Source organism: Geotrypetes seraphini, chromosome 8 (genome assembly GCF_902459505.1).
Source record: "Geotrypetes seraphini chromosome 8, aGeoSer1.1, whole genome shotgun sequence".
In the NCBI taxonomy this organism is placed as follows: Eukaryota; Metazoa; Chordata; class Amphibia; order Gymnophiona; family Dermophiidae; genus Geotrypetes; species Geotrypetes seraphini.
The window spans coordinates 119,633,085-119,907,852 of NC_047091.1; the positions used below are offsets into that span (position 1 = coordinate 119,633,085).

General features: G+C 43.9%; 3 protein-coding genes across 7 annotated transcripts; 2 read left to right on the forward strand and 1 right to left on the reverse strand.

The window, feature by feature from the left end:
• Positions 1-15,556: 15,556 nt before the first annotated feature.
• On the forward strand, positions 15,557-24,802 carry KLHL26 (kelch like family member 26). 3 transcript variants are annotated; one of them, XM_033953709.1, is made up of 4 exons: positions 15,557-15,609; positions 16,463-16,534; positions 17,099-17,281; positions 21,743-24,802. In XM_033953709.1, exons 1-4 carry the CDS (start codon positions 15,596-15,598, stop codon positions 23,322-23,324), a joined length of 1,851 nt encoding a protein of 616 aa, XP_033809600.1. In that variant the 5' UTR covers positions 15,557-15,595; the 3' UTR covers positions 23,325-24,802. The 3 variants fall into 3 exon arrangements, with proteins under 3 accessions (XP_033809600.1, XP_033809601.1, XP_033809602.1); XM_033953710.1 differs by lacking the exon at positions 17,099-17,281 and having other exon boundaries at positions 15,594-15,609; XM_033953711.1 differs by lacking the exon at positions 15,557-15,609 and having other exon boundaries at positions 16,414-16,534; positions 17,104-17,281.
• A 14,345-nt stretch (positions 24,803-39,147) lies between these two features.
• On the reverse strand, positions 39,148-61,727 carry SLC5A5 (solute carrier family 5 member 5). Of its 2 annotated transcripts, none has more exons than XM_033955784.1 (16): positions 61,599-61,727; positions 57,309-57,702; positions 56,013-56,078; positions 55,021-55,072; positions 54,129-54,196; positions 53,646-53,800; positions 53,146-53,286; positions 51,554-51,683; positions 51,140-51,228; positions 48,410-48,522; positions 47,460-47,530; positions 46,198-46,284; positions 44,016-44,212; positions 43,324-43,427; positions 42,029-42,144; positions 39,148-41,067 (listed from the first exon to the last, which is right to left on the reverse strand). In XM_033955784.1, the coding sequence occupies exons 2-16, from the start codon at positions 57,669-57,671 to the stop codon at positions 40,840-40,842; spliced, it is 1,980 nt and encodes a 659-aa protein (XP_033811675.1). In that variant the 5' UTR covers positions 57,672-57,702; positions 61,599-61,727; the 3' UTR covers positions 39,148-40,839. The 2 variants fall into 2 exon arrangements, with proteins under 2 accessions (XP_033811675.1, XP_033811676.1); XM_033955785.1 differs by lacking the exon at positions 61,599-61,727 and adding an exon at positions 58,560-58,643.
• A 25,048-nt stretch (positions 61,728-86,775) lies between these two features.
• JAK3 (Janus kinase 3) lies at positions 86,776-225,440 on the forward strand. 2 transcript variants are annotated; one of them, XM_033957213.1, is made up of 24 exons: positions 86,776-86,904; positions 91,007-91,222; positions 94,818-94,941; positions 100,140-100,257; positions 102,534-102,679; positions 105,358-105,652; positions 106,060-106,182; positions 109,592-109,749; positions 111,047-111,158; positions 123,332-123,515; positions 131,039-131,160; positions 132,178-132,309; positions 133,279-133,363; positions 133,729-133,862; positions 140,602-140,740; positions 142,386-142,537; positions 160,040-160,190; positions 175,224-175,363; positions 177,644-177,833; positions 206,833-206,957; positions 208,985-209,157; positions 222,036-222,153; positions 222,328-222,438; positions 225,220-225,440. In XM_033957213.1, exons 2-24 carry the CDS (start codon positions 91,027-91,029, stop codon positions 225,325-225,327), a joined length of 3,336 nt encoding a protein of 1,111 aa, XP_033813104.1. In that variant the 5' UTR covers positions 86,776-86,904; positions 91,007-91,026; the 3' UTR covers positions 225,328-225,440. The 2 variants fall into 2 exon arrangements, with proteins under 2 accessions (XP_033813104.1, XP_033813105.1); XM_033957214.1 differs by lacking the exons at positions 222,036-222,153; positions 222,328-222,438 and having other exon boundaries at positions 225,220-225,362.
• The last annotated feature ends 49,328 nt before the right edge of the window (positions 225,441-274,768 follow it).

Here is a 274,768-nt window from a genome sequence, read left to right on the forward strand (position 1 = left end):
GAACTGAGACAAGAATGCAGGACTGGAAGTGTAACAGTGATGGGAGATTTCAACTACCCGGGGATTGACTGGAGTACGGGTCACTCCAACTGCACTAGGGAAACAGGATTTGTAGAAGCTGTGAGGGACTGCTTCATGGAGCAACTAGTCAGGGAACCGACGCGAGGGAGTGCTACTCTTGACCTCATCCTAAACGGATTAGGGGGGCCTGCAAGAGAGGTAGAAGTGGGAGGACCACTAGGCAACAGTGACCACAATGCGATCCGATTCACATTAGAAAGGGGGACACCCACAGTAAGGAGGACCGCAACAACTGCGCTCAACTTCAGGAAAGGGAACTATGTTGCTATGAGGGAAATGGTGAGGAGGAAGCTCAAAAACATCCTTAGGATGGAGACTGAAGGAAGTGCCTGGACCCTATTCAGGGACACCCTGCAGGAAGCACAAAGAATGTACGTCCCAAGTTTCAGGAAAGGCGGCAAGAACAAGCGGTCAAAGGACCCGGTTTGGATCTCAACAGAAGTAAAGAGGGCAATAAACGACAAGAAAGTGTCCTTCCGGAGATGGAAAAAGGATCCAACGGAGGAAAATCACCAGGCGCACAGGAAATGCCAAAAGGAATGCCACCGAGAGGTTAGAAAAGCAAAAGGGAAATACGAAGAAGGGCTGGCCAGGGAGGCGAAAAACTTCAAGGCATTCTTCAGTTACGTAAAAGGGAAGCGACCAGTGAGAGAGGAGGTGGGGCCGTTGGACGATGGGGATAGGAAGGGAGTGATTAAGGAGGATAAAGAGGTAGCTGAGAGGTTGAACACGTTCTTCTCGTCGGTTTTCACGAGAGAAGACACATCTAATATACCGGACTCAGAGGAGCTCATGAGTGGGGAACAGGCTGAAAAATTAGAACACATAGAGGTAAGTAAGGAGGATGTCCTCAAACAGATAGACAGGTTAAAATGCGGCAAATCGCCGGGCCCGGACGGGATCCACCCAAGGGTTCTGAAAGAACTAAGACAAGAAATAGCGGGCACAATCCAGCATGTTTGCAACCTATCTTTGAAAACTGGAGAGGTACCAGAGGACTGGAAATTGGCGAATGTCACACCTATCTTCAAAAAGGGATCGAGGGGTGACCCCGGAAACTACAGGCCGGTGAGCCTGACTTCAATTATAGGGAAGATGGTGGAAGCTATGATCAAGGACGGTATTTGCGAGCACATCGAGAGATATGGCCTACTGAGAACAAGCCAGCATGGATTCTGTAAGGGAAGGTCATGCTTAACGAACCTTCTGTACTTCTTTGAGGGAATAAGCAGTCTGGTGGACAATGGGGAACCTATAGACATCATTTACCTTGATTTTCAAAAGGCTTTCGACAAGGTGCCACATGAAAGGCTGCTTAGGAAGCTGTGGAACCACGGGGTGGGAGGGGATGTGCACAGATGGATCGAGCACTGGTTGTCGGGTAGACTGCAGAGGGTCGGAGTAAAGGAACAATACTCTGACTGGCGGGGAGTCACGAGCGGTGTGCCACAGGGATCGGTGCTGGGGCCGTTACTCTTCAACATATTTATCAATGACCTGGAAAAGGAGGCAAAGTGCGAGGTTATAAAATTTGCAGACGATACCAAACTGTGCGGCAGAGTTAGGTCCAGGGAGGAGTGTGAGGACCTACAAAGGGACCTGGACAAGCTGGAAGACTGGGCAAACAAATGGCAAATGCGATTTAACGTGGAAAAATGCAAGGTCATGCATATAGGGAAAAAGAACCCGTTGTTTGACTACAAATTGGGGGGGGGGGGCATTGTTGGGAGACAGCAGTCTTGAGAGAGACTTGGGTGTGCTGGTGGATGCATCACTGAAGCCATCTGCACAGTGCGCAGCAGCCTCGAAAAAAGCCAACAGGATGCTGGGCATCATAAAGAAGGGCATAACAACCAGGACGCGGGAAGTCATCATGCCATTGTATCGAGCGATGGTGCGTCCGCATCTGGAATACTGCGTTCAATATTGGTCGCCGTACCTCAAGAAGGACATGGCGGTACTTGAGAGAGTCCAAAGGAGAGCAACGAAACTGGTAAGAGGGCTGGAACACTGCCCATACGCCGAGAGGTTGGATAGGCTGGGGCTCTTCTCTCTGGAAAAGAGGAGGCTCAGGGGAGATATGATAGAGACCTTCAAGATCATGAGGGGCATAGAGAGGGTGGATAGGGACAGATTCTTCAGGCTGAAGGGGTCAACAGGCACGAGGGGGAATTCGGAGAAACTGAAGGGAGATAGGTTCAGAACAAATGCAAGGAAGTTTTTTTTCACCCAAAGGGTCGTGGACACTTGGAATGCGCTACCGGAGGAAGTGATCAGGCAGAGTACGGTACAAGGGTTCAAACAGGGATTGGACGGATTCCTGAGAGATAGGGGGATCGTGGGATACTGAGAGAGGTTCTGGGATGTAACACAGGTATAGAAAGCTAACCAGGAAATAAGTATAGAAATCCAACCAGGTCGTGGATGTGCAAGACCGGAGGGTTAGGACTTCGATGAGAAGATAGGACTCAATGGGAAACCAAGGTGGCAAGGGGGCCCCTTCTGGTGACTCAGACAGGCCGTGACCTGTTCGGGCCGCCGCGGGAGCGGACTGCTGGGCAGGATGGACCTATGGTCTGACCCGGCGGAGGCACTGCTTATTTTCTTATGTTCTTATGAGTTTTTCTTCATTAAAAAAAATTTATCCTCCAGTACATTAACACCACAGAGATATTTAAACGTCTCTATCATATCCCTCTTTCCCATTTTTCTTCCAGAGTATATACATATATATATAAAGTTCTCTAAGGCCCTCTTTTACAAAGGCACGCTAAGCATTTTAGCGCAGATTTAGCATGCGCTAAATCAACACATGCGCTAACCACTTACGCGTCCATAGGATAACATGCACACGTAGCGCACCTTTGTAAAAGAGGGGGTAAGTCTGTCCAGATATGATTTATGTCAAAGGCCACTAACCAATTTTGTAGCAGCCCTCTGGACTAGGGTTACCATATGACTCCAGAAAAAGGAAGATGGATTGACACATCCGAGTTTTGCTTTCACTGAAGGGGACAGATCGAGACATCTGGGTTTTACTTCTATTGGAAGTGATGGAAGTAAAACCTGGGTGTTTCAATCCATCCTCCTTTTTCTGGAGCCATATGGTAACCCTTCTGTGGACTGACTCCATCCTATTTATTACATCACCAAAACTGCACACAATATTCCAAAGATGTTAAATAGAGCTGGCCCAAGGACAGATCCCTGTGGCACTCCACTAACAACATTCTTTTCCTCCAAGCAAACTCCATTTACTACTACCCTTTGTCTCCTTCCACTTAAGCAGCTTTTAATCCAGTTTGTCACTTTAAGGTCCATACTACATGCATTCCGTTTATCAATCTCCTATGTGGACCTGTGTCAAAGGCTTTGCTAAAGTCCAAGTACACTATATCTAGCACCCTTCCCATATCCAGCTGTTTGGTCGCTCAGTCAAAGAAGTCAATCAGATTCATTTGACAAGACCTGCTTCTCATAAAACCATGCTGCCTTAGGTCCTGCAGTCTGTTCGATTCTAGAAATCTCACTATCCACCGCTTAAGAAACATTTCCTTTAGTTTACTCACTACCGAGGTCAGACTAAACCAGCCAGTTATTCCTAACCTCCTCCTTACTGCCACTCTTGTGCAGAGGGACCACAACCGCCATTCTCCAGATCTCTGGGACAACATCAGACTCTAAGGAAGCATTGAAAAGATGAGACAGTGGAGCCACCAGAACTTCTCTGAGTTCCTTGAGTACCCTGGGATGTATCCTGTCAGGCCCCATTGCTTTTAATTTAGCTAACTCCTCATTAACACAGTCTTCTGAGAATCTTTTCGGATCTACTACACATCTATTCCCATTTGTGTTTGTCTTGTAACTTATGATGCTCAAGGGTGAAGGGGGCAAATATGCAGAAACTGATAAGGATAAGGCTGAACTGCTTAACAATTATTTCTGTTCTTTGTTCACAGATAAAAGACTGGGTGTACCACCACCTCTCACCTCTTATTGGCTACTGCTTCAGCAGCTTTGAGATTTTTGAGCTCCATTTTCTCCTGTTCTTGAAATATTATTATATATCTTCTACCTCTAGGGCTGCAAATCGATTCTTCAATTCAACAGAAGATGGAATAGTGAGGTTCACTTTACAGGGTCTGGTGATTTGTTTCCAGCTGTCCTCTTTTATCTCAATGTCTCCAACCTCTTTGCTGAAAATCCCCAATGCATCAAAATGCATATCTGGGATGGATTTCTGATTTTCACAGATATCCCTTAGTCTTGCCACCTTGTCTCTTAGTTTTTATACTTCTTTCATGAGGGATTCAACACGCATACAACTTGTACATGAAACCAGACCCTCACTTTGTATCAAGCAAAAGTCTGCACTGATGCAGAAGCTGTAATGGGAGCAGCACCAGCTTTGGAAGTACTGTACAATGATTTTTGTAGCCATTGCCCATTAGTGTATCTGGAAGAGCTTTGTCAACCAGAGCAGTACCTAACAAGGTTGCAACCCTGGTTTTCTTTTAATTTGTTCAGTAAATAAGGAGTAGGTAGTTACTCTTTTGAAGAACTTGTACAGATTCCCTTTGTGGGTGTAGTTCAATGTAATTCCTCACCTATTATACAGTGATTTAGCTTATCCTCTCAGGTTAAGGAGTGTATTTTTTCTTACCCCTCTTACCTCAGGACTGCCCTCTGGTCACCAGTTTATGCAAAAGCAGACAGTCACACCTGTAGAGGACATAGACAAAAGGGAGGGGTACAGGGAAACTCCCCGACAAATAAGTCCAATCTGCTCATAACATGAAAAGTCTTAACAATCATAAACAGTTGAAACAGGCTATTAAACAGTACAAACCTGAAAGAAACTGTGCTATAAGGAGACACAGCCTGCACTAACAGAGGGGGCGCTACAGCTAGGGACTCTAAGGCAAACTGCATAATGTTTTCAGATGGTACTCCTAGAAAGGCTAGTCAAGAAACCAGTACTTATCAAGGCAGACAATCGGCAAATCAGCAACTCCCAGGACAGGTTCCAGGAACAGAGTGTGGATTTACAACAATGAAAATTAGCAACGGTAAGAACTTAATCTTTCGTTCTTGTACAATCCCACTCTATTCCTGGACAAGTGGGATGTAACAGAGCAGTCCCTTAGAGTCAGGGTGGGACTTATGAAGAACCAAAAGCAGCATCCTGCTTGGCCACCACATTGATCCTGTAGAACTTCGTAAAAGTATGAAAGGAGGACCAGATAGCAGCTCTGCAAATATTCTCAAGAGAAATCGCAGATGACTCTCCCCATGAGGAGGAAATGCCTCTAGTAGAATGAGCCCTCACAGAAAAAGAGGGCTTCTTTCTGGCAGCAATATAGGCTGATGAAATAGCCATACGGATCCATCTCGAAATGGTGGCTTTCAAAGCCAGCCTGTCCTTCCAGGCAGGATCCACCAGTGTGAACAGGTGTTCGGAAACCCAAAATTAATTTGTGACCTCCAAGTACCACAACAAAATCTTGTGCACATCCAGCAACCTCATCACTCAGTCTTGCTTTCTTGAATCTGAGAAAGTAAAAGTAGGCAACAGGACCTCCTGGTTGATGTGGAAACTAGAGACCACCTTTGGGAGAAAAGAAGGAACAGTGCACAGAAACACGCTGGAATACGTAGTCTAAAGAAAAGGATCACTGCAGGATAAAGTCTGAAGTTCAGAAATCTGGTGGGCTGAAGTTATAGCCACTAGAAAAACTGTATTAACAGTGAGATCCATCAAGGATGCCTGCTCCAGAGATTCTTAGGGTGGATGAGCCAGTGACCAGAGAACCAGATTGAAATTCCAAGTTGGACAGAGTAGCCACAGCGGGAGACAAAGCTGCAATGCGCCCCAAAGAAACCTGACAACATCCAGATGAGCAGCCAAAGCGCCTCTCAGAGGCAGAGGACCAAAACAAGAAAGATCGGCAATCTGAACTCTTGAGTGCCGACGGCCAGACCTTTTTCCAGCCCTTCTTGAAGGAGTGCGAGAATCGGTGGAATCGGATCCTTGCGCTTCTGGATGCACCAAGATTGATAACATCTCCAAGCCATAGTTGACTTCTTTGTGCTGTGCAAAATAGTAGCTATCACTCCTGAAGGGAAGCCCCTGTGAACTAAGGTCAAGCGCTCAAGAGTCAGGCCACAAGACCAAAGTGGTCTGGATCCTGGAGTGCAATCAGACCCTGCATAAGGAAACGAGAATGGCAGGGATGCCTCAGCCCCTGATCCAGCTGTAAATGAATCGGGTCGGCATACCACGGCCGACTCAGCCAATCAGGCACCATGAGACTCACCCGACCTCTGTGCACCTTGATCTGTCTCAGCAGACGGCCTATCATGGGTCACTGAGAGAAGACATAAAGAAAACCCTTCAGCGGCTAGGGCTGCAACAGCGCTTCTCAGCCTCACTTCCTGGTGGCTAAAGAACCAATCTGCCTTTTTGTTGGCTGCCAATGCCATAAGGACGAACGTTGGATGACCCCACTGCTTCACTATGCAGCTGAAGGCTCTCAGTGATAGGGACCATTCCCTTGGATCCAGAGTCTGACAGCTGAGATAATCCACCTGAAAGTTGTTCACTCCGGCTATATGTGCTGCGGTTATTGCCAAGAGGTGGCTTTCCACTCAGCGAAAGAGAAACTGTGCTATCTAAGTGATAAATAGTAGTAATAGTAGCTTCCTTGCGTAGAGACGCACTCCTAGTGCCTGCCTAGTGATTGACATAGGCCATTGCTGTGGCATTGTCCGAGAAGACTAGCACTGCCTGATTCCGGAGAAGATGCTTGAAATGCAGGAGGGCCAGCTAATTGATGACCACTTCCTCTCGGACGGGGACCACCGGCCCTGAACTGGATTGTCCGAGCAAAGAGCACCCCAGCCATACAGGCTGGAATCCATCGTCAAAATCACCCAGACTAAAATGGAGGATTCAACCTCCAGGCTGGACTGTTCTGAGCCTCCACTGTCCAAGGGAGCATAACCCAGGGGTCTCCAACCTTTTGCATGTAAAAGGCTGCAAAGTGGACATGAGAATACTCCTGCGGCCACCAAAAGATTTTAACTTACACATGTAATTTTAAATACAAATTTTTGATTCTATGAGGATATATTTTTTAAAAACTAATTTTATTGTGGCTTATTAATAGTTGTAAAACTCATGAAAGTGACTCCTGAGTAACTCACCTAAGAGGGAAGGATTAGGTTTTTACTTTGATCATCTTCTTGCCATGAGTGGGTTAAGCACCTCAACTTGCGAGTTGCTTGCAGAAGACATCAATCATTTTCTTCTCTCTTCCCCCTGGTCTCTTTGGGCAGTGTCCCCTCTCCTCAGTCCTTATCAAAGCAAGAGATAACCCCTAGGAGAGGAAATAAAAACAAGGGGTGAGTCAGGGAATTCTCCGATCCAGATAAGTTCGATCTGCTCTGCAATAGTAAAACAAACCACCCTACAGGGCAACAAAAACCCACCTACCTATGTGCAACCGGCACTAACACTTGTACAGCTCTCAGCAAGGCAAAATGTGCTGTTATTGATTTTGGTACTAATATCTGCCTCTTCAAAGACTCTGCTTCTCTTCCTTGGTTGCCACAAGACAAGTCGCTGTGTATTCTTCCAAGACTACAAGCCTCTGCAAGTATAACAGACATCTGACAGGGTGTGGTGTAAGTTATCATATGCTGTTCCTACAGGAAAGAAGATTATTGAGGTAAGAAACTAATCCTTCCTTCCTGTGCAAACAGTATATGATTCCTTATGGATTAGATGTACCAGAGCAGTCCTTTGAGTTTAGGGTGGGACAAATTAACCTGCAACCAGCACAGAGGACTCAAAGGCTCCTTCTGGTTTGGAAGCCATATCCACTCTGTAAAATTTTGTAAAGGTATGGAGGGTAGATCATGTGGCGGCCCTATAAATTTCATTGGGTGGCACTTCTGGTAGAGTGAGCTTTCATGACAAATGGAAGCTGCTTTCTACAGCCAATGTACACCAAGGAAATAGTCATGCAGATCCATTGAGAAATAGAAGCTTTAGAGGCTGGTCTGCCCTGACGGCTAGCACTGGTCATGACAAATAGGTGATCCAACAGATGGAACTCATTTGTCATCTCAAGATAATGAAGAACTCTCCTGACATCCAGCAACTTTAATACTTTGTCATCTTGTTTGTGGGCTGAAAAGCATGAAGCCACATTTCCTGGTTGACATGAATCACCAAAACTATCTTTGGTGGAAAGGAAGGCATGGTGCATAAAGACACTCCTGCTTCCGTGAATCTCAGGAAAGTCTCTCTGCAAGATAACGATTGCAGTTTTGACACCCTCCTCACTGAAGTGATCATAACTAAGAAAACTGTCTTCATAATTAAATCCAGGATAGGCGCTCCAACAGAGGCTTTAGTGAGGGTCATAACACGATGTTGAGATTCCACATAGGACCCGGCTGCCATACTGGAGGGCAGAGCCTGAGAGCTTCCTTCAAGAACCTGGATACATCTGGATGAGAGGCCAAAGACCTATCTACTTGAACTCTGTAACACGAAAGACCAGCTATTTGAACCTTGAGAGATCCTACTGACAGGCCCTTCTCTAGACCATCCTGCAGAAAGGACAGGACTTCAGAAATGGGAGCCTGTAAGGGATCTAACTGCTTCTCCTTACACCAGTCCTGAAAAAGTTTCCACACAGTTGCCAGCTTCTTTGATTGTAGAAGCGTTGTGATAACTATATCCAAATATCCTGTTTGTGCTAAGGCTGTGCACTCAACAGACTTTCCATAAGTCCAAAGCATTCCGGATTCTCTAGGGCTATGGGCCCCTGGGATAGAAAATCCTAGTGCAGTTTCTTGCTGCAATTGGATTAGATCTGCATACCAAGAATGACATGGCCAATCCGGAGCCACCAAGATTACTAATTGATAGGTCACTATCGTGCAAAGGACCCATCCTATGTGCCACAGGAGGAATACATACAGAAGCCCGTTTACTACCCAATGTTGTAGTAGAGCATCTATGCCAACACTTCCCGGCTGTGACCTTCAGCTAAAGAAACGAGGAGCTTTCTTGTTTTCCACTGAGGCCATGAGATTCAATGTTGGACACCCCCAGCATTTCACAGTGCAGTTGAATGCTCTCTGGGACAAGGACCATTCCCTTGGATTCAGGGTCAAGTGGCTGAGATAATTGGCCTGAACATTGACCATTTTCGCTACTTGAGCCGGCGTGATGGCCTGCAACTGGGCTTCCACCAAGCTAAACAGCAATTGGTCTCCACTTGCAGTGGAGCACTCTTGGTTCCCCCTTTTCTGTTGATGTACACCACAGCTGTGGCATTGTCAGAGAAGACCCTGACTGCTTTGCCTTTCAACCAAGTTTGGAAGAACGGTAGAGCCAACCGAATGGCTTTCAACTCTAATCTGTTGATGGACCATGCGCTCTGTGAGGGAAACCAATGCCCTTGTAATGGATGACCCTCGCAATTACCCCCCCCCCTCCAACACCCCCAGCCACAGAGACTAGCATCTGTCATCAAGATCACCCAAGACTCTACGCAGAGAGGGAGGAAGCATGGTGAGAGAGCATCTGAATTGCATCTGACCCCTGCTCACCCCAGTCCTTATCTGAACAGGCCTCCAGATCCTGCAGCTCTACCGGTTGCAGTAAGAACTCACTTTGTGGAAATAAACTTCTCTGAGAGCTGACTGGCTGACCAACAGATAACCCTTTAAGCTTCTGGTAAGCTGCATATATCAAGGTCACAAAATCAGGGTCAAAGACCTGGCTTGAGACCTCCGAGGTCCAGTCTGCCACATGACTCCTCTCAGGGTCAGGGATGTCTGCACAAAAGCGCTCTGCTGGTGACACCAAGTCACATTTAAGAGGCTTTAACAAAGCTTTTCATCTGTGACTTTCAGCACCTCCTGACCCTTGAAGTGACTAAAGGGGACAAAGGCCATTGTTCCTGCTCCCCCTCGTGTGCTCTGTGGCACATGGTACAAGGACACTCCTCATCTGACTATCCAGCACAAAACTGGCATAATATGGTGTCTAAACCACCTGAGGAGTCTATAATAATTGATTTGTGCCCAAACCAAGGCTATTTGAGACAGAAGGAGGCTTTTGAAATAAAATCAGGAAATCCAAGATGGCCACCAACACAGAATTATGGCCCCAAAAAATGGCCCGTGGGGGCAAAGCCAAAAATCCCAAATTACTGAAAATAGGATTTTAGAGGCGGACCCTTGGGATACCCTCAGAAACCTTTAGTTTTGCTGAATTCAGACCCACTTGATTTTCCCATACATGGTAATGAGTTGTACTCACAGATCTGCCATGTGCTGTGCCTATTTCAGCTTCTCACTGCGTCTGGAAATGAAGAAGGGATTTTTGCCTCAGCCAAGCAAGGGTAACTCCAGTGGCTTGTCTCTTTGGGCTGCCTTTTATTCAGGTTCCAAAAATCTGAAACCCTCGATCCCTCATTCTCCCACACGATTCTTCAGGGAGGTGGGGGTGGGAGGGATGCAGCCATCCTCCGCTAAGCCTCCCAGCCAGTTGTGTTGTCAAATCATCCTGCACTCAAGTGGCACCGCTCCCAGGAAATCTATTCATGATCACCAAGTGTTAAAGCAGGCCGGACAAGAAGATACTCTTTTAAAAGTGTGGCCCTCCTGGCTGCAAACCCCAACGTCTGGCCCTTCTCCCAGGTAGAGCTGTCCCAGGACTACTGGGATAAGGTTACCAGATGTCCAGATTTCCCCGGACATGTCCTCTTTTTGAGGACTCTGTCAGCAGTCCGATCAGCTTTTAAAATTTACAACTTTTGTCTGGGGAAACTGGACATCTAGTAACCCTACACTCGTGCACCTATTCAGAGTCCTCCTCCTCCCCCCCACTGTGTACCTATCCGGAGTCCTCCTCCCTCTCCCACTCTCCCGTGCACCTATCTGGAGTCCTACTCCTCCCCTCGTGAACCTGTGCTTGCTCACCCGGCACTGCTATAACTCTTCGTGCTGTTGGCAGCATGAGTGAACTAAACACGCTGCCTTCATCGACCCAGAAGTTTTCTCTCTGAAGAGGAAAAGCTTCCAGGTCGACGAAGGCAGCATGTTTAGTTCACTCACTACTGACAGCATGAAGAGTTTACAGTAGCACTGAATAAGCATGCACCAGATCCCGGGGGGGGGGGGGGGAGGGAAAGTTTTAAGAAAGATGCTGGATTTTGGGGATGGGGAGGAAAATAAGGAAAGGTGCCCTAGACCTGCAGGGAAAGAAAGGGAAGGGGCAAATAGAGATACCAGACCAGGGGGTAGGGAGAAGGGAAAGGAAGGAGGGGAGAGAGATGCCAGACTATGGGAAGAAGAGGAGAAAGATCCCAGACTATAGAAGGGGGAAAGAGGGAAGGCAAATGTCAGACCACAGGAGAAGGAAAAAGAAGTAGGAGATGGTACACAGGAATGGAGGGGTGGGGAAGGAGAAGGGGAGAGCAAGGGAGGGTGATAGTGCATAGGGATGGGAAGAGTGGGGAAGGTAAGAAAATGGAAGAAATGCTGTTTATAGATAGATGGGAACAAGGGAGAAGAAAGAGGGAAAGGATAGTACACATGGATAGATGGGAAGACATGGAAAAGTAGATAGATTTGAGGAGGAAGCAGAAAAAATGGAAGAAAGTTGACTGTTAAAAGTTAATGCCAAATATGGATGTAGGTATTTCCAAAAACACACAGGGGATTTCATTCAGAAAATTTGTGGAGTGGTATAGAAGACAATCAGTTAACAGAACAATATCCTTCGCCCTTAAAGAATACTTATTTCCACTGAGGCTAAACAAAATCTTAAATATCACAAATTTTTCCAAAATTTTTGAATCTTAATGTGCTCATAGATAATTCACGCTCTCCTGAGAGCAATAATCCTAATGAGGATGACGCTGTAGAACAATACAATAACATGCGCGGAACAGAGCGTCCTGCTGAACAGTGATTGGATGCTAGATGTGGTTGGAACATGGTTATAAACAATTGTTTTTTCATGATCTCCTGAGGAAGCCAAGGGCAAAACGGGCTCCGTTGGGATCATGACCAAGTTGAATTGAAGCTAACTAAGTTCCACATTCACAGTATTTATAAAATATTTATGATATTTATTATTTTAATATGATAGAAGGTTTACATTGGGTTGGAGGTGGTGATCGACCAGTGATTATAAAGTTACACACTGAGTAGACCAGCTTTTGCTGCTCTATAATGAATCGGGTTAAGAATATCTGAGGTCTCACCACTGTTAAACCAATAAATATATATTGAGAAATGTTTAGAAGGTTCAGCTTCACCTCCTTCTTTTGCAATAATGAATAAGAGGATGTTATTTTTGATTATCAACAATTCTACTCCACTTTTTTGTAGTTTATTATTTTTGATTTTTTCAGTGGGGTTATTTTTGTCTTTGTTTTGGGTATTTGACTCATAGTTAATTCAACAGAGTGTCATGCAGTGATATGTCACCTGTGGTGCATAAACATCTTAATCATAACACATTAAAAATAGCACTGAGGCTTCTAGTAGCTTTAAATATAGTCCCAGGTCTTATCCGCTCAGATAAGTGCTTTAATTTTTTGAGTTACAGATGAATGAATATATTTAAAGCTACTAGAAGCCTCAGTGCTATTTTTATTGTGCTATGATTAAGATGTTTATGCACCAGTCGTCATATGAATGAAGCAGTGAAGTAAAGTTACGTTATGTATATGATTACAAGATGTTTTGCCCGTATCACACTACTCTTATTTCCTTGGCATTTTGAGCAGTTCACATCACCCTCTGGGTCCCTTGAGAAAGAATTTCGAAACATGGTCCATGTCGGGACCTGCTGACACAGTTGAAAGCTAAGTGGGAGCTTCTTTCTCTCTTTTGCCATTAAAAATTAGTTGAGCATTTGAACAGTATGTTCATTTTAAGCTCTTTTTCAAAATAAGTCATACACAGTGATGGGGCGGGGGTTTGGCTACAGGAGCTAATGTTCTTGGTCAAATTTCACAATTCTGAGTGTATGTGAATACTTTACTTTATAAGCCATAAGCCAGTTATATATTTTGCTTATTTGTATACTGAGAAGTCTTATCCAGTTATATATGCACCATAGGTGACATATCACTGCATGACACTGTTGAATTATCTATGAGCACATTAAGATTCAAAAATTTTGGGAAAATTTGTGATATTTAAGATTTTGTTTAGCCTCAGTTGAAATAAGTATTCTTTATGGGTGAAGGTTATCATTCTGTTAAAAGATGGATGTAGGGCAGAAAATGAACATAGAAACATAGAAATAGACGGCAGATAAGGGCCCACGGCCCATCCAGTCTGCCCACCTTAATGTCCCTCCCTTACCTTTGCCCTGTGAATAGATCCCATGTGCCGATCCCATTTGGCCTTAAAATCAGGCACGCTGCTGGCCTCAATCACCTGTAGTGGAAGACTATTCCAGCGATCAACCACTCTTTCAGTGAAAAAGAATTTCCTGGTGTCACCTCGTAGTTTCCCGCCCCTGATTTTCAACGGATGCCCTCTTGTTGTCGTGGGACCCTTGAAAAAGAAGATATCTTCCTCCGCCTCGATGCGGCCCGTAAGATACTTGAACATCTCGATCATGTCCCCCTTCTCTCTGCGCTCCTCGAGCGAGTATAACGGTAATTTGTCAAGCCGTTTTTCGTATGGTAGATCCTTGAGTCCCGAGACCATCCGGGTGGCCATTTTTTGCACCGACTCCAGTCTCAGCACATCCTTGCGATAATGCGGCCTCCAGAATTGCGAGAATGAAGGCGAGAAAAACAGCAAATGGATAAGAAGGCCCCAGTGGAAACATAGTTAAGAGCACAGACAGAAGGAACTGCAACCAGAGACTGGGAAAAGATGAATAGAAAATAAAATCACCAGACAACAAAGGTAGGAAAAGTGATTTTATTTTCAATTTAGTGATTGAAATGTGTCAATTTTCAGAATTTACATCTTCTTAGGGTTACCAGGCGTCTGGATTTACCTGAACATATTCTCTTTTTAGAGGGCATGTCTGGGCATCCAGATGGCTTTTCAAAATCCGGTACTTTGTCCGGGTTTTGAAAAGCAGATCGTGTAGCAGATGCCCTCCCGATCGACATGAGCAGGCTGAGGAGGCGGGGCTAGGGACGAGGCTGGGGTGTGGCATGGGTGTAACGGGGTGCGGATGGATGGAACTGGGTGGGCCGGGGGCGGGTCTATGAGTCCAGATTTACATACCTAAAATCTGGTAATCCTACTTCTGCTATTTATATTTTGCACTGTTCAGGAAGAAACGTATTTCTGTCTATTTCTGTGTTGAACTGTGGTATCTTAGGGTTTTGTTTGTGTATATTAGGACTTTTAGTTTGTGGTCCTGTATTTGCATAGGGTTTATCTGTGTTCTGCACTTGTGACCAAGGCTAGGTGTTCTAGTAGGAATGAATGTCGTGAAGCGTTATTGGTATCTTGGCTCCGAGGAGGAAGATATTTGTTGGCAGTTTGTCGGGTTTTGGAAGTCCCCGAGCTCAGGGCTGCAAGTGCGCATGTGCAGATGTCAATGTGATGCACATGAGTGTGATGTCATCGTATCAACGTCCATGCATGTGCAGAGACCCTCTAGACATGGCCTGGAGCTTCGGGAAGGAAACACGAGGTTCGTGTGGGGGCGGGACCAGGGGTGGAATGGGGTGGGGCTGGGGGAGGAATAGGGCAGAGGTGGGGGTGGAACAGGGTGGGGTCAGGGGCAGAATGGGGCGTGGCTGGGGAACTCTGGTAACCCTATACTGGGAACCTCTTAGTACTGGGAACCTCTTAGTACAGGGAAGCCTTGAAAAATATCAGATTAAATCCCAAAAATAAAAAATGTAGTGCAGAGCAGATGAAAAGGCATCTTCTCAACTCTCTTGCAGAAGTTAAGACTGAGGATAGGGGGCGCTGCCTAGGGGTGGAGAGAAAAAAATGATTGATGTCTTCTGCAATAGGGTTACCAGACATCCGGGGGTCCGGATGGCTTTTCAAAACCCAGTACTTTGTGATGTAATCATGTGATGGCCGCGCATGCTCGAACTTCCTCCCTGCCTGACAAGAGCAGGCAGCGAGGGTGGGGGGAGGGGGGGGGCTTGATGGCGGAATGAGGGTGGAGGTGGGCATAACTAGGTGTGGCTAGGGAGTCCAGATTTTCCGAAAGGAAAATCTAGCAGCCCTATTCTACAAGCAACTTGCAAGTTGAGGTACTTAACCCATCCATAAGGAATCATGTGCTGTTTGTATATATTAGGACTTTTAGTTTGTGATCCTGTATTTACATAGGGCTTATCTAGGTGTTCTAGTAGGAATGAATGTATCTGCATATTGTTTACCACACACACAAGCACACAAAACGGTTGCTGCCTTAGCCTTGTCCAATCTGGTCTATAAAACAAAGCACCAAACATGGGGCTGAGAACCGCTGTAGAGAACACAGATGCCCTCTTTCAGGTATGGATTAGTAAGATAGATACCTCATTGCTTTTGCTCTGAGCTCTTACCTAGTCTTGCCCAGCCCATCCCTAAAAGAGAATTGTCTTAATATTCTCTTCAGTCTTCCGCCTTTGTCATTTGGTTTTGGTGGTGTGTTTTTTTTTTTTTACAGGAAAGGTTTATGAGTTTTAGTCACTAGCTGAATATAGTAATTTTATTCTTCTGTACACTTTGGCTTTTGTGAGTTTATGTTTTTATGACTGTCTTATGACTGCTTTACAGGCTGCTCATTTCTGATTGTATGTCTTTGATGGTGGCAATGATATTTTAGTGATTACTTTATTGCACATACTTTAGGCTTGTATTTTTAATTTGTTCCTTACATTGGCCATTTTAAAGGAAAAGGTTGTTCATATATTGCAATAAATAAATAAATGAAGGTATAAAACCTTACAGAGTCTTACGAGATACATATCTTGACTTTTGGCCCTGAAAACCTGAAAAAGCAAAGTGCCTTGGAAAACAGAGAAGGGAAAAATGTCCCTCCTGTGCCACCGTAGCCCAGACTCTGCTTACCTTCCCGATCCCTGCTGCAACTTCTTTTCTGCATCCTTTATTGGGGGGGGGGGGGGTGTCCTTACACAGTTTAATTCGCTAAGTAGGGTTGTTGTTTTGTTTTGTTTTTTTGGAGGGGGGGGGTCCGTTGTGTCTGCTGGGGTTCTGTCTGTGCATGCAGACACATAGGTTGTGATGACACATCCAGCCCATAGGCCCCTTCTCTGCAGGGAGCTGTGGAAGCATTTCTGAACTGGGGCTGTTGATTTTGTTTTTTCAAGAACTGGTGCTTGTGGAGATTTTTGTTCTTTTGCAGCTGGAGTGGCCACATCCAGGGCAGGATGGCAGAATCTGGAGGAGGAGAGTTTAGCACGGACCAGCAGAGCAGGTGAGGAAGAGAGAGGTGATGGGGGGGGGGGGGGGGGCGAGGTAGTGTGGGGGAAGACATTTCTGCTCAGGGCCTAGCTTCATGAGATTCTGTGCTACAACTGTACCTGCTTTGGCAAAAACAAGCAGCAGGCAGGAGTGTTAGGTCGGTAGAAGTATGGGGAGTGGGCAGTACCACACAGGATCTGTCACTGGCAGCTGTATTACAGGGTATTTTGACGAAGACATATACTGTATAATTAGGTAGATTCTGAAAGGCAAAGCTATAAATAGAGTGGGGGGAGGGGCTGGGAGTTTTGGAAACGATAGGTGACACATGGTGGGAGGAGGGAACATTGAGCAAGACCAAGGAAGAATGTAAACCGGAAATTGGTGGTGCAATAAGTCATAAAACCTATTGTTGCTCTGATACCTTACCTTTTCTTGTTCATGGGCCCAGTGTTCAGCAGGTTATCCTTTGGCAGTCCAGCAGTTATGTAGTTAACAGCTTGGTGGAATTCACTTTTGTTTGGGAGAGATGTTGTATAGCATGTTATCATGGGTGCTTTCTTTTGTTTTGGTTTAGTGCAGTTGAAAAGTCCAACACCTCAAGGTGCAGCTTCTGTGCTCCTACACATAGCACCACACTCTTGCAGGGACTGGCTGCACTCTGGGCCCAGGGCCAGCTTTTGGATGTCGTCTTGACTGTAAATGACCAAGCCTTCCATGTGCACAGGGTGGTCCTGGCAGCCTGCAGTGACTACTTCAGGTGAACATTAGCCATAATAAAGAACTAGGCTCTCTTCCTCCTAATATCCCTGCGTCTTTCCCACCTGGAATCTCCACTATGATCCTGACAATGCCTTTTTCATCAAGTGTACTCACAATGCTCCTACCAGTGCTGACTTCTACTTGGTATCCCCACGACTCTCTCACCAGCACCTTTCTCACCTGGTATCCCTTGATGCTCCCACTAGCACCTTTCTGCCTAGTGTCCCTCCGATACTCCCACCGGCGTCTTTCCGCCTAGCATTCTGCAGTACAAAAGTGTTTCTCTTATGTTATCTGGTGAAGTGACAGACCTGGAAACCCCCCAATCAGGAAAGTGAGAAGCCATCCAGAGAGGCTTAGGGATCCTTGAAACAGGAAAGAAGCATATCCCCAAATGTCCCCGCAGAGATTAAAACAGAAATATTCCCAGCTGTGAAACAGAAATATCAAACATGCAGGCAGAATTACTTGGCCAAGTTATTCAGTCAAATAAACCTTTTTCAAAGTTATCATAGTGCCAGAAGCTTATGCATTAACAGGAGAAAAAAATACAGTAAGATATCCAGAGGCATTGAAGGGACCAGACAGACAGACCCAGCCATACTGAAGGAAGAATACATTTCTTACCAAGTACCAAGCTGTAACCAGTGTCTTTGGGCAATTTAAAACAGTCCCTTTCAAGGTCTCCAAATTCCCCTTCACCAATAACCAGTCATCATAGCAATATATAGATGAATTTTATTGTTTTCAGCGCTGGGAGACAGAGATAGAGAAAGATTCTCAGTTACCTTATATAATGTTAAAAATCTGTAATTTCCATATGTACACCCTGGAAATATATACATGGTTTGTAGTAATATTATATTTAATTACATCACTTAGTACATAAAGAGGCTCATTTTCAAAGTACTGAGGGGCTAGATGCACAAAGTCTCTGATCGTCTAACAATTATTGCTAAACCGGTTTGACTGGTTTAGTGACCAGTTGTATTTGTCGACCCGATGCCCAAAACAGCTTACCACGTGGTTTTCTGTGCAGTCCTACATTCTCCGATTCTGGCATGAAGGTTAGCTCATTAATATTAAAACCAGGCATCCGATTAATGCCCTAAACTTACATGCCAGAATTGGGTGGTTAGGACCGACCCATAAAAACCCACAGGTCTAGACCTCGGTAACTGTGTTACTGATAGGGTGCCCGTTGGTTTTTTTTTTTTTCTTATTTTTCTATGGGCACTGATGTGCCCATAAAAAAAATGCTGTGCTACCATGATACCTCCCCGCACTGACTCCCCTCCCCTCACTAAAGATTCACCTGAACTGACCCCTCCCCTTCCCCAAAAATCATCAGGAGGGATGCCCATGCCCTCCTGCTACCGCAAACCAACACCCCCCGCACTGACTCCCCCTCGCCATGCCTCCCTCAACCGGCCCCCTCCTCTTCCCTTCCCTGCTCCCCTTCCTAAAAAAAAAAAAAAAAAAATTAGCAGGAGGGATGCTCACTCCCTGCCACTGGATACCCCCCAGCCCCTGTGAACCACTCCCAAACCTCCCTCATACCTTAAAAATAGATGACAGCAGGAAGGTTGCCCAGTCACTCCTGCTCTCCAGGCCCACCACTCCAAAATGATGGGCCTTCCCCTTCCTGGTGCATCCTGATTGGCTCAGACACCTAAGGCCTTGCCCCTCAGCCAATCAGGGCCTTGGGCTCCTCCCTCTGTGCCATTAAAATAAAGAAAAAAGCCCCAACAGCTGAGTGGCAGAAGGCTGCTTTGGGGCTTCCTCTGCTGTTTAGCTATTCAGGCTTCCCCAAACCGGCTCTGAGCATGTGTCGAAGTCGCTCTCAGAATGACTGGTGGGACAGGATTATGGCAAACCTCCATGCAAATTATTTGCATGGAAACTTGTTGGAACATCGATCACTGTTTCACAATCGGCCAACAGTGACTTGCACGGTCTTAGCGACTGTGTTTAGTGCAGCTAGCCCTTAACACATAAAGTACCATAGAAAACTATGGTACATTGTGTGTCTATGGGCTAGATTCACTAAGGCTACGGATTGGATTAGTGGTCAGGGGGCTGATTCATGAATTGCCCTCATGCAAATGAGGGCGATCGTAATCATGTCTCCAACCGACCGCACAGATAGCTTTCCAGCAATCTCGACATAAGTGCAGACCATCTGTAGATGGTCTGCGCATATGCTGGCCCTCCGTGCCTAGCAGAGCTGGAAAGAAAACTTTAATGTCAGCCCTACTGCTACTAATTCGCTACCAGATGTACGCAGTGCTTTACAGAGCCCTGCCACCTAAAAGAAAATGCACATGCAGAGGGGGAACAGTTAGGAAGCCTAAATCAACAGCTGTTTGGTTTTTTTTAATTCGGTGCTCTAAAATTCTTGTATATAATAATCACAAAGCCCGAATCCCCAGGAGCTGATGAGGACCAATGCTTACTTGTCCTCGCTACCCGTTACAGTAATCCTCAGTGACAACGGAGTCTAGATGAGAACTCACTGAACAGCCAGTCAAACTCACAGGCAGCACAGGAGGCAAACTTTAGTCTTTTCCCATTTACAGATCTAGTCACACACACCATGGACTCCCAGCTGCCAACCCGTCGCCACACTTTTTTGTTTTTCACTTTTTCGTGAGCCTGTGGTTTTAACCCACTTTAAAACCACGGTCTCGCACTGCGGGGAAGGCAAGGAGAATTGGGGCAGAAGCAGGATGGCGATCGGGGCAGAGAGCACAGTCGGGCAGTGATCAGGGCAGAGAGCAGGAGATGCAGTCAGAAAGGACGTGAGTGACTGGTCCCCAGCAGTCACTTGTTTCTTGATCGGCCAGCCCAGTCGGTGTTCCAGTGTTTGGTTAGTGAATCGCTGCCTGCTTACTTTACATGCCGTTTGGAGGATGATCGGCACAGAGGCTAGTGAATCGGGTCAGAGGAAAATCGGGTCGCAAAGTGGTCGGGACACGATCGGTGTCCTTGGTGAATCTAGCCCTAAGTCAGTGGTTCTCAAATGGTGTGCCATGGCACACTAGTGCACTGCAAGAGGTGGCTAGGTGCACCATGAACTGTTGTGTGTATTTTAGGGGCGAGGTTGGGGAGGGTGCAGGAGAAGTGTGGTGAGAATCAGGAATGTGTCCGTGAAAGAGTGGCGAGGCTGGTAGCACGTGTGAGAGAGGCAAGGCGAGAGAGGTGAGAGTGCAGAGGTGAGATGAGGGAGCAAACCAGCAGGTGGGAGTGTGGGGAGGCATGAGCCCGAGCATTGCTAGTCGGCTCCAGGTCGCCCTCTGCTGCTTAGTAGGGCTAAAGAGGGGAACGCGCAATCCACGGAAGTCGTGCCTCACAGTAGGGAGCTGGTCCCGCTTTCCCCAGGGACAGGGTGCCTTGCTAGGATGGCTACTCTTGGGTGCGCCCTTTGACTGTTTCCTGACATTCCTTTTCCCAGTTGCTGTTTTCTTTTTTTCCTTCCTGACGGACCACACTTTTTTTTTTTCCTTTCCTTTCTGTGAGTGTTTCATTGTGAATGACTGAACAAAGTTTTTCTTTTATTATTTTTTATGACGTCTGGCACCTCTGTTTTCTACATTATACCTATGTGAATTAGGGGTTTCTCCACTAACTAACATTAAATGCAAAAAAAAAGGAGAAAGACTTCAATGCATTGAAGATGATGAAATGGGGTTATGTTTGTTCCATACAACCCAACATTGAAAAAGGCCCCAAAAACATCGAGCTCATGTTTCACACGAATATGCTTAATTTATTTAAACCAGGTTATTAATAGCTTTCTGAAGTTTGTTACTTTTAGTCATAGTTTAGTTAATAATTTTTAATTTTTTGCACAAGTGCGCTGAAAAAATTTTCATGTTTTACAGTGTGCTGCAAACCAAATTAGTTTGTGAACCACTGGTTTAAGTGCTTTGAAAATGAGCCCCAATATGATATATTCCAAGCGTGTTCAGTTAGCAGAAATCGATCAGAAGGTAAGAGGTTGGAACTTGACCTCTCACATCTTCACACACTTTTGCAAACGTCTTTACCAGCCATTGCAAATCATTGTATACCCTTTCATAGACTGATACTTTGTACAATACCTATGGGTCCTTTTACCAAGGTGCGCTAGCGCGCCTTATTAAAAGAACCCCCTAATGAGCAATCGCAGAAAGCATACATTTAGTAATCTCTTTCATTTCCACCCCTGCTAGCCATCTGTACAATTCATTACAGCAGAAAATATAGTTTAATTTCTTTTCAATGGCTGCCTTTAAAAGTAGGAGCTGTGTGAAAAGTTAAATGTTCCTATGACTTATCTGATGTAAAATATGAGAGAATTAGTAAAGGTAATAGGGGGCTTAATTTGATAATCTCCTTGAGAGATGTAGACTAGCCTGAATTTATGCAATGCACCTTGCTTTATCACTTGCCTCAGACCCTCTGTCTTGATTTTCAGGGCAATGTTCACGGGTGGGATGAGAGAAGCCACACAAGATGTGATAGAACTGAGGGGCGTTTCTGCCAAGGGACTTAAGCACATCATTGACTTTGCATACAGTGCAGAGGTCACTCTGGACTTGGACTGTATTCAAGATGTGCTGGGGGCTGCAGTCTTCCTCCAGATGGAGCCTGTGGTACAGCTCTGCGAAGAGTTCCTCAAGTCAGCTATGAGTGTAGAAACCTGCTTGAACATTGGACAGATGGCCACGACCTTCAGCCTGGCATCACTGAAGGAGTCGGTGGACTCCTTCACTTTCAAACATTTCCTGCAGATCTCGGAGGAGGAGGACTTCTTGCACCTGCCGCTGGACAGATTGGTCTTTTTCCTACAGAGTAATAAATTGCAGAATTGCAGTGAGATCAATCTGTTCCAAGCTGCCATCCGCTGGCTTCAGCACGATCCATCCCGCCGGCCAACCGCCAGCCAAGTCCTGTGCCATGTCCGCTTCCCACTGATGAAGTCTTCAGAGTTGGTGGATAGCGTGCAGACCGTGGACATCATGGTGGAGGATGTTGCCTGTCGGCAATACCTACTGGAAGCCTTCAACTACCAGATCCTGCCTTTCCGCCAGCATGAGATGCAATCTGCCAGGACTGCCATCCGCTCTGACATCCTTTCCCTGATCACGTTTGGTGGCACCCCCTACACAGACAATGACAGGACTGTCAGTGCTAAGGTGTACCACCTGCCAGATACTGACGCACGGCAGTTCAAGGAGCTGACGGCTATGGAGGTGGGGTGCAGCCATGCTTGCGTGGCACTGCTGGACAACTTTGTCTATGTGGTGGGTGGGCAGCACATGCAGTACCGCAGTGGTGAGGGGGCCATGGATGTCTGCTTTCGCTATGACCCCCACCTGAACCGCTGGCTGCGAATTCAGTCCATGCAGGAGAGCCGAATCCAGTTCCAGCTAAATGTTCTTCAAGGTGCACTGTTCGCTACTGGTGGCAGGAACCGCTCAGGCAGCCTTGCCTCGGTGGAGAGGTACTGCCCCAGAAAGAATGAATGGGGCTATGTGTGCTCATTGAAACGCAGGACATGGGGACATGCGGGGGCTACTCTTGGTGAGAAGCTGTACATCTCTGGTGGCTATGGGGTCTCTGTGGAGGACAAGAGGGCCTTGCACTACTATGACCCTGCAGAGGACCAGTGGGATTTCAGATCCCCCATGAATGAGCCAAGGGTCCTCCATGCCATGGTGGGGGCCAACGGCAGAATTTATGTTTTGGGGGGCCGCATGGATCACGTGGATCGCTGTTTTGATGTTTTGGCTGTTGAATGCTATGTGCCCGAGACAGACTTATGGACCACTCTCAGCCCTATGAGGGCCGGCCAGTCAGAGGCAGGTTGTTCTCTTCTACAGAAAAAGATTTATATCGTTGGCGGTTATAACTGGCATTTGAACAATGTGACCAGTGTAGTCCAGGTGTACAACACTGAGAGCGATGAGTGGGAGAGGGACCTCCACTTCCCAGAATCATTCGCTGGGATTGCCTGCACTCCCGCCATACTTCCACAGAACGCCTTGCAAAGATAACCTGTTTTTCTCAGAAACAGAAACCTAGAGATATAATCCACCCCCCCCCCTCTTCTGGACAATAAAACCCTTTCCCAAACCTCAGAATGTATGTATTCTGTAGCTGTTATTCCCTGACAGTGGGCGACAAAATGCAGAGGGCCTAATTTTCTGAGGTCTTTCCTGTAGATAGAAAAACCTTAAGGGCTGATGGTTGAACACACGGCACCTAACTTTTGCTCACTTTATTTATTAAAAAAATCAATAAAGATTTATAAAAAAAAAAAAAACAACAACATTTTTTAACATTTATATCCAAGAGGCAAAAGAGATATCAAAATATCAACCAAGGAAATACTATTTATTTTTTGTTCCCAGACTTATTTATTTTTTGTTCCCCTCCCTTTTGTTTTGATCCTTCTCTCTCTCTTTCTTATTATACAAATGTATTTCTGCCCTTTTCCATTTTGAATCGGTATGTTAATGTTTGTCTGTGTGTTTGATCATCTATAATAATAATTGTAATTTGTTTTTAACTTATGCCCTTTTAATTATTTGTTTTTTTATTATGTAAAACCGGTTTGAATTTTGATAAGGCGGTATATAAAATTTTTAAATAAACCTGAAACTTTATTAAGTCAATAGAAAGGATGTCATAGAAACAGACACAGTCTATAGTATAATGTCCATCTTGATATGAGTATAACTGAGTCTAGGTCATGCCTAGATTGTTCCAACTAGGATCCCAGTTTAGGCATCCGTAGATACCTTCATCGGGGGATGAATGGACACTGCCATGAATGAAGGACAGCAAAACAGGCAGGAAACGGACAATCTAGGCATAACCTAGACTCAGTTATACTCATATCAAGATGGACATTATACTATAGACTAGTGCTGCCCGATTCGCGATTTGAATCGATTCACCGATTCACTTTGGGTGAATCGATTTGAATCAATTCACTGATTCACTTTAGGTGAATCGATTCGAATCAATTTGTTTTTGAAGAAAATTGGACTTACCGATTCGTCAGCCCCCTTCCTAGAGACCCGTTCAGGTTTTCCATCTGCCACCGGAGTCCTTGCTTCTGATGTAACTTCCGGTTTTGCAAAACCGGAAGTTACATCGAAGCAAGGACTTCGGTGCAGAGGGAAATACTGAACGGGTCTCTGCGTGCAAATCGGCGGCAGCAAGGCTCTCTCCTCCCCGGGCATTAGTATTTCTCCTCTCCTCCCTGGCCAGGCAAAAGCGGTGGTAGTGAATGCAATTCACTACCCTGTCGCTACTCTGGGCGTCTTCTCTCCATTCGGCTGCCCAAACGGAAACAGGAAGTTTTCACTGATGGTGGACCACAGTGGAGAGAAGACGCAAGGAGTGGTGGCAGGAGTGGATTGTTAAATAACTACCGCCACAGGTAATACGTTATAACGTCAAAATAAAGGGAGATGGAGGGAGAGGGGAGATGGGCTTGGGGGAGTTAGTGGACTGGAGGAGAGATGGGGAGAAGATGGATGGGAGAAATGAACTTGGTGGAGGGGGCAAGATGGATGGTGGAGGGGGAGATGGACATGAGGGAGATCATAGAGGGGAGATGGACTTGGGGGAGTTGGTGGACTGGAGAGGGAGAGATGGGGAGAAGATGGATGAGAGAAATGAACTTGATGGAGGGGGAGATGGACATGAGGGAGATCATGGAGGGGAGATGGACTTGTGGGAGAGGGAGAGATGGACTTAGGGGAGTTGGTGGACTGGAGAGGGAGAGATGGGGAGAAGATGGATGAGAGAAATAAACTTGGTGGAGAGGGGAAGATGGATGGTGGAGGGGGAGATGGACTTGGGAGATCATGAGAGGGGAGATGGGAGGGATAGAAGAAATAATGGATCTAAAAACAGAAGAGGGAGAGAGATGGTGGACAATGGGATTTAGAGAGAGAAGGAACAGAAAGGGAGAGAAGTTGGACACAAGGGATGATGTGGGGAGGGGGATAGAGATACTGGATAGGAGGGTAGTTAGAAAGAGAAAAAGAGCTGGTGGGTAAGGAGTGAGAGATGCTGGATGAAAGGGTAGTTGGAGAGATGGTGGATCTGGGGATGGTGGGGTCCATTGTTGCAGCTACGGGAATAGAAGTGGAAAAAAGGAAAGATGCCAGACCTCCAAGGGAGGGAAGGGAAATGGAAGGGGAGGACAGAAATGGAAGATGGATGGTTTACCACAGAGAAAAAAGAAAACAACAAATGGGCTAGAGACCCTGGCAAGCAAGTTATCTTAAGACATTTGTTGTAGAACCTGGGACCAACATGATTTGAAAAATGATAAGACAACAAAAGGTAAAAAAATAATTTTATTTTCTGTTTTGTGATTACAATGTGTCAGATTTGAAATTTGTATCTTGCCAGAGCTGGTATTAGACCGTGAACGTGAGCTAGAATTTAACAGAGAGAGGAAAAGTCTTTTTTGTTTGTTTACACCACAGCACCAGTGTGGGTAGGAGAGGGCAAAGGGGGTGAAGAGGCTATAAAATAAAAGTTAAAATTTAAAAAAAAAGTTTTCTATAAGAAATATTTTTTAAGATTAAATTATTAAAGTTTATATGTTTTAAAACCTCGGTCAATGATTGGAGCAGGGAGCTAAATTACTACGCTGATCACTCGAGTTTGTGATATAAATACCTTGCGTAGGCTCCAGTTCTGAGACCGTGGTAGAAGAGTGTGATGCACTTCATGGTTATAGTGGTATGCTAGCTTGTTTCCATTTATTATTTACTACCACTTGGGATACTTGTTTATAGATTATAAAATAAACCCACCAGGATGTTTGGAAAAAAACACCCAATTGTGCAGGAAAATCGAATCAAAATATTTTTTCCTGAATCGGGCAGCACTACTATAGACTGTGTTATTTTTATGACATTCTTTTTATTGACTTTATAAAGTATTTCCTTGGTTGATGTTTTGACATCTCTTTTGCCTCTGGTTTCTGGGTTTCTATGATGATATTGAGGCAAAATTCTTCTTTCCCCCTTCTTGTTTAAACATTTATATCCAGCATATTCCAAAATCTGATGCAGTAAATAAATTACAGTGTATGCAAGTAGGACCTGTGCAAAACTTGTGCACTAACCTGGGAGAGCACACCAGACGCATGCACACAAGGTTTTGTGCTAAGGACAGCTAGTGCTGTGCTTATGTGTGAGCAGAGTAGCGTATCATGGGCTGGAGTATTTTGTTCTGTGCATAAAATATTTGCAATGCCGATATTTTAGTCACAGAATAGCATTCTATCACATAAGCAGTTGTATGTCAATACAGGTTTTTTTTGCTTAGACCTTTGTGCAAAAAACCATCACCTCCTCGATTCTGGCTTTTTTTTTTTTTTAACCCAAGCTCTTTATGGAGGCCACAAAAAAAGTCGGTGGTGTCCTGTATGCTGGTAGAAAAAGAAGCAGATAACTCCAAAAACTGACTGATTTTTAAGAGGATAATAAATATACACTCTCCATTAGACTCTTTTATGCTATCTACCTGGACTTGGTGTAGTATGGCTATCACAGTCTTTATAAGTTATTTGTTGTAGTGAAAAGGGAGGCCTTCAGTATAAAGTGTTGTGCCAGCGCTGAACAGATTTGTCAAGTTGCTGGCAGAAACTTCTGCACAAGATCAAACTTAAAGTCTTCTGTCCACAATTCAGTATCAGGGCGAAATAGCTATCAGCCTCATTATCACAGATTTTAGTATGCTGTGTGCTGGTGTCTTAACTTAAGGTTTTGTGCAGAGATAGCCTTGCATTAGCCCTTTAGCATGCTTTGGATGTAAACACCAAATTCAGAGATTCCTGATTTGTTTTGTTTCTCTGCCCCTTTATGCTTTTTTTTTTTTTTAATCACTGTAGGGTAATCAGAGACATATCTGGTAAGTAAAAGAGATTAGGCACATTCTGTTTCAAATGCTTATCTGCCTATACTGGGGTTCAGCATGGGGGGAGGGAGAGTGAAAGGAACAGGGTGCGTAAGCTCCACCAAAGAGCTGATTTTTTTCCCCTTGGCCTTAGCAGTGCTCTTACCTCTCTTAAATATAATTATTTTCCTTTTCTATATTTTGTTTGCATTTAGATTTGTGGGGTTTTTCCCAATTATATTTATTAGCAATTGCAAAAGGGACATACAACCCAGATCATGTTAAAACTTCCAAGCTACAATCTGGTCCAAGAAAGAAATATGTTTGAACTTCAGTTATTTGGTAGAGTCATATCCTGATATTTTAGTCCCTGAGGCGGGTTAACATATGTGCATTGAAAGCCTGGTGGTTAGAGCAGTGGGCTGAGAATCGGGGGAAGCCAGGGTTCAAATCCCACTGCAGTAACATGTCATTTGTGTGATCTTGGGCAAGTCACCTAACTCTTCATGGCCTCAAGCAGAGGTATATCCAGAGGTTGATAGGGGTGGACTGAGGGGCCAAGTATTTCCTTTCAGCTAGCCCCCATCCCCCCCCAATCATACAGTTGCTAGCAAAGATTCTCAAGCCCCTCCAGCCAGAGTTTTGCTGCTGGAGCCCTGCTGTGCTGTCTGAAAGGTAGGGAAGCAGGCAAGCTGCTTTAGCACTTCTGCATATGCTCAGTTCAGATGCATCTATTGGCTGCCACAATTTTGGAGGCGGCCTGAGCCCAGAGTGGAGGGGAACAGGCCACTGAGGCTCCCGCTGCCCATGCCACTGGTCTCAGATATAGATTGTAAGCCTTTGGGAACAAGTACATAATAACTGCCATACTGGGTCAGACCAAAGATCTATCACCCTGTTTCCAACAATAGCTAGTCCAGATCACAAGTACCTGCAGAATCCCCAAAAGTGGTAAGATTCCATGCTACTTAATCCCAAGGATATGCAGTGGCTTTCTATCTTAATAACAGAAATTTGCCCAGACCTTTTTAAAACTCATTAATTGCTTTTATCACATCCTTTGGCAATGAGTTCCAAAACGTTAAGTGAAAAATATTTCCTCAAATTAATTTTACTATGTAACTTCAAGATATGGCTCTAGTCTTTATATTTTTGAAAGAGTAAACAATAAATTTGCTTTTACCCATCTCACTCCACTCAGGGGTTTTTAGATCCATACCTGAATGTAACTTGCTTTAAACTTCTGAGAAAGGTATGAGCTAAATCCAATTCTGCTTTTCTTGATTCCTGGTCTTTTCCTCTGTCAATCCAGGGCAGAAATTTGGGAGAGGCCCCCAAAGCTCACCAGCAGGCTGTGCCTCCTTCAGATTTGGGCAATCTTGTGACACAGGATCCTGGAACAGTTACCTTCAGAGATGCCAAGTTACCCAGGATCAGGAAGAAATTTTAGAATAGTCCTTTGCATTATGGGACTTGCAGCACTGATTTCAATAGGCAGGATCAGGCACTACAAATCCCACACTGCTTTGGGATATAATTTCAAAATCAGGACTGGCATTAGAGGGGGAAAATCAAGGTACAGAGATGCCAAGTTACCCAGTCCTAGGCTGGACACTTTTTGGCCAGTCCTGATTTTAAAATTATATCCCAAAGCAGTGTGGGATTTTTAGTGCCTGATCCTGCCTATTGAAATCAGTGCTGCAAGTCCCATAATGCAAAGGACTATGCTAAAATTTTCACCCCTAGTTCAGATTGGAGGAGGAGAGTTGTATTTTTCTCTTTCTAGAAATGTTGATATGGATAGGCAAATTGATGAGAGGTGCTAGAACAGTGATTCTCAAACCTGTTCCTAGATGCATCCCAGCCAGTCAGGTGTTCAGGATGTCCACAATGAATATTCATGAGAGAGATTTGCATGCACTGCCTCCATAGTATGTAGATCTCTCTCATCCACATTCATTGTGGATATCCTGAAAACCTGACTGATTGGGATGCCTCCAGGACCAGGTTTGAGAACCAGTGTGCTAAGGCGAGATGAATGAGAAATGCAAGACCTGAATCTGTTCTGTATCCTTTCCCCAGACATACTTGTGCATTCTCTCAGCTGATCTTTAGCAGCCCAGTATGCCTTTGATGTGGTGAAGAGACAGGGTGGGGTATATAGTTATGAGACAGTTGACATGGAGGTCACTGACAGCAACTATAGCCTGGGGTGCAAAATACCTGGGAAACAATCCTGCTTAATGATGCTTCATCTTCTATGGACTTGTGCGTCCATTCTTCTGCTTGTAAGGGGCTTGATGTCCTGGGGAACTGTCTACTCCCACCATCCCCTAGATATAGCCCCACTAGTGAAGGATGACCTTTTTCACCTGATTGTAGGAAAAAGAAAAATTATTCCCACACTTAAGCAAAGTGCCTCCAAAATGCTCAGTGAGAAAATCCTTTATTTACCATAGTCCCAGGGGAGCTCAGAAAGGTTTAGATGAATTTATTCAGGTACTCAAGCATTTTTCCCTGTCTGTCCTGGTAGGCTCACAATCTGTGTAATGTATCTGGAGCAATGGGGGATTAAGTGACTTGCCAAAGTTCACAAGGAGTAGCGCGGGTTTGAACCCACAACCTCAGTGTGCTGAGGCTGTAGCTTTAACCACTGTGCCACACTTTTCCCTGCAAAGTAGTGGATGTTTTCTCTGTCCTAACAGTTTTGAAAGCGGTGCTGGGGGGTGGGCCTCCCAGCTTTTAGTTCTAGCTGATCCCTTGCTTGCTGTATGGTGACCTCTCTTACTAGCTTGGAGTTTTATCTCAGCAGTGCACAACCTGAGTCATCTGAAAAAAAACACCTCCCCAGTAATGTGCAATTCAAAATTTGCAGGACATAACTGGGCCGGGTGCCATTTTGGGGAAATTGTGTAAAAGGTGGAGGAACGCATGTCACTGGCATGCTGAGTGTCTGGGGTGTAAAACATTTGCATGAGGATGGGCATGATTTGTCAGAATACTAGCTGTCTACAATTATGTTCAGGGAGTGACAATAGATGCTCTTTAACAGGTAAAACCTAGGCATTCCCATGGGGAGAGCGTTTAGATCAGAAGGTTGCTGAGGTTGTGCTTTTCAAGTCTGTTCATGGGAATGCTCCCTGGCCATTTATTCTTTTAAGGGTTAGTGTGTGGGTGTTGTCTGTTGCTGAAGGGCTTGGTGTAATGGGTATCCACCAGCTATGAACAGACATAACATGGAATCTGTAGGGGAGAGGTTGAAAAAGGAGAGGAAGTGCTGGGAGGGGGAGGAAAGCAACAAAATGTATGCCTGAAATGAAGAATATAAGAACAGTATATAGTGAGAGAGTGAAAACGTTGGGAGGGGGGATAAAGAGAATGTTGGTGATGAGAGAGAATGATTACTCAGAAAGAATTTCAAGGAAAGAAGAAGAGAGAGAGTATACTAGGGTGAAGTGAAGAATGAGTGAGTGCCTGGAGGGAAGAGGCAGTTGGAAGGAGAGAGAGTGTGCTGGAGGAATGAAGCGTAAGTGCCTGGAGGGGAGGGAAGGGGGAAAGAGAGAGGCTTCAGAAGGAAGGGGAGAGAAAGTGTGCTGGGGGAAGTGAAAAGTGAGTGAGTGCCTGGAGGGAAGTTATTGGGTTATGGAAAGGAAGATAGTATGCTGGGATGGGGAATGAAGAGTGAATGTCTGCCTGGGAGGGGGGGAGAGGTGGCTGGGGGAGTGAAGAGTGAGTGACTAGAAGGGGAGAGAGGGAAAGTCTACTGGAGGCTGAAATGGGAGAGAAAGTGTGCTAGGAGAAGGGGGAGAGAGGGAGAGGCTGCTGGGGGATGGAAAGGAAGAGAGAATGTGCTAGGGGGAGTAAGGGAACTGCAATAGAAGATTAATGTGAGGGAGGGAAATAGTGCCTGGGTTGGGTTGGGGAGTGATGACTGCAGTGGCCACCCAAATCTTCAGTGAGTTTTGCTAGTTTTTATTAATTCTTAGAAACCAAATGATATTATAGAGGGCAGTGTCCAAAAGGAAAGTCTGTCTGTATTTTCCCTTTGAACAGTGGTGTCAATCCATAGGCAGAAGTCCCCATGGACTTTGCATTGATTTGTCTAGCTGTAAAAATTCCTACTTAAGATCTTATATTCTAGATCAGGGGTGGGCAACTCCAGTCCTCGAGGGTCGGAATCCAGTCTGGTTTTCTGGATTTACCCAATGAATATGCTTTTAAAACAGTGCATGCAAATAGATCTCATGCATATTCATTGGGGAAATTCTGAAAACCCAACTGGATTCCAACCTTCGAGGACCGGCATTGCCCACCCCTGTTCTAATCCACAACAGTGTTCAATAAAGCCCCCCTTCTCCGCATTACTTCAGGCTTGTCCCATTCATTCTCTTGCAATGGTTCTCTTCCACCTTTTTGTAGATACTGGAGGACGAGATCAATGCTATGTATGGGCAAAATTTAAATAGGCCAGGCACTGTGTGCTGAAAATTAGTATAAAGTGTGGGGCAGCTAAAGAGGCTAAACTTCCTAGAGTTATGGAAATATGGGTTACATGCCTCTTCATAATTCTGCTACACATTCTCACATTGTGGAAACCTGCTCCTGTTAGCCAGTTTGAGTGAGAGCAGTTTTCACTCAAGCCATGTTACCTTGGTCAGTCGATCACTCTATTACTTACCGGTACTTTTCAGATCTTTCAGGTTTCTGACCCCTAAAATTTTCTTCTCACTTATTACAACCATACTGGAGGTTCAAAGAATCTTATCTGAGATTACAAACCAAAAGGGCAACTTGTCAGGATAAACGTATTTTTACATTTTAGCAAAGAAGATAATGGTTTGCAATTCAAAGACATGATGCAATACACCTGATAGAGGTTTGGTTCTACCAACTTGGGCCAAAGATAGCAGATTTGATCTGTACATGCTGAAACTATGCCAACACCCTTGGATTTTTCCACTGTCAATTTCCTACAGAGAAAGATTATCCTGTCTCCATATTTCCCTCAATAATTTCCACCCTGCTTCATTCACACTTTTGCTCTTACAGACCCTTTTTTTTCTTTTTATTTCCTTTATGGAAATAGATCAGAGCAAATTGTGATGTCATCAAACATTTTTAAAAACACCCTACCATTGGTTAATATAACCATATGCAAATTTCTCTATCAACGAGGAATACTGTAATAGCTATGAAAATAATAATAATCAATTTATTTGCCACAGGGCCATAAAGTTCTATGCGGTTTACAAAAAATTAAAAAAAATTACAATTAAGAGAAGAAATTAGATAACCAAATAATTAGAAATAATACTATAATGATCTAGATCAGTGGTTCCCAAACCTGTCCTGGGGGACCCCCAGCCAGTCAGGTTTTCAAGATATCCCTAATGAATATGCATGAGAGAGATTTGCATATAATGGAAGTGACAGGTATGCAAATCTCTCTCATGCATATTCATTAGGGATATCTTGAAAACCTGACTGGCTGGGGGTCCCCCAGGACAGGTTTGGGAACCACTGATCTAGATGGTTCATTACAATATCCATGCCAGTTGCCTAAATGTTTCAAGAACAAATGTCTGTAAATGTCTCCTAAATTCCACATAGGAATCAGAAAGCATAATCAGATAAGAACATAAGAATTGCCGCTGCTGGGTCAGACCAGTGGTCCATCGTGCCCAGCAGTCTGCTCACGCGGCAGCCTCTTGGTCAAAGACCAGCGCCCTAACTGAGACTAGCCCTGCATACGTTCTGATTCTGAACAAACTTGTCTAACTTTGTCTTGAATCCCTGGAGGGTGTTCTCCCCTATGACAGACTCCGGAAGAGCATTCCAGTTTTCTACCACTCTTTGGGTGAAAAAGAACTTCCTTACGTTCGTACAGAATCTATCCCCTTTTAATTTTAGAGAATGCCCTCTCGTTCTCCCTACCTTGGAGAGGGTGAGCAACCTGTCCTTATCTACCAAGTCTATTCCCTTCAGTACCTTGAATATTTTGATCATGTCCCCTCTCAATCTCCTCTGTTCAAGGGAGAAGAGGCCCAGTGTCTCTAATCTTTCACAGTATGGCAACTCCTCCAGTCCCTTAACCATCTTAATCGCTCTTCTCTGGACCTTTTCGAGTAGTACCGTGTCCTTCTTCATGTACGTCGACCAGTTGAGGGTGCACCATAGCCCAGTACAAAGGCATGATAACCTTCTCCGATCTGTTCATGATCCAATTCATCATTCCTAGCATTCTGTTCACCCTTATTGCCGCCACCTCACATTGCGCGGACGGCTTCATCGACTTGTTGATCAGAACTCCCAAGTCTCTTTCCTGGGAGGTCTGTCCAAGTACCGCCCCGGACATCCTGTATTTGTGCATCACTTTACACTTATCCACGTTGAACCTCATCTGCCATGTTGATGCCCATTCCTCGAGCCTAATTATGTCACGTTGCAGATCTTTGCAATCCCCCTACATCTTCACTACTCTGAATATCTTCTTATCATCTGCAAATTTAATCACCTCACTCATCGTACCAATGTCTAGATCGTTTATAAAGATGTTGAAGAGCACGGGTCCAAGTACTGAGCCCTGCGGCACCCCGCTGGTGACACTCCTCCAGTCCGAGTATTGTCCACTTACCCCCACTCTCTGTTTCCTATGATCCAGCCAGTTTTTAATCCACGTATTTCACCCTTGATTCCATGGCTCGCAATTTTCCGAAGTAGTCGTTCATGTGGAACCTTGTCAAATGCCTTCTGAAAATCCAGATATACAATGTCAACCAAATCGCCTTTGTCTATCTGCCTGTTTACTCCTTCAAAGAAGTGCAGCAAGTTCATCAAACACGATCTGCCTTTGTTAAAACTGCGCTTACTGGTCCTCATTAGTCCATGTCTGTCAAGGTGATCAATGATGCGGCCCTTTATCAGCGCCTCTACCATCTTACCCGGTACCGAGGTCAGACTCACCGGTCCTTACCCCATAATGCTGCTTGATATGACAGAAGATATTGATGATGTTTTTTAAATTTGCAGCCTCTTAACAGGCAGAAAAACAAAATTCAAATGCGCATTTCTTCTATGTTTATTGGTTGCAAAAGAGAAGAGCTCAATTATATATGTGAGAGATAGCCCAAACAGAGCCTTGAAGCAAAAGCAACCAAACTTGAACTTCACTCATGCCTCCATTGGCAACCAATAGTATCCGATAGGAGGGTGTTAAGTGATCATATTTCTTCAACTCAAAAATCAACCTGACCGCTGAATTTTGAACTATGCGCAGTCACTGCATATATTCCTCTGAGATATTGCCAAATGGGCAATATTACAGTAATCAAGCTGACTAAGGGACTGCACTAGGATTCTAAATGATGAAACATCAAAATATGCCTTAATGCAGTGTTCTTCAACCTTTTTACACCTATGGACTGTGGACCAGCGGTTATAGAACACTGGGCTAAGTCATGGGCCAGACCCCGCCCATCTCCGTCCAATCTCCGCTCCCATAATAGTACTAATTGTAACACAATTTTTTTCCACTCATTTTTCATATATACACACACAATATAATCTTATATTAACAACACATAATGGTTAACCACAAAATTAAAATACACAAAGCACACTATATGCTTCTCAACATTCATTCCTACCAGAACACAGATAACCCCTATACAACTACTGGTCCAAAAGCTAAAAGTACTAATATATACAAATGAAACCCTAAGATTCAAGACTCTGCTGTACTTATTTGTAAATGTTGCTGTAGATGTACAGTCTCTTGTCATGTAAACCGCTCTGAACTATTCTGGTACTGCGGTATACAAAAATAAAGTTATTATTATTATTACAACCCCAGAGAGAAAAAAACAAATGCATTTCTTCCTGAACAGTGCAAAATATAGACAGCAGATGTAAATTCTCAAAATTGACACAATTGAAAATAAAATCATTTCCCCTATTTTTGTTATCTCCCTCCCTCCGTGTTTCGTTTTTTTTTTGTTTGTTTTTTTTACTAGATTTCTCTTTCTCTAATTAAAGTCAAATAGTGATGATGTGATGAGTTAGGGACTCAAATATCACTTCAAGATTTTAGTCAAGCTATTCATCGATTGCCTAAAATTATTAAGGGTTATGTTTGGAGGGAATATACATATAGAATTTTACATAGGGCATATTTCTCACAAGTGCAAGCATTCCATGCAGAATTAGGTAATTCTCCCATTTGTATTAAATGTGAGAAAACTCCGAATACATTGTCTCATGCATTGTGGCAATGTCCTCTTATTAAATCATTCTGGTCTGCCATCTATATCTAGGTTCATTATGGGATAGTCCATTAGTGGAATCCCCAAGGGGGGTGTTATTTGGTAAAGCTGCTGCTTGTGGGGTATATGGACAAGGTAGATGCATTTTATTTCAAAAGGCTTGCATGATTGGTCACAAATGTATTTTGCAATATTGGTTACAGAAAGATCCTCCTAGTTTTTGGCATTGGAGGAATCAACTCCATCGTTTAATTTTATTTGAAGTTAGGGATGTTTGTAAGTTTCCAAGACGTATACGTTTCTTTTTGAAAATTTGGGACCCATATATTCAAAATCTTTCCTCTAGAGCACAAAGTATGATTATTAATATTTTACATTGAAGCTTTGGAAACATTTATAGCATCACAATACCTGGTAATATGTGTCATCTTCCATTCGGGGGGAGAACTGAGGGGTGCAGGGGTAGGATGGAATAGGTCATATAGAAATGTATATTGAAGGAATGATAGAAATATGTATGTTTATTTCATAATTTATTATAATTTGATTAATTACTTCAATACAATGTGAATAGAAGGGGGAAGGGAGGTGGGGGGAGTAGGGGGCTTGATATGGGTCATATGGAAATATATTTTGGAGGAATGATAGAAATATGTATGAAAATATGATAATTGTGAATCTATTTGAAATGAAAATCTATTTGTATTATATTATATTTCCTTCAATAAAGTGTTATAAATTAAAGACAAATAGTACATGACCAGCTATACTTCTACCTTCCCTATAACCATTTACAGGAAAAAGAAGGCAATTTTAACAAAAGCTCTATCAGACACACTGAATCAGACAATTTTGCCTAACTCAGTTAATGCTCGTTTTGTGGATGAACATTATGTAACAATGTGATTAAAAATTAAATTAATGATTGTGATATGTAAAAAATCAGCCGGTTAGAAAATAGGGCAGTGGAAAACTAGCCTATGATACTATGTAAGCAATGAGGCCTCAAAGACCAGGGATTTTTTTTCATTCTACACATGCTGTGTATGCTCCATGCTGTGCCTTACCTTCTGGCCTGCTCCCGCCTGGCCGTTTTATGCCACCCCCAGTGTTATCTTCAGGCCAGCTCCCCTCTCCCTTACTGACGCAGTACACAAAGCCACAGACAGCAGCTCCTCATGCGTCCCATGCCTCATTTAGAAGCCTTCCCTCTGACATTGTGACGTCAGAGAGAAGGCTTCCGGTTCAGGCGCAGGACGTGCGTAAGAGCTGCTGCCCGCGGCTTTGTGCACTGCGGCAGTAAGGAAGAGGGAGCCGGCCCGAAGATAACACCGCATCGATCGAACCGTGCTCCGGCAGTTGAAGAACACTGTCTCGGGCCCGATGCACCTGCCGGCACTGTGGACCAGCAGGAAATTTCTGCAGACCACTGGTTGTAGAACACTGCCCTAATGGATCGAAGCTTCCAAAGAAACCTTTTCTAACCAAAGAATCCACCTGGTTCATAGTCAAACCCTGTTCTAGTATTATACCCAAAATGTTAATGGTAGATTGAACAGGATAACTGAATTTATTTATGATCAAAGATGTCATAGTATCGTATGGGCGTGGAAAAGCTAAATGTTAAAATGTTTTATTTTTCCTATACAATAGGCATCACCCAATCCAGCCTGAAGAGCTGAATGTGTCATTTAAGAGTGCATAGACACCAGTCCCATTGCTAATGTTAAGCAATATGCCCTGAGTATGAGTTATTTTACTGTGGAATAGAGATGTGAGCTGGTGCAGGATGGGCAGATTTGATTGCTCCTTTGTTTGCTGTTCTATGCTTCTATAAGGATCACATTCTATTCTGCATGCTTTCCCTACTGGAAAATGACCAGAGCCTGGGATTGCCTTGATCTACAAACTCTTCTCTCTACCTCTGCAGAGACATGGAGCTGGTATGAAAAGTGCTATTGTGGTTCAGAATTAGAAAAAGTACAGAGAAGGGCGACATAAATGATAAAAGGGCTAGGGCTCTTCAGCTTGGAGAAGAGACGGCTCAGGGGTGATTATGATAGAGGTCTATAAAAAAAATGAGTGGAGTGGAAAGGGTGGATGTGAATCACTTGTTTATTCTTTCCAAAAATACTAGGACTCCATGCGATGAAGTTACTAAGTAGAAGATTTAAAACAAACCGGAGAAAATATTTCTTCACACAACGTGTAATTAAACTCTGGAATTTGTTGCCGGAGAATGTGGTGAAATCAGCAGGGCTTAAAAATGTTTGAATAATTTCCTAACCCTCACCTCCCCCTTTTTTTTTTTTTTTTTTTTTACAAAACCACGTAAGTTTTTTTAGTGCAAGTCAGAGTTCCTATGATCATTGGGAGCAGTGTAGAGCATTCAGCGCGCCAGCGTGTGCTAAAAACCGCTTCCACAATTTTGTAAAAAGGGGGTTAAAAGAGAAGTCCATAGGCCATTATTGAGATGGCTTGGGGAAATTCACTGCTTATTCCTAGGATACGCAGCGTAAAATTTGGTTTGCTACTTGGGATCTAGCTAGGTACTTGGGACCTGGGTTGGCCACTGTTGGTAACAGTATACTGGGCTTGATGGACCTTTGGTCTGTACCTGTATGACAATTCTTATGTTCTTAGTGGTTCCATGGGCTTTATAGTAGAAACAAAAATAGCAAATTTGCAATTTGGCCATTAAGAATTTACCTTTAAATTTATTTACTAAATGAAATGATCTCCATTCAGCAATGGCCACAACAATGGAAATTAAGTCAGTCAGTCTTCCTGTGGAAAATACACTTTTCCCTCCAAATTCACAGGTTTAGGACTCGTGACCTCAGTTATTCACAAGTTTATAAACCATGATCCATCCCCGCCTCCTGGACCTCTCCACGCCATGCCTGGTGGCTTAGTGGTGAGCCGTCAACAAAAATGGCTGCCGTGAGTTCCCGCAGTAGTCTCGTGAGACCACGGAAACATACAGCAGCCATTTTTGTTGACAGCTCTGCATGGAGCAGGAGTGTAGGAAGATCGCTTCACCGCCAGACCACTAGATAAACATAGAAACATGATGGCATCTAGTCTGCCCATCTGCAGAAACCATTATCTCTTTCTCTCTCTGAGATAAGGTGTAGAGAGGTCTGGGAGGCAGGGGTGGTTCAGAGTCGGCCCTAAAAGTTATTCGCAATTTTTCCATATGTGCGGGCTGGCTCTGCCCCTAAATCCTGCGAATATGGAGGGAGAAGTGTAATTGATTTCTAAAGAAATGACATGGATTGTGAAGGAAAGGGAATGGCACTTATTCCTTTAAGGTGCAAGAGAGAGGCACATGCAGTGATAGTGTCCTGTATAGGCTCTATCCCTTGGATTCTATAAAAGTGGTATAAACTAATTAGTTAATGAGCTGTTAATCAATTATTGGCACATTTAGATTTATGTGTGCGCATGGGCGGGTGAGGGACATTCCAAAAAATTTTAGACACAGTGTTCTACAATACTTGGGTTGTGTGTCCAACTGGCATACCAGGTTTCAGAAGGCGTAAGTCTTTGGGCATAGAAATCCACATAAAAGGTGCCCAGTCCAGAGCACTCGTCATAGAATTTCCACTGCACATTTTTTGAGCACCATCTCCTCAAGCCAGCCCCATAGGCCTCAGCTCCTTTTCTCTTATATATCACACACAACTGATTTCAAGTTTTTATTATGTGCACAGCAATAGTCAAATAAAATAAGGGACATATTTAAGAGTTCAAGTCTAAATGCTAATAATATCAAATAATACAATTTATTTAAAGACATAAATAGGTTGCAGTGGTTCTTTTTGCTCCCAGTCTCTCATTTACTTCTCCTAATGTGCATCAAGAAATATTATAACTCCCAGAATGTTGTGGGGCAGAGGCATTGAGCTGTTGTCCCTTATGGATGTGGAACAAAATCTTTGTTTCTAATTAGCTGATCCCTTGCTAGGAGTCCAGTTCAGGCTTTTAAAAAGACATGCACATTCCAAACTATTTTGAGACTTGTAATCTTGAGAAAGCTGCACTTTAGTGACTTCCCACAGGAACCAGCTTCACATTCATAGCCAAAAGCAAAGAAGGACTGCAGAAATAATGTTCATGATGCAGGATTTTATTCCAACAGTAGAAAGTGGCACATCAATGATATTCACATATGTATTAAAGAATAGGGACCCAATATGGTCCGTGTTTCAACTACTAAACCATCTTCCTCAGGGGTCCTAAAATATGAGGATTTGATGGTATAAACAAATGTGGATATAAAACGAACTACTGGAAATCCATGCTTGAACGGGCTCAAATCCCAGGCTTGTCCTCACTCTCTCCGCTTCCATTTCCAACATTGGGTGATGTTAGCCACTTTCTACCATTGGAGTAAAATCCTGCATCACAAACATTTCCGCAGTCCTTCTTTGCTTTTGGTTGCTATCCTCTTACTGTGGAAGGGTTGGGTTCTGTTTTTGCTTTCTACACATTCACAGCAGCATTTGGTTGATCATACAATACCACGTACTCATAGAAAACTATCACAAAGCAAGGCACTCTGCAGGCTGCAGTCTACCAGTGTGCACGGAGCTGTGAATTAGCACACTAGTAGATATGAAGCCACTTGGCCCACTCTACACTTTTTATAAATAGAAATAATAATAATGAGAGATCACTGGAAGGCAATGTATTGATTAACTTTATCCCTTCCTAAGCAAGATCTAGCATACTCTCGCTGACCTTTACTTCTCTGTATAGAGCTATTATGTGACGCTCTGAAATGGTTATGACCCGGTAATACAATAATTCAGACACAAATACAGGACAGCAGCAGAAAGGCCCAAGTGAAACTCAACCTGCACAGCTCTAGCCACTGGCTATACAAGTCATGCCACAGTTTAAAACTTGGGCAGGCCAGACCGTTTTGGTTTGGACATCAAACCACACCAGCCACAATTTGCCCATCATCTTCTTGGCAACCAATGAGTCTCCTAGCCTTAGTTCTTCCCTTAGCTTTTTCTGGTTTGCCAAGCTAGAGTGGTATACCAGCGGTAATTGCCAACTCTGTCCCACGTGACATCAAGGCCTGCTGTCCATCCCTCCAGCAGGTCTGAAACAGAAAAGGAATAGGAAGCCAGGAGGAGGGCAACAGAGGCTCTCTTCCCCCTCCCCCCATGTTCATTTTATGTATGAAGCATGTAAGGGTTTGGGAATGTACATCAGATGCATTGTGTGACCCTTTAGCATGTGACAGTGAGTCTCCGCCTTCAGTGTACAGTTCCTCCTCCATGCCAGCACCCGTCAAAGAACTTGCACAGGCTCAGTATGTTCTTTTGGGTAATAAGATATGCCCACCAAGTTCAGCAAGCTCCACCTACACATCTGTTTCTCTCAGTAGATGGAAGAATCTTTTGTCCACAGAGCTGGATATCCATGAAGAAGCCCGTCTATCCATGGAGTCAGCCTTTGGCAGAACTTCTGTGCTGCCATCCTTTCTCACCAACAGGAGCCGATCCACTTCATGCACACCTGTCACACCATGTACCAGAAACGTGGCAGCGCCAAAGGCCTTGGTTTTCATCTCAAGAGAGTCATCTGAGTCCTAATGACACAAGAAACAGGAAAAGAGGAGAGTCCCATATTAATCCCTCATCTTAGGAGCCGATAGCATCAGCACTAAAATTGAGAATTACTAGCTGAGGAACTTCAGCCACTAATAACCTGACTTGAAGCAGCTTAAACAAGAGGTAGTGTGCTCCTCCATTAAAAAAAAAAATAATAATAATAATAAAAAAGCCAAAAGCAAAACAAGAGAGTTAGAAGCTAGAACTTCAACTTTATTAGCCTGCTCAAGCATAAATCAATCCTGCCCTTGGGATTAGAGTCGCCAAAGCATATCTGCAATCATAATCTTTAATAATCTGATCCTGCTATCCATTTACCAGTCACACCATCACTAATTTCATCCACCAATCACATTGCTCATGTTTATCCAGCTACCCATCATATTGTTCTCACCATCTGCAGGAACAGTGGTTTAGTAAGAGCAGGAAGCGCCCTCCTCTCTGTACCCCTGCTCCTTCCTTGCCCCACTCTCTCCACACTCACGCTCTCCCTCCCCCCCTGTATCTTTAAATCTTCGCCAGTGCAAGTGACTTTTCTCCAGCATGCTCCTTGCACCAGCTTTGGATTTCCCTCTGACTTCACTTCCTGGCCCGTGATCCAGAAATGATTCAGTGGGGAACCAGGCTAGTGCTAACAACAGGAAGGAGAAGTTGCTCGCACTAGCAAAGATCTACAGAGGTACAGGGTGGGAGAGAGGGATGACGCGAGGGTGGCATGGTGGGGTGGGATGGAGAGGTGCCAGTGCCCCCATCAACATGGCGCCCGTGCAGTCCACTCCCCCCTTACTACGCCACTGTGCAGGAAGCAATTGAATCAGTTGCTACCAGCGCTCAGCACCTCCTCCCCATCAGTCACGTTACTGGATAGGTCAATCCTTTTCTTAAAGTTGGTTTCTGTGCAGCTGTATGCTGGAAGCATAGGTTCAGAAGTACACTTACCTCTGTCAGGCTCTCCTCTGATGAGTCTGTCTTTAGTTGAGGTGTAAATGATGCCCTCTGCTGCATGAGGTCCCACCACAGCAGCCCTGGTGCAAGCTCACTCCTCTTAGTAGCACCTAAACAAAGCAGAAGCCTTTGATTTATAATCAGAAAATTAATGTGAATCAGAGTCTTGGCGTCTGTTGAAGCTCAAGAAGTTTGGGAAAGGCAGTACCATTACGAGTGTATTAGATGAGAATATTTCTTTATTTATTTTAACAATTTCTATACCATTTACAACTAAACGGTTTACAAAATTTGCACATAATAAAATGAACATACAAACCAACCCTAAAAATCATGGCTAAAAAATAATGGCATAACTTTGCATAATAACAACCATAAGCAGTTTATCAATTCTACCAGAGAAGAAAGTTATGCATATGTTGTTATTGTACATATATTGACTTAGACCATTGTCCTACAAACTTTTCCGAGATGCAGCATGCTAAACTCTGGGCCGCGGCTGGAGGGTCTCTGCACATGCACAGATGTCAACGTGATGATGTCACACGCACGTTTGAAGTCTTCACATCGATGTGCATGCATGCACAAAGGCCCTTCAGAGGGGGCCCTGAGCTTGTTAGCCCTGACATGACTAAGCCAGTGGGGAGATGCAGAGAGCAGGAGAAGCACTAGCTGACTCGCCTACATAAGAACATAAGAATTGCCACTGCTGGGTCAGACCAGTGGTCCATCGTGCCCAGCAGTCTGCTCACGCGGCAGCCCTCTGGTCAAAGACCAGCACCCTAACTGAGACTAGCCCTACCTGCGTACATTCCGGTTGAGCAGGAACTTGTCTAACTTTGTCTTGAATCCCTGAAGGGTGTTCTCCCCTATGACAGACTCCGGAAGAGTGTTCCAGTTTTCTACCACTCTCTGGGTGAACAAGAACTATCCCCTTTCAATTTTAGAGAGTGCCCTCTCGTTCTCCCTACCTTGGAGAGGGTGAACAACCTGTCCTTATCTACCAAGTCTATTCCCTTCAATACCTTGAATGTTTCGATCATGTCCCCTCTCAATCTCCTCTGTTCAAGGGAGAAGAGGCCCAGTCTCTCACTGTACATCCCGGAATTTCAGTGTGCCGTGGCACACAGTTGGCGATGCACTTACTTTAAAGACTATAGTCTGTTTCCCTGGGTTATATAGCACACATTGTGCAAAAGAGACTCTTGTGTTAAAGGAAGAGAGAGCATGCAGAACAGGGAGTTCTTCCCTAACGTAATTCAGGCCATTCTGCCTGACAGTGTCTTTACCTGTTATGTAACTGACCAGAACGCCTATCACGACTGTGCTCAGTGTTCCCAGAGCCCCATAGTACAAGTAGGACAAGGCATAGAAGTCATCTGCAATGGCTGGCCTGTGGAAGAAGGACAGAAGTGGTTGACTAGAGAAGCAGATGTGGCATCATTCAAGTTCAGTCCACAGAATGGGAACACACATGTGCTGACCAGGAGAGTGTCTCGAAAAGAAGGAACCTGAGCAAGTCATGATATTCTTCTGCTGAACTAATCAAAACTGCTGAAGATATTGTATAGACTGCAAAGGCCCTTCAGAACTCAGATTGTCTCCTTACAAAATCTTACAGTCTTGGGCCTGAATCCAATGACTAGCATTGATAACAGCCCCAGACTGGAAGGGGTGGGGGTTACAATCACTGACTCCTCAGCCATAGGCTAGCTCACATTTCTTCCAACAAATTTTAAAATTATATTTCTAGAACTAGACATAGCTTGATCAGTTCCACAAAATGCCATGGTCCTGGCATTAAATAGCTACGCATGGCAGCCAGGCCCCCTGGTTCAATGACTGAAGTAATTCCAACCTACCATCTGACACTGACTAAGCTCTAATGTCATCCCAAGTGACGATGACATTGGCCAACATTCTGTTATTTTTTTTACATCTAGTAAGTCAACACCACATCTCTGATTTCTTTCCATCTTACCTGTCTAGGGGTGCCGATATATTTGCGGGGGGCAGTGGTCCCATGATAATAGTGCCATTGGTGGAATTGTATAAGGGACACAGATCAGCATACATTGGCAAGACCCCCATTGTCTTTGCGGAGGGTGGGTAAAGCGTCCCCCCCACAGCTACCCAGAAGGACAAAGCAAATCCTGCTGCCAGACCACTAAAGACACCCTGGGTGATGAAAAAAGAACAGTTACTAAGAATGAAGTGGCCACCTGAGCCCACAGATATACATGTTGCATGCACTTCAAGTGAGAGAATGACGGCTAGGAGACCTGGTGCAAAGCAGCATCATATTGCAGTGCCGGCAAAGTCTTATCATGAAGCAGAGCCACAAGACTCTCTTTCATTCCTTCTCAGATTTAGTCTCCCACAGAGTAGGAAGATTTCTGTTTTTCAAAGGAACTTAATGAAACTGAAGGACTAGAATCCCATACGAGGTATTACTAGCAGCTCTGCATCCTGGCATTTATAGTTCTCACTGTTGGCCATTATCATTATTTAGGACTCTCCGACACGATCTTGGACCATTGAGGTTCATTCTACAAGTGTGCTCACCAAATTTCTCAGGGCCTAAAGCATAGGTACCAGCTGTGTATGTAAATGCTTGAGCACCCCCACTATTGAGCAAACACCATCACTGTGTCCAAGGAGGGGTAATTTGTGGTGCGTAGAGGCCTAGCTAGACCCAGCATTTTAGAAGGCCCTATCTATACTTCCCCCAAGAAATATAAAAGAAACACAGGTTTTTTTCACCTATCCCACATACAACATCTCTCTCTCCCCCATGGTGTCCTGGTACCCAAAATGGGACGATTCAGCATGGCTGTTTCATCACATCCGTGCTGAAACGGCTTCGCTGAATCGTCCCATGGGGCATTGTGGAAGAAAGATATCTCACAGATACCTTCTTGGAGGCACTGCTTCCTCTTCTGGCCTTTCCAAACCCTCTACATAGGTTCCCTTTTTGAGGTTGTAAGGAGATGAGGGTGTGGATAGGGTTACCAGATTTTACAATTGTAAAATCCAGACCCATGACCCTACCCCCAGGCCTGCCCAGTTGCACCCAGCGCCGCCCCATTCCACCTCAGCCTCGCCCCCTCAACCTGTTCTCGTGCTCGGAGCTGCATCGGGAGGGCATCTGCGCATGTGCAGGTGTGATGCAATGACATCACATGCATGCGTGCATGTATGTGACATCACTACATTGCATCCACGCATGCGCAGATGCCCTTCTGACGCGGTCCTGAGCTGGAAGATTTTGAAACCCTGAACAAGGTGCCAGGTTTTGAAAAGCCATGTCCGGGTAAATCTGGACGTCTGGTAACCCTAGGTGTGGAAGAGGTTGAATAGCGAATCTGTGAGCTGAAAGCCATTTGGCGAAACCCTTAAGTCTTCCAAATGGTAAGGATTTTTTCTGCTCCATCTGGGACACAGAATGCTGCATTTGCAGCAGTGGTTTCTGTGGGTTTGGCAGAGACATGCAGAAAGAGGGGGGTGTAGTTTGGGGAGGATGGGGGGCATTGCCCCCCATATGAGGTGATTGAGGCCCTGCAGCTTTCCTTACTTGGTACCACGCCCTCCGATTCTATGACAATTCATTGCGGCTGATTCAGTGCTGAAACAGCCACACTGAAAATGGCTACCCTGAATTATCCTAGAGCCCTTGGCATCTGCCCTCCATCCCTCCTTGGACCTTACAGGCCTCCGCAGAACCTGCAGCAATTCATTGTTACATTACATTAGTGATTTTTATTCCACCATTACTTGCAAAAGCCCCACAGGCAGGAAACAGGAAGTGAAGTCAGCAAGGGTGGGGCATGATAGATAGCAGCCTGTGGGTCAGCGCAATTGCTGCAGGCATTGGGGAGGGACGGGGTCAATGACAGGAGGGCAGGCTGAAACACTGTGGAGGAGTGGCGCGAGGGCAGTGTGGTGCTGCCACTCAGTAGACCTGAACCCAGAATAGATGGGCTTGTGCCCACCTATATCTATGCCACTGGTGTTGAGTTTACCTGTTTAGTCATTTTGAAAAATTGGCTTAGGGTCACTCTGCAACTCTGGCTAAACTTATAATATATGCAGCAGTAGTAGCCACTTGTAGTCATTCCCCCCCCCCCCCCCCCACTCTGAAAGCCTTACCCTGAGGCACTTACATGCGTATTTGCTGCAGGTATTAACATCCCAAGTATGAAAGCTCCAAGCAGTGGACCACCGATAACACCCATGATAGTGAAGGAGCCCTGCAGAAGACATACATAAGGCATTGGAGTGAACCTATGGTCAGGTTTGGTGTCAGAAGCAAAAAATTTACTGTTCAGATCTGGTTTATTTAAGCTTTAATAAAGTGCTAGATTCTGTTTGTTTGAAAAAAAAAAAATTAATAAAAGTATAGCAACAGGTAAAAGGGCTACTATTCTCTCACATATTTAAATCAATATTGGTATATATATATACCGAACGCTCTTTACACTGCAGTTTTGCCGATTTCCTGAGAACACCCCTGACAGCTAGATGTACATGCTGGATCACCTTATTCCTTGGGTTTTATGTCGCTGATTACATCACAATACATATACATTAGTCCTTGGCAGTGGCATAGCCAGTGGGGGGCCTCCCTCCCCCCCTCCTCCTGGCCACAATGGAATCAGGCCTTCTTCAACATTGTGGCAGCTAATACATGGCTGGTGGGGTTGCTCATGCCTCACCAATTGAAGAGTTTCACTGCCGGAGCCCTGCCGCTGCTGCCTGAGCATCAGAAAGTTGGCAGAGTGATCTAGCCACTGATGATGGCGCTTCCACACATGCTTGGTTCATGTATTTGTTTGAACTGAGCGTGTGTGAAAATGCTGATGTCAGAGGATGGAGCAGCCTGCATTTTCTCACTTCTCACATAGCATGAGCAGGGCTCCAATGGCAAAACTTTGGCTAGTGGGGCTTGCGCATCCCTCCCAGCAAAAGGTAGTATGAGGTGGGGGGGGGGGGGTGGCAACAGCAGCAGAGGAGGAAGAGGAGACAGGAAATGCTTGCCCCCCCATGGCCACCCCTGCCCCCTTCCCCCCAAATCAACTGCTGGCTATACCCCTGGTCCAGAGGTTCTCAACCAAGTCCTTGGAACACACCTAGCCAGTCAGTTTTCAGGATATTCCCAATGAAGAGGCATATTTGCAAAATGAACACAGTGCATGGAAATCCTGACTGGCTAGGTGTCTCCTGGGTTGAGAACCCCTGGATTAGTCTATCCAATTAGCTTCCTTTTCTGCTAAGACTGTGCCCTATCACCGTGGATACCGAGTACTAAACTAGAACCCCTGAGGTGGCCATAAGCCTGAAAAGTTCCCCTTCTTCTCCACTCCTATGCATTTCTCTACAATGACTAGAGCCACCAACAATGCCAGTGCCCATGTGGGCCCATTACCTGCAGTACGCCACCTCCAAGCAGGGAAGAGAGTGCTGCCACAGTGATACATGCACTGCCATAGATCAATGCTGCAATGAAAAAGTAAAGATAGGTGATTGAAAGCACCAAAAAAGATGCCTCAAAACTGTGCTCTATCCCAATCTTTTATTCTTCGATCAAAGATAAATGGATGAGGGCCAGGCTTTATGATTTAGGAAAAAGCCTAGCCTTTTCAGCTAAAACTCACCAAAAGGAGGCACTATGGCGGTTCTTGGAGATGTGACCATGCTCCTAAGAGCAGTGGCTTAGTGAGGGTGAGGCAAAGGCCGTGGCACTCCCTCCCCTGCCCTCGTCTCCATCCACCCCATCCCCTCCTGCTGTGCACACGCCCCTTCCCTTCTCCTGTACCGTTTTAGCGTTCCTGGCTTGAACAGCAACTCCAACCTGCTGCTCGTGCCAGCTTCACCTCTTCCTCTGATGTCACTTCCTAGGCATAGGTCCAGGAAGTGACATCAGAGGAAGAGCCAACGCTGGCGCGAGCAGCAGGTTGGGGTTGCCGCTTGTACCGGGAATGTTAATGAGGTATGGGGAAAGGGAAATAATAATAATAATTTTATTTTTATATACTGCCAAAGCCATAGTAGTTCGAGGTGGTTTACAATAAGAAGAGCTGGACAGTCAGCGAAAAAATAACATGAAGTCTTTGAATATATGAATATTTGTAGGGAGGGAGAGAAACAGAGTAAAAATCACAATGTAGGGACATCAAGTACATGTACGTAGAATACAGGGGTAATGCTTTAAGGAAGTGAAGGGGCTTGCGTATGGTAGTGTGTGGGTGTGGAGGGGAGGGGAATTGTGCCCAAGGCCACCCGTTCCCCACTTACTACACCACTGCCTCAGAGTTCTACCTGCTATTGCCTAATACTGAAATTCCCTCCCTGTAATCCCCTCCTCTTAATACGTACAGAGTCCCTTGGAGATGAAGGCTAGCTTCTTCTGGGACAGCGAAGGCATGTTGGGTTTGATCAGATCTTCTACAGTAACTGCAGCCATGGCATTGATGCTGGTGGACGCCGTGCTAGAGAAGGAGAGGAAGATGGAGATTGCAAGGTTAGCGACATCTGATCTGAATGTGCTTTTCAGAAGAGGAAACAAACACATCATTTCCTACTGAAATTCTTCATTAAAGTCCTACCTTGGGTCCTAACATCTTAACTTTTAGGTATTCACAATCCTTTCAGGGGTGGCTTTATGGCCCAGAGATACTAAGGGGTAATATTCAGTTTGCGGTGATCAGTAGGTGTTTTTTTTTAATGCTGGCTGCCAAGTGGTTCTTATACCAAGGGCCAGTATGCAGATTGACTGGTACACAAATATGTAATTGGAGAGAATGAAGGCAACCTTTTTGCTGTTGTCACTTTATCTGAGCAGTTACCAATTAGCAGACTGAATATTACACATACGTAACTGGGTGATTCCCAGCTCCATCCCCCAAGACCACCCCAGTACTTCCAAGATTGTGGCAAAAGGGCACTGTCTGGATAATGACACTGAAAATCCAGGTATGGACCCAGTCAGCAGGACTTATCCAGATAGGATTCATTCAATCCTACCTGGATAAGACCCACTCAATATTGTTTCCTAAAGGGGTTGGAAGGTTTTCAATTGGGAACAATCCTGGGGTCAGCTGAACTATGTCTCGCTGTCTCAGAGGAGATGGAACACGCCGACACCAAACTATTCCACAGCAGATCTGATCTGGCAAGGCCAGTACTACCTGTTCTGCTGTCCTTTGCAAAAATGATTAGTGTGCTGCAACCCCTGTCCCCAGGTGGATTCTCATGGGAGTCTTTCAACGGGAGGATTAACTCTTTCCAGTGATGTAAGTTCTGCCTGAACAGCACCCATACTGTGTGTGTGTTTGAGGGAGGGGGGTTGGGGAGCAACCCATGAAGAACAGGAGAAAGCAGATCAGAGCACACAGTCCTCCTAAGCGTCTTGCTCCACTAGCTCCAACCTTCTCATGCTAAGAGCCACACAATATTTAAAGATAAGTTCAATATTTGCTCTGCTCATCCACCCCTCCCCCCTCAGCCTCAATACAGGCTTAAGTTTTATGTCTCTACCCTCTGCCATATTCTACATGCTTCTCTCCTCTCCACTCATTCCTGCCCTACCCTCTTTTAACCCCTGCAATGTCGCTTGTGCGATGCACAAATAAATAGCTGACCCTTTGGTCAGCTATATGCAAGGATGTACTTTGGACCAGTCTATAATACAAATACATTTTTAAACACCCAAAATATGTGTGAACACCCATATGCTAGCCTCTACAGCTTAGATGTAGTCATACAGCATGTATAACCGAAAGTTATACAGCCCACGTTCAACGGAACTTGGACGTTATGACTTAGACCATGTAAAACATGGTCTAAGTCACAAAAACCCACCTAAAGTCACCAGATAAGCACTGCAAACATTTAAAACAGACCCCTACACACTACCCCAGTGATCACCGAACCCCAACCCCCATAAAAATTTAATCACAACTTTAAAATTTAGCCTCCAGACCATCATCACCTGGCCGCCTGGCATAGAAAAGCCTAGTTGTGCTGCACAGAGGCGTCTTAAACCGTCTTGGGGTGGGTTAGAGACCCATGGAGAGGAGGACCCATGCCCATAAGCCCCTGTAATCACTGCATTGATATTGAAACATGTGCACTGCCCTATACACCCCAAAACCCTTTTGTACTGGCATATAAGTGGCTCCTGCAGCCATAAGGGCTATTGGGGTGGTAGATAAGTGGGTCTAGGGGATTCTGGAGGTGGTTTGGGGGCTCACTGTAACCTATAAGGGAGCTGTAGGGAGGAGAAGCCATGGCACCCTTTTTGTGACGTTCACAGCAGTGCCCTGTAAGGTACCCCACTGTTTAGGTGGCATGTCTGGGTGTGCTGTCCATCACTTTGCAGACCCCTCCCACGTCCAACAGGGCTTGTTCTAGGTGTTTTGGACTTGGACGAAAAGTTGGACAAAAATGTGGTAGAAAGATGGACGATTTAGTGGCTTGGATGATCAGATCAGCAGGACGTATAAATAGACGATTTTCGAAACGAAAAAAAAGTTGGACGTATCTTTCAAAAATGTGTCTTAAGCTCTTTTTAACTTTGGACGACTTGCGAGATGGACGTAAATGGACTTAGACGTCCCTTTCGATTTTGCCCCTCCACATATTTATAGTGACTAGAAAAATGCTGAAATTCATTTTGGATAGTGTAATGTGTGGCAGATAACTGTGAAAGAGTTAAGAGCATAACTAGGAGAATAAACCCTGTGGTGCCTCCCTTCCCTTTGTGCCCTAAGTACGTGTTTATTTGGCTTACCCTTTCTTGCCCACTGCTATGACACTGCTGACTCTCCCATGCAAAATCATTGAACATTGCTGCCCCCTGGAACCACTGCCCTGTATGTGCGCCATTTGTATAATGGCCTGCACTGACCCTATAATCCTGGGGTTTTCCTACCAGGGATGTCGTCATATGAAGGGAAAGATGCTGTGACTAATCTGTCCCATCTGCTGCCTCAGTGGAAGATATTGAGAGGTGCCCCACTTCCAACAACCCTGATGAGAGCCAAGCAGCAGCAGTGTTTGGTATATTTCTACATATGATAACCTCCAGCCAAGTTCTTTAGTTACCTTAACGTTCCACTGTAGGCACAAGCCAGGAAAAGACCAGGAACCCCGGGGTACTGCTCAAAAATCTCCAGCACCAGGAAAGGTATGTACTGATGGGACAGGAAAAATATAATTTAAATCAGAAGATAATGCAAAAAAAAATAACAACAACCAACAACACATGGCTTCAATTGAAGAGGAGGAAATCTGCTCCCCACATTCAAGGAAATTATTAGCCTAGTGGGATCAAGTATTTTTCAAGTGCATTTTCATCAACATAAGAAACAGCCTGTTGAGTTTGTGCAGTGGGAGCGGACTAAGGTCTGATGGAGAGAGCTCTTCACTTACTGCTGATGCAGCACATTTATTTAGCTGGCACTGCCAGATCTCGCTGCAGGACCCTTGAGTATTTAATATGCATTACAGGCGTCATACCTGGTCTGGAGCCGAGACGTAGCCCGCCAGCAAAGGGTCGCAGTTTCTGTACAGGGCAAACATCACAATGCCACAGGCCACCGCACTGGCCACAATGAAGCAGAGGGCTCCTTGATTCACCAGGATAGCACTGCGGAAACAGAAAGAACTGGTCAGCTCTTCAAAGTGCGGCTGCTGCGGCACAGCGAGTGGTCAGAAAAGGCTGGCTCGGCAGCCCAGGACAAGTGAAGGTCACAGGAGGTCTCAGCGCCCGGAAACAACCCCAGGGACGCACAAGAGTCAGAAAGCAACCTCTACATTTGGTGCTGCACATGCCAGGGCAAGATGTGCTCACAGACTCTGTTGGGAGACTGGAACTGGCAGTGTGTGGTGCAGTGGTTAGAGCAGTGAAAGATGTATGTCAACAAACTCGTACCACACCAGGTTGACACTTAAACTATTAGCCTAAGTGGAGGAAAAGATCTGATACACCACGATGGGAACATATATCGTTCAGTTTGGGCATAAGTAGATTGTTCCAAAGGGTTGGATGTTTGAACATATATCGTTCTCCCATGTATTTGCGTAGTGACGATGGGTCTCTTTCATTGATTGAAAAACCTCCACCCTATCCTAAATTGCCAATCTATTTTTCTTATTTATTAATTTTTTTAAAATTTTGTTCGAGCATTGAAAGAGTTTGTGTTCCGAGTATTGACAGTTTTTGAATACCGGCAGTCACCACAGGAAGCGATTTTGGAGCTTTACAATCTAAAGATAAGTGGCTGGTTGCCTAATTTTTTGATTCTTGCAAGGAACTTTTTCAAGTTATCTAGCTTGTGAATATGAGGTTTTATATATATAACCGGACAATTTAAGTAGTCCCTGCATGAAAAGATTATGACAAATAACAATAAGTTAAAAAGTATTTGATTACAAGATAAAAATTGCTAATTTTTTTTTTTTAATTAATAAATAAGAAAAATAGATTGGCAATTTAGGATAGGGTGGAGGTTTTTCGATCAATGAAAGAGACCCATCATCACTAAGCAAATATATGGGAGAACGATATGTTCTCCATCCCTTTGGAACAATCTACTTATGCCCAAACTGAACGATATATGTTCCCATTGTAGTGTATCTGAGATCTTTTGCAGTGGTTAGAGCTATAGCCCCAGCACCCTGGGGTTGTGGGTTCAAATCCTGCACTGCTCCTTGTGACCCTGGACAAGTCACTTAATCCCCCAGTGCCCCAGGTACATTAGATAGAATATGAGCCCACCTGGACAGATAGGGAAAAATGCTTGGAGTACCTGAACAATTTGTGATCTGCATAGAATTGTAGGATTTGTGGAATATAAATAATTAAATAAATAAAATACCGACATAGCATTTTATATTCAGAAGGTCCTTAAGGGCTGAGATGATTATCTCTGGAGTCTGCTGGGGGATGAGGGGAATGTACTGTTTGCAATGCATTTATAGATGGGAAAAGCACAGGAAGTGGTCTTGTGCACCTTCCACTCACATCAATGGAGTTTTCTGCAGCCTTAGACTGCCCTGGCTCCTGTATCTCCCCCCACCCTTTTCTCTCCTCCCTCCCGGGTACTCACATCTTTGCTTCACGTTCCGTCTTGCAGGAAATGTAACGCTGGACTTGTGCCTGGTTGACTCCATACATGGACAGCCAGAGTAAGGTCCCACCGAAGAGGAAGGTCCAGAACGTATAACGTCTCCGGGGATCGGGATCAAAACTGCCAATACAAACACAAAGCCCCTGTTACAAGGATTCCTCTGATACAATGCTGAATAATAATAATAATACATTTTTATTTTTATACCGCAGTACCTCTCAGTTCTATGTGGTTTACAATAATAAAAAAAAGCCAGTCAACCCAGCGATAATACAACAGAAGCATAAAATTCAAGTGAATAATAACGTCAGACAAATTTATCAAAAAAGATAAAACATTTTTCCTAAAATCTTGGTAATATGGTTCTGGTCATTAACGAGACATAGCAGCTGCTGGGTTGGGGTGGGGTGGCGGGGAGGATAGGGGCCTAAATCCCAACCCTCAGTCCACAATCGGAGAAATCTTGCAGATACACTTACTCCCCAAAGTTGATTCTGGAGTTATTGCTGGCAATTTCCAGAACATTTCCTACTCCACCAAGCAGTATCGTCCCCTGGATGGCAACTGCAAAGAAGCCAGACATCATCACCAACACCTGGAACACATCTGTCCAGATCACAGCTTTCATCCCGCCCTGAAGGGAGAAGAGAGAGTGTCAAACACTTGGAACATATCTGCAGTGCAGGGTGCTATTTATCTCGGCAAATCCTGGCCATGATCAGGAGGAACAATTGTGATGGGAGAGAGCTCTTTAGACAGGTCTTAGCAGCACATGCACAGCAGTGGACTTGGCCAAGATTATTTGTGAAATGAAAATTAGGTTCTCCTTTTTGCCCCCTCCCCCACCTGGCACACACACACACACACACACACACACAATTTCCACCCTACTATTTACAAAAGCTCTTTTCCTGACCGCATGGGTGGGTATCAACAGTCATGAAACTTTGCTTCATACTCACCAGTGTGGTATAGATGGTACAGATGGCCCCAGTGGAGAGAAGAGATGCCCAGATATCCAGACCAGTTACTGTCAAAGAGAACAAGGAGGACATTAGCTGATGCTAAGGCTCCCTCAGGGAGGGGAACAGAAAATGGGCAACACTGCAATACGCAAAAAAGAGAAAAAAAGAAGACAGAACCTTGCCTCGTGAAAAAGTGAAAATATACAACGAAAGAGGCAAGCGAGATGACTAAACCACCACAATAAATGTGAGTATGTCCAGTGAAATCCAGATATGGTAACTTGATTGGGAAACCAATTTTGGGTGAAATCCCAACTAGGATCTCAGTTTTGGCTATGCCTTCCTCAGGGAACTAGCAAGTAACAAGGGTTAGGCCGAAGCCAGCATTCATCCCCTTGAAGGCAGCCTGAGGAAGGCATAGCCGACACTGGGTTTCCCAATCAAGTAACTGTATCTGGATTTGACTGGACATACTCTAATTTATAGACTTGATTACAATAAATGTTCTGGTGGTTTAGACATCTCGTTTGCCTCTTTGGTTGTATATCAACACTGCAATATGCAAGTTCTATTATTAGAAGGGATGGCAAGGGAAGGGGGTGTTTTCAGCTTAGAATTACACTTCAGGGACTATTTTTCTATCTCTGACTCTGGATGACCTCAGGCAATTCACCTCACAAGGTTATCCATGTCATTTTCTCTTGATTAGCTATCAGCATAATAGCATCTTTCGTATAAACAGAATGCAGACCTGTTTTACAGCCAAGGCACTTTAGAAACAGAGGTGCAGCCACTCTGGGGTGCCTGATATTAGGCATACAGAGTGTGTCCACAGAAGAGCAGTTCTCTGTTTCTATGTACAAGGGAAGGCGGTGGCAGTGGTACATACCTTGGTTGAGTATTAATGCAGGAGTGTAGATGACAATCCCAGTGTACAGCATCTGCAGAGAAAGAACACAGAGCATCCAAGGATCAGTGCCACATGCTACGGGAGACATCTCCTCAGTCATAAGAACATAAGAACATAAGCAATGCCTCTGCCGGGTCAGACCCGAGGTCCATCGCGCCCAGCAGTCCGCTCACGCGGCGGCCCAACAGGTCCAGGACCTGTGCAGTAATCCTCTATCTATACCCCTCTATCCCCTTTTCCAACAGGAAATTGTCCAACCCTTTCTTAAACCCCAGTACCGTACTCTGCCCTATTACGTCCTCTGGAAGCGCATTCCAGGTATCCACCACCCGCTGAGTAAAGAAAAACTTCCTAGCATTTGTTTTGAATCTATCCCCTTCCAATTTTTCTGAATGCCCTCTTGTTCTTTTATGTTTTGAAAATTTGAAGAATCTATCTCTCTCTACTCTCTCTATTCCCTTCATGATCTTGTAGGTCTCTATCATGTCTCCTCTGAGTCTCCGCTTTTCCAGGGAGAAGAGCCCCAGTCTCTCCAGCCTTTCAGTGTATGAAAGGTTTTCCATGCCCTTAATCATTCGTGTCGCTCTCCTCTGGACCCTCTCAAGTATTGCCATATCCTTCTTAAGGTACGGTGACCAATACTGAACACAGTACTTCAGGTGCGGGTGCACCATTGCCCGATACAACGGCAGGATGACTTCTTTTGTTCTGGTCGTAATACCATTTTTAATAATACCCAACATTCTGTTTGCCTTCTTTGCGGCTGCTGCGCATTGCGCCGTTGACTTCATTTGCGCCGTCGGCAAGAAGTGGGTATCATCAGAACAACTTTCATGCAAGAACTGACCCAGAAGCGAAGTGCAACAGTGTCCTAAGAGGGACTTTGTGTTTAATTAGTCTTGGTGGAAGTTCCAGTTTAAGCAAGCCACACGGGTCTTTAAGCCCTTTCCAGCACGGAGATGGCGTCTTACCGTGCCAATGATGTACTGAATGGTTCCACACAGCCGCACCGACTTACTGAACCTCATTTCCAGGTACTGCAAAAGAAAAGTAAGAGGGAAGGGATTAGAACAGTTCCAGAAAGGAGAACTCTCATGGTGCTATGAGCTGCTGAAGATGCTTTCAAAATCCCTATCAGCGGCTCTTTTAGCTCTGCCTTCCTAATGATATTGCATGCTTCTCGGAGACCAACGGACCCAGGGCTGTTGTGCCTGCTTTTTCAGGGGAAATCAGACCTCCAGGTCCCTCCCTGAAGTGCAGTAAAAGCTGGAAGTGGATCTGCTGGTTCTGAAAATGTACATTCATTGGCTTTCGCTACCTGCTGGTCTTCTGCAAGTCATGCCAAAGGCCAGACCTAAGAGGGCACACAAAGAATGGTTTGTATACACAAGAACTGTGCAAATGTGTGCATGAAGAGTTTACTCTCTTCTAGCGCTAACACAGGGAGGGTGCAATAGAGTTTGCTTTGCAAAAAAAAATAAAAGTGTATAATCTCCATTCTATATGAATTGTTGCTTTGGGATCCAGTGGGCTAAAGTCCAGGCAGTCTCTGAAGCTGGAAAGTAAAATATTTTTCAGAGTTCTTGTCCCCTCCCCTGCCTCTTTTTGACCAAGGACAGGGATTATAAAACTTACTATTAATTATTTCTAAGTTGTCATTCCCAGACTGACAGGTAACCTCACATTGCAAGATCAGAGATGGCTGCTATATCTCAGGCAGGAGTAGAGACATTAGAGGAATGTCTCAACCAAGCTTAATGGCCTTGGTCAAGGACCCTCGCACCCTATCCCACTGATTGCCTACTGCAATTATAAGACCAGGTGAGGCCTGCATCTCCAGGAATGTGAAGAGAGCATCCTGATGGCTGAGAGACCCAATGGTTCTTCCTGGCAACTAACAGCTTTAATGGAAAGTGGATTTGTTTGGTCAGGAGGATTTAGGAGTTAGGGGAGAGTCTGGGCAAGATATACTTGGACCGGACGAGTCTTGAACACCACAGAATGCCCTGCAGCTTGACCTACCTCTTTCCTAGACTGCTCTGCATTTCTCAGCAGTAAATTAAAGAAACGAACAAACCCTGACACACTGTACCAACAGTTTTCAACAGAGGAAGAAGAGACAGCAGCATTCATAGTGTTAGCTTGTTACAGCAGTGGAGAAGGGAGGGAGCAAACATGGCGTGGGAGGGCAGAGAGGTGCCAGCACCCGGGATGGTCTGCCCCACCTTTCCCCCTTACTACACCATTGGTTGGTGCTGTACACTTACCTCATAGGTGCTGGTGATCCCTAAGCGGTAGAAGACAGGTAAGAAGATATAGGCAGTCAGAACACTGTTCAATATCTGACTGATGCACATCTGTAAAAATTTGACACCGTAGCGGTAGGCTTCTGCCGGCACTCCCAACACTTGGATGGCAGACATGAAGCTGGCAGCGAGGGACAAGCCTACTGGCAGGGCAGACATTGACCGCCCGCCTGTGAAGAAGTCATCCGAGGTCTTCTGCTTGCCTTTGGCAAAGGCGTAAAAAAGGCCAATGCTGGTGGAGATGAGCAGCATGAGGGCGAAGACGCCATAATCCCAGAGACCGAAGGTCAACTTCTCTGGCGCAAACAGACTGAGTTCTTCCATCCTGTTCTCCTCAGGATTACAGCAGATAACTCTGTGGAACAGTTAGCCAAGAGATGACATTATTCTCTCTGAAGTCAACTCATGTTGCCCCCCCTCTCCCATCCCTGTTCTCAATTCAGCCCATTTCTCCTGCGTCTGTGCCAGTTTTTCAATCTCACTCCTTTTCTCTGCAATTTGGGTTATAGGAATGAGGAATCCACTGGTACCCTAAGCATGGAAGTCACCATTATACTATATCCTAGCAGTTCCTGCTGGGATTTTTGTTGGGTTTTTTTTTTTAACTTACATAAGCAAGGGAGATGCACGGTGGGAGGAGGGGACATGATATAAAAACTCTGCCTTCTTCTGCTTTCTTTTCTACAATTCTAACAATGTGAGATGAAAAAACATTTTGAACGGTGCCTGTGACAGAATGCAGAGACACCAGGAGGCCCCGCAGGTCGGTGAGTGCAATCGAACGAATTGCTATTCTCTTTCTACAGCGCCCAGGTTATGAGAAACGCACCGATATGGCTCTAACCGAATATTTTGGGGAAAAGCTTGCCGATTACTCCCTGCAAGAAAACCATCTACTAATTCTACGGTGCGGCACAGGAATTGGGATGCGCTCAGCTCAACTAGCAGGACGAGAAGAAAGGGATTTGACCCTGCTTTCCAACTCCGGCATGTTAATGCCCCCCAAAGAGACAAACTAGTAGGACTGCATCTCCCTCCCAAATACATCCTACCAGCTCCTGATAGCAGAGGTCTAAAAAGAATTCATCCTTCACATGGCTCTATTCTCATCAAGTGGAGAGAGAGAGAGAGAGAGAAAAAAAAAATCCCTACAGTCATTCAAGAATCTCCCGGGAAAATTGTCGCCTGCCTTTGACTTGTTGGCTGACTTACCGGCTCTTGAGCTGGAGCGGCGTGAGTTCGAGGACGGGCTCAGGAGGAGCCGTTTCAGTCACCTGAGGCAGGCGAAGGCTCCTTAAGGTGCCAGGAAGAAGATAATTGCAGTGCTCTCGGGAGGAAGCTTTTATAGGTGCTTGACGGCTGATCCCTCCCTTTTTGATACAAGTCTTTTTTTTTTTTTTCTCTCTCTCTCTCTCTCCCCCCTTTGGCTTTGGCTTTTAACATTTTGGCCCGTATCCAGGGGGATGGAGGATGGCAGACACCTACTGCAAGACCCTGTGGCTGAACGAGGCTGAAATCGGAGGTGCCAGTTCCTTGCAGACACTGTCCTTGGCCAAATGATCTGTACCAGCCGTGGGTGCCTCGGGGGAGGGGGGGGTGCATGGACAAAATCCTCTCTTTCGTTTTCCATTTATCTTGTCTATGGTTACTTTTCTGATTTTGCACCTGTCTTTTTTTTTTTTTTTTTAGCGGAAACTAATGGCTACTTTTATCAAGGCGCGCTAATCCCCACGGCAGCCTAAAAATCCTAACGCCTCCGTACTAGCGCGGCAGGCGGTTTAGCGTGCGGTATTCCGTGCGTCAAACCGCTACCGCGCCTTCGTAAAAGGACCCCTAAAATGAAAAAATAAAAATGAACATTTTGTCGTTTTCAACGTTGCTTCAGGTGGGAGGCCTGAATTTTTATTCCGCTGTTGCTTTAAAAGAACCGTGGCACGGACCTCAGGGCGCAAGTTTTGCCACTTTTAGGGCTCCTTTTGCTAAGGTGCGCTAGCGTTTTTAGCATGCGCTGCATTGCCGTGCACGCTAACCCTGCGCTACCTGCCGAAAACTAACGCCAGCTCAATGGTGGCGTTAGCGTCTAGTACGCATGGTAATTTAGTGCGCACTAAGCGTGCCCTAAAACCGCTAGCACAGCTTAGTAAAAAGAGCCCTTAGTCTGAGTATAGGGAGGGAGATGCATTAGGGTCCGTCAGAGCTCAATTGTCATAGAGGTCTGTCAGAGCCATAACCTATGCTGAGACTAAAAAGTGGTGGGGTGTTGGGTTAGTCTATTTTGTATTCTGATTCTACTTTGTTATTCTACAGGTTGCCGGTACTTTGTAGGTTGCTTTTCCGTTTGAAAATAAAAATTGATTACACATAAAAAGTGGCACAGACCTCAGATTTTAAGGGTTTAGATCCGCGAGGTCCGTAAGGTCCGCGTTTTACCCCTTCCCAGTCAGTAACCACTTGGAGATTAAGAAGGGGTTGTGCCCTCGTCCCTCCAGTTGTCAGCTGCACAATCAGGGCATCTTTTTTTTTTTTTTACCGTGGATGTGATTGAAACAGGTCTAGATAAAAACATCCTTCTTTTTTTGCCTTGGATGTTTCTTCCCATTCCATTATCACACAAAAAAAAAAAAAGTCCAAATTTGGGGCCTGCCCTGGTCCTTCCCAAAACACACTTCCAGCATGTCCTCTTGCTATAAGGAAAAACTGCAGTGTAAAACATCTAAATTCTGCCTTTCAAAAATCGTGATTTGGACATTTTGGGCAGAAGGATTTTTTTTTTTTTTTTAATCATTTTGGCTTTTCACCAAATTGTAACTCTATCCTCCCCCCCCCTTTTTCTCCTTCCTTCTACACATAAATTCATGTAAACCTTTTTCTTCTTCTCTACCTATTATTTAAGTTCTTGTAAACCGTGTCGAGCTCCATACTCATGGAGATGATGCGGTATATAAACTTAAGGTTTAGATTAGATTAGATTAGATTAGAGATATCCATTTGCGTCAAAAATGAGCACCATAGTGATATAACTTAGTTACACAGTAAATAAGGGCAGATAACAGGTCAGCTTCTTTACATCTGGCTAGATGTTGAGACTTCTTTCCTCTTGAAGGTGGACTCTGGGGCCGATGCAGAAAGCACCCATGGCCTTAGCCACAGGGTTACCGAGGGTCGAACGCCCATCCTATGTGCCATGCAATGCAAAGAAGACTTGTGCAAAGTTATATTAAAAAGAATGTTTTCATTCTACTGTAGGTATTCTATGCTATGCAGAGAGTGTGTTACACATTTTTGACACACGCACAACGCAAGAATTTTCCCATGTGGGATCGGGGGTGACATAGAGGGTTTGCAGAGAGGATTTCTTGTCAATCTTTCACAGTGAAGTGTCAGTTTTGTCTCGCTATGCAAGCAGAAGGAAGCCCATGCGAGTTTTAAAGGCAAATGATAAGTTACAAATTAGAGAATGACACAGGGACAGATTTTTCCCATCCTGTCCCCGCGAGTTCTTTTCCTGTCCTCTGCCCCTTTCCTGCAAGCTCTGTCCTCATCGGCACAAGCCTCAAACGCTTTAAAATCACAAGTGTTTGAGGCTTGAGCAGTTAAGGCAGAGCTTGCAGGAATGGGGTAGGGACAGCGACAAAACTCATGGGGACAGGACAGGTAAATTGAGTTCCTGTGGGGATGTGTCATTCTCTATTACTAATATGTGTGCATCTCTGAGCAAAACTGAAAATGAAAGCACACCTTAGCGCCTGTTTTTCTGCGCCTAAATATAAGCATCTCAAAAATCTCAAGTGCAATTTGTGAAAGGCTCCTATTTAGGTACAGAATAACAAGCATAAGTGTTACCATACTGGGACAGATCGAAGGTCCATCAAGCCCAGTATTCTGTTTAGCCCAGGTCACAAGTACCTGGCAAGATCCCAAGGAGGAAAACAGATTTTATGCTGCTTATCCTAGGACTAAGCAGTGAATTTTCCCCAACCATCTTAATAATGGCTTATGGAAAAATAGCCATACCTTTTTTTTAAACCCTGCTAAGCTAACTGCTTATTGCAAACCTTTGTGTGCAGGCATCCAGCAAACTCCCCTCACATGGTGCCACACATAAAATCTGCATGCGGTTTTTCTTCTTGCATGCTGCGGGATTACACTCGCAATAGAAACCAAGTGCGGCTCTACCATGAGCCTTTCCGCATCTCCCTCCCTGTTTGCCGTCCCACGAATAAAGAGACCCTATTCCACTTTCCTTTTTACCTGGAAGATCTGCAGTTGCATTGAGGGTCAGTAGCACATGCTGCTTCCCCTCCCAATCCACTTAAAACCTTTGAGTCTGGTGTCCTACTTCTGCATGGAGCAGAAAGAAATTTCCCTAGGGTTTATTGCATTTCCTTGAGAATCTTCCTGCTTCAGTAATCCAAGCACCTGCACTTCCTTCAAATGACTTGTCTTCACAAGATATAGGGCAGGAGGCACAAGGCATCGCTTCTCTTTCTGGCACCCAAATGCTCTGGGATCAAGGTGTGGTACATTCCCTGCCCACACCGTAATACCTGCCATAGAGAATTGGTTGACACATGGTTGCAGGGAATTCACCGTGCTTTTCCCAGTTCTAAATCTCCACTTTCATCCGGCTGTGATGTAAGAGAGCTCTTAGGCTCGAGATAGTAATTAAGGCTTCTGAATATGCAAAGAATATTATTATAAGGGCAGGAAGGAACAAGCTGTTAAGGATGATAATGGGTGTCCGCAACACAGGGAAACAAAGGTTTAGAGAGAGAGAGAGTGGGTGTTTAGATTGTGTATATATTTATGTTTATTTCTTTAAATACTTGCATTTACCTATACAGTGTGTATGTGTGTGTGTGTTTGTGTATACCTTGGTGTATTCTGTGTGTGTATGCTTGAGTGCATTCTCTGTGCCTGTACCATAATGTGTATATGTGCATGATAGTATAAGTATGTGTTAATGTTATGTTGTGTTACATGTGATCTTATATCCTGACAAATCCTCCAGAATGGAGTTTGAAGTGTTTTACATAACATAGTAGATGACAGCAGATAAAAACCCAAATGGTCCATCCAGTCTGCCCAACCTGATTCAATTTAAATTTTTTTAAAAATTTTTCTTCTTTGCTATTTCTGAGCAAGAATCCAAAACTCTACCCGGTACTGTGCTTGGGTTCAACATCAACATTTTCTTACAAAAGAATATACATACAATGTAAATCAAAATCAGGTCACACTTCTAACATAGCCTTCTAGCAAAGAGGGGTTCACTTAGCATTTGCATGTCATAGGATTTCTGAAAAAGCCACGTTTTCAGGGGTTTTTCTGAAACAAAGCATATATAGTGGTAGTACAAATCTCTGTGGGAAGAGGATTCCAAAGTATTGTAGTTTGGCAGTTAACCCTCCCTTTTATGAAGCTGCATTAGAGTTTATTTTTTTATTTTTAAATATCTTTATTCATTTTTAAGCCATACATAAGTGCAACAAATTATACAATCATATTACACTATAAAAACACTTAAAATCAATCAAATTGTAATCTATGACAAATAGATATATCACCCCCCGTACTCATATTCAAAAATTGCACTCAAATTAAAGAATTAAAAAATATTTTCCAACCTTCCCTCCCACCCACCCACCCACCTTGGACGTGCATGACCAAAGGGCAAAATCAACAATCACTCTTTGCAAAATTTTGTCAATGGTTCCCAAATCTTCAGAAACTTTTTGTAATGTCCCTGTTGTATAGCCATAATACGTTCCATTTTAAAAACATGGCACAGAGACTCCCACCAAAAGGTATAATTCAGTCTATCCCAGTTTTTCCAGTTCCTTAAAATAAGCTGTATGACAACCCCTGTCATAATAAGGAGAAGTTTATTATTATGAGATGATATTTTTTTTATTGCCGGCCGCAGTGGTAAAAGCTCCGACGCTTATATGAGCATTGGAGCTTATATCACCGCGGCCGGTGATAAAAAGACCTTCACGTGGCTTCATAAAAGGGGATGGGTAAATGAGTTACAGTGAATTGTCTCATATTTTATACCTTTCAGAGATGGAAAGGATAATATCAAACGATCAACGTTACGTTCGACAGATCTGCCTAGTGATTCATAGAAACATGATGGCAGATAAAGGCCAAATGGCCCATCTAGTCTGCCCATCCACAGTAAGAACATAAGCAAATCCTCTGCTGGGTCAGACCTGAGGTCCATCGTGCCCAACAGTCTGCTCACGCGGCAGCCCAACAGGTCCAGGACCTGTGCAGTAATCCTCTATCTATACCCCTCTATCCCCTTTTCCAGCATTTCCATTATCTTTCTCTCTCTAATAGATCCCACATGCCTATCCCATACCTTCTTGAATTCAGACACAGTTTTTGTCTCCACCACATCTTCTGGAAGACTGTTCCATGCATCTACCACCTTTTCTGTAAAAAAGTATTTTCATAGATTACTCTGGAGCTTATCACCTCTTAACTTCCTCCTACGCCCTCTCATTCCGGTGCTTCCTTTCAACTGAGACTTGACTCATGCGCACTTATGCCACATAGGTATTTAAACGTCTCTATGATATCTCCCCCTCTCCCACCTTTCCTCTGAAGTATACATATTGAGATCTTTAAGTCTGTCCCCGTACGCCTTATTACGAAGACCATGCACCATTTTAGTAGCCTTCCTCTGGACCGACTCCATCCTTTTCATATCTTTTTGAAGGTGCGGCCTCCAGAATTGTGCACAATATTCTAAATGAGGTCTCACCAGAGTCTTATACAGGGGAATCAATATCTCCTTTTTCCTACTGGCCATACCTCTCCCTATGCAACCTAGCATCTTTCTAGCTTTCGCCGTCTCCTTTTCAACCTGTTTGGCCACTTTAAGATTATCACATACAATCACATCCAAATTCCGCTCATCTGTCGTGCACATAAGTTCTTCACCCCCTAAACTGTACCGTTCCCTCGGATTTTTGCAGCCCAAATGCATGACCTTGCATTTCTTAGCATTAAATTTTTAGCTGCCAAATTTCAGACCATCCTTCAAGCTTTGCTAGGTCTTTCTTCATGTTATTTACACCATCCGGGGTGTCTACTCTATTGCAGATTTTGATATCATCTGCAAAGAGGCAAATCATACCTGACAGCCCTTCAGCAATATTGCTTATAAAAATGTTAAAAAGAATAGACCCAAGAGCACAACCTTGAGGCACACCACTAGTAACATCCCTTTCCTCAGAGTGATCTCTATTGATCACTACTCCCTATTGCCTTCCACTTAACCAGTTCTTGACCCTGCCCGTCACTGTGGGACCCGTCCCAAGAGCACTCAGTTTATTTGTTAGACGTCTGTGTGGCACACCACATCTAGTGCACTCCCACTACCCAATTCTCTGGTCACCCAGTCAAAGAAATTGATTAGATGTGTCTGACAAGACCTACCTCTAGTGAATCCATGTTGCCTCTCGTCCTGTAATCCATTAATTTGCTTACCACAAAAGTCAGACTTACTGGCCTGTAATTTCCTACTTCTTCCTTACTTCCACTTTTGTGTAGAGGGACCACATCCGCCCTTCTCCAGTGCTCCGGTACCACTCCAGACTCTAGAGGAGAATTGAAAAGGTTAGTCAATGGAGCCATCAGAACTTCCCTAAGTTCTTTCATTTAGCTAGAATCAATTGGGGCCTACCTACCACTCCACCATCCCTATTCGCATTTGTCTTCTGTGGTCCCGCTCCCGGATCTTCAGCCGTGAACACAGAACAGAAATATTTGTTAAGCAATTCATCCATTTCTTTATCAGCTTCTACATATTCTTCCCCTTCACTTTTGAGCCTCACAATGCTTTTCTACTGGGAGCCAGTGTAACTCCATAACCAATGGAGTTACGTGATCAGATCTTGATTTGTAGAATATAAGGCTCGCTGCGGTGTTCTGTATCAGTTGGAGTTTTTTTCATTAATTTCACCAAAATTCCTGATAGCAATACATTACAATAATCCAGTAGCGACGGGATAGTCAATTGGACCAATTTCCTGTAGTGCTGATAGAAAAAATACTGTCTAACCCGGTGTCAGGTCAAAAGCGCGCCGGGACAAAGGCGCGAGCAGACAATTGAGTGCAGCGCGGAGGCGCGCGCCGAAGAAAATTACTGTTTTTAGGGCTCCGATGGGGGGGGCGTGGGGGGAAGCCCCCCCACTTTACTTAATACAGATCCCGCCGCGTTGTGGGGGTGTTGTGGGGGGTTTGGGGGTTTGTGACCCCCCCAATTTTACTGAAAACTTCACTTTTTCCCCGTTTTTAGGCAAAAAGTTAAGTTTACAATAAAATGTGGGGGGTTACAACCCCCCCAAACCCCCCACCACGCCGGCGCGATTTGTATTAAGTAAACTGGGGGGGGCTCCCCAACAAAACCCCCCGTCAGAGCCCCTAAAAACAGTAATTTTCTTCAGCGCGCGCCTCCGTCTTGCAATCAGTTGTCGGCGCGCGCCTTTGTCTTCCACGTTGTTGTCTATGAACCGTCTAACCCTTCTTAGCTGTTGCAGTGTAAAAAACAACTTTCAGACTAAGTTGTTGACATGATTTTCAAATTTCAGTTAGAGGATTTTTCAGTTTTGAAGTTGTTTCCATTCGCCAATATGATGGAAGATGGAATTGAATGTGTTTGTAGCCCAAACCATAGTAGTTTGGGGGTTTTTCCTCCCAATGTTTACTTTAAGATGGTGCTTTGTCAACCATTCTTGTACTTTAGTTTGGTAGATAAATTTGCCAAATTCAGGTCCACATGAATTAAAAGAAAAATATAATCTACATATGAGAATAGTCATTCCCCCAGGTTTAGAGTTAATGAGTTTAGAGCGGTCTTGAAGATGTTGCACAGCAGCGATGATATAGGAGATCCTTGCCTAACAAGGGTAGGAGGCACCTAGGGTGGTGGCACTCCCCCCTGCACCCTCCACTCCACCCCCCACTTCTTCTGTGCTCCCCCATCACCACACTCGCATTCGCCCTTCCCCCCTTACTTCTTTAAATCTTCACCAGCATGAGCCGCTTCTCTGACCTGCGGCTCACATCGGCATTGGCTTTCCCTCTGATGTCACTTCCTGGCTCCACGACCAGACTGGCGCAAACAGCAGGCCAGAGAAGTTGCTCACGCTAGCAAAGGGAGGGCGTGAGCATGGTGTAGGGGGTGGAGAGATGCCGGCGGCCCCACCAAGACAGTACCCAGGGCGGTCAGCCCCCCCCCCCCCTCACCTCCCTTACTAAGCCACTGTTTGCGGCACACCGCATGGCGCAGTCCAGTGAGATAGGATAATGCCTGCGATGCTGTGAAGCGCGAGGCCTTGTTGCAAGGAGTTGAACAGCACTGCAGGCTGTAGCTTATCTCAAGAAGACATTGAATGCTTGAGAACATCATTGGTAGATGACTACACCAAAGTGTACGTGTTTAGCTATTAGCGAAGTATATTCAATTTCTGTTATTTTCCAAAATGAAGTGCAGATATTGAAAGTTAATTTTAAAAAAATACTGCTAAATTTTTGCATAAAAATGCCTTTATATCAATGTATCATTGCTGAGTTTGAAAACATAAAAAGTTATAGCTATTAGACCAAGAAATGTGCTCCATCAAGCAAAAATGATACCAAATTAAGAAAAATGGGGCTTTATGTAATCAGTGCCTTTGAGGGACTCCAGGATGGACTTTAATTTTTTTATTATTATTATTTTTCTGATCAAGCACAATCAAACTTATGGGGGAAACTTCAATTCACACAGTTTTTCCAACTTTAGGTTTTTCTGGACAACCCTAGTGTGGCATGTCTCTCTGGTGTGTTTCTCTGTGTCTAGAAATATAACATAGGGATGACCTAAAGGTAGGATCAGGATATGATGCTCTCTGTGAACATTTGCTTAGCAAAGTAATTCCTTGCTCAAGACTTCCACTCCCAGGGTTAGACAGTGCTGGAGATGCTGCAGAGAAACTATTTGTAACCACTGTGGAGGGAGCTAGTCACGGTTGTTGTACAATGGTGACACCTAGTGGCCAGATATAGGAACTATAAAAATAGGAGAAACTCCCAGTTAGTGGTTTCCAAGTTTATTTTTAATTTGATATACAAGGGTAAATAAAATAGTAAAGTCAAAATACATTTAAGTTTTAATAGAAGTAACTGTGAGCAACTGAACATATCACTTTCCACATAGTCCCCCATGCAAGACGACACATTTGTTGTATCATTCAACTAGCTTCTGCACTCATACAGAGAAGTTTTTTGGCTGCTCCTGAAGCCAGGTAAGTACCGCTTCCTTTACTTCCTTCCATGGCTAGATTAAAGGATAGACCCAGTAGACACGTGCCTAGGGCCCGACGAAGGAAGGTATCAATGGAAATTTTTTTTAATGGCGATGGGCCCTCCCAGCATTGATCGGCAATGCGGCCCCCCCGATTGGCAACACGGAACCCCCATCAACAGACCAATTAGCAACAGACCCCCTCCCCATCGACAGAAAGTAAGATAAGCGAGCAATGCGGGTCGTGGGTAAGAAAGGCAACAGCAACTGTAATTTTGCAAGTGTTGCTGCTTGCCCAAAGCTTCCCTTTAACGCGCCCAGGCGGAAACAGGAAGCTGCGTCAGAGGGATACTTTGGACAAGTAGCACTGCTTGCAAAATTACAGTTGCTGTTGCCTTTCTTACCCGCGTTGCTTGCTCATCTTTCCATCGATGGGGGGGGTGGTCCATTGCCCATCAGTCCGTCGATGGGGGGGGGGCCACGTTGCCGATCGATGTTTGGTTTGGGATGTGGCCGTCGCCGTTTGAAAAAAAAAAATATTGGACTGAAAGGTTAGTGAGATGGGCCTGGGGTGGAGGGAGAGAGAGAAGGGGACAGGGCAGAGCAGGGCAGATGATGGATGTGGGAAGAAAGGGGCAGGGCAGATGATGGATGTGGAATGAAAGGGGCAGGGCAGGGCAGATGATGGAAGTGGGGAGAAGGGAGACAGAAGGGAGCAGGCAGATGATGGATGTGGGAAGAAAGGTGCAGGGCAGGGCAGATGATGGAAGTGAGGAAAAGGGAGACAGAAGGGAGCAGGACAGGACAGATGATGGAAGTAGGGAGAACTTGTGCCCAGCCCTCACCTCCTCACCACTGCTGCTGCTTTTCCACATGCTGGATGGGGGGGGGGGGGAAAGAAGATAGTTAGTGAGATAATGGAGGGGTGGTGGAAAGGGGTGGCAAGCAGTGAGTAGATAGAGTGAAAAGAGGGAAATTGAGGGCTGAATAGTAAGAAATAATTTTTTTTAATTAAAATTATTTATTGGTTTTTAATCAAAAACAGTGTCATACAAATGAAAGAACAAAAGATATTCCACATATTCCACTATTATCTATACAGGTAACATAAATATCATTCAATAATTTCATTTTCCTGCATATAATAATATCATAATATATCCTAAAATACAATACAAATAAAGAATAAAGTTACCCAAATTCACTATCAATATTTATTCCCCCCTCGGATGTTTAATAGATGCTGGCATTGTCATACTGGTATAGGGACTTTGGATCATCTGTTGTATTTTTGTCCGTTTATATTAATATATTGGAAGTCAATTTGGGGACAAATAAATTTAGTACTAGATTCAAATGTTCCAATGTCATATGAGGTTATAATTTGTGGAACAATTCTACATGTGAAACCCACTCTAGATAAATATAAGAGTCGTCTATTTATGATCCTAACAGGTATAGCCATTCAATTGATTACAAGTAATTGGAAAAACCATGATAGAATTAATTATACATTTTGGTGGGTGAATGTGTGTACTACATACAGATACGAACGAATAGTAAGAAAGAATTTAATTTAGACAGAGGCAGAAAATAGAGAAGGAAGACCAGAGAAGAAAAGGAAAGGGAAGAGAGAGGAGAGAGATGCCAAAGAACGGGGAAGGAGTCAGAGATAGATCTGAGTGGAGAAAATGAGAAGAGAGAGAGATGCTAAAAACCATAGGGGGGAGGGGCGGGGCTAGGGGGCCCAGTGTACTTGCGTGCCTAGGGGCCCTCAAAGAATTAATCCTGCCCAGCTTCCTACCTTTGTCTTTTGCTCTCCAGGTCACAATGACGCACCCATATCTTGTCACCGGTGACAATTCTCTCCAGAATACTTGGATCTTCTTCATACCATCTCAGGAATTAGGTCGTAACCTCCACACGCTGTTGCTTGTGCAGATCAGTAAGCTGTTTGGGAACCCATCATGCACAGACTTTCCTGTATCCCAAGTCATCATGAATTATGGCAAATGCAGATCTATAGCTGATATCCAAATTAGCAGCCAATTATGTCGGTCTTCTCTAATCAAGGCATCTGCCCTGTCAATGTGCTCTTGTGTTCACAATGTTGATGGGTGACCCGAATGACCTTCGTCAGCTACACCTTTTCAACCACTCATAAACCTTTCATTGATTCATGGTGCTATGTCCATACTGAGTCAATATCCGATGGTGAATTTCCACAGGTCTCATTCCCTCTGCCCAAAGAATAATAATAATAATAACTTTATTCTTCTATACCGCCACAATCTTGCGACTTCTAGGCGGTTTACAATCAAAGGAGCTGGACGTCCAGCGAGTTACAATATGCAGATGATCAGAGGAAATACAGAGTGCAGATATTTTAAGAAAGCAAAAATATAAATATACAGTTTACTGAGCGAGAATATAAGATATACAGTTTGCTAAGAAATTTCCGAGAGGACCTGATAGGAAAAGGTCACGCATTTCAAAAAATACAGCAAAAATTACAATATGATAATAATAACAGTTTATATATATATCGCTGAACAGTAAAGTTCTATACGGACTTATGAGGGGAGAGAGGGAATGGGTAAGAGGTTGGGAGGACCTTTATTGTGGAGAGAGAGAAGAGTGGGTCAGTTGTCTAGGTATTTCAGGAACAGGTATGTTTTAGGCGCTTCCTAAATTCCTCATAAGTGGTCGGTGAAAGCAATTGATCTAGGTCTTTACCCCATATGGCTGCTTGGTGTGAGTGAAGGTATTCATGGTGTTTTTTCAGTTTGAAATCTCTAACTGGAGGGGAAACGAAGTTTGAATGTGTGCTTCTCTTGTGTCTGTTGGTGGAAAAGGAGAAAAGGTCCGTTATGTATTTGGGGGCTAGTCCATATAGTACTTTGAAGCAGAGGCAGGTGAATTTAAACTTTACGCGTGCTTCTGTCGGCACACTACTGCATGTTGTTCTTCAATGGTGCAATCATGCAATTCAGCATCCATGTTTCTGACCTCATGACTGTCACATGACTAAAGGCCAAGTGCTGCACTGTCCATGGACAAACTATTCAACAGGCAATGTACGAGTACATATGTTGCATTTTGCTAGCTCTGTTCCGGTTAATGCATAATTTTTAACACTTGCCTTTAATTTTTGGTTCACCCTCATACCACACATCAACAGTGCTATCTGAGCAGTTCACAATGAAATCATGAAGGAAAAGAAGGGGTGAGAGAGAAAGATAAGACAGAATGTGATAGTAGAAAAGAGTCATAAAGTCCACCTAGTCTGCCTAATTTAATTCCTTCTACAATGCCAGAGACCCCCCAGTTAATCTTTTTTTATTACCCTTCCCTTCTTTATCACTGAGCATCTTCTTTGTACAAAATAGACTTTCTTGAATTCTGTTAGTGGTTGGTCTGTGAGTCTATTCGATCATCTGCCACCATCTCCTTGAAGAAACATTTCCTGATGTTGCTCCAGGGTCTACCCATCCTGGACCCTCAGACCCTCACTTCTCGTTCCTGACTTTTCTTTTTCTGAAAGAGGTTTCATTCTCATACTGACATATCTTTAAGGTGTCTGAAAGTCTCTATCAGACCCTCCACCTCTTTCTGTTGCTCCTCTCCTCTAGGGTACGCATACGAGTTTTCAGGTTCCTCTTTTGATGCAGACCCCTCACCATTTTGGTAACCACTTTCAGACCACTACTACCTTTCTATAATTATCTTTTCAGAGGTCCAGTGACTTGAAAAAGGCACAATACTCCCGGAAAGCTCCACTGATGGCCTGTAGAGAGGCATAATCATCTCGTTCTGTAGGTTACGCTCTTTCTGCATCTTTATCTCTCTGCCTCTGTCCACCTTGTATGTGTGTGGAGGTGCAGGGGAGGGGGGAAGGTATGTGGGCATCCGGATTTTTCTCTGTGTACAGTTGCCTGCTTGACTGTGCGTGTGAGTGTGTGCAGAGAATTATTTTTTGTCCTGTTACTCCACTAAGAAAGCTATCACTTGCAACTTGTTTTGTGCTACCTTGAAATCTTCAGATAACATCACCTCAATACCTCTCTCCTGCACATGCTCCTGGGTGTGTGCCACTCCCTCAGATTTCAGAATCCGCCTCCCCCCTCCCTCCCCCCGATGGATGACTTTGCTCTATTAGCATTGATTCTTATTTGTGAAGCACTTAGCCACTCCTTGGACTTTCTTAGATTCCATCACATTCTGCCTACTTACTCAGGGCTGTTCACGCTGTCGTACTTCTTTGTACAATCTGCAGAAAGGCAAACTTCCTTCTAAACTTTCGCAACTTGACACACAAAAGGCCTTGAACTGAGCCAGCCCCAGGACACATTCTTGTGTATATGTGTGTGTGTGTATATGTGTCCCAGATATATTCTATTATGTATGATTATATTTGTGTCTCTGGGTGGGGTGGTGATATCTGAATTTTCTGATATACTTTCTACGATGTACAGCTGAGTTGAGGGGTGTAAGTGGTTTGAATGCATGCTAGGTGGGTGGGGGAGGGTTTTTGTGAATATTCAGATATATTCTTTGTGTATAACTGTGAATATGCTGGGGACAGAGAGTATAAGTTGATGTTCTAATATTTATTTACTCCCTTTTCATGAACAGATTCACAATACAGTGGTGCCTCGCAAAACGAACGCCTCGCACAACGAACGCTGCACACAACGAACTTCATGTCTTGATTCACACAACGAACTTCGTTTCACACAACGAACTTCACACAACGAACTTCGTTTCACACAACGAAGTCGCCCGAGCTGCCGATGTATTGCATCCTTCCGCGCAGGCACTGCAGGCAGTCGTTAGTCACTGCGCTTAACTGCCCTCTCTCACTGTATACAGTCGTCCTTTTAAGATAAACTCAATATTTTTTATATATCATGGCTTCTAAAAAAAGCAGGAAGGTGATTTTTGTTGAAATGAAACGGGAAATAATTAGAAGGAGTGAATGTGGGGTAAAAAAGTGTGACCTCGTCAAAGAGTTTGGCCTCAGCAAGACCACCATTTTCACCATTTTGACAAATTTATCTTTTTTTATGTCATCTTAGCCTATTTTATGCTGCAGAACGAATTATTTTTTTTAACATGTATTGTTATGGGAAAACGCGTTTCACATAACGAACGTTTCGCATAACAAACTTGCTCCTGGAACGAATTAAGTTCGTTGTGTGAGGCACCACTGTACATTGAATTGTAATCAGGTACACTTCTCCCTCCGTATCCGCGGTTTCCGTATCTGCAGATTCACTTATTTGCGATTTTTTGGAAGCTGATTCCGCCCCCCCCCCCCCAAAAAAAAAATTACATCATCATTAAAGTTATTTTTCCTTTTACTATACCAATAAAGTGTATTGCTTACCATTCACTCTGAAAATTGCTGCTACCATGCTTTCTCCCACAAATTCGCTGCTTCCATGCTTCCCAGTGTGAACTGAGAAAAACGCAGCTTCCCAGCATCCATAGAGAGAAAGGCTTCTTCCCAGCATGCCTGCCCAGAAATCTTTGCTTGCTTGCCTGCCCAAAAATCACTGTAGAAAAATTATTCGCAGTTCCAATAATAAAAACGGAAGGCTTTTCTAAAAACCGCGAATAGCACCTTAACACCTTCCAATTAAACAAATACCATAAATAGATTGTAACCTACCCTCTCTAACTGCATTCCACATGTATTTTTCAAACAGTTCTTCACTGTCAGTTTAATTTCCATCCTATAAGTTCACATAGAATTTTTCTTTTTTCAACCATCTTTATTTTCTCTTCTTTATTAATTTCCAGGTACTTTAGTTAGATTGTGAGCCTTCGGGACAGTAAGGGAATTTTTTAAGTACCTTCTTACTTCTCATTTATAATCTTAATGTATATTTTCTTCAAACCGCTTAGAACCTAACGGATGTAGCGGTATATAAGAAATAAATTACATTACATTACATTACATTAAAAAAATTATTCATAGCTTTTCTGTATTCGCGCCTATGGTCCGCCCACATCCCCCACAAATACGGAGGGAGAAGTGTACTCATAGGAACATAAGAATAGTCTTACTGGATTAGACCAATGGTCCATCTAGCCCAGTATCCTGTCTTCACAGTGGCCAACCCAGGTCACAGTTACCTGGCAAAACACCCACATAGTATCAACATTCCATGGTACCGATCCAGGGCACGTAGTGACTGCCCCCATTTCCATCTCAATAGTAGACTATGGACCTTTCCTACAGGAACTTGTCCAAACCTTTTTTTAAAACCAGCTACGTTAGCCGCTCTTACCTAAGGCACTCCACTATTTATATTCCTCTGTTGAGAAAATGGCCATATAACCCTACCCTCTGTTTTATATCCGATAACAAATTCCCAATCCACAATGGAACATTGCTTTCTAATCCCATAACTTTAATTTTCTCAGGAGCCTCTCACGAAGAACTTTGTCAAAAGCTTTCTGAAAATCTAGATACACTACATCAATCAGCTCACCTTTATCCACTTGTTCATTCACACCTTCAAAGGAGTCAAGCAAATTGGTTAGGTAAGACCTCTCATGGCTGAACCCATGCAGACTCTGTCCCATTAAATCATGTTTGATGACATGTTACACAATTTAATTTTTTTAATAATTGTTACCACTATTTTACTTGGCACTGAAGTCAGCCTTACAGGTCTGTAATTTTCTGGATCTCTCCTGCAACCCTTTTAAAAAATTGGCATAACACTGGTCACCCTCCAGTCTTCAGGCAGGTTACAGATCACTATCTGCAGATCAGCAATTTCATGTTTGAGTTCTTTCAGTACCTTGGGATGTTTTATTTTGTCTCCCAATTTTAAATTGTCATACGCATTGAAGTATCTGATATTGCGTGTATAACAAACTTGAAACTTGAACTTTTTTTAATAATAATAATTTTAATAATAAACTTGACAACTATAACCTAAAAATCAAAGAACACAATCTGAATCAGATTTCTTGGCACAGGTTCAAAAAATTAAAAAAATACCTGATTTAAGCATGTGAATGGAGCCAAAGCAATAAACAAATGGCTAAAATGATTGATAATAGTGGGTTCAACAAAGCCTACTTAAGCCTATCAGTTTTGAGTGTAAATACTATTTTAATACCTGGAAGATATGAATGGTACACAAATATTATACATAGCAATGAACTGATAAACCCAGCGCTGCTTTCACTGGAGAATGAACACCAATGAAGCATAAAATATAGTATCAGTCACCAAACTCACTCACCACCAGAAAACACACATTACAACAATACTGTAGAACCACTGGCGTAGTGAGGATGGGAGGTGCCTGGGCTGGTAGTGCCCCTCCTCACCCTCTTCTCTGCTCTGCCCCCTACCGTGCATGCATGCACACACCCCTTCCCTTCCCCTATACCTGTTTAGCTTCCCTGGCACGAGCAGCATCTCCCTCTGACATTACTTCCTAGTTGTGGGACCCAGAAGTAACATCAAAAGGGGAGCAGCAGTTTGAAGCTGTCGCTTGCGCCGATGAAGCTCTAGAGATATGGAGGGAGGGAAGTGAAGGTGTGCATGTGGCAGGGGAGGAGTGGGAAGTAGGGGGTGTGGAGAGGAGGAGAGGTGCTAGTGCCCCCACCAAGACAGCTCCTGGGGTGGTCTGCCCCCCTACTACTACTATTTATTATTTCTACAGCACTGAAAGGCGTACGCAGCACTGTACATTCTAACACACAATAGACAGAGCAGTCCCTGCTCAGAAGAGCTTACAATCTAATTTAGACAGGACATTTCAGGGTTGGGGAGATTGTAGTGGGTATAGGTATCTGACAGAAGTGACTGGGAGTTAAGAGTTGAAAGCAGTTTCAAAAAAGTGGGCCTTTAGCTTGGATTTGAACATTGCCAGAGATGGAGCACAACATGTAGAACCTTTAGAAATCTTTGACCAGCATTTACACAGTTAGAAATACAGTGGTATTCAACTTATCGAACATAAATGCAAATATTGCATGTCTCATTGCTAAGCATTCCTAACTTTGAGGTGAATTTGTACATTTAAGACAGCGGCATTGCAAAACCAAAAGGCCTGTATATTATAGAGTAAATTTTCTCTTTCAAACAGTGTTGCTTTTAGGAAGATATAGGGAGACTCTTTTTATAATTGGCAAATTTCAGCTCCTGTGTCAAAGATGCCAAATTTGAAGGAATGTTATGATGCAGCTATTCATGCAGAACTGTTGCAAATTTCAGAGTGTAATGTCCAGTGCAAGGCTAATCTATGATAAAAATCTGAAATCTGTATTTCTTCTTGCTCTGGAGCTATAGCAACTGATAAACTATAGGCATAATTTTGTTACTTATGCAAGATTTTTTTGAAATTTTTTTAAGCTTATGCGTTGGGGTTTTAAATTTCTGAGCTGAAGTGTGCACAGGAACATAACCTGGCCCCCATCTCCTCCTGTACCCATTTGCATTGGATCCATCCCCTCCCATCTCTGTGGTATTAACAACTGCTTTCACACAAAGACCACAGATTCTGAGAGATGTCCATGGGTTTCCTATTATCTCCATTCCTGTCCACACTGCTGCCTCACAGTTCAAATTAGTAGTCAGGCCCAGCTTGTGGGCAAAGGGGGAAAAGCCTGGGTGCAGAGAAACAAAGTTAAGAGTTGAACTCGCTGAAAGGAAGTCAAATTAAGCCTAGGGCGCTGGGAAGGACTAACTGAGAAAGTTAGGGGTGTCGGGAGGATCCAGGTCTTCTGATAGGAGAATTCAGCACAAAAAAATTAGAAATAAAGGATGCAGAATTTTCTAAATGTCTGCACAGCATTCTAACTTGTTTTGTGTAGAATTCTTCCAAGACTAAACAATGCAAATATCTGCTAAGGAACATTTCAAAGGCAAAAAAAGGACCAAACCTTCCAGGAACAATTCTTCCACTGAGGGATCAAGGATTGCTAACAGCCCAGGCCTGTTTTACAGCCTGTCTCACAGTCCAGTTACAAAAGTAAGTGGACACTGTAGTTAGGCCAGGCCTATTGTGCACCAGCTGGATCAGGCAATGGTGTCAGGTGCCAAATAAATATTTAGTATCCCCCAACTTTAGGGTTACCAGATTTTGGGCTGCAAAACCACGGACACACGGCCCCACCCTGTTCTGTCTCCAGCCCCGTTCTGTCTCCCAGCCTTGCCACATTCCACCTCCAACCCCGCCCACACAAAGTCTCCTCTCTTCTTCCCCAATGAGCTCCGGCCGCATCTGGAGGTCCTGGAGCATGCATTGATGTGTGTGACGTTATCAACAAATGCTCAGAGGCTCTCCAGATGTGGCTGGAGCTCATCAGAGCTTTCCAAAACCCGGACAAACTGCTGGGTTTTGGAAAGTCCTTCCAGGCACCTGGACAGTCCTCTAAAAAGAGGACATGTCCGGGTTTTCCAGACGTCTGGTAGCCCTACCCAACTTCCCAGTTCTAGAGTGGATGTTTGCTGCAGTGCTACTGGTCCCTGTGGTCCTCTTCCTCTTCTACCTACAGATGTGCTTCCTTTCTGACACAAGAAAAACAAGGTGACTAAAAGGGGCAGGAGGGCCACTGGAACCAGTAATATTGAACATGTTCTGAGTCCCACAACCCACAGTGCTGGTAATTCCTGCATTGTCATTATTGCAAAGAGTGTAAGAGAGAAGCCATCCTCAAATACTGCTACTTCCACTTCTAACTGGGAGGTTGAGTGTCTATGCAGAGAAGAATCTATAAGAGCGAAGTTACACAAATAGTGGCAGGAGTGAAAAATGGGAAAGGGAGAGAGAAGAGAGCTGAGTAGGAAAGCAATACTAGGCAGCATAGGAGCCAACTTTGCAAATTAACTGGAGGTGTTAAACCCAATGGAAAAGGCCCCTCCCAAACAGTTTGGTCAATATTAGGAATGCTCAAGCACCCACAGAGCTGGCTTTTCTGACAGGCAAAGGAGGGGAATTATATGAAGGAGTGAGGGTGAAGAAGGGGAGAAGATATATGAAAGAGGAGGTTGGGAGTAAGCAGGAGAGGAGGGAAGGAGAAATGTGGAAGGCAGGAGAGGGACAGAGATAGAAGAGGGCTTGAGGAGGAAAAAGGGAATAGAATGCAGGAGGAGAAAGGCAATGAAAGTGGAAGTGAGATGAAAGAATATTGGGTGGAAAAGAAAAAAGTTCAGGGACAGGACAAAAAAAATCATGTATGTTGGACTAGGTGATTGCATGGGGATATGAATCAAGGTGTATTAGATGGGGTTTGAGGCAGGGTTCAGGAAGTGAGGAGGGGTGGAGGAGCTGGGGAGGGGTTGAAACGCAATAGAAACTGACAGAGGCTATTGAAGAACTAAAAGTGAAAAGAAAGGAGCTGGGTAGGAATAGGTGACAGGAAAGGGGCTAAGTGACAGGGAAGTTGCTGGGGCTCATGGGGAGAATGAGAGCAGAAGAAAGTGATGAGGGCTGGGGAAGGATAGGTGAAAATGGGAGATGATGGAATGCATGAAAGAGAAGGAATAGAAGCCTGAGGAGGAAAAGAAAAAGAGATGAAAGGGATGGAAAGCAGGTGAAAGTGAAAGATGACAAGCTAGGAGAGAGATAAGAAGAAAGAGATTCAGGACTAAAACTGAAGGAAAAGTAAAATCTAATATGAGTGGATAGAGAAGTGAAGAAGAGAATTGGAGTTAAAAGGAAAAGATCAGTAATAGAGGCAGATATAGGGAAGACAAGAGAAGAGAAAAGGAATAGAACATTTCCAGAAGACCCTGGAAAAAGGCTTGGGAGAAGACCAAAAAGAGAAAATAAAAGGGAGACTGGATTAGAAAAATAAAATGACCTAAGGTAGGGAAAATAAAACATTTTATTTTCAGTGTTGGCATCAGCTTTGGGAATGCATATTTCTTCTGTCTTTGTATTTTGATTACTAAGGACTCCTTTTACTAAACGGCGGTAGAGGTTTCTACCATGGGCCAGTGAGGTAAATGCTCCAACGCGTGTTGGAGCATTTACCTCGCTGGCCTGCGGTAGAAACCTCTACTGCCATTTAGGGCTCCTTTTACTAAGATGCATTAGGGCCTTAATGCGTGGAATAATGCACGCTAAATTGCCCCGCGCGCTAGACCTCAACACCAGCATTGAGCTGGCGTTATTCTAGAAGCGTACCGCGCGGTTTAGCGTGCGGTAATTTCATGCGTGTGCTAAAAACGCTAGCACACCTTAGTAAAAGGCGCCCTTAGTAAAACCCAACATATAGGAGGAAATGTATTTTATTTTCAATTTTCTGTGGTGTTGGATTGCATGCTGAGTCTGTTTCTCGGGGTTTGTGCTTCATTTCTTTTGTTTGCATGATTTTGTTTCTAATTTGCAGTCTCTTATTCTGTATCAGGAAAAGGTCAATATGCATTCTGCATGTTTGACAAAGATGAAGGATTTTGCTAATGTGCAGTTTCTGGGTGTCAGGTCAAAAGCGCGCCGGGACAAAAGTGCGCGCAGACAATTGAGCGCAGCATGGAGGTGCGCGCCGCAGAAAATTACAGTTTTTACGGCTCCGACGGGGGGGGCGTGGGGGGAACCCCCCACTTTATTTAATAGAGATCGCGCCGCGTTGTGGGGGCGTTGTGGGGGGTGTGGGGGGTTGTTTGTAGGGAAAAAGTTAAGTTTACAGTAAAATGTGGAGGGTTACAACCCCCCAAACCCCTCACAACGCCGGCGCGATCTCTATTAAGTAAACTGGGGGGGCTCCCCAACAAAACCCCCCGTCGGAGCCCCTAAAAACTGTAATTTTCTTCGGCGCGCGCCTCCGTCTTGCGCTCAGTTGTCAGCGCGCGCCTTTGTCTTTCGCCGAGTTGTCTATGAACCCAGTTTCTGTATAAGGGTCTCCAGCAGTCTGGCTTGTTCTGTTTTTCTTGTAAAAGGGATACTGGAGTTATGCTGCTATAACTACAACTTTATTTTTGTATACCTCAGTACCTTAACAGTTCAAAGCGGTTCACAACCAGAGAAAACTGCACAAACCCAGAGAAGTTACATCAAACATGTTTTGATAAATTCACCATTAAGATTATGTAATTAAACACATTTATCAAATAAGTACATTTTTATTAATTTTCTAAAAGCTTGATAAGAGAAAGCATTTAGAATCAAATCACTTAAACTTTTATTCCATTTGCTTGCTTGAAAAGATTCATTTCATTTCATAACATAACATAGTAGATGACGGCAGATAAAGACCCGAATGGTCCATCCAGTCTGCCCAACCTGATTCAATTTTTTTTAAAAATTTCTTCTTAGCTAATTCTGGGCAAGAATCCAAAGCTCTGCCTGGTACTGTGCTTAGGTTCCAACTACTGAAGTCTCTGTCAAATCTCTCTCCTGCCCATCTATTTCATTAAAAACATTTGTCAACCGCCTATTCCTAAGAGGCATTACAAAAGTAAAACAAACATGACTTATACGTATCTTATAATACAAATGAATAGTTACATCTTAAAACCAAGATTTCATAGATCGTCACAGAATCATTCATCTTAAAACCAGCATTAAACAACGTATCATTTATTGAAAAGCTTCTAAAAACAGTGTAGTTTTAAGTATTTTTTTAAACATCTGAATATCAGATAGAGCCCTCAGCGGTCCAGTTAATTTGTTCTGCAGCGTTACCCATGATGGAAATAGCAGAAGTTCTTGTGCTCTCATAATGCATTTTTGAGAAGTCCATCAATGACAAACTTATTGCACCCTCAGAACGCAAGGTTCTGAGCGGTCGATAGATTGTCATGATTTGTGACAGATACCAAGGAATCCCATGGTAAATGACCTTGAACACCAACGATAAGGTAATGTCCTATCAAGGAATCTCTTGTAAATACAGTCTATCAGAGTTGGAAAAGAGGACAAAAGGATTCTACGTGTATGGCAGGTAATTTCTGATAAATCGAAATGATTTAAAAGATAGTTCAGAGCAAGACTACTACTACCCATTCAGTCATGTCCAACCCTTGGATAATGTGTAGGCCAGTCCTCGCCATGCTCCCTGTTTTCCACAGCTTCTTTCAATTGCTTGATGTTCATTCCCATGTCATTCTTGATGATATCCAGCCAACAGGCCTTTGGTCTCCGCTTCTTCCTATTACCATATGCCATTCCCAGTAGCACCTCCTTTTATAGTGAATTCACCTTCATCACATGTCCAAAATAAATAATAATAATTTTATTCTTATATACTGTCAAAGCCATACTAGTTCAAGGCGGTTTACAACAAGAAGTGTTAGACAATCAGGGAATAAAACACAATATAAAATCATCAGTACGTACATACAATGTGAAAGTATAAACAGTAAAACCTTAACTTACAAATCAATTAAATAATTTTGTTTTTACTAATTTTCTAAAACTGAAGTAGGATAAGGAATGCATAATGATATTTAATTTACCTGCCTGGAAAGCAAGAGTTCTATCCAAGAATCTTTTATATCAACAGGCCTTCATTGTAGGATAAGTGAACATATGAATTCTACCAGTAGGTCTGTTAGGACAGTTCAGTTTAAAATGAGAGACCAGATATTTGGGGTCAACCCAAATATTGATTTAAAACAAAGACAAGAGAATTTGAACAGAACTCTTGCTTCCAGGGGCAACCAGTGTAATTTTTGATAATAGGGACTTATATGTTCCTATTTTTACAAACCAAAGATCAATCTAACAGCCGAGTTTTGAATAACTCGAAGTCATTGAAGGGTTTTCTTAAAAGTTCCCAAGTAAATGATATTAAAGTAGTCAAACATACTTAGAATGGAAGATTGAACCAATAAACGGAATGATACAGCATCAAAATATTTTCTGATAGATCTTAGTTTCCACAATACCGAGAAGCATTTTCTTTTTTTTTTATTTATTTATGCAAATTTAACGATTTATAATATCAAATGATACCAAAGAAAAAGGATTCTTACACAAAGTTTTGCAATAATTATACATATAATACAAAATTCCTTTTCAAGCCCACAATACCGAGAAGCATTTTCTAACCAATGCATCGGTATGTTCATCTAAAGTCAGGGATCGATCCAATGTCACTCCCAAAATTTTTATGGAATAGTCAATTGGGAAGACCTGATCATTCAAAGAAATCGATAAATCTTTAATTTTGTCATTCGGGCTTGCCAGAAAGAATTTGGTTTTGTCAGAATTGAGTTTCATTTTAAATGCAGTCATCCACAATTCAGTTTGTTTTAAAATAAAAGACAGATGATTCTTTATCTCAGAAGTCAGGTTAGTAAAAGGAATAACTATAGTGATATCATCCGCATAGATATAAAATTTTACTTTTAAACTTTGCAATAAGTTCCCTAAAGAGGCAGTGTAAATATTAAACAAAGTAGGAGATAAAGGGGAACCCTGCGGAACTCCACAAGAGTTTACCCAACTGTGGGATTGCTTATTATCACTATAGACTTGATACGATCGTTTATCCAAAAAACTCTGAAACCATTTCAACACATTACCGGAAATTCCAATTGACTTCAAGCAGTCAAGCAGAATAATATGATCAACTAGATCAAAGGCGCTACTTAAATCTAATAGGTCAGTTTCCAGGGACAACTCTGGGTTTATATGATCAAGAACATCTTTGTTGGTGATCCTAGTTGTCTATGAGATTAATAGAAGTCTTCTCCAGCACCACAGCTCGAAGGCATCGATTTTTCTTCTATCTGCTTTCGTGAGTGTCCATGTCTCGTAGCCATATGTAGTGATTGGGAACACAATGACAGTGATCAGTCTTTGTTTGAAGATTGACTGAGACATCCTTGCATTTCCATATTTGGTCCATGCTCACCATGGCTGCACGCCCCAGGGCTAATCGACACTTGATTTCTGCTGTCAAACCGCTACTGTGATCAACGAGGGACCCAAGGAAAATGAAGCTAGAGTTATAAGGCCTGTGGAAATATTTACAAAGGGTCATTTCTAAGGCTGTTGAGTCTTTTCTGTTGATGCATTGTGGTATGGGAGGTTTGTCCTGTCCACATAGGACATGTTTTGGTAGTACGAAGTTGATACAGTTCAGATGTGAGTTTGCCAGGATAGATTGTGCTGATGCAAACTTTCAGAGTTTCTAGAAGCCTGTATATGAGTCAGAGAGACAGCGTGTGGTGCAGTGGTTAAAGCTACAGCCTCAGCACCCTGAGATTATGGGTTCAAACCCACACTGCTCCTTGTGAACCTGGGCAAGTCACTTAATCCCCCATTGCCCCAGATAGATTGTGAGCCCATCAGAACAGACAGGGAAAATGCTTGAGTACCTGAATACATTCATGTAAACCATTCTGTTCTGGGAGAACAGTATAGAAAATTGAATAAATAAATGTTAGGGTTGACAGACTATGTCCCACCTCCCAAGAGGTTTTTTTATTGCCATTTCCTTTAAAGTCCTGGACTTAGGATGTCCATATGTGGGTGAAGCTATTCCTCTGGGTTTTTCCCTGGGGTGGGGTGTGCCCGGGATGAATGTTTTTCTACTGGTTTGTCAGAAGGAAACTGGAATTCACACAGATACCTGTTGTGGTTATTCATGGAGAAGATGTTTCAACCTGACTGTTCCAGTCAGCATGGCCAAGTGCCAAAAAGGTGCGATCTGCAGAGAGGAGTCAGTACTTGCCCCCAGAAGAAGAAAGAAGACTTGTTAAGGAGCATTGCTGTCACATTGGGATTTTCAGATACCAAGAGAGTCTTTAGAGGTCTAGAACAGCCCTGTCTTTGGAGGAGCTTTCCTTTGGCCAAGGCAGTAACCACTGTGAAGTGACAGCTCTGTCCCTCACACTCAAAATGGTCCTGGCTAGAAAGATAGAGTCGATTACTGTGGTAGAAAGCTCTGTGGAGGAGAAGAAAGGGATCCAGTGAGTATGGCTTTTGGATTTGGAAATGGGGGGGAAAAAGATTAATTATCCAACATATGTGTTGCTTGCTTGCCAGATACGAGTGAAGATGTTCTACAACAGTAGATCTAGTCTGTGTCTGGAGTATAAGCCCAGGGGGCCTTGAAACAGAGCTTTGTCTTTTCTTGGAGCCCCTTTTACACAACACAATAGGTGTAGTTATAAACTACATTGGTGAATGGAACTGGAAGCCAAATTTACGTATATCCTGGAAATGTGGATTGATTCCGACTTGGCTGGAAGAGCTGGTTTCTTGCCGTCATTGCAGTAGAGGGAAAGCTGCTAGTGCTGACGGTCTGTGGCCATATTGCCCAGAGATTCCTCTGCCCTTTTTGTCTTCACCTCGCACAGCAGAAGATATTAGCTGTTGTCCAGACCCATAGACTCTTCATAACTATGTGATAAATTATTCAACCATATATTAAATACTTGAAATTGTTTAATTGGTATGAATTCACAGTGTTGTTATTAAGATCTCATCTATCAGCTCAGGCTTCACTGGGGGGAGGGGGGCTGAGTGCAGATCTGGGCATTTTTCTGGCCCCGTGTTGAAGCTGAAGATGGCTGGCTGCTTCATAAATAACACTCTAAGGAACATTGCCTCATGACACCAGATGACTGTGAAATATGTAGGCTTGGGGCGAGCCAAGATCTTCTCCTAATAATTCTCAGAGATGTTCCAGCTGCTTAAAGCCTTAGCTGGAAGCTGAAGCATTTTGAGAGTCCTCTCATTCAGGTCTGGATGCTTTCTCAGCCCCCTTCTCCTTGACCCCCCCATGGGTTAATCACAGGCAGTCTTGGGTAGAGGGCTTCCTGAGTAGATGGGGGTGAGAGTTTCAGGGCAGATCCTAACTTCAAGGATTGAGTTGTGAGATCAAGGGGAGATAGCCCAATTAATTCATCAACTCTTTCAAAGAGGGTACTAATCACCAGTTTAGACACCAACATTTCAAAATGATTGAGGGTGCCAGCACAATACCGCAGTGTATTGCAAACTGTGTACCACGGCACACTAGTATGCCTCCTGAGATTTCACTGGGGAGGAAGAGAGGGCCAGTGCTGGCTGACTGCCTATAGGACGTGCCTTTCGCAGCAAAAGGCACATCCTGTAGGCAATCAGCTGGCGCCAGCGTCTCTCCGGCCCTCTTCCCTGCTGGCACCCCCTACTGGCAGCTCAGGGCCCATCTGGAGGGCCTTCATGCATGTGCGGACGTCGACGTGATGACATCATGCATGCACATGACATCATCACGGTGACGTTCACGTACTTCCGGATGTCTTGAGCTGCGGCCACTACATTTAGGGTGCCGTGGCTTGAGGAAGTTTTCAGGACACTGCAATACAGCTTACTTCTCTCTAGACACAAATGGTTGAATTTGCTCAATATTAGGGGTGCTTAGCACGCAATGGCAGTTACAGAGCTGGCTCCTGTTATCGCCAGGAAATATCCCTACCATCAAGAGTAGATTCAAATGAAGGTATGAGCTTTTGGGATAAGGCTGCAGATGAGATTCTTTCACCTCACCCACTTAAATGAAGCCAAAGTAGTCAAATTTGTGAAAAGGAGTTTTTGTGAAAGAGTGTCCTTACAACAGGAATTCTTTCCATAGGAAGGCATTACGCCAGGAACTGGATTCAGCTGTTCCTATGAGTATGTACTTTATTTTCAGCACAGATGCCTCCTTGGGATGTTTCTGAGCAAATTTTTGCAAGGAACTTTGAGTTAAAGGGCAGACAGGCGCAGACTGAGACTTCTGGAACAACTGACCCCAGGTTAGCATTTCACTCTAGTGCAAAGTAGAGAATGACACGGGACAAATATTTCCCCATTCCCGCAGGAATTCAATTTCCCCATCCCATCCCCGTGATTTTTGTTGCTGTCCCTGCCCCATTTCTGCAAGCTCTGCCTTAACTGCACAAGCCTCGAACACTTATGATTTGAGGCTTGTGCAGATGAGGACGGAGCTTGCAGGAATGGGGCAGGGACTGGAAAAGAACTCGCGAGGATGGGACAGGAAAATGAGTTCCTGTGGAGCCAGGGAAAAATTTGTCCCCGTTTCATTCTCTAGTGCAAAGTTAATAATAGCCCGTTTGCTGAGAACAAGCTCTGATGTCGAACAAAAATTGAATGATGCTCAGAGTTCCCTGCCCATGCCACCTCACTGAGGGCGTTTCATTCCAGTTTAAGATCCTTTGGTTCAAGATTCCTGGGTTATTCATGCCAGAAAATGTGATGGAACGACTCTTTGATTCCCCTTAGTGGGAATTCCTTTAGATCCTGCTATTCAAGAATTACAACAATTCACAAATTAGCATTTCCTTCTCTGAAAGGTATTAAACGCACTGGGAAGCTTAGTAAATCTTTTACTTTTAAATTGGTGAGAATTTGGAATGGACTTTTAGATTCTCTAAGACTGGTAGATCAATTATTTCAATTTCGAAAAAGTTTAAAAACCTGGTGGTTTTCACAATAGTTAATTTGATTTTAGCTGTCGTATAGTAATTTAAAGCCATTCAACATACTTTTTTCTAACTTTTTCCATCCATCTAATCTAACCAATTTCTGGTTTTATTCCACAGTTTTTACTTGTTATGTTTCATTTTTTAACGAACTGTAAACCAAGGGAGTAGATTCGGTATATAAAATGAAGATTAGATTAGATTAGACCACTTGGGTTTTATTATTGAGGTTCTCAGTTCTCTGTCTGAGGACAGCAAACTTCACCTGATTCATAAGCATTTTTCAAAATGAATGACACGAGGAGCAGAGCGGTTATCTCTACCTTTCTGGGGTGAATTGTGGGTACAGGTGACTGTCACAATGATAATGCCTGTGACAGCAAACTGGACTGGTAATCCCTGTGACAGTGATAGCAAATAATATCTATGATTGTGCCTAAGATAGTGACAGTGATCTGCCTGTGACCGACAGCAATCTGGACTAGTAATGCCTGTGACAGCAGTCATGACTATGCCAGAAAAAGGTAATGATAGCTAATGAGATAAACAGAGACTATCCAAATTTCCCCTCCCCCCAGCACACAGGGGTGGGGGAACTGTGCTCTCGTTTTTGGGGTTTCCTGATAGATTCTTGTAAGTGACTTCTCCGCTGTTCTTTCAGGGAACTTCCTGCCAAGCTTTGAAAACAGTTTCAAACAGGAAGCCTGTGAGGTTTTTTCCACCATCCTACGCACATAGAGACAGAAGCAGCCAGTGTCCATGGCAAACATGGACCGATGAGACGAGGCCCCGGTCCCTCTTGTTGGAGCTGGAGATACAGGACGAACAAAGGGGATTTAGTTCTTCCAAAGCTTCCTACTGAGGTAACAGGAGGGAAGACTAAGAGGGCTAAGTTTAGAGACAGGTTTACATCAGAAAAATATATACAGACACCTCTGAGGTGCCTTGACTGGAAGCACATTCATTCTTAGACTAAATAATACAACCCTGGGTTTTGCCTCTCTCCCAGCTCTGTATCCTAACTCTCTTAGCCCCCACCCCCACCCCCAAAGAGAAGCCTATGCTTTCTTCTGTAGCACCTACAAGGTAGAGTCAGGAATAGTAAGAAGTGATATACTGAGTAGTTGCAAGGAGCCATACAGAAGCCAACACACAGGGCTAGTCCCACAGCAGAGATGCAGACACTCATGCTTCCCTAACACTACAGACACACACACTTCCAGGGCAGCCTGTGGTCACAGCACGAGATGCACACACTCCTGGCTAACACCACAAACACAGCTACAGCAGCATGTGTTCACAACAAGGGATGTGTGCTCCCCTGGACGCCCAACACCACAGGCACACACAGCCTACCATGTTTTTGCATCATGGACACTCGCATGCACATTTGTATATCCTCACATCATGGACATACTTGCATTACCACAGGGCTGCGGGGACAGCACAGTGTTTGTTCCTTTGCCAATTCAGCACCTTCGTGGTGTTATCAGTGCAGTGTGCACTCTTTTTGTTATTATTATTAGGAAATTAAGGGCCCCATTATTGAATGGATTTATGCTTTTAACTTTTAGGCCCCTAAGTTGGCCTCATTGAAAATTTACTAGGGCTGAGAGTCCCTAACATACAGTTCCACTAAGCTCTTAAATTTAGAATCATACCAAGTGGGTGTCAACAGGGACAGATTTAAAGCGAGGAAATAAATTCAAGAACTTTGCACTAAGATGGCAAATCTAGGCAAATGAATGGCAGATCTAAATTTATTCCGTTTGTATTCTGCTGACATTGTGAGTATCATATCTGTGTGATATGAATGTTCTCCCATGCTGCCTATTATGGTATCTTTCATATTCTGCTGACATTTAAAATATTTCAGTTCTGTGGTTGTTTCACAATACTGCTAAATGTTTATATTTCTGATATTATATTGTGTGTATTTTATTACTAGGATTCTGTTTGCCATCTCCAAGATGACCTCATTGATGGTATTTATGTTTATCCCCGTCCTTTACAAAGCCGCACTGGCGTTTTACGCGCCAGCCGCCGTGGTAACAGCTCCGACGCTCATAGAATTCCTATGAGCATCTGAGCTCTTACTGCCGCTAAAAACACTAGCAAGGCTTTGTAAAGGAGGGGGTATATTTGGCCATTTTACTCTTGTTATGTTGTTCACAAAACATTGAAAATTTTATGACAAGCTATAGCTGCCGTACATTACCGGGCCATGGTGCGCCCTCACCTAGAGTACTGCGTCTAGCACTGGTCGCCGTACATGAAGAAGGACATGGTACTACTCGAAAGGGTCCAGAGAAGAGCGACTAAGATGGTTAAGGGGTTGGAGGAGCTGCCGTACAGCAAAAGATTAGAGAAACTGGGCCTCTTCTTCCTCGCACAGAGGAGATTGAGAGGGGACATGATCGAAACATTCAAGGTACTGAAGGGAATAGACTTAGTAGATAAGGACAGGTTGTTCACCCTCTCCAAGGTAGGAAGAACGAGAGGGCACTCTCTAAAGTTAAAAGGAGATAGATTCCATACGAACGTAAGGAAGTTCTTCTTCACCCAGAGAATGGTAGAAAACTGGAACACTCTTCCGGAGTCTGTCATAGGGGAAAACACTCTCCATGGATTCAAGACAAAGTTAGACAAGTTCCTGCTGAACAAGAACATACGCTGCTAGGGCTAGTCTCAGTTAGGGCGCTGGTCTTTGACCAGAGGGCCGTCGCGTGAGCAGACTGCTGGGCACGATGGACCACTGGTCTGACCCAGCAGCGGCAATTCTTATGTTCTTATGTTCATCATAAAGGAGGTAGTTGGAACCTAAGCACAGTACCGGGCAGAGCTTTGGATTCTTGTCCAGAAATAGCTAAGAAGAAGAAGAAAAAAAAAAAAAATTTAAATCGAATCAGGCTGGGCAGACTTGATGGACAATCTGGGTCTTTATCTGCCGTCATCTACTATGTTACTATGTTAAATACATACCAATAAACAAACAAATAAAATATAAGCATAACTTTTAAGCTCCTAAATTGAGATGAATTTTCAGCTGAAAACTTAGGCCCTCTTTTACTAAGCCACAGTAGAGGTTTCTACCGCAGCCCAGGGCGCTAAATACTCCAACGCTACGCCAACAATCATAAGAATTCTATGAGCGTCGGAGAAGCATCTGAGCATTTAGCGCTCCAGGCCACAGTAGAAACCTCCTTAGTAAAAGGCTCCTAAGTTTGACTGAAAATAGGGTGCAAATTTAGGGGCATAAATTCAAGAGCTCAGCTTCAAGAGCTACACATCCTAGAATCCGTGTGACAGGCTGCGTATGTTTCTATAGCACTTCTAGACGTACATAGCACTGTACATTTTTCTTTTTTTATTTCTATACCGCAATACTGTTAAGTTCTATGCGGTTTACAACATGTGAGAGACAATCCCTGCTCAGTAATGTGGAGGAGTAGCCTAGTGGTTAGTGAATTCCTGATGCAGTTCCTTGTGACGCTGGTTAAAGTCACTTAACACTCCATTCAGTGGCATAGTAAGGGGAGTGGGAGAGGGAGGGGGGCAGACTGCCCAAGGCGCCGTCTTCACAGGAGCACCATCGCCTCTCCTCCTCTCTGCCCTCACCGTACCTCTTGAAACATTCGCTGGCGCGAGCAGCGTCTTCAACCTGCTGCTCGCACTGGCTTCAGCTCCCTTCTGATGTCACTTCCTGGTTGTGGGACCAGAGCGTGATGTCAGAAGGGAGCTGAGGATGAGTGGAAGATGCTGCTCGTGCCAGCGAATGTTTCGAGAGGTACGCAGGGGCGGGCATGCAAGTGGCAGGAAAGGGTAGGGGATGCATAGCCACCATCACGGGCGCCGAGTTCCCTGTCTACGCCACTGACTCTATTGCCCCAAGTACAAAATAAATACAGTGGCGCCTTGGTTTGTGAGCATAATTCGTTCCAGAAGCATGCTCGTAATCCAGAGCGCTCGTATATCAAAGCGAATTTCCCCATAGGAAATAATGGAAACTCGGATGATTCGTTCCACATCCCAAAAACTTTAATAGAAAATACAGTACTTTATGTACTTCTATTGCAAGATCTCACTTGTCACTACCACTGCGGGTGAATTGGGCGTGGTGCTTTTATTACAGTCAGCCGCGCTCAGCGTGAGATGCGCGTATGTTGTGTGCGCTTGAACTGCGGGTGCATGTATTACATTCAGACGTGATCAGTGATGTGACGTGGATATATTGGGCGTATTTGACAACGCAAGACAACGCTCGTTTATCGAGTTACAATTTAAGAAAATGTTTTGCTCGTCTTACAAGACACTCGTAAACCATGTTACTCTCTATCCAAGGTTTGACTGTACCTGTATATAATATGTAAACTAGAGAATGACACGGACAAATTTGTCCCCTACCCTGCAGGAACTCAATTTCCCCGTCCTGTCTCCGTAAGTTTCGTCGCTGTCTCTGTCCATGCCCCATTCCTGTAAGCTCTGCCTTAACCACACATACCTCGAACACTTATGATTATAAAGTGTTTGAGGCTTGTGTAGATGAGGACGGAGTTTGCAGGAATGGCGCAGGGACAGGAAAAGAACTCGTGGGGACGGGACGGGAAAATGAGTTCCTGCGGGGATGGGGGGAAAAATTTGTCCCCATGTTATTCTCTAATGTAAACCACTTTGTAACCTCAGAAAGGCGGTATGTTAAGTCCCATTCCCTTTCCCTTCCCTGACAAGCTAACTGAAACAGACAACTAGGGATTAGGGAATGTCTCACAGAGGGAATGATAAAACAGTCATTGGTACTTTACAAGTAAGTGAGAGTTGGGAATTAAAAGCAGCCTCAAAAGAGTGGAATACTGCCAGAGACAGTGCTTGCCATATTGAGTTGGTCTCATTTGCTGCTGTGAACCCCTGTTCCTATGTGCTCTTCTCACCCTGGAATCTTCCATCACTACTTTTTTGTCTCTACAGAAACGAATTGCAACCTGATCATGGCGCCACTGGGAGACAAAACACCTTTGATAAGGGGCGAAAAGTCATGCAGATCTTCCTCCTTGGAAGCAGGTGCCTTGCAGGTATACCTGTACTTCAGCAACTCTCAAGTGCTCTCCTCTGATTTCTCTCTGGCCTTGTCCTGTGGAGAGTACTCAGCCGAGGAGCTGTGTGTACTGGCTGCCCAAGCCTGTGGTAAGTTTGTGCTCATTTATCTTTATTTGTGGACACATTATTCGTGAAGCAAAGCTGTCTATGTCTGCATAGACCTACCTGTGCAAGGATACACTGCAGGTTGGCATTGTGGCCTTCCCTCTGTCCTTCATGCCTTTTATTCTCTCATTTTTTTGGCTAATAAGTCCTGAGCTAAGGATGGTCCTTTCTTGCCCTCTCAGCTGAGACTAAAATCCTATACAACTTAGAGGTATTATTGTCCTTCTTCCTGAGCCTGCTAAGGACATAATGGTAAGAACATAAGACTTGTAATACTAGGACAGACCGAAGGTCCATCAAGCTAGTATCCTGTTTCCAACAGTAGCCAACCCAGGTCCCAAGTATCTAGCTAGATCCCAAGTAGTAAAACAGATTTTTATGCTGCTTATCCTAGGAATACACAGTGGATTTCCCCAAGCCATCTCAATAATGGCCTATGGACTTCTCTTTTAGGAAATTAGCCAAACCTTTTTTAAACCCTGCTAAGCCAATTGATTTCACCACATTCTCTGGCAACAAATTCCAGAGTTTAATTACACATTGTATAAAGAAATATTTTCTCTGGTTTGTTTTAACTCTACTACTTAGTAGTTTCATCGCATGCTCCCTAGTCTTAGTATTTTATAGAAAGAGTAAACAAGTGATTCTCATCTACCCTTTCCACCCCACTCAATATTTTATACATCTCTTTCATATCACCACTAAGCCATATCTTCTCCAAGCTGAAGAGCCTTAGCTGCTTTAGCCTTTTCTCATAAGGAAGACATCCCATCCCTTTTATGATTTTTGTCAACCTTCTCTGTTCCTGCCCACATAGTTAAAAATTACACTCAATGTGTGCATTTTATGCAACTTTTCAAAGAAAAACTACCCATACTACTTTTTTTTTTCTTACCCAGTGTGCATTGGGCCACGTTCAGTAAATGGCACTCAAACATTGGCACTCCATGCTATTTTATAATGGACATTCCATAGCATTGATTTCCAACCAACGGACTTATGCCTGCTAAAGCCAAGTGTAAATTAGAGAGTTGCTTAATAAGTTTCAAGGTCTTTTAAAAAGCTGGCTCTTCAAGGATGCTTTCAATTGAGTTGCTCAAACTCTATAGAACTCAAATATTCCTCAGTGAACTAATATCCTTTAAATGAAAATTAATTGGGTAACAATATATGTTCTTTTCTCCTAAAACATTGTAGTTCAGCCTGTTTTCCTCCTGTTTTGTGTATTGTTATAGTCTTAAAGTATGTGTCTTTTTACTAAAACCCTGTTTTTATATTTGTAAATTGTATTGGATCATGATATTGCGATCAAATCAAGAACATAAGAACATAAGAGTTGCCGCTGCTGGGTCAGACCAGTGGTCCATCGTGCCCAGCAGTCCGTTCCCACGGTGGCCCCTAGGTCAAAGAGCCCTAACTGAGACCAACCCTACCTGCGTACGTTCCAGTTCAACAGGAATTCGTCTAACTTTGTCTTGAATCCCTGGAGGATGTTTTCCCCTACGACAGCCTCCGGAAGAGCGTTCCAGTTTTCCACCACTCTCTGGGTGCCCTCTCGTTCTCCCTACCTTGGAGAGGGTGAACAACCTGTCTTTATCTACTAAGTCTATTCCCTTCATTATCTTGAATGTTTCAATCATGTCCCCTTTCAGTCTCCTCTTTTCAAGGGAGAAGAGGCCCAGTTTCTCTAATCTCTCACTGTACTACAATTCCTTCAGCTCCTTAACCATTTTAGTTGCTCTTGAAACTTGACAGAAATTTCACCCATCCCCGCTCATCCCCAATGGAATCTAACCTATACCCATCTGTACCCACAAAGCTGCATTCCATCTCCACCCATCCCAACCCGTATCTTCAGGACTCAGTGATATTATTTACTGGCTTACAACCCTCTGCTTCATCCTAACAGCCTTCCATGGTTTTCTGGATGATATTCACTGTTCAACCAGAAAGTGTTCCAATCCTCAGTATGGTGCTCCAGCTGCCTTGCTGTGAATTCCAAACCTCATTCTGGTGCTCCAACTTCCTCTTTTCATGCATTCCAAGCCTCATTCTGGTGCTCAAATTGCCTCTCTCAGTGCATTCTAAGCTTCATTCTGGAGTCACAGACATTTTGATTACACTCCCATGGGAATCCCATGGCACCTTATTCCATCCTTGTGGGAATCCTGTGGTAACTTCTTCCATCTCCATGGGAATCTTGTGGCAACTTCTTCAATTTAGTGATCAAAATGTGTGAGTTTTGAGAATTTATATCTACTATCTATATTTTGCACTATATTTGTCTATTTTTCTATAGTTGTTACTGAGGTGATATTGCATATTTTAAGGGTATCTGTCTTGACCTCTTTGAAAAAAACCCAAATATAAATAATTAACATTTTCTCTGCATACAGAGTGCTTTGTGGTTTTTTAAAATTTTATGGTTACCATTATGAATTAATAAGATATTGTGTGTACATGAAAAATGAATGGAAGAAATTGGGGCGGGGATAGGGTAAGATTGGGGGTGGGGCTAGGGCGGGATTGGGGGCGGGACTGAAATCAGTAGATGTCCCGTTTTGATGAAAAAAATAAATGGTTATGTTAGTGGAGACCCATCTCCAAATGGGAACCATGAGTGAAAAGACCCAGCTTCTTGCAGAGTCTGTGTGGAGTGTTTCAGCTTGACAGGAAAGAGAGTGGTCCCAGGCTGAGGAACGAGGTTGGGACCTTAGGAATTATCCACTCTGTGGGGTATTGATGTCAGCTGTCACTCTGAGTGATGCAAAGTCAGACACACTACTGTGCGCTGTGGCTTTTAGTTTCAGTTTTTATTAGGTGCAGTCCCTGTGTGTGGAAGCTATTTTGCTTGGAGGAAAAGAAGATCCTTTATTATTTAAATGATTATATTCTGGCTTGGATACTATTTTAGCAGAGGGATTCAGACTGCAAGATCTGATGATTCCTATTGGTTCTCATTGGTCCACATTCACTCAACTGAACTTCAGGTGTCAGTTTTGGTTTTGGCTGTAGCCAAAAACCAGGCGATAAATTTCAGCTGCAGTTATGGTTTCGGCCAAAAACTTTCAGATAGTTTTGGTGGCAGTTTTGGTTTCAACTGAAACTGAAAAAAACAAATAGCTTCTCATTTAGGGTTACCAGATTTTATGTCAGTATAATCTGGACCCCCTAGACCCGCCCCCAGGCCCTCCCAGTTCCACCCATCCCCTCCCCATTATGCCCCAGCTCCGCCTCCATCCCCCCCCCCCCCCCCCCCACTGCCTGTTCATTGGGCAAAAAGGCATGCGCAGATGCGGCACAATGCCACACACATGCGTGCGTGCACGTGACTTCGCCAAATTGCATCTGCGCATGCGCAGATGCCCCCCTCCCAACATGATTTCTTTTCAAAACCTGGACAAAGTGCTGGGTTTTGAAAAGCTGTCCAAACCCCAGGACATGTCCAGGAAAATCCGGACGTCTGGTAACCCTATTCTCATGGCAGTTTTCAATCAGATCTGATAAATCTCTATTTAGGTACATGTCTTTAAACCTATTAATCCGTTACCTCTCTGTCTTGCTCTCTCCTAAAAAGGAATTCTGCCGGTGTATCATCCCCTCTTTGCTCTAGCAACAGAAGACCTGTCATCTTGGTTTTCTCCAAAACATATTTTCATAGTTGATGAATCTGTGCCTCTAGTTGTGGTCTACAGAATTAGGTAAGTTTTGGCGATGTACTACGGCACTCGCACACAATTCCCTTTGCATTGTGCAGCTATGGGTTTACCTGTGCTATATAACTTACAAATAAATTAATTGTGATTTCATAGTCCATATATTCCAGCATGGACCGAAAACATCATCAAACTTGGGGGGGGGGATAAACAGAATAAGTATCACATACTTGAAAAGAGGCCTATGCAATGGTGACAACTAACCCCTGGATTTAGGGCTTGTGATTGCAGAGCTCTGGAAGGTTTAAGGGCCAGATTCAGTAAACGGCACTCAAAAATTGGTGCCGGAAAAAGTCGGCGCCCAGCACTGTTCTATAAAGGACACCGCTGGCTGAATGATCTTTATAAAATAACACGTAGTATCGAGTCCCGCATCTAACTTTGGGCAGGAGGACTTACGCCTGCTGAAACCAGGTGTAAATCCTGGCACGCAAATTGGATGGGCGTCCCTAGCATTCATTAACACTGCATTCAATTTTCCAGAATGCCCCTGACTCGCCCATGCCCCTCGCGTACCCCTCCAATGACTGCACCTCTATGGGTTGCACTTTATAGGATTTGGGCACCCAGTGTTCTAGAATAATCCGCAGGTAGATACGTACACAACTCATAATTGGTGCCAATGAACATCAATAATTGATTGTTAGTGTCCAATTCTGCAATCTCAGGATTGTACCCAAATGTGGGCAACATTTAGAGAATCCAGGGTTAGGTGACTTAGAAGTAGGGGATTGAATTGTGTGTGGGGGGGTGGGGAAAGGAAATTGAGGGTAGTTCCTAATGAAGGCTTGTGGCTCAGGGATTGTTGTCCTGGTTCTGATTTAAGTTTGAAGGCCTAAAGAACCAAGACTTTAATGTAATTTAATAGTATTTTGTTAGTGTCTTATAGCCCACTTTATCTAAATGGTCCAAAATGGATAAAAATCATAAACAAATTCAAAGAGCCATAACTCAAGCAGTAAAACAATTTTTAAAACATTCATCAAATTCATAAATTAAAAAAAATAAATAAATTAAAAGCAAGATCAGAGCTTAACAAATTATTTCCATAAAAATTTCCTAAATAAAATTGTTTTAGTCAAGTTTCAAGTTTCAAGTTTAATTTTATTTGATGTATCGCTTATTACAAACTAAGCGATTAACAAAATATAACAAACATTGTTAAATTATATATTATTGAACATTTAAAGGGGTAAAATAACAGTATCTTAGTACTACTTTAATTAAAAGGAATTAGACACACAAAACAATATTAACATACTATGACACATATGGAGTGAACATGAGGGCTTAAAGTTACAAAAATATTTTCCCGAGAGGGAGAAAGAGTGGTCTGAGAGGGGAGGGAGGAAACATTAGGAAGGGATTAAAAGTTCTAAGATAGAAATCAAGCAATGAAACAAAGTATAAAAATGAATACGCCTAACCCATTTGGCAGGTTATTCCATTCTAGTGCATCCTGACAGCAAAATCATTTGTTGAACATTTCTTTAATAATAACTTTATTCATATATACTGCCACAATCTTGCGACTTCTAGACGGTTTACAATGAAGAGAAACTGTACAAAGTGTGTACATTTCTCACAGTAGGAAGCTGTAAACAAAACTGCCCTTTAGATAGATCGTAAAGCTCTTTTATTATCAAGGAAGCAAGACAGAAAAATATCTAAAGCCCAGTACTTCAGGGTCCTTTTGCTAAGATGCATTAGGTGCTAATGCAAGCTTAATGCAGTTTAAAATGAGTGTATCATGTAGAAAGTGCCATTTTAGTGTGTGCTAATCCATATGCTACAAATATATGTTCAATTTTTCTGGAGGGGAAGCGTTGGGTGAGTGGCATTCCTGTGCTAATTAGCACAACTACGTTACTGCACACTAAGGGCTCCTTTTACTAAGCTGCGTTAGCGTTTTTAGTGCACGCAGCATTTTAACGCGCGCTAAACCCGCGCTACACGGCTAAAACTAATGCCAGCGCAATGCTGGCGTTAAGGTCTAGTGTGTGGGGCAATTTAGCGCACGCTATTCCGCGCGTTAAAGCCCTAACGTGGCTTAGTAAAAGGAGCCCTAACTGGTTAGAAAAATAAAGAAAAATAATAAACAACACGCTTACACAGAAAATATTTTTTAAATCAAAAATTTTTTTACTCTAATTATAATACATATTTTTCATGGGGGAAGGTAGTGCTCAGAGACATGGAGGAAAAAGGGGAACAAGTTCCCCCAAAAGCCTCCCCACCCAATCATTGCAGTACTTCCGATTAACAGATAAATACTCTTCGATTGTCAGCTCAAAATCTTTTCTCTGTTCCGTCATTAAAATACCTAAACGCTATGGGCTCCTTTTACGAAGGTGCGCTAGGGCCTTAACGCACGCAATTGCACGCGTTAAATTCCCAAGCGCTAGCTGCTACCGCCTCCTTTTCAGCAGGCAGTAGATTTTCAGCTACCACGCGCTATAGCACATGGTAATTTTGTGCATGCGCTAAAAACCCTAGTGCACCTTCATAAAAGGAGCCCTATGAGATCTTCTATTTTTTCTGTGACTGCTCCTTCTCTCTGGAATAGTATCCCAGCTTATTTACGCAAAGAATCAACTCTTAATCAATTCAAGACAAAGCTAAATACATTTCTTTTCATCGATGCCTTTGAGATTTAACTGCCCTTTTAAGGGCGACTTAGAATTATTTTATTTTTATTTACCCTCCTATTGTTTTTCCCTGAAATTGTTATCTTTTATCTTTGAAATTTTAGTTCTTGACTATTATCCTCGTTTCCACCTGTTATGGTTTTGTCTCCAAAAGTCTTTGTCGCCCCCTGTCTTTTTAAATTTGTATTTTAACCATTGTTTTTTTTATGATTTTGTACACTGCCTAGAAGGCTGATTAGGCGGTATAAGAAATTTTAATTAAACTTGAAACTTGAAACTTATGCAATGTATTGAAAAGAGATGGAACTTATCTGTCAAATAAAGTTCTTTGGCCTCGACGTGCCACGTTTCATTATTTCTTCAGGAAGCCAAATGAAACAAATTCAAAAGGCACAAGTCTTATATGCTGGCTGTTAGTCTTTCAAGAGCTAAAAAAGGCTTTAAAGAAAAATTCCACTCCTCTGCTCGCGAGACTAACATCCAGCATATAAGACTTGTATCTTTTGAATTTGTTTCATTTGGCTTCCTGAAAAAGATAATGAAACGTGGCATGTCGAGGCCAAAGAACTTTATTTGACAGATAAGTTTCATCTGTTTTCAATACATTGCATAAGAGTATTTATCTGTTAATCTGAAGTACTGCAATGATTGGGTGGGGAGGTTTTGGGGGGAACTTGTTCCCCTTTTTCCTCCATGTCTCTGAGCAATGCCTTCCCACATGAAAAATATGTATTATAATTAGAGTAAAAAAATTTTTGATTTAAAAAAATATTTATTGTGTAAGCGTGTTGTTTATTATTTTTCTTCCTGATTCTTTCACGCTTCCTCATTAGGATTGTATTTTCCTCCATTTTTGTTTTTGACTTTGTCACTAACTGGTTAGTGCAGGATTAGCGTGTAAGTCCTTAGGGCCAGATTCTATAAATGGCGCCTGTCAGACACTGTTACGCACCTACATTGAGGATGCCTAGAGATGCCTAACTAAAATCCATGCACAACCCAAATTGTCTTAATTAGCTTAAATGGCATCTTTACCATGCCATCGAAGTAAATTAAACAAAACTTGTAAAAATGACCGTAAGCAATTAAGAGTTCCATGTGGAACTCAGAGTGGCGCCAGCAACGCCTAAGTCCAGGCACCTTCTGACACCCAACAATGCCTATCTGAAAAGTAGGTGTGGTTAGGGGGCAGAGAATAGGCGTGGCACACTTAGGAGCCACTAGGTGTCCAAGTAAGGCACCGTAAATTAGGCTAGGTAAAAACCTGGCCTAATATACTGGTGCCTAGTTCTAAAATGCTTTGCGATGCCTAAGTCTGCTTAGGCGTAGTTCTATAAGTGGCGTCTAACGGTTGATTGACAATTGCATGTAGCGGCACGTACAATGTAGCCACACTTGGGCCTCATTTATAGAATCTGGCCCTTACTGCCTACAAAATGGATGGCAGTAACTACTCACACACACACATTCCTGGGCGCCTGCACTGATTACAGTAATGCTGTGCCATGACTTTTACATGTGCAGGGGTTAAGCTGTGGAATAGCCTGGTTGGTCAAATTCGAAAATGTAGAGACAAGAGCTCATTTAAGAAAATGTTGAAAACACAACTATTTTTAGATGCATTTCTTTGAGAAATTGATTTTATGCAAGGATTGAATCTGTTTGTTTTGTTCTTACCTTGTTCTGCATTTTATAATATTTTATGTAAGTAATTATTTGTAAACCGTTGTGGAACAAAACGGTATAGAAATTTTAAAAATAAATAAATAAATAAATAAATGCTGCTCTCTATTCTGATTCCCCCCCCCCCACACACACGCAGACATGCCACTCTATATTCTGATTCTTTTTCCCCTGGATTACCTGCACCAATAATAATAATAATAATAATAATCAGTTTATATACCGCAAGGCCATAAAGTTCTATGCGGTTTACAGTAGTTTAAAAAAAAACCAATAAAAGAAGTTGAATAGAACTAAAAAAGTTAAAAGCCAATAATTAGAGACACTAAACTGATCAAAATAGTGCATAAATAAAATTTTTACGAATTAGCTGCCTAAATACTTTGAAAATAATATGGAAGTCAATATGGGGAAAGATTAATAACATACTGGAATCATCAATTCCATTGACATATGAGGTAGTCATATGTGGAACATTATTTCATATTAAGCCCCCCATGGACCTTTATAAATGCCGACTTTTCCTAATTATGACTGGGATAGCTATGCAGATGGTAACTCGTAATTGGAAAAATTATGATCGCCTCAATTTTCCTTTTTGGTGGGCGAATTTATGCTCTAGCTATAGGTATGAAAAAATGAATGCTGACATGTTGGGGCATAGTAATTTATTTAAACTGGTTTGGGGCCCATTGACATCTTTTAATACTTCACCATAGTTGTCCTTTGTATAAATACTGCTCTATGTACTACTTGCCCAATGCCAGCTGAAGACGTTCAGTTGCTTGGTCAGATGACTAATGCCAGTTCTGCTCATCTTCTGTGGTTCCAATTGAAGATTATACTTTTCAGGTTTTTTTTTCCTAACTGGTTTGGACTGGAGAGCCAGAAATCCTACCGTCATAGCCTGCAGAAAGATAGGCCTGGTGCCGTCCTGGACTGTGCTGTTATCGATTACCTCTTTGCACAGGTGAGTTCTCTCAGCAAACAAATCCTGGTTGTCCACGTAGCCAAGGGAGTTATAATAAGCCGCTTCATTCCTGAATATCTCGCCTTTCTAGGACAACGCTCCAAGAGACATTGGACCCAATTGTGAGACCGCGGTCAGCAGCAAACCCGAAAATTCAATGCCAGGCTATATCCGGTTTTCCAGGGGTTTTCTGGCCACTAGAAACTTAACTGGTTAAGCTGATATTCATAGGCTGACCAGCGAACTTACAGCAACCAAAGTTAGACCTGCTATTTATGCGAGCCTATCTGGTCACTAAACTTAGCCACCTAGCTATGTTCCCTCTAAGCTGAGCACGTGAGCAATTGCTTATACAGTTTAGGAATGTTACTCACAAAAATACTTGCAAATCTAGAAAATGGTTGTTTTTTTAGAAATTGGTGCTCACACAAAAAAATGTTTTTAGAACTTGTCGCTCACATGAGAAAACATTTGTATTCACCTGGCCAATCTTTAGATGGAGTATTGCTGACTAGCCAACGAATATTGGTTCTAACTGGCTTTGTCGCTCGACATAACTGGTGACCAAGCTAGCTGCTAACTGTGAATTTTCAACAGAGATAGCTATCTCCCGCTGAATATTTGTGGCTAGCCAGCTTAGCACTATTTAACTGGCCAGGAGATGTTCCTGGTTGGTTAAATAGCGCTGAATATCGGGCAGATTCTTTTTCTTTGTGACCTCACTCCCAGAGGTGTTATTCTTTATGACATCACTCTCAAGTGCCCAACTCCAGGTTTCCATTGAATTTCCCTGAGGTAGAGTAGAGATGCCTAGTGAAACTCTTACTGTTGTAAGGGGATTCAGAGTACACCTCAGCTTCTATGTGTGTGGATGTGAGCAGCTGGAGCACTTGGAGAGCCTCTACAGTTGCTGGTGGAGTAGGCTGGAATCATTCCCCTGACGCAGCTCAGCGAAACGGAGGTTTCCCCTTCGGGAAAGAGTGGCTGCAGGGCCAGGCAGGCTTGCACTTTTTGGATGCATGGATGACAGCCTGGACACCGTCTGCAGCTAAGTGTTCGTTTTTTCCTGCTTACCATTGACTGTGTTTGAGACTCATATATGTGCTGCTTGCTTTACTCACATTTTTTTGGAAGTTTTGTAATTTGGCGTGCTAGAGTATTTTTTGAGGTGGTTCCTACGAGGGCTACTATAGTGTTTCTCACTGCAGAGTGAACTGATACATTTTGGACCTTGCTTAATAAGTGAAGTTTTTTGCCATATGAAGATGAACTGAGGCTTTTTCTCCACTTTTTTCCTTCTTTTTTTCTTGTTTTTTGTATGTTAAGTAGTGTCTAGGTAAGTCCCTCCCATGGTTTCCAATAGGGCATAATTTATTAGTTTTAGGATTCAGAGTACACCCCAGTTGCAACTTCTAACAGGCACTAATCTCTACAAGTGACCAAGGATAGGGCCAACTCAACATATGGACCAGGTGAGAGGGGAGATATGATTGAGACATTTAAATACCTGTCCTATGTGGTATAAATAAACATGAGGCGAGTCTCTTTCAAGTGAAAGGAAATTCCAGAGTGAGAGGGCATAGAATGAGATTAAGAAGTGATAGGCTCAGGAGTAATCTGAGGAAACACTTTTTTTTTTTTTTTTTTTAACCAAAAGGGTGGTAGATGCATGGAATAGTCTCCCAGTAGAAATGGTGGAGACAAAGACTGGCTCTGAATTCAACAAAGTGTAAGACAGGCACGTGGGATCTCATCGGGAGAGGAGTAGATAGTGGATGCTGTGGATGGGCAGACTGGAAGGGCCATTTGGCCTTTTTCTGCTGTCATGTTTCTATATGAGACTCTGTCTCAGAGTGCCAGTGATAAAGGGCACCAAAATCCCAGTCTAGTATCTCTCCCTACATTTCCTCCCTTCTGTGGGCAGGGAGGGAGAGATGTCAGATTGGGATTCAAAATTATGGTGTCCTTTATCACCAGCATTAGGGAGGGGAGACTTGACAGAGATGGGGAGCTACTGAATCATGGGGGTAGGGGCGCTGATAGAAAAGTTGGCTTAGGGTGCCACAGTTCTTTGAGGTGGCCCTGAACCAAGGCTTTTGAGCTCCTGTCCATTCTCTCCAAAAGTGAAACCATTTTAGTTTTAAACATTACCACTCATTTCTCGTAACACTCATTATGTCTTAAAGGTCTGTTCACATTTTATAAACTTGTCCTTTTTGGTTTGCTTTTACATCCTCCATTGACCCTGGAGGATGTTCCTTGTGGGCTCTCTCCAGTGCCGCAGTGACTTTGTGACTGGACAGATGAACACCGCACTGAGCCTGAAGGTGCAACAGGAGTGCCTGGCTTTAGCTGTGCTGGACATGCTGAGAATAAAGCAGGAGACTGGCTACAGCCTTCCAAAGCTCTTCAGCAACATCAGGTGAGGAAATAGAGCTGTCAGGAGAAATTTAAAACAGCAAGGAGGGGAGGAGGGAATAAAGATGTGCACCTTCAATTATATGGCACCAGGTCACCCACATAGCCTGAATCAGTCCTGGTTCTCCCCCATTATCTACAAGTCCCTGAAAGCATTAGGGCAAGATAAGGACTTGTCCGGGCTGAGCAGAGGACACAGGGGAAGTGGGTAACCTTGTTGTGAGGCCATTCTCCCCCCTGGCCAAGCAGTTTTCATACTTGGAGTGGCTCATGTCAAAGTGCTGTCAGCAGCAGCAAACAGACCAGAAGGGTTGTCTTTTTCCTTGCCATGGCAGCAGGGCATCGGATTCAGAGGTCTGTTGTAGGCATGATGTGGCAGACCCAAGTATTAATTCCACAGCAGTAAGGCAGGGATTCCGGTGAACTTTTGGTTGTAGAGGGCCAAATAATGAGATAGGTGACCTTCATCTATTGGCAATTTAGCTGTGAAGAAGGGCCAGAGAAGCTTTCTGACTGCATTTTCTTTTCTTTTTGAGCTGTTTGAATCTTCAGCTGACTGAATCTCCTTAGGAGTTGATCCTATCATTGCCTCTTTAGTGCCTTACTTGTGGACCCGCCGTTAAGGTTGCCAACTAGCTCCAGATTCATCTGACATGGTTGATCCAGTTCTGAGTTTACCCTGCTTCATGCAGGAACTTGTAATTCTAATTTCCCCCATTGCCTTCTTAAGAAAAGTAAGAGTACAAGTCCTTGCACGCAGTGGGGGAAAACCCAGGAATGAATCGGTTCTGTCAAGCAAATCTGAAGTCAGTTGGCAACTCTATGCACCCCCCCCCCAATACTGTCCTTACATTTCCAGGCTCAAACCTGGGTCTTAGGGTTCAAGAAAAAGGAGTGATACGTTACAAGACTCCTAAGAATAGTGTTTTCTAATAGATTGTCTCACAAAAACAGTTAAATATATAATTTTATCTACTTCACATACTCAGAATTGGGCCCAATCTCACTTTTACCAGTTCTGGCATTTCAGTTGTTTAAACCTTGCTTTGGGTTCCTTGAAAAAGACATTTGAAACATGGTCCATGTCGGGACCTGCTGAAAACCCTAAAAGCTAAGTGAGAATATTCTTTTTTGCCATCGAGTATATTGATTTTAATTTTTGAATAGCACTTGTATTTACAATTCTTCACCATTCCATGCACAGTGATTGGGTGGTGGGTTCAACTTTATGAGCTTCAGCTCTTGGTCGAATTACACAATTCTGAGTGTATGTGAAGTAGATAAAATTATATATTTAACTGTTTTTGTGAGACAATCTATTAGAAAACACTATTCTTATGAGTCTTGTAACGTATCACTGCATTAAGCCAATTTGACTTCCTATTTTCTTTTTTTTTTTTTTTTTTTTTTTAATATTTTATTTATAAATTTTTCATTCTTACAATATTTTAATTGTACATATAAACTTCAAATAATGCATGAAAAATTGTGATTACAAATAATTCAATTATCAGATAACATATATCCCTCCCATTTTTTCAATACTTAAAACCATATAATATACATTCCCTTCCCCTCCCCATTCTAATATAATCATTATTGTGATAATTTATTTATTAATTTTATATTCTTACATCAATTAATTCACATATAATATAATTAATTATTTCATAACATTTGTAATTACATTCTATATATCATATCATAAATAGTAAATCCAAAAATTATATAAGTCCCTCCCCATTCCTATATACCTATTATAAATGTGCTAAGAAATCTAATCAGTAGAATAATTTGTCAATGGTTGCCAAATTTTCATGAAATTATGAAGATTCCCATGTTGTAATGCTATTACTTTTTCCATTTTATAGATATGACAGACAGAGTTCCACCAGAATGTATAATTTAATTTGGTGTAGTCCTTCCAGTTTTGAGTTATTTGTTGCATGGCGACTCCTGTCAATATTAATAGCAGCTTATTATTATTTGCTGAGATCGGACTCTGAGTTCTCATTGCAGTGCCAAATAGTATGGTGTCATATGAGAGTCCTACATGATTTTCTAATAACTTATTAATTTGGGGCCAAATTAAATTCCAAAAGGCATTTACACAGGGACAAAAAAAAATTAAGTGATCTAACGTCCCTATTTCTGTTTTACAATGCCAGCATCTATTGGATCTAGTGCTATCTATCTTTTGCAGGCGCGTAGGGGTCCATAACACTCTATGTAATAAAAACATCCATGTTTGATTCATAGATGCTGACTTTGTAGATCTTAATCTCCAGGACCAAAATCGTGGCCATTGAGAAACAGAAATTGTCTGTCCAATCTCAATACTCCAAATATCCCTAAGTCCATTTTTCTTTTTTTTATTTAAAAATCCTATTTTCTTTAACATTCACCAAACTAGCTTCCCTACTCCACCCACTGTGACAAAGTCAAGAAAAAGGAGGACAGATTGAGACATCTGGGTTTTACTTTCACTGAAAGCTATGAAAGAAAGGAGGACAGATTGAAAACAATGAAAGTAAAACCTGGATATCTCAATTCATCCTCCTTTTTCTGGAAACATATGGTAACCCTACTGGGCCTGATCTAGTAAGTCTGCCCCTGCTGGAGTAATCACGGGTTCCCTTGACCTCACGCTCTGTAAGACTGATGATGCCTATACCCTTCCAGCTACAAAAGCTGTGTCCCCAAGAGTCTGCAGTATCAGATCCAGCAGCACAGCTTCCTGACCCGCAGACGGATCCGCCAGAGGGTGCAGAGGTCTCTTCTTAGAATCAGCACCTGCAATGCCCAAATTCAGCACCTGAAGATCAAATACCTTTTGGACCTGGAGAAGTTGGAGCCCAATTTCGGAATGGAGATGTTCCCGGTCCAGACACCCTCTGCAGGACGGGCACATGGCACAGAAAAGGTCATCCGTGTGTGCGGGGGAAGTGGAATTTATTGGCGTTTAAAGGACAGTGAGGTTGGTGCACACATTTAGCACAAAATTATAGGAGATCTTTGGCTGTGTTTCTGTATGTGTGTGTGTGTGTCTGTGTGCCATCTCTCCAGTTAGATTCATGCAGTTCTGTAGCTTTGAGATTGTTCAGAATCGATGGCTTGATATTTAAGACTGATCACTGTACCCTGTAAACATGATGAGGAGGTGGGTTTCTGTATTAATAAACTCATTGTCATACTGTACCTATTCCTGCTTGTAAATCAGAGGTAATGCCCAGGGAAGACTGAGGCCTAATCCTGCTGCTAGGTTGGAAGTCTACTTGATCCTAAATGCTATGGCTATTCTTTGCTCAGACCTTAGTCATTATAGGACATTATTAACTAGGCTTCCCATCTCAGCTGTTTAATGAATGTCTCTTATACACATAGATATGGCAGGTGTTCTGTGACTTTCCGGAGATCACTGATATCGGCATTACACAGGCGTACTATGAGAAGAGGCCTGTGGAAAGCAGAATTGTCACCATCACCAAGCAAGACAACAAGGTGCTGGTACGTGGCCTCTTAGCACTAAGAGAGAGTGTGGCTAACCCTCCACGAACAGGGCAGAGCTTCCTAACCCTGGGCTGGGGCTCCCAAATCCAGTCAGTCTCAGGATTCTGGTAGTGAACATGTATCAGGTAGACTGGATCTCCACTGTCTGCATACTGTCTCCCGGATTCTATAAAGATCTCTAAATTTGTGTGCCAAAATTTGGGCATGATCATGAGAGGTGCATGCAACTTAATTGGTTAATGAGCCAATTAATGGCAATTATTGGGCATTAACTATTATTGAAGTTAATTGAAACTAATTAGGATTTGCTTGCGCATATGGCTGTACACTATTCTGTAACACCGAGGCCCAAATTCTCTAAACGGTGCTGGTTTTTAGGCGTCAGTAGGCGCCTAAGCTCAGTGAAAACGCCGTTTAAATGCCGTTTTTTAAACTGATTTAAAAAGTCAGCACCAGAATTGTGCTTCCCTAGGTGCTTTACGGCATCTAATGCCACTGTAGGCCTACATTTCAGGCGCTCTACCTTTGCCGGGGGCACGATTCACTAGCTGGCGCTGTCGTGTGATTGACACGCAATTGGCAACCACTTGTAAGGTGGCTGCCAACAACGGCGCCGGTTAGAGAATCTGGACCTGAGTATCCAAATCCTATAGTGCGCAACCCAAAAGAGGGCACGGCCATGGGAGGGGAGTCCAAAAATTTTCTGGCAGTGTTATGGAATTCTGTGGATGCATGCCCTAATTGGTTGCCAGGAACTAGGTAATCTGGCATATGTTCAACTCCAGGGGTGTCAAATGTCGGTCCTAGAGGGCCGCAATCCAGCTGGGTTGTCAGAGTTTCCCCAATGAATATGCATGAGATCTATTAGCATGCTATGAAAGCAGTGCATGCAAATAGATCTCATGCACATTCATTGGGGAAACCCTGAAAACCCAACTGGATTGCGGCCCTTGAGGACCGGCATTTGATACCCCTGGCCTAGGCAGTCCTTACTTCAGAACTCCCAGTGCATGCAGGGACTCGCAATTCTGCTTCTCCAATGAGGAAATGGAACTTGTATACCTAGAGTTACCAGACATCCAGGAAAACCCGGACATGTCAAGTTCAAGTTCAATTTATTTAATATACCGCAAATATGAAACCAAAGGTAAATCTAAGCGGTTTACAATAAAAATTTAAAATAAACAAAGTAAAAATGAAATAGGGTAGGAAACGAAAAAAGTAGAACAAAACATAGAATATAATTGAGAACATGAGGAAAGAGGGAATCAGCGAATTACAATAAAAATAAAAGGTTGGGGAAAAGGATGAACAATATGGTAGGGAAGGAAACAGGGAATTTAGTTCTGCCCATACTAATTTCATAAAGCCAGGAATGCAACTTTTAAGAAAAGTAGCCGTCAAAAGGAAGTAAATTAAGAGCTGAAGGCCAAGGAGAAGTAGTAGGCCTTTAATTGTACCTCGAAGGTCGCAAATGATTTTTCTGAACAGAGATAAAAAGGCAAAGAATTCTAGAGAGTTAGGAGCCATGACAGAAAATAAAGAATTCCTATGGAAATCAAGGAAACGTTATCAGAATGAAGGAACGACTAATACCGTATTTTCACGCAGATAACGCGCACCCGTGTAAAACGCGCACACGGGTATAGCGCGCAGAAACCACGATTTTATGTACAAAAACTTTTGTATACCGCGCTCACGGGTATACCGCGCATGCAGCCCGACTGTCCTTTCGCCCGCCCCGACTCTCCTCTGGCCACCCCGACTCTCCTTTCGCCCTCCCCGACTCTCCGTGCGCTGTCCCGACTATCCGTTCACCCTCCCTGACTTTCCGTGCACTGCCCCGCCTCTCCGTGCGCTGTCCCGACTCTCCGTTCACCCTCCCTGACTTTCCGTGCACTGCCCCGCCTCTCCGTGCGCTGTTCTGACTCTCCGTTCACCCGCCCTGACTTTCCGTGCACTGCCCCGACTCTCCGTGCGCTGTCCCGACTCTCTGTTCACCCGCCCTGACTTTCCGTGCATGACTGCCCATGTGCCTCAGGCCGCGCCCCCAGGTGGGACCTAAGGCTCCAGGGCCTATTCTGATTGGCCCACGAGCCTTAGGCCCCACCAGTAGGCGGAGCTTTGGGACGGATGGGCCAATCCGACCTCATTCCGTCGTTGGCTGCCTGCCGGACAGGCGGGTTTGGCTCCCGTCTGTCCGGCCAACTACCAAAGGTACGGGAAAGGGGGGTGGGGGTCGGCCAGGGGGGTCGTGGGTCGGCTGGGGGGGCGGTCGGAGGTTCTTGGGGGGGGGGCGGTCGTTGGAGGGAGGGGGGTTTGCGTCGAGGGCAGGAGGGCCTGGGATCCCTCCTGCCCGTAATGTAGTGCGGGGTGGGGGTAGGGGGTCGCCGTGGCCAGGAGGGTTTGGGCTCCCTCCTGGCCCGATATTGTCGGGGAGTTGGGGAGTCGGCCGGGCAAGAGGGCTTGGGCTCCCTCTTGCTCCGATCGTGGATGCGGGTGCGGGTGGGAGCGCGTGCGAGCGGTCGTTCGGGGTGGGGGTGCAAGTGGTCCTGCTGGGGGGGGTGAATCGGGCGTCGGGCAGGGTGGGAACTATGTAAAAAAATTTTTGTATACCGCGCTCACGCGTATAACGCGCGAGGGGTATGCGCGGTAGGTAAAAACGCGTATAACGCGTGCGTTATATGCGTGAAAATACGGTAAATGCTGTTTTTAGGATGGACTTTCCAAAACCCAGCAGTATGTCCGGGTTTTGGAAAGCCCCGACGAATTCTGACCGCATCTGGAGGGCATCTGAGCATGCACGGATGACGTCACACACATCCGTGCATGCTCCAGGCCCTCCAGACACGGTCAGGGAAGAAGAGAGGTTTGTGGGGGCAGGGATGGAGACTGATCATGGAGGGGCTGGAGACACAACGGGGCGGAGCTGGGCGGGGATAGGGCAGAATGGGACGGGCTGGAGGTAGTACAGGGCGGGGCCATGTGTCCAGATTTTTACAGTCTGAAAAATGGTAACCCTATGTATAACACCTTTTGTGGTTATACATTCAAAGTGGTTTACTTATATACAGGTACTTATTTTGTTCCTGGGGACAATGGAGTATTAAGTGACTTGCCCAGGGTCACAAGGAGCAGTGCTGGGATTTGATCCCACAACCTCAGGGTGCTGAGGCAGCAGGTCTACCATTAGACCACTTCACTTCTCACCCAGAATTCAATGGAACAGGAATCTAAAAGCAACGCAAAACCAAAAAAAATATCAGGCTCAGCCTGTTACTGATTGATGTAAGAAGCCCTGCTGTTCTTTTGGGTGGGAGTTTATGGATAATATTGGTGGCTGCCCCCTGGAGGAAAGCCTCGTGGTTTCCCCACCCTGCACTCATGGTGTTTCTCTCCTCTGCAGGAAGCTGAGTTCCTTGGCCAAAAAGAGGCACTGTCCTTTGTTTCACTTGTGGATGGATATTACCGGCTCACCGTGGATACCTACCATTATTTCTGTGGGAATGTGGCACCACCACGGCTGCTGTGGAGCATTGAGAACCAGTGTCATGGGCCAATAACGTAAGGAGGTTATCAACATCCAAAGTAGACAGGTTCAGATCCCTGCATGCAGTGGGGTAAAACCAGACCTAAATCTGCCTATTCTGGTATGATGGAGCCAACTGGTCACACTGCTTTTAAACCAGTGGTTCCCAGTCTAGTCCCAGAGGTTTCCCTCCATGATCTGGTTTTGTGGGATAGTTATAATGAAAACACATGAAAACAATTTACTGAGACTGGTGTAATTAAGAGCACAACATTATCTGTTATTTGGTTGGCCTGAGTTACTATAACTAGAGTGAAACCATCCCTTGGGAATGCCCCCCAGCATCACTATTATTTTGACCAGATAAATTTTACTGCTGAGCCATGTAAAGAAGAAAAATCCTTTTGAATATGGCTGATTGGATTGAAAAATAAGATATAATTTGTTTTAAAATGTGTATTCCACCAATGAAGTTCTAGGCAGATTGCAATGAACACTGACAGATGAAATGATATCACATAGTATGTTATTATATAACAAATTTTAAAAAAGGATACACATAGAAAATGTAAAAGGTCAGTTAATAATGTGTCACTTTTACAAATTCGTGGTAGGGAGTCCAGACACAGCAAATGCAATGCAGCCCATAAGAATTGCATGGATGGCATTGCATTTGCTGCACCGGAATTGTTACTGCAGCTTTGTAAAAGGGACCCAATATTTTGCAGTAAGGCTTTTTTTTTTTTAAGTTCAAATATTTTTATTAGTTTTGTACAAAAATAAAGTACACAAATGATAAGACATGATACAACCCTATTGTATATTAAAAGTAGTTAAAGATTAATGCAAACAAATTGATCTCATGCTTAATTATCACAGCTAGTCTGAAACACCACCATTTTAGGAGGAGTGGGATGGGCATCTACCACAGGTCCTCAGGATGATGAATTTATTGTTGGTAGAAAGAACAAAAAAAAAAAGCTTATTGGTTGAACTAGAATGGGGAATAATTGGCTAGAGGGCCACCATCTCCTTCCAGGTCATCTGAACAGCATATTCTAGTCCTGGTTTTGCTCCATTCCATTACATCATTGATTTAATAGGGGTTTCCAATTGGCCTTTCTAAGAAATTCAGAACAACAGCTCTCTGTAGGCGGGGGGGGGGGGGGGGGGGGGGGGGGGGGGGGGAGAGCAGGACTAAATTAGCCTGTTTGGTTGACCTGAGGTGATGTGGTTACTGTACGGCCAACGTAGGTAGATTTTACTCCAGGGCATTTGTGCCTCAGGACTCTGGTGCCTTCTGGGCTCAGCCTCTCTATTTTTGTTTCTCAGCTCTGAGTTTGCAGTGAACAAGCTGAAAAAATTGGGGAGCACTGGGGGGCAGTACATATTGCGTTGCAGCCCACAGCACTTCAACCGGTACATCCTCACCATCTGCACTGAGGTAGGACAGCGGCTCCTGCCTCTCCTGTTCTCGATTTCTCCTCTCTCTCCTTGCCCTTGCACTATCCCTTCTCCTTCCCACATAGAGTTACCGGACGTCTGGATTTCCCCAGATATGTCCTCCTTATGAGGACTCTGGACAGCTTTTCAAAACCCGGTACTTTGTGTGTGATGTCATCACATAGCGAAAGCACGGATGCCCTCCTACCTGACCAGAGCAGGCAGCAGAAGGCTTGACTGGGGTGGGGCTAGGGTGGGATTGGGGGGCAGGACTGGAGCGTGATGGGGCGGGGATTGGTGGAATTGGGCAGGCCTGGGAGCAGGTCTAAGGGGTCTGGATTTTCCGAACAGAAAATCTGGTAACCCTACCCCCACATGCCTTCTTTGTCCTTGTACCCTTCTTTATCACCTTTCCCCCTCAGCTTTCCTTGTTCATAGTAACATAATAAATGATGGCAGATAAAGATCCAAATGAAAAAACTTCTTGTATAGTTTGATTTAGAGCCACTGGGAAGTCATAAACCCATGACGTTTAATAATAGTGATTGTCAAATTGAATTTTTAAAACAGTTCATGCTTAAAGAAATCAAAAGAGTAATAGAAATAATGAGGGTTTCAATGGTCCTCAGTAATCACTGCTCTTGAATCGGGACACGCCTGTAATAAGAGTAGCAAGCAATTGTTACCCAGCAGGGTACTCAATCATGAAACATCCTCGGACCATACACCCACAATTAAAGTGCTAAAGTGTCCAAACAATATAATCCTCAAATTATAAAAAGGAAAAAATGTTATTATTCTATTTTGTTTCTCTTTTGTTCTTTTTTTTCTTTGTCTATTAGCTGTTAATTGTTTAAATGACTTTTTTAATATATATTTCATTGTAAATATCTGATGGTGACAAAATCACTCCCAATGTGCAATAATAATAATTATTTATTCTTATATACAGCCTAACCATCAATTCATAGCGGTTTACACCAGTGTTTTTCAACATTTTTACACCTATGGACCGGCAGAAATAAAAAAATTATTCTGTGGACCAGCACTGGACCTTGGATCGGCGGTTGAAGAACATTGGGCTAAGTCGTGGGCCAGACTCTGCCCATCTCTACCCAATCTCCACTCAGACCCCGCCCCCATAACACTTTGCACGTCCCGTGCCTCATCTGGAAGCCTTCCCTCTGACGTTGCAACGTCAGAAAGAAGTCTTCCGGTTCAGGCGCAGGATGCCCGTAGGAGCCACTGCCCGTGGCTTTGTGCACTGAATCAGTTAGGAAGAGGGAGCTGGCTCGAAGATAACGCTGCTTCGATCACACCATAGACTGGCGGTTGAAGAACACTATTTTGGGCCTGCTGCACGTGCTGGCCCTGTGGACCGGCAGGAAATTTCTGTGGACCGGCACTGGTCCATGGACCGGTGGTTGAAGAACAGTGGTTTACACAATTAGGTACTCAGCATACAACATAATAATAACATCATACATAATAAAATCAGAGTAACTAATACAAGCATTAAAACTAATGAATAAGGATAACATAATATCAGCTAAAATAAGTGCAGATAAAAAGATAAAAAGTACATTATAACTACATGATAATATGAAAATCAATAATGTATATTATATTGTTTAAATAAATGGGCTTTAAGATTTTTTCAAAATTGATAGTAAGTAAGAAATGGAGAAACAAGAAGATTCAAACATTAATTCATTAATTCTGCTTGGAATGCTAGAGTCCTGTCCAAAAATTTTTTGTAACGACATGCATTTGCTGAAGGAAAATAAAACCAACTAGATCTATGGATATTTTTCTTAAAACTAAAAAAACTAAAATGAGAAACAAGGTAAGCCGGTGCTAAGCCAAATAAAACTTTAAAACAAATGCATCCAAATTTAAATAACACTCTAGGCTCAAACGGAAGCCAGTGAAGCTTTTGATAATATACACTGATATGATCATGTTTTTTTCAAATTAAAAATCAAACAAATAGCTGTATTTTGTATGATTTTTAATCGGCTAGTGGTTATTTTATACGATTCCAAATAAATAACATTACAATAATCCAATATTGAAAGGATTGAAGATTAGACCAGGATTTTAAATGATATAAAATCAAAATATTTCCTAATAGTATGCAGCTTCCAGAGGACAATAAAACATCTCTTAACGAGTAAATCTGTATGGACCTTAAAAGATAAGGACCATCTAAAATAACCCCTAAAATTTTTAGCTTAGGAGATATCGAATAAGATTGACCGTTTAAAAGTAGAGTTGTTTCAGTAATTTTTTCATTAGGACTAGCTAGAAAGAATTTAGATTTAAACTAAACTAAACTAAACTAAACCTTGGGTTTATATTCCGCACCATCTCCACGAATGCGGAGCTCGGCACGGTTTACAGGAAGAAGGATGAGAGAGGAACTACAGTGGAGAGATTAAAGAGTTAGGTGTAAAGGGGGAAGGGGAGAGGCCTAAGAGGGGGGAAGTGTTACAGTTTTGAGAATAGCCAGGTTTTTAGGTGTTTGCGGAAGAGTTGGAGGGAGCTTGAGGTTCGGAGTGGGGAGGTGAGGTTATTCCAGATCTCAGTGATTCTAAAGGGGAGGGATGACCCAAGTTTGCCTGCATGGGAAATACCTTTTATGGAAGGGAAGGATAGTTTAAAAATTTGGGAGGGTCTGGAGGAAGTAGGGGTTGGGGAGTTCCAGGATAGAGGGATAACGGCAGGAAGGATGCCATGTAGGATCTTGTAGGCTAGACACGCACATTTGAAGTGGATCCTGGGGATTACTGGGAGCCAATGGAGCTTAGATAGGAGTGGTGAGACGTGATCAAATTTGCTTTTCGCGAAAACAAGCTTAGCTGCGGCATTCTGAATCCGCTGAAGTCTGTGGAGGCTTTTCTTGGTTAGGCTGAGGTAGATAGAATTGCAATAATCCAATCTGGAGAGGATGATGGATTGTACTAGGACTGCGAAGTGTTTTTGGTGAAAATAGGGTCTGACTTTCCTTAGCATGTGAAGGCTGAAGAAGCATTTCTTCACCAGGGATTGGAGATGTTTGTTGAAGGATAGAGAAGAGTCTAAGGTGACACCCAGAACTTTGCTTGAGAACTCGAGCTGTAATGGGGGGCCGGAGGACAATGGGATGGAGGAAGGTAGATGGTCTAATTTTGGGCCGAGCCAAAGGAGTTTTGTTTTGGACTCGTTTAGTTTCAAATGCATTGTGAATGCCCAGGATTGGAGGTTCTTTATGCATGAGGATATGTTCGTGGAGAGGTTAGTGAGGTTCGAGTCGGTCTCAAGGAGGACGAGGATGTCATCAGCATAAGTGTAAAGAGTTTCAAGGGGGGATAGTTGGAGTAGTTTCAGGGAGGACATGTAAATGTTAAAGAGGATTGGGGAGAGGGGTGAGCCTTGTGGGACACCACAAGTCGGGGTCCAGGGGGAGGATGAGGTGCCGCTCATGTTAACCATGTAAGAGCGGGAGCGCAAGAATTTGGAGAACCAATCAAGAACTATGGAGCTAATGCCTATCTCGGAGAGTTGGAAAATTAGAATGTCGTGGTGGACAACGTCAAAAGCTGCGGAGAGGTCGAATTGTAGAAGGACAGCAAACTTGTTACGAGAATGCAGTTGCTGAACCTTAGAGATTAGAGAGGCCAATAGGGATTCAGTGCAGAAGTTGGGTCTGAAGCCATATTGGTAAGGTAAGAGGATGGAGAATCTTTCTAAGTAGGAAGAGAGCTGGGTAGATATGATAGACTCGAGCAGTTTGGTGAGGAGAGGGATATTTGCTATTGGACGGTAGTTGGATGGTATGGAGGGGTCTAGGTCAGCTTTTTTCAGTAAAGGGGTCAATGCGATGTGTCCCATTTCAGTGGAGAATAGGCCTGATAATAGGGCAGAATTTATGAGTTTGGTAAGAGATGTGATGGCCTGTGCAGGGATTTTCTCAAATAGGTAGGAGGGAAATGGGTCCAGGATGCAGTTGCATGATTTTAACTTGAGGCAGAGTTTAAGGGTCTGAGAATCAGATATGAGCTCGAAGACAGTCCAGGATCTGTCAGCAGGGATGGGGTTGAGAGCAGCTAGGGTGGGGTTGGATTCGGGGGGGCACCAGAGAATTGTAGGAGATTGCGGGCGGGAAGGAGCGCCTTAAGGTAGAGATCTTATCATTGAAGAATTTTGCTAGGACCTCGGCTGAAGGAGATGAGGGAAGAAGGGTGGAGTCATTTTTAGTGGTTAGGGAGCGCCAAATGTTGAACAATGTGCCATTCTGGTTTTTGGATTTGGAGATCTTGTCTCCATAGAAGTTCTTCCTTGCTTTTTTTAATATTGAGTTGTAGAGTTTGATATTGACTCTCCAGGCCTGTCTGTCAGATGAGGATTTGGATTTTTTCCATTTTCGCTCTAAGGCTTGACATTTTTGTTTCAGGTCTCTATGGAGTGGAAGGTACCAAGGGGCTTTATGGGGATAGGTGATGGATTTAGTGGTTTGGGGGGCGAGGGAGTGGTAGGTGGACTTGGAAAGGGCGATCCAGTTGTGCCAATTGTTTTCAGAGTCTGCAAGCTTGGGAATGGAGGGGAGGAGGTTGAGGAATTTGGTCCAGAACAGATCGCTCGAAATTTTTTTCCGGAAGGTAATAGAATTGGGGGATCGGGGTGGGGATCCGAGATGAGACATGAAGATGGGGAGGCAGAAGGCCCCTAGGAGATGGTCTGACCACGGGACGTGTTCCCAACGGGTGTCTTCGGCAGACGTTTTATAAGCGGTGAGGTCGAGGAACTGGATGAGGTCTAGGGTGTGCCCTTTTTCATGGGTAGGAGCGGATGTGGGGGGGGGGGGAGAAACCTAGGGAGATGAGGAAATCATTGAATTCTATCGTGTCCTTGCTGGTGGAGTCGTCGAGGTGGAGATTAACATCTCCGATGATTAGTAATCTTTGGAATTTGAGAAAGGCATTAGTTATGGTCTCGAAGACAAGGTTAGAGGAATTGGACCAAGGGATAGGTGGACGGTATAGTAACAGGATGCCCAGTGGGTGAGGACGGAGCTCATCATTGATTGTGGCTAGCATATATTCTAATGAAGCGTGGGTGCCTCTCTCGAGGAGCTGGACATCAAAGAAGGATTTGTAGAGGAGTGCCAGGCCATCTCCTTTGCGGTTGATTCTGGGTGAAAAGAGGCCTTGGTAGCCATGGGTGCAAAGTTCGTTTTGTGTGAAGAGGTCGTCTTTTGAAATCCATGATTCTGTGATGCACAGGAATCCAGGATCAAGGTCCTCAAGGAGGTCCTTCAGAATTTGAATTTTATTGCATGCAGATCTGGCGTTGCAGTAAAGGGTCGGGACAGGGGTGAGAGAGTTAGAGGCATGGCAGGGGAGGTTAGCATGGGGGACAGGCTTTAGAGAGGTGGGATTGACTTTGCGGGGGGTTTTTCTGGTGGGGTGATTCCTGGGGCGCGTCAGGGTGGGGATTCTGGTGCCAGGGCCAGAATTGTGACTATTTGAGGAGTCGAGCAGGTTGGGAGAGGGAGGGTTCAGGCAGAGGGAGGTGTTGAGAGATGAGCAGAGCAGGAGTATAAGGACCCAAAGGGGTGGCTTCATGGTGGGATTTTTTTTTTTTTTTGGTCAGAAAAGGGCCTTAGCAATGGGCAGAGACTAGTAACTGGACAAATTCCAGCGGAGGGGCTTAGCGGTGGCTAATTGGGTAAGAGCCTTTATAATGCAATCAAGTAAACTGTACAGATCACGATGGAATTTGAACATGGGAGACTTAAGCCAGGCAGGCAGAGTGGAGGCAGGGGACTGTTCAGCAGGGGCTGTAGGGGGCGGAGTTGGTCTCCTACGTCGGCCAATTCTTTCCCTTGTGGTGGCTGGAGCCGAAGAAGGGCTGAGCAGGAAAGATAGTAGTTTTACAGGTTTGAAGAACGGCTCAGCAAGGGCTGTTGGGAGCGGAGTTGGTCTCCCACGACGGCCAACTCCTTCCCTTGCGGTGGCTGGAGCCGAAGAAGGGCTGAGCAGGAAAGATGGCAGTTTTTCAGATTTGAAGAATGGCTCAGCAAGGGCTGTTGGGGGCGGAGTTGGTCTCCCACGACGGCCAACTCCTTCCCTTGCGGTGGCTGGAGCCGAAGAAGGGCTGAGCAGGAAAGATGGCAGTTTTTCAGATTTGAAGAACGGCTCAGCAAGGGCTGTTGGGGGCGGAGTTGGTCTCCCACGACGGCCAACTCCTTCCCTTGCGGTGGCTGGAGTCGAAGAAGGGCTGAGCAGGAAAGATGGCAGTTTACCCAGATTTAATTTCAATCTAAATGTAGATGTCCAAGTTTCCATTTGTGTATGAATAAAAGTTATGTAATTTAACACTTCTGAAGTGAATTCAGTTAAAAGGATAAGTATTGAAATGTCATCTGCGTTAACATAAAATTTTACTTGTAAACTATGTAATAAATAACATAAAGGTGCTAGATAAACATTAAATAAAGTTGGAGAAAGCGGTGAACCCTGAGGGACTCCACTTTCATTTACCCATCTGGTAGAGTATTGTCCAGCACTGACTACCTGGTAAGACCTATTTTTCGAAAACTCTTTAAACCAATTCCACACCCTACCTGAAATTCCGATGGAATCCAAACATGCTAGTAGTATATCATGGTCAACTAAGTCAAAAACACTACTCAAATCCAGTTGCAGAATAATTGCGCTTGAACCCGATTTGAAAAGGCTATGGATATGATCTACTATTGAAGCTATAACTATTTCAGTGCTATATCCTGAACGGAAGCCAGATTGAAAATGGTGTAAAATTTCAAATTTATCTACATAATTCACTAATTTCACATTTACTAAACCTTCAATCACTTTTGTAAATAGGGGAATAGAAACGACTGGTCTGAAATTGGATGTATTAGTTATAGTTTCTTTCAAATCATTTATAATAGGGGTGATTAAAATCTGGCCTATCTCACTTGGAAACGACCCGGCCACTAATAATGATACAATCCAATCAAAAAGTTTAGATTTTAAAGTGAGCGGAGCATTGTTGCCAAGAGCTTGTATAGATATGTGTGATGCACAAATGGAAGAAATAAATAAATAAATTTCTCATTACAATTGAAGAACAATCATTAAGTTGGCAATTTTTTTTGCATACTTAGAAAATAAATTACAAAACATTGCCCAATCAGGAAAGTTAAATTGGGACCAGGACATATCAAGCCCTGATTCCCTCATTTGGTTGGGTTGAAAAGAATTCAAAATTTGCATACAAAGTTGAATCTAAGTGGATTCTTATATTATGGATCTTAGCTTCAAAGTACTGAGCTAAAGCCTCTGCTGATGGTAGACTTTCTAACCTTGATCTTGTTTTAGATTCTGTATTAAAGAGATTATTGACTAATTTAAATAACTCTTTACTATTTATATTAGATTTTCCTACTTTTTGAGCATAATATTTAGTTCGTTTCTCCCTAATCAAGGTTTTATAATTCCTTAACTCTAATCTCCATATTGATTTATCTTCCTACTTGCCTGATCTTCTCCAAATTTTTTCCTCCTTTCTCACTAATCTTTTTAACTCTAATAATTCATTGTCATACCATTTGTTTGATGTTCTTGTTCTTGTTTTTTCGCCTTATATTTGGCTTAAACAAATGGGAACACATCACCCCTTTTTACCACAAACTACATTGGCTACCCCTTGAATCTAGAATCCTATTCAAGTTCGCGTGCTTCTGCTACAAAACTGTCTTTGGGCTATCTCCGAGCTACCTCACCCCTCATTTCATCCTGAACTGCAACAAAAAGAACTCCCGCAGAATCAATCTTTTCGCCTTCCCCTCCCTAAAACTATGCCACCTCAAAAGGTTCTTCGACAAAACCTTCGCCTTCCAGGCAGCCAAACAGAACCCTTGGCTAGCCCAAATTCTGCTCAAGGCCCACACCTACCTTGATTTCTGAAAAATACTCAAAACTCATTTAATCCACGCTCAATATCCCTAATCCCCTCTCTTCCATTTCCTCCCCCCCCCCCTCAAATGACCCAACTCTCCCGGTCCCCTCCCCCCTCTTTTTGATCTCCCCCATCTCACTAACTCCAATGACCTACTCATTTTGATCAATTTTAACTATGATCAATTGTAATTTCTTGTTAATTTTTGTTCCAATATCTTCATTACTTGTAAATATAGTTCCTTGTAATTTCTTATTAAGTTTTGTTTAATTGATGTGAACCACCTAGAACTCCCTGGGTATGGCGGTATACAAAAATAAAGTTATTATTATTATTATTATTTTTAAATACATTTTAAGTGGTGCTATTTGATCTAATATTAATAATTGAGAATCATTCCAATCAGATAAAAAAATTCTCCTCTTGACCCGAAGCTGATAATAAATCATAATGGGCCTGATTAATTTGACCTCTGCTAGTAATTGACATGAGGTTTTTTTATTTATCACTCCAAATGTATTTTCTTGCCAATTAATTTTAAAATTACAAACATAATGATTGGACCAAATAGATTCTGTCCAAATAGGGTGATGGAAACCTATCTTAGGATCAATAAATTCATTTGATGAAAAGGTCACCAAATCTAGTTGGTGGTCTTTTATATGAGTTTTTTTCTAAACCAGGTAAAGAAAATCCTAAGGAAGAAAGAAATTGAAAGAGGTACTTCACTTCTGAATTTTCCTTCTGGTCTAATCGCCATGTATTAAATTATATGGACCAGCAATTGAATGAGATAAAACAAATTCATAAAAATCATCTTTTACAATATGCCATTTCTTCAGAGGGATATAAAATAAAGTTACCATTAAAACATCAACTAAATCTGAACAAGACAAACGACAAGTTAATATTTCCCAATCATTAGAAGAAAATTAATAAATCTTTATAAAATCAAAGGAATCTTTCAGAATAATAGCTAAACCCCCACCTCTTTCCTTCTCTGGATTTTATAGCTATGTGGAACACATTCATTTATAATTGGGTCATCATTAGATATTAGCCATGTTTCTGTTAGAAAAAGGAAATCTAATTTTGAATCTTCTAACCAATCTTTTATTAATTTACAAAATTGGTTCTGAATCTGTCTCCTTTTAATTTTTCTGAATGCCCTCTCGTTCTTGTAGTTGTCGAAAGTTTGAAGAATCTGTCCCTCTCCACTTTCTCTATGCCCTTCATGATCTTGTAAGCCTCTATCATATCCCCTCTAAGTCTCCGCTTCTCCAGCGAAAAAAGCCCCAGTCTCTCTAATCTTTCAGCGTATGAAAGGTTTTCCATACCTTTTATCAAATGTGTCGCTCTCTTCTGAACCCTCTCGAATATCCTTCTTTAGGTACGGCAACCAATATTGGACGCAGTACTCCAGATGTGGGTGCACCATCACCCGATACAACGGCAGGATAACTTCTTTCGTTCTGCTTGTAATACCTTTCTTGATTATTCCTAGCATTCTATTCGCTTTCTTAGCAGCCGTTGTGCATTGTGTCGACGGCTTCATTGTCATGTCCACTATTACCCCCAAGTCCCTTTCTTGGGAACTCTCACTCAATAACAGCCCTCCCATCGTATAGCTGTACCTCGGGTTTCTGTTTCCTACATGTAAGACTTTACATTTTTCTACATTGAACTTCATCTGCCATCTCGTCGCCCACTCCCCTAGTTTGTTCAGGTCCCTTTGTAAATCTTTGCAGTCCTCTTTAGTCCTAGCCCCATTAAATAGCTTGGTGTCATCTGCAAATTTTATTACTTCGCTCTTCGTCCCCATTTCTAGATCATTTATAATTACATTGAAAAGCAGCGGTCCAAGCATCGACCCCTGCGGAACACCACTCGTGACCTTCCTCCAGTCCGAGTAGTAGCCCTTCACTCTGCTTCCTGTCCGCCAACCAATTCCTGATCCATCTGTGTACGTCTCCTTCCACCCCATGGTTCTTTAGTTTCCGAAGTAGGCGTTCAAAGGCTTTTTGAAAGTCTAAGTATACAATGTCTATGGGGTCCCTTTTGTCCATCCGTTTGTTAATTCCTTCGAAGAAGTGCAACAAGTTCATCAGGCACGATCTTCCCTTGCAGAAGCCATGTTGGCTTGTTTTCATAAGTTTTTGCCTCTCTAGATGCTCCTTGATGCTATCTTTTATCAGCGCCTCCACCATTTTCCCCGGAACCGAGGTCAGACTTACTGGTCTGTAATTCCCCAGGTCACCTCTCGATCCCTTTTTAAAGATGGGCGTAACATTGGCTATCTTCCAATCCTCCGGGATCACGCCTGTTTTCAGGGATAGTGATAAAAGTCCAAAACAGAACTAGGCTCTTGAAAACATTCCCTAATATCCGCTAGTGCAGGCAAATCAAAGTTCATTGAGAAAAATGACACTTTAGCACTTTTATTGTGGGTGTATGGTCCAAGGATGTTTCATGTTTGAGTACCCTGCTGGGTAACAATTGCTTGCTACTCTTATTACGGGCATGTCCCGATTCAAGAGCAGTGATTACTGAGGACCATTAAAACCCTCATTATTTCTATTACTCTTTTGATTTCTTTAAGTATGAACTGTTTTGAAAATTCATGTTGACTATCACTATTATTAAACGTCATGGGTTTATGACTTCCCAGTGGCTCTAAATCAAATTATACAAGAAATTTTTTTCATTTGGGTTACAATTCTATTCTTCTTTTGTGGGTTATATATTGGGGCAGATAAAGACCAGCATGGTCCATATAGTCTGCTCAGCAAGGTGGCTAGAATTGTACTGGCTGTTCCATTCAGATTATACCCCATCAATGCCTTTGTTTAGGGTTGTATCTACCATCCCGTGCAGGTTACAACTCTCAATGCCTTTTGTTGTAGTGTGAATGTTACTTAAATTTGATTTTGATTTCATTAATTTTGTTATATAGGGATCTTCTGTGCTTATCCCACACCTGTTTTTGTCCCCCACCTTGTCCTTGGGAGGGTACTCCTGGCATCCATTTCCTGTTCCATGAAAAAGTACTTCCTGATGTTGCTTTTAAGTTTGCCTTTTTGCACCTTCATTTCATGTTCTCAAGTTTTACTGCTTCCCCATCCAGGAAAAAGGTTTGCTTGATCAATAATACCGTTGAAGTATTTAAATAACTGTATCATATCTCCTTTGTCCCTTCTTTCCTCTTGGGCAGTCTATCGCAAACTGTGTGCCACAGCGATATTCCGGGTGTGCCGTGAGAGGCACATCATATAGGCAAGTCAGCCAGCACCTCTCCTCCTCGCTGGTGCCTTTTCTGGAGTCGTCATTTTAGGGTTAACAAGCTCAGGACCCCATCTGGAGGGCCTCCACACATGCGAAGACATCAACATGATGATATCATACTTGCACGTGACGTCATCATGTTGATGTCTTCAAATGTGCGGAGACCCTCCAGCTGTGGTCCCGAATTTAGTGTGCCATAGCTTGGAAAATTTTTCGAGACACTGCTCTTGGGTATACATATTCAGGTCTTCTATGCTCTTCATATACAACTTCTGGCAGACCCCATACCATTTTGGACTCTCTTCTCTGAACTGCTTCAGGTCTTTTTATATCTTTAGCAAGATGCCTCCAAAACTGAACACAGTACTTCAAGTGAGGTCTGAACAATGATATGCACAGGGCATTAACATTTCCTTTTTGCCGGTTATGTCTTTCTAGTTTAGGCCACCTTGTCACATCATCTCACTACCTTGAGATCCTTGGACACCATCATTCTAAAGTCCCCTCTCCTGGTCCATGTACATCAGCTTCTCTCCTATTGCATACAGCTCCTTCAGATTTCATTTTCTTTCCTGAGTGACACTGCTCTTCTCTGTCTGAGACTTGGCATGCTCAGGCCAGAGCTGCCTACTTCCTAGTTCCAGGAGGGAGTCTTTTTGGCCTGTCCTAGTTTTGAATTTGCATTTTCAAAGCAGTGTGGGATTTCAAGTCCCCAACTTTACCCATTGACATAAGTGCAGGAGGTCCCATAATGCATCAAGGTCGGGTTGCCTGAAATCCAGGAAAGCCTCCCTCATAGAACTGGGTAACTTGGCAGTGCTGCTGAGTTTACTGAGGGCTTTGCTTCTTTGACCGTAGAGTTGCCAGATAATGTCAGCTAGGCTTGTTTGAGACTGGTTACATTGTGAAACGGTTTCCCTTGTGTCCCTTCCTACCTGTTGCCAGACTCCCTTGGGCAGGGACTACAAAGATTGCCTAATCACCAAGACGGACTCTGGCTACTCTTTGCTTGGTGTCACTCGGCACTTCTACAGCCTGAAGGAACTGCTAGAGTATTATCAGAGCGCAACTCTGCATGCCAAGAAAGTCACCATCCAACTCCAGAGCTGCTACCCACCCATGCCCAAAGGTAAGTATGGTACAGGAAAGATGTGGTAGTACACTGCTCCTCTGAGGATGGATGATATTTATGAAGGTGTCAATATTCAGCCACCGGCGGTTAGTGTTCTTTAAATACTGGGTGTCGCTGGCAAAATTAGACCTAGATATTCCCACATCCAGGCACTGGCATTGAATATCCGGGATAGCCTTGATGCCCAGAAGTTATACAGGTATGGCCGACATTCAGTTCTGGGGCTAACAAAGCTAACTGTCAGTGTTAAGACTGCCATTTACATGCTCGGTTAGCTATGCTGCCCCCAGCATTGAATATCACCGGTGCCCACATAATTTCTGGGACCACCCCCAACTCCACCCAAAGACCACCCCTGAACTGGCCAGTTTCACTTTGCCAGTTAGAGCTGATATTCAACAGTGCTGTCCAGTTAAGTGTCACTGAATATCGATGAACAACCAACTTGACGGGGTTTAAATTGTTAGGAATCTTCAACATTGTAGATCTAGGATTGACAGTGTCAGCGGCTTAGCCTGAGGTGCTACTTTCAGTGGGCACATGCTATTTCCCCCACACACACACCCCTCTCCCATGACACCAAATCCAATACGTACATATATCAGCTGGCAAGGATTCCCAAGCCCCGCCAAACAAAGAGGTCCTGCTTGGATGGCTCATTCCCGCTGATGTACCTTGGGCTGTCCCAGTAATTTCTTAGTTCCATATGTCAACAAGGAAGACCTAACAAAAGCCGCAACTGGCTGACAGGGATCAGCAACATAATGCCTCTCTGCCTTAAAACTTCAAAGGGCCAGAGCTGCTCACAACACCAGCATGCTGGACCTGGATGAGACCAAGGCTTATTCTCTGTACCTGGAATTCCTGTGACCTGTCTCGGCCTGGGCAGCCCTCAGTCTAGCTACCTCTCTTGCAACCCTGAGCCAGGGGCAATACACCCAAAGCCTTCAAGTCATATATCACCATGAAACTACCAAGCCACAATGTTGAACTTCAGTAAGCAGAGCCACACAATATCACTCTCTGGTCAACCAGATTTAGAACTCTGCAAACCCCTCCCAATTGACCCTTCGGCCAAGGGAGCGGAACATCCTTATGAACAATTGAAATCAGCAGCTGTATCCTTTGAGGTTCCTCCATCAGTGGGGAATGCTCACCATCGACCAGTTGGTCAGTGAGCAAAAGACATAATACCCCACCCTCTGCTCCAAATAGCATCTCAATGCTAGCACAACTCATATTCTTCACAACCACTTGTACACAATCACCTATCCTTGTGCACCCCTCCCCAGAAGATATGGCACAACATGCCTCACTGTCAATGATCAGCCCTCACTTATCCAGCTACTCATCTCATCTCTCAGGACTGGGCCAGTAAACTCATAGAGCTACCTGGATGTTGAAAGCCTAGCCTTATTCCCAGGAGCCTCAAGATACCATTGACATCTGAGTGAGAAAGATCCCGGATTGGGGATTCTCCATTGCACAACGATTTGTGCTCCTGCTTGACACCCCCGCAGGGCATCTCACACCAAAGCTCTTCTGACTACTACTACAGCCTATACAAAAATCAACCACCACTTCAAGAAACAGTAACTCTCCAAGTTCCACTTCAAGCAATCAAAAACCCCCAAGGGTAGGAAAAGCCTCAGAGATGCCCGGGGAGTACTTTCTGGGTGACCATTAGCACTCAAATATTCTCTCCTTTCCAGTCATTGGCATAATAACCTCCCCACTGTAATTTTTATTTTAATGATATGTGCACTATTCAAATATTTAAAAAAAATGCAATATTCCACTATATAGGTAGGAAAGCACAAAAACCACTTATCTTATGTGTTCTATCGGTAAATGAAAGCTGTAATCTTCTCAGCTTATCCATTCAATAGTCCATACCGCAAGTTTCTAATTCTTAAAAGTCAGAAATATAGCCAATACATCCAACACTGCTGCATTTCATGGCTTAGCAGAGCCAGTGCTTCATGGCAAAATATTCCCACTGTTTCTTAAAACAGCTTAGCACAAGTCTATCACAAGCAGCTGAATAATAAACCAGTTTTGCATTTTGAGCCTCAACCATCTAATCAGATCACCATCCTCACTGATCTCAACATCGTTTTACAACTCACAGTTTATCTTACTACCCATTGGGCCATGGGCAGAGGCTACCACTACATCTACTGAACAAATCAGTGAACTACAAGAGTGGATGGATTACATATATCCTGGGGCTAGAAGGTCATGCTGTGTTCAAACCTCATCCTGGAAGATTAACCATTCCATTTTCCTACTTTGCTCCCCCCCCCTTCATTGAGCTATTGATCAGATGAAGAAACCCCAGTCATTTACCTGGTGGTCCTAGTCAGAGCGCAAGCTCACCCATCCATGCCATGGCCACCACCATGGCCCTCTTGCACTCAGTTTCCTTGAAGTGCATGTATTGCAACTGCTTGAAGGACATGTAAATCAACAGCATGTTCTCCCACCCACACGTCCTTTAATCCCTATTGCCCCACAAGGCATTCCAGGTCTTGGATCCATTCTAAAGCGCAGTACCTGCAAGGGAGAATCTCCTCCTCCCAGATAGACAGGACCGGGTTCTGACACCAAATATCACATCTTTAGGCTGAAACCACATCGAACATCTAGCCCACTCATTAAACACCTCCTTTACCAGCGAGGTTGGATCAGCCCTACTGCATTTAGTCAAGTTTCTCTCCTATTTTTCATTCAATATCACATGTGACCTTCCTGTAGGGGCACAGGATGAAGCTCAGATGGGCTGACACTCTGATGCTTCATAGTTAAGTCTCTAAAAAGGCCATAGCTGAGGTGCAAAGGCTACATCTCGGATGCATGTGGACATCCCATTTCATTTATGCTTCTCTCTTGGACACTTGGACACTGGGATGTGCTTGTGCTAATCCCACGTGGAGCTTAATCAACTGGGGTCTAAAACATGCGACCTTCAGAGTTTACCTAATGTCCCACAACACTAGGATGGGCCAATTCCTCCTTCCACAGCATTACAAGAGATGCAAATATTGATTGCTAAGGTTCACCTGGCTCCCCTTACATCTCGTGGCTCGAGTAACCTATATGTGGCTGACACATCCTGCTTGTCCTAGGAGAAAATGAAGTTACTTACCTGCAATGGAAGTTCCCAGTGGACAGCAGGATAAGTCAGCCACACAACCCACCCACCTCTCCTCGTCAGATGATCTGCTCCCTAGCTGGGACCCCCTAGTGGGATGGCCCAGGCTCGCCTGGCAGGAATAGCAACTGCACATACTCAGAGAGATTTAAAAAAAAAAAATCTCTCTGAGCTTTTGCAGTACATTTCTGTCCAATGGGAGCCACTGGATGATGTCACCTACATGTGGCTGACTTATTCTGCTGTCCATGGAGAACTCCCATTACAGGTAAGTATCTTTGTTTTCTCTGGCCAAAAGTTGGTAACACTAGCCAACATCTGTTTGGTCCCCTTTAAACTCAGAGCTCCTGCCCCAGGAACTCCCTTTGCATCCCCTTTCAAATGTTAGACGTTAGCCATAGAGGCTGCATGGATGCAGAGGAAGTCCATGTTCCTAATATAAGCATTGTGTTCTGTCCACCCTACACATTGCAGTATTATAGTTTAATTCGACAGACCGAACTGTAATTTTAAAAGCTTCAACATATCTCAGGGTTTAGATATTTCTGATCTGTCGTCCTCATACTGTAGCTGGCCCATTCGTTGATCTCTGCCTTCCTGCTGCTTTGCCTGGTCCAAGTACCTCATGCGTTCCACCTTCATCTCTCCTGCGCTTTGGACCCTCAGCTTTGCTTAATAACTTTCCTATCAGTACTGAAGCTTCAATTAAAATTCTCGGGGTTATACTTGATGACAGTTTATCTTATCATGAACATATCTCTTCTATCGTTAAAAACTGTTTCTTCAAACTACGCCAGATAAGAGCCATTTCCAAATTTCTAAATCCTTCCTCTTTAAAAATCCTAATACATTCATTTATCATTGCTAAAATCGACTACTGCAATGCTTTATTTTTAAACATCACTCAGAAGGAAAGAAGGCGACTCCAAATTATCCAGAATACGGCTATCAAACTTATCTACAATGTCAAAAAATTTGACCACGTATCCCCACTGATGATAGACGCGCATTGGTTACCAATTAACCATAGGATAATGTACAAAATAATGTTTTTAATCTTTAAGACTCTAACATCTAGCGAACCACAATTCATATCAAAATCACTGATCCCTTACAAACCACAACGATCTTTACGTTCATCCGAATCAAATTTACTATCTATCCCTTCTCTAAAAATCATCGGTACGAGAAGAGCAGATATTTTCACTGTCGCAGGTCCACAATGGTGGAACTCCCTTCCCCAGTACATTAGAATGGAACAAGATTTCTCAGCTTTTAAAAATTTTTTAAAATCTTATTTGTTTAGGGATGCCTATGACCTTTAAAAAATTCTAATTTATCTACTTTGTTTAAATTAACATTCACAAAGAGTGCCTTGTAATTATTTACCCAACCTTTCGTTTTTCCCTTTTTTTCTATGCCCTTATTGTAACTTTACCCCCTTTTTCCTCGCTTTCTTGTTAGTCAATATTGAAAATTGCTGTTTTTAAGTGTATATTAACGTTTTTCTGTTTTATCATATTATGTACATCGCTTAGAATATTCAAAATAGGTGATATATCAAGAATTAAATAAACTTGAAACTTGAAATAAAATAAACTTGAAACTTGAAACAGGAGGGCTTGCTTTATTCTGCATAGTGCTGTCAGCGTGTTATGTAAGGTGCCATTGACTTGTGTTCGAGTCCTAACGACTTGATGAACTGCTGAAAAACAAGAGTTTGTCCCACAAAACACACCTCCTTCTCCTTCCAAAAGGCCCTCATAAGTGGCATTTTACTACCCAGTTTGAAATCTGGGTAATTACCAATATTGATTTGCTTCCTTGCTCCTGTGGGAGCCCTATAATGTGCACTCTTTCATTCCCTTTCTGCAGACCCAATCTCTGAGGGAGCCAGCACTCCACTAATGCCCTCAGTTCATGATTTTTTACTGTTTCTGGTGTTTGTTCCTTTTGCTCCTGTTTTTTTGGTTTGATTTTTTTGCAACTCAGCAAATTTCAAGTTTTGTTAAAATTTTGATGTATCGCAATATCATTAATTCAAAGTGATTTACAATTTAAGACAGGGTCTTAATTATTAATTAAAACCAACACAAATGGACCTGACGTACCAATACATAAGGGAAGTAGGGAGAACTACAATAAGTATAGTAAAGGATACATACAAGGAAGAAACTTTAAAAGTATTGATAAAAGTGTAATAGAAAGTTAAGAACTTTTTTTTAAAATTTAATTTCTCAGAGCCAAAGACAGAGGACTAATGAGTTTAAGCAAGAAATGGGATCGATAGAGACTCCAGTAATTAGGTCTCAAAAGCATCCTTGTACAACCAGCATTTTAACAGTCCTTTAAATGTACTTAGTGATTTTTCTTCCTTAATAAATGATGGTAAGGAATTCCATATTCTGGGCGCTATAACTGCAAAGATTGTATCTTGTCTTGTATTTATTATACTAAGTGATGGAATTACTAGAAGGTTTTTGTCCTCTGATCTCAAACTTCTAGTAGGAATATATGGAATAATGTACCTTTCTAAGAATGATGGAGCTTTGGTTGTTAATATATTGAATGTTAATATTGCTATTTTGTAGGAGATTCCGTGAACAATTGGAAGCCAATGAACTTCTTTAAGAAGAGGCGACACATGATCAAATTTTTTCCTATTCGTTATAATCTTAATTGAGGTGTTTTGAATTAGTTGTAGTTGACGTATTTCTTTAAGAGCTATTCCTTTATAGAGCGAGTTGCAATAGTCTAACTTCGAAATGATCAGCGAATGTACAAGGATATTAAGTGATGATGAGTCCAAAAAGGGGGGAAATTGATCTAATCATTCGTAACCTCTGAAAACAACCTCTTACATCTGACTCATTGCACCCTTTGTCAGCTGAGCCACTTGCTGTTCAGTCTCTGCAGGCCTTTATACCTGCTGGTTAAATCTTAAATTGGAGCTTATCCAGACAGTCTTCCAGTGCTGTCAAGATGCTCCGTGAGATCTCAGCGATCATAGCATCTGAAAGCACTGCTGCCACTTTTTGGGTATCCGCTACCTTCCTGGGATCACTCCAGTTACCTTTTTCAGTGCTGCTCCACAGTGGCTTGGCTGTCATGGTTCGGACAACACAGCGCAATGTAAAGAGATTATGTACATTGGTTGAAATCTGCCTAAGTCTTAGGCAGGAAAGGCATTTTTAAAATAAATAAATAAATAGCCTGCCATTCCCTCTGCTTTATTTCTCCCACTCGGCCCTTCTGCCAGATCCTCCAAAAACAGGGCAAATTGTACAGATTTTCTGAAAGAATCTGCTGGGGTCTCTTCGTTCCATGTCCTTCTGGATCTCCTGTTATCACATGATCCGCTAGAAACTAATCTTATGTTGATTAGAATTGATTTGGTATTAGAAAGAAACTGATCGTATGTTATCAATGATTAGCACAGTGCTTCATTGACGATACAAATTATCAAACTGAAATCAATAAATAAACAGTGGTGCAGTGAGAGTGAGGGGCGCCCGGGGCAGTGGCACCCCTTACCTGGCCTTGTCTCTGGCTCCCCCCCCCTGTTCCTATCCTGACCTCGCCTGCTACGTGCCCCCCCTTCCCTTGTACCTCTAGTTGAAGTTGTTGCTTGCAGTGGTCAACAACATGCTCCTTGTAACCACGTCGGCTCTCCCTCTGATGTCACTTCCTATGCGTGGCACCCAGAAATGACATTAGTGGGAGAGCCGACGGGGCCGCAGAGAACGCATTGTCGACCATCGCAAACAACAACCAACTAGAAGTATAGGAGAAGGGGAGGGGGGCGCACACGTGGAGGGGGAGAAATGGGAATAAGCTGGGGGACGGAAAAGAGAAAGGATGCGGCGCCCCCATCAACATGGCGCCCAGATCAGACCGTCCTCTTACCACACCACTGCATATAAACTAAAATGCTGGACGACAGGAGGGACTGGAGATCTGACTAGCTTGTGTCTTCCAGATCTCTTTTCACAGTATAGAGAGGAAAGGGAGAGGGAGCCTGCAGAGACACCGAGATTTGTGAGTTCAAATCCATGATCTTGGGCCTCTAATCCTGGTATATACATAGAAATCCCACTACAGGGAGCTGTCAAGAGAATGGAGGATAAGGGGTCTCAGAAACCAACCTCCATTCTCTTGACAGCTCCCTGTAGTGGGATTTCTATGTATGTTTGAGGATTATCTCTAAATAATCCCAAAACTATCTTCTCAGATCTCTTTAGTGGCCTCTAGTCCTAGGCCCTGTAGCAGAAGGTTCTTCCTGTGACCTGTAGAAGATTGACATGCTTTGCTCACCTGACCTGACACTTTCTCTCCTCCTCTGCTCTGATTTTCACTCTCATCTTAGAAAAATCCAATTTGTTGATTATGAGAGGCAGCTGCCCCCAGCCCCAGACCTCCCCCACCAAATGTCGGCGCAACATCAGTCAGATGACATTCCAGAACATCAGGCCAGAGACCATCATCTGGGTATGCCAAAGTACCACACGTGCTATGTGTGTGCATGAGCATACCAAGGGTGTATTGTGCAGTGTGTGTATGTGTACCAGGGGTTATGCTCTGTAAGTGTGTGTGTGTGTGTATGTGTCAAGGGATGATCCGTGTGTGCTACATGCCTTCTATGTGTGTACTATGGGGTAATGTCTATTTATTCAGTATTTCAAATGTCTTATCCTACCAATTTGAAACTACTCAGTGGGTTTTAATGCTGAAGGGCATTCTCATTTAGACTGTGGGCCGTCATAAAACAGTCTCCCAGATCAGCCCCAACAGAGCAGAAATTGTGACACAAATTTGCATCTGCTCCAGAAAGGGTGTGAATATGTGCAGCGCTCTGGGTTTATTCCTGTCTATTTCATAAAATAAGTTCAAGTTTATTAATTTTAATATACCGACCATCGAAGAACACCTGGCCGGTTTACAACGTTAAAAAAAATGAAAAGTTAAAATTAAATTATTATGAGGGTAGGGGAAGTGTAAACATTAACATGTACAGATTACAAAAACAAACGTGAGTTTGGGGGTAAAGGGAGAAGGGAAAGTTAATAATTACATCGTTAAAAATAAAAAAGCAAATTAAAAAGAGCGGAAGAGAGGGGAAGGATATAACATCAGGAAAGGGGATCGCTTCTTAAAAGCAGTTCGTATACGCACATATTAACATAACTTCACCTCCACTCTACCCAAAACGCAACCCCAGGAGCGCTCATAAACAGATCATTGAAAAGCTGGTGCTGACTTTCTGTGCATGTCCTTTTTACACACACACATATATGTAGTACCCAATTTTAGAAGAGTGCTGGATGCATGTAACATAGGCTTTATACGTAGAAACACTTTATAACATGACCCCTATGTGTACTCTGTCTACCAGGTTATGCTGTGTACATAGTGCATTGTGCATCTGTGGGAACAGCTGACGTGTTATGTGCACATACATAGGTGTTTGATTTAATGTCTCTTCCCTTCTCCTTCTATGCACGTCAGGGTGAGAGCCTGGGGCAGGGATCCTTCACTAAGATCTTCCGGGGCATCAAGCGAGACATTGATAATGAGGAGAGCTACGAGACGGACGTACTGCTGAAGGTGCTGGACATCACATACAGGAACTTCAATGAGGTGGGGCCTAGACCATGCCTGCCCTTCACCAGCTTCTCCCTCCCCTTACCACCTCCAGCCTCTCCCTCCCCTTGCCTTCGCCAGCCTCTCCCCCCCTTCATCTCTAGCCTCCCCTAGACCTTTTCTACCTTTCCTCTCCTTCTCCAGCCTCCCTTTCCTCTTACATTCTCCAGTCTCCCCATCCTTTCTGCTTATCTTTTCCAGCCTCCCCTCCCCTTCTCCTTCTCTATTCCTGCCTCCCCTTTTCAGCCTCCCTGTTATCTTTTCCAGTCTCCCTCTCCTCTTACCTTCTCCAGACTTCCCTTCCGTTCCTCTCCAGCTTCCCCTCCCCTTCTCCAGCCCCTCTTCCACTCTATCCTTTCACTCCCTTAGCTTCTATCTCACCTTCTTCCACCTCACTTCTGTTCTCCAGTTTCTTGTTCAGGGCCTTGGAAATTGTTTAGCACTGTATAACATAGGAACCAGCTCTGTGGGTGCTTGAAAACCCCCAATTTTGAAAAATTCCTTGCTGTGTCCAGGGAGAGATAATTTCTATTGGGTCTGGAACCCCCAATAATTTTGAAAAGTTGGCTCCCATGCTGTATAAGGTTATCCTGGATTGTTTCCCGAGTAACACAGTAAAGCAGAGATGGGAGGGAGGAAGAGAAAGAGACAAGTGGGCTGGATGGGAGGGGTGGTGGGAGATGAGGCCCACTTTTTTGAAACTGCTTTCAACTCTTAACTCCCACTCAATGCTGTCAGATACCTATGCCCACTGTATCATTTCCTCTACCATAATCTCCTTAACCCTGTAATTTCCTGTCTAAATTAGATTGTAAGCTCTTCTGAGCAGGGACTGTCTACTGTATGTTAACATGTACAGCGCTGCGTATGCCTTTTCAGCTCTATAAAAATAATAAATAGTAGTAGTAATATGAGTAAAAGCTTATCCTGAAGATTTTGTTTCTGGATTCTAATTCTTTGGTACAGTCCTTTCTGGAAGCAGCCAGTGTGATGAGTCTGATCTCCCACAAACATCTCGTCCTGCTGCATGGAATCTGCGTGGGGACAGACAGTAAGTGATCTTGAGTACCTGATTGTAAAAACCGTTTAGATAACCTTGATAAGCGGTATATCAAATCCTAATAAACTTAAAAAAAACTTTAAAAACTTAAATCACAACCCTCCCCCTCCCCCACCCCCACCCCCATCTCCTCTGCATTTATACAGAGAATAGCAGGTCAGTGGGAGCTGTAGCCTACCTGCACTTCATTTAGGTATCCTGATACAGGCTCAGCTGTTTTCTCCTCCCTGATTGTGGGTATCCTGGTGCAGGTATGTTTGAGGTTCAGTATGCTGCTTCTCCATGATTGCAGACAACCTTATGGAGGTGGTTTTACAGCTCAGTCTCAGGTATGCTGCTTCTTTTCGGCTTTGCAGGTATCATGGTCCAGGAATATGTAAAGCTTGGACCTCTGGACATTTATCTGAAGAAACAGAAGGACGGCAGTCGGATCACGGCCAGGTGGAAGCTTGAAGTGGCCAAGCAGCTTGCGTATACCCTCAGCTTCCTGGTGAGTCACCAGAGCCACACATCCATTGATGCAGGCCACAGACTAGCTTTAGAGTACCCTATAAATACTGAATTAGGATCAGGAGGAAATTTGAAAATTCCTAACTCCTGACTAGGTACAATTACGGTAAGTCTTAATATATTATGCCTGTTTAAGCAAACTCTGTCTATGCTCAGCCCAGTGGGGTAGCGCAGGTAGGAGGCATCCCCATTCCCTACTGCCGGCACCCCCGAAACAACCCCATGGGAGTGACCTTAGGGATCTGGCCAATCAGAGTATTAGGCCATTCCCAATGCATCCCAGAATGCACTGGGATGGAGGCCTAAGACTCCGGATGGGGGTTTTTACTGGAAAACAGCAGAGGAACTAGACAAGTGTTTTACCGTACACAATAAAATTGGTGCAATTGGTTTGGACATCATATTTACCTTTTCCTTTTGTTTCTATTAGAGTGTGAAACAACTTCCATAGGAAGAGATTAAAAAACTAGGAAAAGCTTGAAGTTGACACTGAGGAGAAACATGATAGATGTGTATAAAATCTGAGTGCTATTCACTAGAGCAGGGGTGGGCAACCACGGTCCTCGAAGGCCACAACCTGGTTAGAGTTTCAAGATTTCCATAAGAAAATGCATGAGATCCAGTGGCTTAGCGGGGGTGAGCAGTGCCTGGGGCAGTAGTGCCCTTCTCCGCACCCCACACCCCCGCCGCACGCACCACCCCCGCACGCACATCCCCCGTACCTTTTTATCTTCAGCACAACTAGCCATACACTTGCTGCTCCGTCAGCTTCGGCACTCTCTCTGACGTCACTTCCTAGGTGCGGGTCTCGGAAGTGAAGTCAGCGAGAGTGCCGAAGTTGACACAAGCAGCTAGTTTGTGGCTGCTCGCGCTGAAGTTAAAAAGGTTCAGGGGGGAAGGGAAGGGGTACATGCACGGCAGGGGGAGGAGTGGGAGTAGGGCGGAGAGCAGGAGGGGTGCCAGCGCCACAAGGAAGACTGCAACTCCCTTACTATGCCACTGATGAGATTTATTTAAATCACACTATAACTACAAAAAAAACACTACAAAAAGATACTAAATAGAAGCCACATAAAGCAGTGAAAAGTCTAATAGACTCTCAGAGCGACCCACTCTGTCTCAAGCACCAAATATTGCAATCTCCCTTTTTACAGATTCCTTATACATCCGGGGGGGGAGGGGAAGTTATTTGGTATTTATCTATAATATTGCAATAATATATGCAAATGCAGTGTAATAGTTATGTGAGGAAGGGAGGGAGAAAAGGATTGGTAATGTATTAATTTTATGTATTTTAAGTGTGTTATGTATAATGCTCATGTTTAATATAGTTGTATTGCACTGTCAAAATTTGAAAATTAATAAAGAATTAAACAAATATTCAATACAAAACATAATATGTGATGGATAAGCAAAGGGAGAAAATTCTCCAGCGCTTTCCACACACTGGTGAAGATATAATAACCTCCACCTGCACACCATCACTGGACCCCTCTGGTGTGCTCTAATTAATCACAAAACAGTGAATGAAATAATTACGTGATATAAATTAATCACAATACTACAGTGCTAAAGTGAAGACAGAGTAGGACGCTCTGGGAGTCCCCTAACCGACTCCTAGGGTAAAAAAAGCAGACTTGTTGAAGGCATGGTCCGAAGAGCTGGAATCAACAGTGGGGCAAGAAAAACCACTGCCAGGGTCAGGTTCTACCAAGCCCGGTTTCGGAGACTCTGGGTCCCTTCCTCAGGAACCTGTTATACTGGACGGACAGCAATCATTAGGACATGAGCGGCACGAAAACAAAGTAAAGAGTGTGCAAATATGTTTTGCACAAACACACTTACTGTAGCGAGTAAAGCCGATGTTGTCATCCTTTGATTTTCGCACAGTAGTGCAGGCTGTGGTCTTTTCGAGCCTTGACTATTGCAATGCCTTATACCTAGGAATGACTAAGACAAGGTATAGGGCATTGCAAATAGTGCAAAATGCAACTGCCAGATTGACTGCAGGAATACCGAAATATGCCCGCATTACACCTTGGCTTTAGAAATTGCACTGGTTGCCAGGAGCATTTAGAGTACAGTACAAGGCTACAATGATAGGCCATCAATTTTTGTATGGTACAATCCCAAAGTATTTTAAGAGTAAGATGAACTTCAATGTAGAGAAATGCAAGGTCATGCATATAGGGGAAAAGAACCCGATGTTCAGCTACAAAATGCGGGGATTAGTACTAGGGGAAAGTAACCTTGAAAAAGACTTGGGTGTGCTGGTGGATACAACAATGAAGTCAACGGCACAATACGCAGCGGCCTCAAAGAAAGCAAACAGAATGTTGGGTATTATTAAGAAGGGTATCACAACCAGAACGAAGGAAGTCATCATGCCGCTGTATCGTGCGATGGGGCGCCCGCATCTGGAGTACTGTGTCCAATATTGGTCACCGTACCTAAAGAAGAACATGGCGATACTTGAGAGGGTTCAGAGAAGAGCGACAAGAATGATAAAAAGTATGGAAAACCTTTCATACGCAGACAGGTTAGAAAGACTGGGGCTCTTCTCCCTGGAGAAGCGGAGATTCAGAGGAGACATGATAGAGACATACAAGATCATGAAAGGCATAGAGAAGGTAGAGAGGGACAGATTCTTCAGCCTATTGGGAACCACAAGAACAAGGGGGCACTCGGAGAAATTGAAAGGGGACAGGTTCAGAACCAATGCTAGGAAATTCTTTTTCACTCAGAGGGTGGTGAACACCTGGAATACACTTCCGGAGGTTGTGATAGGACAGAGTACATTACGGGGTTTCAAAGAGGGATTGGATAAATTCCTGAAGGATTCTGGGATTGAGGGATACAGATAGGGGTAGAGATAGGACTATGAAAGGTTAATAGATAGAAGGAAAAGGGGGAATGAAGGGTTTCAGGCAGAGGATCACTTTACAGGTCATGGACCTGATGGGCTGCCGTGGGAGTGGGCTGCTGGGCGCGATGGACCTCTGGTCTGACCCAGCGGAGACAACTTCTTATGTTCTTATTACTTATCAGCCTACGTTCTGAAAATTCTGCTTTGTTAAAGGCTAATGTTAATCCATAATATGTCGAAACTTGTGCAATGACCTTCTGGTGTGCAGGAGTGACATTATGGAATTCACCTGTAGAGCAGTTGAGAAAATGCGCTGATAGAGGAACTTTTAGGAAACTCCTCAAAACACCATTGTTTGTCAATGCTTTTTTATAGGGTCTGATTTGTCCTGTTTAAGGAATCACTGTGCATTTAAAGTTTAGATGATTTGTTCCTTTCTTGGGCTGTTTTAGCTATTATGTACTGTACGTGCATATTTGTAAACAGCCTAGGAATTAGACGGTATAGAAATTTTTTTAATAAAGAAATAAAATCTCATGCATATTCACTGTGGAAATCTTGAAAATTGAACTGTGGTCACCCACCCCTGCACTAAAGGCTCAGGTGTATCAAATGTTTTCCTTCTAGTCACAAAATGGGAAAACCCCTTTAATACATCTGAGCCTATGTTTCATAATGCAAGAATTAGGAAGTAGCTGCTGGAGCTACCTGGTGCTCTCTTCAAAGCAGAAGGAAACACATTATTGAAGGGCACATTTAGACCTTGTGGACTCTGTCACAGTATGTTGCATAACTGAGATCAGGAAAGGGATTAAGTAAAATGTCAGACTGGTCACAGGTTATTTATGACACCAAACCGGGTTCAGTGCATCCCTAAAGAGAAGAGAGTGACAGAGGACAGTTAATTCTATAGCTTCCTCGTTCTGTTTATGCTTAGTAGTATTTATAGACCGCACTTCGTTATAATATCAGTGCGGTTTACAAAAATATATAAAAGAAAAGAACACCATACAATAAAGTAAAAGAAATTACAGATTAAAAAAACAGTAAAATAGTCAAATAGTTTTGCCTCAGAACAGACTCCCAAGAGCAGCAAAAACAAGAAGACCCAAGTTTCCACAGGAGAAGAACAGATCCAAACAAACGAGACTGTGGAAACTCAATGTTCTCTGACTTTTGGTAGTAATTTATTAAAAATGTTTTGGATAAAAGCAATATCAACAAAAAGGCTCGTTCCACATGTGTCATAAGAGGAGCCAGAAATGGAGCCTACGCACAGTCATGATATCATAGACTGAGTTGTTCGGCGTAGTTTATAAGCTCCGGGTTCCAGTCATTGGCCAAAAACCTGTTTAGTGAAACTCTTCCTTTTAGTTAAACTGATTTTTCAATAATGTAAGCTCAACTGAAAGAGTTCACTTAAACAAGCAATGATTTTTTCAAACTTTTGATCAAACTTATTTTAAATACTACGTTTAAACATTTTATAAATACTAAGTTTTCATGATTTTTGTTCTATATGCACTGATCCACTCAACTGAAAAAAGTGACTCCAGAGTCATTCATAACAGAACAATGTAAAATCTTAAGAAAACGCCACTTATCTGAAGGCAATTGTAGCCTGGAAAAATGCCGAAGGCGATTGTAGCCTGGAGAAATACCGACGCGGCCAGCGTTTCGCAGAATTATATTCTTATCCTCTGCATCAGGGCCATAGATTAGGCATTACAGGCTTCTGCATACAGAAGAAAACACGTTACATACATATGCAGAAGCCTGTAATGCCTAATCTATGGCCCTGATGCAGCGGATAAGAATATAATTTCACGAAACGCTGGCCGCGTCGGCATTTCTCCAGGCTACAATTGCCTTCAGATAAGTGGCGTTTTCTTAAGATTTTACATTGTTCTGTTATGAATGACTCTGGAGTCACTTTTTTCAGTTGAGTGGATCAGTGCATATAGAACAAAAACAACGTTTCTCTTTTATCCGGGTTTTGTATTTTTTCATTTTTTGTTTCCATTTATTTTTATCTTCCTCTTTGTCTGTTTTGAGCCATGTTCTTTCTAGTTTTCTGAGTTCCTGTTTAAGAATTAGTAGTTCAGCATCAAACCACTCTTTCGGTTTAACACTTCTTTGCTGAACTCTCCCCATTTAGTGGGGAAGTCCTGTTCTTCTTTAATTTTGAGATATAGCTCATAATGTGCCCAGAATTCGGTTGGATTTATGATGCCTCTGCTGATGACTGTTTTTTCTTTATGTTTTTGCTTATGTGTTTTGCAAATGATTGTTTCTTTTTCCAGCGTAAATCGAAATTGCAGATATAATGATCGGACCATATACATTTCTCCCATGTTCCTGTACAATATTGTATTTTTGGTTCTGGGATGTCTTTGTGGGAAAAAGTGACTATATCTAATTGGTGTCCCTTTTCATATGTTTCCTCCGTATCTGGTGTTGTAAAACCGAGGGTAGTTAGAAACGTATCAATTTCAATCACCTCTGGTTTTTTCACTTGTTCTAGGTGAATGTTTATGTCGCTCAACAGCAGATTATACGGTCCTCTTATGGTGTTCGCCGTGAGGAATTTGAAGAATTCTTCTTTGGCTCTTGTCCATTTTTGGGGGGGGATATAAAATAGTGTTATAAGCTCTGTGTATTGGCTCTTAATATTGTACATAGTCTAGCTCCTTCTTTTTTTTTTTTACATTTACAATTATAATTTATGACAAATAGATATATCACCCCTCCCAATTATATTCAAAAAATACACTCAAATTGAGAAATTGAAAACTACTTTCCAACCCACCCACCCTTGACGTGTATGACCAAAGGGCATAATCACTAATCACTCTTTGCAAAATGATGTCAATGGCTCCCAAATCTTCAGAAACTTCTTATAATGTCCCTGATGTATAGCCATACTTCGTTCCATCTTAAAAATATGACATAGAGACTCCCACCTAAAGGTCTATCCCAGTTTTTCCAATAAGCTGAATGGCAACCCCTGTCATAATAAAGAGAAGTTTATTATTGCGAGATGATATTTAGCTTTTAGCTCTCATCATAGTGCCAAATAGCACCGTGTCATATGTAAGTGTAAGTGCTCATTCTTATTTGCTAGATTTAGGGCTCCTTTTACGAAGCCACGTTAGCAGTTTAACGTGCGTAATAGTGCACGCTAATTTGCCGGCCATGCTAGCCACTACCACCTTCTCTTGAGCAGGTGGTAGTGTTTTGGCTAGCGCGGGGGTTAGCACATGCTAAAAAGGTGCGTGCGATAAAGCCGCTAACGCGGCTTTGTAAAAGGAGCACTTAGTTTCCTTAATGATTAGTAAACAGAGCCCTATACAAAGAAATCGATTCTGTTTATAATTTCCATTGCCTAAATCAATTAAGCTTTTCCATCACTGTTAGATCAGAAACTAATTATTTAGTTTTTAGAAAGCTTTTAAAAACAGTTTAATTGAATAAATTTTTGAACTGATTGTTTTTATGATTTTTTTCAATATTGCCTGTTTAACCGGATTTGTTACCGATCATCTGCTTTATTGTAATCCGCCTAGAACTTATAAGGGCTGTGACAGAATATAAAAAGTTTTGTAATGTAATGTAATATAATTCCAAAGAATAGGAACAGAAATTTAAAAAAGATAGACTGATGATAACCTAACTAAATGAACTGAAGGTAAGGACAATTGCAGATAACTGAATGCAAATGATGTGTTGGCTCGTTCCTGAGAGTCTCAGTTGCTCCCTGCTATCGCAGGCTGGGTACGGGGCTGGATGGACCTTCAGTATCAGCCAGTTCTGCAGTTCTTATGTCCTTGTGTTCTTCTTTTCTTCCTCACAGCGAGACAAGAATATCATCCATGGAAATGTGTCAACTAAGAACATTCTGCTCAGCCGGGAGGGAGACAGCAGCACCGGGAGTCCCCCTTTTATTAAACTCAGTGACTCCGGAGTCAGCATCACAGTCATGACCAAAGAATGTGAGTGCAGAAAGTCTGGGGTGTGGCAAGGCGTGGCTGAAGAATTCCAGGCACCGATATACTACAAAATACCAAAATATAGCAGGGCACTGTTGGGGAAGGATTAGCTAGAGCATGTTATGGTCTGCAATAATTCCAGTCACTTCTGTAAAATATATTATAGCCTCAAAAACTGAGGAATTGTCACAAGCCTCCATGACTCTCTTATCACCTTCTAGGAATGAGGAAGGATTTTATATTACCTAAGGGATTTCATCTGGATCACTACTACACACACAGTTATCATAAGGCAAATAATTGAACATGGCTGAATGCCAGGAATAAGCTGTAAGAAAACATTGGCATTTCTGGAAATTGTCACTTAGAAGCACAGTTCATTCTAGCTCTCCTTCACTACCTCTTATCTCTCCTAAGCCTAATCTTAACCCTCACCCTACACTTCTCCCTCCGTATCCGCAGATTCGCTTATTCATGATTTTTCGGCTGCTGACTCCACCCCCTAATTTTCATCACTGAACCCGGCATTTCACATTAAAAATCGCTGCTCCCAGTGGTTCTTGAAGGAAATTGCTGCTCCCGGCATACGGAGCAAATCGCAGGTCGGGTTATTCATGGTTTATTATCTTTTTCAGGTCTATTTTACCAAAAAACCGCGAATTAACATGCAAAAAGTTATTCGCTGTTTTTCGGTATTCACGGCTATGTTCTGCCCGCATCCCCTGTGAATACGGAGGGAGAAGTGTAGTAGAAAACAGTCGTGTAGTAAGGAGAGCGTTGGGGGGGGAAAACTGCCCCAGGTGCCATCTTGGTGAGGGCGCTGGCACCTGTCCATCCCCCCCACCACATCACATTCGCACCCTCCCTTCCCCGCACCTCTTAAAAATCTTCACTAGCGCAAGAAACTACTCTAGCCTGCTGCTCACACTGGGCTGGTTCCTTCTGAAATCATTTCTGGGTCACAGGTTCAGGAAATTATGTCAGAGGGAAAGTCGACGCCAGCGCAGGCAGCAGGTTGGAGTATAAGCTGGTGAAGATTTAAAGAGGTACAGGGGTGGGAAGGAAGGGCACAAGTGTGGAATGGGAGGGCGGAGAGGAGTGCATGGGGGGGTTGGCACAGAAAGAGCAGGTGGTGCCACCTACCCTTGCCATGCCACTGGTAGGAAATATGGTGAAAACAGCCTCCTCCTTTCTAAGAGAAATACCAATGAAAAGCACCAACCTCAGCCCGTCAGAAGCCAGAAAGATGTCTGGGTCTAGGCCAGTGGTCTCAAATTCACAGCCCGCCAGGTACTATTTTGAGGTCCTTGGTATGTTTATCATAATCACAGAAGTAAAATAAAACAGTTTCTTGATCATATGTTTCTTTAGCTATAAATTACAATATTATTATTAAGACTTAGCCAAAAGGAAAGATTTATAAACTATAAAGAGTTTTACCTCATGCAAAATCGTCATTTCTTTAATAAGACATTAACTATTTTTTTCTGAGGCCCTCCAAGTACCTATAAATCCAAAATGTGGCCCTGCAAAGGGTTTGAGTTTGAGATCACTGCTCTAGGCCGACTATGGATAGATCTTGCCCCTGAATTGTTCTTCCCTGGGTCAGTAGCTGCCAGAGTTCCTCTCAGATGTCCTTTCATTCTAGTGCTGACGGACCGCATTCCCTGGGTGGCACCAGAATGTGTGCGTGATCCTAGGAGCCTGGTTCAGGAGTCAGACTGCTGGAGTTTTGGTGCCACACTCTGGGAGATCTTCAACGGCGGAAGTATACCTCTGAGTGTCCTGGAGCCAACGGCGGTAAAGTGTTTCCATTCTGTTTACTGTGCCCTCATTAATGAGCCATTAAGCATGGTCTCTTGACTTATTCCTTTCCATCTTGCATGTTGTACTTCGGGAGAAATTCTATAAACAACGCTTTAACTTAGGCGCCGGAAGGCATCCTACTGGTGTCTAAGTTAAGAGGCAAATGCCATTTCAAATGGAATTATTACTACAACAGTACCATAACTAAAGCACGCAGGACTTTAGCACACTGACAATCCTGTGGTGACATTTGTGCGCTGGACAAATGCGTGCTGCCACTTCCGCCGTTCCCGTATGCATTCTGAGGGGCTGTTTATGTGCTCTGAGGGGGCATGGGGGGAACCCCCCCAACTACTGTTAGAAATGCTTGCACTCCCGTTGGGGGACCCCCCCCCCCCAGTATACTGAAAACTCCCGTTCTCCTTCCCTTTTTCAGTGTTCGTGAGTTATCAGTGTAGGGAGGTTCCCCCCATACCCCCTCCCCAACAGGAGCATGAGCACTTGTAAGTGTAGTGGGGGGTTCCCCTCACCCCCTCAGAGCGCAAACGGGAATGGCAGAAGTGGCAGCGCGCATGTGTCCTGCGCGCAAATGATTCTGCGGGATTGTTAGCGTACCAAAGTCCTACGCGGTTTTGATGGGTCACCACTACAGCTACTATTTATCATTTTTACAGCGCTGAACAGCGCAACTGAAATGAAAACTCAAAGCGCCTACCGGCACCCAAAAAAACGGCACCAGAATCACACTTCCAGAGGTGCCCACCAGCGCCTAATGCCACTAAAGGATGACATATTGTAAGCAGCGTGAGAAAGCGAATGAATGAAATGTAGTTGTTAAGGCACTTCCCCCGTCCTGAGGAAGATATGAAATGGGGTGGGAAGATATGGTGGGGCGTAGTGTAACAGCGACATTGCACTTAGAAAGCTACGTTATCTAGGGCACAGTTCTTCAACCGCCGTTCCGCGGACTGCTGCCGGTCCACAGGAAATTTTTGCCGGTCTGCGCAGGGCCGGCAAGATTTACTCACTTCAACTTCCTGCCGGTCCGCACAGGGCCGGCAAGATCAACATGTGAACCGTGCGCTGGGCCGGAGAGATCTTGGGGAGCCTCCGACAGTGGCTTTCTCCCCTCTTTGCAGCTCTCCTTTACTTCCCAGCGCAACGATTAATGAAGGCAGCCTCGGGGCTTTTGCTGAGTCGCGGCTGCCTCTGATGATGCAACTTCCTCTTTCCTCAGAGGCGGCGCGACCCAACAAAGGACCCAAGGCTGCCTTCGTTAATCGCTGCGCTGGGAAGTAAGAAGAGCTGCTGGGAGGGGAGAAAACCACTATCAGAGCCTGGGAAGCTGCTGGGCAGGGGAAAAAAGGGACAGCTGCTACTGGAGAGGGAGAAGGAGAGATGCTTCTGGGAGGGGAGGAGGGAAAGGAATCTGGGAAGCTGCTGGGCAAGGAAAAAAAGGGACAGCTGCTACTGGAGAGGGAGAAGGAGAGATGCTGCTGGGAGGGGAGGAGGGAAATGAATCTGGGAAGCTGCTGGGCAAGGAAAAAAAGGGACAGCTGCTACTGGAGAGGGAGAAGGAGAGATGCTGCTGGGAGGGGAGGAGGGAAATGAATCTGGGAAGCTGCTGGGCAAGGAAAAAAAGGGACAGCTGCTACTGGAGAGGGAGAAGGAGAGATGCTGCTGGGAGGGGAGGAGGGAAAGGAATCTGGGAAGCTGCTGGGCAAGGAAAAAAAGGGACAGCTGCTACTGGAGAGGGAGAAGGAGAGATGCTGCTGGGAGGGGAGGAGGGAAATGAATCTGGGAAGCTGCTGGGCAAGGAAAAAAAGGGACAGCTGCTACTGGAGAGGGAGAAGGAGAGATGCTGCTGGGAGGGGAGGAGGGAAAGGAATCTGGGAAGCTGCTGGGCAAGGAAAAAAAGGGACAGCTGCTACTGGAGAGGGAGAAGGAGAGATGCTTCTGGGAGGGGAGGAGGGAAAGGAATCTGGGAAGCTGCTGGGCAAGGAAAAAAAGGGACAGCTGCTACTGGAGAGGGAGAAGGAGAGATGCTGCTGGGAGGGGAGGAGGGAAATGAATCTGGGAAGCTGCTGGGCAAGGAAAAAAAGGGACAGCTGCTACTGGAGAGGGAGAAGGAGAGATGCTGCTGGGAGGGGAGGAGGGAAAGGAATCTGGGAAGCTGCTGGGCAAGGAAAAAAAGGGACAGCTGCTACTGGAGAGGGAGAAGGAGAGATGCTGCTGGGAGGGGAGGAGGGAAATGAATCTGGGAAGCTGCTGGGCAAGGAAAAAAAGGGACAGCTGCTACTGGAGAGGGAGAAGGAGAGATGCTGCTGGGAGGGGAGGAGGGAAAGGAATCTGGGAAGCTGCTGGGCAAGGAAAAAAAGGGACAGCTGCTACTGGAGAGGGAGAAGGAGAGATGCTGCTGGGAGGGGAGGAGGGAAAGGAATCTGGGAAGCTGCTGGGCAAGGAAAAAAAGGGACAGCTGCTACTGGAGAGGGAGAAGGAGAGATGCTGCTGGGAGGGGAGGGAAGAGAATTACTGCTGGATAGGAGGAGGAGGGAAGGGAGAATGAAAAAAGGAAGGAAACAGCTGGCAGAGAGATTAGAGGAGGGGAAGGGGAGACACAGGCATGAGAAAGTAGAGAGATTGATGATAGGAAGGGGTCAGCAGAAAACTAAGCAGAGAGGGACAACGATGATAGATCTGGTGTAGGAGAGATAAAAATGAAGAGAGCAGTGAAGCTGGAATGAATCATGTAAAAAGGAGAGAGGGGGCACAAGCTGGATGGAAAGGGGAGAGGGGCATAGAAATAAAACAGATACCATATGGAAGGGGGAGAGGACAGACAGTGGATGGAAGGGGCAGATGCTGGATTGAAGAGACAGAGAGGGCAGACGCTGGAAGGAAGAGATTGAAAAGAAGATTGAAAGCATAAACCAGAGACGACAAAAGGTAGAAATAAATAATTTTATTTCTATTTTGTGATTAGAATATATCAGATTTGAAATATATATCCTGCTAGAGCTGGTGTTAGACATAACTGGGGACTGCAAAGCCCAGGCAGTGCTTCTTTAGCTTCCAGCTGGCTTAGGGCGCTCTCTGACCAGGGGGCAGTTGCCCTAGTTGCACTCCCCTAAAACTATTACTGTCATTTGTGACTGCAGTATTCTGTTAGCATGATATTTCTGTGTAGCATTCTGTAATAATTTGGCTTGTTCAGTTTTCTTGATAGTAGAGGGGATATATGTGAAGGGGAGGGGAGACAGGGGTTTTGTTGATCCTGCTCTGAATTATTTGTATTTATAAAATGACAATTGTACAGAATATTGTTTCTTTTTATACTTTAATAAAATACATTCAATATAAAATCATAACTGAGGCTTATGTGGATGGGATCAGATGATTTGTGGGGACCGACTCGCGGAGATGGGGCGGAAACAGGGTTTTTAAATTTTAGTCCTAGTAGTTTGCCGGTCCACAAAATAATTCTTTTTTTCTGCCAGTCCACGGGTGTAAAAAGGTTGAAGAACACTGATCTAGGGGATAAGAAATGTTCAGTATATTACTTGATAATGAATCAGAAAGAATGACAAATTATTGAAATGACTAAGAAAACATATGGAAGGGATAAAAATTCAATGAATTGAGATTCTGGAAATTACTTTAAAGATATTAGCATACTTATTTATTTATTAAAGAGCACAGAAACAGTATGAAAAATTAGAATTAGAAACAGTGTGAAGAATATAAAGAAGAAAAAAAGAGATTAGAATAGAATAGAGGGCACATTTGGGTGAGCCAGTGTCGAGTGCTGCCACATTGTACTGCAGGAACCAACAAGCAGACAAGTGGCATTCTGAGATTCCCCTTGTGTCTTTTAAAAGTATTATAAGCTGCTTCATAAAGCATGATATAAATTTAAACAATAATGCTGGAAGTGGCATTAGGCGCCATAAAGCGCCTAAGTAGGTGCAGTTCATGTCAAAGATAGGCACCGGGAATTTAGGCCTTGAAAACCCTTGCCTATATTTCCAGTGTCTATCTTTGCTGGAGGCGCGATTCTTTAAATGGCACTGTCATGTGATTGGCACGTGATTGGTGACCGCTTTTAAGGCGGCTGCCAACATTGGCACTGTGGGAGAGTGTGGCGCAGTGGTTAAAGCTACAGTCTCAGCACCCTGAGGTTGTGGGTTCAAACCTACGCAGCTCCTTGTGACCCTGGGCAAGTCTCTTAATCTCCCCATTGCTTGAGTACCTGAATAAATTCATGGAAACTGTTCTGAACTCCCCTGGGAGAACGGTATAGAAAACTGAATAAATAAATGAATATATAAATTTAGAGAATCCAACAGTTAGGGGGAAATTCTGTAAACAGCACCTTAACTTAGGCGTCGGTCGGTGCCCTAACCGTGCCTAAGTTAAGAGGGAAATACCACTTGAAACACAACTTAAGCGATCATTCAAAGTGCCTACGGGTGCCTATACAAATGGTGCCAAAATCTTGCCTCTGGAGGCGCCTACCAGGCATGGCTATCGCCGAAAGTGGCTTTAAAGGGCTGTAAAGCACCTACATAGGCTCCAGAAATGTAGGCCTTGAAAACCAGAGGAGCGATTCTTTAAACGGCGCTTTAGCGTGATTGACACATGATCAGTGACCGCTTTTAAGGCGGCTGCCGACAACAGCGCCGTTTAGAGAATCCGGCAGTTAGTCTTTCTACTTATTCCTTCTGATTTGGCCTTTCATTAAGGGCCCATCGTGCATCTCTGTTTTCTGCCAAATAATAAGTGCTGCTTCTACATGTGACTACAAGAGGGCACTGTGCATCACACATGTAGGTTCAGATTCAGGAAATTTTATTGGTTTGATAATTTGAGACACTTGTTGCCAAAGTGGTTCACAAAGGAAATATTTTTCGAATGTTCTATGCAGCATCCTTACTCTTTGGAAATTGCTTCAAGTACAAAGTGTCCGCATATTTTTACATTGGCTTTTTCTGTGAGGAAAATATTAATTAATAGAAATAAAACAAAATGAGGAAAAGAAAATAAGACGACATCTTTTTTATTGGACTAATACATTTTTGATGTGCTGATACTATAAACGGGTTTTGGACGTATTTCTAAACGACCTAGGCCATCATAGTGCCGCTGAATAACCAAAGCTAAACGAGGCGTTTCGGGAGGAGTGTCGAGGGCAGGAGTTGGGCGGGATGTGGGCCGGCTTAGACTTAGTCGTACAGCATGCATAACCGAAAGTTATACAGCCGACGATCGACGGAACTTGGACGTTGTGACTTTGATCATGTAAAACATGGTCTAAGTCACAAAAACCCACCTAAGGTCACCAGATAAGCACTGCAAACACATAAAACAGACCCCCACACACTACCCCAGTGATCCCCCGACCCCCCACCCCCATAAAATATTAATCACACCTTTAAAATTCAGCCTCCAGACCATCATCACCTGGCCGCCTGACATAGGAAAGCCTAGTCGTCCAGCACAGAGGCAGCTTAAGTTGTCTTGGGGATGGGTTAGGGACTCATGGAAAGGAGGACCCATGCCCATAAGCCCCTGTAATCACTGCATTGATACTTAAACATGTGCACTCCCCTATACACCCCCAAAACCCTTTTGTACTAACATATAAGTGGCTCCTGCAGTTATAAGGGCTATTGGGGTGGTAAATTAGTGGGTCTAGGGGATTCTGGAGGTGGTTTGGGGGGCTCACCATGACCTATAAGGGAGCTGTAGTGAGGAGAAGACATGGCACCTTTTTTGTGAAGTTCACAGCAGTGCCCTGTAAGATACCCCACTATTTAGGTGCCATGTCTGGGTGTTCAGTCCATCACTTTGCAGACCCCTCCCACGTCCAACAGGGCTTGTTCTAGGCATTTTGGACTTGGACAAAAAGTTAGACAAAAATGTGGTATATAAAGATGGACGATTTAGTGACTTGGACGATCAGATCTCTAGGACGTATAATTAGACAATTTTCGAAAGTAAAAAAATTTTGGACGTATTTTTCGAAAATGTGTCCTAGGCTGTTTTTTACTTTGGACGACTTGCGTGTTGGACGTAAATGGACTTAGACGTCCCTTTTGATTATGCCCCTCCACATCTCTTTCTTAAGATCAGAAATTTAGAAATGAGCAATTGATGACCTTTATTAGAATATATAAGTGAAACATGAAAGCAGGATAGTTACCCTGGAAAATGCACCCCTTTTGGATGCCCACTCTCTCTGACCTCCATGGTTGTGAAAAGTTGTGGCTCACCACAGTCTACAATTTCAGGGAGTACATACAGAGCTGGATTAAGGCCTAGGCAAACTAGGTGCGTGCCTCAGGCCCAAAAGTCTAGACAGGGTTCTAGGCGATATGCTGAGGACTCAGAAGCCCTGGATTGCCAATTGTCTGGATTTATAAAGGATTCTTATCATGTGTCTCCATAGCACAGTAGTCAGCTTCATTCACCTTCTACCATCAAACACTATATAAAGCATACAATATAATCCTAACGTTCTCTACTAGTCTAATATCCTTAGTACCTTAATAGGGTTTAATTAATCAGCTCAATAATAAGATGCAAACAGTAGTCTAGCAGCAAGAAGGATGCTATCCATATGTGATTGGAGCAATCGGTCATCGCTCATCACTTTTCCACCTCCAGACACTTCTGGTCTTCTTTCCTCACTCACACAACTCACACACTTCTAAAACTCGACCAGGCTCTTCCAAGCACTTCCTGCTATCTGGAGTGATGTTGCAAAAGAAATCTGTAGCAGCATTTAATTTTTGAAAGGGTGATTTTGATAAAATGAGGAAAATGATTAAAAAGAAACTAAAAGGACCTGTAGCAAAGGTTAGGACTGTAAACCAGGCATGGATGTTATTTAAAAATACCATTGTGGAAGCCCAGACCAGATGTATTCCACATATTAACAAAGGTAGAAAGAAAAGAAAATATGAGCCAGCATGGTTAAAAGGTGACGTGAAAGAGGCTATTAGAATAAAAAAAAATTATTTAAAGAATGGAAAAAAGATCCAAATGAAGACAATAAGAGACATAAGCACTGGCAAGCTAGATGCAAAACAGTGATAAAGAAGGCTAACAAAGAATATGAAGAGAAACTTGCCAAGAGGCAACAACTCATAGTAACAATTTGTTTAGGTACATCAGAAACAGAAAACCTGTGAAGGAATCCGTGAGACGGTTGGATGATCAAGAAGCAAACGGGGCACACAGGGAGGATAAGGCAGTAGCGGAGAGACTGAATGACTGAAAGAGATCTCGATGAACCTGGAAGACATACTAAGCCAAAGTTAAAAGAGTGATAAATCACCTGGGCCAGATGGTATACATCTTAGGGTAATGAAAGAACTCCAACATGAAATTGCTAATCTGCTGTTATTGATCTGTAACCTGTCGCTAAAATCATCTGTAGTAGCTGAAGATTGGAGTGTGGCCAATATCCAGGAGAGACCCAGGAAATTACAGACCGGTAAGCCTGACTTCAGTGCAGGGCAAAATAGTGGAAACAATTATAAAAAATAAAATTGTAGAACACTTAGACAAATATGATTTAATGAGTCAGAGTCAGCATAGGTTCAGCCAAGGGAGGTCTTGCCTCACCAATTTGCTTGAATTCTTTGAAGGTATGAATAAACATGTAGATAATGGTGAGTGTATCTAGATTTTCAGAAAGCTTTTGACAAAGTTCTTCATGAGAGGCTCCTGACAAAATTAGTCATGGAATAGGAGGCACTGTTCAGTTGTGGATTAGGAATTGGTTATTGGACAGAAAACAGAGAGTAGGATTAAATGGCCATGTTTCTCAGTGGAGGAGGGTATATAGTGAAGTTCCACAGGGATTTGTACTGGGACCAGTGCTCTTTTATTTATAAATGATCTGGAAATTGGAATGATGAGTGAGGTGATTAAATTTTCAGATAACACTAAACTGTTCAAAGTTATTAAAACACATGCAGGCAGACCTAAGGAAATTGAAAGACTATGCATCCAAATCGCAGATGAAACTTATTGTGAACAAATGCAAAGTGATGTACATTGGGAAGAGTAACCCAAATCATAGTAAGGAAGTTCTTCTTCACCCAGAGAGTGGTAGAAATCTGGAACGCTCTTCCAGAAGCTGTTATAGAGGAAAGCACCCTCCAGGGATTCAAGAAAAGGCTAGATAAGTTCCTGCTGAACCAGAACGTACGCAGGTAAGGCTGTACTCAAATGGGACACTGGTCTTTGAACTAAGGGCCGCTGCGTGAGCAGACTGCTGGGCAAGATGGACCACTGGTCTGACCCAGCAGTGGCAATTCTTATGTTCTTATAGTTACCAGATGCTAGGGTCCACCTTGGGGGTCAAAGCCCAAGAAAAAGATCTGGGTATCATTGTAGACAATATGCTTAAACGTCCGCCCAATGTGTGGTGGCAGCCAAAAAACCAAACAAGATGCTAGGAACTATTAGAAAAGGGATGGTAAACAAGACTAAGAATGTTATAATTCCTCTGTATCGCTCCATGTTGCAACCTCACCATGAATATTGCATTCAATTCTGGTTGCTTTATCTCACAAAAGATATAGTGGAACTAGAAAAGGTTCAAAGAAGAACAAAAGAATAAAGGGGATGGAACTCCTTTTGTATGAGGAAAGACTAAAGAGGTTAGGGCTCTTCAGCTTGGAAAAGAGATGAGATTGAAGTCTACAAAATCCTGGATACAACTGGATTAATTTTTTTACTCCATCAAAAATTACAAAGATAAGAGCAATTAAAGTAGCCAGTTTTAAAAAAGGTTTGGACAGGGAGAAGCCACAGCTTGTCCTGGTAGCATGGACTGTTGCTACTATTTGGTATTTTGGCAGGCACTTGTGACTTGCATTGGCCACTGTGAAGACAGGAAATTGGGCTAGATGGACCATTGATCTAACCCAGTAAGGTTACTTTTATGTTTCTGTCCACCATGCCTCTCCTTAGCTGGGGAGTACTAGGATTCACCACATAGTCGGGGTGAGAAGCTAATCAGTTTATCAGAATTGTCCAGGGTCACCCAAAGATCCTGTGGAGACTTAGATTCTTCTTCCTTGGGCCTCTTTCAGGCCTGAAAGAATCATTTTCTTTTCTGGAAGTTTTATTAAAAGTTCTTTGTCTTATGCAAAGCAGTATGGAAATGATATTTTCAGCAAATCTGTTGGGCACTAATCAGTCATTCCCAATGTTCAGGGAATACTGTCATCCCTGCCACTTCTTCTGTAGCCTTCCCTGTTTAGGTACCACCTCCAAAGGCAGGGTCCCCATTACTAGGGTTACTAGACATCCGGGAAAACCCAAACATGTCCTATTTTTAGAGGACTGTCAGAGTGCCTGGAGGGATTTCCAAAACCCAGCAGTTGTCCAGTTTTTGGAAGTCCCCGACCTCAGGGCCACGTTTGGAGGGAGTTCAATGCAATGACATCATACACATATTCACATACATTTAACATCATTGTGTCACGTCCCCAAGCTTGGGAATGGGGCAGGACCAGATGTCCTCTTTTTTCTTATATTTCTTGCTTATATTTCTGTGTCATATAAATAGAGCCTACCTTAGAAAATGTGGCCTGAACTTCCCTTTGAAAATCTGCTGTTATGCTAAATGAAGGGACATTTTTAGCCTAGGGGATTTACCCAGTTAGCTATGAAGTTTCCTGGGCAAACTTCTTTGAACACTGTCCTAGCACTACCTTCTCCCTGTCTATATCCTTTCATAAACACCAAAGAACATTAATTTTTTTTTAATTTGCTGCTTCCATTTGTGAACCTTGCTCACACAAAAAACTTGGTTCATAGACAACCCTGCGAAAGACAAAGGCGCGTGCCGACAACTGAGCGCAAGACGGAGGCGCGCGCCGAAGAAAATTACAATTTTTAGGGGCTCCGATGGGGGGTTTTGTTGGGAAACCCCCCCAGTTTACTTAATAGAGATCGCGTCGGCGTTGTGGGGGGTTTGGGGGGTTGTAACCCTCCACATTTTATTATAAACTTAACTTTTTCCCTAAAAACTGGGAAAAAGTGAAGTTTTCAGTAAAATGTGGGGGGTTACAACCCCCCAAACCCCCCACAACGCCCCCACAACGCGGCGCGATCTCTATTAAGTAAAGTGGAGGGTTCCCCCACCACGCCCCCCCCGTCGGAGCCCTAAAAACAGTAATTTTCTGCGGTGTGCACCTCCACGCTGCGCTCAATTGTCTGCGCGCACCTTTGTCCCGGCGCGCTTTTGACCTGACACCCAAAACTTTGTAAATATTAACCTTAATTACACTGGACCTTGGCATCTCTACTTTGTACCAGTGGCAATGGAAGGTGAAAAAGACTTGCACAATTTCTTTTGGTTCTTGGCTTACTGCTGCAGAGCTGACTAGATACCCAGTTCCAGGAGGGAAACATTTTGGACAATTCAGTGATTGAACTTACATCCCAAATCCGTGTGCTATTTGTAGTTCCTGATACTACCAAATGAAATCAGTGCTTTATTAGGATTACCAGATTTTACTTTAGTAAAATCCGGACACCTAGACCATCCCAGGCCTGCCCAGTTCCATCCATCCCCACTCTGTTACGCCCCCAAACCCGCCCTAGCCCCGCCCCCACTGCCTGCTCTCGTCAGGCAAAAGGGCATCCGTGCATGTGATTTCGAGGAAACTTTTCAAAACCTAGGCAAAATACTGGGTTTTGAAAAGCTGTCTGGACTCGAAAAGGAGGATATGTCCTAGTAATCCTATGCTTTATGTCGTACAATGCACCAGGATAGAGTTGCCCAAATCCAGGTCTAGTCCAGAATCTCCCTTCTGGAACTGGGTACGTTAGCAGCTCTCCGGCTCTAACCAATAAGCCTTTCCATTTGAGGCATGTGTTTGGAGGTTCCTCCTCACTTACAAAGTATTACTACCTCCGTGCTCATAGATAAGCTCTGCACTTTCCCTGCTACTTCAGGAGAAATGAAATGTTGGGGGAGGGAGAGGGCCAGGGTGAAAAAAATGTAAATCAGGGAGAGGGGGAAGGAGAAATCCTGGTAAGGGAGCCCACAAATATATGTTTGCTTAGGGCCCAATACAGTGTTAATCTGGCTCTTAAGTGCATGAGTTCATCAGGGGTCGGGTGCCAATACAATACATTCAGGGGTTGGGCACCAATACAATTCATCCCTTTTCCTCTGTTCTTCAGTGCTCCTCTCCCTTCCTCCTTTTCCAGACATGGTGCCCCAGGTGGAAGTCCAATTTATCTACTGGTATAGATCAGTGTTTTTCAACCTTTTTTGGGCAAAGGCACACTTGTTTCATGAAAAAAATCACGAGGCACACCACCATTAGAAAATGTTAAAAAATTTAACTCTGTGCCTATATTGACTATATATAAAGTAATTCTCTTGAATAGGAATCAAATAAACACAAAGAAAGTATTTTATAATTACTTTATTATGAAATATTAAGTAAACAGAATAGTGAAAAATTATAAAATACTTTATTCAGTGCAAAACCTGGGCCTGTTTGGCTGAACACAAAGCTGATATTCTGGCTGGAATCTTGACGCTCATAGGCTCCCTGCGCTAAAAACCACTATTGCGGTTTAGTAAAAGGTGACCATATTGTAAAATATAGACAGCAGATATAAATTCAGAACTGTGCATAGTAAGTGAAGGGAAGTTTTCATCTCTGGGAATTTACCCAGTTAACTATTAAGTTATTTGGGCAAATTCCTTTGAAAACTGTGGTAATACTGCCTCCACTTTGCTAAATTTAAAATAAAATCATTTTTCCTACCTTGTCTGGTGATTTCTGGTTGCACTTTCTTCTTCTGACTGTGCATCCAATCTTTCTTCCCTTCTATCAGCCTGTATGCTTTCTCTCCTCCACACCTCATTCCCTCCCCCAACTTTTTCTTCCTCTCTCCCTGACCTTTCTTTCTTTTTTTCTGTTTCTCTTCTTTCCTTCTGTTTCCCTGCCTGCCCACTTTCTTTCTTTCTCCCTGCCGTTCCCCAAGCCACTGCCACTGCCGCTGCCATCGGGGAACAGGACCCACCAATGGATAACAGGCCCCAAAGCCGACACCGACGCATGCTCTCCCTGCTTCGGGCCGATCAGTCTTCCTTTCCCCGACGTCAATTCTGCAATCGGAGAGGAAGTTCCGCCCAGCCAGGCAGCGATTGGCTGGCCTGAACTTCCTCTCCGACTGCAGAATTGGCGTCGGGGAGAAGAAGACTTATCGGCTCGATAGATTAGATCGCCAAGACAAAGTGAGTCCTGGGTGATCGACTCACTTTGCCTTGGCGAGCTACTGGCGCCCCTGCCTTAGAACACTGCCTAGGACCCTGGGGGAGCCCGGGCCCCCTGTCAGCTCCAGGCCCCTGAATGCAGGACTGGTAGTACTGCCCTGATGGCGGCCCTGCGGCACACCAGGCAACATCTCGCGGCACACTAGTGTGCCGCGGAACAGCGGTTGAAAAACACTGGTATAGATGATTCTGATTAAAGTAACAGTCCTTGGCCAGGGACCATGCACTAGGCCTTTGTCCTGAACTTTACAATCATGGGTTCTAAATCTAGCCAATAAGCATCACCATTATGTAATGATCACCCATTATGTAGCTGATCACCCAGCGTTGCCCGGTGTTCCGCCACTTATTTCTGTCAGATGGGATGATCAGTGACACTCAGAAAAGCACACAGACAATATAAAAACATAGACAATAACCCTTTATTATATATATATATGAATATAAGAATAAAATAGCTTCACCGTGATCCCAGGCAACTACCATCCTTCACAATTGGGAATCCCTGCAATTGATAGGTGGGTGGACCAAAGAAGACAGTCCCATGGTTGCAACGTCGTGGATTCTAATGTTAGGGGCAAAGTCCCGTTCTTATATAGGGTGAAAACTGCTGAGTTCATAGTTATCCAAGCAGATCCTGCAGTAACCAGCGTCCTTCTTCGGTTCTTTGTTTTGGCAACACCCAGGTCACTGAGGTCAGGATAGCAGATAAGCAGACTTGTTGCAGAAACCAGCTGTCTTCACTCGGACACCTGGTCAACCTGGTTTTACTATCCTTTTGTTCTTTGTTATGGCAACACCCAGGTCACTGAGGTCAGGATAGCAGATAAGCAGACTTGTTGCAGAAACCAGCTGTCTTCACTCGGACACCTGGTCAACCTGGTTTTACTGTCCTTTTGCTCTTTGTTTTGGCAGCACCCAGGTCACTGAGGTCAGGATATCAGATAAGCAGACTTGAGGAGACATATCACGTAGTATGCTGAGTTTCAGTTACCCCCTGGCCATAGGCATAACACCCGGATATCCCAATCTCAGCAGCAAGAATGGCCCTCTCTATGGGGCTGAACTTGGACTTAAACGGCATCAGGAGTGTCTCAGCGAGCCCGAAAACTATGGATTAGACACTTATCTTTCATATTTTGTAGTCAGACCTCACGCTGCTGTACTGTCTCTGAAGCTCTAGATGTAACAGCTCTCTTTCATATCCTGTAGTCGGGCCTTATGCTGTTGGACTGTCTCTGAAGCTCTAGATCAGGTATCTCAAAGTCCTTCCTTAAGGGCCGCAATCCAGTCGGGTTTTCAGGATTTCCCCAATGAATATGCATTGAAAGCAGTGCATGCACATAGATCTCATGCATATTCATTGGGAAAATCCTGAAAACACGACTGGATTGCGGCCCTCAAGGAGGGACTTTGAGACCCCCTGCTATAGATGTAGCTGTTGGAAACTTGCCTTATGTTTCCTTGGAGGCATTGTTACAGCAGTGATAACACAGAACAGTACGACATCATTCCCCAGCCTTCACACAGTATTTTTTCCCAGATAGTAATTGATATGTATACCAAGTTTGGTTGAAATCTGTCCATGCATTTTGGAGTTATGCTGGAACATACATACATACGGAAAGGAAAATGGATCGCAAGGGAAACCAACAAGAAAACAAATCCATCGAGACTTAAACTGTATGTACACTAATGCAAGAAGCCTGACAAACAAAATGGGGGAACTAGAAACCAGGGCCAAAGATGAGAACCTAGACATCATAGCAATCACGGAAACATGGTGGAACGAGGACAACAAATGGGACACAGTACTACCAGGGTACAAGCTCTACCGAAGAGACAGGACACATCAGAAAGGAGGAGGAATAGCACTTTATGTAACGGATACAATTCAATCGATCAGAGTGGACACACCAACAATTAATGAACAACTGGAATCAATATGGGTTAAAATACCAGGAAGAAAGGGAACCGAGATAAAGATGGGGCTGTACTACCGCCCGCCCGGACAAACAGAAGCAATAGATGAAGAACTGAGAGCTGAGTTGAGGCGAGAATGTAAAAACGCTAACACCATAGTTATGGGAGATTTCAACTACCCAGGGATAGACTGGAGCCATGGAGTTTCCAATTGTTCAAAGGAATTGGAGTTCCTAGAGGCTGTAGGGGACTGTTACTTGGAACAGCTCGTCAAAGAACCAACGAGAGGGGCAGCTATTCTGGATTTAATCCTTAATGGGCTGAGAGGACCTGCCCAAGAAGTGGAAGTAGCGGGACCTTTAGGGAACAGTGACCACAACACGATCCAATTCAAAGTGGAACTAAGTATGCCAAAGGGGAAGAGAACCACTGTAACAATGTTCAACTTCAAGAAAGGGAACTATGATGCCATGAGACACATGGTAAAGAGAAAACTCAAGAACAGCACCAGAAAGGCACTGACGGTGGACCAAGCCTGGACCCTTTTTAAGGACACAGTGAACGAGGCGCAAAGCCGATATATACCCAGATTTAGAAAAGGGGGCAGAAAGAATCAAGCAAAGGACCCAGCATGGTTAACAAGAGAAGTTAAGAATGTGGTAGGAGATAAGAAAAAATCCTTCAGGACATGGAAAAAGGATAAAACTGAGGAAAATTGGAAAAAGCACAGGAAGCACCAAAAAGAATGCCACCGCGTAGTCAGAACAGCAAAGAGAGAATATGAAGAGAAACTTGCAAAAGAGGCACGGAACTTTAAACCTTTCTTTCGATATGTGAAAGGGAAACAGCCGGCGAGGGAGGAAGTGGGACCCCTGGATGAGGGGGATAGGAAAGGAGTGGTAAAGGAGGAAAAGGAAGTGGCGGACAGATTAAACACGTTCTTCTCGTCGGTCTTCACAAAAGAGGACACATCCAATGTTCCGGAACCGGAAAAATTCTTCAAGGGGGACCAAGAGAAAATATTATCGTGCATGGAGGTAAGCCTCGAAGACGTACTCAAACAGATAGATAGGCTAAAAACTGACAAATCGCCAGGCCCGGACGGAATTCACCCAAGAATACTAAGAGAACTTAGAAACGAAATAGCGGAGTTACTGCAACAGATTTGTAACCTATCCCTGAAAACAGGGGTAATACCGGAAGACTGGAGGATAGCAAATGTTACACCTATCTTCAAGAAAGGAACCAGAGGCGACCCGGGGAATTATAGACCGGTCAGCTTGACCTCAGTTCCGGGGAAGATGGCCGAATCATTGATCAAGAACAGTATCAGTGAGCACATAGAAAAAAATAAGCTGATGAGAACAAGCCAGCATGGTTTCTGTACTGGAAGATCCTGCCAAACGAACCTACTGCACTTCTTCGAGGGGATAAGCGGACATTTGGACAAAGGTGACCCCATAGATATAGTATACCTAGACTTCCAGAAAGCCTTCGACAAGGTACCTCATGAGCGCCTTCTAAGGAAACTGTGGAACCACGGGGTGGAAGGGGACATACACAGATGGATCAAAAACTGGTTGGCAAACAGGAAACAGAGGGTAGGAGTAAAGGGACACTATTCTGACTGGAAAGGGGTCACAAGTAGCGTCCCACAAGGGTCAGTGCTGGGACCGCTGCTATTCAATATATTTATTAATGACTTGGAAACAGGGACAAAGTGTGAAGTTATAAAATTTGCGGATGACACAAAACTCTCCGGTAAGGTTAGATCTGTAGAGGAATGTAAAAAACTCCAAAGGGATCTGGACAAACTGAGTGAGTGGGCAGATAAATGGCAGATGAGTTTTAATGTGGAGAAATGTAAAGTTATGCACATAGGGAAAGGGAACCTGATGTACAACTACATGATGGGGGGGATGACATTGGGAAAAGGCAACCTAGAAAAGGACTTGGGGGTTTTGGTGGATAAAACAATGAAACCGGCAGCACAATGCGCAGCGGCCTCAAAAAAGGCGAACAGAATGTTGGGCATTATCAAAAAAGGTATCACTACCAGAACCAAGGAAGTTATCCTCCCGCTGTACAGGGCAATGGTGCGACCGCATCTGGAGTACTGCGTCCAGTACTGGTCGCCGTACCTAAAGAAAGATATGGCGATACTCGAGAGGGTCCAGAGAAGAGCGACAAAAATGATAAAGGGCATGGAAAACCTCTCGTATGCTGAGAAGCTGGAGAAGTTGGGGCTCTTTTCCCTAGAAAAGAGGAGACTTAGAGGGGATATGATAGAAACTTATAAGATCATGAAGGGTATAGTGAAGGTAGAGAGAGACAGATTTTTCAGACTGGCGGGGGCAACAAGAACTAGAGGACACTCAAAAAAAATTGAAGGGAGATAGTTTTAGAACAAATGCTAGGAAGTTCTTCTTTACCCAGAGGGTGGTGGACACCTGGAATGCGCTTCCAGAGGGGGTGGTTGAGCAGAGTACGGTTTTGGGTTTCAAAAAGGGATTGGACGAATTCCTGAAGGGTAAGGGAATCCAGGGGTACAATTAGAGGGTTACTATACAAGACAAAATGCTCTTGAGTAATAGATCACTACAGGTCATTGACCTGGGGGGCCGCCGCGGGAGCGGACTGCTGGGCATGATGGACCTATGGTCTGACTCGGCAGAGGCCATGCTTATGTGCTTATGTGCTTATGTGCATACATCCAATTTTATCTATATAGATTAGGACTTCATTCTCTCCAGGAGTTGTAAGCACTCCCTCTGTAGCCTCACCCTCAGCTTCACTTCTTTTTCCCATGAAAGGAGGAGAGTAAATTTCCAAGGGTTCTTCAATTTACCCATGTGGAATCTCTTTGAAATTTTCTACATCGTGCCCAGTAATGAAGGGAATTTGCTGTTGTTGTTATTGAGGTGACACAAAGCACTGCTCTGCATCCGTTACTGTCACAATAATGCCAGAGATCCTGGGGTCCCTTCAGTGCATTTTCCTAAAACTTATTGGGGTGGGAATTGATAATATTATCTGTGGCATATTCTTTCATTAGGGTTGAGCTCACCCTGTATTGCCCCCTCCTCACAGCTGCAAAGCTGCCAAGATGCACAAATCAAGGAGGGAGATTTTAAGTGAGTTTCCTTCCTTGCAGCCATGCTCACTCCCTATTAATAAGAGACTGACGCTGTTCTCTTCCCTCTCTCTATTCCTTTCTTCACCAGTGACTGACACTTCTCTTTCTCCTCCCTCAGAAGGTGAAATTTTACCAGGATCAGCTCCAGCTGCCAATCCTGAAGTGGACAGAACTGGCTAATCTGATAAACTGCTGCATGAATTACAGACCCTTCCTGCGCCCATCCTTCCGAGCTATAATCAGAGACCTCAATAATCTCATCACATCCGGTAGGTCTTAGTGCACAGGTCACCCATTGCCCAGGCTTACTGTGAATGTCTGACCACTGTAAGGTTTTGCAAGGGGATGCAGCAGATAAGCTCCCAGAATGTAAGGTTACGTCTCCACAATATGCACACAAGTAGATGAGATTCAATTAGATTCAATATCCTCAGAAGGAGGTTCAGCAGGAAGTGAAATTAATGACAATGATAGCCAAGAGCAGTTGCACAAAATATATTGTGTAGAAATAGGCTTAATATTACAGAGATACCATATATATGTTTGATACTAAAGTACAGAAAAATATTCCATCATAGAGATAGAAATAGGCTTTTACAAGTACAGAGTACATTTAGAGACTGTTTCTGTGTATGTAGATAAGAGGAAAGTTTACCTGCATGAATATGTGTCTGTCATAGGTCTGAGCGATGGGTGTATAGGTGGGAATAGGCAGAAAGGGAAAGAGAAAATTCAGCAAGAGAGTAGGAAGCCAGGGGGTCCAGAGAAAGAGAGGGGGGGGGGTGGTCAAGAGAGGAGGTTTTTATAGGTTGGAATCTTGTTCTAAAAGTAGCATCAATTGTGGTTAAATACATTTTTACTTTTGTACAATGGTAAAGAAAGTGCGTGCGATGTGAAAGACTGAAAGAGAAAAGAGAGAGAAACTGTCCCTCAGAGACTTGAGTTTCGGTTCATTTCCAGTATCTTTCTGTGACAATGGCTCTTGATGGACACTAACTATCTGTGCCAGAACATACTGCTGAGGCCATTCTCTAACTTAGGGCTAGATTCACAAAAGATCGCTCTCTAGATGGTCTGCGCATGCTTAAGAGCAGTGACCTTTTTTTACTTTTTACTTTTTCTTCGCAAGCCCGTGGTTTTAACCCACTTTAAATCCACAGGTTAAAACCATGGGCTCATAGTGCAGAGAAGGGCAGGAGATCAGGGCGGCCAATCAGGGCAGCAGGAGAGATTCAGAGCAGGCAGAAGAGAACCGGAGAATCGGGGCAGGCAGGAGAGAGCAGGAGATCGGGGCTGAGAGCAGAGAAGCAGGGCAGAGAGCGGAGCGGCAGAAGGCAGGGCAGTCAGAAAGGACCTCAGCGACTGGTCCTCAGCTGTTGCTTATTTTTGGGATTGGCCAGCCCAGTCGGTGTTGCTTTTTTATTTTAGTGAATCACTTCCTGCCTGCATTTTAATGCCGTTCCCCCTCATTTGTATGTGCGGATTGGAGGATGATCGGGACAAAAGTTAGTGAATCGGGTCGGAGGGAAATTGGGTCGTAAAGGGGTAGCTAAGTGGTCGGAAGTTGATCAGTGGGCTTAGTGAATCTAGCTCTTAAGCAGTGGACCTTAGCACATTTGCTGGACCTCAGGGCTGTGCCAAAGGTCTTTTGTTACTCTTAAGTACTTATAATTTAGAAGTAATTTAGGGCATTCTAAGGCTGAATGATCTATCTGCACTGACATCCCCCAAGATCAAATCTGTTTTATATAATCTCCCAAAGGCCTTTGCTGACATTGGTTAGGCCAACAGAAAATGCTGACAGTGTCAATGTAAGGCTGGGCTGACAACCACATCCTGGCACCTTTATACCATCAACATCTGGCAAATTCACTCACAAAGCTATTACAAGCCTCTGGATTAGAGAGTTGTGAGGGGACAGAAATCCCACCCGTCCCTGCCAAAATCCCACCCGTCCCCATGAGGAATCCCTCCGTCCCCACCCGTCCCTGCAAGGAATCCCTTGCGTCCCCGCCTGTCCCTATAAACTTCAGAAATAGTTAATTAAAGGCTCTGGTGGAGACCCATTTACAAATAAGCAAAGATACTTTATTAATTTGGAAATATTAATTGGGAAGAATACATACTTTGTAAATGGGTTTCTACCAGAGCCTCTAATGTAAATATAAAATAGAAATACTCAGCTGATGAGAACCCCCAAGCTGTCAGCTGAGGACTTCCTTTGCAGTTGGCCGGGGGTCCCTTTTGCCAAGCTTGGCAGGCAGCAATAGCGTCCCTGAGTCACAGATGCAGCCAGCGACTGCTGTGCTTGGTGGAGGGGGAGTTCTGGCTGTCTCTAGAGGAGGTCCTCTGCTGGCTGTGCTTGGGGATCCCAACCAGCCACAGCAAGGGTCAGCAAGTACTTCAACACTGTAGAAATAAAACCAGAAATGCATTTCCTTTTCTTTTGAACACAATACAAAGACATCTGCTATATACATTTCCTAAAGCTAACATTTTAGTCAATAAATTCAGTTTTTTACCTTTGTTGTCTGGAAACAGTGTCTCACTTCCGGTTCACCACACAATTGTTTCCCACATACTCACCTTTATAGGACCCCCAGGGACCCCTGAAGAAGACTTTTTGTCGAAACGCGGACCGTGTTGGGTCCTGTATCCCTAGCGGACTAGGTCCTTTAAGGCTCTTATGTGGATGATTTACTTTTATGTGGATGGAATTATTTTATGTGGATGATTTTAGTGTACCTTTGGAACTTTGATACTTTCAAATAAAGTCCATTTGGGAACATCGTCACTCCACAGTATTTTTGGTTTTCTCTGGATTTTCTTCTTTGTGGATATTTTGGGGTCAATTCCTTTTGTTTTTTTGCTGGAAACTTATTTTTCCATCAAGTAGGTCCAGGTTTCTTTTTTCCACTTTTCCATCTTCTGTAAATTCTTCTGTTGCTGTCCATTGGTTCCTCCTACCATGGTCCAGCATTTATCCCTCTGTCATCCCCCGGACCATGTACAGCATCTGTTGCCCCTGCCCACCAACACAATGCCCAACATTTCTCCAGCACCATGCCACATCTCTCCCTCCATTCCCTTCACCACTATGTCCAACATTCCTCCCTCTTGCATCCCTTTCAATCTGTCATACTGTACCCTTTCCACCACAACATTTCTCTCTCTCATCTTTTTCTTCCCTATCATCTGTACCTCACTCCCTCCCTATGACCAAAAATTCTCCTCTTTTTTCCATTCCCCGTGTACACCATCTCTCTTTCCCTCTCATTGACATACTCACGCCCAATTCTCCCTTTTACATTGTATTTTGTTTACCTTCTATCTATTACTTCAGACCCATCAGTTGACTCATTTCCATTCTGCACTTGCATAGTCCTGCACTTTGATACACACACTAACAAAAATAATTCTTAAATGCTGATTTCTCCTTAAAAAACTAGATAACAGTACACTATGATATGCATATGGTCAGAAGTCAATAAAACACACACAGAAAATACAGAACGGGCCGTCTAAAGAAAGCTACCCCCCCCAATGCTGAAAAGCAAAAATCCAGAGAAAGTGCAATAAACTTTGAAAGGACAAAACCTAAAGGAAAGCCCACCAAAAATGCATTTAAGTGATTACTTACCAGATATGGGTTCTGAATACACAACACAAAACAGCCCTGTTTCTCCCGACTGACTGAGCTGCACTTCTTCGTAGGGCAGCAGGCCCTGCCTTTTCTGCACCCCTCCTGTCTCTCGAGTGCTGCACGTCTTCGCAGGGCAGTGGGCCCTGTCTTTTCTGCCCCCTTCCTGTCTCCCGAGTGCTGCATGTCTTCGCAGGGCAGCGGGCCCTGCCTTTTCTGCCCCCCTCCTGTCTCCCGAGTGCTGCACGTCTTCACAAGGCAGCGGACCCTGCCTTTTCTGTCCACCTCCGAGGCTCCCGCAAGACTTTACTGCTCCTGAGTGCTGCACTTCTTCACAGGGCAGCAGGCCCTGCTCGCTCCTTGTGGCTGACCTGAAGCCATATCTCCGACGTCAGCTCTGACGTCAGGGAAAGACTTTCCAGGTCGGCTACGTGTGGTGTGCTGGGAGCAGAAGGGCAGGAAAAGAAGATGCAAAAGGGCAGGAAAAGAAGACGAGCCTTTTGGCTCAAGCTGCCTCCCAACCCCTTAGGATCTGCTAGACCATGAGGGGCGTCCCCACGGGATCCCTGCGACCCGAAGGGGGAACCCGCGGATCCCGTCATCCCCGTTCCCGTGCAGCTCTCTACTCTGGATCCTGATTCTTTGGAGGTAATGTGATGTTTATATATTGCTTCTTATCACAATACTACAAAAGCATCAGTTGAAGAGTTGGTGGGTTTTTAACAGCTGTTCTTTCATTGTGTACCTAAGTTATGTTGATGATGAGATTCTTTAGCATAAGGATAGAGGGCTGGTGGTGGGGAAGTCAGCCTCCTATAAACTTCAGGAGCGGGGCATACAGAAGGAACCCTATGTGAGCTGCTAGGAAAGGATACCACACACAAAACCTTGGTGAACTCCTAGCAGGGAGGAGTCCTGGAAGGACTACTACTGATGCCCCCTGCTGTAAGTTTCTGAAAGTGTAGGTATGGAAGGCACTTTCCATGAGCTCCTGGGAAAGGAGGCAGGAAAGAAAGTTCCCCTACCATGAGTTGTTGGAGAGGAGGCTCCCCCCCTCCCACAACAACCCCATTGAGCAGGGGCATGGAAAGAAAGGGTACTATTTAGTGAAATTACTTTAACTGAGGGAGGTTTATATATGATAGAAATGGAGCTAATGGTATTCTAGTTATTATGGAAAGAGAAGGGAGGAGAGTTAGTGGGGGACGAGGCAGAAGAAGTTTAGTCAATGCAATAGTAGAGATCAAATATATGACAGGAATCTTAGGTGCTTTTAGACTGACTGTCTGATTGTCAGAAAAATCCTACAGTACGTAATAGGGCAGAGGAGGTATAATGGTCAGCGATTTAGAAAAAGGAGAAGAATACATTTTAAAATTACAGTAACTAGTAAAATGCAAAAAAAGAGGAAGATGAACCAATTCCAGTCTGTTATTTGAACGCAAGATGGCCTGTAATAAAATTGATTTGATCAGGGAACCAGTAAGAGCTAAGCACTGTGGAATAGCCATTATTACAGAAAGCTGGTTAATTTCAAGTGATTATCCTTTACTACAGATGATTTGTCTACCAGGATGAGCCATACAGTCTATTACTAGAAATGGAAAGAGGAGTGGAGGGTTAGCAGTGATTATTAATAAGATACTGCACCGAATGCCTGGAACAAACTGCCCAAATCCCTACAGCGGGCGCCATCTCTGGCAGTTTTCAAGGCCAAGTTAAAAACCCAATTCTCTGAGACTGCTTTCAACTCCTAACTCTTCTCACCTTGGGTTCTGCGTTGCCAACCCTATATGTCAAGTCTGTGTTAGATTGTAAGCTCTTCTGAGCAGTGACCCTCTATTTAATGTCAAAATGTACAGCTCTGCGTACAACCTTCAGCGCTATAAAAGTGATAAATAGTAATAGTAAAAATGAGGCTCCCGGACAGTTAAAGAGCATTTAGCCAGTGGACTGCAAACATTCAGTGGGAAATAGTCAGCTATCTCTACTGAATATTTGCAGCTAGCGGCTATCCAGCTATGTATGTCACTAATATTTAGCACTGACTTACTAAGTTTAGCAGGCAAATCGGACTGCATAAATAGCAGTCCCATCCTCGTCTGCTATTAACTTAACCAGCCACTGGCAAATATTTGCTTATCCAGTTAGGTTAGAGCTGGCCCAAAAACCCCCGAATAGTCAACACTGATCGCCAGAAACAGCCCTACATTAAATATCCGGGTTGAACACCAGGATAGCACGGTGCCTGGTACCAGATGAAAATCACTCCGTTTATTAAAAGTAAGGCTATCTCAACAAATAATCGAGCTAGACTTGTGTAGTGATTTATAGGCCTTTGGGGGAAATGGGACATCCATAATCGAAGAGCTGCAGACTACCATACACGGCTTTCTGCCGTAGTTGTAGCTGGCGGTTTTAATCTTCATTTGGATGTGGTTCTCAAACCTGTCCTGGGGGACCCCCTGCCAGTCGGGTATTTAGGATATCCCTAGTGAATATGCATTATCATCCACATTAGGAGCTCACTAGAAAATCCCAGCGCAGAACCATCCCAGCACTAACGAGGCAGCGTGTGGACAGTTACTGCTGATAATTATTTATTTGATTCACTTTCTGTCCCGTCCTCCCGGGAGCTCAGAACAGTTTGCAAGCCAGCATTCACAGAAGTTACATTGGACAGTACATTTGGCGATACAATACAATACAGTCACAAAAGGGCAAGGTTGGGCAGTACAGTAACTTGAGGACATTCATAGGGAATTTCTGGAGGGGCATTGCAGAAGATTGAACCGGGGGGTTGCCAGCTGGTAGTTGTTGGCGGAGAGCTATCAGAGGGAATTGTTTGCGGTTGGGCTTTTAGTTGAAGAGAAAGGCCTTCACTGCTCTTCGGAAGGTCATCAATGAGTTCTGTGATCTGATTTGAGGGGGGAGTTGGTTCCAAAGCTGTGGGATGAAGTGGTTGTAGGAGCATTTGCAGGCGGTTTCCAACAGGAGAGAGCTTCCTGGGGGTAGTGAGTGGTATAGTTAGTTTGGTGCCACTGAATACCAGGTAGACACATGCGAGTTAACCAGGCAGGAGGTCTCTCACTTTGAAGATCAGGCCCTAGGTTTCACTGCATAAAATGGGACCTGTGTGAAAATAACACATCTTAAAGGTATGCCATAGTGATAACTATGCCTCATTGTAATAAAATTAGATTTAGAGTGAAAGAGGCAAAGTCAGAGGAGACCTAGCATGTTGTCACGGGGAAAATAGATTCTAGCAATTATGGGGAGGAGTTATAGACAATCTTGGAGCAAACAAGGATTGTCCTGTAGAAATGCTTCTTGAATCCTGGAACACCATTATGCAGGCCATACAAGACAGGATGGTTTTTATTCGAATATTGAACATGCCCAGAAAGATGGCTTCACTGAGGTATACTTTAAAATTACTGAAAAAGTAAATTAGAAAGGCAACGGCAACGTAATCCGGATGAAGCAGATAGGAGCAATGGTGAATGCATTTAAGGGAATGATAAGAGAAGAAATAGGAGCTTATTTCTCAAAATGTACACGTATAACAGGAAATCAACAAAAATATTTTTTTAGTAGTTACACATTTTACTTAGCCTCTGGGTATAAATAATAATACTGAGCTGCAGACTAAGGACTTTGCTTTACTTTTTCAACAGAAAAATATAGATAGCAGGCAAAAAGGAAATAACAGTTTCTGACCAAAGATTAGAAATGGAAGAGGATGTTTATTTCCAAAATGCTTGGGGTTATATGATAGACTGTGTTTCTCTGGTTAAGGCTTTGATACCAAAATTTGTGATAGGACCTGGTTGTTCATCTCAGTCCTTGGGACATACTCAGGCAGCCAGGTTTTCAGGATATCCACAATGAATATGCCAGAGATAAATTTTGCATGCACTGCCTCCATTGTTTGCAAAAATATATCTCTGGCATGTTCACTGTGGATATATTGAAAAGCAGACTGGCTTGATGTGCCTGAGGACTGGTTTGAGAACTAAAGGATATGGCAGACTCCCTATATCATTGGATAGCCAGACCAGTGAATCAGTGCTTTTGAAGCCTGTATTGAAGAGAGCAAGTTTAGACAAAAAAATTAAGTAGGAGCTGTTAGCTGGTGGCAAATCTACTAGTACTAGCCAAATTGATGGAAGGGGCAGTAGCCACGCAGTTAATTTACTAGATGACTTAATCTGGATTTTGTCATTTATTCATTACAGAAAATAAAATAACTACATTTTTTGACAGAGCTGAGAATTTGTCTAGATGAAGGGAAATAGTTTTGATGCAGGATTAGGATTACAATAGTAAAATCTGATGCAGGATTAGGATTTACAATAGTAAAATCTGGACCCATGGCCCCCGCCCCCCCAGATTCACCCCGCTCCACCCCGCCCCATTCTGCTTCAGCCTCGCCCCCTCAACTTGTTCTTGTGCTCGGAGCCACATCGGGAAGGCATCTGGGCATGCGCAGGTATGACATGATGACATCACATGCATGTGTGCATGCAAGCAACTTTACCATGTGGCATCTGCACCTGCACAGATGCCTTCCTGACACCGTCCTGAGCTGGAAGCTTTTCAAAACCCGGACAAAGTGCTGGGTTTTGAAAGGCCGACCGGGCATCCGGACATGTCCTCTAAAAAGAGAACATGTCTGGGTAAATCCAGACATCTGGTAACCCTACTTTTACCAAGCTATGGTAAGTCCTAGCACATGCTTACTACAGTTTAAAAGGGTTTACTGCAGGATGCATTCAAGCGTCCTGGGAAAAGTTCCAATTTAGCGTGTGCACACCAAGCGGTGCAAAATTATTTTTACTGCCGAGAGGGCATGCTTGGGAGCAGAGGGTGGGCATTTCTACACTAATCTGTTAATGCAGACCAAAGCAGGAGCTCTAAGAAGCAACTTCAAGCCAAGTCACATTGGTCTTATCACAAAAATAAAGACAAAAGGTCTCAGCAGTACAGGCTACCCTGCTGGTGTGGCTTAAGAACTAGTCCTTGGCATAGTTATTTCCAGCATTTTCATCGGGATTTTGAGGAAGGGATTCTTCTGAGTAGAGGTTCTATGTTTATTAGCTTATATCCACATCTGCCATACTGGATTAAAATCAATAACTAGGATTCCTGAGGAAGGTGTGTTCGCCGAAACACGGACCGTTTTGGGTCCCTTTCTTTCAAGACACATGTGGATTGTTATTGATTTATTCTTGACAAACTTTTGATAAAATAAAGCCTGCATCTAGAACATCTTTTTCTACAGTTCTTTTGTTGTTTGGAACACACCTATCTTGCCATGTGCTGATTAGCATGTGGGCCATTACCACCTTCAAAATGGGTGGCAGTAAGGGCTTAGGTAGGGTTACCATGTGTCCAGGAAAATCCAGACATGTCCTCTTTTTAGAGGACTGTCCGGGCGCCTGGAGGGATTTCCAAAACCCGGCAGTTTGGCCTGGTTTTGGATATCCTGAGCTCGGAGGTCGCATCTGGAAGCCTTTGCCCATGCGTGTCTGTCACCATGATGATGTCATATGAATGTGCGAGTGGTGATATTACATCAATGTTTGCACATGAGCGAAAGCTTCCAGATGCGGCCTTCGAGCTCTGGGAGGTTTGTGGGGGGCAGGGCTATGGAGGAACGGGGCAGAGCCAGACACGAAATGGGGCGGGACTAGGGCACAACAGGGTGGGGCCAGACATCATCTTTTTTTCAAAGAGAAAATTTGGCAACCCTAGTCTCACGTGCTAATCTTTTTTAATATCACAGTGCCATGTCTGCTTAAACTAGGGTTACCATATTTAAAAAATAAGAAAACCCCAGACACATGACCCCGCCCCGTTCCACCTCCAGCCCTGCCCTGACACAGCCCTGCCTGATTCTGCCTCTAGCCACACCCCATTCTACCCTCCAACCCTGTCCCCAGAAAGCTTCCTCTCTTTGCTACAAGCTACAAGTCTGAAGGGCTTGGAGCATGCGCAGATGCTTGCGACGTTGTCCACGCATGCTGAGGCCCTCCAGATGCAGTTGGAGCTTGCAGGGGCTTTCCAAAACCCGGACAAATGCTGGGTTTTGGAAAGTTTGTCTAGGAGTCCGGACAGTCCTCTAAAAAGAGATCATGTCTGGGTTTTCCCGGACGTATGGTAACTTTAACTTAAACCAACTTTCAGCCTTCTCAAAGATCTTCAGATGTGCTCCTTATGGATTTTGTGAACCTTTTCCACAAAATAAATAGCACTGACTTTATCATGCAATCTCAGGCTTTTTTTAAAATATATATAAATGTGCAACACCTTCACTTTTTTTGGTAATTTCAAAGCATGTCAAAATTTAGCTTATAGCAGCATCGGATGGGGAATGGAGAAGGCTGAAAGTTAGAAATTTCTATTTAGCAGCAGTATTTTTTAAAAAAATTGTTCACTTCCTTAGAAATGTTTTTTAATGGCCATGCGCTATGCGCTAATGGCAATATTAGTGCTTGCCAATACAAACAACTGGGTAATAGTGAAACAAAAAAACTGTTCCTGAAAATCCGTGATATGCAAAAAAACTGATAAAGGAACAACAATAGTACTTTAAATACCTTTTAAACTTGAGTGGTGCTCAGAATCCAAGATGGAATGAAAAAACTCGATGTGGGGACAAACCCCTAAAGAGCTTCTTACAGAATCTATCATTGCACCATTATGAGGTAAAAGGTGATTCAAAGTGCTTATTGAAAATGCTCATAACTATCATTAGTCCATGTAGTGAAATAATTATCCAACTTCTTAATGGCTTCAAAAACGTGAATTCAAAAAGACTTAGCTTAAAAGTTCAGACAGCGTTGGTCCGGCAAGGTTCTGACGCGTTTCGCCAACCTGGCTTCTTCAGAGAACCCGCTAAGCTGCTTCAGAACTCTAATTCAACGTGTGTCCTAAACGAACAACAAAAAGGAAAATGATGCAGGTGTATACTTAATACTAAAAATACATTTAGACAATCAAATGAAACACGAGGCTCTCGACGCTGTCAGCGGGGTACCTGATCCGAAGGAAAAATTTTTTCATTTCCTGTGACGTAAGTGCTCAGCTGAGCACCCAATATTTATATAAGGAAGACGTGTCAATCACCTAGTGAAGGAACGCCCACCACTCAACTTCTTTGTTTAACCCAGTGGGAGTCACAGTCTGCCAATGAAATATCCATCTTTGTTCGTGTTTCCACAACCAAGCTTGAACATTGCCTCCTCAGTTTAAATGGGCCACTTCTAAAACAACGAACTGTAAGTCCTGCAGCTGATGGGGAATAGCGTGCCAATGTTGTACTAGAGGGGCACCCATGTCACCCCTTCTAATTTTGCTCAGATGCTCAATGATGCGTGTCTTAATGCTTCTAGTAGTGTGTCCTATTTATAACATTTTGCATGGACACATGATCACATAAACGACCCCCTGAGTGTCGCAATCAGTATGGTGTTGTAAGGTATGCATCTTCGATAGGCTTGGATGTTTAATACAAGTAGTTTCAAGAGCATGAGCGCAAATGGTACAATGTCCGCATTTGAAATGACCTGTGGGTTGCACCAACGTGCTAACTGGAGTACTGACAAAGTGAGAAGTGGTCATGTGGTCCCGTAGATTTCTACCTCTAGAATATGCAAAAAGAGGACGTTGTGCAAGACATTGGTGAACCTGAAGGATATGCCAGTGAGTGTTGATAATCTTCTTGATACTAAACGCTTTGTATGAGTACGGAAGCGTACATACCATACGGGCGTCTGGTTGGTCAGGGGTATGCTGTAACAAATAAGAACGATGAGCATATAAGGCCCTTTTATAGGCCTTTTTGATAACACTATGGGGGTACCCACGTTCCTCAAACCGTTGCCACATATCACCAGAGCGGATTTTATACTCTTCTTTATTGCTGCATAATCGCCTGAGTCTCAAAAATTGACCCACAGGTAAGTTGTCCCTCAGGTGACGAGGATGATAACTGTCATAATGAAGCAAGTTGTTCCTGTCAGTCTGCTTGCGATATATGGAGGTTTCAAAAATACCCTGATTCAAGGAGATTTGAATATCAAGAAAAGCAATTTGAGTATCAGAAATGAGTGAAGTGAATTGTAGGTGCGGGTTACATGTGTTGAGCCACTGTAAAAACTGATGAAAGACTTCTAAGGTGTTAGTCCATATCAAAAAGACATCATCTATGTAGCGTTTCCACACATAGATCTCATAAAAATATGTAGAAGTGTAAATGTGTGTTTCTTCGAAGTCAGATACATAAAGGCATGCTAGAGACGGGGCCATAGTGGCCCCCATCGCAGTACCCTGTATTTGCAGGAAAAATTCCGAGTCAAACATAAAGTAGTTTTGCTGCAATGCTATGCTGGCAATGGCTACTAAAAAATCCACTCTAGCTAAAGATAACTGAAGAGTACCAAGATGTTTCCGTACTACCTCAATTGCACTAGACTGAGGAATATTAGTATATAAAGCCTGGATATCAAGAGTGACCAAAAGAGCCCCCTGAGGAATAGAATGGGACTCTTGAAGCCAAGCAAGCATAGACGTAGTGTCCTTTATGTATGACTTCGCTAAAGAAACCAGAGGTTTTAAATAGAAATCCACAAAATCAGATAAAGGTTCCAACACTGAGCCAATCCCTGAAACGATAGGGCGTCCCGGAGGGGTGGTCAAATCTTTGTGTATTTTAGGGACGAAATATATCACAGGGATGACAGGGTGATTTTGATGAAGAAAACGATACTCTTTGTCAGTGATGATCCCATTTTCCAACGCTTCAGCTAGAGCGGATTTTTTAGTAGCCATTGCCAGCATAGCGTTGCAGCAAAACTACTTTATGTTTGACTCGGAATTTTTCCTGCAAATACAGGGTACTGCGATGGGGGCCACTATGGCCCCGTCTCTAGCATGCCTTTATGTATCTGACTTCGAAGAAACACACATTTACACTTCTACATATTTTTATGAGATCTATGTGTGGAAACGCTACATAGATGATGTCTTTTTGATATGGACTAACACCTTAGAAGTCTTTCATCAGTTTTTACAGTGGCTCAACACATGTAACCCGCACCTACAATTCACTTCACTCATTTCTGATACTCAAATTGCTTTTCTTGATATTCAAATCTCCTTGAATCAGGGTATTTTTGAAACCTCCATATATCGCAAGCAGACTGACAGGAACAACTTGCTTCATTATGACAGTTATCATCCTCGTCACCTGAGGGACAACTTACCTGTGGGTCAATTTTTGAGACTCAGGCGATTATGCAGCAATAAAGAAGAGTATAAAATCCGCTCTGGTGATATGTGGCAACGATTTGAGGAACGTGGGTACCCCCATAGTGTTATCAAAAAGGCCTATAAAAGGGCCTTATATGCTCATCGTTCTTATTTGTTACAGCATACCCCTGACCAACCAGACGCCCGTATGGTATGTACGCTTCCGTACTCATACAAAGCGTTTGGTATCAAAGAAGATTATCAACACTCACTGGCATATCCTTCAGGTTCACCAATGTCTTGCACAACCTCCTCTTTTTGCATATTCTAGAGGTAGAAATCTACGGGACCACATGACCACTTCTCACTTTGTCAGTACTCCAGTTAGCATGTTGGTGCAACCCACAGGTCATTTCAAATGCGGACATTGTACCATTTGCGCTCATGCTCTTGAAACTACTTGTATTAAACATCCAAGCCTATCGAAGATACATACTTTACAACACCATACTGATTGCGACACTCAGGGGGTCGTTTATATGATCATGTGTCCATGCAAAATGTTATAAATAGGACACACTACTAGAAGCATTAAGACACACATCATTGAGCATCTGAGCAAAATTAGGAGGGGTGACATGGGTGCCCCTCTAGTACAACATTGGCACGCTATTCCCCATCAGCTGCAGGACTTACAGTTCGTTGTTTTAGAAGTGGCCCATTTAAACAGAGGAGGCAATGTTCAAGCTTGGTTGTGGAAACACGAACAAAGATGGATATTTCATTGGCAGACTGTGACTCCCACTGGGTTAAACAAAGAAGTTGAGTGGTGGGCGTTCCTTCACTAGGTGATTGACACATCTTCCTTATATAAATATTGGGTGCTCAGCTGAGCACTTACGTCACAGGAAATGAAAAAATTTTTCCTTCGGATCAGGTACCCCGCTGACAGCGTCGAGAGCCTCGTGTTTCATTTGATTGTCTAAATGTATTTTTAGTATTAAGTATACACCTGCATCATTTTCCTTTTTGTTGTTCGTTTAGGACACACATTGAATTAGAGTTCTGAAGCAGCTTAGCGGGTTCTCTGAAGAAGCCAGGTTGGCGAAACGCATCAGAACCTTGCCGGACCAACGCTGTCTGAACTTTTAAGCTGTCTTTTTGAATTCATGTTTTTGAAGCCATTAAGAAGTTGGATAATTATTTCACTACATGGACTAATGATAGTTATGAGCATTTTCAATAAGCACTTTGAATCACCTTTTACCTCATAATGGTGCAATGATAGATTCTGTAAAAGCTCTTTAGGGGTTTGTCCCCACATCGAGTTTTTTCATTCCATCTTGGATTCTGAGCACCACTCAAGTTTAAAAGGTATTTAAAGTACTATTGTTGTTCCAATATTAGTGCTTGGCCATTAATACAAAAATCCAGAAATTGGTCATTTTTCTATTGTAGGCCCAGTTATGTTGGGTGGGTCTTCCCAATCTACTACCACCACCACATACTTTATCCTCTCCTTTTATTCCTGGATCTGGCATATACTGCCACCTTTCTCTTGTCCCCTCCCAGTATACTTCTTTTGTTCAGCTCCTGGGCGGCGGCAGCACTGCACATCTGCGACTTGCACTAGCTCTGCAGACTTCCCTTTGCCTCGTCCTGCCAGAAAGAAAATAGGAAGTGACATCGGCAAGGGCGGGTCATGGCAGAGGGAAATCTGTGGAGCTGGCGCAGGCAGCAAATGCATGTCACTACCCCTGCCTATAAGGGTGATGCGGTACACTGGGAAGGTGGAGGTTTAGAGAGAGGGGAGAGTTGCTGGTTTGTGGGCTGGCAAGTGAGACATATGCTGGATCCATGTGTGGGAGAGTGGGGAGAAAGATGGCCACCTAGGCCCACCTGTAGCTATGCCACTGTGTTACTGCTGTACTAAAAATGGCCTTAGCTTACCCTTACATGATTCTTTCCCAAACACTAAGGCCTTTTTAAGTGCTGCTTCATAATGCATTATATTTTCTGTCCATCAACTGAGATCAGAAATTGAAATTCAATTAACACTCCCTTTTGTAAAATATAAGAAACTGACCCACTGTAGGTAGTGGACTCTCAATGTGGAATTCTTCACCTCGAATAATGAAGGAGAAAACTGCTTGTAGAGAATTCAGGAATGTTTTAAAGCCTCAGCTCTTTAATTTACATTTATTGGGATGATCATATTGATTTAATGATGATTTAGATCATAATTGATATAAAATTGAACTATGACAAACTGGAAATGTTATTATGTGATGATTAAATTGATTATTAGTATGTAATCTGCCTAGGATCAAATTGGTATATAAATAACTTATGAATGTCCATATTTAATTAAATTACCGAGAGTCACAAATACCACCTCCTTTTTCAGATTATGAGCTCCTAGTAGACCTGTCTACTGGAGATCTGCCAGTTAAGGACAACTTTTGGCGATGTATGAGTCTCACAGACCTCCAGGACCCCCCATTCTATGAGGAACGCCATTTAAAATACATATCTGCTTTGGGAAAGGTAGGAGTGGACAGAGGGGTGGTTGGAGTCTCAGGCTAGAAAATGACACGGTGAAAGAATTCATCACCATTCCCGTCTCTGTGGATAACTGCGAGAAACCATCCTGTGTCATTTTTTAGTGTCTATCTCAACCTCAATCCTTCTACACCAGCATTTTTTTAATGCAAGGTCATACTCTGTTTCTTCCCTCTCTCCCTAAAGAATGACATGGAGATGGTTTCCCATGGTTATCCATGGAGTTAGGGATGGTGATGAATTCTGTCACTGTGTCATTCTCTACCTCAGGTTTGCTACATCATACACTGAATGATGAGAGGATAGCGACTAAATCACCCTCATCTCACAATCATCCACTCGTCTTTGCTCAGTCATTCGCTAACCCTCACATACTGTCATTTATGCCAGGGGAGGGTGTAAAGCTATGAGATCTTAAATCATCATTTAGGGCAGTGATTCTTAACCTTTTTTGAGTCACGGACTCCTTTAAGAATCTGATGAAAGCTATGGACCCCCTTCCCCAGAAATGTTCAGATAAGCACAGCTTTGCATGCAATGAATATACAGTAATGTACTTTATTTATTGAGATTTGATTGTCTCATACATATATGACATACAGAAAGTATTATTAAACTTTAAAGTAAACAATCTACAAAAAACACTCTTTTTATGCAAAAAGTAATGGCCACTCATAATTATGAAATATAATCCTCTTGTGCAAATTAAAACAGATCTGCTACTACCATGTTTCCCCAAAAATAAGACAGTGTCATATTAATTTTAGGCCCAAAAAAGGCACTAGGTCTTATTTTCGGGGTATGCACATGATCATCTCTCCCTTTCTCTCCTTCACCCCAATTCTTCCTCTTTCCTTTCTATCCCCCACATATGCAGCATCTTTCATCCCATCCCTTGTGCAGCAGGATCTTTGCCCAGCTTCTATTCTACCTTCCCTCCCATCCCTCATGCACCAGGACCCTTACCCAGCTTCCCTTGTGCAACAGAACCCTTGAGCAAGCACCGCCCCGCCCCCGCCGTGCAGCCGAATCCCCATCCTTCCCACCCTCCCACTGGAATCCTGCTGCGAGCGCTACTTACCTCCCTAAGCAGTCATCAGTAATGCGACAGTGAATTAATGGGCAGACAAGGCCGAAGCAGCCTGTTAGAGTGCTGCTGGCCCGACACTGCTTAGGGAAGTAAGTAAGGCTTGTGGCAGGGTTCCGATGGGAGGGTGGGAAGGATGGGGCTTCGGCTGTGCGGCGGGTGCGGATGCTCAGGGGGGGGTGCTTGCTCACTCACTCAAAGGTTCTGTTGCAGAAGGGATGGGAGGGAAGGAAGGGAAACTGCCGGTGAATCCCAGGACTAGGGCTTATTTTAGGGGTAGAGCTTATATTAAGACCTACCCCGAAAATCCTGCTAGGGCTTATTTTCGGGGAAACACGGTACTATATTTTCTACTTATAAACTGATGTTGAGACAGACATGGGAGAAGCCATTGCTTGCCCTGGATCGGTGGCATGGAATGCTGCTACTATTTGGGTTTTGACCAGGTACTTGTGACTTGAATTGGCCTCCGTAAAGACAGGATACTGGGCTATGTACTACTTATGTACTTCTAATATATCATCTCTCCCATTATCTGTGAGAAAAATCAACAGTACTGGGCTGTATAGTGAATATAAATGTTAATTTTTATCTGACCCCCTGAAATCCATCCATGGACCCCTGATTTAGGGGGTCAGCTATCAACTTGTGGTAAAATAATGTGACTTAAGAGCAGCCCAAGTCAAGTTATTTAAGTCTCATTGCATAAAATGAGACTCTGTGATAAAATAACCCAACTTAATAGAAACCCATGTTGGTAACATCACCCCTTTGTTTATTGAAAGCTTCTATACCACTACTAATGACTGGGAAGTCAATTCAGAGCGGTTTACATGAGCTTCTGTAATGGTGTTACAATACAGAGTTAGCGTTTTCTGAGATGGTTTTCAATACAGACTGCTGGGGATGGGGGCACCCTCTGTGGAAGGGATACTGCTTAATAAGGAATAAGTGCAATGGGCTGCCGGACCTGACAGCTGATGCCAGGGGCGAGTTATGGCTTGTATCTCCTACTTCATCCTTCTTTACATGTCTGGAGCCATCAGCTCCAATCCCAGAGTCTTACATCAAAAGAAAATGAGGCAGCCCTTCCCATTGAGCCCTGGCACAAGAAACAGAACATGAGTGGGTCTTAACATTTCCTTTTCCTTGCCTCCTCCTCTCTACCCCTCTGAAAGGGCAACTTCGGCAGTGTGGATCTGTGCCGCTATGACCCTCTTGGGGACAACACAGGTGACCTGGTGGCAGTGAAGAAGCTGCAGCAAAGTACAGCTGAGCATCTGCGGGACTTTGAGAGAGAAACTGAGATCCTGCGGTCCTTACACAATGATTTCATTGTGCAGTACAGAGGCGTGTGTTATAGTGCAGGTAAAAAAAAAAAGGCCAGTTCAAAAGAATTTATTGTTGCAAACTGTGGGAGAATCAAATAAAAGAAGCTCAATATGGCCAGGTTTTGACCATACATATCAGGAGCACACTTTAAAAAATAACACAGAATTAAAAAACATAAAAGCACATTGAAATACATAATAAATCAAATATCAATGCAAATAAGATTCAAATGACAAAGCAACAATTGTATAAAATACAAAGCAATGTGAATAATGGTCCACCACCAAGTAACATCAAGTTGCAGAACCAATCAAAATATTAAAATCAACAACACAAACGACAATGAAGATATCAAACAATCCCCCTGATATTCAACTGGCAGTGGACATCGTTTGTCCACTTCCAGTGCTACAACTAGAAATTCAATGTTGAGCCGAGTGTGGGCTTTGGTGTTGAATTTCCAGTTTTGTAAAAGCTGACTAGTGCATGCTGTGTAAAAGCTAGTGTAAAAGCTGACTAGTCGGTTCATAGACAAGTCGGTGAAAGACAAAGGCGTGCGCCAACAACAGCGCAAGACGGAGGCGTGCGCCGAAGAAAATTACAGTTTTTAGGGGCTCCGACGGGGGGGTTTTGTTGGGGAGCCCCCCAGTTTACTTAATAGAGATCGCGCTGGCGTTGTGGGGGGGGTTTGGGGGGTTGTAACCCTCCACATTTTACTGTAAACTTAACTTTTTCCCTAAAAACAGGGAAAAAGTTAAGTTTTCAGTAAAATGTGGGGGGTTACAATCCCCCACACCCCCCACAACGCCCCCACAACGCGGCGCGATCTCTATTAAGTAAAGTGGGGGGTTCCCCCCACGCCCCCCTGTCGGAGCCATAAAAACAGTAATTTTGTGCGGCGCGCACCTCCGCGCTGCGCTCAATTGTCTGCGCGCGCCTTTATCCCGGCGCGCTTTTGACCTGACACCGGTTAAGTCAATAGCCATTATATATATAATGTGGTCAATGCATAAATGCCAAATAAACAATCTCCAATAGCCCACAAAAAAATCCTTCGTGTTATATTTTAATATATTTCCTTACTTTAAAAGTTACAAGTTAATATTTTTTTTTATCATCTTATTAAAGCTACAGCACCCTGAGGTTGTGGGTTCAAACCCACACTACTCTTTGTAACCCTGAGCAAGTCACTTAGGCCCAACTTCTGTAACCAGCGCCTATTTCGGAGGCGCCCAACTAGATAGACGCCTATCTAAATCGAAGAACAAGCACAATTAAGCTTTTTAATCAGCAATGATTGAAACATAGGCGCCTATCAAGAAGTTTCAAGTTTATTATGGATTTGATTAATCGCTTATTCAAAATTCTAAGCGATGTACAGAACAGTAAAATTACAAATTTCTGGGGGAAACAAACCAAATCAATACGACTAACCTGACAGAATATATAATACAAAAGGAAAAAAAAATGGGGAAAGAAATACAAGTTATTGATAGTAAATAAGACGAGTAAGGGAAAAAAACAATAGGAGGGGGGAGAGCAGTGGGCTTCAAAAACAAGATTCAGTTAAGGCTCCCAATCTAGCTGTCAAATGCATCTTTAAAAAGAAAGCATTTTAACTTGCTCTTGAATCCGTCTGCCGGGGGTTGCGTAACTAGAAAGCGCGATTCTGTAACAAGGCGCCTCTAAAAATTTAGGCGGCCTTCAAAAAATAGGCGCTATGCACGTTAGGCGTGGGCATGACTACGTCAGGCACTTTGTTGCAGAATCGCTGCTCTTAAGCGTGCTTAAACGCTAAGATAGGCGCCTGACTTTCAGTTGTGCCTAGAGCTGGCCTATTTCTTGGGCGCCTCCAAAATAGGTTCCGCTTAGCGTGATTCATTAAACAGCATCCAATTTTACTTGAACCGTGCCTAATTAGGCACCTAACTTTTGGCCGCTTCATATAGAATTTGCCCTTTAATCCCCCCATCGCCCCAGGTACATTAGATAGATTGTGAGCCCACCAGAACAGACAGGGAAAAATTCCTGAGTACCTGAATAAATGAATGTAAACCGTTCTGAGCTTCCCTGGGAGAAAGAATAGTATAGAAAATTTAATGAATGAATAAATAAATGAATATAGAAATAGATACTGGAGCAATATATCTCATATAGAGAATCACCAATAAGTTGGAGACTAACCACTTATTAGAAAGAAGATTAACTAATTGCATGAAGAATAAGAGGACTATTTAGGTTGTAGTTTAATTTAATTATTGGAGGGGGAGGTTTTTATACCAGTGATTAGAGTTGGAGTCTTATCACCTATAAAATAATTGCTGATTCTCTATATGAGATATATTGCTCCAATATCTGAGGTTTTCCTACCCTCTAAAGAATAAGATGATAAAAAAAAATCAATAAGAATATTAACTTGTAACTATTAAAGTAAGGAAATACATTAAAATATAACAGTAAGGATTTTTGTGGGCTATTGGAGATTATTTATAAGTCAATATTCAGACTTAACTGGCCATGGGCTAGCACATAAAGATAGGACGGCTCCACCTCTGAAACACCCCAGAATGCCCACAATGTAACTGGCTTCCACTTTATCGCTAACTGGTCATTTTCAAGATACAGTAGATTGGCTTTAATATACTGCTTATGATAATATAGCATGTTCATAGTTTGAATGTGTTATCTGTTTGAATACATTTTTCATTATCTCTGGTTGACGTGCTCAGTTTCTTCTCCACTTTTTCTCCATTTGATAACCAGTTAAGTGCCACTGAAAATGATCATATAGCAAGCAAGTTAACCAGTACGCAGCTATTCCAGCAGCTGACTGCCAATATTCAGTGGCTGACTGGCTAAGGCTTGTGACTAGATAGACCTGCCTTAAAAGCAGGTCTGTTTTTGATTACTAGGCCTTAGCTGGCCAGCTGCTGAATATTGGCTTAGCTGGCTAAGTCCATGGTGGTGAACTTTGACCTGGATGTTCAATACTAATGGCTAGATATAGAAACATGATGGCAGATAAAGGCCAAATGGCCCATCCAGTCTGCCCTTCTATGGTAATCATTATCCCTTCCTCTCTCTAAGACAGGGGTGTCAAAGTCCCTCCTCGAGGGCCGCAATCCAGTCGGGTTTTCAGGATTTCCCCAATGAATATGCATGAGATCTATTTGCATGCACTGCTTTCATTGTATGCTAATAGATCTCATGCGTATTCATTGGGGAAATCCTGAAAACCTGACTGGATTGCGGCCCTCGAGGAGGGACTTTGACACCCTTGCTCTAAGAGATCCCACGTGCCTTACTCAGGCTTTCTTGCAATTAGACACAGTGGGCCTGATTCTCCAAAGTGCGTCCTGATTTTAGGCAGCTGTAGGCGTCCTACAGCTGTCTAATCAGCCAATCGGGATGCACGTTTTTTTAAAAAATGCTCCCCAGGCAGGCCACCTATATTGAAGGCGCCTCCGGGAACCTAGGGAGACCCGCAAGACGCCTAAGCTCGCCTAAGGGCCTAAGGCGGGCCTTAGGCAAACCTAGGCAGCCCTACGCGTCTCCCTAGTAGAGGAAGAGACGCTTAAAATGTAGGCCAGCAAAATGCTGGTCTACATTGTAAGTAGGTGCGGCCGCTATACTTATGGCAGCAAGGGATCTACCTGCTGCAATAAGTATAGCGGCCGCATCTAATTTAACCCGATTCTCTAACCGGCGTCTGTACCATGAACGCCGGTTACAGAATCAGGGTTTAGTGTAGGACCGATTCTGTATAGGACACCTCTCCTGGGCGTCCTATACAGAATCAGGGCCAGTCTGTCTCCACCACCTCTACTGGGAGACTGTTCCACTGTTCCACGCATCTACCACCCTTTCTGTAAAAAAAAAAGTATTTGCTTAGATTACTCCTCAGCCTATCACCTCAACTATGCCCTTCTCATTCCAGAGTTTCTTTCAAATGAAAGAGACTCGGCTCATTTTTTAAAAAAATTCTTTATTTGTATATTAACTTTTTGACAAACATATTGGTCAAAAAAGAAAATAAATAATACAATGCCAGTTTGACAACCATTCACAAAATATATCTTCACACTTTAACAAAGAAAATAAGTACACCGGCTTGTATAGTTAGTCCACAAAATAGAAGACGAAACTGCAATTAGACTGAAATAATCCACTAGTAAGTATAAAAAAGGAAAAATAAAGATGTGGCTGGCTGGGCCCTGGACTTAACTTCACTGAGCTGATATTAAAGTAGCAGGTCTCGGGGGGGCGCTGTTGAGCCCGACGAAGATGGTCGTCTGAAAAACCGGCTCCAACAACCTTTACCATCTTTCCTCTATCTGGCTGCACTACACTGGTGCCAGACCCCTCAATCCAACTCCATCTGCACTGTAAACGATGGCTGCAGCTACCAAGGGCAAGAGGCACAAACCCGACCCTCCCTCTCCTGCAAAGGATTCAAAATCGGAGACACATGATAGCCCTGAGGCTCCCTCCATGTCTGATTTGTGGATTGCAATTAAAACAGTGCAAGACCTGATGCCATCTCTGAGCTTAAGGATGACCTTTCCACAATACAAACCGAACTGACCACTTTCAAATTAAAAATAGCGGATTTGGAAATAAAATCGGCGACCACAGATGCCAATGTTAAGGCACTGCAGGGCCACGTGAAACGCACGTTGGCCCTGGAAAAAGAGATGGAAGACGCGAGTAACCGTTCGCGCCGAAATAACCTGCGTCTTTTGGGGGTCCCGGAAGGTCAAGAGGGAAATAATATGGTGGCGTTCCTGGAGTCCTTTATTCCCAAATTACTGGACCTCCACTTTAAACATGATTTTGAAATTGAGCGCGCTCACCGCTCACCATCCTCCCGGTTCACGCGTGATCGCCGTCCACAACCCATTGTGCTTCGGATCGTCCGCTACCCACAGGTCATCAAAATTCAACAAAAAGCCCGATTCATGGCGCCTGTGACCCACGAGGGAAATAAAATCCTCTTCCTTCCAGATCTTCACAAGAATACCGTTAAAGCCCGCCAGCAACTCCTTGCATTCAGACCGCAATTGAAGAAGATGGGAGCCTGCTACGGACTGTTCTATCTGGCGAGAATGAGGGTTACTTTCCTGAATCAAACGCGGGACTTCTCTGACCCGGAGCTCCTGGCTACTTACATCGAGGAGACTTCGCCGACCCCGATTGACTCTGTATGAGCTTGCCCCTGCTGTGCCTGCTGCTCGTCTCTCATGCTGCCTTTGAAAAGTGACTTTTATACCTTTGTTTTCAAATTTTAAATTGCATAAATATTATACCATGACTCTCTCTCTTTTTGCTATAACCTGCTTGAATGGCTCCTTTCTATATTTCTTTCTACCTCATCTACCTTATTGCCGTATGTGCTAGTCCTCTCTTCATGTTCTTTGCTCTCTTTTATTTACTGCCATGTGACTTTGCTCTGCAGGATCATGCCCCTCGGCCATTTTGCTCTTCTGTCCCTACCTTTACTTCGATTTTACCTTCCTTTTCTGTAAGTAACTCCTTACTGCTAACTGCCTCTTATCTCCAACACTTTCCTGCAATGTTATTTTTTCACAATATGCTCCTTATTTGTATTTAACAATTATTGGCTATGCTTCACGGTACTGATTACTTGTTAGCCGAGTTCGGGTGCCTTTTTCAGCCACTGTCTTATTGTACAGCATGTGAGCTGTAATATTCGATCTATTTGCTTCTGCGTTTTCTTCTTATTTCCCCCTTCTCTGCTCTCTTCCCTTACAGCTACTACTGTCTATATCTCTCCGTCATGGTTAATGATTAAACTGCAGCGCTACTGAGCATTTGTTCACTTTTTATCCCTTTTTCTCTGCGTTTTAATTTTCTTTCTTATCATTAACTATTCTGTTATATTACCATGCTCACTATGTTTGTAGAGACATCTCCTTCTGAATTAACCTCTTTCTCTCCTGGTCTGGGATGTTAATTGCTATTTTATGCCTCTTATTCTTAATACTATCAAAAAGTGTTACTTTCACAGCATGCTCCATTAGTTTACTAGCCATTAGATGTGCCTCATTGCTCTGCTGACTCACATGTTTGCACTGATTGCTGTTAATTAGCCATTGTTGGCTCAGACGTTTCACTTTGCTACAGCACTTGAACTTTTTGACCCTGCTGTTTGCTTTGTTAAATGAGTGTGCACTCAGAGCTACTATTTGCACAATACTGTTTAGCTGGTTGCTGAGTCTGTTTGTTCACTCAGCTATCTGTCCCCTCTTCGGCCACCCACAGTTTTTGGCTTGCTGTTTTATAACAGCGGAAGCTGGAGCAGCCCGCTTCCCCGATGTATACCTTTCCACCCTTCAAATACCAATCCAACCCCCTCACCAAAAATACACGTAGACCTGAGTGGATAAACCTGGCCGCAGCCCTGTTTATTGTAATAAAACATATTTAAATAACAATTTACATATAGTAAACAACATATAATAAACATCCTTAAATAACATTTTATCTAATTAAACCGCCACAATGGTACCCACCATTGTGACCCCGATCCCGAGCTACCGACATAGATGAAAATGGCCCCCGACCCTGCCGTCTAAGCAAGGGTCTGAGGGGTGGCATGTCCCCACATGCCCCATTGTCCAGGGTCAACCGACCCACCAGGCACGGCTCCCAGTCGGCCTAACACTCATCCCATGATGACACCAGCCGCCAGTAGCTCGGGATACCGCCAACCAAAAACCCCACACTAAATCACGCAGAACTAACGGGCGGGAGGGCGGGAAAGCTGCCTCGGAGGACCGGAAACCGTTACGGTCCTCCGAGCGTCCAGCTTATATACCCCCCACCCACCCAACCCTACGGCCCCAATTTGACCTTATAGGAGGTCCGTCCCACGGTGGGACAGACCTCCTCCCTTCTTTAAAATTTTCTACCTGCCAAACCACCCCTTCCTAACTATCTTCCCGACGGAAGGCAACGCGGGCCTCCCAGCTCCGCGTTAGAGCCGCCCATCGAGACAAGCTCTTGGGCTTTTTATAACAGCGGAAGCTGGAGCAGCTCGCTTCCCCGATGTATACCTTTCCACCCTTCAAATACCAATCCAACCCCCTCACCAAAAATACACGTAGACCTGAGTGGATAAACCTGGCCGCAGTCCTGTTTATTGTAACAAAACATATTTAAATAACAATTTACATATAGTAAAAAACATATAATAAACATCCTTAAATAACATTTTATCTAATTAAACCGCCACAATGGTACCCACCATTGTGACCCCGATCCCGAGCTACCGACAGATGAAAATGGCCCCCGACCCTGCCGTCTAAGCAAGGGTCCGAGGGGTGGCATGTCCCCACATGCCCCATTGTCCAGGGTCATCCGACCCACCAGGCACGGCTCCCAGCCGGTCTACCACTCATCCCATGATGAGACCAGCCGCCAGTAGCTCAGGATACCGCCACGGGCCTGAAACCCGTTACAGGCCCCCCCAAACAATGAACAGAGCTGCGGTTAGAGGTCTAGCACTCATTCACAACAAGAAGCAAAATCGTCTAACAGGAGATCCCACCCAATGTCCGAAAGGTGCACTCTATCCCTGTAAAACAACCCAGAACAAGAGACATCAACCCAAGTGTGCCTAATCTGCAACCCCCCTCTAGATTCCACCCACCGACCGATCTGACGATTCACCTTGATAAGCCCTCTGGTCCACCTACGAGACACCAACCGCTTTGGGCGCGGTATAATGTCGGACCAAACGATCCGGGCAGCATGAAACCAACCCCGAATAACCCCGAGATCAGCAATGACAGTGTCAATTAAACATTTTCCGCTAAGCGAGTCAACATCGTTGCCCCCAAGATGAAGCAGCAAAAGATCCGGGCGCCGAGCACGATGCCGAAGGTCATCTAGAAGAGGCAGCAGCTGATGCCAACGCATGCCTCGCTGACCCCACCACGAGACGAAGACTCCGCACCGATGAAGGCCCAAGTGCTGACCGCACGGTCTGACCACTGCACGCTCCCCCGCCCAATGGACGAAGGAGTGCCCAATGATCCAAACCGACAGTACCCGCTGAACAGCATCTGCAAGGCAAAACTCAGCAGTCACGCACATGTCCTCATAAACCAAGGGGTTAGTAACAGAAAGCCATGCAGTGAATCAGCGCAGCCACACCCAATGCAAGCACCCACCAACACCACCCCAACCCCCACAAACTGTATCGCCCATTAACGCCGTCCACCCAACTGGGAACCCGTCAATCCAGAACCCGATGGACGAATGTAACCACGATAGGCCGCGGACGACCAACGGCCAAGCTGTTGAATAGCCTCAGTGGGCACACCCGCCTCAAAAGCACTAGTAGCAGCACCGATGCGGAATGAGTGAGTGCCATAGCGCGCTGGCTCCTCACCACACTGAATCAGAGCCCGCCGCAAGACCGCCAAAAATTGATAACGTGTGAGCCGAGCCCCATCCGCATGGATCAACAATGCCAGATCAAAATTAGGATGAACCGCCATATAGGCAACCAGGGATTAGACGGGGCACGAAGCGCAACCCTCCACACGGTGCAAGACCACCGTGCGCCCCCTGCCCAGCTGGTCCGACTTAGATCGGGCGATGAAGAGACGCACTGAACACTGATCAACCCGAACTTGGCTATACAGGAGACCCCACAAACTAGAGACGTCTGCCGGATGAACCAGTAGCTCCCCCACTCGCAAGGCCCCGAAGAAGGCCAAGGAAAAGGCTGCACGGAACAAACAGGCTTCAAAGGCTGAACTCGCCACCACCGGCAACACCTCAAGAAGACGGGATAACAAGGCATGCGTGACCGGCAACCAGGAGTCAGGTAGCCGCGGAGCCACCCTGCCCCAGGCCGCCAACATCCTGCAGGGCAAAAATCCGGACACCGGGCAGGACCAACCAAAGGCCCTACAAAAGAAGGCAAATCCCGCTAGGTGGCCCGCCGCTGCGCTACGGGAACAGCCCTCCAGATGAGAACCGGCCAAGAAATCAGCCAGCAAAACCTCCGATACAGGGCCAGGGACCCAACCCCGAGTAAGCAGGAATCCGAACACGGTCGAGAAACCCCGATTGTACCGGGTCCAAGTGGCAGGAGCTACCAACTGTTGTAACATTCACCAGAACCACTCACCACCAGGCTCCACAAACGCTCTGGCATCGGTGACCCATCCGCCTTCGCTGTTGGCGCCAGCTCTCGGAACTGCAAGAATTGAAAATGAGAAAGAGCGTCAGCAAGCCTGTTCTGAACCCCAGGGACGTGGCGAGCCCTAATGTACAAGTTGAGACGTAAGCAACGCAGAACAAGTTCTCGCATCACCGCATTCACCTGCAAACATCGAGCAGCTTGCCGATTCACAACCTCAACCACACCCATGTTGTCACACCAGAAAACGACCCGCTTATTCCGCAACTTCTCCGGCCACAACTCACACGCCACCAGCAAGGGGAAAAGCTCTAGCAATGTCACATTGTGTGTAACACCAGCCCGTCGCCAACTCTCTGGCCACGCAGCAGCGCACCAGTCACCCTGACAATAAAGACCAAAACCCACACCATCAGCAGCATCTGATTGCAGGTCCAGATCCACGCTGGAAACGTCTGGGAACTGGATCGGGAGAGACCCATTGAACCGAGTGAGGAACAAAGACCACATCCTCCTAAGAAGACTAAAAGAAAAAGGAATTACCGATCAAGTCTTAGACTGGTTTAAATCTTACTTTACTGACAGAACCTCCATCGTCAGATTTAACAATGAGGATTCCACCCCTTACACGGCAACCTTTGGAATTCCACAAGGATCCATTTTGTCTCCTCTATTGTTTAATATCTTTCTCGCTCCTTTATTAGAACTCTGTCAGGCCATAGGCTTCATCCCTTATTCTTACGCAGATGATATCCAACTCTTACACCCTTTAGATCCTGAAAACACTACAGATATTTCCTCAATAAATCAAAAGCTAGAGCTCGTCCAAAACTGGTTAAACACAAACAAATTGGCATTAAACATTAATAAGACTCAATCCATTTTATTTAACTGGAAAAATGATATTTCTCTTTCTAAATCTTTTGTTCTCAACAACATCCCCATTAACATGGTATCTACAACAAAAATTCTTGGCATTTACATAGATGAAAAACTATCCTATCATGAACACATATCCTATATGGTTAAAAACTGTTTTTATAAATTACGGCAGATAAGATCTATTGCTAAATTTCTTACTCCTTCTTCTTTAAAGATCCTAATTCATTCATTTATAATAGCGAAAATAGATTATTGCAATGCTCTATTTCTAAACATCACACATAAAGAAATAAGAAGAATACAAATAATTCAAAACACAGCAATAAAATTAATTTATAATGCAAAAAAATTCGACCACGTATCTCCATTATTAATAGATGCACACTGGTTACCAGTAAATCACAGGATCTGCTTCAAACTAATGCTTCTAATTTTCAAAACGTTAACATCCAACGAACCTCAATTTATCTCTAAAACTTTAATCCCATATAAACCTCATCGATCTCTTCGCTCTTCCGACCAATGCTTATTAACAGTTCCATCATTAAAAATCATAGGCACCAGAAGAGCTGATACTTTTACCGTCGCCGGCCCACAAAGGTGGAATAAACTTCCTCAATTTATTCGATCAGAAAAAAATATTTCAACATTTAAAAAACTTTTAAAAACATACCTATTTAATGATGCCTTCGACCTTTAGTAGTTTTTCTTTTTTTTTTATTCTTTTAAACGATTTACGAACTGGTTTTATTCTTATAGAAGCTAACGAAGTTTGCTTGAGCCATTTTGTTTTATCTTTTTACCCTACCTTTTGTACTTTCCCTTTTTTTCTTATTACCCGAAATTGTAACTTTTTAATTTTCCCATGCCCCTCAAGTATGTTTTAAATGTTTTTATTTTATGTCATGTAATTAATTATTATGTTAAGTTTCTTATCTCTTTTTATTATTATATGTACATCGCTTAGTAATTGTTATAGGCGATCCATCAAAAGATTGAATAAACTTGAAACTTAAACTTGAAACTTGATCTGCAAATCCGCCCGGATCCCAGCCGAAATCCGGACGAAGTGACGGCGATCACGAACACCAGACGTCGCCACCGCCAGACGACGGGAAAAGGCCCATCCCATAGGCAGGACCCGACAAGCAAAATTAAGGGACCCCAACAAAGACTGAACAACCCGCAAAGTAGGCTTTCGAGTACTCTGTACCAAGGAAATCAAGGAAAGCAACTGACATACCTTGCTCTGTGGAAGCCGTATCACCATGGCCATCGAATCGATCTCAATACCCAAAAAGGTGAGACAGGAAGTAGGCCCCTCCGATTTATCAGCTGATAACGGCACCCTGAATTCCGCCGCCAGGCGCTCAAACGTAGATTTCAACAGACCGCAATCACCAGAACCCGTTCCCCCCACGAAAAGAAAATCATCTAAATAGTGAACCACCGACTTCCTCCCCGCTCGCCACACAGTAACCCAATGGAGAAACGAACTAAATAATTCGAAAAAGGCGCAGGATACCGAACAACCCATCGGCAGACACTTATCAAAATAAAATGCACCCTCAAACCGAAACCCCAGTAACGGATATGAGGACGGATGAACCGGCAACAACCGAAAGGCCGATTCAATGTCAACTTTGGCCAACAAGGCTCCACGGCCCGCAATGCGCACCAACTGTAATGCACTATCAAAGGAAGTATAGCGAACCGAACAAAGATCGCGAGGAATGCCATCGTTCACGGAGCGCCCCACGGGCCTGGACAAATTATGTATCAAACGATATTTACCAGGCTCCTTTTTAGGAATAATCGCCAAAGGAGACAACACCATCACTGGGAACGGGCGCTCCCGAAAGGGACCCACCACCCGCCCCATGTCAAGTTCCTCACGCAACTTCCGCCTCACTTCCACCCGCAACTGAGATACGGAAGACGCGTTAGAAGCCTGCACACTGGACTGAGGCATCGCACAAAGAATCACAAAACCCTCGCTAAATCCCCGAGCCAGAACCACCGCCGCCTGCGCATCCCTGTATTGATCGGGGTGGGCAACCGAGGAACTCCCAGGTCACTTGGCTGGGACGAGAGACGTCCCGGCTCCTTTTTTGGGGCACTTGAGCGCCGAGTGCCCCTGGCCACACAATGAGCAGGCATGGCGGAAGCGACATTTGGGAAAGGAACAGGAAGATTTATTAAACAGCCAACAGACACCCGGGCCACCCCCAGCCCCCGGACCTCCTAGGGGGATGAAAGGAACGAACCCCCCCAGGGAATTGAGACCCCGGCTTCCCCGAAGCACTCATACCGGACCCCCCGGGTTTCACCATATGCGTCAACCACAGATTGATGTCCTGCGTGCCCCACGACATGTGCCTGTTCTCCTCCATCTTGTCATGAAACGCTTCATCATAATTGAGCCATGCCCACCCGCCGAACCGCTGACACGCATCCAGAATGGAGTCCGCATATGCCAGCAAAAGACCGTAATCCTGTGGACGCTCCCGCCCCCAAACACTGGCCAACCTCAAGAACGCGCGCGTCCAGTTCAATACATTACGGGAAACCAACCCCACTTTCAGCTTCCCCACCACCTTCTTGCCTTTCTTCTTACGCCCGCGCAATCTACCCTCCAAAAGCTGAAAAACGTCAATACAGGCACGCTTCTTAATCTTACGACGGAGGGACCTCGGAACCTTCTCTCACAATTCAGATAACGCCACAAGGGCAGGGGCCCCCCGATCATCTCCTTCCTGCACTTGCCCCTCACCCGTAACCCGCCGAGGTGACCCTGACGAAGAAGATGACGACGAAGAAGAAGAAGAGGTTAGAGAAGACGAAGAGGACGAAGAAGAAGCCCAAGACCGACGGCCCCTCTTACCCTTCCCCTTTCCATTTCCCCTCCCCTTCCTCCCCTTGCCACCAGTCCCAGCCACGAGGGCCATGTTACCCGTTATCCTGTCGCTGTCCGTCCTGCATCCGGCAACGTCCGCTCCAGGAGTGGCGCCGTCCGCAGCAACCACCATATCCGAATTCCCTCCAGCTGGCCACACCGGCTCCTCGACTCCCGGCCACTGGGCTGCTGCCTGTCCTCCGCTCGATACTCCCGCAGCAGATGGCCCGGCCCTGCGACGACATCCTGGGGGAAAAAATCCAGACAGGGGCCAGCAACCTGCACAGCATGAGGGAACGTTAGCCCCGGAGTCCAAGCCCCCGCCCGCCGATCTCCCATTACCTCAAACCCCCGAGGACTACCTCCAACTGCAGCGCCCGAACCCCAAGTCGGCGGAGTAACAACCCCGGGAAACGGGGACGGGACCATAGCCCAAGGGGCAGAGCCCCAAGGAGCCCCCCAAGGCCCAGACATCCAAGGCGGCCACCAACCAGGAGGGCCAGCAGGCAACCCAGGACCCATCCCAAACGTCGACGGAAGAACCGGAAGCTCCACCGCCCTCTCCCCCACCATACCACCCTCCCCCGAGGAAGAAGACACCTCTCCAAACCGGCCAGACTCCAGCACAGCTCCAACCTGCCCAACAGCACCCTGTGCAGTCAAAGGCAGGCTAGGAGCAGGAAGGACCCCAACAGCTAAAGGCCCACTTACCCCACCGAGAGACCCAGACAAAGTTCCCTCCGGCCCAGCAACACCCTGGGACACACCACGGCCCCTCCCCCGGACACCCGACCGGCGGCAACCACCCCTGCGGGTAGACCCTGCAGGACTGTACTCAGCCGGCACCTCCCCTCCCACCTCCAGCGCTATCGCAGTTCGGGCGGCCGAATGCGAGCGCCAAGGAGGCAAGGATCTACCCCCCCCAGCCACCGCACTCACCGGCTCCGGGTCCGCCTCGTCGAGGGAGTCACCAGCGAGGAGGGACAGCTCAACGACATCGGAGGGGTCAACAGAGGGCGAACTGGCCATCTCCCGACTGCACTGCAGGCACCTCAGGAATCGGAACAGCAAACACAAGGTAGGCCCGATCGCACCACCCTGCTGACACCCAAAAGCTGCCTCGGAGGACCGGAAACCGTTACGGTCCTCCGAGCGTCCAGCTTATATACCCCCCCACCCACCCAACCCTACGGCCCCAATTTGACCTTATAGGAGGTCCGTCCCACGATGGGACAGACCTCCTCCCTTCTTTAAAATTTTCTACCTGCCTAACCACCCTTCCTAACTATCTTCCTGACGGACGGCAACGCGGGCCTCCCAGCTCCGCGTTAGAGCCACCCGTCGAGACAAGCTCTCGGGCTTTTTATTACAGTGGGCTCTCTCCTCCTTTCAGGTATATCCTCCTACTCCTTTACTTTATTTATTTATTCTTTCTATTGGTTTTTCATGATGCATACAGCTTCTATTGTTTCTGGCCTTGTCATATATATTGCTTATGAGTCCTCAATCAAAATTTGTATGGTTCTTACAAGTACCTCAATCCTACTGCATAATACATTTCTTTGCTTCCAATGTTATTATCTATAATCTCTTTAAACGTCAAAGGTCTTAATAATGTGATTAAAAAACGTAAATTACTGTCTTACATTGATGATCTTAAAGCAGATATCATTCTGCTTCAGGAAACTCATCTTAATGATTCTGGATCAAGTAAGTTTCTTAAACAAGGTTTTTGTTCACCTTTGTTTTCCCCTGCTTTGAATGGAAAGAATGGTGTTATTACTCTAATTAAGCAACACCCGTCCATCTCCATATTATCCAGCTCTCATGATACTTATGGTAGATGGGTTAGTACCAAACTTTCTATATCCAATCGTGCATTGCGTATCATTAATATATATGCTCCAAACTTAGATTCTCCTGAATTTTTTCATAATTTGGCTAATCATATTTTACAGGATCCTGATACTCCTATTATTATTGGAGGTGATTTTAACCTTATTTTAGATCCCTCCAAGGACAGGAAATCACATGCCTCATACAAGAAACTAAAATCCTGGTACGCATTACATGATATTATTTCCCAGCTTCATTTAACAGATCCCTGGATACTGCAGCACCAAGACCATGATCAATTTACGTTTTTTTCAGCACCACACTCTACCTATTCAAGGATTGATTATTTTCTTGCTAGTGCATCTATCGTACCACACATCACCACTTCTGATATTCACTCCATCACAATTTCTGATCATGCTGCTATTGCCCTGACTTGTTCTTACTTTTCTCTTACACCTCGCAGTAGGCAATGGCGGTTCAATTCCTCTCTCCTCGCTGAGGCCCAATTCTCTGAGTGCATTACTGCTGCCATCCAAGAATTTTTTCATTTTAATATCCCCACACACTCCAATTGGATAACCACCTGGGACGCCTTCAAAGCTTTCATACGTGGGACAATAATTCAGTTCACTGCTCGACTCCACTCCTCTAGAAAACAAGTCCTAAGAGATCTTGAATCTCGCATACGTGAAGCGGAGGCTACCCATATTTCAGACATTGCTGATATTCCGGCCCTGACTACTCTACGTAACCTTAGACTCCAATATAACTCTTTAATGAGCTCATCTGCCGCCAAATCTGTCTTTATCCAGGCTGCTTCTTACACGGATTCAGACCCAACTACAGCACTGAATCTCTCTTAGCCTCTTTGATCTCAAAGGTCCAACAACTCCATTCCTGCAACAAGTTCGCTGTCCTTCTTCAATTCGACCTCTCTGCAGCTTTTGACATTGTCCACCACGACTTACTAATCCTCCAACTCTCCGAAATTGGCATAAATTCCACAGTCCTAGATTGGTTCTCAAAATTCTTACGTTCCCACTCCCACTCCATTAACATGAATGGTACCTCATCCTCCCCTTGGAAACCACTCTGCGGAGTCCCCCAGGGTTCACCTCTATCCCCGATTCTTTTCAATGTTTATATGTCCTCCCTGAAACTCCTCCACCTTTCTACCTCTGAGACACTTTACACCTACGCCGACGACATCCTTGTCCTTCTCGAAACTGACTCTAACCTCACCAACCTCTCTGACAACATCTCAACTTGCATAACAAATCTCCAATCCTGGGCTCTCACCGTTCAAATGAAACGAAATGAGACCAAAACAAAACTTCTTTGGCTTGGCCCGAAATTGGATCAGCTACCCTCCCTCATCCCACTTCCCTCTGGCACCATTCTGCAGCTTGAACACTCTAGCAAAGTTCTGGGCATCATCATTGACTCTACATTGTCCTTTAACGAACACATCAACTCCCTAGTAAAAAAATGCTTTTTCAATCTTCATATGCTGAGGAAAGTCAGATCCTGCTTCCACCAGCAACATTTTGCTGTCCTTGTCCAGTCCATCATCCTTTCCAGACTGGATTACTGCAACTCCATCTACCTAGCCTAACAAAGAAAAGCCTCACCAGACTTCAACGGATTCAGAACACCGCAGCTAAACTAATCTTTGCAAAAGGCAAATTCGACCATGTCTCCCCTCTTCTGTCTAAGCTTCACTGGCTTCCAGTCTTCCTCAGGGTTCGCTACAAATGCGCCTGTCTTACCTTCAAATCTCTTCACGGCATCCTTCCTCCCCTCTTTCCTCTATCTTGGCTCTCGAGTACTCATTCCACCAGATCCACTCAGAAATTCAAACTATCCTTCCCTTCTCTAAATGGCATTTCCCACACAGGAAAACTTGGAACGTCCCTCCTCTTCAGGATCACCGAACTATGGAACAGCTTTACTGCCCATCTTCGGAGTTCGACCTCCCTACAACACTTCAGAAAACATCTGAAAACCTGGCTTTTCTCCAAAATGTAACTTCCCCCTCCCTCCCCCCCCTTTCCTGTTTACCAAGCCCTCCTTCCTTCCATTGGAGCTCCTTTCTTTGCTTTTAATTCCTGTAAACCGTGTCGAGCTCCACTTCTGTGAAGATGACTCGGTATATAAACTTAAGGTTTAGTTTAGTTTAGTTTAGTTTAGTTTACTACACAGATAATAATAAGCCCAGCCACCTGCTCGCGAATTATTTGAAAAAATCCCAAGAGAAGACCACCATATCATCTATTAAGGACCCCGCAGGACAACTTACCACGGATTCTTCAGCCATCTCTTCCGCCTTCCATAATTTCTATCAAGATCTTTATTCTTCTGAAACCACTTCAGCTTTATCTAGTCTCAACTCCTTCCTGTCTTTCCCACACCCCTCTCTCTCTCCGACTGATACTCTTTCGCTTACTTCTCCTTTCACTTCCCAGGAACTCACGGATGCCATTAACTCCATGGCTCCAAACAAATCTCCAGGTCCTGATGGCCTTACAATTGAATTCTACAAAGCCTTTCTACCCATCTTACTTCCACACATGCTGCCTTTCTTTCACTTTTTATGTAATCAAGGTCATTCCACAGGTTCTTTTACAGAAGCTACCCTCATTGTCTTCCCTAAACCAGGCAAGGACTCCCAAGGTGTCAAAAATTACCGCCCCATCTCACTAATCAATGTTGATGCCAAAATTTTTGCCAAGATCCTCGCCTCCCGTCTACAATCTGTTCTCCCTCTTCTCATTTCTCCAGATCAATCTGATTTTCTAAATAATCGCTACTCTTCTAATAATACCCGACTATTGTCTCATATTATCCATCATTTCATATCTCATTCAGATAGACTCTTAATTATGGCCCTAGATGCCGAAAAAGCCTTTGATCGTCTTGAATGGCCCTATCTCTTTCATGTCCTTCGTTGGTATGGCTTCCCTGATTCCTTCTTATCTATGATTAAAGTTCTGTACTCTCACCCGACGACACGTATTATGATCAATGGACATCTTTCACAACCCTTTTCTCCATCCCGTGGCACGAGGCAGGGCTGTCCCCTATCTCCCTTACTCTTCAATCTTGCCCTTGAACCACTTTTATCTGCCATTAGGAATGATTCTCGGATTGATGGCTTCCACTATAATGACTTTTCAGTCAAACTATCGGCGTATGCTGATGATGTTCTTCTCTACGTCACTCCGGAGTCTTTCCTCTTTGTACTTGAACAAATTGACCACTTTTCGGCTGTTTCTGGATACAAATTGAACGTCAATAAATCTGAACTGTTGCCGTTGAATTGTATCGACATTCAATCTGACTCCTCCCAATACGGTTTCATCTGGTCCCCCTCCAAGATCAAATATCTCGGTCTGTATTTTGGGCCCTCTATTGAATTCACTTCACGACTTAATTCAGACTATATCTTCTCTATTATTCGTTCTTGCACCTCTAGATGGTTCCCCCTTAATCTTTCCTGGTGGGGTAGACTATCTGCAATACGCATGATGATCACTCCTAAAATCAATTACATTCTTAGTATGCTCCCCTTTCTTTTTCCCCATTCGGTCTATTCTCGCATTGAACAATTACTCTCTTCCTTTTAATGGCAAGGCAAGCAGCCTCGGATTGTACTCCGTAAATTGAAATGTTCTAAGGAGCAGGGTGGGGTCAATTTTCCCAGCTTTTGTGAATAACACTATGCATTTTTGATGTCTCAGGGCTCCTTATGGCTGAATTTGGAGTCTATGCGTATGGCTCCTACTTGGTTACCTTTGGAGTTTGCTATCGTTGATTCTTATATTTTGCATCATGCTCCTGCTATCCCTCTTCCCCAGTTGGCAAAACAAAACCCAATATTGTTGAGTACGTGGCAGGCGCTCAACCATATTGACTTCCACTCAAACAAGAAATTGATAGACTCAGTATTTGCACCAATCTGGCATAACCCCAAACTTAAGATAGACAATGCGGTGATCATATGGAAAATTTGGCACCAGCATGAAATTTGGCATATTTCCCATCTATTGCATAATGACAAATGGATCACCTTTTCAGATATCATGACCAAATTTAATATTCTTCCTTCTCAATATTTCAAATGGATTCAACTCCACCATTGTCTTACTGCGAGGTACCCTTCCCCAGCATCTCTTCATACCACCTCAGAATTACACTCTCTGGCTCTTTCCTTCACTGCCTCCAAAGGCCAATCATCTAATTGGTACAAATTTATGCATTCTAAATGTTTCTCTGCAATCCCAGCTTCCCTGACTAAATGGGATATGGTGTTGCAGTCTCCATTAACTGATCATATTTGGAAGGAACTGTGGACCAGAATTTTTAAATCGCTCCACTCTGCCTCCCATAGACAATCCGCAATTTTTCTATACCATCGAGCCTTCTGGACTTCTTCCAAAACAGCCAAAATTAAGAGGTCCTCAGATTGCTCCTGTTGGACTTGTAAATCCTCAGAAGGCTCTCTACGACATATGATATGCGATTGTCCCCATTTACAGATTTTTTGGTCCTCTGTTTGGAATATGATTACCAAAATTTTTCTTATTAATAACCCCTTTACATTTGGCATTTAATAACAACATTTGGCAGAACGCTCTAAATCACTATCCACTTGTAATAAAACATGGTCGATACTATTGGAGTACTGCACTCAAGACCTTTGAACTAATATCTATTAGACCTTTACCAGCATAATATCATTCATCTAATTGATTTACTCACTTGCATTTCTAATTGGTGTTTACTATCTACTGCATTCTCAGGACTCATTAGTGACCCCTTCAACATTTATGATAATTGGTTTTAAATAGCTTTTGTAGCTATATGTTTTCCATATTTGCTTAAATTATGGTTTCCTATGCACATCCACTGCCCTATCAACTTCTCTGTCTTACTATTTATTGTCAACAACAACACACTCCTAATTTGCCAAACAAATCCTAAACTAGAAAAAACAAGGAAGGCAACCAAGTCACATCAAGGTCTGTGAGGGGGAAGCTCAAAGTGCCTAACTTGGCTCACAACTTGCAAACCAAATATAGTGTAATATGTCAAAGAACATGTCACATTATATGATGTTATAGGGCGCTCTCAGTGTGAACCCTCAGTGATAGGAGCACAGCTCCGACACTTCACTTCTGGGCCAAGGCCATAAGCCTCTACCCGCACACCATCATCGAGCGCCCTGTGTGTGCAGAAATCAAACCAATCAACAATCAAAGTGAGTAAATGAAACTCAACACAAGCAACCTGAGCGACCCCCACACAAACCCTGCCAGCCAAACCCCCTCAAAAAACTCACGCAAAATCACAAACAAAGTCAAAAACCATACCAAAAAGTGAAAAACATGTCCAAAAGAAACAATACTTATCCAAAACTGTCACACAAACGGAAAAACCGCGCCAGGAGGAGAGGTTCAACCGCGCTGGTTTCGGGAGGAGCCCTTCTTCAGGAACCTGGCCTCCAACAGAACACAAGCAGAGAGGAAGGCTGGAGGGCGGGATGCCCGGGAGGGAGAGCACACCGGCTAAAACAGATTGGTTTGTTCGTGTATGATGTCACCTGTGGATCTGTTTTAGCCGGTGTGCTCTCCCTCCCGGGCACCCCGCCCTCCAGCCTTCCTCTCTGCTTGTGTTCTGTTGGAGGCCAGGTTCCTGAAGAAGGGCTCCTCCCGAAACCAGCACGGTTGAACCTCTCCTCCTGGCGCGGTTTTTCCGTTTGTGTGACAGTTTTGGATAAGTATTGTTTCTTTTGGACATGTTTTTCACTTTTTGGTATGGTTTTTGACTTTGTTTGTGATTTTGCGTGAGTTTTTTGAGGGGGTTTGGCTGGCAGGGTTTGTGTGGGGGTCGCTCAGGTTGCTTGTGTTGAGTTTCATTTACTCACTTCGATTGTTGATTGGTTTGATTTCTGCACACACAGGGCGCTCGATGATGGTGTGCGGGTAGAGGCTTATGGCCTTGGCCCAGAAGTGAAGTGTCGGAGCTGTGCTCCTATCACTGAGGGTTCACACTGAGAGCGCCCTATAACATCATATAATGTGACATGTTCTTTGACATATTACACTATATTTGGTTTGCAAGTTGTGAGCCAAGTTAGGCACTTTGAGCTTCCCCCTCACAGACCTTGATGTGACTTGGTTGCCTTCCTTGTTTTTACTATTTATTGTAGCTAGAAGACTGTATTGTATTATTTGATGCTTATATGTTTGTTACCGATATATTATCTTATTGTGGTGATGTACTTGAAAGGAGCTGTCACTTCTTTTTCTTGTTGGGCTTTCTCGGAAGCCTATTGTTGTTTATTTTATACCTATAAAATCAATAAAAATATTTTGAACTAAAGTAGCAGGTCTCAGGTTATAGATACACTTTGCCCTTTGGCAGAGATAAATTTTGACAACTTGAGGTTCATTAAAAAACATATCTATTCCCTTGATAGGTCATAACACATTTACAGGGGTATCTCAAAATGAACATTGCACACAACTGCAGAGCCTGAGGTCTCAAAATAAGAAACCGTTTTCTTCTCTTCTGTGTAGAACGTGATACGTCAGGATACATTCTAACAACTTTTGACATAAATGGAACATCTTTATATTAAAAAAAAAAAAAAGAAAAAGCTTAAGCATCCATTCCCAGGGCAGGATTAATTTATTGAGGGCCCCAGGCACACAAGTACACTGGGCCCCCTGCCCCACCCCTCTCCACTATGCTCCGCCCCATATATTTACCCATTTTCTCATTTACTTCTTTATTTCCACTTTATTTCTTTTATTTTAAAATTCAAAACAAACAACAAAGATTACCATACCAGTGTGAGTGTACAATGCAACCTTCAAATATCTCTGAACAAATCTCCCCTTCCTTCCTAGAGGAAGAGATCTTCAGCTGGCAGGGCTTTGGGAAGTCCACCAATTTATATTTTGCATATGAGTAGGAGGCATGGGGCAAGAAAATTTAGTGCCCGTCATTTTATTGGATTAATACATTTCTCACATAGCTTTCAGAGATTAAAATCTCTTTCTTCATGTCAGTAAACTATATTGCTGTTACAGTATCCCTGTTCTGACCTGAGGAAAGGAGTTATGGTCTCTGAATCAGTAAAAAAATGTATTAAAATTAGTCCAATAAACAGGATCACCTTATTTCTATTTTCTATTAATAAACAATTATCAACACAGCTACAATAATACTTTATCCTAAAGCAAAAAGAAAAAAATTAAACAAATAGAATTTTTTTTCTACCTTTGTTGTCTGGTTTCTGCTTTCCTCATCTTACATTACATTACATTAGGGATTTCTATTCCGCCATTACCTTGCAGTTCAAGAAAAGAATTATCCAAGATGTATTACAACAAGAACTTACAAAAAAAAAAAAAAATTGGTCATTTTCAAAAATAGTGAGAAATGGGTAAGGTTATTTGTTTGGGGTAGTTGGCTTTAGTGAGAGGTGGAGTTTGAGACTTGCGGTATTATTTCTTTTTTCAGAGTTTTCTTGAAGAGTATGGTCTTTATTTCTTTTCTAAAACTCTTGTAGTCGAGGGATGCCGTCAGTAGATAGGCGATTTGGTTGTCTAGTTTGGCTGCTTGAGTGGACAGGAGGCCATCATATAGTTTTTTCCGTTTGACCTCCTTAATTGAGGGGTATGAGAACATAAGAACATAAGAATTGCCGCTGCTGGGTCAAACCAGTGGTCCATCATGCCCAGCAGTCCGCTCACGTGGCGGCCCTGTGGTTAAAGACCAGTGCCCTAACTGAGACTAGCCCTACCAGTGTATGTCCTTATTCAGCAGGAATTTGCCTAACTTTGTCTTGAATCCCTGGAGGGTGTTTTCCCCTATGACAGACTCTGGGAGAGCGTTCCAGTTTTCTACCACTCTCTGGGTGAAGAAGAACTTCCTTATGTTTGTACGGAATCTATCCCTTTTCAACTTTAGAGAGTGCCCTCTCGTTCTTCCTACCTTGGAGAGGGTGAACAACCTGTCCTTATATACTAAGTCTATTCCCTTCAGTACCTTGAATGTTTCGATCATGTCCCCTCTCAATCTCCTCTGTGCGAGGGAGAAGAGGTCCAGTTTCTCTAATCTTTTGCTGTACAGCAGCTCCTCCAACCCCTTAACCATCTTAGTCGCTCTTCTCTGGACCCTTTCGAGTAGTACACTGTACAAATGAAATTGAATGAGTCCAAAACCAAACTACTATGGCTCGGCCCCAAACTTGATCAATTACCCACCTCAATCCCACTGCCCACAGGTTCCTCTCTACAGCTGGAGTTCTCTAGCAAAGTTCTGGGCATCACCATAGATTCATCATTATCCTTCAATGACCACCTCAACTCCCTGATAAAAAAATGTTTTTGCAGCCTTCACATGCTGAGGAAAGCGAGGTCCTGCTTCCACCAAAAACACTTTGCCGTCCTCGTACAATCCATTATCCTTTCCAGATTGGACTATTGCAATTCCATTTACCTTAGCGTAACAAAGAAAAGCATTCACAGACTCCAACTAATACAGAACACCGCGGCTAAACTTATCTTCTCAAAAAGTAAGTTTGATCATGTCTCACCGCTCCTATCCAAACTCCACTGGCTTCCCGTTATTTCCAGGGTCCACTTTAAATGTGCCTGTCTAACCTTCAAGATCCTCCATGGTATCCTCCCTCCTTTTATCCCGCTATCCTGGAATTCCTCAAATCCAACCTCCACTAGATCCTCGCAAAAATTAAAACTATCCTACCCCTCCCTAAAAGGCATCTCCCTTGTTGGTAAACTTGGCTCTTCCCTCCCTTTTAGAATTGCTCAGCTCTGGAACAGTCTCCCTTCCCCTCTCCGCAATTTGAGTCCACTTCTACCATTCCGTAATCGTCTGAAGACCTGGCTCTTCTCCAAAACGTAACCCCGTCCCGTTCCTGGCATTCTTACACCTAAACCTCTCTCCTCTCTTACTTATATAATTCCATTGGATTTCCGTTCCTTCCCTAACCATGTAAACCGTGCCGAGCTCCATCAGTGGAGATGATGCGGTATATAAATCCAAGATTTAGTTTAGTTTAGTTTAGTTTAGTACCATGTCCTTCTTCTTGTATGGCGACCAGTGCTGTACGCAGTACTCCATGGTGAGGGCACACCATGGCCCGGTACAGCAGCATGATCACCTTCTCCGATCTGTTTGTGATCCCCTTCTTTATCATTCCTAGCATTCTGTTTGCCCTTTTCGCTGCCGCCGCACATTGCATGTACGACTTCATCAACTGTCGATCAGAACTTCCAAGTCCCTTTCCTGGGCGGTCTCTCCAAGTACCACCCCGGACATCCTGTATTCGTGCATGAGATTTTTATTACTGACATGCGTCACTTTACACTTATCCATATTGAACCTCATCTGTCATGTCGATGCCCATTCCTCGAGCCTGATTATGTCACATTGCAGATCTTCACAATCCCCCTGCGTCTTCAGTACTCTGAATAACTTCATATCATCCACAAATTTAATTACACCTCGCTCGCTGTACATATGTCCAGATCATTTATAAAGATGTTGAAGAGCACGGGTCCAAGCACTGAGCCCTGCGGCACCCCACTGGTGATGCTCTTCCAGTCCAAGAATTGTCCATTTACCCCCACTCTCTATTTCCTATGCTCCAGCCAGTTTTTAATCCACGTGAGTATTTCACCCTCGATTCCATGGCTCGCAATCTTCTGAAATAGTCATTCATTCAGAACCATGTTGAACGCCTTCTGAAAGTCCAGATATACAATGTCGACCGGGTCGCCCTTGTCTATCTGCCTGTTTACTCCCTCGAAGAAGTGCAACAGGTTTGTCAAACAAGATCTGCCTTTGCTGAAACTGTGCTGGCTGGTCCTCATCAGACCGTGATCATCAAGGTGATCAATGATGCAGTCTTTTATCAGTGACTCTACCATTTTTCCCGGTACCGAGGTCAGACTCACCGGTCTGTAGTTTCCTGGGTCTCTTCTCGCACCTTTTTTTGAAGATTGGCGTAACATTCACCACCTTCCAGAAATTGTCTGCCTCTCCCTTCCATCTCTTCCTCCCCTCCCCCCCATTGGTGTGGCATCCATCTTCTTCCCTTCTCTCCTCCAATGGTCTGGCATCACTCTCCTCTCCTTTCCTCTCCCACACCCCCATGGTCTGGCATTTCACTCTCTCCTCTCCCTTCCCCCCACTTCCATTAGCATCTGCCCCCTTTCTCTCCGTCCACCACCCTTCCATAGCACCCTGCCCCCTTTCTCTCCCTCCACCATCCTTCTATGTTCTTCTCTCTCTCCCTCCAAACTAACCAATGCCGTAGAGCAAGGTCCTGCGATGACTTCAGCTGCCAGCTCAGCTCAGGAAGTGACGTCAGAGGGGTGGACCGGCAGACGCGGGGAGTTGCTGCAAGGTCCTGCGATGACTGCATCTGCCGGTCCACCCCCTCCGACATCACTTACTTCTTCCCTGAGCAGAGCCAGCAGACACAGTCATCGGGGGACCTTTACAGCAACTCCCCACCTCTGTTGGTCCAGCCCCCTCTGACGTCACTTATTCCGGACACGTTGCTGTCGATGCTGGGGGGGGGGTGTTGTCGATCTCGCGGGGAGGACCCAGGCCCAGCGCTGCTGATCTTTCCAAAGGGAAAAAAACCTGAGTCCTCTGTTTCTTCAGTGAGGGGCCCCCTGACAACTTCGGGCCCTAGGCACATGCCTACTGGGCCTACCCATTAATCCAGCCCTGTTCATTCCCTATATGAATCAATAGCAAATTGTACCAGCAGCATAGCAGTAACCGGAGTCTCACTATTAGATCTCTCCAAGAAATTTGTTAAATCCAAACTATCAGCAGACAAATTCTGCTGATTAGGATTTTGAGCTTAGCTCTATTAGGTGAATAGTAGATTTTAGAGAGAGGCGGATAGGACTCGGGTACTTTCAAAATGTCAGTTAGGCATTTCTTAAACATATCATGGGTTGACATAAGTGATAACTGGGAAATTAATAATCTGAAGATTACATCCCCTAGTCACATTTTCCAGCATTTCTATTTTGAAATGAAGATTTCCACTGTCCTTAACCTACGTTAAGGCCTGAGTTTCAGCAACTTTTAATCTGGTCTCGTGTCCATCCACCTTATTTTCCAGACTTGATACTCTATTTTTTAATCCAAATTCTGTGAGACAACCGTCATGTAACATGCTGTGAGATGCTGCATTTGAGTCCCCAGAGAGAGTTGTAAATTAGATATTGTAAATTAGATATTGCTTCCCATAATGTTTCAATACTGAAAACCTCGGGTCTTTGCATGGGTACAAGCTGAGCTCCAGAGCCCACTGCATGAATTAAAGTACCTGTAACCTCAACAGAAGTTGCTTTTAACTTGAGGAAATCTTCGGGGATCTGCTGCTTCTCACTCTCCGATTGCACAAATGGCTGTAAGAAAGGCTTCTTTGACCCCCCCCCCCCTCTAGAGACGATTCCCGTACTCTGTTGGACTGGAGAGAGAATGCCCTGGGCCGATTCCACCTCCAACTTCCCCGGGCAATTCGGAGGACTCCGCTGCTCCAGAGATAAGGTCCAATGCTTCAGCCTGCGCACCTCTCACTGCCGAGGAATACTCCGGATCTCGCGTTCGGGCTCCACGCTCGAAAGAGACATCCATCGGGCCAACTGGGGTACTAGATTCCTCCGGGAAGACCCAGACCTTGGATTTTCTTTTGACCATCGGTAAATGATAAGGAAAAGATTTTCCATCAGCAGCTTCTTGGCATCTCAGAGCAAGCTACCAGCCGCCCAATACTTGATTCATACGCATGGCTCTGGTTTTGAATATCTGGGATTGCTATAGACTGTAGGAGGTAGCTGAGCTGCCTCATGTTGTTTCAATATCAAGTCCTTGGTGTATAACATATCTTTTTTGATCCAAGTTTTCCAAAATATTAATCATGTGTGTCAATATTTTGCTGCAATATGGAATCTTTGGCATTGAAGGCCTTAGAAAGTTATCTATGAAAACAGAAAGAGGTTCAAAAATTGAACCACTTGCTGATATTACTGGTCTGCCAGATGAAGAAAGAGGAACTTGTGCATATTTGGAAGCACAGGGTCACAGGATGAAGTACTCATTAAAAACTCTCTTCTTTGTCTGTGAGTAAACCCCCCCTTCTTTTGCAATATTTACAATAGAGTTTATAGTCTTTTGTAATCTGGGTGTTGAATCACATTTAAGTTTTTAATAGAACATTCTGTCTTCTGTCTTTTGATTTCTTTCACTTAGGCCTCCACTTAGGCGATAGCAGTTTCTAGTGCGGGGAGCTGCGCTGCTCCTGATGTTCATTGAGCTCCTATGAGCATTGGGAGCAGCGCAGGCCATTCAGCGCAGCTCCCTGCCCTCTAAACTGCTATTGCAGTTTCGTAAAAGAGGGGGTTAGTCTATTTTATGTTTATTAAAATATTTAGGTTTAGGTTTATTTAAAAATTTCATTTACCGCCTTATTAAAATTCGAAGCGTTTTACATAATATAAAAACAAAGTATAAAAAGAACATAAGTTAAAAACAAATTACAAAATAATGCTATAAACAATCAAAAGCACTGACAAACATTAACTTACCGATACAGGATGGCGAAGGGCAGAAATACAATTTGTAGAAAGAGAGGGAAAAGGACCGCATATACAGCCCAAAAGAATCAAAGCGGTTTACAATATAACTCAATCAAACTTGTGAAAAGAACTCCATTAAAATAGGAAAGAAAAAGAAAGAAAAAAGAAAATTAACATTTCTAATACATAATACCTTATTACACCTAAAATTAATTATTAAAAATAAATTATAAAAATATAAAATTATATAAATGCAAATTGATACAAACTGGTGCAAATTGATGCAGACTGCAGTCCCAAATTCAACTAATCAATTTAAAAAGGCCATTTGCAAAAAAAAATGTGCCTTTAGATGTCTTTTAAAATTTTGTAATGATTCTTTATGTCTCAATTCCACCGGCAAACTGTTCCACAATATTGGAAATAAATTTTAAAATGCACCATTTATAGTCAAGGCAAGATGAGCCTTCGAAATATGGGGAACAACTACTCTATTATTCATAACAACTCTCGCCCCACCCTTGTCAGCTTGCTTGATCTTACTGGAAGGGTAATTTCTCAAGGGCAAGGCTAATTTTGCTTGTCTAAGATTGTAATAAAGTGCCCGACTCTTCTAATTCACAGATATCTTTATGAACTAGACCAGGGCTGCTCAAGTCCGATCCTCGAGATCTACTGGCAGGCCAGGTTTTCAGGATATCCACAATGAATATGCATGAGATTTGCCTGCACTGCCTTCTTGATATGCAAATCTCTCATATGCATGTTCATTGTGGATATCCTGAAAACCTGGCCTGCCAGTAGATCTCGAGGACCGGACTTGGGCAGCCCTGAACTAGACTCTCATAAGTTTAGATGTTCTATAACAGTGTACGTAACTTTTAGGAACGCCCATGCTCCTTCCCTGGCCACACACTGAGATCCACACACCAGACTTTATGCACACCACTTTTTAGAATGTACTTAGAAAGTGGTGTGCATAAATTCTAATTAGTGACAATTAGTGGCAATAATTGCTTATTAATTGGAAATGATCGGTGTTGATTAGCTTGTTAAACAATTAAGTTGCACATGCAAATCGACAATGCGCACAGATTTACATATGCAAGTTTGGCTGCTGTATACAGAATCCGACCCTAAGGGTATAATAAACCAACAGTTACGTTCACAATTGTAACATTTAGTCGCTGCATACACACCAGCCATTGATATGGTGTAAGCGGCCATATCTAAATTTTAGCATGTAAATGCCAACTTATACTAGTATTTTACAACATCAATTCCATATGTAATTGCTGTGACATAGAATTTGCCCATTGCACTCAGCATCCTGGTGCCTTTTAGTGATCTGTAGAGAATTACCCCCTAATGTAATTCATTTGCTGAGATTTAAGATTCAAATTTCAGTGGCGTGTACTAACAACCTACATTTTTTTCACTATTCTTACTTTACTTTGATTGACCAACTCATTTTAGACCCATAAATTTAGGAATTCATCCCAAAGGAACCACCATGATGTAGTAATAAAGAGCAGACTATAAATCAAATAAAGAAAAGTAAGTTGTCATATTTGTTTCCTATGTTGTCTCAATCATATGTTACAGGAAGGAAGAATCTCCGGTTGATCATGGAGTACCTCCCAAACGGATGCTTGCGGGAATATTTACAGAACCACCGAGATTACCTGTGCCAGGGGAAACTACTGCTTTATGCAAGGCAAATCTGCAAGGTACTAAGCATCGGTAAAGGGAGATGCTCACAACCACATTCACACACACCCTCACATACATTGATGTACCTATCTGTATATTGGATTTCCTTTGCATCTTCATCAGATCAGTCCAGGTTCTGTGGGTTATGCCAATTGACCATTGGATGGAGACAGAGAGAAAAATAAAAAGAAGTCCTGTCCATCAAGTGCATTGTGCAGCCTTAGATGCTCAGTATTTCTCTGTCTCTAGCAGATGATGAAGAGCAGGCTGTTCAGCTTCTGGACTGGTTAGCGAAACAGCTCTTGACCTATTTGGTGAACTGAGCATCAATTGAGTAGAGAGGTAACTCACTTGAGGTTTTAAGCTAAAAAAAAAAAAACAAAAAAAAAAACGAGGACAACAAATTTAATCTGGTGCAGTGATGATACTCCGAGAAGTCCATGTTCTTCTACCTCCCTCTCCTTCCTTGTTCACTGCTGTTTTCTTCCTTACCCTGAAAGGCTACCTGCTTAGTACTATAAATTAAGGCTGTACATTAACTGCACTTAATAACACAATTAATGTGTTATTTATTAGTCATGATTTAAAAAAAAATTCACAACTAATAAAATTAATCACACAAATACACCATTTCATCATCCAGTATCTCCTCCACCTCCTCGTCAGCTTGACTGCCTATAAATACAGGCTAAAACCCTCCCCCCCTTTCTTTCTCGGCCTCCCCTCTTGTGTCTTTTCCCCCTCTCTGCCTCTTCACACCTACATACCCACCATACATTAAGGCAGGGTAGAGGCTTTCTCTCTCCTCTGCTCTCATTTATTCAGGCAGGACACACACAGAAGCACACACAGACGTGCACACACAGAAGCAGCTGTAACTGTATAAGGCATACTCCTACAAAATATACTTTTTATGCACCACCTGGCTGCTTTATAATTCCACTTCCCACTACCTCTTTGAGGGCTGAACCCAGGACCCAAAAATAGACTAGAAAATACAAAAACACAAAAGATTACACAACCCATCTTGAGAACTGCTTGGATACATCCCACAGATTCTGAACTGGCCAGATGAAGCTATGGAAAGAGAAAATACATAGGTCTTACCTACTAAATTTCATTCCTTTAGTTGCATCAGACAAGTCCAGAGTCCCTCCCAAATATATTTTCAGTTTTAAATAATTTTAGTATACGTGGGGGAACACTGTATTCTTCCCAATTAATATTTCCAAATTAATAAAGTGTCTTTTTGCTTATTTGTAAATGGGTCTCTACCTGAGCCTTTAATTCAGTAGCAAAATTAAATGAAATAACTACTTTTGAAGTTTATGGAGATGGGCGGGGACAGATTAGATTCCAGCGGGGATGGGCGGGGACCGACGGGGACAGGTTTGATTCCAGCGGGAACAGGTTTGATTTCTGTCTCTGCGCAACTCTGTAGGTAACATAAGGACATTAATAAGGTAGAGCCAGTACAAAGGGGAGCCTTCAAAATGTGCATAGCCTGCCCCCCAAGCCATACACAGAGTGAGGAAACTAGAAATTAGCCTTCTCAAGTAAAGTAGAGCAAGAGGAAAGATGACCTGAAGAGTGGGTCTTGACAGAGTACCAGTAGGAAACTTTCCCACAGAATGAGAACGCCCCTGAAGTAGGAGAGAGTGAGATGGAAAAGTAACATGAGAGAATATAGAGAGTGGTGAATGTTTTCCACAGAGCCATATCAATGACAGAACTGAAGTTTATGTGAGAAGAATTAAAGAAGAATTAGCAGGACAAACCCGGTATTTCAGGTTTCTCTCACCCTCTCTCTCACTAACTAAATTTTGTGTGTTTATATTGTCTGGATAAAACTTATCTGACCAAAAATGTAGCAGAGCATGCCAAAGATTTCCCGATGGCACCATAAATCTCTTGCTCTGCTGCCCTTTTACTGTTCTCATAGAGGTTCCCCTTCTACTAAGATATATTGATTTGTCCTATCCTCTATCTCTTGGCAACCCTGACTCTGGTCTTTGAAGGTATAACAATAGATTTTGCTTTCCAGGGTATGCAGTACCTTGGAGAGAAGCGCTATGTACACCGGGATTTGGCCACCAGAAATATTTTGGTAGAGAACAGCAACCATGTGAAGATTGGAGACTTTGGGTTGGCCAAGATCCTCCCCCAGGACAAAGAGTACTATGTGGTTCATGAGCGGGGGGAAAGTCCCATCTTCTGGTACGAATTAATGTTCTTTCTGCTTTCATTCACTCTGTTCCTGACTCCGAGTCTCTCTGTCTGTCCTTTATCTGCTTTGTGCACGGATGGACTGAAGCTTTGGATTTTTGGCACAATCGTCCTTTCCAACTCTCCAGCTCCACTGAAGCCCTGCTCTCTGCACGCCTTGCTCTCTGCTGCCCTGCTATCCCCTGAATCACCACCCGAATCTCTCCTGCCTGCCGCCCTGCTCTCCCCCAATCACCACCCAAATCTCTCTTGCCTGCCGCCCTGCTCTCCCCCAAATTGCCACCTGAATCTCTCCTGCCTGCCGCACTGTTCTCCCCCGAATCTCTCCTGCCCTTCCCCTCACAGCGAGTCCGTGGTTATAACCCGCGGGTTTAAAGTGGGTTAAAACCACAGGCTCGCTGGGCTAAAAGGTAAAGTTTAAAAAAAAAAGTCGCAGCTCGGACGGGTCTTAGACGTATGCACAGACCATCTACAGATGGGCTGTGCATGCGTCAGGATCACACACTCGCGATCCGTGCCGGCAGATGGAAGTGTTCCTCCGATCGTCCCCATTTGCATATTCGTTGTTGCAGAATCCATCGGACCTGCCCGGATCGGACACGGATCGGTCACAATCGGGCAGGTTAGTGAATCTAGCCTATAATCTTATAGTACTAAGCAGGTTCCGCTTAAGACATGCATAACATGAAACTTGATACATATCATTATTCAGACAAACTAAAAACACACAACATACTGATCATATGAAGTACCAGCTCCAACAAATACCAGGAACCAGGTACCAAGGGCAAGGTGGGGGGAGGGGGGACAGTCTGCTCCAGGTGCAGAGAGCTCGGGGATGTTGGAGCAGTCACAGGTCTGTGGTTCGCCGGCACCTGTCCCCTATGATGTCAACTTCCTGTTCTGGGGAGTGGGACCAGCAGAGCTGACGGCCACATGCAGGCAGCCTGCATTCCCACAATCGATCCCCACACCTTCCCACTGCCTGGAGGAGGGGGGGTGCTCTGGCCTTAGGAGAGGGTGCTCTGCCTCGGGTTCCTGCCCTGCCAGGTACGCCATTGGGAACCTCTATAAAAAGTGTGCTATCAAACATCGCTTAAGCTACACAGTAAAAGCAATTTGTCCGAGTTCTGCAGTAAATAAGTTGTATAAGACATCATTGTCATTAGATATCAGAAACCTCTGCAAAAAACACGTCTTCAGTCATTTCCTAAACTGAACAGCAGAAGTAATTTGTCTGGTTTCTGCTGGAAGTAAATTCCACATCACACCCCCTATGTAAAAAAATCGAGGAACGCTAAGTGTTCAGTCTGACAATTCTAAAAGATGGAACATGCAGCAACAGTTTAGCAGCTGAGCACAAAGTATGTGCGATCGATATATTCTTAACACAGACTGATGGCAGCTTAATTGCTCAAAGCTTTATGAATCAGCGAGAGAACCTTAGACTTCAAAGAAAGCAAACAGAATGCTGGGTATCATCAAGAAGGGTATCACGACCAGGACAAAGGAAGTCATCATGCCACTGTACCGTGCAATGGTGCGCCCGCATTTGGAGTACTGTGTCCAGTATTGGTCGCCGTACCTCAAGAAGGACATGGCATTGCTTGAGGGGGTCCAGAGAAGAGCGACGAAAATGGTAAGAGGTATGGAAAACCTTTCATATGCCGACAGGCTAGAACAGCTGGGGCTGTTCTCCCTGGAAAAGAGGAGACTTAGAGGAGACATGATACAAACTTTCAAGATCCTGAAAGGCATAGATAAGGTAGACAGGGACAGATTCTTCAGACTGTGGGGAACAACAAGTACAAGGGGGCACTCGGAGAAACTGAAAGGGGATAGGTTTAGAACCAATGCCAGGAAGTTCTTCTTCACCCAGAGAGTGGTGGACACATGGAACGCACTCCCGGAGGTAGTGGTGGGGCAGAAGACACTACAGGGATTCAAAGAAGGTTTGGATAAATTCTTGAAGGAAAAGGGGATTGAGGGATACAGATAGAAGTAAGGATAGGTTTTTTTTTAGGGCAGGGAACACTTGACAGGTCATGGACCTGATGGGCCGCCGCGGGTGCGGACCGCTGGGTGCGATGGACCTCTGGTCTGATCCCGGTGGAGGCAACTTCTTATGTTCTTATGTTCTTATGTTCACCCATCAAGAAACTGGAAGCCAATGAAGCTCCTTCAGTAAAGAGGTGATATGTGGCCATTTTGGCAACCCAAACAACATGCAAGCTGCAGTATTTTATGCAATTTGGAGGCTATATAATCAATACCAAAAAAATAATGCTCAGCGCTATTCTATAAACGGCATGCACAGTTAGGCACCTTTTATAGGATAATGTTTAATGTAAGGAACTGCATCTAACTTTAGATAGGGCCATTTACACCAACTGAAACATGGTATACATTCTTGCCCTAAATTAGGCACAGCTCCCCCTTATTCTATAACTATGGGCTAGATTCACAAAGCAAACCGATTGTGTACCGATCGGTTTGCAACACCTTTACTATCAAATTTCCATCCGGCCTGATTCACTTATCTCTCCTGCGATCTGCTTTGAATCCGTGCATGCAAATGAGATGAAACACATGCAAAGTAGGCTGGGACGTGATTCATAACACCAAATTTCCGATCCAACTGTACTGGCTGATCACCTGAAGAAGCGACTGCTGGGGACCAGTCAAAAACATCTTTCCGACTGGAAGCCCTGCTCTCTGCCCTGCAATCTCTCCTGCCTGCTCGCCCCGAATGCTGCCCTGCTCTGCCCCGATCTTCCCCGAATCTCTCCTGCCACATCGCCGTTCTCCTGCCCTTCCCCGAAGCTCTCCTGCCCTTCCCCGCCCAGTGAGCCCGTGGTTTTAACCCGCGGGTTTAAAGCGGATTAAAACCACAGGCTCGCAGGGCTTCCTAGTTTTGTCATTGTAATTTTTATGAAGTCCCATTGTTTGGATAAGGCGTTTCCTCAGAGGTTCCATTTATAATTCCCATAGAAACAGTACTGATGGCTGATAGCACATGGAGAGATTCCTTTAGAGACAAAGGGACATTTCAGCATAACTTAAAGCTACTCAGTGGTGTACCAAGAGGGGAAGGGGGGGGGGGAGGTCTGCCCCGGGTGCACACTCCAAGGGGGTGCACAGCCGGCCAGATCCAGAACCTCCCGCGCTTCTCCAAACGGCACCTCAACACCGGCTGCCATACTTATAACACAGCAGAGTCGGCAGCTGCACTGAAGTGAACAAAGGTCCCGCGATGACTGAACCGTCTACCGCCTCTGTTCCGGAGGAGGTAAGTGACATCGATTGGGGGGGGGGGGTGGATTGGCAACCACAGTCATCGCGGGATCTTGCCACAACTCCCTGCCTCTTCAATCCGGAGCAGAAGCAGTCATCGCGGGACCTTACTGATTTGGGATGGAGAAAGAAAGGAGCATAGTAGGGTGATGAAGGGAGAGAAAGGAGGTCATGGTGTTATGGAAGGGTGTGGAGAGTGAGAAAGGGGGGGTCAGGGTGGTATGGAATCATGGTGATGGGTGAGAAAGGGGGTCGGGGTGGTATGGAAGAGTGTGGAGGGTGAGAAAGGGGCAGATGCTGATGGAATTGCAGGGAAAGAGACATAAGGAGGAAGGATACTGCATCAAATTGGGTTGGAGGGAGAGAAAGGGGGCAGATGCTGATGTAAGTGGGGGGAAGGGAGAGAGGAGAGAGTGAAATGCCAGACCATGTGGGTGTGGGAGAGGGAAGAGAAGAAGAGGAGAGGAGAGATGCCAGACCATTGGAGGAGGAAAGGGAAGAAGATGGATGCCAAACTAATGGGGTGAAGGGAGAAATGGAAGGGGGATGCATAAAGTTTCTAGAACGTTAATAGATAGAGAGAAGATGCCATATAAAAGGGGCAGAGAGAGGGTAGACAGTGGATGAAAGGAAGAGAGTGACAAAAAGATGAGGAAAGCAGAAACCAAAGAAGACAAGTTAGAAAAAAATTATATTTATTTATTTTTTGCTTTAGGTGAGATACATCGCTGTTTCTGTGATGTTGCATTGTATGTAGAGTCCAGCTTCTTGGTGCTTCAGTTTAACCTTTGTCTACGTATTTTTATTCTATCTCCCCATTTACCAAACTGTAGAGCGTTTTTTAGCGTTGGCATCTGAGCTGTTACCACCGTGGCTAAAAACCACACTACAGTTTTGTAAAAGGGGGAGGGGCTAGTTTGTGATTACATACTAGGCCAGGTGTAGGGAACTCCGGTCCTCGAGAGCCGTATTCCAGTTGGGTTTTCAAGATTTCCCCAATGACTATGCATTGAAAGTAGTGCATGCAAATAGATGTCAAGCATATTCGTTGGGGAAATCCTGAAAGCCCGACTGGTATACGGCTCTCGAGGACCGGAGTTCCCTACCCCTGTACTAGGCGAAGGTGTTTTCTGTGTTCTGTGTGTTCAAAAAGACATGGTTTTCTGTTAGGATTGACTGTGTAGGATTGATCTGTATTAGTCTGGTTAATTTAGTTTTACAATGGGTTTATTGATGTACTGCTCACTGCAGTATGTAAGATGCTGCCTTTTCCTAGGTATTCATGTATGACATGTGGATTGTTACTAAAAATCATGTTTTTCATACAGATGGGGGGGTATCAAAAAATGATGGTCCCCGGGTGTCACATATGCTAGGTACAGAAACACAGATATATTGAAAACCAATGTATGTAAAGCAACACTTTAAATTGGTGACTACTATGATTGTAGGACAATGTAGTAATAAAGTTTTGCAGAAAACTATGTGAGACAAGTATCAACTCTAAATTTACTCAAAAAGAAGGAAAAAGCCTCAGAAAAAGGCCCTCCCACCGCCACAAAGGTAGATATCAAGGTGGTTAGACGGTAACCTCACAGGCAAAACCTTCGTTAAAATGAGTGTTTGAGCAGAAAAACTTGTACTTCACATATACAAATTTGTAGATAGAGGAAAAACCACTTATCTTCAACTGATCGGCACACCGACGGAGGCCAGCGTTTCACCGACAAGCTGCATCAGGGTGCCATCTTTTTGGACTCTTCTGAAGCGGTAGTTTCCGCTCTTTCAAGACTGATCGGTCGGGTCACACCCTGATGCAGCTTGTCGGTGAAACGCTGGCCTCCGTCGGTGTGCCGATCAGTTGAAGATAAGTGGTTTTTCCTCTATCTACAAATTTGTATATGTGAAGCACAAGTTTTTCTGCTCAAACACTCATTTTAACGAAGGTTTTGCCTGTGAGGTTACCGTCTAACCACCTTGATATCCACCTTTGTGGCGGTGGGAGGGCCTTTTTCTGAGGCTTTTTCCTTCTTTTTGAGTAAATTTAGAGTTGATACTTGTCTCACATAGTTTTCTGCAAAACTTTATTACTACATTGTCCTACAATCATAGTAGTCACCAATTGAAAGTGTTGCTTTACATATGCTAGGTACGCCACTGAAGCTACTCTCCACAAAACTGGGCAGCTTGCCTAAAATTCTTTACAAGGCTTTCAGTCTAAAGAGTACACTCCTATGCCATTTGAAAGGCAAGCAGAGAAAATATGCAGAGAAAATCACGGGCTCTTCTTGTCCGGCAGGGCTGTCTCAAAAAAAAATAAAGGTCACGTTTCAGATGGGCATGCACAGACCATCTAGTCTATGCATGCGCGGGGATCGCTATAGAGCGATCCGTGCAGGCAGATGGGGGCGTTCCTCTGATTGCCCCCTTCTGCATATTTTTCATTCCTGAATTCATCGGATTGGGCCTAATTGGGCAGGTTAGTGAATCCAGGCCTATGTGTGTAAATTCAAGGAATGACCCGATCCACACGTGACCCTCCTATTTCCAAATTTAGGCATGGATCTTCCACCCAAATGTATGCATGTAAATTTTAATTAAAACCAATTAGCTCAAATAATTGCTTGTTAAGATCCCAATTATCAGACACACAGTGAATTCCATGAATGGGATGCAAGTATATCGGGATATAATCTTTTTTAGGAAGGACAGAGATTGTCAAAAAGGCAGAGGTGTAGCTCTCTATGTAAAGATCGATATCCAAGCGACTGAAATGCAGAGGACCTGGGGAGAGGAAGAAGCAATACCGATCGCTCTGAAATGAGAAGATGGAACTTCTATCTACGTGGGTGTAGTCTACAGTCTTCTGACTCAAATGCAACAAATTGATAAAGATCTGATTGCAGATATCCAAAAGTTTGGAAAGAAAGAGGAGGTGCTGCTGTTGGGTGATTTCAATCTGCCGGACACTGACTGGAAAGTTCCATCTGTGGAATCGGAAAGAAGTAGAGAGATTGTGGATGCCTTTCAAGAGGCTCTGCTCAGACAAATGGTGATGGAACCCATGAGGGAAAAATCATACTGGATCTAGTGCTCACAAATGGGGAGAGTATCTCTAATATTCAAGTGGGTGCCTACCTGGGAAGTAGCGATCATCAAACGGTTTGGTTCGATATAACAGCTAAAGGGGAGGGTAGCCACACAAAACTCAAAGTCCTAGATTTCAAATGTATGGACTTTAGTAAAATGGAAGAGCACCTGAAGGAAGAGATGTTAGGATTGGAGGACATAAGAGAAGTGGAAAACCAGTGGTCTAAGCTGAAAGGAGCAATAAAAATGGCTCCTGATCTTTATGTGAAGAAAATAAATAAAAACAAGAAAAAAAGGAAAACGATATGGTTCTCTAAACTAGTGGCAGAGAAAATAAAGGCAAAACAATTGGCATTTGTGAAATATGAAAAACTCAAGAAGAGGGAAAACTGAAAGAAGCCAAGAGAGAGATATGTCTGGCAAAAGCGCAAACAGAAGAGCAAATGACTAAAAATGCAATACAAGTACATACAGTATACACACAGTATACACACACATCACAACTGAGCCGATGGTTCTTCTCTCTTTCTCTGACACTGCAGGAGTGTAGTGACTGTTCTAAACAAGCAAGGTCTTACAATACGAATACATACAGTATTTTGTATTAAAGTTTTTCGGTTGTGAAGTTTCCATTATTTCTTATGAGGAAATTCGCTTTGATATACAAGTGTTTTGGATTACAAGCATGTTTTCGGAATGAATTATGCTCGCAAACTAAGGTTTTACTGTATTAGTGAAAGGCGGAAGATGAAAAATGGAATTGCAAGACTAAAAGATGCTATGAACTTATATGTGGAGAGTGATGAGGAAAAAGCAAACATGCTAAACAAATACTTCTGTTCTTTGTTGATGGAAGATAATCCTGGAGAAGGACTGAGGCAAAGTTACACACTAGAATAGGACTGAGGCAAAGGACTAGAATAGAGAAGATACCGTACTATTCACGGAAGAAAGTGTTTATGAATCTAATCTAATCTAGTCTTTGATTTATATACCGGGTCATCTCTCAGTGGAGCTTGACTCTGTTTACAAGTAATTAAAGACCAGCAAAAAAAAACAAACAAACAAGAGCATAAGAGAAAATAAGTGTTGTAGAGCAATCAATTCGTTGAATATTTAGGTAAACTGTTCAAGTATTGTGTAAATAATAAAGTTTTTAGGATTTTACAAAATTGTTGTAACTGACCTATCAATCTGACAGTCAGGAAGCCCAGTCCAGCGAAAGATTGACTGAATTTCCCCGGCCGATTTAATTCCTTTGAAAGAAGGGAACAGTAGGTTATATCTCTGTGTATTCCTTGAAAGGCAAAATCTATGAGTATTCCAGTATAAAGGGACCAAAGGGCCAAATATTCCATAGCATAGAGAAGCTTAAAAATGACACAGGCACATTTAAACTTGATCCTAAAACGGATTGGGAGCCAATGAAGCAACTTAAAAAATTTAAAGTGGACAAAGCAATGGGACCGGATGGGATCTATCCCAGGATATTGAGGGAGCTCAAAGAGGTTCTGGCGGGTACAATTAAAGATTTGTTCAACAAGTCTCTGGAGACGGATGTGATTCCTGGTGAATGGAGAAGAGCGGATGTGATTCCTAGTCACAAAAGTGGACACAGAGATGAAGCAGGAAACTACAGACCAGAAAGCCTCACTTCAGTTGGAAAATAATGGAAGCTTTGCTGAAATAAATGATAGTGAAATTCCTAGAATCCAATGGGTTACACTTACAGGATCCGAGGCAACATGGTTTTACTAAAGGTAAATCGTGCCAAACAAATCTGATTTAATTTTTTGATTGGGCGACCAAAGAATTGGACCAAAGACATATGCTAGACATAATTTCCTTACATTTCAGCAAAGCCTTTGACATGGTTCCCAGGTGCCTACGAGCCTGGGCCAATCACACCTTAGGGTTATTGGGGATGGGTGGACTCACTACGCCTAAGGCCTGATTGGTCCAGGCTTCTAGAGCCTGGGCTAATCAGGCCTTAGACTAAGCGGGGATGGGCCGGGAAGGGGCGGGCCCATCTCATTTCGACGAGGCGGGCCTGTCGGCTGGACGGCAGCAAGACCCGTCCAGCCGGCCAACATTTAAAGGTTAGTTGGGGGGGAGGTTAAGGGAATCATCGGGGGGAGGTCGTTAGCATGGGGGGGTCCGGATTTCCGGCAGGAGGGGTTGGGCACCTCCTGCCGGCGATCTAGAGTTTCGGGGGGCGGCTTTCCAGCAGGAGGGGTTGGGCACCCTCCTGCCGGCGATTGGGAGTTTGGGGGCAGCTTTCTGGCAGGAAGGGTTCGGCACCCTCCTGCCGGTGATCTAGAGTTTCGGGGGGCGGGGGCGGCTTTCCGGCAGGAGGGGTTCGGCACCCTCCTGCCGGCGATTGGGAGTTTGGGGGGGGTGTTCCAGCAGGAGGGAATTGGCACTCTCCTGCCGGCGATCTAGAGTTTCAGGGGAGGGGGCGGCGTTCTGGCAGGAGGGGTTGGGCACCCTCCTGCCGGTGATCAGACAGGTGGCTGCGGCCGCTATACTTATTGCGGCAGGGAGATCCCTTGCCATGATAAGTATAGCGGCCGCATCTACTTATAATGTAGGCCAGCATTTTACTGGCCTACATTTTAAGCGTCTCTTCCTCTACTAGGGAGATGTGCAGGGCCGCCTAGGTTCGCCTAAGGCTCTTAGGTAAGCTTGCAGGCCTCCCTAGGCTCCCGGAGGCGCCTTCAATATAGGCGGCCTGCCTGGGGAGCATTTTTTTAAAAAACGTGCATCCCGATCGGCTGATTAGACAGCTGTAGGACGCCTACAGCTGCCTAAAATCGGGACGGCACTTTGCAGAATCAGGGCCTAAGTAGGGAATAGAAAACATGAAAAAGGATCTGCAAAAGTTAGAGGAATGGTCTAATATCTGGCAATCTGGAAACTAGAATTCAATGCAAAGAAGTGCAGAGTAATGCATTTGGAGATTAGAAATCAGAAGGAGCCATATGTGCTGGGAGGTGAAGCTGATACGCACAGATGGGGAGAGGGACCTTGGGGTGATAGTGTCTGAAGATCTAAAGGCAAAGAAACAGTGTGACAAGGCAGTGGCTGTTGCCAGAAGGATGCTAGGCTGTATAGAGAGAGGCGTAACCAGTAGAAGAAAGATATTGATGCCCCTATACAGGTCGTTGGTGAAGCCCTATACAGGTCGTTGGTGAGGCCCTATACAGGTCATTGGTGATGGCAGAATTGACGTCGGGGAAAGGAATGCTGGTCGGCCCGAAGCAGGAAGAGCATGGGGAGGCGTCGGCGTCGGCTTTGGGGCCTGTTATCCATTGGTGGCGGTTTGGGTCCTGTTCCCTGATGGCAGCGGCAGTGGCAGTGGCTTGGGGAAGGGCAGGGAGAAAGAAAGAAAGGGGGCAGGCAGGGAGACAGAAGGAAAGAAGAGAAACAGAAAAAAGAAAGGGGGCATGAAGAGAGAAAAAAGAAAGATCAGGGAGAGAGGAAGAAAAAGTTGGGGGAGGGAATGAGATGTGGAGGAGAGGAAGCATACAGGCTGAAAGAAAGATTGGATGCACAGTCAGAAGAAGAAAGTGCAACCAGAGACTCACCAGACAAAGTAGGAAAAATGATTTTATTTTAAATTTAGTGATCAAAATGTGTCTGAATTTATATCTGTTGTCTATATTTTACAATATGGTCCCCTTTTACTAAACCGCAATAGTGGTTTTTAGCGCAGGGAGCCTATGAGCGTCGAGAGCAGCGCTGGGCATTCAGCGCGGATCCCTGCACTAAAAACTGCTATTGTGGTTTAGTAAAAAGGGAGGGGGGTGGGTATTTGTCTATTTTTGTATGGATGTTACTGAGGTGACAGTGTATAGAGTCATCTGCTTTGACCTCTTTGAAAAAAACCCCGGAATAGGAAAGATAATTAACAATTCTATGCGTACAGTGTGCGTTGTGGGTTTTTTTAAAATTTTATTGTTGGTAGATCATTTTGACTTGGTCATTTTAAAAGTAGCTCGCGAGTCAAAAAAGTGTGGGCACCCCTGCCCTAGAGGAAAGGAGGGACAAGGGAGATATGATGCAGACGTTCAAATACTTGAAAGGTATTAACATAGAACAAAATCTTTTCCAGAGAGAGGAAAATGGTAAAACCAGAGGGCATAATCTGAGGTTGAGGGGTGGTAGACTCAAGAGTAATGTTAGGAAATTCTTTTTTATGGAGAGGGTGGTTGATGCCTCGGTGGGTAAATTATCCCCAAAATTCTATTAAAAGCTCAAAAAATTGTGCGTGCAGATTTGGACATGTGCCTAATTAGCACGTGCAACTTAATTGAACGATCCACTTATCTCTGATAATTAGGATCTTAACAAGGGTGGAATGCGCTCCCAAGGGAGGTAGTGGAGAGAAAAACAGTGACAGAGTTCAAAAAAGCATGGTATGAACACAGAGGATCTCTAATCAGAAAACAATGGTATATATTGAAGAACTAAGGCCAGTACTGGGCAGACTTGCGCGGTCTGTGCCCCGTATATGGCCATTCAGTTGAGGATGGGCTGGAGTGAGCTTTGATGGAACTTTTATGGAACCTAGGCACAGTACCAGACAGAGGTATGGGTTTCTGGCCCAGAAATATATAAGAAAAAGAACAATTTAATTTAAATCATTAAATTATAAAAAGTGGACTGGATGGACCATTTGGGTCTTTATCTGCTGTCATTTACTACGTTAGTATGTTCAACACATGAACAAATGTTGAACCACATCTTCAAAACCAGAAGTTACATCAAGGAGGGACTCAGCAGAAGGAAGGCCTCAGTGCAGGTTTCTGAAGATTCTGCTCTGTTATGTGGCTGAGGCTACTGAAGGTAAAATAGGCACAAGAGGAGCTGGGGAGGAAGGCTTAGAGATGCTGAACCGGGCACATTTTTTTACCACTTTGGAGCAAGACTTTTTACCGCTCCCAACTCAGCTGCAATTTTTCCCATTCCAATGGTTTGCCATAGGAACCCGTGGCCCTGGTCATTCTCTACTCCAAATCTGTCATACAAAGATAAATCTTATATCAATTGTTCAGCCCACAAAAATCAACAGCACAAAACAACAAATAGGCTCAACTAATAAAGTACACCAACCACCGATGTGAAAAGGTAAAGATAATATTGTCCAGTTCAATAAGTCGCTATTGTCCTTATATCCATGAAGTTTGACGTCAACATATTGTATCGAGAAATAGGAACTCTTACCCTGTACCAAATCAACAGCCATGAAGTCGTGTAAACGCTACTATTTCAACAATGCTGTGCATATGTACTAACATTACAAACAGTCAAAGCATTCCATTGCTGAAGTCACTGTGCATGAACGCTACTAAAATTTGAATAAAAGGCACAACTTTAAACAAAATAGATGGCTATCAAATAAACTAATAAATTGCACTAGTCATTCTCCCTAATAGCACTCTCAATTAAACAGCTACTGTATAACAAAACTACATGGGCAGAGTAGGTCGGTGGAAGATGGGGCGAGGATTACATATTGGTATTGCCTCCAACACATGTTTTGTTTAGATTCTCCCGTGGAGAGTCAGTTCTTCCTGTTGTTTTTCTCATTTTTACAAGAATCCATTTCTGTGCATGGAAAAAGCTCCATAAATTGCTGCCGTTATATACATATAAACTAAACAAAGGCTAATATTTAGATTCAAACATAACTGTCCAATTTTCTCCGTGAAGACATGTCTCTGTCTGTTTGAGTGGCCTTAGGATGTTTCAAAATAAATATATAAATAAATGACAACTGAAATCAGTCCAGATCACATTCCAAATGGATTCAACCTCTAGGTGGCAGCATAGATTCACTTTTGTTATACAGCTGGAGACTTTGGATTGTACCCACACTTTCTCACAGCAGATGATCCAAAACGCTGCATAAAACCAGCAATCAGCTCCAAATTTGTTCAGCAAGATCTGATAAGGTAAGAGAGCCAAAGCAGGCAAGCAGATAGAGCGTTCCCACAAAAACCGCCAGTAGTCAAATAATAAACTAGAACAAGCAGGCAGACTGTTCCCAGAAGGTTGATGTTGGAATAATCATAATTGATTGCCTACTTACTTTGAAGGGGAATCCATTCATGCCCACCCTAAACAACATCTACAGGGGATGTGTAAGGCTGAAAGTTTGCTTAGGGCACCTATTACCCTTGCAATAGTCCTGAGAGGTGGGTAAGATTCATCATCTGAGGGGTTTCTTCTCCCTCTCCCTCAGGATTTCTACATGTGCAATGGTGAGGTGGCTGTTCTGGTTTGTCTCCAGCTGCAATCTAACTGTGCCTAGATTGGCCACAGCTGTGATGATGCGGCGTTTGTTTTGTCTGCTGCTGTAATGTATTTCTTCTTTTTATTTCTCTGTGTTATACCTTTGTCTCCATCTCCTGTTTCTCCTTTCCTCTTCCTTTTATTTTTTCTATTTCTCTATTCACCCCTCTCTTGTCTCCTATCTTCAGGTATGCTCCAGAGTCTCTAGCCGATAGCATCTTCTCCCGCCACTCTGATAGCTGGAGTTTTGGGGTCCTCCTTTATGAGCTGTTTACCTATGGTGAAAAAAGTAGCAGTCCTCCCTCGGTAGGTGACCACATGCATTACTCCAGCCCCTGTCACTGCTGTTTTCCAGATCAATATCCTAAACAGATTTCCTTGCTAGAGAGACTCTCCTGAATTCTTCTTCCTCTCGGAATGCTGAAAACCTCCAGTCTGCAAAGTCTGTGTACATATGTCTTCTCTCTCTCTCTTATCCAGGAGTTTCTGCAGCTGATAGGGTCTGGGAACCAGCTGCAGCTGGTTAACCAATTGCTGAAACTGCTGACAGGGGGCATCCGACTGCCTGAACCCCCAGAATGCCCTGCAGAGGTGAGGAGTCTGTAAAAGATAAGGCATTCTTATCAGGCAGGACATAAATAAGAACTCTTCATAAAGGTGGTTAATAAATCCCAATGAATAAATATACCCCCTCACCTCTTCCCCAACTTGCACTCAAAACAGAGACAGGGTCTTCCTACTCTGAGCATCAGGACTTTTACTTTAATATATCCATCTGAGATAGATACAGATATAGGTAAAGAAATGATCTTTCAAGAGACAATAAAGGAGAGATGCCAAGACTCACTAGTGTGTCACACTTATTTTTGAAAGCTTTCTCGCACTTACACTCTTTGAGTCCCATTTCTCACCCATCATCACTACCATTCCTCTGATCTTGATCACTGCTTTCATGAGAGACAAGTCTTAGAGAAGTAAACCAAGTGGTCCAACCAGTAGGAAATCTGAGCACACCTTCCTTTCTGCTCTTCCCCTTGCCCCTTTTTTTCCTTTTACAGCAAGTACATATGCTCTGTAAATCAATGTACATACTTTAACTGCTGAGTGGAAAACAATTTTCAGGTAAAAAAAATTGCCCAAACTGCTCCCCAATTTGTCTATGGCCCAGATTCACTAAGGGCATGGATCGGATCTTTTGAAAGAGGATGCACTATACATGCATGCACAGTGTTTGTACATGTGTGTTAGGTTACATATGCGCAATGAGTAGACTCTTTGCCATAGTGTGCTCTAGTTCAAAAGAAAATGCCTTGTTTACAGTAAATGATAAAACACTAATTTTCATGATTTCTGCTTATTTTCATTTGATGACACAAACATCATCATGGGAATGTCATTGACATTACTCATATTGTTTCAAAGGAACGCCCATCCCTCCATTGAAGGGTCCTGGCCTGCAAGTATTTATATTATGTCATTATACAATCACTAGAAAGCTTAGTTACATACATTCTGAATTCCAAGTTGAGCCTTACATCTAATGACCAGTAAGTCACAATTTTACTTTTCACTTGAAAACAACATTAAACACGTTAATCTGTTGAAATCTGACTGGGTTCCTTTTCTTGGATGACACAAATTAATAGCTGTAGTGGTAAATTATTTACTTCTATATTCCACTTTTCATAACCACATTCTGAGAACAAAATGGTGCATCCAGTCTGTGCAGTTTGAGGTGATGCACATGTAAATTCTCGTGCAAACAGCAGATCTCCCTCTACATCCCACCCTTTTAAACCAACCCCTTTTCCCACCTCTTGGGCCCACATTGTCTCCTAACACTCCCAAAATCTATTATAGCACTGCCTCCACACTCGCCCCTCTTGAGTTTCAGGCCTTTGATTTTACAGGACCAATGCATAAGCTAAACATTCAGACTCCCTTCTCCATGGCTGAGGCTATTGTAAAAAAAAAAAAAAAAAAAATGGCCTCCTCACACTTGTGGATGCCAGGTTGTAGCCATGGTCACTCCATGTAGGTCACCCTAGCCAGAATATTTCTCTTGTAAGGATAAGAGTACAGCAGAGGGTTGTTTAAGTGCATCAATTTCCCCTTCCCCAGGGCTGGTAATAGAGGTGGGAAACTAAGTGTGCCTGAAGTTGAAGGAGGTATTCCTCCCCAGTGGCTGTCCAGGCCCCTATCATTCCAAAAAATGGCCTTGCCTCCTCCCCCACTCTTCAATCTGAGAAGAAATTGATGACATCAGAGTAGCCCTTCCATTCTCCTGAGCTGGACAAATTAGGATCGCACATAAACATCAATAAAATAATAATAAAGGAAGTTTCAAAGGTTAAAATACTAGGGGTTATTCTGGACCAGAAGTTGAATTATCACGAGCAAATAAGTTCATTGATTAGAAGCTGCTTTTACAGGCTACGGATGATTAGATCGTTATTCCCATTCCTCGACGAATCATCTTTGAATATTCTAATACACTTGTTAGTCATATAAAAAACAGACTACTGTAATGTCTGGTAAAAGGGAATAACATTAAAATAATACGCAGATTATAAATAATACAAAACACTGCAATAAAAATAATTACCGAAAAGAAAAAATTTGATCATGTCACTCCCCTCTTAAAAAAAGCACACTGGTTACCTATAAGCTATAGAATCATATATAAAATAGCACTACTGACATATAAAACGTTAATGAACAAAGCTCCTGCATTTCTAGAAAGACTTCTAATCCCATATGTTCCTACAAGATCTTTAAGATCTGAGGAGAAATTGCTCCTCTCAGTCCCTTCATTAATATTCATTTACACGCAGAGGGACACAATCTTCTCTGTTACTGCACCTTAAACTTGGAACTCGTTTCCAATTTATATTAAGGAAGAAAAATCGCTTAGTAGGTTCAAAGGTTTTTAAAAAGCTGGCTCTTTAAGGATGCTTTCAACTGAGCTGCTTGAATTCTATAAAACTCAAATATTCTACAGTGGACTAAAATCCTTTACATGAAAATTGAGTGGGTAAAAATTCTCTATCCTATTGTCTTAACCTCTATGTTCACTTTATTTTTTTATGCATTGTAGTTAAATCTGTCTTCCTCTTGTTTCATGTCATGTCACAGTGTTAAAGTATGTGTGTGTTTTTATTAAACCCTGTTTTTATTATTATTTGTAAATTGCCTTGGAATATGATATTGCGATCACATCAAATTTTGAAATAAACTTAAACTTCTTTCTCCTGGGCATGAACCCCATAGGCTGCTCATTAGATGAGCAAGAGTATGGGGGGGAGGGGGGAGATGAGGGGTGGAAGTTACCTGTGAGAGAAGGAAATCACATGCTTGCTTTCTGTCTAACAGGTCCATGGTCTGATGCTGCAGTGCTGGGCCCTCCAACCTGCTGAGAGGCCAACCTTCAGCGATCTGGAGCAAAGGATGGAGAAATACAAACAAAAAATTGACCCTTAATCCCACAGAAAATGCAAATCCAGCAAAAACGGAAACTCTGTGGAGATTGTGACGTTCAAGATGCAGGCTTTATTTAAGAATATACAATTTGATAATCCATATAAAATATATCTAGGACCTAAACCATTGGGAGTTGTGGACCCAACAAGGTCTGTGTTTCGACAATGCTGTCTTCCTCAGGGGTCCGTTAAAAATGAGGATCCACGCAGAGTTACGTCTCAGTATGGTTTTCAATTTTTAATTCACGTGATCTCATATCAGGATTTTTAGGGACCCCTGAGGAAGGCAGCATTGTCAAAACACGGACCTTGTTGGGTCTACAGCTCCCAATGGTTTAGGTCCTAGATATATTTTATGTGGATTATCAAATTGTATATTCTTAAATAAAGCCTGCATCTTGAACATCACCATCTCCACAGAGTTTCCATTTTCACTGCAAAGGATGGAGACCCATGAGAGCAAGTGGGACTAATGAAGTGCTGAGTCTGGAAGTTCCACCCAGGTACCAGTGGTCTATCACATGCCTCAACAAGGCTGGCTGTGTGCTTGCCTAAACTAAATCTGAGTCAACATCGGGATAATACAGAGTAAATGAAATCTTCTCATAGGATGAATCGTGATCCGATACATTTACTGTGGATGTGAGTGACTACATAAATGAACCCAATCTGTCTTACAGTGCATTCCGCAAATCGTTCAAAACCGCCCTATTCGCAAAATTCATTGACTAAAACTGTCCCCTCCCTCACTAGGACTCCCCTCCCTGTAAACGCCTTTTCTTTCTCTCAAGAAGCTCCTCATGTATTCAGGTATCCTCTACCCATAGAACTCCAATTCATATGTAAGTTCTAAAGTATTCAGGTATTCATTACCCATAGAACTCCAATTAGTACGTAAGTTTCCCATTTAGACTATTGTATTGTATTTAGACTCATTGTATGGTATTGTATTTAGACTTATTGTATTGTATTGTATTTAGACTCATTGTATTGTATTGTACTGTATTGTATTTAGACTCATTGTATTGTATTTAGACTCATTGTATTGTACTGTATTGTATTTAGACTCATTGTATTGTATGTAGACTTATTGTATTGTATTAAGACCTTTTGTTATTCGCTGAATGTCCAGCCTTCTTACAATGTAAACCGCCTAGAAGTCGCCTGACTATGGCGGTATAGAAAAATAAAGTTATTATTATTATTATTATTATTAATCGCAAACTTACAACAGCATAATGATTCCAGGATGTACAAATGAAAGTGAATAAAGAAATAAGCCTATAATAAAAATAGTCATTTTTCTGGCTTTATGGGCACAGGTAAAGGGCAAGGCATGCCACTATCTGAGAGACAGCTCTGCATGAAATGGATGAATGGTTTAAAAGTCATCAGGAATAGATAGGTGCACACAATGTCTAGTTTCCCTATCCAAAACTACAGGTGTTAACAATCAGATTGTTAACTTCTGTGGCAGATACAGTATAAGATAAACATTATAGTGAGGGTGGTTAATGTTGTCTGTTTGATCTATTAAAAACTAGAAGCCTATGCTATGAATGGCATACTGTTAGCTACTTCCTCCTTAGCTGCCGTGAGAGAGTGTTAGCCTCAGAAACTAGCAAAGAAATTAATTCAGTCCAATTGAATGGTATGTCTTTTCCTTTTTATTTGTTTGTATTGTTGGGCCTTTATTTCTGCTTATTCATGCAGATTAACACAGCACCTGCATGACTTTACTAACAGGAACTGGTCAATGATAATCTTTCTTTTTATTGGTTGCCATGGTGAAAATATAACAACAGATCAAGCCAAGCTATTTCTGCCAAGTAACGAAGAAAACATTAACATGAAAGCAGAGTAACAAATTTTTTAGGAAACAGAAATACATCAGGATAAAAAAAAACCTTCCCCACCACCTGCAAGAACCCTCCCCTCCCAATAGTCAACCACCAAACATCCAACCATCATCCATACAGTCAGTCATTCTATGAATCTAGGAAATAAGTATCTAAGCATCCAAAAAGAAAGGCAGCTCCTATGGACTCTACAAAGAGAAGACATATAAACAGTCATCAGTACTGGATTATCTACATGAGGGGTGTCAAATGTCGGTCCTCAAGGGTCACAATCCAGTTGGGTTTTCAGGATTTCCCCAATGAATATGTATGAGATCTATTAGCATTTCATCTTTTCTGTCACAGCCCCTCAAACATGGAATTCCCTCCCTATTTACTTAAGGGAAGAAAACAATTTGGATAAATTTAAGAGCAAACTAAAAAGCTTTCTTTTTAAGGATGCATTTGATAATTAGAAAACTTGACTAGGAGTTTCATTCCAACTCCATAACTTCTCTGAGGTTCATTGTTCTCTCCCTTCCTATTGTTTTTTTACCATAATTGTCTTCTCTCCTATCAACAATTTGTATTTCTTTTCCCATCCTTTCCTCTTGTTTTAATATGTTTGTAAAGTTAGTCTTCAATATGTTTCGTAAGGTTTAGTTCTGTTTGTTTTGTTGCCCCCTTAATTTTGTAATTTTACTGATGTGTTCATCGCTTAGAATTTTGAATAAGCAATGAATCAAATTTATAATAAACTTGAAACTTGAAAGCAGTGCATGCAAATAGATCTCATGCACATTCATTGGGGAAATCCTGAAAACCCGCCTGGATTGCAGCCCTCGAGGACCGACATTTGAGACCCCTAACCTACACTATAGTTATACTAGCATAGGAAAACAGAGCTATACAGTGGTACCCATTATGGAGGAAAAGACAATTCACAGCGCAATGAGCAGAGGGACAAGGGCCCAGAAATTGCAGTATTGTGTCCATTCTACCGCTGTTTTGTGATGATAATAATATACAGTAATTCAAACTAGGCATAGTCTTTCATTTTGAGTATCCAGCAAGCGAGTTGTGGGGGAGTAGGTGACAGCCAGCTCTGCACTGCACTGTCTTTTTTCCAAGGAGGATAGGTATATAAAGGAATTTTTGTGCTGCAAAGGAGAGATGCTGATCCATTAGAAATTGTGTTGACGGGACAAAAGTGCGTGAGACTTCAGTGCGCTGACATTGCAGCATCGACAATTCAGCGCAAGACACCAGCGCGCCGCCTAAAAAGTGACTTTTAAAGAGCTCCGACGAGGAACCCCCCCACACTTTACTTCAGACTGTTCGCACTGCCGTTGTGGGGGGAGAGTGTGGGTGGGTGCAAACCCCCCCATTATAGAGAAAACTTAACTTTTTCCTAAAAAATTGGGAAAAAGTTAAGTTTACTCTATAATGGAAGGTTCCAACCCCTCCCAACGGCAGCACAAAGAGTATGAAGTAAACTAGGGGGTTCCCCACTCACACCCCACGTCAGAGCTCTTTAAAAGTCACTTTTTAGGTGGCGCGCTGGTATCTTACGCCGAATTGTCTGCGCTGCAATGTCGGAGTGTTGAAGTCTCACACGCCAATGACTATGAATGGAAATTGTAGGTCCCCCAACAGCGGAGCAGCAAAATTCCAGTCCAAATGTCATCTAATCTTTTTTCCACAAGTGAAAATATAGCATTCCACATATCCAACTTGGTACAGGTTAAGAAAGTTGGCACCAACATACCTGGGGAGGCGCCACATTTAAGACAGAGATCATCTTGCGAAAGACCCATCCTTGCTTCTCTTGATTTAGTAAGATAGGTGCTATGGAGAATGTGAAATTGAGTTTCTTGAAGGGAAGTAATTTTAACTAAAGTGAAAATATTTTTTAAAAATTGTGCCAAATTTTTAGAGACATCTCTATGTAAATTGTGCAACCAGGTTGCAGCCAAAGTGTGAAGATATGCATTCCCCTGAAAGTCCCTGCAAAGTTTGTACCAGAGGGATAATGCATTGTGTGAAGGCTCTATCTGCCCCATCTCTCCATCTGATTTACCCAAATCCCAAGAATCTCCATGTAAGCCCCGCAGAGACTGATAATGATGGTGACAGCTGGCAATTAAAAATGGCAGGATGGAATGCCCCAAGCCTCTTGTGTCTGTGGGATTGGAAAGAAAGGGAGAAAGCCTCCTCCTATCTGTAAGACATCCCCTGAATTTGTTCTGAAACCAGTTAACCCAGACCAAGAAGGGAAAATCAAGGAAAACTCCCAAGGTATCTAGATGATTATGTGGTGTATTAAATACAAAATGTTTTAGAGTGAAGAGATGGATCTGTGAGAAATATGAGTGTTGAATGAATGTTTTCAGATGTTATGGAAATGTAACCAGTTTAAAGAAATTATTTTTGTAACCCAACTGGGGAGAAAGGGGGAAAGTCCTGGCACTAGAGCCTGGTTCCTGTAGGGCTCCATTGCCAACGTTGGACTGCGAGGGTTGTAGCCTGCAGGGTGGGCATCGGCAGTGCTGTGGATCCTGGCTTAGGAGCAGAAGGCTTGGTGATCCCAAGGAGACTTGGCACTGTTGTGGGAGATGGGGCCAGAGACAAGGCAGGTAATCTGGTTCCCCAGTGGTGCGACAGTGATCAGCTGTTTTGCTGGCCACCAGGAAGTGTGAGGAGCCAGTAGCACATGCGTGATTTTCCATGCATGCTTGAAGAGGAGCCAGGTTGAGGCCTGATTGGTGCGGGAACACGCTGAAGAAACAGAGGGCTGGCAGGAGCAGAAATGGACCCAGGAGAATCATCAGTGGCAGGGGGCAGGTGAGTGGACCCCAGTCAGTTGGACGATGGGGTCCGGGGAAGTGTTGGGCTGTAGCTGAGGTCAAACCCAAGAGGGGTATGCTCAGCCCATCAATGAAAGGGGGGGTTTCCTTAAAGTCACTTGTTGTGGCGGGATCCAATTGAACTCTGGCCAAGGACAGGTCAGGCCAGGGTTTGAAGAGGTTAGGCAAGCCAACTACATGGGCATGTGCACAGTTAATGTGCATGCGCAAGAGTAGACAGGAGGGGGGGAGGGCAAGCCCAGGCTGGGAAGAGACCTGGATGATTTGGTGGCGTGAAAATTGTGCCTCCTGATTGGAGGACAGCCTAGAGACAAGGGAGGCAGTCCACGGAGCCACAGCAGCTCTTGTGCCTCAGCAGCTCTGGTGATGGTGATGGTTATAATGGTGGAAGGAGGGAGATACAGCAGGAGGTCCTGTGGTCACGGAGGACTGTGGTACATGCATACCTACGTGTATATCATGCACGGGTGGTGTTGGAATCAGATATGATCTACAAATTCCCGATGTGCAAGATGACATTGGCATAACCCCCCCCCCCCCCCCCCACACACACACACACACACACACACACCTCCGGTGTCAGGTTCAGATGCAACAAGGGGAAATGCCATGCACCGCAAGCTCATCGAAGAATTCTTTGCATGAGAAACAAGCATTTTTCTCTTGAATATTGTGACCAGTCAGGCACGGTGCCTCCCAAAGTCCCTTTTAGGTCAGGGGAAAAAGTAAAGGGAAAAACCCGGAAGGGAAATTCCAAGGTCCCTCCTGTTCCTGATTCTGATAATTTCTCCTTCAACCACCAGAGGGAGCCGGATCTATCTGAGAATGAGATAGATGAGCTGTACCCAAGCCACCACAGGGGGAGCCCAAGAACATCCTGGAACACTGCTGACTCAGCTAGAGTAGGGCGAGGCCCCAGAGTATGTAAGCCAGCAGTGGAGATCAGACAGGCAGACCGGCTAGGGAGGAAGTTCAGGCCTTGCCTCCCTGAGGAACCCCCTGGGCTAAGCAGGAGCAATAGACCCATGCCCATGGAGTTAACAGAAGCTGGTCAAGCTGAGGATCTGCCCTTATTGGATGTGGAACCCATGGATTGTCAAGAAGGTTTTGCAGAGTGTGCTACTGACTTTCCTGAGCCCATGCAGGTAGACCTAATTACTAGCGGCAAACAGTGAGTGTGAATTTTTGACTGCTTGCCTGTTTGAACTATTTTGATTGTTTTTTGGAAAGTTAGGAGTGTCATTTGGGGAGAGGTTTTGTTGTCACCTTGGGTGGGAGTTTTGAAAACCAGTCCTGAGGCTTTACTTTACAAAACCTGTGACATTCTCCTTGCCTGGCAGTAGTATAAAGTTGCCAGGCAACTTTTTATTTATTTTTTTCAAGCACTGTGAATTGCTGAAAACAATACACTGAATGGTATGTTGGAAAATTGAACAAGCTGCTTGGGAGCAGGCTTGTTGGCTCTGAGGAGAGCTGAAGAATCAGCTGCTATTTTGGACTTTATTTTGTGCTGTTTTATTTTCTTGCCTTTTTGCATTTTTGCTTTGTTGATGTTTGCTTTTCTGACATTTTTACAGCTGTAGTTATGAACTACTTACCTTTATGAAGAAATGAGTAAAATTGAATTATTTTCCAATGAACTTCAATTGTTGTGCCTTTGATTTTGGGTTCCTGTCTAATAACAGTTCAATCCTGCAGGGTGACTCCATTCCGGGTCACACGCTGGTGTACTATTTATGTGTAATCACTTGGAGTGCTGTAGAGCCCTGGTCCTGGGCTACAGTGTGGCTACAATATATATGTTCAATAAAATTTCTTTTTACTACAAAGAGTGGTTATTAAGGGTGGTGGTTGAAAACCGTAGCTTTTCACACATTCTGACAACCAAGGTAAATGGGATCGAAGAGTATAATTATTATCAACTGTTCTAGGGAGCACCACAAGAGGAAGTTTGGATGGAATGGGAGGGCATAGGTGTACCCTGATCAGGATAATTGCACACATGCGTACTTATAGCTATTCTAGGGTTGTAAAATGAAAATGTCAAAAAAATAATGATGCAAAATATTTTAATAAAATCCAAAATCTTATTTTTTATTAGATATCGATATTAGATCATAAGATTACTCAATTAATTGATTAGCAAATCAATTGAGTATCATTTGCATCAGAGAATTATTACAGAAGCCAAAAGCTGGCCTTGCTCATAAAAAATTCCAACGTTTTACCAGTTACACGTCCATATATATCCTAAATGACGACATTCCTTCGTTACAATCCATCTGCAGTCTAATTGGTTCACATTATTTATTCCCATATAAGGCTAGCTTCATATAGGCGTGTCACAAATTACATTCTTATATCTAAAAAAGTTACATTCTCACATTAAGCTTACATATTTTATAAAAAGAAGAAATACATAGACCAATATTATAATATACTTACAAAACTCCTCAGATTCTACATCCCTTCCTGAAAATATCAGTGTCTTTTCCTGAGATCTTTGTCTCACAAAGACTGCACAAAGAAAAGATGGAAAAGAGCAGGTACCCCTCCCATCAAAATTCTACGTAGAAAAAAAGTTGCTCAAGGTCAGAGGTCAAACACCATCTGTTGCTTTATCAGGATCTCTTCAGGATTTCAGATATATGAAAATCAAAATAACATATATTCCTAATCTAATCTATATTGGTTGTTAACATATATTCCTAATCTATATTGGTTGTTAACATATTACCTATAGCTACCTAAGAAAATTTCTATTATGTAATTTTTCCTAACTTTCTGACACTTAATTTTGGATCAGTTCATACCATGATACACATGTGGTTTAGATTTGTCCTTAGCAAACTCAAGTCATGGCAAACCAGGGCCCCCTGGTATGTGGATACCAGGTCAAAAGCCAACTCCTGTCTGCCTACATTTCCCTGAGGATTGGCCTAGTTCAGGCTGGTCACTCTAACACAAAGAAGCTCTATAAACTTAAGCTTCCCATCTGGGGTACATTTGATATGGTAGTCATCAATCACAAAATGTCTTAGCCTGCCTCCCTATATCCGTCAAGCACATGACATATATCAAATCCATATGATGACTTAAAATCCCTGTTTTTAAACTTTTTGTATTTCTGATCATTTTATTCCAGCTTATCCAATTTTCATTTATTAATTTATAGCTACTAATCCACATTCTCACTTGCTCTTGGATTAGGCCTTATCTATCAACAGTTTTTCTTTTCTTCTAGCTAGTACATCCTGGTGCAATGTGAGAAAGTGTAATAGCTGAATTTTTTTATTTCATGTTTGCTCACTTGTACCTGTCCAGGTAAACTAAGCTGGCCCTACTCAGAACTACTTAAGGCATAGGACAAGGTCCTTAACCCCAAGACAGTCATGGGGCTAATGTTTATGCTTTCATGTAAAAGCCATGGCTCTTGTATTACTATTGCCTGGCATGAAAACTTAAGAGCTAGTTCAAAGAAAAATTCACAGCAAAAAAGCGCAAACCAACCCCTACGCCCTGAGAATCTAACAGGGGTGCACGGGATAAATTCCTTAATAACAGAGGTGTATGGACTCAGCAGAATGCCCTGGATTCTGTCATTTGTGCCTATGTTGGCAACTGTCTCAGAAGATGATACACTTGGAGTAGCTAATGGGAGTCCCTAGACCACTCCCAGTGTATCTATGGGTGCACCAGACCAAGGTCCACCATTGTGAAGAGGTGTGCCTGCCAAGCTGAGGGTGTAGGCATCCCTCTAGTTTACTACGAAAGGTAGTATGAGGAGGTGTACGGGGTATTCGTGGGTTGGGGATGGCTGCCCTATGACCAGCTGAGGTAGCAGGACTCCACAAGGCTGCTGCTTCAGGGAGCCCAGTTAGGATCAGCTTATGGCTGCTCAGGTTGTTCCTTACTCAAATTTGAGTGGGAGTGAAGGGTGGGGGCCACATATAAAGCTCCCTGTAGTTGCATGCTCTCTGAGAAATGGAATTTGCCTCATGGGTACTACATTGTGTCAGGGCTGCTATCAATAGGCCACGACAGTAAAACCATATTCAAATTAATCTACAGAGCCCCCTCCTCCCCAATGTCAGTGCTCAATGAACTATGAACTTTGATAAGCAACCTTTCAGTCAACTACAAACAAATTATCATACTAGGAGACATTAACTTTGCAGAATACCCAGAAATCACCGGTGCACCATGGGAATTCACAAAGACACTGTCTGACCTCAGTTTCATCCAACAAGACCATTCCCCACTCACTCCTATGGCAACACTCTATACCTGATCTTCATCTCAAAAGGCCTGCTACTCGACAACAAACCAACTCCGCTGACTAACTTTCAGGTCCCCTGGACTGACCACCACATAATCTCATTCAACATACACACTAAGACCAAAGGGCCTGCAGAAAACACTGTATTACACAAGACAACCACACTCGACCCAAAGTCGGTCAACCTTCACGATTTATCAATTGGCATCTCCTCACTGGACTTAAACACAGGCCCCCACAACCAATTCACTAGAGGAAAAGGCACAGGTGTGGCACTCTGGCATAAAATTACTCTTTGAAAAATTAACTAAAGTCGATGTCAAAACAAACACAAGATCTTTCTCATCACCCTGGTTCACAGAAAACCTGAGAGAACAAAAACGGAAAGTCAGGAAAGCTGAAAAAACCTGGTACAAAACACACAGCGCTGAGGATAAAGCTACCTGGAAAACCCTCTTGAAAGAATACAAACTAGCGACACTCGAAACAAAAAAAGGCACACTTCACAAACCTAATATCCAAGATCCCAAGCAGATCAAAGGCCATCTTCTCACTGTCCAATAACCTGTTCTCCTCCTCTCAAGGATCACACCACAATCAAAAAACAAGCTTAGACAGTGAATCCCTCTCAAACTTCTTTCTTGACAAGATATCCAAGATACGAGAAACCCTAGACTTAGAAGCCAAAGCCCTGCCAAACATCCCAAAAATACACAACACAACAACCCATGCAAGTTAAATACTCTGGCTTCAAACCAGTATCCTTTGATGACCTTAAAGGTACAATAGTCTCCCTACACCCCACAACCTCAATCTTGGACCCGTGCCCATCCACCACACTGCTAGCTACCAATGACTCATTCCTGAACTCAATTTTACCCCTAATTAACGAGCCCCTACAATCGGGCATAATACCTCAAAGCTGGAAATCTACCATGGTAAGACCACTCCTGAAAAACTCCAACATGGATCCGGACAATCCAAGCAACTATAGACCAGTCTCAAACCTCCCATTTGTCTCAAAAGTACTGGAAAAGGTTGTACTCACACAGCTGCAAGACTTCATGGAAACTAACACCACCCTCTCCAATTTCCAATCAGGAAGTACCACAGCATAGAAACGGTACTTCTAGACTTTGTAGATGACAGCTGGAAAATCTTCAATGAGGGTAAAGACGCATTGCTGGTACTACTAGACCTGAGTGCTGCCTTCGATACTATTGATCACTCACTTCTCCTATCCAGACTACACTTCATCAGAATCCATGATGTCGCACTGGCATGGTTCTCCTAAGAACATAAGAACATAAGAACTGCCATCTCCGGATCAGACCCATGGTCCATCTAGTCCGGCGATCCGCACACACGGAGGCCCTATGATGTAGTTTTAGTCACCCATAACCCTCTATGCCTCTCGTAAGGAGATGCGCATCTAATTTGCCTTTGAATCCTAACACAGTGGATTCCTTAATAACCTCCTTTGGGAGAGCATTCCAGGCGTCCACCACTCGCTGCGTGAAGCAGAACTTCCTGACATTTGTCCTGGACTTGTCCCCCCTTAGCTTCAAACCATGTCCTCTTGTCCGTGACACGTTGGACAATGTAAATAATTTATTTTCCTGCTCTATTTTATCGATGCCTTTCAGTATTTTGAACGTCTCGATCATGTCCCCTCGCAGCCTCCTCTTCTCAAGGGAGAACAGTCCCAGTTTCTTGAGTCGTTCCTCACATTCCAAGTTCTCCATACCTCTTATTAGCTTCGTTGCTCGTCTCTGAACCTTCTCCAGTAGTTTTATATCCTTCTTTAGGTTGGGAGACCAATGTTGGACACAGTATTCCAAGTGTGGTCTGACCATTGCTCTATAAAGCGGCATTATGACTTTCTTCGATCTACTCGTGATTCCTTTCTTTATCATGCCTAACATTCTGTTTGCTTTCTTTGCTGCTGCCGCACATTGTGCCGATGGCTTCAGGGTCCTATCTATCAGTACACCCAGGTCCTTTTCTTGTTCGCTCTTACCCAGAGTTGCGCCTGACATTCTATACTCATGTTCCTTATTCTTATTACCTAAATGCATTACTTTGCATTTCTCCACATTGAACTTCATCTGCCATTGCTCTGCCCATTTCTCTAACCGATACAAGTCGCTCTGGACTTCCTCGATATCCTCCTGCGATCTGATTGCCCGGCATAGCTTTGTGTCGTCTGCAAACTTAATGATCTCACTGGATATTCCGTCTTCCAGGTCATTGATATAAATATTAAATAGGATCGGCCCAAGTACCGAGCCCTGGGGCACACCACTAATCACCTCCTCCCAGTCTGAGTACTTCCCATTTATGCCCACTCTTTGCTTTCTGTTTTCCAGCCATTTGCCTATCCACCTTTGTATATCTCCCTCAATTCCATGGCTTTGTAGTTTCCTGAGAAGTCTTTCATGTGGAACTTTGTCGAACGCTTTCTGGAAGTCCAAATACATTATGTCCACCAGCATTCCACTATCAATTAGCTTGTTCACGGTCTCATAAAATTGAAGTAAATTCGTTAAACATGATTTCCCTTTCCTGAACCCATGTTGACTGGGTTTCAGCAAGTTGTGTGTATCCAAGTGCCGGACTATGCTATCCTTGATCAGTGCTTCGAACATCTTTCCAGGGACAGACGTTAGGCTCACAGGTCTGTAGTTGCCCGGTTCTCCTCTAGATCCTTTTTTGAAAATTGGCGTGACATTCGCTATCTTCCAGTCATCTGGTATCTGTCCAGTTCTGATTGTCAGATTGGCAAGTTTTTGCAATAACTCTCCGATTTCAACCTTCAATTCCTTTAAGACTCTCGGGTGAATTCCATCTGGTCCAGGGGATTTGTCACTTTTGAGTTTGTCGATCTGGTAGTATATCTGGTCCAACTCCACTTCAACTGTGGTGAGGCTGTCATCTATTACTCCACTAAACAATTTCACTGTTTCTGGTATTTTTGCGGTATCCTCCTCCGTAAAGACGGACGCAAAGAAGGAATTTAGTTTGTCTGCAATTTGTTTATCTTCCTTGATGTACCCTTTTCTTCCCTGGTCGTCCAGGGGTCCCACCGCCTCTTTTGCGGGTTTTTTCCCTTTCACGTATCTAAAGAAGGGCTTGAAGTTTTTGGCCTCTTGCGCTATTTTTTCCTCATAGTCCTTTTTGGCATCCCTCACTGCCTTGTGACATTTCTTCTGATCATCTTTATGTTTTTTCCATGCTTCGGTTGTTTTCATGTGTTTCCATTTTTTGAAGGAGTCTTTCTTTTCTTTTATGGCTTCCCTCACCTGTCTGGTAAGCCATGCTGGTTCTCCTTTACCTTTTGTTCTCCCTTCTTTGGATATCCTCGGAATGTGGAGATTTTGTGCTTCTGTGATAGTATTTTTCAGTAGGGACCATGCCTGGTCTACTGTTTCGAGTTTGTCCACCTTTTTCTTGAGACGTTGTTCCACCATGGCTCTCATGCGATCGTATTTGCCCTTTTTAAAGTTTAAGGTTGTGGTTAAGGTTTTGGCACATTTTCTATTCCCGATGTCAAGCTTAAAGGTGATCACATTGTGATCACTCGTCCCCAGTGGTATCGTAACTTCCACTTCTTTTTTCGGGTCCGTGAGGCCGTTTAGTACCAAGTCCAGGGTGGCGTTGCCTCTTGTCGGCTCCTTTACCATTTGTTCTAGGAAGCAATCCCCTAGCGCCTCCAGGAACTTGGCCTCCTTGCTGCAGTTGGAGGTTCCTAGATTCCAGTCTATCCTCGGGAAATTGAAGTCTCCCAATATTATTACATTGCCCGTCTTGCATTCCTGTTTGATTTCCTCTATCATTTCTGAATCAGTTTCCTCTGCCTGTCCTGGGGGACGATAGTAAAGGCCAATTTTCGTGTCTGCGCTGTTTTGTCCAGGAATCTTGATCCAGAGGGACTCCAGCTTCTCTTTCGTTTCCGTCATAGCCACTCCAACAGATTCTACTCCTTCCTGAACATATAGGGCAATACCTCCACCTTTCTGCCCTACTCGATCTCTTCTATATAGTTTGTATCCCTGTAGTACTGTGTCCCATTTGTTTTCTTCATTCCACCATGTTTCTGTTATGCCAATGATATCCAACTTATCATGTCTTGCTATTGTCTCTAGTTCCCCCATTTTGTTTCCTAGACTTCTAGCATTTGTATACATACATTTGAGTTCTCTTCGTGTTACCTTTTTGGACTTTCTACTCTTTGCTGTCCGTACTGTTTCTTTCACGGTATCCTTAACCGCTCTAGTGTTGTCTCCCTTGTTTGCTGTGCGGTCATCCCCTCCTGTATCTGAGTTGTCCCTTCCTGCCTTGTCTTCCCTATTTGCTGTGAGGTCGTCCCCTCCTGTGTATGAGTAGTAGCCCATGGTTCCTTCATCGGTGCATCCTGTCGTCCGTGCCATCGACTGGTGGTCGACTGTCGGCTTTCCCCCATTTATTAGTTTAAAGCCTTATCGATGGCCTTCTTCATGTTGCCTGCCAATACTCTCGCTCCTTCCTTGTTGAGGTGTAGTCCATCCTTTCTGTAATACTTGCTTTTTCCCCAGAACGCCATCCAGTTGCGCACGAAGTCAAAGCCTTCTTCTTCGCACCATCGTCTCATCCAGGCGTTAATAGCTTGCAATTCCCCTTGGCTCTTTCCATCCGCTCTTGGTACTGGAAGGATCTCGGAGAATGCCACCTTCACCTCCCTGATCTTCAGCTGTCTTCCAAGTGAGCGGAGCTGGCCCTTCATCTCTTCCTTGTCATACTTCCGTCCGCTCACATCATTTGTTCCCACGTGGATGAGCACAGCAGTATCCTCTCCCCCTTCGATGTCTATGATCCTGGAGATCCTGTTGGCCACATCTTTCACTCTTGCTCCAGGCAGACAGGTGACGATTCTGTCCTCTCTTCTTCCTGCGGTGTGGCTGTCCACGTGACGTATAATGGAGTCGTCTACGATGATCCCCATCTTCTTTATTCGGGGGTTTCTTGGGGGTCGTAAGTCCACGTCTATGGTATAGGGCCAGTCTTCTTCCTCCAGTGCTACTCTTGAAATTGTTTTCGGCTTTTCAGATGGGGGGGCGTCTTCCTGCGTTCTCTCTCTTCCTCCTGGTGTGCAGATGTCTCCTATCTCATCTTCGGTTTTTTCTGTGTTTGCATGGGTGTCTTCACTCCTCTTTTCCAAGCCTTCTTTCTGGGTATCCTGGGTACAGCTTTCTAGCCCTGGGATCTCTACGTGTTGCTGGTGGGCTTCCTCGATGAATCTTTCTAATTCCACGATCCCTTTGCAGGTTTCGGGCTCCCCTAACAACTTCTCCTACATGCAGTTTTCCTCCTTTCTGGCAAGGAGTTCTTCGAATTCCATCACAGTTCCCTCCAGCAGCCGAACTTGCAGTTTCAGGCTGTCCAGCTCCACGCATCGGCTGCAAACGTATGAACTAGTCCCCGAGGGGAGGTAGTCATACATACTGCAGCCGGTGCAGAAGACTGGAAAGCCCAACTTCTGTCTTCCGTGGGCACTCATGTCTTGTTCCCCTTCTCAATTGTGTGTGTCCTGCCCTCTTGATAGCAGTCCTCCTGCTGATTGTTGGTCTCGGTTGTGTTGGTGCTGTTTGAGAGTGCTTGTCTCGGTGTGTGCTGTGTGGCTAGGTAATAATAAACAAAAGAACAATAACCGGAATGTAACTTACGTATTGGGGCTCCCTGTTAGTCGGCCCAGCTTCCTGGCTTCTTCTGCAGGCTCCTTTGCAAAGGCGCTCTTGCTAAGGCGAGCGCCTTTACCGCGCGCCTTCGCCGCGCGCCGAACGTTGGCTCTCCTCCTGTTAAGGGGGAGTCCGGCGCTCTGGTGTTGACGCTGGCGGTGACACGTTGGGGGTGGGCGGAGCTCCCTCACGCTCCCCCACGCTACCGCTCGCCGCCTGCCTCCTGCTTCTTCTCTCTCCTCTCTCCCGCCGCTGTCCTCGCCAGGCCTGCCCTCTCCTGCACCGGCCAAAGCTGCTCTGTGTAGCGCCACGCTCTCCTCCTGTTAAGGGGGAGTCCGGCGCTCTGGTGTTGACGCTGGCGGTGACGCGTTGGGGGTGGGCGGAGCTCCCTCACGCTCCCCCACGCTACCGCTCGCCGCCTGCCTCCTGCTTCTTCTCTCTCCTCTCTCCCGCCGCTGTCCTCGCCGGGCCTGCCCTCTCCTGCACCAGCCGAAGCTGCTCTGTGTAGCGCCGCGCTCTCCTCCTGTTAAGGGGGAGTCCGGCGCTCTGGTGTTGACACTGGCGGTGACGCGTTGGGGGTGGGCGGAGCTCCCTCACGCTCCCCCACGCTACCGCTCGCCGCCTGCCTCCTGCTTCTTCTCTCTCCTCTCTCCCGCCTCTGTCCTCGCCGGGCCTGCCCTCTCCTGCACCGGCTGAAGCTGCTCTCTTAAAAGAAAGATTTCAAAAAGTACTACTAGGACCCTCTTTATCAGAACCAAAACCTCTCTGCTATGGAGTACCCCAGGGTTCATTGCTATCTCTACTCCTCTTCAACCTGTACATCAAACCAGTACTCGACATCACAGAAAAATATCAAATCAAGATCCACTCTTATGCAGATGATATACAGTTCTACCTCATCCTAGGTCAACATCGAGACGCACAAATAAAAAACTTAATTGCTGCCTAACTGAAATAAAGAACTGGATGACTGCACACAAATTACAGCTCAACGCTTCAAAAACCGAACTTCTCTGGATACACAAGGATTACTGCACATACCCCCGCCCATCCCTCTCCTGGGAAAATGACACCCTTACAGCCAAAGACAACGTCCGCAGCCTGGGAGTGATTCTCGACTCTAATCTGTCGCTCTCAGATCATATATCAAAATTAGTGTCTTCGGGGGGGGGGGGGGGCGCTAAAGTGCCCGATGGGATAGGACGCTAACAGCACGAGCTCCGGGGTGATGAATCGCTGATAACCCAAGATATAGTCTCAAACACCGCGATTGTACTTTAATTTGATATCTGAGCTCGGCTGAGCATGGCCTCGAGCAAATCGAGTAAAAGAAAAAGCGCTGAGCCCTCAACACCAACTAAAGACGGCTCAGTTAGGATCGATGAAACTGCTACCGCCGCCATTTTGGACGAGCTCCGCGCGATCAAAGAGCTACTGGTGGATACAAAACAGGACGTTTTGGAGGTGAAAACAAATTTAGCTGCCCTGAAGGCTGACTTTGCAGCAGCCCGATCCAGAACAGATGACATCGATGCCAGAGTTGGAGTGGCTGAAAACTCCATCAAACAGCTCTACAGGCAATCAGCTCGCATCGCAATGTTAGAGCTTGCACAGGAGGATTCAGATAACCGCGCGAGGAGGAACGGATTTAGGCTTCTGGGACTGGCGGAAGGTCGTGAGGCTTGCGACTTGGTGGACTTCCTTGCAGCGCTACTGCCCCAAATATTGAAAATGAACGACGATGTCAAGCTTGAATTTGATAGCGCGCACCGTCTCCCTCAACCACCTAACTTAAATAAACAATTTCCCAGGCCTATACTGGTGACGATGCTGAGACACCAACAGGTTATGAAGATTATGCATGCTCCGATCACATTTGAGGGAGGCAAATTAATCATCCTGCCTGATCTCACCAAAGAAACAGCAAAGTGTAGAAAGATTCTATTATCATATAGACCTCAACTTAAAAATCAGGGGGCGTGCTTTGGGATGTTATATCCAGCCCTCATGAGGGTAACCTACAATAATGAACGAAGGATTATTATCTCCCTGCAGAATTGGCTGATTTCATAGAAAGTGTTAAACCCACCTCTATTGACAAAACCTGAGGTTCCTACATGGTTTCCTAAGTGCAGTGGTAGCTGATTTGAATGTACATTGTCGCATACTGCATGTAGCTCTTGCTGTATGTGAACATTGCTTTTGATCATTATGTCTAACAGTTTTCCTTTTCAGGATGTTTTCTCGGAGTTTCATAAGACTCAGGAGCTTGGCTTCATGGGTTTCTTTTCCCTGACAGCCTTTGGACCCACAGGGTTACTTGCTTGGTTCATAGTGTGGTTTATATCATTGCAGTTCCTGCTTTTATTGCTTATTTTGTTCATGCTGCTTGTTGCCTTTTTGCCTTTATACCTTGTGCTTTATTATCAATCTTATCAGTGATATTTATGCATCTTGCTAATTTACAATCTCTTTGGATAATAACACTCAGTTACCTGGAATGTCTCTAACATGCTTATCGTTGAATGTGAAGGGATTCAACAATCCTGTGAAAAGACGCAAAATATTAAACTATACAACCCAATATTATCCTGACATAGTGTTCTACCAAGAAACTCACCTGTCCACTGCTGAAGCACTTAAAATTGCTCCTTCATGGGCGTTCCCACCTTTGATTTCACCGTCGCTTGGTAAAAAAATGGAGTCATAACACTGATCAGAAGACGCTCGGATACCAAAATAATCTCTTCAGCCACAGACTCTGAAGGTCGTTGGATTAAGCTCTCTGTCCTCATAGCGAATAATCCACTTCATCTCCTCAATATATATGCTCCCAATAAGGATTGCCCTTCTTTCTTTGCTACATTGGCAGAAGAGATTTTGAGTTTTGGAGATCAACCTTGCATTATTGGTGGAGACTTTAATTTAATCCTCAGTCCTGACAAGGATAGGAAGTCAAAGTCATCGTATAAAAAATCTAATTCCTGGTTTGCTTTACAGGATTTGATGTGTCAGCTTAAACTTTTAGATCCTTGGAGATTGCTGCATCCTGACGAGATGGCATCAGTGGCGTAACAAGGGGGGGGCGGGGGGTGTGGTCCGCCCCGGGTGGAAGCCCTAAGGGGGTGCTCCCGGCCTTGCCGTTCAGTTCCCCCCCACCCCCGAAAGACCACTCGCCCCACTGACCTTCCTGCACCACCTATGAAGCAGCCCACAGCAGGATCGCGATGTCAGCGATTCCTGAGCTGCTTGGTTGCTGCTTCCTGCGCCGCGGTCTCGCCCCTCCTCTGACGTCAGAGGAGGGGCGGGACCGTGGCGCAGGAAGCAGCGCCTAAGCAGCGCAGGGATCGCTGACGTCGCGATCCTGCTGCGGCTGCTTCATAGGTGGTGCGGGGAGGCCAGGGGGGCGAGCGGTCCATCGGGGTGGGGCGGGGCATCAGGGCTTCAGGGTGGGGCGGGCGGGCAGGCAGGCAGGCTTTCAAGGGGGAAGGGGGGTGATAGGCAGGCAGGCCTTCAAGGGGGGAGGCAGGCCTTCAAGGGGGGAGGCAGGCTTTCAAGGGGGGGAACAGGCCTTCGGGGGGTGTGCAGACCTTCAAGGGGGGCAGGCAGGCCTTCAAAGGGGGGGACAGGCCTAAAGGGGATGGGAAAGGCCTACAAGGGGGTGGGAGAGGCCTTCAAGGGGGGACAGGCCTTCGGGGGGAGGGGGAGGCCTTTGGGGGGGGGTGCAGGCCTTTGGGGGGGTGCATCCCTTCAAGGGGGTGCAGCCCTTCAAGGGGGGGGACAGGCCTTCAACGGGGGAACAGGCAGGCAGGCCTTCAAGGGGGAGACAGGCCTACAAGGGGGGGGACAGGCCTACAAAGGGGTGGGACAGGCCTACAAGGGGGTGGGACAGGCCTTCAAGGGGGGGACAGGCCTTCAGGGGGGGTGCAGACCTTCAAGGGGGTGCAGACCTTCAAGGGGTGCAGGCCTTCAAGGGGGGGGGGACAGGCAGGCAGGCCTTAAAGGGGGAGGACAGGCCTACAAGGGGGGGACAGGCCTACAAGGGGGTGGGACAGGCCTTCAAGGGGGGTGCAGGCCTTCAAGGGGGGACAGGCAGACCTTTAAGGGGGGACATGCCTTTAGGGGGGACCCGTTTAGAAGTACACGGAGGGAAGGGGATGTTCAAAGAGACGTGCATATGCCAAACTTTGGGGGGGGGGAATAATGGGTCTTAAAATAGAGGAGAGGGAGAGAGATGATGGACCATGAGATTTAGGGAGGGAGGGAAGGAATAGAAAGGGAGAGAAATTGGACACAAGGGATGGTGTGGAGGAGGGATAGAGATACTGGATAGGAGGGTAATTGGGAAAAGAAAGGGAGAGATGGTGGACTCTGGGGTGGTGGGGAAGGAGGGAGATATGCCGGATGAAAGGGTAGTTAAGAAAAGGTGGATCTGTGGAGGGAGATGAAAAAAAGGAAAGATACCAGACTTCCTGGGGAGGGAAGGGAAATGGAAAGGGAGGACAGAGTTGGCAGATGGATGGTTAGCATGAAGAAAGAAGGAGACCCTGGCAAGCAAGTTATCAGAAGAAAACCAGAGCCTTGGACCAACAAGATTTGAAATATAACTAGACAACAAAAGGTAGAAAAATTAATTTTATTTTCTGTTTTGTGATTACAATATGTCAGATTTGAAATGTGTATCCTGCCAGAGCTGGTGTTGGACTGCAAACGTGAGCTAGGATTTAACAGAGAGAGGAAAAGTCCTTTTTGTTTCTTTATTTTATTTACACCACAGCGCCAGTGTGGTTAGGAGAAGCCAAAGGGGGTGAAAAAGCTATAAAACCCACCAGGAGTTTTGAAAAAAATCACCCAACTAGGCAGGAAAATTGAATTGAAAAACCAATTCAATAGGCTGAATCGAATCGAAATTTTTTTTCCTGAATCTGGCAGCATTAGTTTGCGCTACTGTCTTAGACTTTAGGACCTGGGATTGGGGAGAGATGGCATCCTCAGTACTTTATAATGCAAGTGAAACGAGGATTTGGTCAGACTTTTGAAGGGTCTGCAGAAAAAAAATATTGTATAGACCGGGGACATGAGACAGCAGGAAATGGGAACTTTTCTGCCTTCTATTTTTGTGAATGGAAAGGCTGAGGATTTCAGAGAGTTCAGTTAAAATGTGATTTATAAGAAAATATAATAATGTGTTTTATAAAGTTTATAGCATAGCTGGCCTACCCAGTGAGGTGTTCCTAGTGGTGGTGGTGGCAGCGTGTCAATGTGTTAAGAGGAAGAGGTGGTCTGGGAAATTCTGCTGAGCAAACTCCGGGCCCATTTCCACCCCCCAGTTAGTCCACTCCACTCCACTCAACTGGTTCACACACTGAGTGGGTCTTTGGGTGTTGTTTTGGGATCTCTTCCAGTGGTTTATCAGTATCTCCTTCTGGTCCAAGGAAGGAAACTTTGTTATCCTTAGCATTGACCTACAGAATATGTTTGTAACAGCGCTGCTTGTGTGGCATTAGGCTATGTAGTGATCGAAAGAAAAAAACAGACCTTTGCACATTTTTGCACTATATGGTGGGTGTATGAGGAGATTCACATTTCCTGCACAACTAAGTCCATGTGAAGTTACCTTGTGCTGTATTTGACATCTAGTAAGGTCTCTGTTTGAAAGGAAAGATCTAAACTTAAAAATGAAGTGGCCAGAAGTTATGGTAAAAGCAGATAGTGTAGCTGGTTTTAAGAAAGATTTGGACAAATTCCTGGAGGAAAAGTCCATAATCTGTTATTAAGACATGGGGGAAGTGTCTGCTTGCCCTGGATCGGTAGCATGGAATGTTGCTACTCTTTGGGTTTTGACCAGGTATTAGTGTCCTGAATGGGCTACTGGGCATGATGGACCATTGGTCTGACCCAGTTAGGCTATTCTTATGTTATGTTCTCATCTGTAGGGGCCTTTATTTTCACTTCTTATTTTAATGTATTTTTTTTCTGAGAACTTATCAGTGTTTTTTATAATGGGAACAAAAATGGAAGAGAATTAATGTGTGTGGGATGAGGGGGTAACTAATTTCTTCAGCTAAATAATTCAATCCACCTCAACCAGACATAGGAGAACTCACGCACCATTCACACACCCTCCAACCAAAAACGTCAAAAGAAAAAAACTGTTCAACAACCTCCTAACACTCGACCCACTCTACAACCTATTGACCTCGACCACAAACTACAAAACCTTCAAAAAAGAAATAAAAACCCTTCTATTCAAAAAAACACATAAAACCGAACTAACACAATCAGAACTGTCCCAAGCATCACCTGCAACTACTCCATATGTACTTCTGATGTCATGACAATTCAGACATAATTTATGTTATGTTATGTTTGGAATATAAGAAAATTTTCACTGCCTGTTTCTATTCTGACCATTTATTCCGTTTCATGGTCATTACAAAAAATATTTTTTTACATGGGGGGGGTCAAAAAATGATGGGCCCCGGGTATCACATACCTTAGGTACGCCACTGGATGGCATTTACCTTCTTCTCTCCGCCACATTCATCATATTCAAGAATTGACTTTTTTCTGGTAAGCCACGCCTTGGTGGACAAATTGGACTCTGCTGACCTTTATCAAATACTCATCTCTGATCATACTTCAATATCCTTATCTCTCAAAGGAATTGCTAAACCACACGCCAAATCTTGTTGGCGTTTCAACTCAGCTTTGTTGACTGACCAGTAATTCCTTGATTGTGTTCATACACATATTGTGGAATTTTTTGAATTTAACAGAATTGAGCTGTCCTCTTGGCAGACTACTTGGGATGCCTTTAAATCCTATATCAGAGGCATTATCATTTCCTATGCCTCCAAAAAACGAAACTCCAAACTTTACAAAATCAGATTACTGGTCTTGAAGCATCTCATTTAGCGGACCTGTCTAATTTGTCTCTACAGGAAAAGTTAAGAAAATTAAGATATGATTACAACTTACAACTCAGCACAGTTGTGGCTTCTGAGGTTTTTCTACAGGCTGCACACTATTATGCCACTTCGAATAAAGCTGGTCATCAGCTTGCTGATTACTTGAAGGTGAAGGCTGAAAGAACTACCATTCCGGCTATCTGTACTCCTGATGGTGCCACTTTGTTAAATACTTCGGACATCTGTGACTCTTTTCGATCATTTTATGAAGATCTTTACTCCACAGATTCCCCGGATGAAAACTCCATACTTGAATATCTGCAAGATCTGGTGGGCCCTAAGTTGGATTCAGAAGATGTTGAGGTCCTAAACTCACCAATTCAGATGGAACATCTTAAGGAGGCCTTGCTAGGTATGGCTAAGCGCAAATCGCCTGGGCCAGATGGCCTCACTGTGGAGTTCTATGTTGCCTTCCAGGATGTCCTTTTGCCCATCTTGTTGAGTCCTCATCTCCCAAGGCTCTGCAAGTGGTACTTTTACGGAAGCTCTTATTATTGTTTTATTGAAACCAGACAAAGATCCCTTACTTCTACAAAATTATCGTCCCTTGTCCCTTATTAATGTGGCGCAAAAGTCTTTGCTAAGATACTGGCTAACAGATTACAACATGTTCTGCCTAAAATCGTTTCCCCGGATCAAAACGGATTCATGAAGGGGAGGCTCGCTAGTGATAATACCAGACTCTTTTCTCACATATTATCTTATGCCCCCTCTACAGTGTCATCCCCTAAGCATTTCCCCAGAGCAAACCCACATGTTTATCCCATTGTCTCTTGAAGTCGTGCACGTTGCTGACGTTTTAAGGAGAGAAGTGAAAAAAAGGAGCCAGGGAAGGGATATTTTTATTAAGAGTAGGGAGAATGTTCGATTTTTTGATTGTTTGAGACAACTGCAGCCATTGGTAGAACGATGAGGGTGGTAAAGCAAACTTGCTTTGAAGATCAGCAAGAGAGTAACTGAAAAGCTGAATTGCAAATATATCCAATAGACCATATCCCAGCTTGGGCCCAGTTGGACCAGTAAATGGGAGAATTACCAATATGGAAAAGTGGGTTATGCCAGACAGAGGTTTGGGCAGAGTTAAGGATAGAGATCTCTAGAAGCTTGTCTAGATAGACATTGTATTGAGGCTGCTATAACAGGATTTTTTTTTTTTTTTTAACCCAAGAGGGAAGTCAGATGTCAGTAGTGTTGTTAGACAGGCAAAGTAGGAAGAAATGAAAGCTCTAATTGCAACCAGAGGGGACTGTAATCTGCAGAGGAAGAAAACCAATGACTGGCTTGCTGTAAGATAAATGCTTTGTGATAAACAAAGAAATCAGGTAAGAAAACCCCAGCTTTCTCCTTAGAAGCTTTAAGTTTTTTCATAGCAATTTTTTTTTTGGGGGGGGGGGGGTTTACATTGCCAAATGAAGGTAGAGACAAGTTTTTCAACTGACCTAAAAAAAGGCGGAAATAAATTCGGAATCATAGTGAGCACAAAATTAACTGTAGGAGTTAGTACCATTTTAATCGTTTCAATACATCACCACAAAGAAAGGTGCAAGGGATGCCAGGACTGTAATAACGATATTGTGTCTGCTATGATCTTGTCTCCGTTATGCTTAACAATGGCAGGAAAAGTAGTATATAAATCTATACCTAAGTATCTTGTAGAAGAGGGAGATCATATTAAATTATAAGGTTGGACTAAATCTGGGTGGGAGTGAATATTAAGAGGTAGTACTTCAGTTTTCGGTTGATTAATTTTATATCCAGAGAAAGAAGAATAGGAATCAATTAAGTCAAAAAGGATAGGAAGTGAGCGTTTTGGTTTAGTAATATATAAAAGCACATCATCCCCGCTGGGGAGAGGCGGTTTGGCATTACCGGACCTGAGGAAATACAATGTTGCCTGTCTCCTTCGCCACTTGGTTGACTGGATTAAGAATACTACCTATTATACTCCTGTATCCCTGGAACAACAATTGATGGCACCTACACATCTGTTGTATTATCTTCTTGCGAAACAACCCTATCGGATTTTCCCGACTCGTTCTCATCCTTTGTTGAAATCTATGCGACAATGTTGGCAATAATTATGCAAACGGATGCAAGTGCCTTTTACTTCTACAGTCCTCTTGCCCTTGAGGGGAATCGGGATTTGGATCCAGATGACTCTAAGATTTACTTGCGGACTTGGTCGACCAATGGTCTTTGTTATGTATGGGATGTGGTGACGGCACAGGGCCTTCCAGTTTTCTTCCCTGATCTCCAAGCTCAGGTGTTTTGCAGGCTCGGGATTGGCTTTATTATGGTCAAGTCATTCACTATCTGCACTCCCTGGACCGCTCTACTTTGAATGAAGATAAGGCAGATATGGTTTGGGAGACTTTGACCCTGTCCCGTTCGACCAGTATGAGTTTATCTTTTCATCAGATCAGCTTGGGAAGTTTTACAGCGCCTTGGAATTATGAAGTAGTGGCAGTTGTTTGGAATCTGGACCTTGCCTCTACTGAGCAGACTGCGTCTCCTCATGCGACATCTTCTGCGCCTGACTCGCTCGGTGGTGTTGCAGGGACAGCACTACAAATTCTTGTTGAGACTTTACATCTCCCCATACAGGGCCTTGGTTGCTGGTATTGCTGCTCATGCTGAATGCCCTAAATGTAGTTTTGCGCCTGCTGGTTTGTTTCATATGTTTTGGTCCTGCGACAGAATACAAACCTTCTGGTCTTTTGTTGGGCTTCATCTGCAGAAGATCCTAAAGAAAAGAATTCCCCTTGGAGCGAATGTTTTCCTTTTCTACCAATTTACCTCTTTGGGACTTTCTAAGGGTAATTCCTTATTGTTGAAGAAGGCTTTCTTGTTATCTCGTAAATGTATCCTTTTGTTATGGAGGCAGGCCGAGGTGCCTACCCTCACAATGTGGAAAAATGAAATGTTTACCTTGTTGAAGTATGAATATTTGGATACTAAGAACAGTGGCCCTGGTCAATGGAGGAAATTCCGGGCGGTTTGGGCTCCTATCTGGGACAATTTGTCTCCTGGTGCCCAAAGTGCTCTCTTGAATTTCTGACACTGGAGTGCTTGGAGGGGTGGGGGATGGGGTTGGGGGGGTTCAGGGGGGGGTTGAGGGGTGGGTTGTCCTTGGTTTTTTGGTGAGTGTCTTTTGTCTCCGCGCAGACACCACGCAGTAGACCCTTTTATCTTGTGTTTTGGTTAGTTTCTGGTTGTTTTTGTATCCAGATTGTGGTATATTTCTTTGTAGTTTCATTTTCTTAATAAAGCTTTGAAAACAAAACAAACAAACAAAAAAAAAAAGCACATCATCCACATAAGCAGTTAATTTGGAGGGGGGTGGAGGGGTTTCAATGCAAACATGCTGCTTAGGGGGATGGGAGGCAGGCAGGCATCGGGGGGGTGGGTGGGGGGATTTCAATGGAAACATGTTGCTCAGTGGGATGGGAGGCAGGCAGGCTGGCATCGGGGGTGGGGGTGGGACAAAGTCTGGAAGATAATGATGAGGACATAAGGAGGCACTGGGGGCACTAAGGACATAGAAATGGGTACTGAAGGTACTAAGGACATAGGATGCACTGAGGGCACTAAGCAGGACAGAGGCACTGGGGGCACTAAGGACACAGGAAGGAGGCACTGGGGGCACTAATGACATAGAAAGGAAGCACTTGGGGCACTAAGGACACAGTACGCTGGCACTGGGGCACTAAGGACACAGTACGCTGGCACTGGGGCACTAAGGACACAGTACGCTGGCACTGGGGCACTAAGGACACAGTACGCTGGCACTGGGGCACTAAGGACACAGTACGCAGGCACTGGGGCACTAAGGACACAGTACGCTGGCACTGGGGCACTAAGGACACAGTACGCAGGCACTGGGGCACTAAGGACATGGGAAGAAGGCACTGGGGGCATTATGGACACAGGAATGAGGTAATGGGGGGCACTAAGGAATGGGAAGGAGGCACTAGGGACACTATGGACATAGGAAGGGACACTAAGGACATAGGGAGAGACATAGACAGAAAAAATGACAGAGAGGCAGCGTGCAAGGTGAGAGAGACAAAGAAAACCCCCCCCAGACAGACATCTACTCTAGCACCCGTTAATGTAACGGGCTTTTTTTTTTTTTTTAATAAATCTTTATTCATTTCAAATCTTAAAACAAGTACAATAATTACATTTATCAATTTAACTTTCAAATACACTTGAAATCTTACAATTGGTCCTCATATTATAGAATAATATCCCCTCCCTTATTCAATTATGAAAATTATTTATTTTATTAATAATAAAACAAAATTCCCTCCCCCACCCCCCTTAATGTCTTAAAATTTTTATTCAGGGAAGAATAATTTTTAATCTTTACAATATTCTATTAATGGCCTCCACACATCTTGAAATTTGTTAATTTCCTTTTTGGACAGCTAGTGTCCTTTCCATTTTATAAATATGGCATGCAGAGTTCCACCAAAACAATAATTCAATCTATTCCAATTCTTCCAATTATAAGTGATCTGTTGAATGGCAACCCCTGTTAAAATTAGCAATAACTTGTTATTACTAGATGAGATTTGTTTCTTTGCCCTCATTTCTATACCAAATAAAACTGTCATATGATAATGCCACATGATTTTCTAATAAGGAATTAATTTGATTCCAGATTGATTTCCAAAATTCTAATATATATGGACAATAGAATAACAAATGATCTAAAGTCCCTTCTTCAAGATGACAATGCCAGCATTTATCAGATTTAGAGCTATCTAATTTTTTAAACGAACAGGGGTCCAAGAAAGTTCTATGCAGCAAGAAAAACCATGTTTGTCTCATAGATGCAGACATTGTACATCTCATCCTCCAAGACCAAATACGTGGCCATTGAGATGCCGTAATTTCATGCTTAATCTCAATGCTCCAAATGTCTCTAAGACCATTCCTTGGTTTTTTGTTTTGTTTTTTTTTCAATAATCCAGATATTAATTTGTACCACTGTGCAGCCTGGTGACCCAGAAAGTCTGCCTGAAAGCATAGGAATTCTAAACTAAAATGATTATTAAGATTTTTCCATTCAGGGAACCCCGCCTGAATGGCCTGCTTCAGTTGCAGCCATTTATAACTTTGTGATTTATTCAAGCCAAATTTTTGTTGCAACTGTGAAAACTCAAGCAGTTTACCATTAGACATTATATCATCAAGAATATGTATTCCTCCTATTATCCATTGCTTCCAGATAAGCTTAAATCCGCCAATTTGAATCTTGGAGTTAAGCCATATTGTTTGATTTGTCGATTTATGAATTGGATTAGAAGTTAAATTATCTATCAATTTTAAAGTTTTCCAGGTGTCAATTAATATTTTATTATCTTTGTACAACCTAGGCATTTTAGTACTAATAATATGACACCGCCTTATAGGAGACATGAGTTGTCATTCCAATCTTAACCAATCTGGTAATTTTTCCATGAGATCTGGGAGGACCCAATACATACCTTGGCGCATAATATAGGATTGATGATACCTATAGAAATTTGAAAAATTTACCCCTCCCTCTACAATTGATTTTTGTAAAGTCACTAAGGCAACTCTAGTTATTTTACCTTGCCAAATAAATTTTGTAAGAATACTATTTATTTTTTTGTAAAAAGACCCCTGAAAAAACACTAGTATCATTCCCAGTTGGTAACAAACCACAGGTGAAATCATCATTTTAACTGTTTGAACTCTTCCCCACCAGGAAATATATAAAGGATTCCATTGCTCACATAATTCTGTAACCTTCTGTAATATATGTTTTTCATTTATTTTTATTGTCTCTTCTAATGTATTTTTAATCCAAATACCTAAATATTTATTCCTTCATCTTTCCAGACAAATGAAAATGTATCAAATAATCCTTTTGTACAATAGACATTGAAAGGACTTCTGATTTACTCCAATTTATTTTATAACCTGAAAATTTTCCAAATTTATTAATCAAGTTGAGTAAATTTGGAATCGTCATTTCGGGACTCCTCAAATAAAGCAAAATATCATCCGCATAAACAGAGATCTTTAACGCAGACTTCGACAATATGGGAGACTTTGTCCATCGAGAGCTGCATAACCATGCAGAAACCGACAATCCGGAAACTATGTGGTCAAATCTGAAATCCATACTGAACGAGGCAACTAACCGCTACATAAATACAGTAAGCAAACGCCGGAGAAACAAAAGACCACAATGGTTCAACAAGGAAATTTCGGAACTCATTAAAAAGAAAAAAGAAGCATTTATCACCTACAAACATCTTGGGAAGAGGGAGACAAAAGAAGACTATCTGTTCAAATCTAAAGCTGTCAAAAAAGCAGTCAGAGAGGCTAAGCTCCAAACAGAAGAAGATCTAGCATGGAACATTAAAAAAGGGGATAAATCCTTTTTCAGGTACATTAGCAACAGGAAGAGAAACAAAGATGGGATAGAACGCCTCAGGCAATCAGACGGAAACTTTGCAGAATCTGATTCTACCAAGGCAGAACTACTAAACGAATACTTCTGCTCAGTATTCACCTGTGAAGCGCCGGGAGCTGGTCCACAACTACAGACAAAAGACAGCCAAAATGACCTGTTTCAGGATTTCGAGTTTACGCCCAGTAGCGTCTACTACGAACTTTCAAGACTCAAAGTAGACAAAGCCATGGGACCAGACAATCTACACCCCAGGGTGCTCAGAGAGCTGTGCGATGTTCTGGCTGAACCACTATCAGTGCTCTTCAATCTTTCCATGCGCATGGGAAGAGTACCCCTGGACTGGAAAACGGCTAACGTAATTCCACTACACAAAAAAGGCTGCAGAACAGAAACAGAAAATTACAGACCGGTAAGTCTCACATCCATAGTGTGCAAACTCATGGAAACACTGATCAAACAGAAACTCGACAAAATTCTAGACGAAGAAAATCTACGTGATCCACACCAATACGGATTTACCAGGGGAAGGTCCTGCCAATCAAATCTGATTGACTTCTTTGACTGGGTGACTAGTCATCTGGATGCCGGGGAGTCCCTGGATGTGATATATTTGGACTTCAGCAAAGCTTTTGATAGCGTCCCACACCGTAGGCTGTTGAACAAACTAAAATCGAGGGGATTAGGGGATACACTCACTACATGGGTTAAGGATTGGCTAAGCGGTAGACTTCAAAGGGTGATGGTAAACGGTACCCCCTCCAAAACGTCAGCCGTGACGAGTGGAGTACCACAGGGCTTCGTCTTAGGGCCGATTCTATTCAATTTATTCATAGGAGATATGACCCAAGGGCTCAGAGGAAAAGTATCACTGTTTGCCGATGACGCCAAACTATGCAACATAGTAGGTAAAAGCAGTGTGCCTGACAATATGACACAAGACCTACGACAGCTGGAACAGTGGTCGTCAACTTGGCAGTTAAGCTTCAATGCTAAAAAATGTAAAGTGATGCACCTAGGGAAAAAAAATCCACACAGAACTTATACACTAAATGGTGAAACCTTGACCAGGACCATGGTGGAACGTGATCTAGGAGTTATCATCAGTGATGATATGAAGGCTGCCAATCAAGTGGAGAAGGCTTCGTCCAAGGCAAGACAAATGTTGGGCTGCATCCGTAGGGGTTTTGTCAGCAGAAAACCTGAAGTCATAATGCCGCTGTACAGATCCATGGTAAGACCTCATCTGGAGTATTGTGTTCAATTCTGGAGACCACACTACCGGAAAGATGTGCTGAGAATTGAGTCGGTTCAGCGAACGGCTACCAAGATGGTCTTGGGGCTCAGGGATCTCACGTATGAAGAAAGGCTAAAAAAAACTGCGGATGTACTCACTGGAGGAACGAAGAGAGAGGGGAGACATGATTGAGACCTTTAAGTATATTACGGGACGTATAGAGGTGAAGGATGATATCTTCTGTCTTACAGGGCCCTCGGTCACCAGAGGGCACTCGCTGAAAGTCAAGGGAGGGAAATTTCATGGTGATGCCAGGAAATACTTCTTCACCGAAAGGGTGGTCGATCATTGGAGCGAGCTACCTCAGCAAGTAATTGAGGCCAACAACGTGTCAGATTTTAAGAGAAAATGGGATATCCACGTGGGATCTCTAGGGGAGTAAAAGTCAGGGAGTGGGTCATTGGTATGGGCAGACTTGATGGGCCGCGGCCCTTTTCTGCCATCAATTTCTATGTTTCTATGTTTCTATATTTCTGATCTCTATGAGGAATACCCTGAATCTCCTTTGATTGCTGAATTGCTAATAACAAGGGTTCTAATACAATATCAAAAAGCAAACCCCCTCTGCAATTTAAAACATTCTGAAAAGTTATTATTAATATATAATCTTGCAATAGGGGAGCAGTGGCATACCAAGGGGGGAGGTCCGCCCCGGGTGCAGCCTTAGGGAGGGTGCACAGCCGGCCCGGTCCCTATCGCGCTTCCACCCTCCCAGCGAGAGCAGCAAACCTCCCTCCAGTAGCTTCGGCTGCTTCACGGCTTTCTCCTCCCTCTGCCGCATCACTGATGACATCATCGGTGACGCTTCACCAGCAGGAGAAAGCCGCAAAGCCACTAACGCTATTGGAGGGAGGTTTGCTGCTCTCGCTAGGAGGATCGGAAAGGTTCACTTGGGGGGGAGAAATAGGAGGGTCAGCGGGGGTTTGGCTGGGGGGGGGAGAAGTGGTCTGCCTCAGTGCTCCAAGGCCTGGCGCCATTACCTTCTTCGGGCAGCAGCAGCTTTTACAATTCGCTGCTGTTGCCGGCTTCATGCCTTGCTCTCTGCCGGGTCCTGCCTACTTCCTGTTTTCATGAAGACATGACCTGACAGAGAGGAAGGCCTGAAGCGGGCAACAGCAGTGAATTGTGAATGCTGCTGCTGCCCAATGAAGTTCAGGACACCAGACCTTGGGTGGCAGAAGGAGGAAAGGGAGAGAATTGGGGAGAGTGTTGCTGTACCTAACTGGAGGGAATGAAAGGAGATGCCAGGGCTTGGAGGGAAGAAGAGACGCCAAGGCTTGGAGGGAAGGAGGAAGGTATGCCAGATCAAGGGAAAAGGAAGGGGGAAAGGAAGGAGGAAATATCAGAGCATGGAGGGGGAGGGATAGATGGAAGAAAAGGAAAGAAGAGAGATGCTGGGAATCAGGGAAGGGATGATGCCAGACCGTGAGGTGGGAAGGAAAGAAAGGAGAAGAGAGAGATACCAGAGCATAGGGGATGGGGTGGTGACAGAGAGAGAAAAACGAAGAGGTGACAGAGTTGAAATCAATCATGTACAAAGGAGAGAAGGGGCACAGGATAGATAGTTTATGGAAGGAGCATAGAAAGAGGGAAGATGCCATATGGAAGATAGAGAGAGAGGTTGCACACTGGATAGAAAGAGCAGAGGGCAGTGAATGGAAGGGACAAGATAGAGGGTGAACAGTAGATGGAAGGGGTACAGAGAGGGAAACAGACACTGAATGGAAGTGTTGGGGAGAGGAAGGACAGCTGCTGAATGGAAGTGTGAGGGAAAGGGGAGCAGATGCTGGAAGGAAGTGGGGAGGAGAAAGAAAAAAAGGGCACATGCAGGATTGAGGGAAGAGGATAGAGTTAGTTACTGGAAGGGGTGAGGGAAAGAGGTGGCAAGCTATAGGTAGACACAGTGAAAGAGGGAAATTGAGGACTGACTAGTAAAAAAGAATTTAGACAGAGGCAGAAAATAAACTGAGAAGGAAGACCAGGGAAGAACAGGAGAAAGGGAGCGGAGAGAGAGATGCCAGAGCAGGGGGGAAGGAGAGGAGACAGATACCTGACTAATGGGGGTGAAAGGAGAGATGGAAGAGGAGGCATACAGTTTCTGGAAGGGGCATAGAAGGAGAGAAGATGCCATATAGGGATAGAGAGATGGCAGACAATGAATGGAAGGAAGAGAGTAACAAGAAGATGAGGAAAGCAGAAACCAGAGAAGACAAAGGTAGAACAAAACTTTTCTATTTATTGCTTTAGGAGACATGTGTCACTGTTTCTGTGGTATTGCATTGTATGCAGAGTCCAGCTTCTTGCTGGTTCAATTTAACCTTTGTCTATGTATTTCTATTTTATCCCCCCTTTTACCAAACTGTGGAGCATTTTTTAGCGCCAGCCATGGTAATAGCAGCTCTGATGCTCAGAATTCTATGAGCGTCAGAGCTGTTACCATCGTGGCTAAAATCTACACTACAGTTTTGTAAAAGGGGGAGGGGTAAGTTTGTGATGACATTCCATACTAGGCGAAGGTGTTTTCTGTGTTCTGTGTGTTTGAAAGACATGGTTTTCTGTTAGGATTGACTGCAGGATTGATCTGTACTAGTCTGGCTTGTTTAGTTTTACAATGAGTGTATTGCTGTTGTACTTCTCACTGCAGTATGTAAGATGCTGCCTTTTCCTAGGTACTCATGTGTGACGTGTGGCTTGTTACTAAAAATCATGTTTTTCGTACAGATGGGGGGGTGCCAAAAAATGATGGGCCCCGGGTGTCACACATGCTAGGTACGCCACTGTAGGGGAGCTATACAACGTTTGAATCATTTGTATGAATCCTGATCCAATTCCAAACCATTCTATTGCTTGATACATAAAAGACCATTCCACTCAATCAAAAGCTTTTTCAGCATCTAATGAAACACAGAAAGTTGGATCACTAATATCGGTAGGGCTAGTCTCAGTTAGGGTGCTGGTCTTAGACCAGAGGGCCGCCGCATGAGCGGACTGCTGGGCATGATGGACCACTGGTCTGACTCAGCAGTGGCAATTCTTATGTTCTTATGTTAGATAAATTTAACATATGTAAAGACAATCTAGTGTTATTTGAAGAATGTCTCTGAGCTACAGATCCAGTCTGATGCATTCCAATGAAGTGGGGGAGAGCCTTAGCCAATCGTAAAGCTAATGTTTTAGCCAAAATTTTCCCATCTACATTTATTAAAGAAATAGGTCTGTTGTTTGAAACCAAGGTGGGATCTTTATTTGGCTTTGGTAAAACAATAGTAATTGATTCTGCCATAGTTCCTTTTATACTACCATTATCTAATTGTGTTTGATATAAATGTAATAAATAAGGTAATATGGTATTTTGAAAAGATTTGTAGAATTCAACTGTGAAACCATCACCAACTGGAGCGGATCCAACTCTAAGGGACCCCAATGCTGTTTGTACTTCTTTTAGCGATATTGGCTTTTGCAAGCTTTCTTTTATATGCTCAGGAATTTTTGGTCCTTTAATTAAATTTAAAAATTCTAGGGGGTCACGTGACGCTATGTTCCGAGGAGGTCGCAGTTAGCTTCCTCTCCGGCCACCATCCTACTTAATCCCGGCTTTCTTTTATGCTTCCTTTCTCCCGGGGACCCCGTTACTCACCACGCTTTGTGTGAACCCGTAGTGCATCTCGCCAGCATTTCCGGAGTTCATTGGATGGCCTCCAAAACCCTGCGGAAAGACAAAGATTGGGGCCGCGTGCAGAAGCCCAAGATGGCACTGGAAGTGAGCCCTGCTGGTCCGTCTTCGCCGCCGCCGTGGGTGGTGGTTGTTACTCAGGAGGTGACTGCAGCTGTTGCCTCTATCCTCGAAGCTCATTTCCTTGCCCTCAATACTAAATTGGACACTTTGCAGGGTAAATTGGAGGCAGTGGGTCACGATCTCTCCCATTTCCAACAGCGGGTGAGCGACTTGGAGGAAAGTCAAACCACTTTGGGGCGACAATTGGAGGCACTGGAACAGAGACTAGATGACTTGGAGAATCACACCCGACAGAACAATTTGCGTTTTGTGGGCCTCCCAGAAACCCTGCCTGACTCAGAGCTTCATCCTTTCTTTGAGCGCTGGCTGCCCAAGTCCCTGGAGATCCCTGCGGAGTTGGGCCCTCTGGGGGGTGGAGCGCGCACATCGGGTTGGTGTGCGACAAGAAGGGGCTGAGCGGCCCCAGGTAATCATCTTGCGCATCCTGAACTTTGCCCACAAGGAGGCGGTGCTACAAGCACTACGAGGTGGCCACCAATTAACTTATCAGTCTCGTCGGGTGCTCTGCTTCCAGGATTACTCTTCAGGGGTGGCCAAGCAGAGACGCAGATTTAGTCCAATCTGTTCTCACTTGTTCGCCCGGAAAATCCGCTTTGCTCTGTTGTACCCAGTAAGGCTCAGGGTCACCCATAATGGCTCCACTTGTTTCTATGCGACTGTGGCGGAGGCCCAGGATTTCCTTAACCATGTGGAGGATCCGGGTGGCTCCCCTTCTTCGACGGTGCCATGATTGTCGCCCCTTTTCACCGTTTGTCACCCTTGCTGTCCGCTGGCCTACTTGTCTTAGCTTTTTGCTATTTGTTGGCCTGCTGCCCTATTGGACTCCTTGTGCCTGGGCTTGGGGCTCTCTCCAGACTCATGTTCGGACCGCCTTGCTGAAGCCGTCTCCTGGGTTGCTGCTTCTGGACTGAGTCCCACGGCCTCTTTACTTTTTGGCCTTCCATCTGCCATGTTGGACTCCGTTGTACCTGGGATTGATACTCCTTCTTGACTCCTGCTCGGGCCACCTTGCTGTAGGCATCTCCTGGGTTGTTGATTTTGGCCTGGGTCCCGCTGCCTGTTGGCTTCTTGGCCTTCCATCTGTCATCTGGTGGCTCTGTAGTACTGATTGTTCCCATGTACTCAGCTTTGAAGATTATAGTTTTTAGGTTGTACCTTATTAATGGGATGGGATGTTTGTCGGGTTGCGGGTCTCTGTTTGTTTGGCAGGTTTGGGGGGTTGCCATATCCTGTTTTCTTTCTTTTGGGATCTTTAGCTGAGGAGTAGCTGCTGGGTCTGGGCCTGGTGGGCTTTTGGAGCTTTGGGCTCTTCTCTGATGGGACTTTGTTCTTTGGTGTGTGCGAATGGGTGGGGTGTTGGTTGTTTGGCGTGTGTGCTTTGGTGTTTGGCTTGTTGGTTGGGTGGGATGCTGTGTTGTGGGGGTCAGGGGGGGATCTCTGTTATTTAGCTTCTTGTCTATCCTTTTTGGGATCTTCCGGGAGTGGGTATGTTTTTCCTTTACTGTGATTAGGTTGGGTTGGGAGGCGTCGTTGGGGCCTGGATTTTCGGGGATGGGGGTTTCTGGTGGGGAGGGTGGTGGTTGGGCTTTTGGTGGGTTTGGGGGTGGGTAGGGAGAGGAGTGGTGGAGCTGGGATGCTTCGGGGTTTTTTAAATTTTTTTTTATTTTGCTTTAGTGCTTCTTTTCCGTTCTTTCTTTCTTTGGGTGAGTTTGTTTGTTTTAGTTGCGGCGGTGGCTGCTCCTGGGGGGCCCATCTTTCTTTGCATAATTGTTTCATTGCGGGATGCTGTAGGCTGAGACGGCATCCTTGCAACCATCCTTGGTTTTTATTTTGTTTCAGTAAATTTTTGTTCCATTTTTTTGTTGGTTGAATGGTCCACCTAGTTACTTGGAACGTCGGGGGTATTAACTCCCCTGTTAAACGAACAAAAATTTTGCACAACTTACAGAGACTTCGTGTGGATATTGCATTGTTGCAGGAGACACACCTTACTGACCTCGAGCATGCTAAACTACGGAGAGGTTGGGTTGAACGTTGTATCACCGCAGCTGCGGTTGGGAAAAAGCGGGGAGTGGCTATTCTCTTTCGTAAATCAGGGGCCTCTCAGATAACACCGGTGGCTGTTGACGCGAACGGCCACTATGCCTTTTGTACGGCAGTGACTGCAGGAGTAATGGTGTTGATAGGCTGTATCTATGCACCCAATACCTATGATAAATCATTTTATGCTGGTTTGAAGGCCTTGCTCTTGCAGCGTGCTCATCTTCCGATGCTTTTAGGTGGAGATTTTAATGTTGCTTGGGACTCCTCTGTGGATAAATCTCATTCAGCTTCGGATGGTGTGGCGACTTGAGGCCAAGGGTCTTCCCCAGTTGTGTCAGCTTTTGGATCTTTTGGACGTTTGGTGCCTTCTTCACCCCGGGGAGCGGGATTATACCCATCTGTCTCATGCTCACTCTACTCAAACTCGTATTGACTATGTGTTACTCTCTCGTTCTCTTTTCTCCAGGGTACAGCGTGCTAAGATTGGGCCTTATGCCATTTTGGATCATGCTTGGGTATGGATTGATTGGATCTCGGAGGTGGGGCCTCGCTCCCTGGGGTCTTGGGCCTACCTCCTGTGGCTCCAGGAGGATCCTCACTTTTTCTCTTATCTTCAGGGGGAGTGGAAAGCTTACCAATTCCATAATCGCCAGCATGCGGAGGATCCTGTTTTATATTGGGAAACGGCAAAGGCAGTTCTTCGTGGAGCTATTATTAGCTATGTTAGTAGGGTTCGGAAAACCCGCGACCGGGAGCTGCTTCGTTTGTCCGATCAGTTGACGAAAGCTCGCCGTGCTTTTGGTGCTCAGCCTACTTTGGTTAACAAACAGAGTTTATTATCTTTGCAAACTAAGTTCAATGAGATTTTACACTGTAGGGCTTCGCGCTCCCTTGCTTATTATAAATACCGGTTATATGTTCATGGCAATAAAGGGGGGGGGGTCACTTTTGGCCCATTTGGTTTCCCAGAGAGAGAGTCATAAAAAGACCTTACACCTTCGCACTGGCGACTCGGCTTGTGTCACGGGTGATGCTGACATTTGTGAGGTCTTTCGCTGCTTCTACGCTAACCTTTATGCTCCGCCCCCGGATTTGAGGCTTCCTAGAGACCTTTATTTGGATGGTCTGGATCTCCCTCGTCTCACTGAAAAGCAGTTGGCCCGCTTGAATCTGCCTATCAGTGCGGGGGAGGTGGAGCTCGCTATTTCTCAAAGCCCTACTCTGCGAGCTCCCGGCATTGATGGGTATCGAGCTGAATTTTATAAACTTCTGAAACCTGAGATAGTGTCGCCCCTGGTTGATATGTTTAATGTGATCGTCAATGCTGAAGTGATGCCTGAACACCTTAATGTGGCTCAAATTATAGTTCTTCCTAAACCTGGGAGGGATCCTTCCCTCCTCGGATCGTATCGTCCTATATCTTTGCTTAACTTCGATGTCAAGCTATTGGCCAACCGGTTGGCCCGGCTTTTGCCGCTCCTTCTTCATGAATCTCAGGTTGGTTTTGTTAAGGGTCGCTCGGTGGTGAGGAGCTTGCGGAAGATCTTGACCTCTTTAGAGTATAGCACACAAATAGCGTTGCCTTCTCTTCTTATTAGTTTTGATGCTGAGAAGGCGTTTGATCTGGTTCGGTGGGATTATTTGTTTGCTGCTCTGACCAAGTATGGCTTTCAGGGCCGTTTTGTCTCGGCTATTCGTGTGCTCTATGCTATTCCCCAAGCCACTCTGTGGGTTAATGGTTGTAGATCTTCCCTATTTGAGATTCATAGAGGCACCCGTCAGGGTTATCCCCTCTCTCCTTTGTTGTTTGTTCTGGCTCTTGATCCGCTCCTTCGCGATATTTACTCGAACCCGGATGTTAGAGGGGTCACCCTGGGGTCTCAGAATTTTAAAATTGCAGCTTTCACAGACGATCTTTTGGCTCATCTGACGGACCCTAGCCACTCTTTGCCAGCTCTTTTGGAAACCATTAGAGAATTTGGGGATTATGCCAGATTTCGTTTGAACTTGCTTAAATCCGAAGCTCTACCTTCCTCTTTGGCTTTGAAGGCTCAGTGGGGCGCCTGCATCCCCTTATGGTGGGATGAGAGCTCTTTTAAATATTTGGGGGTGCATCTTTCGATCTCTACGACCCGCCTCTATTCTCTTAATATCTCCCGGCTTTTGGCTGACACTAGGGTTCAACTTAAGACCTGGGGTGATCTTCCTTTATCCTTGATGGGCCCGTATCGCCTTGATTCATATGGTAATCTTCCCCCATTGGTTGTACGTGCTGCAAACTTTGCCGCTTCGCCTGTTGAAGAAGGATATCTCCAGCTTACATCGTTTATTGTCTCGATTCTGTTGGCGTTCCCGTAAGCCAAAGCTGCGCTTTTCTTATTTAGTGGGTGGCTGGAAGCAGGGGGGCCTTGGCATCCCCGATTTTGGTCTTTATAATGAGGCTTGCTTGCTTCGCCACCTGTAGGATTGGTTACGGGATAGCCAACAGAGGAGGGGCGGGACATCAGAGGAGGGGCGGGACTGCGGCTGAGGAAACAGCCGAAGCAAGCAAAGATCGCTGGCATCGCGCGATCTTGCTGCAGGCTATTTCCCCAGGGAAATGAAGTGGGGAGGCCGGGGGAATAAGCAGTGCTTCATGGTGGTGGGGCCGAGCGGTCCTTCGAGGTAGTGGGGGGGGGCAGCAGGCCTTCAGGGTGGGGCGGGCAGGCAGACCTTGTGGAGGGGGGGGAGACAGGCCTTCAGGGGGACAGGCCTTCATGGAGAACAGGCAGGCAAGCCTTCAAAGGGGGACAAGCCTTCGGGGGGTGCAGGCCTTCAGGGGGGACAGGCAGGCCTTTGGGGGGGGTGACAGGCCGTCGGGGGGGGTGCAGGCCTTAGTGGGGGACAGGCCTTCCAGGGAGGGCACAGGCCTTCCAGGGAGGGCACAGGTCTTCAAGGGGGGGACAGGCCTTCGGGGGGAGGGGCAGGCCTTCAAGGGGGGTGTAGGCCTTTGGAAGGGCAGGCCTTCGAGGGGGGTGTAGGCCTTCGAGGGGGTGTAGGCCTTCGGGGGGTGCAGGCCTTCAAGGGGGGACAGGCCTTCGGGGGGCAGGCAGGCCTTCAAGGGGGGACAGGCCTTCGAGGGGTGTGTAGGCCTTCGGGGGGATGCAGGCTTTCGGGGGGGCAGGCCTTCAGGGGGGGGCAGGCCTTCAAGGGGAACAGGCAGGCAGGCCTTCAAGTGGGGGACAGGCCTTTGGGTGGGTGCAGGCCTTCAGAGGTGGGATGCAGACCTTTAAGGGGGGGACAGGCCTTCAGGGGAGGGGAGGGGAGGGGAGGGGGGCCCTGGTGTAGAATTACACAGAGGGAAGGGGGAGGGGTTCAAAGAGACGTGCATATGCCGGACTTTGGGTGGGAAGAAATAATGGGTCTGAAAATAGAGGAGAGAGAGAGAGAGACGATGGACATGGGTTTTAGGGAGGGAAGGAACAGAAAGGGAGAGAAGTTGGACACAAGGGATGGTGTGGAGGGGGGGATAGAGATACTGGTTAGGAGGGTAGTTGGGAAAAGAAAGGGAGAGATGGTGGACCCTGGGGTGGTGGGGAAGGAGGGAGAGCTGCTGGATGAAAGGGTAGTTAAGAAAAGGTGGATCTGTGGAGGGAGACAAAAAAGGAAGATGCCAGACATCTGGGGGAGGGAAGGGAAACGGAAGGGGAGGACAGAGATGGCAGATGGATGGTTAGCACGGAGAAAGAAGAAAGAAGGAGACCCTGGCAAGCAAGTTATCAGAAGACAAACCAGAGCCTTGGACCAACAAGATTTGAAAAATAACCAGACAACAAAAAAGTAGAAAAACTAATTTTATTTTCTGTTTTGTGATTACAATATGTCAGATTTGAAATGTGTATCCTGCCAGAGCTGATGTTAGACCGCAAATGTGAGCTAGGATTTAACAGAGAGAGGAAAAGTCCTTTTGTTTCTTTATTTTATTTACACCACAGCACCAGTGTGGTTAGGAGAAGCCAAAGAGGGGTGAAAAAGCTATAAAATAAACCCACCAGGATGTTTGAAAAAAACACCCAATTGGGCAGGAAAATCGAATCGATAAACCAATTCAATAGGCTGAATCGAATCAAAATTTTTTTTCCTGAATCTGGCAGCACTAGTTTGCGCTACTGTCTTAGATTTTAGGACCTGGGATTGGGGAGAGATGGCATCCCCAGTAGTTTATAATGCAAGTGAAATGAGGATTTGGTCAGATTTTTGAAGGGTCTGCACTCTGTAGAAGAAAAATATTGTATAGGCCGGGGACATGAGACAGCAGGAAATGGGAACTTTTCTTCCTTCTATTTTTGTGAATGGAAAGGCTGAGGATGTCAGAAAGTTCAGTTAAAATATGTGCTTTATAAGAAAATATAATATAAAGTTTTATAAAGTTTATAGCATTGCTGGCCTACCCGGTGAGGTGTTCCTAGTGGTGGTGGCGGCAGCAGCGTGTCAATGTGTTGAGAGGAAGAGGTGATCTGGGAAATTCTGCTGAGCAAACTCCGGGCCCATTTCCACCCCCCCAGTTAATCCACTCCACTCAACTGGTTCACACACTGAGTGGGTCTTTGGGTGTTGATCCTGGGTAGTTGTTTTGGGATCTCTTCCAGTGGTTTGTCAGTATCTCCTTCTGGTCCAAGGAAGGAAACTTTGTTAACCTTAGCACTGACCTACAGAATATGTTTGTAACAGCGCTGCTTGTGTGGCATTAGTCTATGTAGTGGTCGAAAGAAAAAAACCAGACCTTTGCACATTTTTGCACTATATGGTGGGTGTATGAGGAGATTCACATTTCCTGCACAGCTAAGTCCATGTGAAGTTACCTTGTGCTGTATTTGACATCTAGCAAAGTCTCTGTTTGGAAGGAAAGATCTCAGCTTAAAAATGAAGTGGCCAGAAGTTATGGTAAAAGCAGATAGCGTAGCTGGTTTTAAGAAAGGTTTGGACAAATTCCTGAAGGAAAAGTCCATAGTCTGTTATTAAGACATGGGTGAAACATCTGCTTGCCCTGGATCGGTAGCATGGAATGTTGCTACTCTTTGGGTTTTGACCAGGTACTAGTGACCTGGATTGGCTTCCATGAGAATGGATTACTGGGCATGATGGACCATTGGTCTGACCCAGTTAGGCTATTCTTATGTTATGTTCTCATCTGTAGGGGCCTTTGTTTTCACTTCTTATTTTAATGTATTTTTTTTCTGAGAACTTATCAGTGTTTTTTATAATCGGAACAAAAATGGAAGAGAATTAATGTGTGTGGAATGGGGGGGTAACTAATTTCTTCAGCTAAATAATTCAATCCACCTCAACCAGACATAGGATAACTCACGCACCATTCACACACCCTCCAACCAAAAACGTCAAAAGAAAAAAACAGTTCGACAACCTCCTAGCCATTCGAGCTGCAACACTTGACCTCCCAACTCTACAACCTATTGACCTCGACCACAAACTACAAAACCTTCAAAAAAGAAATAAAAACCTTTCTATTCAAAAACACATAAAACCGAACTAACACAATCAGAACTGTCCCAAGCATCACCTGCAACTACTCCATATGTACTTCTGATGTCATGACAATTCAGACATAATTTATGTTATGTTATGGTATGTTTGGAATAATGGTTACATACATGAGGTTCAATAAAAGAAAATTTTCACTGCCTGTTTCTATTATGACCATTTATTCATTTCATAGTTATTACAAAAAATATTGTTTTACATGGGGGGGTGTCAAAAAATTATGGGCCCCGGGTGCCACATACCCTAGGTACGCAACTGGTGTGGGGCAGCCTGGTTGGTAATTTGGGAGGAGACCCCCACGTGACGAATCAATTGCCCATCCAGGGGAACTCGGCCTTTCTTCGTTGGGCTGCCCGGGGCATCACCTTGGTGGAGCATTTGTTGACTGAGGATGGGAGTTTGCAACCTCTTGCTGCTTTTGCTGATCGTTTGGGTAGATGTTGGGGTGATACTTTTGCCTATTGTCAGGTTAAGCACTATGTTCTTTCTCTTCCTCAGGAGTGCATCGCGCGGCCGATGGGGGTCCACATTCGGGTTTTCTTCGCTGGGGTGGAGGTCTGTTCCACCTCGATGTCGGCATTGTATAAGGCCCTTTCTGGCTTTGAATGCCCCAAAGATGTTTCGAGGATTCAGGGGGGGTTGGGGTCGGGAGCTCCGTCGCGACCTTGGCCGCTGGGACATTCTGCATGCCTTACGGGGGGGTCCCTCGCTTAATAACAGGAGTGCAGTTTCAAGAATATTATGTTCGGGTGCTTTACAGAGCCCATTTTACTCAGGTACAATTACATAAAGTGGGAGGCATAGATTCCCCTCTTCAGGGCCGCTATCAGAGCAGTACTACCAGTCCTGCATTCAGGGGCCCAGAGCTGACAGGGGGCCCGGGCTTCCCCAGGGTCCTAGGCCACAGTTTTTGAACTGCCGGTCCGCGGACCTGTGGCGGTCCGCAGGAAATTTTTGCCGGTCTGCGCAGGGCCGGCAAGATTGACTCCCTTCAATTTACTGCCGGTCCGCGAGGGCCAGCAAGATCAACAGCTGAAGTCTGTGCTGGGCCGGAGAGATCTTGGGGAGCCTCCGACAGTGGCTTTCTCCCCTCTCTGCAGCTCTCCTTTACTTCCCAGCACAGCGATTCACGAAGGCAGCCTCGGGGCTTTTGCTGAGTCGCGGCTGCCTCTGATGATGCAACTTCCTCTTTCCTCAAAGGCGGCGCAACCCAACAAAGGACCCGAGACTGCCTTCCTGAATCACTGCGCTGGGAAGTAAGGAGAGCTGCAGGGAGGGGAAAAAGCCACTATTGGAGTCTGGGAAGCTGCTGGGCAAGGGGAAACAGGGACAGCTGCTACTGGAGAGGGAGAAGGAAAGATGCTGCTGGGAGGGGAGGAGGGAAAGGAGTCTGGGAAGCTGCTGGGCAAGGGAAAAAAAGGGACAGCTGCTACTGGACCTGGAAGTAAGCTTGTGGGCAAGGGGACAAAAAAAGGGACAGCTGCTACTGGAGAGGGAGAAGGAGAGATGCTGCTGGGAGGGGAGGAAGGGAAGATAGTTACTGCTGGACAGGAGGAGGAGGGAAGGGAGAATGAAAAAAGGAAGGAAACAGCTGGCAGAGAGATTAGAGGAGGGGAAGGGGAGACACAGGCAAGAGAAAGTAGAGAGATTGATGATAGGAAAGGGTCAGCAGAAAACTAAGCAGAGAGGGACAACGATGATAGATCTGGTGTAGGAGAGATAAAAATGAAGAGAGCAGTGAAGCTGGAATGAATCATGTAAAAAGGAGAGAGGGAGCACAAGCTGGATGGAAAGGGGAGAGGGGCATAGAAAGAAGACAGATACCATATGGAAGGGGGAGAGGACAGACAGTGGATGGAAGGGGCAGATGCTGGATTGAAGAGACAGAGAGGGCTGGCGCTGGAAGGAAGAGAGTGAAAAGAAGATTGAAAGCAGAAACCAGAGACGACAAAAGGTAGAAAAAAATAATTGTATTTCTATTTTGTGATTAGAATATATCAGATTTGAAATATATATTCTGCTAGAGCTGGTGTTAGACATAACTGGGGACTGCAAAACCCAGGCAGTGCTTGTTTAGCTTCCAGCTGGCTTAGGGCGCTCTCTGACCAGAGGGCAGTTGCCCTAGTTGCACTCCCTAAAACTATTCCTGTCATGTGTGACTGCGGTATTCTGTTAGCATGATATTTCTGTATAGCATTCTGTAATAATTTGGCTTGTTCAGTTTTCTTGATAGTAGAGGGGATATATGTGAAGGGGAGGGGAGACAGGGGTTTTGTTGATCCTTGCTTTGAATTATTTGTATTTATAAAATGACAATTGTACAGAATATTGTTTCTTTTTATATTTTAATAAAATACATTCAATATAAAATCATAACTGAGGCTTGTGTGGATGGGATCAGATGATTTGTGGGGACCGAGCTCGCAGAGATGGGGCGGAAACGGGGTTTTTAAATTTAGTCCTAGTAATTTGCCGGTCCACAAAATAATAATTTTTTTCTGCCGGTCCACAGGTGTAAAAAGGTTGAAGAACACTGTCCTAGGCCACCATAGCATAAATTCCTGTATTATGCTTCTGCTGTGCACAACAATAAATAAACACTGCTGTCATACTTTTTTTTGTCCCCTGCTGGTTTCCTGATAGTACCCCCCCGGACAAAAGTGGATCCGTCTACCTGGCCCGTGGCTGCAGCCGGCGATATACTAGGTGCGTGCCTCTCGTCTCCTGACTCCTTCACCAAGGCCCGCCCTGTCTCCACTCCGATTGGCTTGGGCTTAGGGTGCCTAGCCAATCAGGAGACACATCACTTGCCTGCCACTGAATCTGCGAGAGCGGGTCGGCCGGATGACGTCACCACGTCTCTAGGAGGACAGGACGAGAGGAGCAGCACGAGGAGCTGCAGAACTAGTAAGGCAGTGATCAATTTAAACATGCACCTTTCTTCCTCCATCCCATAACACACACAGCCTGGTGGTGATGATTATCAGATTGATTCATGAATATATAATGATGTTATGAGTGTGCACCTCTTCCTTCCCATCCTCCTTAGCATGTCATATACAGCATGTTACATTACACAAAGTCTGTGTAATGTAACATGCTGTATGTGACATGCTGAGGAGGATGGGAAGGAAGAGGTGCACACTCATAACATCATTATATATTCATCCATAGCTGCATGTTAATGATGTGCTCATATGCACTTATTTATCATTATAACATATACATCATCATTAACATGCAGCTGTGGATGTGTAAGGACAGGCTGAGGAGGATGGATGGGAAGGAAGGAAGGTGCACATATCAACATATTGTACATTTTTAACATGCATGATGCAGCTATAGGCAAGCTGAGGAGGATGGGATCATACAGATGTGTATGTTCAGATATGCGCTCAGATGTGTAGTTTTTTCTGATATATTTATTAAGCTTACAGTATTTATAAAAACACATTTAATACTTGTTACAAAAAATATTGTGCAATTGTGATCTACTTCTGGCCTACAAAGGTCAAAAGAAATTCTTAACTGAGATTTTACATTCAAAAGTGAATTATAGCTACTAGCACTGTTATTTATTATGCAGATGTTTGTTAGTTTGTTATTAGTTCAGTATTAGACATATGTTAGTTTAGAATAGATAGGTATAGATTAGTTTAGTTTAGGTAAGGTTAGGTTAGGGCCCTGCTGAAAGAGTCTACCTTGACGTGGTTGCAGGCTTACAAATCTTTTGGTCAAAGAGTGCGGCGACAGAGAAAAGTATGTGTGTATTCGGCCCATGGAAAAAGGGGAGGGTTGGGGGGGGGAAGGGGTGTGTGGGGGGCCCAATAGGATTGCTCAGTAAGGGGCCCAGAAATTTCTGATGGCGGCCCTGCCCTTCTTTGTCTGAAATGTGGCCGAGATCCCAATACCTTTACTCACTCTTTTTGGGACTGTTGGACCATACAAGCTTTTTGGCAATTTATCGTCCATTATCTTCAGGGCTTATTTCCGGCCCCCCTTTCAGGCACTGTAGAGAACTTGGTTTTAGATCTTCCTGGGGCTTTCCGCGGCCTTCCCAGGAGGGGTCTCCTCTGGTGTCGTAAGATGTGTCTCCTTGCTCGTAAGTGCATTTTGCAATCTTGGACGGTTTCTGAGCCTCCCTCTTTTTGGTCTTGGAGATCTTTGGTACATACTTTGGCCGCTTGGGAGGCTCGTGAGACGTCTGGTCACCCCCAATGACGGCGCACCTACCTGCAAATTTGGGGAGCCTATTTGGGTTCTTTACCTCCTTTTGAATTCTCTTGCTTAGCTTTTTTAGTCTTCCCTGTGCTTGCTCCCCCAGTCAGCCACTGCCTTTTTTTTTTTTCAGGGGGGGTTCTTCTGGATGTAGGCCATGGGCCACAAGAGTACAGGCCTTTGGCTTTTGAGAGACCTTTGGGTCATTTTTGTATTTTGCTGGTGGGGGACCCCGGAGGGATAGTTTTTTTTTTTTTGGGGGGGAGGGGTGGTTGGTAATTTGATTAGCTCTTTGTATTGTTTCTGAAACTTGTGTATTGCTGGATGTTGATTCCTTGTTCTTGTTCTGTTTCTTGCTTTTGTTTTTTCTCATGTTCATAATAAAACTGTTTTGGAACATAAATTTAAAAATTCTAATCCTTCTTTTTCCTTGTCTGAATAAGGCTCAGAAGAATATAGGGATTTATAAAATTTTAAAAATTGTTTTATAATTAAATCAGTTTGAGAAGATGCATTCCCTTTTTCATCTTTCACCATCAATATTTTTATTTTCCGTTTTTTTGCTTTTAAATAATTTGCCAATAATCTTCCCGCCTTATTCGAATTTCCATAATACATTGTTTGTTGAGAGAATAAGTCTTTCCTTACCATTTTAGAAGAAATCTCATATTTCCCTTTAATTTTTAACAATTCTTGTAAAGTAGAATTGTCCCAATTATTAATTAAATTTGATTCTAATCTCTTTATCTCTTGTTCCAAATTGGAAAATTGTTTTTTAATTTGTTTTTTAGTAAATGTTGAAAAGGAAATAATTTGCCCTCTTATGGTAGCTTTGAATGCATCCCAAATTGTTTCTAAACAGATATCTTCAGTATTATTAAATTGAAAGTATTCATTAATTTTTGACTGAATTCTCTCTACAAAATTTGGATCTGCAAGCAATGTATTATCAAATCTCCATATTGACTTATTATTCATTTGATCATATAAATTCATTTTGATCCATACCCCTCCATGATCAGATAGAATAATTGGATCAATAGATGCTTGTGTTACTTGTTGAACTAAGGGATCTGAAACAAATGAATAATCTATTCTAGAAAAAGATTTATGGACCTGGGAACAAAAAGAAAATTCCCGATCATTAAAATGAAATATTCGCCATATATATGCAAAACACAATTCTGTACCAAATTATCTAACCCTAATGACTTCATATATCTACTAGGTTTTTTATCCAATATTGGATCTATAACAGCATTGAAATCCCCAGCCACAACTAAATTTGAAGCAGCCAGTGGTATTAATAATTGCTGAAGATTTTTAAAGAATTCAAATTGATTCGAATTAGGTGCATAGACATTGAAGAGTGCCAAGGTAGTATTTCCCATTATCATGTCCACATGGACCCATCTTCCTCATGGGTCTGCATTTATCATTTTAAATGAGGCATTACATTTTTTATGAATTAAAATTGCTACCCCTGCTTTTTTCCCTATAGCTGGCGCAAAAAAACAATGCTTTAGCCAATCATATTTTAATTTTTTAGATTCAATAGCAGACAAGTGAGTTTCTTGGATAAAACAAATATCACAATTCTGTTGCTTTAGGAAAAGAAGTGTTTTTTTTCTTTTTATAGGATGGTTGAGGCCATTGTTATGCCTATGGCCAGGGGGTAACTGAAACTCAGCATACTACGTGATATGTCTCCTCAAGCCTGCTCCTCTGCTATCCTGACCTCAGTGACCTGGGTGTTGCCAAAACAAAGAACAAAAGGACAGTAAAACCAGGTTGACCAGGTGTCCGAGTGAAGAAAGCTGGTCCCTGGGTGTTACCAAAACAAAGAACAAAAGGACAATAAAACCAGGTTGAAAGCTGGTCTCTGCAACAAGTCTGCTTATCTGCTATCCTGACCTCTTAACCTCAGTGACCTGGGTGTTGCCAAAATAAAGAACAAAAGAACAGGACCAGGTGTGCCTGAGTCGTAGTGTAGGAAGCTGGTTATTGCAGGATCAGCTTGTATAACTATGAACTCAGCAGTTTTCACCCTATATAAGAACGGGACTTTGCCCCCAACATCAGAATCCATTTCATTGCAACCACGGGTCAGTTCTGTGTCTCACCCACCTATCAATCGCAGGGATTCCCGATTGTGAAGGATGGGGACGCCTGGGATCACGGTGAAGTTATTCTATTTTTATATTCATCTATATATATATAAATATAATAAAGGGTTATTGTCTGTGCTTTTATATTGTCTGTGTGCTTTTCTGAGTGTCACTGATCATCCCCTCTGACAGAAATAAGTGGCAGAACAGCCATTTACATTGAGTGAATATATTTTAACTTCCATTTAGAAAATTATTACTAAATTCATATATCGGAACAAATAATCTATTATATTGCAACCTTTTCATTAACATTCCTTTCTTCCCATTTTTTCCTCTTTCCTCTTCCCTTAAAGTAATAGTCAACTTCATAATTAATAAATCCCCAAAGCCCAACCCTATTCCCACCCACAATCCCTCCCAATCAAACTTACAATAACTTGAAAACATCAGAACAGGCAAGTTTCTACCATCCCTCCTTTTAAAGTCTTAAAAATATTTATTTATTTATTTTTTAAATAGAAATTAAATAATTATATAAAATTTTACCAATTCGTGTTATTCAACATTTAATATATAAATATCCTTAAAATAGCATTTAATCAAAAAACATTAACTCAATGTTCTTAAAAATCAAATCGAAGTATAAATCATTGTCTTTCTATATTAAACGAATATATTCTTTATATTTATTTCCACTAACTATTCTTCTTAAAACTTCAACATATCACAAGAAATTCATCATTACTTTACAATGGTATATATAAATAACAATTCCATTACTCATCAATCAGGATTTCAAATCAAAAATTAATATTGAAGAAACCTTCACCGTCTTTATAGTTTGTGTCCAGGAAAGCACTCTAGCTTTCACTAAAAATTATGAACAATGGATCTCTTTAAAAGTACTCTTATTTTTAGGATAAAGAAGCTTATTCACAGTATAACTCTTGAAAGAATGGATCCCAATGAAAAGCTGTCAAGGGTTATATAATTCTGTTCTAAAAAACTTATAATTAGATAATTAATACTTCCCATGCACATCTAGGAGTTCCAGCAAAATTCATTCTCAGGGAATCTAATTCAAATTTGATGCCACAGGATACAAGGGGATGGGAAATGTAACGGGCTTAAAGACTAGTATGGTAATAAAATGTTATTGGTAATGATTGAAGCTTTAGGGTTGCAATAAAGTATCTTTACAAGATCTATAAATTTAGGGTGGAAACCGAACCAGGACATAGTTCAAAAGAGATGCAACCATTCAACTCTATTGAATGCTTTTTCAGCATCTAACGATAAGGCAATGCAAGGGTCTTTTGAAGAGCGGGCAATAGAAGATAAATGGAAAAAGAACGAGAGTTATCGGTGATGAGTCTACCCAGCATAAAATACTTCTCAAAATTATGATTTTATATAAAATTGGATCAGTAATATGAAGAATCTTACAGATTGTTGACCAGACTTTAGACCAGAATTTCTGAAAGAAGGAGCATTCATAAACAATATGTTTGAGTGCCTAATTTGGATTTGCAGGACCAGCATTCTTTAGAATAGGTATTATCAATGTGATTGGACTTAATCAGCATCCATAGGGTTTTATGAGCAAAGAAGTAAAGTGATTGGATGGTCAAGGTAGATCTAGAAGATTTAAATAAGGCACTCCACTTTAAGGGGAACATAAGAGTAGCCTTACTGGGTCAGACCAATGGTCCATCAAGCCCAGTAGCCCGTTCTCACGGTGACCAATCCAGGTCACTAGTACCTGGCCAAAATCCAAGGAGTAGCACTATTCCATGCTACCTATCCAGGACAAGCAGTGGCTTCCCCCATGTCTTTCTCAATAACAGACTATGGACCCCTTTCCTCCAGGAAATTGCCCAAACTCTTCTTGGGAATAATGAATAAATGACAAAGGTCATTTACAGGCATTAATTCAGTTTTGCCCCAATTTATTTTGTAGCCTGAGAAGCTAGAAAAAAGAGAAATGAGATTAATGAGATTGGACATTGAAGATTCAGGGTCAATTAAGTATAGAAGGACATCGTCGGCATAGACCAAAAGCTGATATTCATGATTGCCCAATTTGACACCATATATACCAGAGTGTTGCCGTATAGCGACCAATAAAGGTTCTAGAGTGAAATGGGGCATCCCTGTTTAGTACCTCTTTGTTTTATTGTGCCCCATATAGAACTGGTGGATGCAGCAGATTATATATTTTTAAAATAAATAAATAAATAAATAGAAAAAAGCAACTTTTCCTACATGCACATCTCATATAGCACATAATCAGTTCTATATTCAGGCCACATATCC

What these genes read in the sequence shown, in the direction of transcription:
- KLHL26 (XM_033953709.1), top strand. An exon ending in AGCACGGACCAGCAGAGCAG is followed by an intron (nt 16,535 to 17,098) that starts GTGAGGAAGAGA and finishes GTTTTGGTTTAG; the next exon opens with TGCAGTTGAAAAGTCCAACA. An exon ending in GCCTGCAGTGACTACTTCAG is followed by an intron (nt 17,282 to 21,742) that starts GTGAACATTAGC and finishes CTTGATTTTCAG; the next exon opens with GGCAATGTTCACGGGTGGGA.
- SLC5A5 (XM_033955784.1), bottom strand. Translation starts at nt 57,671, where the DNA reads ATGGAAGAACTCAGTCTGTTTGCGCCAGAGAAGTTGACCTTCGGTCTC. An exon ending in ACGTCTCGGCTCCAGACCAG is followed by an intron (nt 51,229 to 51,553) that starts GTATGACGCCTG and finishes CTGTCCCATCAG; the next exon opens with TACATACCTTTCCTGGTGCT. An exon ending in CTTCATCTCCAAGGGACTCT is followed by an intron (nt 47,531 to 48,409) that starts GTACGTATTAAG and finishes TTTTCATTGCAG; the next exon opens with CATTGATCTATGGCAGTGCA.
- JAK3 (XM_033957213.1), top strand. Translation starts at nt 91,027, where the DNA reads ATGGCGCCACTGGGAGACAAAACACCTTTGATAAGGGGCGAAAAGTCA. An exon ending in AGCAAGACAACAAGGTGCTG is followed by an intron (nt 106,183 to 109,591) that starts GTACGTGGCCTC and finishes TCTCCTCTGCAG; the next exon opens with GAAGCTGAGTTCCTTGGCCA. An exon ending in CAGTGTCATGGGCCAATAAC is followed by an intron (nt 109,750 to 111,046) that starts GTAAGGAGGTTA and finishes TTTGTTTCTCAG; the next exon opens with CTCTGAGTTTGCAGTGAACA.